A 251346-nucleotide genomic window follows, 5' to 3' on the forward strand; every position below is an offset into this window, starting at 1 on the left:
ACCCCCTATGGAAGACTTGATCTTAATCTCCCACACTGGGGGTGTAGATCTCAAATGGAGTCACCCATTCAGTTAAGGGGGTACTACACCCCTGCCCAATTTTGTGCCTATTTTTGCATTTTTCTCAAAAATTATAGAGCATTGGTGACAAGTAAGATATGTATATTATAGGGGCAAGGACTACAACTGCTACACTGGATATTTTATTTCAGCACAGACAACAGTTGTGGAGTTACAGTCAAAAATGAGGGAAAACCAATATTTGATCAATAAATCAATAACTACTTGCCTTGAGTAGCTGAATTTTCAGTGCAGTAGTTGTAGTTCTTGCCCCTATAATATACATATCCTACTTGTCACCAATGCGCTATAATTTTTGAGAAAAATGCAAAAATAGGCACAAAATTGGCCAGGGGTGTAGTACCCCCTTAAGGTGATGTTTTCTGTAAGGTGGTGTAATTGTCAACAGGAATAGCCTGATAAGCAGCGTTCGAAATTGTGGTTGTCCGTTCGCCCGGGACAACTAAAAAGTCGCCGGACAACCAAAAATACTGATTCGGTTGTCCGCCGGACAACCATAAATCTGTAGCCAAAAGTCACCTTTGTAGGCCTACGGACAACCAAAAACTTAAGACGGACAACCAGAAATTGTAATCTGGTTGTCCGTGGGACAACCATTTATTTTTCCTCAATTCGAACACTGCTGATAAGTACCTGTTCTTTGAAATATAATGTCTCTCTGTAACAAAGGTTAAATTAATCAACAAGGGGGTTTTCTACCTGTCACCAAAGAAACACATACAGGATTGAGGATAGAAGCTTATTCTCAATCAAATACATTCAGTTCTATTCATTTTCTTTGATCAATTCATAATTAAGTACAATAAAGAATACATTAAATAGTGAACTTCATAATCAATTCATAAAATTCATATATAAAATCAATCTTCTTAACATAGTAAATGTAGAATGTTATTAGCAATAGTAATACATATATAAATTCTCTGGAACCAGATCCCTGGCAGGATCATACTCTCACAGAATTCCTGACCAAGTTCTTTGGACACAGAGTACAAATATGAGCCCGATTCCTTGTATCTTACTGGGTACTTCACCCAGTGGCGGCGCACCGGGTGTAAAGCAAATGAAAATATAGCAGGGTTTGAATAGGGCTGGGCCTTTGTTTTACTTAAAATGATGTCACCCGTGTTATAGGAGATGATAGATACACGACAGCGGCTAAAAACAATACCTTTATTCTCTAATTGAAACTTATTGCCAGAAGATAGTAAGAAGCGCCCGGTCATGTTATACAAGAGGCTAAGTGGGAGCTATTTCATGATAACAGGTGGGCAAATTGAGCCCTGATTCTGCTGATCAAAACTATAGTCTGTATAACTTCCTCGAGTCAGTAATTTTGATATTGTTTTTTATTGTATCTTTAAATGTAACGATGAGAAGTATATAAAAGTATACATTTTCAAAAAGGAAATGATGCAAGGAATTCAACTAACATAACAGATTCCTACAAAAATTAACAGTTTTTGAGAAAATCTCAAAATTTGATTTAATTTTACTGACTCGAGGAAGGCAAACAGAGTATAGTTAATATTCAAGTACATACACCATTCCAATTCACTGTAGTAGTAGTATTGTAGCAGCATTAATTACCAAAGCAATGGGTTTTCACTATTTTTAAATATTGCCCTGCGCTAGACGTTATGCTGTTCATCTTCATTGCACATCAAAGAACAGGGATAAGGAACTGGATTCTATAGACTTTTCACATCAAGCTGATCACTCGCACCTGTAAGATTAGTGTCTTTGAAAAGAGTGGCATGTTATCAATATATCACTGCACACATACACAGTGCAACCTACTTATAGTGCAGGGTCATGCATTCAAAAATAGTGTAAAGCCATTGGTATGGTAACTAATCCTGCCCCATCACTACTTCTACAGCAAATTGATTTACACATAATAGGCATAGCCTTGCTGAAAGGAGAGATTTAATTCATTGGCCCATCTCTGGACAATGCAATATTCATTTGCATACACTGCCTTTACACCATGCTGGTATTCACAGCATGTGAGGTAGTACAAAACCAAGTTACGAGGAATCGATGTGTACAAAACATATTCGCTGTCTAAGTGACGTAATAATCGGATTAACTACCATAGCAATAGATGAATAGAATTTTTGAATAGATCGTCCTGCACTACAACGTTCACTTGGTACCTATGCATTGAACCATATATGTCAAAGACATTCTGATCACTCGCACCTGTAAGATTAGTATCTTTGAAAAGAGCGGTATTGTATTCAATCTATGATTGCAGACATACACAAGTGATGAGTGCAACCTGCTTGTAGTGCAGGGCGATCTATTCAAAAATTGTATTCATCTATTGACGTCACTTCGACAGCGAATACCGTACAGAATCAGTGGTTATTAAGATACACATAGCTCTGAATAGCTACTTGAAATGATAATCTTATTTGGGTACATTAAAATCAACAGTGACATGATTAGCTTACTTGGGTACATTAGTTCCAATAACCGCATTACAGCATTATGAACTAATATAAGTATTGTGTATGGTTATGAATCATCTCTTGTGATTCAGAATTGCCCGAGGAGAGTAACAGGTAGTTATTGAACATAATACAAAGGTAGTAAGCTGCTCCTGATTCTTCACAGGAAAGCACTTTCCACAGGTAGGTACCTTTCAACACATTTTGTAATCAAACTTTCACACCAGCATCATGCAATTGTACGTGCCAACATTCTTGTATGACTCATCACAAATGGTTCAAACTTCTAAAAGTTGTTGCAATGAGTGCAAGTTCTTAAACCTGTCAGTTATACCTGCAAGCACTCTCCATAATGATTTACTTGCACATCCTATAATTTGATTACTTGTGCCCTTTGAAAATTTTTACTATTATTTTCACAACTTTGGTTAAGTTAAGACAATTGGACGATTTGAAAAGTTAACAATAATGTACCAAGTTTCCCCGTTTCTTTGGTCACTAAGTACCTGTATGATTTTCTTGGGCAATATGGTAATAAATAGAAGCCACGCCACGGCAGTATTTATTTTTGTATAATAATTCTGTAGCGATGGGTAAATTCTGCACAAGCATAATTATTTGCATAGATATTGCATACTGCCTCAATTTAATTGTGAAAACTTTGTTATGGTTCTCAACTACGCTAATATGGAAGAATGCACAGCTTGTAGAGAGCAACAATAAAGACTTTAAACATGCTATGACTGAGAGGCACCCTATCATTGGAACTCAAACATCCTCATCTGTCAGTACACGTTTCTTTAACCCAAATAGAAATGTTGTCTTGTAAAGATGTCTTATTTGGATAGACATGTTAACAAGCATGTGTTATGATTACAGATTGGTCGCATATTATTAATCTCTTTTCAAGCAAACCCCGATTTCTAAATTGAGATATGCCAGAAAAAAATGTAACATTTTGAATTCAGGTAACACTGCAAAGTTGCTTTTTAAATTCTTTTGTGAATATACTGACTTAAAACTCAAATATGCATCTCGTTATATAGTGTTGACTTTGCACAAGTTTAATATCTTGATCTTGAATGTGAAGTTACTATATTAAAGTTTCAATATAAGCCAAATAGTAGAGCCGCCTATATTCTTCAAATATAAATGTTTTCTGAACCCTGAGTGGGTCTATTTCTCTTAATCCCCTAATTCCTATTGTTGCACAACAAGGTTTTCACAAACTGCAGAATTTGACAGTATGCAACATCCATGCATGACAAATCAAATTTTATAAAATGTACACAATACTTTTCAATTTGTAACATTATAAGACATACTATACAAAAAAGAGCAATTACTTAAATTGCCAAATATAATCTCCAAATATTTGATTTAAATACAATGCTTTGGCTACTGCATACACATACAATCTAGACTTTATACAGAAAAAGAAAATGTAGAACAACATAATTTGAATACATTCCATCACCACACATGCTTCAATTCCAATGGAATTATATGTAATAATTAACATGCTTTGTTGTTACTTTTTAGATATATACATCTGGCAAAATATATGGTACAAGTTTTACAATAGAAAAAAAATTGCGTATACAAGTTTTGCTTTGTGTTAAATTGGCACAATTACTTTCAAGTTACAGGTACAGAGGTTACGGACAAAGATCGGTTTTCATATTCATAATATATCTTTACGAGTACTCACAAGATTTCATTTAAATTTGGTTGTAGATAACTTTGGTAAACCATTAGCTTAATTTCATGCAAACTTGCAACAAATTGATTAAGGCTGAATTTAATTGTACAAACCCAGCATAAAGTTATATGGATTAAGTGACTTAAAATGTGGGCACTTATAATGGGTTGAGAGTCTTGTGTAACCAAGTTTCAGTCAACTTACATGACAAGACATTTTACCATTAAAATCAAGTAATTGATTATCTGTTTACATGATTTAGATTCAGAACAACACGCTGGACCGTGACAATAATTGATCAAGACTGCTATTTTGTTGTATACCTGTCAACTTCAAAAATAATTAATATTTCAAAATGTCGAACAATTAAGTAAAGTGAGTTCAGCATTTAAAAGGGCAAAATGTCAAATGGTACAAATTGGAGATAAATGCAAATAACTCAATTTGTTCAATAAAATCACACTTCATCTAAAAACTACCAACATCACATCTGACTTTCCAAGTAGTCTTATACGAAAATACAGTTTTGATCAATTATTGTACCAGGCCACCTAACATGTTACCCATATTGCCAGTATGAGGAGAGTATGTTGCGATAAAAAAATCTTGTTTTCCTAATATATAGAAGACAATTGATTACAAATTACCAAGTGGAGTTGCAATAACTCATCAATTCATATAGATTTACTCAGCCTAAATTTGCACTTAATTGTCATCATCACATTGTTTGTGATTGTTTGAAACATATGGATGGTTGGCAACGTTTCTTATTGTTGGACTAACTCTGTCTTCCTTTTGTTGATTCTGTAATGCTTACAAATTACTTATTAACTTAGCAACAGGTGAGCTGCTAAACAGGTGCACAGTGTTACAACACTATTAACCACAATGTCTACCTAATCACAGCCTGTACAAATTAGTACTCAGGCTGAAAATGGGTGATAATTGAGGTTGGTATAGATAATTATCTGTGTTAGCTCACTGATGCATTGGATGGTTTTGTATAACACACTGGGTCAGGCATTGACTTGCACAAGAGAATACAATACCTGATCATTAGCAGTTAATGAATCAAGTAAATGACATTGAGATTTTTTAGGCTGAAGAATTTATAAGGTTTCGGTAATTCACTGAATCATACAGCCAGGCTTTTTGAACTTAATTATGTGTGTGCAACTTTTACTTGCAATAAAATGTATAAATTTACAAACATGATGAGCTGATCAAATACACACACGTTTACAACTAAAGAAAGAAAAACTGGAAAATATATGTAAAATTGAGTGATGCAGTACTACACTCTAAAGTATACTGCAATCAAAAAGTTTCAATTGATCTTGTTCATAATATTTGAGATTCAGAGTTTTTCTCTTCTCAAACTGTCCACATAAATTTACCAAGATACATACAGTCTGTCCATTGTGTATGAATAGTGCCCTCATTTGGCATGCTCATTGTTGCTGTTATACTAGTGATCACACTCAGCTCTAGCGACTATACCATTTTTCACCCAGATGTGGCAGTGACGTCAATGTGTTGAGGCAGCTGTTTCTTGCACGCATCTTGCGGCATCTTTAAACGTGTGTGTACGCCAGCACTTTGAGCGTCTACTTCTACTTAAAGCTGCGCCTAATGAAATGCGTACTGACGTCACTGCCACATCAGGGTGAAAAATGGTATAGGTCTAGTTTATCATCAGCCAAAAACAAATTAAGATACCATCAAAAGCAGTTTTAAAACTGGTCAACAACACTCACTTTTTTAACCGAATAATTCAAAGAAACCATTTTCCGTTATCAGCGGTGTAATGCTGTTGGTAGACTGACTGATGTTTCTCTAGTGTTTATTGATGTTGAAATGGTTTTTTTTTTTTTAATATTCAGTTCAAAATCACTGTTGTTGACCAGTTTTAGAACTACTTTTGATGTCTCTACCCAACACATATAAATCTGTTCATCCAAGATAATATCATTAGTATTGAGTATACTTTGTACACTTTTATGCTTTTAAAAATGGATATTAACAACTTTTATCTTTAAACGGATATCACTAAAGTAGCAAGGCTGTATTATCATGACATGTGTCGAAACAAGTATGTTTATTTTTACACAGCCCATACATTAATTAAATATTGATATGCTTAGAAATAATTTAATGACCACTCTATGATACTATACAATTCTTATTTTTCTTTTTCTTTGACTTTGATTTTAACTTACTGCCATGACTTTGTGATCTTTGCATGTGAGGTCTTGCTCTGTATGTTTCTACATATTTAATCCTAGATCCTACCATGCTGTTGCCTCTTTGGTATAAGTAATCATCGTACTCATCATCAGATGAAGATGAGCTTGAGTAATAGTCCTCATATTCACCTGTGTGTCTTCTCTGCCTGTATCTGTCCGAATGTTGATTCTGTAATGCGATTTCTGAAAACGACTTGCCGGTCACACGTTCAGAGTGATACGCTTCTACGCTGCGATCAAAATGTGGCATAGTCGGCCTGCTAGGAGAGCCACGATTTCTGGGTTGAGTACCATAGTGACTGGCATTGTCTGATCTAGCACGGTCCTTTTTATATTGATTCTGTTTATTTGCATAGCCGTTCCTGTGGGGACTGCTTTGCGTTTCTGATCTATCGTGGATTCCATTACATTTGCTTGTCTAGGTTTCATATCTTGCCTAGACCCACCGATTGTATTGGTGGCAGTCCTGATTTCACTTGATGTTCTCCGCCTATTCGCCTTCTCACTTTGTCGACCATCAACAAACCGTGACTCAAATGGGTCTTGCTTACGTTCTTGCTTCTCTTGCCTTGTTGCAAGGCTTTGAGATGACCCACTTGCTTTTCGTCTCTCTTGAGCTGTTCTCATGCTGCTACGCCTTCTATCTTCAGCTGCGTTTCTCTGCTGTTGTCTTAAATCAGGCAGAGATCGTCTTGATAAGTTCCGTGATCTATGCACCGCACGCCCTGATTCAACTTCTCGCTCCTCAGCAGTAGCAACTGATAAATTGTCTAAATTTAAATCTTGGACGTGGATCGGTTTCCGACTTCTTGCCGATTCCAGTTTTTCTGTTTCTACCTCTCCTCTGGCTACTTCGCCTCGACTGCAAGCACTGCTGCAGTATATGAGTCCGTGTTTTGGCAAGAACGGATGGCCCAAGAGAGACTTTCCACATGTACAACATGAGAAGCATTTCTGTGTTGCATGCCAATGTTGGCCTTCATGCGACATTTGTCCTTGGTCAACACCAATGGCTTCCCCACAAGCGTCGCAATATTCTGCGAACATAGTTTCAAAACAGTGACAACAGTATGGACGTCCTTCACGCATGATGTATCGTTGACCTCCGAGTTGAGCGTCACATTCAAAGCAGCAGAAATGTTTCATATGCCAGCTACGGCCCTCTGCTTCTGTGCACTCATCAGCAAAGATAATCTGAAACAGAAAGAAAACATCAATTTTAGTTTATTTGTCTACCCACAAGCTAGTTAGGCTATATAGTGTGTCTTGTCTCAAGTTGGGAGTAACACCATGTTGAATTTCACAGTGGCAGATTGGAATTGGTGCATTTACGTCACCAGCGTACAGACAAATTGCCCTTTAGTACACAATTCAAATCTGCCACTGCAAAATCCAACAGGGCATTACTTTCAAATTGAGACACTCTCAAGACCCCCTACATATCTGAAACCCTTGCAATCTATTGCGCTATTTCAAATGGGTTTCCAAGATACCCAAAACTGAATATGCCCCTAAAGACATCCTACAGCCGGGCCTACAGCAAATGCACACATCTTCTTTTTCACAAAACATATGCAAATACTAGACTGAAAGGCTCTATGCTTCCAGTAGGAGCAAGAGAGAGCGATTCATTCAAGTCTTCATATCATTCATACGGCTATATTTGGCTTGTACAGGAACAGTTCAGGTAGCAAAACGATACCGAGGATTTTAATTGAAAAAAGAAAAGTAGAAAAGAAGGAGATAAAGGAAAAGCAGTAGGTGAATAACCCACTACCAATCCTATTTACTTTAAACCAAATGGACATTGGCTAAAGTAGCACTACTAATCCAATTACACCAGAAAGTAAAATGGGAGAAATAAGATGCACTGTTTAAGAGAAAACACTATTACAATATTCCCTAGTTGCACTGGGCATCCCTGTGGAATTTGGTCAGTCCTTTGATATGTAAATGCAATAATTATTGTGGAAGAAAATGGCTGGTGGCTAGAGAGGTTTTAATTGGACATTTAAGAAGGTTGGACAAGATTATTTCACCGTTATGGTCACGCGAAATTTTTGGCCAGGAAGTATTGCATTTATTGCTAATATTGGGAGGATCCTGTTTTTCTTTTTTAGCAAAATGACCACTATTTTTCACGAACTCAGCAATCAAATGAAGAACATTAGAATGTTTCTGAATTGTGTCATGTTCTTTTCCTGTTCTTTTAAATTTATCCAAAAAACTGTATTTTCAAAAAGATGACATTGCCCTGAACCTTTAATTATGAAAATAGCCATATATAATATGATTAGGATTGGATTTGCTCCTAGCCATTTTCTACCTGTCAATCATAGTAGTAACAGACTGTAGCCTGGAAAAGGGAAGATATATTTTCTCAAGACACTTAGTAAGCGACTAATTAATGATAATTTGGAGCAAATCAAAGTGATAGAACTGCATTAGTTGCAATATTACAAAGTTGGGAAAAAATCAAGGAAGGATATAAAAGGCAAAAGTATATTTTGACTAAATGTATTTTTAAAAGGTTTTACCAGAGAGCAAAAAGTCATTATAATGAAAATATAAAAAGCTTTTTTTCCCCTGAATATTTTGCAAATAGGAAACTTTGAATATATGTCTTTTATCATATTTGTATATTTTTTTTTTCCTTCAAAGAAATGTCTTTCATATTTTGTTTAACATATATAATATTTCTTATTTTGCTTCAAAGTGTGCAAATTATTTAATAAAAATTGTGTATAAAGTATTGACTATGTATCATTAGGTTCATCTGGACTGTTAATCACAACTGTTTGATGGGAATTCATACTATCAAATCCATTTTTTGTGACATTCCTTGTTACAGTTTAATGCTGATATGCAATATTCATCAGATGTAGAGCTGTATATCAGCTTGAAATTGTAAAAAGGAATGCCACCAAAAATAGATTCAAATAGAATGAATTCCCATCAAACAATCGTTAAAAACATTAATGTTGAGTTTGCGGTTTACCTCATCACAGGCAGCACATCTTGGCTTGAGAGACTCTGCATGATGTCTACCGCAATACACCTTATTATCCTTGTAGAAGTAGATTAGATCTACTAAGAGTTCCTTGCAGACACAGCAGACAAAACAGGAAGGATGCCAGCATGCATTGTGACCAGCTCTTGATGCAGATACTGACATGTCACCACCACATATGGCATTGCCACACTAGAAGGAAACAAATAGACAAAAACAATTGTGATTGTTAGACAAAGTTCCTGCAACTTGTGTAATAATTCACACCTATTTAGTTTTTTTTTCTTTTAAAATTAAAATATACTAAAATTAAAAATCTGACCGACCAACCCTGTCCTTCACAAAGTGTGCGAGGACAAGCACACATTTTTTTCTTGGCTTATTGGTTGCTATTTTGTAGTCCAGGACCTCCTCTACCCATTATTATTATTTTTTGGTAACTTTTCATCAACACAAACAGGGAAAAGTGGACTTCACATGGACACCCAGAACTTGGTCTCATCAGGCTCAAAGTCTGATCCCTCTTGTTGGACCTTCAGACTTCAAGGTTTATGCCAACTGTGGTGTATGGATCCCCAGTTTCAACTAAGGTGTAAACTTGTGACAACTTGATGGAACAAAAAGAAAGTCTTGAATCTTAAGCAGGTGTAAAAGGACAAAGCCATCATCTGATAAACCTACTCCATCATGTAAATGACTGCATTCACTTCTTATTGTCTTTTGCCATTTTCTTTTAAATTTCTTGTAAGTAGATGATCTACTTAAGATGCTTAATGCATAGCAATGTCAAGGGCAGCTATATCCAAACGAGAGACGAAGTATCACAGGCTGCCTGAGGTTACGGAGGAATTAAACAATCTTATCCCACTAATTATGATAATCCCGGATTGTCAAAGGTTACTTGACTTATTAAATAGGTATTAAAATGTCTGCAGTCAATCCTGTATATTGCATGGATGGTTTACAAGTTTGACATCACAAAGCAAATGAGCCTCACTTGGTATTGTTTAGATTGATGATGTGGCTGTTCTTGAACAAAACTTCAACTTTCTTTTTGTAGATAAAAAGTTGAGAACTTGAGATTGTGAAAAATGACACTAGTTTATCACATAAACATGTTGATTACATATATTATACCATTTTCTTCCTACAATTTGAGTATTCAGTTGCCCACTATATTTTCAACACTCTTGTGTCACACCTGAGGGCTGAATATTTTCATGACCACAGTTCAAATATGTGATGCGTTCAAGCAAAATCAGTCGGAACTCAGAAATATTGAATTTTCAGTTTCTTATAGGATAGTAAAAAGCATTTACAAAGCTGTATTTTGCAGAAATTGAACAACCAGTTCCAAAGATATGAGCAATTAAAGAGTTTCCAAAACAACAGGAATCAAAATGAAATATTTTCTTTCTTTGGCTATATCTCAAAATCAATATTTCCAAGTTCCGACTGATTTTGCTTGATTGCATCACATGTAAAAATAAAATGCTTTTACAAAACCAGACTAAACATGCAAAGTATAAATTCAGTGGTTGTTGAGACACATCTTTGATAGGCCTACGTCTCATTTGGCTTACTATAGCCAACCATGTCACCATTTTATTCTAAAGATTTCTCAAGTTGAACATCCCAAACTCTTAAAAACATGCATGCGGGAGGCTATCTGTATGGTAGCGATTTGGGTATGCGTAATTGGGTGTAAACTCCAGCTGGTAAGGAACACGGTAGGTACGCCCTCCATCATCCTTTCACAACACACTTGCCTTAGAGGCACATAGATTAAACTTGTATTAGCGCATTGGAGGTCTAGATGACAATCTTTCTTTCCTCTTGCAATATTGCAACCTACCTGTACCCTTGTCTAATACCATTGACTTGCTGTTCTGTTTGTTTCCTTTTTAAATGGGCCCTAATGCTTTGTGACTTTGTAGAGTATCATACACAGAATCAAATTGCTTTTGCCATTAGAAACCTATTATATTGGGTTCAGTTTATATTAAGAGGAGAAATGGAAATCTGGGCTGAGTAGTTAGTTCTGATCAAACTGGGGATCAATTATTTTACACAAGAATATGTAGTGGGATGTAGTATTATGTTTTAGTTTTACTTTATTTTATTTTCAGGTGTGTCAAAATTGACTTCTGTAATACAGCTGATTATGTTGTGGTAATAGAAATTTCTACAGAGAACACAAGATGCTATTTTGATGATTGCAAAATCATAACTAGCACTTTATGTTTAACCTTCTCTGCTTCAAAACTGCACAAGATAGTAAGCTCTAGTCTAGGTACTTTCAACAACAGATGGAATTATTTTAGAATACCCTCCCATTTTTTCCAACATGTCCAATGGGGCAATTTTCTAGGACCTAATATATCAGTCAAAAAAACTTTAGTTGCAGTACCTGCATTACATGATGCAAGTGCTTTTGAAGCTACGTTTTACAAAACAATTGAGGAGACAGCAGCCTATGGCATACATTGGTATGTTTGAAAATCATTTGAATGTCATGGATACAGGACACACTGCTCAAAAAGCTATTTTCCCAGTCACTTGGATACCACTGTAAACCGGACAACTCCAGCTGTTGAATAAACACCTGCCTGCATCATACACAAGGCTAGGCATCCATTTAAACACCACAACTCCACCTATCACACCGGTAACTTCATGATCGATATCTCCTCCATTTATCTTAACTTGTCCTAACTACTTCCAGTCCAACCCCAAGATCCCAATCCCAACACCGAGATTGAATCAAGATTAACACCATGCACCAACTGCAGCTGTGCATAAGGTCTCCATATTTACTTCTGTGCAATGCCCTTAGCAGTTTTCTTGATTGAACCTTGATTTGAATATTAGTATTGAAAAGGTGGAAAAAATCTGAAAGAATTGTTCAATGCTAAGCTGGCTTTTTATCCATTATATGTGTGTGTTATCTGAGGTTGTCTTTACAAAACCATTTCCTATCGAGCCTCATAGACAACATGCTGACCACTCAGTTACACCTGCGTGGCAAATTTGACACCCCTTTTCCGATCACACTTTGAGATATCAAATTTACCACTGTAATATGATGACTTTTCTCACTTTGAGCACTTAATAATTTCTTTTATTTGTTCAATTGTCATTGAAATTGTGGTTTTGATGGCTGATTTTGATACAGTGGCCTGGTGATTAAAACCCAGGTGTGGTTGGCTGTAGTGCAAGCTTTTTATATTTAGTTGCAATAACAAGAAAAGAATCATAAGCAAAAAAAAGTCTCTTTCAGAAATAAACTTGTAAAATGTTCTTAAACTAGACCAAGCTAGACCAATCTAGACCAGCTCAATCTGAATCGATATATCTATGTATGCTACCTGAGCAAATCTATTGCGCATATCCAGATTCATTTGGACATTACGGGTAATCCTGCAACACTGGAGCATAAAAACTCACATACACTTTTTGTTTTTACAAAAATGTGCCCCACCCCATTTGATAAGTGTGCTATTAAATTAAATTACAGAATGCAATGTTTGGAAGCATTTCTGGGAAAAAAATTTAGGGCACCTTTAATGTCCTGCAATGGTAGTTGGTCCAGCAGTTCTAAATCCATTACTATCCACTGAAGGGCATAAAATATACATTTTCATATTTGCTTGCTACATACACCAAGGCTCTCTCATTTGTGATGAAAAAAGATCATGTTTTTGCCTTAAACCAACAATATTCTTTTGCCATTCTGGACAGAGTATCACCCTTGGGTTTGATAAAAAGGATTGTAAAAACCAAAAGATATAGTTGCCCTTCAGTAACTCTGAGTAAGATGAGCTGCTCTGTATGTTCACCATATTTATTTATACTGCTTCATCAATTATGTATGGTAGTAACACATCTCAAGTTCAACTTGAAATTGAGACCATTGCAAGAGAGATGAATATTGAAGCTCTATGTATCATATCTCTATGTATCATATCTTAAAATGACAACTCTTCTCATCAAGATGTTATTTTTGCATTCTGAACATTTTTCATATAACATCACCATCACTCAACTGAAACAAATAATGATGCATTCATGTTCCTCCTCTTTAGAGCAAACTGATATGAAGGACTAAAAGTTTTTCATTTGTAAATTTGCCACTAAAAATAGAACAACCCTGTGACTATGCATGAATTACTTGCGAATGTAATGTGTTATTGAGAGCAGCATTGAAATACCTGCATTTTATTCATTTGCATGCAGTTTGTACTTTCCTAAACAAGAATTGTAAAATTTTCAGATTTTATCCCAGGAATTACTAAACAGGTAATTGGGATATTGGTACTTACTTGAAGTACATTTCCTATGCTGGGTCCAAATTGGAGCACAAGCATATATTTTCTTTTGAAAAATTTGATGAGTTAATTCATACATAGAATGCATACAGCATCCATCCACACAGTGTTAATTCGTATAAGGTTCCTGCCTTAGAGACAACTATCTTTTTTCCTTTTCACTAACTTTTAACACTGCATTTCATCAACTATTCCATTCGTTGGTGTTATTTGATCTACTAACCTCATAGCACACACACCCAGCCAAAGTAAGGGGCAGCGGCCGCGCTGTCCCCCTCCCCAGGGCTTCTCTCTTTCGCTGTGAGCTAAATAAGCGCAGCTCTCGTTTTTCTTCTTCGCTGAGTCCATTGCAGTAGCGTACTTCATTGTCGTGAGGGGGCAGCTGTTGGAGAAGGGATTTGATGCGGTATTTCTCCCCGTCACTGTTCACATACGGAATCTTGTCCTCTGGGAGGGCACACATGTATTGATGGACCTGGATAACAGAAAAAAACAGAGATAAACTGGTTACAGAATTATGCTGTGAAAGTAACTGTTTCAAAGTAACAAATGTGCATACAAAAGGCAAACATGTACACACACCCGTGCATACAACCCACACATGATGACACATCCACCCCACCCCCACCCCCACACACCCCACCCTCACACACATAAATACCACTGACAAAGATAGACAGGAATACTCACTTCCGAGTTTTTATCACCTTACCATGGAGACACACATTTGACTCTTATTTGTCTTACTGCTGACTGTTCTGAGTCTTTACCTCTTACTGCAGCCTCCACAACCTACTGCCATGACTGCGGACATTATAGCGCATTATTATGCATATATCCTGTTTATTCTCACTGTACTTGCTTCTACCTCACCTAACCAACTCTTCTTATAGTTGAATGACCAACTGGTTGTACAACTAAAATGATTCTGAATCTTCATACACATCATTCATAAAATGGCTCAAGTAAGATTCACTCAATGTGACTTATTAATTTTGTAATATGTTTTTCTTAACACTTCCAAGAAGGCATTACTGCTTGCCCTGTAATAAACCCATATCACAATATTCTACACACAGCTTAAAATGTTGACATACAAGGGAATGGTTTCAACATTTTCCTCACTACATTGTCATCATGTTGATCAAGAACTGCCTACCCAACACCATGAACACTTAATGTTTTAGATGTAACTTTGATGGTAATACTTTACAACTACTTTGAAAATGTTGTAAAAAAAAGCATTGAAAGCCATAATGTATGGACTTTTCTCTACACCAAAAAGCACAAGGGCAAATGTTCATTCAGGCAGCTATAACCGAGCTATAACAGGTATTTCAGTGATCAAGTGGGCAGTCCAAGATAGGGTGGGTATTTTAGTGACAATCAAGTACTCAATGTTGTCTGAATGAGCAGCAAAGAAGCTAGCAAGGACAACTGCACCTACTTGACAGCACCCAGAACACTTGAGGGTTCTTTGACCTGGACAACGATAGAGATAGTTGACAAGCATCTTGCTATGCCACGTAGCTGCACGAGTCGGTATCCCCGACTATTACTGAGCCAACTATATACTAAATGTGACTTATAGTAGAGATGGATTGTACTACTGAGTTTACTTCAGCAGATATTGTGATGAGTATACTACTGAATGTTCTTGAAAATCTGCAGAGTATTCAGTATTTCTCTTTTCCAATTTTGCCCTCCCTTTAATGGGAATATTGGTAAACCGTATGTCTTGTAAGACCCCCTTATAAAAGGTCAGACTTTAAATATTCCAACACTAACAATTCTTGACTCTGACTTGTTTCAAATCATCAATGATAAACGATTAAAGTCTTACATCCCCTATTTGCAACTCCTGATGATTTGAGAAGTTGATGATGACAGTGGGTATTTGATACAATGTAAGACTATGAAAATCGGAGGGAAATAATATTAAACAATGGTTATAAACTGTATCCTATTTTAAAATGGACAAATCTTTAGATCCACTGCTGCACTTATCATACTTTATAATAGATCTTCGTTCCTCTCATCTATTTTTTATTCCACCAAAATCACATACAATTTCCATCTCACCACACCAGCTGTACATCTTCTAGTAGGACTCTCCTCATCTCATCTCCTCTCTCATCATTTCATCAAAACATTCCATCAAAGGTATGTTAACCAAGGCAATAGCTCAGCTTCTGGAGATAATTACTACGATTCTCCATCCCGAAAATCATGAAAATGACAAAACCAGATGCTACTGAAGAAAATCAGTTATCTTTATGCATGAAGATGATAGTGAGAAATGCTATTAAGAATAATCTGGGGGGTTAATATGGGTTTCACTACTTCTTGCAATATTCATAACCATTAACAAACTCTTATGCTACATTCACACCATAATGAGTCTCATTATATGATTTGTAATGTTGTACTATTACGTATAGGATTTCAATCTAGCATCATTCCGTCACTCCAACTTATCCAATTTATCACATTCCATCACAACTCAGCATGCAGATAGAATTAGCATCCATCTAATGCTATTCTGGGAGTAAGACAATTCTTGCCCGAAAGGCACGCTGAAATCAATTTAAATAGATCACTTCCAACCCACTTAAAACACCCAAATATACGCTATTAAATTCCAGCACCCAGGTAGGGTCTCGTGAGGTTGCAATACCTCGAGCCATAACCTACTTCCCACCTGCATTGACGACTAAAATAAGAGGTAAGACTGACTTTTATCAAGTCAAAACAAACAACCCTCTTCCAAGTGGCTTTCTACGGGAGATCAATAAGGGGTTGAATTCCCAAGTGGCAAAACAAAAGCACAACCCTCTAATCAATGCTAATATTTTCATATCGACAACCGATGTGGTGTTGTCCAGAAAATTAATGAATGAAAAACAAGTGATGACCAACAACTTATTCAACTCAGGTGGTGAGTAACATCATCGGCGGAAGACATTTCTCACGCGGTGATGCAGCCAGGTGAGCCAGTACGACAGGAAATTCCATAGGTATGTGTTAAAACAACGGCAGGTAATTTGATATTGACTATTGAAGATGATGGCTTGATTCCCAGAGATGCTACGATGTCGTCCTCGTTGATGATGAGGAGAAGGGGAAACCACCCCGCTGCATAATAAACTATCTCTGTAATCACTCAGCTGAGTCAGTCAATAACCCCGACAGGTAAGGCTAGGATGACATTACAGGTACATAGTTTATTTTTAGTTTGAAGCATGCCAGTAGTTGACTTCTAAGCGGGATATCAAGATGAGTTCTGTTACTGAAACTCTCACTTGGAAACTTTTCTGTGACATGAGACATGCCATACTTGAACATAAAACCAGAGCATAAATTTAATTAAGTATTGTACAAAATGGTTCACATCTAATGACACTTAAGTTCCTAATAACATTCATCTGCTGACAAAAATGACAATTCCTGTATGATCCTCAAATTACCAACATTTCTTGACTGCCCACCATGCCCAAAGTAAACCGATTAAATTATTCACGTCCAGTCCAGATTTTAGTACAGAATTTCCACTCACGTGCTGCGTGAGATAAAATGTACAAGTTCCCAAAGTTTCAATGAATAGGGTCTTATCAAATACTTGAAAACAGGAAAAAAAAGACACAAAATTAAAATTCTGTGAGCATGGTGCGTATATCATTACATCCTATGTGCACCTGCTGTATTCTATAGTTTACTCATACATAGAACACTACAATTTCAGTATCTCTGATACTATGACTTATCTAGCTCCTGACCTAAACCAGTGAACAATAATAACTTGCAATCTCCTATTCCGTAAGACCATCTGTTGATTAATATTCATGGCATGGAAAAGGACATTTTAGTACTGCGGTGGAGCCTGATCTCAGCACCTCAAGCTGCTGAATCTGACTCCTTAATATCAGACAAGATTACATTGGAATCAAATAATCCAAAATGTCTGCAAAGGTGAGAGAAAATTGATAGCGTAATCAAGAATTTGTTATGAAAATGGGAGATCTTGTGACAAATTCAGTCTGAAGTCACTTCCAGATTTACACTGTAAAACAATACCATGTTTCATCATTTGTTTCCAAAGATGAAGTATCAATGTATGAATATCAGGAGTAAAAACCTGTCATCAAATCAAAATGTAAGATCAATTGTAAATCTTTGTAAACAGGTCAATGTATACTTCAGACTACTGAGATCTTGTGTGTCAGATATCATGCAACATAAAAATTGATATTTGGTAGAAATCAGCCAGCATTTAATGTTAACTGAGAAGGGCGTCATTTCAAAATTCACACCAAAGTGGATGTTTCCGATTACTTTCAGTCTCCAAAGAGTATCATGATTGTAAAACATGTGATTGAAGCATCATGCAATTAACAAATGAATCAAAGATTGATACTGATCAATATCAAACAACCCAAGAACTATCTATAATAGAAAACCAAGCGGATGTTTCAGATTGCTTTCTTCAAACATCACTCAATTTCTGAAACTATAGACCAATAAACTGAAATAGTTTAAAATCATCTGCAGATATATCGCTCACATCTTGCTTACCTCTTCACTTGAACTCAGACTTGAAGTGCTCTCAGCTAGTGGCCACATCGCAACACCAGGCACAGGAAATGTCCTACGCTAGACATAAGGCTCCATAAACGTAATGGCGTGCTTCACGTTTGCGATGGTTAAACTCACAAAAGACAACGCTTGTTAAGAAAAGCTAAGTAGGACACCTGATAGGCATATAATAAGGTCCATTGAGACTTCTAGTATGTAGAATGCCATACCTGTGTACTGGTACCATATTGGAATTTACCAACACAGACAGGGAAAACTTTTAGCTTAGTAAGGCAAAAAGAGGAATAATATTGGATATATGATCTTTTTATAGGATAAGAATCCCAAATGAAAAGAGTACCATGTCTATGCATTTGGATGCTACGATGAATCACTGCATATTTATCTTAAACGCCATTGACCAAACTTTGCAAGGAATTACAAAGCACTGTAATTCAAGATGCACACCTGAATTTGTGGGATGCACAAAAGCGTTTTATGAAAATAAATACCGATGTGCATTTAGGAGTCAAAGTTGCAATGTTATTACGCGATGTCGTCACCGTGAAATGTGGCACAGAGTGAACCGAGATATGAATTGAGCGTGGTGTCGTCCATTAAGTTTTAGCGCTGTATGTCTTTGACTTATCGCGTTTTATTGAATTGAGGTTTTAGCTAAGCCCATATATGTGGTATGAGTCAGAATGTTATTTGATTCACAGCTATAGATAGGCATAAAATGAAGATGAGAGGCAAAAACAGGGTTTAAATGATTTCAAGAGAGCATCAACCTGTGAAGCTGTTATTCTCAGGTAATTGCCATGAGGGGTGTAGGGACACATACATTCACTACAAATCAATATGTAGAGCAAATATTACAGCAAATGAATCAAAATTGGGATACAATATTGACGGTATTAAAACTGTGCTGTCATATTCTGTATTTTAAAAAAGAATGTGCCCCCTCTCTCTTTCTCTGTTCTCTCTTTGCTTTTCACCCGATTGGTCTGTCTACCTGTCTGTCCTATCTCTTCTTGTCACTGGTTCTAACTCTGAATGCTGCTTCTTATCTGTCCTGGGGGGCATGGGGACCCCCGAACATAACTTTCCCCAATAAAAAAAATACAGAATTTACCATTTTGGCAGCAATTTTGTGGAAATTTCATGATTTTGACCCCTCCCCCTGAAATTCACTTTTCACCCAATGCTCCCTGAAAAAAGTTTCTGGTATCGCCAATGCCTTTGTCTGTCTTTCTACTCTCTATAAATATCCACCATACATACAACTCTTTCTTGTTATCCTTCCTATTTGGATCATTTCTGTCTATAGCCCATTGTATACTCGCAGCATCGTGCAATGTTGCAATCCTGTTTTCTATCACAGTATCGTGGAATGAAATTGAAATATATTCTATGTGATGTATCGCTATCAATAGGAAAGTGTTCCTATACACCCTACAGCATGATAGCTTGTGTTTGTGTTGAAGTCCCGATAAGTTAACCTGACCTTCATTTAACAGCAGCCAATCAAAATTGAGTAGCACTGCAATATCACAACAAAGTTGAACAACGTTGAATCCATCCCACGATAAGAATTTTCATTGTGGAAGTCGTAAAAATCCAGCTCAATTTCCATCGGGCTTATGTCTCTGTCCTTCCCTGTCTCTCCCATCACGGTTGTTTGATGTATATAGAATTGGGTTCATTATTAACTAAATGCAAACTCTAGATGGCACTATTTATCCTAAATCATATTTCTTTATTTGCAAGGGGTAGGTGATTAATACTGCTATTAAAACACCTAGAATAGGTGAAACAAGCAACGAGGAAATTCTATAAACATACTTTATCAAACAATAAAAGGAATTATTTGTATTAAAAGCTTGAAAGAGTAATTTCCAGTAACTAAATAACGCCACCAATTTGGTCATTAATAGATACATTTTATATCCGAAAAAGCTTTAAAAATGCTATAAAAGTGAATCATTGTGTAAAAGAGGGGAAATTAAAGTTGAGAATGACTCAAAAACATCTGTATACATTAGCATGATATCACTTTTAGCTGTTTAAGCCTAAAATGTGGTTATACATGATGTTTTGTTTGAAAAACTAATAAATGATCCAATCAAACAACCGTGCCCAGTGAGGTACCTTTCTTTTTCTGTCTGGTATACAAAATAATACTTCATATCAATGGTCAAAACAAGTTTTCAGTATTCAAATTAGTTTACAGGCTCTATTTCCAAATAACACCTTAACAGGCCCCCTTACAATTAATAGCTCAGCATCACCAGGAGGAGACTTCTTCACCTATTAGCCAAGCAGTCACACCAGTAATTAGCCAGCTCCAATCTCCCTGGGGTTGGTTGAATGAACTTTTCAAGTTACGGAATTTGCAAATGCGAATGCATATCTTCACAGTGCTTCATTCTGTCATGAGTAGGGATGGTTCTCCCTTGTGACTTGATCATATTCATCAGTCATCTCAGGTGTAAATACCTGGTGACAAGGTAAAGTGGTGGGGTGGGATAGCAAATGATTGGCCTATTAAACATGGCTACTGTAACTTGTCCTATCTTGTCAAGTATTTTATGTTTAGATGAAGGAGGATGACCACAGGTCTGTTACGTTCAAAAGGAAGTTCAAGAATCCTGTAAAATCATCTAGTAAATTTACTAGGATAACAGGCAACACAATTTTTGTAATAATTACAGATGTTCCCAAAAACAGGCATACCATAATGGTTAGTAAATGCTCTGCTTTCAATTTCATGAGCATGATGATGAGATTGCTTGACTATCATATTTGTTTCTAATACCAACACTTTTTCAACCATCCCAATAAAGCTGTCTTCCTCCCCTTTTTGTTACAATTCCTTACAGCATAAAACAGATCCTATAATCTGAAAACACTGAAATGTCAAATTATTTTCAGTTCTTATCTATCACACATTAAATCATCTCCCAAATTTTGGAGTGCAACAAACTTTTCTCTCAAAATTCACATGCCCAAAACAGCAACATCACACCAACTGTAGAGTGCTTTAAAAAACTGTAGCTCTATCATATCAAATAAAAGTTGTTGCAATTCTGTCAATGATACTCCGCTGACAAATTGATATCATATTGACTTCCTTTTCATAAATTTTCAATGAGGATGTGAATGGCTGTAAGTCTTACATGAATGCAGAATACAGATTTATTTTTATGACAGCAGATACTAAAAGATGCACTATGAAAGGATTGATAATGCTGCTATAATGCAATCAAATCACCACTACATTGATAAAAGGTTTTCAAATACGATATACTCCTCTACGGAATAAAAAGAACTGATTTTATTACAGAGAATGTAATATTACCTATTCTGGGAGGTTTTTTTGGGAGGAAAAAAATCGTCTATAGATTTTAACGTTACCTCACTGTTTCAAACTGTTTAAACACTTCCTGTTGGTTTTTTATTTTCATCAATTTAATAACTTGAAAATAAATGAAATATATATACATTTCTACTGGTTTTGAATTTATCTACAAATCAAGTGAAAGAAAAGTGAACACATTTTATACAATTTATTCACTTTTTTTTATGTAGCTCAGTTGCCATGTAAACTAAAAGCACAAATTTAGGTGTAACATTTCAACTTTGTAAATTTAAATTTCTTTTAAAACTTTGCCTCTGTTTTTCAGTGAAACAGTAACTGTATATATTTAATGCTCATTTGGCAGGCAAGCTTTAGGACTACTAGTGTCTTTTTTGCTGTTAGTCACGTAGCATACAGTGTAATGATGTATTATATTGCAGACATTATCCAATGTTCTACTTCTTCTAGCCTGACTACCCATATCTTTAGGACAGCAAAACATCTGACAGGGATCCTACTATCATCAGCCTGTTCCATATTTGGCTAAACCTTTAAGCCGCTAAAATGTTTTCAAGTTTTCTGTAAAACGACACGGCTACCACCCTACGGAGCACAGACAGCCTCTTACACCACAATTACATGCTGCATCCGTGGCATATGGTATTAGGCATTTCACATTGCTGATGTTCATGATGTTGTGATAGAGATTGAATTTTTGATGATATCTCCCAGGTATAATCATAGTTGAGACTAAACTGAGTAGAGACAGTTATGCTCACATGGTGGCAATTCCTTAAGAGTAATGAAACAGTAAGATTGTATTTTGTGTGATAGGCTATGGAGATCAAGTTGGTGTAGTGGTTCATACACAACCTCACCAATATGTTCTGGGTTCAACTCCATGTTGCGCCAGAAGGTTGGTTGAAGCAGGTACTCCCAGTTTCCCTCCTCTTGTAAAACCGAACCTGTTTCCATTGTTCTGTCAGGGCTGCAATTGGGGTCCACATGCAGGCTCGATCCAGAGCTCCAACTGTTTGGATGGTTAACATATATTTAAAATTCCCATTTCAATTTTAAGATGTAGTACTTGAAATTTAAAAACATTGCAAATCCATCAAAATTGCTAACTTTCTGCAATCACTTGTTTGAACACAAAGAGTTTGATGTATTATCACCATCACACAAATTTGGTAAAATCTCAAGATATCATAATCCACTTGAACATGCTTTAGTCAAAAGCAAGGCAGCAAATCTTCTCCATGCAGGAACCTATTTCTGCAAATCTCACAATCTATGACCATTAATCTATAGAGAAGTTTAAATGCCACCAAAGAAGATCAATCCTGAAATCCCCTTTTTTCTCATTTCCTGCCCACAGTCAGCATTTAACTGGATAGCTATATTTGTTTTTATAGCATTGTCTCTGTTCATTTGATTTCAAGTATTGTCTGCTGAATTATGCATAAAACAGGATATCACATCTTGTGGCAAATATTAAACTAGTCTCTCCTGACAAAATAACAACTTATGACAGGATGAAAACTGACAGATATTTTCTTTGTCAATATCCTCAATGTAGAAATACTTTTCTATCTGGCATTTTATATATTTATTTCTACATTTCTCATACCTTCGTCTTGAAATATGCTACATTATGTTTTTTCTCAGAGTGGGAGAAAGATAAATCTTTGATGACATTCAGTTTCATCAATTCCATCATCACATGATATTGGCATGGTAGTAAAAAGAAGTTTTGTTTAAAGGAAGGTGGCCCGATATATTTGGAAAATGGAATTCTTTAAAACTTACATATAGGGAGGGGCCCCTAGCCTAAACCACAGTCAAGACTAATTTGACAGTTTTTTATGCTTTCTTTGGAAATATCCTTATTTGGAATGCCTTATTTCAATATGTTAATGAGAACAATATGAGCTTTCATCTGGTACCAAAATTTGCAGTTTGATGGTGTAAAAAGTGTGGGATGAAGCTGTCAATAGGGTCGCCCACCTTTAAGCCTATATTTTGTATCAAAACACAAGTTCAAGACAAACTACCATCAACAAAGGAAAATAGCAGAATACTTCCATTGGACCTCCAATTCCTCAATAGTTCTTCAAAATTCTAAAACCAACATACATGTAACAAATGTCAATTGAGCCACCAAGCAGAAACATTTAAGAGAAACTCCCCACGGCATGCTTTGAAATGATAACAAAAACTATTTGCGTTCATACATACATCCACATTGAAGAATATATTAGACTCGAAGCTTGACCCATCATCATTTGCGACTGGTTGAAAGGAATAGGGTTTCCAGTTGCGTTATTTCAGCTATGAAATGTGATCTTTCTTGGGTCACGATTCTACAAACTAGATTACTGATGAATGGACTGGGAAGTTAGCTTTAGAATCGGTTCAAATGCATGTATTTATTAGCTATTATTATTGAAATTACTTTGTACTAGGATCAGATGACATTGTTTTTGGAAGACCATCTGCATTGGATGCCAAACTATTTTGTGCTTCAATTTGTCTACTTTGGATAAAGAGTATCCATTTCTGCAGTTAAAAAAAACAAAATATGGTTTATTGACCTTTATCTAATCTGATCCAATCAAACAGGCTGGGGGGTCACTCCTCCAAATCTTCCCCCAAAAAAAAAAGTCCTGTGAATTTGCCCGTAAACCCTAAATAGTTTTTGTAAGATCACATTTTTCCATTATTATGTTTTGATGAACCCAAGTGTGTGAAAATATTGGATCCAAAACATAATGATAAAATTGGATGTTTTATGCCCAATATTTATTGGTCTCGCTAAGAGTTTTAAAATATTGGATGAGACGTAGTCGAGTCCAATATTTTAAAACTCATAGCCAGACCAATAAATATGGACTCAATCGATCCAATTTGATATCAAAATGGTGTACCAAATGGCTTCAAATAGGGCTGCATTTTGAAAATTGTCCTAATTTCAAGGAGAAAATCCCCCTTCAGACACCCCCTGTAATGCACAAGTGCAACAAGCAGTGCAGACATGCAGAAAACTACTTTTTCCAAAATTCAAATAATTCCAGGCTATTATAGGCCTGAAACAAAACTCATGTACAAAAATAGTCTTTTACTTTCACAGTAACAGAGATTAGCCACCTTCTTTTCATCAAACCTCTTATTCCATCCATACTTTTCCTTATTCCCACCATCCAAATTTCAATTCCCTTCCTTCCATCCATGCATCCCCATTACTTACCTGTTCAGGTTTTAAGCCAGGTGGTATCCAGGTATATTCTTCTAAGACACAACCACTATCATCATCTGAGGCTGAGTTACGTTGGAAGTCTGTCATCATGCGACTAACTGTCTTCTCCTGGTCACCAGCCATTACATTGTGGTTTTCTCTGGGACACTTACAATGTTGGCAAATTTTTCTGAAAAGATAGAAAATGGAACAAAAAGTTAGAAACTAGTCGAATTTGATGCTTTGTTAGATTTTGAAGGACTATACACATAGTGACATCTCAAGTACTACTAATGTACTATCACAATGGCATGAAACCAATCTGTACATTTAAGTATACATAAAGCTGACATAAACACCATACAAAAGAAAAAGTTCTTAATTTATAATTCTTAACATGACTGATTATTGAACATTGACATTTATACTAAGGTGTTAAGAATTTTGTTAGCTTGATTTTAAAATCTTGACAATTTGTAATTTGTTGCAGGTATCAAACTACAGCAAACAAACTTCTTCATATATTTATACCAATTTCAATGTTCTTAATGTTGAAATGTTAAGAATTATGACCAATCAATAAGTGTGGACTTTCTTTTTGTGCAGTGTTTATATGCTATATACACACCACACAAACAAACTCCTCTTATGGTAATGTATATTGGACCAGGTGTCCCTCTGGAGTACCCATGGTATGCTACCATCATTTTGCAACATTGAGTTCACCTTTATTTTTAAACTACCACTGACGTAGATGGTACCGAGTTAGAACAAGAGAACATGAAGTACATCTCAGCCATCGGTGCTCACAAAGCAAGAATTAAACAGTGCAATTATCCTTCCAAATAAGTTATCAAATAAAACTGCCAATAAATTGATTTCCTCCTGCTGAGTGTAGTTACCTATTCAATGACCATTCTCAGATGAAACCAATTTTAGACAAGTAGTTTGATCGTTCAACATTTATCACCGGAAATCCCTGCATTATAAATGAGTTAACTTAATACATGATTAACTCAACTACTTCAGACACAATATTGACACCCAACATTATCCAAATCCGCCAAAATTGCAAATGAATGTTTTCAAAGTTCCGACATTAGCTTTGTAATAAAACACTTCCTGACGCTTCTATGTCACTAAGGATATGTGTACTTTCAAACACAGCACTCTAAGAGAGTGAGATCTCATGTTATTGATGATACCGAAGCATTTATAGGTTCGTGACTACCAATACCTGGAATCGATGAGTAAATTGCTTGCTTATATAGTCTGACATTATGGTTTCAAAAACCAACACACGCGAGATAAACCAACACACGTGAGACGGTAAACAATAATTCCATGCCGGGTTTCAAAGAAGCCAATGAACTCTCGTTAAGTTGTAACACCATTACTCTATTATGCATACATGTTTTTCAATGGTTTGAATGATAGAATGTCAACATTACTAAATACTTATGCAGATTTTTATTCCACTGTGGAATAAAACACTTGATGTTTGGAGGACTCCTCTCCATGCAGTCAAAGATGTCAGGCAAACATCTTGACGTTACTAAACGCTGACTGAAAACCTGCAGCAATTTACCGTATTTCAGTTCATGTCCATCTATATCCAACCTATAAAACTGTCGTAAGCATTCTTTATTTAAATCCAACTGCAATTATGTAACCATTAATGATGCCAGAATTTGAAATACAGCCAATATACACATTACCTTTATAAATTAAACAGGATTACCACAAATTTCAACAAAAAATTGCTCATATCCATAAAGTTAGATACCTTCAACTCCACAGTACATAAATTTTGATATAGATCCACAGCAACGTAATTATCACTTTTCAAAAGAGGCGAAAGAGAATATGCAGACACAAGCTAATCAGCATGTAATTTAACACAACAACATGCACAGTACACAGTGATCAACATGTTGGTCTCCTCCACATCATGGTTATACAATCTTTAAAACTCAATTAAATCAACAAAGGATATTTACAAATTGCAGTGGTGGGGTGGCTGGGGTTGTTGGTCCTATATGTATGTAAAGCTATGACAAACACTATTGGCGTGTGTGTACAGCGAATAAATCTGACTTGTTGACTTAGGAAATCCGGCTGGTCAATATGGTCTTATTTGAATGGTCACTTGTCTCAAGAAATGGAGGTCAATGCAATAGGGGGCTTGCGTCTTGTTTTAGCATAAAATAACAAAGCCATTGCAATCACCTGCAGCATTTTGCTTTTAAAACACTATCCATAATGGATGTGCAATGAAACAATATAAAAGCAATACCATTGAAATATTCTAGTTTAATTGGTTCTCAAGTGTTAATTGGCACTTGTCATCCATTCTACTGATCAATACAAGTGTTAATCGCCTGAATACAGTTTGTTTGAATGCCATATTTTAGTGTTTAAAAGCATAGCTCACATTGTCAGATGATATTTCAAGTATACTTGAAATATTTTTTGACTTCAGCAATTCTGATGTCAATGACCCATTAATGTTTGTACATATATATTCAGATTTTACATTAACTGATTTTTATTAAAATAATCTTAATTTATTTGATGTGATTCTAGAGGAATAATTCAGTTTGAATCATATTTTAAAGAAATACATTCAACTGTCTTGTTCGCATTCACAGTCATTGCTCAAACTGGCAATCAAATTATGTAAGTATAAATTGAAAATAAATGTTGATTTAGGTACAATTCAATTCAATATTTCACTCTAAAAATTGGCCAAAAACAGCACATGCTGCGAATGAATGTACTGACGGATTTTGAACTTCATACATATTTTGATCTAATAATTAAATGTAGATTGTGGTTGCATTTGTTTTTAGTTGATAAATTGGCTTTTGCTATCTGGTTCTGCACACAATGTAGTTGTCCCTTGGTGAATTATGATATTTCAGTGAGTCAACCTGTTATTCTATCACAAACTGAAAAGAAAAATTGATTTTTTTTTGGCAAGCACATAATTTTCACATTTTCATATGAATTATAAAAAGCATTAGAATTGTCTAATCATATTTTAATTGCAATTTGTTTTTGGGTGGGATGGTGGGAGGGGTGAATCTCTAATTCAACAACAAATTTTAAAATGTATGTCAATTATCTTTAAAACCACCAATGTCAAAAAACCAAGTGAAGAATTGACATCTCTACTGACAGCCACTGGCTACCAACGAACTTGGCACAATGCATTGAGAAAATGTTTAAAAAATGTAAATGTGTCATGACAAACTAAATCTCATCTCCAGGGGTTTATACCATAAAGCAAAATGGTTGGACAAGTCATCAATATACTATGAAAGCACAGATTTAATTCACTCTGTGGCAACATTCTTGTTGAACTTGAGAGTGATTACTTGGTATACAATATAGAGGACCAGTGTTAACACTGGTATCCACAATGCATTGTACAATAATGCTATCTACCGAAGAAAGCCAAATTTGTTCACACACATTGCAATGCACTTTTAAACATTGGTATACAAAGTCTTAAGTCTTCACCAGTAAGTTGTAGACCTGTAAAAGATTCTAAAATCTGTATACATTGTGCTTATCTTCTGTAGATAGCAGGCCTAATAATCATTATGACTTGACAAAAATACAAACTACAAGGAAAAACAAAAAGAAACTGACAATATTCAAAATTGAAATTGTGCTATCTACTGTAGATAGTTATTCAAATTCCCAATACATCTCACTTGTGTTGATAGCTGGTAATGCTAGCCACTGTTCCAAAATTCTGATGTAACATTTGATTAAATACAAATTAATCTACTGGAAGAAAACAAAATGGCAGTAAAGTTCAATCTAACACACAAAGTTCCTAAAACACCCGATGACATCTGAGCTATCTACAGTAGAAAGCAAAGTTCATTCAATCACAATAACCATCAATGTAGGTCATATATTGTCTGCAACCTTATCCCCTGTAGATAGTTTAGTTCATGCTAGCATAATATCTTGCCAATCACAAAAACTAGGCTGCATATCAGCATAATAGTCTATCAGCAGAGTTCATTCCAATACAATTCAGATGTAGGTTGGTCTACCAGTATGTCACGCTAATTACCCCACAGCATTTGCTGCTAATTTCTTCCTTGTTCTATTTGTGTCTGCTAAAGGCTGTACAACAATTCACTAGTACTTGAACATCCACCTAACAGCTCTTGTAACCCGATTAAATGAGGGCAATATGTCACCATGTTTGAATTGCAGTAACATTGCTAAAAACAGTTGGTAACCATGACTCTCACTGTTCTACTAACAAATTTCATCCCAAAGTATCTAGATTTCAACATCGGTACATGATATTGAATCCGTTGATAATTCAGTTCAATGCCCTAATCACTGTATGAACATGGTCTTGATGATGTAATGTTGAAGCTCACCCACCCTTAAGGCAACCATCTATACTTCCAATGCAAGCCTAAAAAAAAAGAACCCGCCGACAAATATCCCCCTACCGCTATTCACAGCTTTCCCAATGGCACTGCCTAATAAACCCCCTCTTCAGTGCAAGACGGATCCCTTAGTACAAAAGCCGGCACATTTGCAAATTGCACAATTGATCTGGTAGCAGCACCTTGTCGCTTCTGGCTAGGCCGGGCTGCATACTTAGTAAACCAAGTATAGCTGCTTTCCTCTGCTACTTATACCACCAAATCTGTATAAAAGAACTAACTTGCTACTGGTGGTTATATCACTAGTCGTATCACTTGTAAATGCAATATGACTGCCTTAGAAATTAAAAAAAAGCAAATCCAACATTTTTGGTGGTATTGAATTCCAGTATTAAAACCAACTGCGGATATGGCACTTGAGTATTCAGTGGAATTTTGATGTTCTCTACTTAAGATATTTGATGCTATCTTTATGACTGCCTTCATTTAGTCTATTCTAAGACATGTATATTTGTTCTTTTTCTATGTATATTACCGCAGGCACTTCCACTCAAATATGAAATAATCCGCATTACCAAAGGGTGTATAAAACAGCAGGACATATAAACTAGCATAATTACATCAAATGAAATCTATAGTCTAAAACAAATACACACTCTTCTTTCAAGTGTGATGTTAATAGAAGCTCTCATTTTGTGATGCGGGTGTGACTTTTAATTTTTTTACTAACTAAAAGTGCGCTTTTTTGACAAATTGCAAAAATGTGTGTACACAATGTGCTCCAATGGGCAAATACACACAATATGCTACTGCTGTGTGAACGTTGACAAGTTTAAACTAACACCACTTTCATTGTTGGCATCACTACACACACAAATCCATTATTCACTCCCATTTTCAACTACATTGAAGTATAAGAGGGTTTTATAATGATGTTGGCATTGAATGGAATTTAACACTGCTCTTAATGGCAGACCATGGAACCTACGTGCAGACGGACTTAGCTTGGCTAATTTTGAAAGTTGGAACCCAAATCCATTTTATTTGACTCAAATCACATCCTAGATATTTTAAAGCTATGTCAATGTACAGCCCAATGTTAAATCCTTTGATGTACATGTACAACCAATGGTAAATCCTTTCAAAAACCGTATGATCAAGAAACAGACTCAGTTCATTTTGACATCTTACAAAGAGAATAACCTGAGAGTTTCACATATTTCTCACAAATTATTTTTGATAGACACACTGTATGTAAATAATATATCTACTAAGCAATGTTCCATTTACAAACTGTGGCGTCAAACATTCTCATGGACATTAAGGATTTGAAATCAGTAGAAAAACTTTGTCATGCACAATTTACACACCAAGAATTTGGGTTAAGTGCTGTACAAAGGCAAATGAAATCAAATTGCATAGAGCACATTCTACTTAAATATACACAACTGTAATTTTTGGGTCAAGTCAACATTTGTAGCCCCATTTTTATTTGGTAATCTAGGATCATCAAATTGGTACCTGTCGCCAATATTCAAACAATGTTGCCATACAATGACGGCATAATTGGTTTGCTTTTCCAATATGTTATTACTCATGTCTTGCCTGGGCCATAATTATATTCCAGTATCAACATCAAATTGCTCATTCATTAGTGATTTCACAGATTATGTCTGTCCTATGGATGAATATCTTGAAAACGGACTTAAGTCTATGTTCTGACAAACATATTTTCTTGGTGCAAACTTCAACTGTCTAGGGCAGTTGATCTGTGTGAACTGGAACATGTGGCAAAATTCAACAAGTTGGCATTTTGCAATGCTCACAAAATGGCTGTATCTTGAATTTAACTGCCCAATAATGACAGAATGGTCACATCTCATATAAAGATATCTCACATTGCAAATTAGCCTTTTTGAGATATGGCGGCCACAATAGGATGGCGCTGCACGAAATGCGTAAAGTCTTTTAAATTTGCTGGGTTTTACCCGGATTTAAGACTTACAGCCCTACTATTATGTACGCCATATTTTGAAAAGGCAAATTGGGCAAAAATGAAATTTGTTCAGTGAACTTACTATATCCTACTGACAAATTATACTGCAAAGGAAGTCGCTTTCAAATATGTTGTGTTGGATCAAAGCAACCAAATCCAGGCCATCTTATTCCCCCATAGCTATCTTTGTATTCATACTTTCTTGTATGACAATTTAATTCGATGACCAGTATGGATTGTAATAAAACAGGAAAGAAAATACCCATTTTGGGGTAAAAACCAGAGAATCTGAGATTTAGCCAAGATGAGCTGTCCAAAGTGGTTTGTACGCTTGTATCATCGCTGGAGGCTTCTATTAGCAATCTGGACAAAGCTTACCTTCTCAGTTTACATGGGTTTATAATAGGCTGTGAGAGCACAAGCAAAACCAACCAGGCCATTCATGGTAGATCTCTATATTCATAAGTTGAGTGACTCAATTGCGTGTGGTGCCCCTTGATGAACGTGGGTACGGACGGCCATGCTTATCCATCGACTTTGAAATTCAGCATATGATGAACCGAACGCAGCAAGCTTGAGGGTATAGTGTAGTGCTAATTGTAATAGGGAGGGGAAAGTGTTTTTTCAGGTTTATCTCATGTTGTCTAATCACCACCTTGGGTTATTAAGGATACTTCTTTCCTTATCATTGCTTATTATGTCACCAATGTTCATACCAAAGTATTTTACAACACTGGTATATTGGAAACTCCTTGACCCAGCCGTAAAATGAGAATGGGAGCTTTTATTTGACAAAATATCTTTAGGGATATTATCCAAGTTCTTTTTTCCGGCAGAAACTTTTTCACACAACCTACTTTCTGTGTAACTCAAATATAGCTACAAAACCAAGAGTTGTACTTTTACAGGGCAAAAGTAATAAAAAGTGCCTCTAGTTGTTGTGAATGTGTGTTGTAAGCCAGTACCAATGTTTGTCAGTTGAGATGGATGGATGTGGGGCTTAACTACTGAGCACTACTGCCAAGAAAAATAACATACAAAATACACATTTGATACCTGTATTTGTGCACCGGATTCTGAAATAGCAAATGGAGGCAGGTAGAATTGATATAATAATAAATCTATAGACACAAAAAGGATTTGACTCAATCAGTCAGTCACAAAATAATTCTATAAATAACAGTCAGAATACTGAAAAACTTGGTAAGTTCCTTACATTTTCAGCAAATTATGATCACTAGATCTACACAAAAGAAATAGTAACTATTGTTTTTCATAGCACAGACAATTCCATTGTCTGTAAACTTCACTTAAATTAAGATAATACATTTCACAAAATAAATTCATTATTTATTTGCTGCACAGTGATTCCAGACAGAGAGATTTCCTTTGCTCCCGCAACATCATCATCTTCATCAGTAGCATCATCATAATCATCCGTAGGGTTGGGTAAATCATGTCTATCTGGTACAGATCTCTCTATCTGACTTCCTCCAGGGTAATTTCAATTAATTCAACACTGACTATCCACCTAGATGCATTAATTATGACTAATTTGGGCGTGTTAGGAGGATGCAGAGGAGAAGATACCGGGTGGAACAGGTGTAAGATTAGGTACTTCATCCGGGTGGTGCTGCTGTATAATGAGATGTTATTTATGTATAATATGGTTAACGGTAAAGATTTAATAGGGTATGAGGTGAATTTATTGGAGAATTGGGCTTTGCCCTGGCTTGAGAGATCACTTGTTAGAAGTACACCCGGTGGTTATTTATTTAATGAACAATGATTAGTGTATAATACAACACACATTTAATGAAAACAGTAGCCGCTAGGAAGATGTTTTAAAATGGACTTTGATTTACAGACAGGTAAAAACATGAGTGCGTTCAGGAGATGTTTGTTAGATTTTTAATAAAAACTGAAGATGGATATTTGTTTAACAAACTCTGAAATATTAAAACACTTGTAAAAATAATTGATCTCTTGCTGCTGTATAAAATTAGAGAAGATGAAATGAAATTAGGATATTTTCCTTGACAACCTTTCACATTGAATGGACACTAAAAGTCTTATTTTCAAGTGGGGCCAAAGTTGTATTTTCAAGTGGAGCTAAATTAACTTCATGTATATGCCTAGTCCTTGTATCTGGTGCCTCAGGTATTTTAGTGAGCGCTTCATTTTGTACAACTTGTTCAGATGTTGAACTAGAAATAAATACAGTCAGATTCAAGATACATAAATGGTATTGAGTGAAATAAATGCTCCAAAATTAAAAGCCTCAACAGTAACTATAACACCAAGTAGGGTTTATTTTTAGCATCCTGTACTAAGAATGATCACAAGTGATCACCTTGTATTTAATTTGTTCTGTTTCATTATATGAAATATCAAAATTTGTTGAGTCACTATAAACACTCATACATGCTGATAGACAGATGAACAATTTCTATGCTTAAGAACCTGTAACAATAATTCCTATACCAAATCCCTTACCACAACCTACTGGCTAAATTGTGCAACACTACTCACTCTGATTTTGTATCTCAATCCACACCAGCTTATTTCTATCTCCAGTGAAAGTAATAAACCCGCCTATTATGAATATATACCTTCTCAAAAAGCAGGTCAATATTTCTATGGATGCCAATTGTCTCTGAGACCAAATCAGGTATCATGTATAGCATGGTGTCAGATTCAATACTCACCCAGCCTATCTCATGCATCTAATACCTATGCTTTTACAGCTTGTCAAGCTGCTTCAGGATTGCTACACACACCTTGATCAAGTGTCCTACATTATTGTGCTGCAACCTGATGTCCTCTTTATCACCTTTGTGCTGTAGGTTTCATGTTTTCAGACAAGATATCGTGTGTTTGTAATGGTATGTGTAAGATTGGTTACTGGTTCCAATGAGGAAGCAACAAGTGTCAGATCTAGCAGCAGATGAGATGCATGTTGCTGCTCCTTGAGCATTACTGAGGGGCAACACTATGCTACCTATATTAATGTTTTTACATGGAACAAGAAGTGTAAGACATCTACCAAAAGCAGCATCACAGATTTCAAACAAGACACTGTTCATATATTATTGAGTGGTATCATAGATTATTATTCGCCAGCGAAGTGTTACGTGTAATCCGATTATCACCATATCAACTGGATCACGCTTTTGAGTTCTACACAACGATCCAAATGATCGCAAAACAAAGTCTATGGCATGTACAATCAATTCCAAAAGGTGCGTCATCCAATTACCAGGAGTTACGCAACCACTTCGATGGCGAATTGAGTGGTATCACAGTCAATCTGACATTGGAAGATCAAGCGTTTTGAGGGATGCTAACTTGAACTGCTCCCTCTTACTACCACCTACCACTAATGCTACTAGTTTGTAATCTTACTTGTGGGAGTCGTGGCACATTCTCTTACTACCACTTCGAAGACAGTAATATGCACTTACTTTTAATTAAGCAATAGTCATACACTCTAAACCTATGCTCCTTCACTCTGTCAACAAAGTGATGGCCCATCTCTTGTACCTCTTTCACAGATGGGTTGTCATCACATTCCAATAAAGAGGTAGAGATATTCTTGGGTAATGTATTAACACCATCCCTCTAGAGTTATAATACTAGCTTCACGATTCACTCATACTGGAAATGAAACATCCAAATGCCATGATATTGAGAGTTGAGACCATACAACTTGGCAAGGATATTGAAGCGGTAAATATGAATAATTATAATGTGCTCCTTTCAAATCATAGGAGTATAACATTGCCCAGCATAGATGAATACTAATCAGAAATGTGTGACTACACATAATATCATGAAATCTCAGTAATATTGTTACAAAAATGGCAATATAAACATTGGATCAAATTGACAAAACAAAAGAGTACCTTACCATTCACTGGTCCACCTGTCCAATGTTCACAATGTAAATAATACATCACAATACATCCTTATGTGATCTACATTGGTAGTGATATTATCCTATTGTAACTCGGTTTACATTAGATGAACAAGACAGGTGCCAGGAGTCAAAAGATAGCTGGTCATTATCACCCAAAGGAAGAAGATAAATCACTAAAGGGGAATGTAATGAAAGGGACATTTATCTCAACACATTACCGAGATGGAAGTGATGCTATTAATGACTATTGTGGATGAAGTCTGCAAAGGAACTGGTAAAGATAGATACATCATCTTTGTATGCGCTCTTACAATGAACACAGTGCATATTCATATCAGGAATGGATAAGTTGAGGACAGAAGCACATACTATTCATAGTTTTTACATTTCTACACTGAACTCGAGAATATAATCTCAGCACAAATCAAGAAATAAAATGCTGAAATTGGTATTTTTAATCAAGAATTTCATTTCATTAATAAAAGTTTTGAACAGGCTTTAATTCCACTAAAAGCAGTTAACACATACATACACTTGAACATACAGGAGACAATTTGCACACCCATTAACTAAATTTGTATGTGTTGATGGAAACGAAATAATAATCCGAAGTGTAGCTTATTACAAAGATGGTTTGAATTATTGAACAGATTCAGAAAAAGGGAACTACCTCAACTCCATATAGTCTTGGGACCATCAGCACTTTTCCTTCGCTATGACTAACATTTCCTCTAACCCATACCATTACTGAACAAGGAAATTTTTGCTAAAATAACATCCCATATTCCAGAGAGCTCAATTTTGGATGAAAATATGATACAAAACAATTATGGTTTTGTTCATCTTGCTCCAATGGCTCCTTGACTTAGTAACAGGTAACCTCTGCATTCATTTCTTCACCCTGTCCATTAATGGCACCTGTGTAATGGATCCTGCTGCAAGTTACAAGTCATTTGAGTTTTATTCCTCTATTGCCACTTAAGTGATGTGAGGTGACTTATTTTGACCATATCTGACATAACTGCACTTAAACTCTTTATTTCCTTAGGACTGTGGAAGCTTTTATAGGAGGACATGACTCAAGCTTCCTTCCCACATACTCCTATAATCAAAGGAATGGAAGATTTTACCAAATTACAATTGTATTTGGTTTCGCATATGAGATGAAATACCATTACACTACAATTTGAAACACAAATCAACACTACTTGACTTAATTTCGATGACCCTTTGTATTTATTTCTTTGGCCTATATCTCATAATGGATCTATGCATTGTTACTAACTGGTTATTGTGTGTAATTGAAAATGTAAATTCTACCAGTTAATTAAATGTGAATTATCTAGACCATGCACTCTTATTTCTACCTAAGCCTGCTACAAATTACCCAAATAATATATAGAATTTCCCTGGACAAGTATCTACTCAGCTTCAAAGATAAGCATGTAAGATAACGACAAGTTTCGTACAAAATTTGCACTGAAATGCAAACTACATGACCTAATTAAGTAACCCTGGAATTTATTCTCTCTACCTATCCCATCTATGTCATTCTCTGTATACCTAATGGCTACATCTCGGAACATTATAACCTTTATTCACTTAACATGTGTTCAGTGCCGACTGAAAAATCTCACTCCAACCACATTTGCACATCTAATGGATAACTTTTTATGTTTTATTTGTATCCAGAGCTAATGCATACTCCACGCTTACTCTGCACTCACCCAACCTGTAAATGAAAGGTGAATTATTAGGATCAATCCTGACAAATGCACTTAACCCATTTTACTTCAAATATCCTGTCTGGCTGACATGCAGGTAATATGCACAAGCCTAGAAGTAGGGAAACCATTTCAACTGTGTACTGCCAATTGAGTACTGGTCACTCTTTAGTTTCCACCTGTTATCTGGACCTCACTTCTTTATTAGAAATTAAGGTTTAGGTGAAAATTAAGGTTAATGCTTAAAGTGAGGACGGTGTCAGATAAGGTTTATGGTTTAAAGGTAGAGGTAGAATTTGAAAGGACAGATCAACAGGGAACATTTGATATAAATTGCAAAACCGACCATAATCACCTAATTGACGTTATTACTATCAACCTAATAAGTTGAACTACACACAGCTAGAATTTGCAAATTTAATTCACTACTTATAACGAATTCATACCTATTTGAATCCACTTCCAATAATAAGATACATTTATCACAGTAAAGCTCTTCAGAGGATCCATACACCTGAAATTATTTCTACACTTTAGAATGTAGCTTTAATCATTTTTGTAAAAGAGAAGATGTGTAATTAAAAAGCCTCACAAAAAATTGCTTGCCGCACCTTCATTCTTAGAAGAGAGCGTGGTTTATTGGCATTCTCGCATCAGCCACCAGATATCGCCAGACAGCAATCCAATCCTTGTACATATCCTAGCCCGCAGGCTCTACCCGCTTTTAATATCTAGCCCTGGTAACTTTTTGCCAATGATGCACTATGTAAACAGCCTGCAACAAGCCAGGAAGACACTGTTGCCTCTGGTCTCCTTGAGGCAAGGTGTGAAACCAGCGATTAGTGAGAATGGTGCTTAACATTCTCATCACGAGTGCTTTTGCATTCTAAAACAATATTTGAAGTTTTCAAATCATTTTGAATTTTTGAATTTTTATGAGTATATATTGAAGATGCAAATAAGTAGACCTGCATGGTATGGTTTCAGTGATTCGTAATTGAACTCTTGTCAATCAGGAAGGAATTGTAAATTTAATTGTGAAAGAATATCTCAAATTTACAAGCAAAATTGCACATAGCACTAGCACTTAAATTTATCAAAATTAATAATCACTGAACCAATTAATAAATGTGATTTTATTCATTGGAATATATTCTCGAGTTAAATTAGTTAATTCTTCTCCAATTAAGGTTTCGACCAATTTTATATTTATATCTTTTGTTTTAATGGTTGTGTATGATCATAAAATGTACTAGTTGAGATCCTCAGCTGTATTTTACCATACAAGTGCATCTCATTTGCATGATACATTAAAAATTCTAAATGTACCAAGACTTCCAACAGCCATTTATTAATAAGCCACAACATACCATGAAATGACAATGTTCAACTTGCTTGAATATGCTGACTACATCCCTTACTCAGTGGTTTCAGACTTTTTTTTCTTCAAAAATGCCATCCCTATCTCAAGAACCACTTTTCAAAATTCTATGCATGTCTATACTCATCTGAATGTATATTCCAAGAAATTCAAACACAGTTATAAAAATGTAAAATTTTGAAATATTTGAGCATTTTTGGAAAATATCACCTGTGGCCAGGTAGCACTCAACATTCACATAGAGGGTTAGTGGCCTGCAGGTTAGATCCATAAAACACACCATTTAAGTGTTGTCTCCACGCATCACTTGTGAATGAATTCATGCTTGAGTCATGCACCCATTCCCTGCAATAGCGCCGCCTAACCATAGCACCTTTAAAACATACCTAACATCTAAGCAGGTAAAGCAGTGTGTGAAATACAATTTATGCAACAACTCCAGGGCTCGAGGTATCTTCTTTCAATTTATGACGATGGTGACATAATTCATTTAAATGATTTCAATATCTCCACCATAACTTTCTAAAGTGATATGAATTGTAAGCCCCATATCGGATTTCACACAGATGAAATTGGAACTGTCATCTCTTAGTATTATAGATCAGACTTTATATCTGTAGTAATATTTCAAGATGGCTTATTATTTATTTTTCTAATACTAGAGCTTAATTTACTTATAGGATTACTCATTTCTCTCACTGTTTTGTGATCAAGGCACTTTTCACATTATTTGTATTTTTCTCTGCCATTTTACAGTTAATAACCTTGCCAAGTTAGTCAAGCAAATTTTACCACTTCTGTTTCACAAAGGCTTGTCAAGCACCTTCACAGGTAGATACCATAATGATCCAATTTGTCATCCAGAACCGTATCTGCAGTAGATAGCATAATGGACTTGTATGTCACTTACGTAAGCCCCTATCAGCAGTAGATAGCATATGAACTTATTATGTCATCTAGGCCCTCAGCAGTAGATAGCATAATGAGCTAGTATGTCATCCGACCCTTATCAGCAGCAGATAGCATAATGAACTAGTATGTCATCCAAACCCTTATCAGCAGTAGATAGCACAATGAACTATAGTATGTCATCCAAACCCTTATCAGCATTCAGCAGTAGATAGCACAATGAACTATAGTATGTCATCCAAACCCTTATCAGCATTCAGCAGTAGATAGCACAATGAACTATAGTATGTCATCCAGACCCTTATCAGCAGTAGATAGCACAATGAACTAGTATGTCACCCAGAACCTTATCAGCAGTAGATATCATAATATACTAGTATGTCATCCAAACCCTTATCAGCAGTAGATAGCACAATGAACTAGTATGTCATCTAGACCCGTATCAGCAGTAGATAGCATAATGATCTAGTATATCATCCAGACCTTTATCAGCAGTAGATAGCATGAGCTAGTAAATCACCCAGACCCTTATCAGCAGTAGATATCATAATGAACTAGTATGTCATCCAAACCCTTATCAGCAGTAGATAGCACAAGCTAGTACGTCATCCAAACCCTTATCAGCAGTAGATAGCACAAGCTAGTACGTCATCCAAACCCTTATCAGCAGTAGATAGCACAAGCTAGTATGTCATCCAAACCCTTATCAGCAGTAGATAGCACAATGAACTAGTATGTCATCCAAACCCTTATCAGCAGTATAAAACATGCGTCAGTATGGTATGTCATCCAGACCCTTATCAGCAGTAGATAGCATACTGAACTAGTATGTCAATGTCTTCCAGACCCTCCTTAGTAGCAGATAGCATGATGAAATAAAATAAATGTTGTCCAACCCCTCAACATCGAAAGACGGAACTAGTAATACTAAATTTAATTACAAAATGTATTTTTCTCAAGTTGAGAACAAGACCAATGTTGACCTCTGTATTATTTTGTTGCAAACAATTACTTACATTTTGGTTAATTTCTTTTCAAATGTGTTATCCATTCACAAGATTGTATAGAAATTGTCAGGTTAATAATGACAAAGTATATATAGAAAGTTCAAGAGCACAATTTCATTCTTTGGGTACACAAATGTACGCTACAAGTGAAAGCACTTGAAACTACCAACCATGCCAACTGGGTCATAAATCTGCTACTTTGAAAAACTGATGACATTGACAAATTGGACTTTCAAGAATAGTTACAATAGATGAATAAGTAGAAAGTAAATTTACTCTGAATATAAAAGCACTTGAGCTGTTTCAACCATCAATTTCTTGTATACCAGTTTGTATCTTTTTCAAACACTCATTTAGTTTCTTCAATAGCAGGTTAATTACACTTTCGTATGACATTGACTTTTTTTTTCAATTTGACTCTAGTCAAGAGTTTCACAAATATTGTGATTACCATGATTACTACCAAACATTTCTAAAAATATACCTACAAGAATTTGGAGTTAGTCATCATGTTCTTACTTAATTCTGTAAGTTGTCAGATTTCCTGAAGACAGGCGTAAAATCAATCAGCTATTCCAAATTCTAAGTGAAAGTTTCAATTGCAATCACTTTTGCTACTGTAAAAATACATTTAAACTACAAATGTCAGCATAAAAATCACACATTAAAAATTGATTTAAAGAAAGAGCAATCTCTCTCAGGGATTTATGCTTAAAACAAAGGAAGAGGAAATGTTTTAAATAAAACGCATGAAAACTGAACCCCACTTAAGTTGCCACTTCAACAGTTTCAATAAAATCGTCTCAATTGTGCAAATGTGAAATGAGAGATCTGGTTTTGATACCGGTTTGTAATGTACAAGGATCAATAAGTGCTTGATTACTTTGAACTGTAAAAACATGTCTGTCGCCAGTGATGTTATCCCATTTGGATAACAAGAATCACAGAACTCTTGTTTTCCATGTTCGTGATGACTCATTATCGTAACCAAAATTATTTTGAACAAAAATAGACAATTGATTATCTTTTAAGGCTACGGGCTATGATTAGATTTCACTTATGGTTTTTGTACAGGGATACAGTACATGATTGGCTTGGCTTGATGGGTCACTATATCTCTTTACTCTTCCAATCTACAGGGGTAAAATTCTATACCTTGTACAATTTAAAACTCCCCCTTAAACCATTGCCAATATTAGCATTCTTCCATAGCTTAGATCAACATGTTCTATCTTCTTGCAATTAGGTGAGTTGATGCTGTATGCTTCGCAACTGTGTCTGTTATTAGCTCACACATACACTCTCTTGGAGCCCCCACTCTTGAAGCATGCTCAAAAGTGAAATTTAAAATTAATACTACACCATAAATCTTAGTCTAAAACCTATTCAATTCTTAATCCCATACTTCCTAATGGTAATCCAAATTCTTGACATTCAAAGATTTTTACCAAACAAGTACTTTAAGTATTTGTACTTGATCATCCTTATTCTTCAGATATTATTATTAAAATATTTGAAGAATGAGGATGATCAATTTGTAGCAAAGTGGGATGCTTAGAGCTATTACTGTATCCTATTCTTTCATTTCCCCCTCTCTCATTGAAGATAAAACATGTCTTACTTAGGGTTCTGGGTATGTTTTAGGGCTAAAGATGTTTCAGGTGTTTGAGAACAATGAGATTTATGAGTAAGATTTAGTAATGGATTGGTAATTCAAAGATAAAATAGAAAGTGAAGAAAGAATGGGATGGGTGTAAGTGAACAATCCAACAACAGTCCATTGCTGCAATGAAGCTTAAGTTATGGACAACTGTCACAACTGGTGAATCTGATGAGTCAAAAGTAGAGGTCTAAAGCAAGCAATTGCTGTAGGGGTTATCCCTGGTCTCTCTTCATCCAGAGAGAGGTCACTAGTCAAGAAGTGTGTGTGTTTATGTTACCAAATCAAATTACGCATAATTGAACATGATGATCACGAGGAGATAAAACCGCAAATGCCAAACATCAGAAGTATCTCCGTACCTAGAAAGGGAAATGACTTCAGATAGACTGTGTTTATAGGAATGCAATGACAAAGTAGCTCTAGGCTAGACAATTATCATTGCTCTCAATAGGCGGTGAATAATTCAACTCTTGACGATGATCGGAATACAAAACACTTCCAACATCACTGGAATACATAACTCATCTCACTTTTCATACTGCCTCCATTCTTGTACATTACATCATATCATGACAATTATAATACAAATCATGTTTCAAATCGAGGCTCTAAGCCCGACACATTGATCTTCAATTGATATATCACCTGGGGTCCCATCGATACACAGTAATTGAGTCAGGCTAGTCACAAGGATTCATTAGTAATACATGCTACAAGCACCTTTCTACAGATTAATTATCAGCAATGGTGTTAAGAACATGTTCTCTCCCATCTCCCCCACCCTCCCTGACAATGATGGAGTAAATAATCCACATTGATGCATTTCAACACTTCAGTTTTGAATGTTTCATTTACTTACCACCTTTAGAAGTTTCAACTCTTTTATATTACTTACGGATAAAATATGAATATGTGTCAATTATGGATAGAGGAATGTGTACAAATCACAATGGTGTCTGACATATATATCACCTTACTGTGGATCTACAGTTACACCAGAAATGCCCCAAACAAACTTAAATTCTCAATGGGTAGGATTGTTGTATAGATCATTCAAGGCTTTTGAACTGCAAGTACGGCAACCATCCAAGTAAAAGTATATTAAAACATATTAGTAGTCATTCGCATAAGGTATTACTTTTCATTAATGCCTACATTTACCAATTAATGAAAATTTTATATTGACAACCAGTTTGCCAACTCTACTTTTCTGCAAAGAACATTTTGATTAGAAAACAAACAAGTTCCCCCTATCAAGTTGATACAGTGCACTGCGGACAAATGATAGCAAGTAAAAGGTTACCAATTGTAGATATGGCCATTGGTACATGATTTGTAACAAGTGAAAATTAAATTAGACAAATACAGCAATTTGGCAAATCAATTTGGTAACATTTTGAATCCTATCAACTGCTGATAGCAAGGTAACTTCCCCCACATTTGTTTTGACCCACATTTGTTCTTTCTTTTTCCCCTTCAGTTCACAAGTCATGCCTCAACAAAACAAGTCCATAGCGTAACTTGTACAGAAACAAAATCATTTGTTAAAATCTGTACCCTTCAGACCATGATGAACAGGTGAAAACATTTGAACTCATATCAACCAAAGAAGACGCAATCACCCACCGGTGAATTTCATCGCGTCATTAACAACCCTCATTCGTGGGAATTGAATGCCATCTCTTTTGAACAGTAAAAAAGGTCATGAGGTACTTGAACATTTACAACACCTTGAGTACTATCTCCTGAAGATAGCGTACAACTTAAGCATGTTAAGAGATGCTCAGAGAATAGCAATGCAAGAGTTGCTCGGAACACCTGAGTGTGGTCTGCTGTAGAAATCACGGAAAATTTCATAAGTAGTACAGTATGCTATCTACTGTAGATAGCAAAGCATATCAGAGTTTCCCTCTGGCACAGCCCAGCAATAAACATCACACAGTATCGCAGCATTAACATTGTACTAATCAGAATTGTTGTTTCAATGAAAAGGACCATCATCAACTTTACACTACTGTGTTGGAATGTATCTAAGGATTTTGAAATCCTAAATTTTGCCAAAGGTACTTTTCAAAGCTGGTGAATTTCAACATACATTGTCTGAACTAAAACAACAGTATGGTACTTCAAATTAATTGTGCTTCTTGATAAACGGCATAACAGCAGACCAATACCAATGTGACACAAAGACCAAAGTTGGTAATAATTATATATAAGCAAACATGTAAAAAACAGTAAAAAACATAATTATAAGGAAATGGACATATAAAAAGTTCATAACTTTGCAACCAATTATAGGTCATGGATTTCAGCATCAGTAAGCTTAGTACTGAGCAAGCTTATAATGGTAATAATTAAATTTTTAAAATTTCCAACTTTGGTCTGAGTGGATCAGATTGTGTTACAAATGTAAAAAATTTAGTCTTGTCAGCACACTGCACCATACCATCAGCTTAAATATTCTCATATCCCACAAGGTATAATTTCTTTTCAACATTGTCTACCAAAATTATCCACCAGTTGACTACATTCAAAGAGACAACCCTCAAACCTCTCAAATCCCTGCCAGTCAAGAATCCTCTAAATGAATGCTCTAAGAAAAGATGCATACAATTCGGTAATTTTCCCATCATTTTTCATCAATACATCTTGCCTTTATGAATCGATGTATTAGGTGTTAATATTGATATTTGACAGTGGGTAGTTCTTGGCCATGAGTGAGTCACCAGTCTCCATTTATACCACCAACCAGTCAAGTGAGGCTATTCTACTTGGATAGAAAGTTTCCCCGTAGGATGGAGTGAGTCGGTCTGGACGAGGCAAATCCAATAGTTCCCTCAGGTACTTGTCTATAATATGCTCTGTTATTGGCAATGACCCCTGGCATTGGGTATTCACTACTTCATGCATTATTCAACCATTTTGATATTATTTTAATAAACTTTAGTGAAATATGAATATATGGAGTGTATATTACAGTGAGAATTCAAGTGAACATTATTTGGCAATTTTTTTTTCTAACAATGACAAGGTAAGAATAGTAAATTAAATCAACTTATCAAATGATCCTGATGTTGTTAGCCAAATGGTAATGTAATGTAATGTAACGTAACGTAATGTAACGTAACGTAATCAAACTTTTAAAGCACATGTCTCTGCCTAAAATATATATAATTTGTATAACACACTGCATCTAACCGTTAATGCACCAGTTCTTCGGATATAATTCTCTAAGAAATCTTATCTTACATTTTACAGAAATTCAAAGATAAGATTGAAAATATAAGATAGAAGGAACTTGGATGTCTTTCATATTTTCAATGAAATAGAAAATGCAGAAATACCAAGAAAATCAGAAGACCTGTAGAGGACTTGTGCACCAGCGGAAAAGAAGGCAGGTAAAAGGAAAAGAACTTAGAGAAGAAATAAAACTTGAAAATGAACAAAAAAATGAAAAACTGGTTCAAGACGTCCTCAACAGCACTTCAAGTTTCTTGTACCTTGAAGGGCAAATTATGAATTCCAACCAGATATGTACTACAACCTCACTATATATTAGTAACAGGATATAAAAGGCGGTCTGATTTGAATATTGATGACATCATAATCCTAGATAACTGTTGGCTATGTTCACAAGTACATCACCAATTCCCCTGGTCCCAATTCCCCTATTATTAATCCTGACCTTTTGACATCATTGAGACATTGTAGAAGGTGATGGGCGGTCATCTTTACATGGAATTATCTTCTCATCATTTTTTACACCGCGATGGAAGTGGCTAATTAAGCACATCAGAAAATCAGTTTCCTGCTTCTGACAATAGCGCTTTAAGGCATAAGTAGCTAAGTCGGAAGATATGTTTGCACCCAAGACGATATTTTTCTCTGTATAACCCTATGAGAACTACCTGCTGATTGGCCAAAATGAATATTGTGTCCAATTTTAAACCAATCAAGGAAGGTATTAATAAAATCATCTGCAAATGCAAGTCTGATCATAAATGGTTTAAAGCCTAGTCATAATTGGCAATTGAAATGAGCATTTCAAGTTATCAACCAATCAGAAATGCTGTTAGATGACCAGTAGGGGTTAAAAGATTTCATAACTAAGATGACATTGTCCTCCACTGACATAACCAGCTGTCATTTTATCATCATGTAACTTTGACATTTTCAAAATATCATTCTGGCCATATCCTATCAAAGTAATTTTAATTTCAAAGCTTAAAAGCTTTTATAAGTCTAGCAAATTAAGCAGCAGATATGAAATTCTGTTCATGAGATTTTTCTACTTTGATATGGATCTGACCCTTACCTTTAAGAATGGACACTCATAATATTGCCATGTATTTCAAGATGTCTTGCGGCAGGAAATGAGGTTTATTGCAACACATTGTAAATTCACACTCCAGGGCATGCAGATCAGTGCTGGATATGTGTTCTGTGAAATTGCCCTGTGATTAGAGGAATATTACACAAACTTCCGATGGAAAGTTTCAAGTGCTAATGGTGGCAATTTTGTTGTCTGCTGTACTTGCAGGTTATCAACATATAACAATGAAATGTAATATCTCCATTGCCCTTGAACAAAGTAGGCTCAAATTCATTCACATTTCTTTATCTCTAACAGTACAACTTGTTTTCTAAAAGTAGCTAGTATATTTAGTCAAATTTAACATATATCAGAAGAAACACAATACACAAAGTGCATTATCTTCAATGGAAAACATAATGCTATCTACTGAAGATAGCACCCTCATTTATGTGTGCAATTTTCAATCATGAAATAATAGCATGGAATTTTTAGCAACTTACACAACAGTTCCTTACTTTTCTTCTAATTCCAATGTCAACATTTTATTTCACAAACGCAAACAACAATCTTTCTTCTAAATGGAGCTTTGTCTGCGGCTTCTAGGTGTACGCCTACATCACATAAATAACATGAACAAACAACTATACATACGAGGGGGTATCAAAAAGTTTTAGAAATCGTCCAGAAGTGAAAGAGCTATATCAATGAAATTTTGTCAGTGCAATCACTGGTCCTTATGTACACTATGATGCAAAAATGGTCTCATAAGAATGTTTACTTTTTTACAGGCGCTAGATGTCAGTACCTGCCTATGTAACCGCATAACCAGTAAAATGGAGAAAATTGAGGCATGTCATGATGTAGCATGATTAAGTTCCATTTTAAGGGTTACAGTGCCCAAGAAATCTGTGATGAAATAAAAATTCATTTTCCAAAAAGCAACAGTGACAATATCAAAATCACCACCGAAGATAACTTTCATTTCATCATCAATTTTCTAGGCACTGCAACCCTTCAAATGCAGGATCTTAATAACGCTGCTTGCCTCAATTTTCTTGCAGTTTATGCGCAGTAACTGGGGCAGCAGGTTATTAGCATCTAGCGTCGCCGGTAAAAAAGGTAAACATACTTATGAGACCATTTTTGCACCATAGTGTACATAAGGACCAGTGATTGCACTGACAAAATTTCATTGATATAGCTCTTTCACTTCGGGCGATTTCTAAAACTTTTTGATACCCCCTCGTACTTACAACATTCCAAGAATTGCAATAAGTAGCAAGGCCTTGTACTTCCCCAGCATAAACTAATTATTCCACTTGCCACATTTCTCTACTAAATGTGCCCATTTTAACGCCTGACAACAATTACTCTGACAACAATGCCTTATGCTACTGGAATTCAAATGAAATAGATGCAGCCTGTCTCAAATTCATTATTTTGAAACGGACAAAAACAGACTGCCTTCCTTCACACTTTCCCATCAGGTTCAAGGTTATCTTTACCAGACACACAGATCATCAATACTCAGATATCAGTCAGCATAACTTACACTACATATCACTTTCATGTCCTAATCAAGCAGAAGAAATTAATTTCATTTCTCGCAATTTTCTAGTGATGCGCACAAATTGTCCGGGTTTGGTTGTATACATAGCCTACATGACAGTAGTGGCGTGGCCAGCCATCTGTCCTATTGTTACAAGTGACAAACCATTTTATCAAATTTGTACACTTGATATTGATGTAAACTTATGCAAAATTAGAATAGCTTGTGTCAAGTATGAAATAGCAGACATCTAAGTTTATACAGCATGCTCAATTGACCGCTTTCATTTCAATTTTATTTGTTGTACTAAGCTCAGGGGTTGGTCTTTTTCAAACTCCAATTCAACACTATATTTTTCCAAACTATTCATTTTCTTCATTATTGATGTTTTGACACCTTTCAATTTCCCCCCATTCCCTGATGCAATTACAACTGCTATTGTTATACACAATTTATTTGATAAAATAATAATTATTTCAACTGCTTGACAGTCCCAGTCCAAAACCAAATATGCAATATTTAAAATCAACATTTGCAAAAGGATTAAGCTTATGCTGTAAAAATAATAATGCTGTCTAGAAGTAAACTACAGATTATGTGCCTAAAGGCCTATGGTTTTGTAGCTAGCAGGCTTTGCAGACAACGTACAACAAGTAGAGGGTTTATATTGAGAGAGTCGACTGTAGATTACAAAAATGAGCGAACTTCAATGTTACTTAAAAATGCACTTTGCATTATGTCATGCTTCTCATAATTCCTAAAATATTCATAAGTATGATATGAGTTCATAAATTATGCTTTCAATTATAAGCTTACATTTTCAATGTACTATTTACATCGTTTGGGGCTTGAAAAGTACATGAATGTTTCATGTGAGCTCGGGTGCATTAAATAGGATTTATTCATTGAATGCAATATAGGCACTATTACTTTGCGTAATCTCATTCTTTTTACCAAGTTCGTGAAAATGTGTAAATCGTTAACACATTTTCATGCAGTAACATTTTTTATTGGGTTTGCATATGAGGTACATGTTTGACTTCAAATTTCAAAGTTCAGTTCATGAGTTTGAAAAGCACAGGTTTCTGAACTTTGTCCCTTGGATATTGGAATATGAAATGTAAAAACTGAATTAATGCATATTATTGCATTCAGCTTAAATAATTAAGTCCCATATCAATGAACATATGGATGATCTATGGAATACAATAAAACAAAAGCTAGTTTTATCAGCACACTTGAATAACATTCTATGATGAACAAATTCATGAACAAATTCATTGGGGTGGTAGTAATTTCATCGATAGGAAGCCCTGTTAGAGCACGCTTACAGAGCACCCCTATTTTTGTTCATTACCTACGCAACAACACGCGCCAGTCTGGAGAGTTAAGTTGACGTTCGATCGTGTTAAGCTTTTCAGCTTTGCTCAATAACAGAATTTAATGTGGCTCACCCCATACTGCACTGCTCAACTCAAAAACATTTTGACTGCCTGGCCTAAGGTTATGTATTTTGAGACAAAGGACAGCCGCACTTCCACAAATATTGCCTGTAATAGGGACTCAGAAGAAAAAAAATCGCAACTTAAGAATGGTTTTAGTTTTGATGCCACAGGGTGTTGTTGTGTATTAGGCTTAAAGGGCATATAGTCTTGGCCAGAAGGACACAGTTGTTTTGTGTGCGGCCAAAGAGTTACCCTTTTATAATATAGGACGCATGTCTAGGGAATGCATTTTCAATTTGTCATTCAACTCAAAAACTTGCCCCTGGACTACTTTAAGGAAAGATACAATCAACCATTTCTATTTTTGTGTGAATTCGATCAGGGAAATCAGACAGCTTAGTCAAAGATATATACCCGCAAGACAGGATGCACCTCGTACTTACTACTTTTTGGTTTATTAAGGATAGGAAACTTTCTCCAATGATGACATTTGCTGCAAGATATCTGGATGTATTAATTCAATTAGACTCATACATTTCTCGTCTTTTTCATACGTATGCACTTTTATGTTTGTTTGCTGTTTTCTTCCGTAGCCTCAGTAGGGTGTTAGTTACTAACAGTTGCCGTTTTCCTTTTTCTATTTTAAATTCTCAGTGGTATATTTGAAGCTGTAACTGCAGCCTTGCTATTTCCCAATTCACAAGATATTTTCAAAGCTGTCACAAAAGCTTAATGCTTCAACATACTCCAATGAAATTCCAAGAAATTCAAAATACTTTGTCCAAAAATTGTAATGGCTATCTCAAGACCCACTACACCAATTTTGGCATGTTTGTACTCATTTCAAGTACTTTTATATATGTATAAATATAGCAATAATTATGAAAAAAAACACCTGAATTTGTCCTCTTTTTAAAAAAGATTTCACAAAGCCCAGATCAACATGGCGAGGGTTAACCCAATGATGGCTAATAACAATTAGTGTAATTTAACACTAATACATCAGATATAACAACATCATGTGAGGCAACCAAGTACATATGCATAAAATCAATTGCTTTACATCCTCTAACCCTAACCCTACCCGAGGTTTTTGGCTATCGGAAGGGAAAGAAGGAGCGAAAAAGGAGAGAAGATGAAGAAGAAAGTCACTTGGCACCCCCGGGATTCGAACCTCGGACCCCTCGCATGCCACGCAGAAGATCCCCAGCATGTAGCTACACTGACGTTGGCCCAGCCAACGATTCCCTGGGTATATATGACTTGGTCTGATTGCGCGTCATCAAGTCCCGTGGAATCCGTGCACGCAGAGCGGTTTTAATAGTGAGCTTTAGTGAGTCCTAGTTCTGTTAGGGTTAACAAGGCATATAGGGAAAATATGCATGGTCACTAACCCTAACCCTACCCGAGGTTTTTGGCTATCGGAAGGGAAAGAAGGAGCGAAAAGGAGAGAAGATGAAGAAGAAAGTCACTTGGCTTTTGGATTGAACCTCGGACCCCTCGCATGCCACGCAGAAGATCCCCAGCATGTAGCTACACAGGTGGCGTTGGCCCGCCAAGCGATTCCCTGGGTATATATGACTTGGTCTGATTGCGTCATCAAGTCCCGTGGAATCCGTGCACGCAGAGCGGTTTTAATAGTGAGCTTTAGTGAGTCCTAGTTCTGTTAGGGTTAAAAGTTGTTTGATCATACAAGACTAACCAACCATTTAATAGTGCATGCATGCTATTTTGTATGTAATCAAACTCTGACAATGTACAGCTCCTTTTTGGCATTTGTACATGAACAAGAAATACTAAGCGTGCTAAGTACATTTTGCAAAACAAACCGCATCCTATATACTAACAGCAGAAGTTAGATGACAAAATTAGTAAAGAAGCTTCCAATTTGTCAGCGCAAACAGTTAAAAGCATGTCAACCTATTTTCTCAAACAAGATTCAACACATCACCATCATGTATTTTCACTTCAAATTAATTACCTACATGGGCAAAAATTGCTTTTGCGACAAATTGCCAAGTTTTCACGCTACACGCTTACCTGCACATACACCGGAACTCTCTGTCAATGGGCATAACAAATTGTCCCCAACCAATGACGGATGATAGCCAATCAAATCCCAACCCAAATCTAACAAACCTATTGTTTGTGATCAATATCCATAGTTGAGGCAGCTTAAAGCTACTTATTCAAGCCCACCTCTAACCCAGCCTTTTAATTTTATCAAGCTATGATTTTTACTCAGATTAGCAATTTACCAGATTGAGCCAATCTCATGGCCTGTGTAAGAGATCTAAATCTCCTTACGGCCATTGCAAAACCTTTCTTAAATCGGGGAAAGAAAAAAATATGCGGAAGATTGATATCATCACAGTAGACTTTAATGACAGAATCTTCAACTGATTGCAAAGCGCCTGTCGGAAACCCTACCCACGCGCCATGTTACTTCTAAATATCTTCCTATCAATACTTAAAAAATCAAGTCTAATTTCAATTGCTATTCATTTCAGTGCATTAGATATACATATTGGTGCTATGCACTCAATAGCACTTCTCGCTTACTATCTCCAGGGCTTATTAAAAACTTGTTTCTTCTTCTCGATGTATTAATTTTGACTAATTTACACATTGGTGTGAAATCCATTGTGTTCTCCAATCAAAATAAGGTGTGTACTACCACCAAAAAAAGAACAAATTGTTTTTTACAAATTTCCGAATCAAACGTTTCCTTTTGTTAGCTAGCTAGGTCATGAACACTGATTGGTATGTTGTGACACATCAATAACTTGAATCTACATAAATATACCAACACATTTATCAGTTTTAGTGGGGAAATAAAAGAAACCATTGAGTTTCCAAAAATGCTCATCTGGATTACTACCTAGGGCAATGATTAGAATTAAAGTAATACTGCACATGTATTTTTAAGTTAGTCACAGGTATCTACATTAATTAGACTGAAAATAAAACACAATAAAAGTTGAAATGTTTTGTCTTCAGCAAATCTATCAGAAATTCAGAATTAATATGAATCATCGTAACTTGGAGCTTTAAGAAAAGAAAGAATGTGTGAAATCACAGAATAGCAAGAAAAAATAAGAAAGAAATAAAAACAAAGGAGGGCAGTGGAAGCAGGAAGAGAGAAAGAAAAAAGAGAGAAAGAAAAGGAGGAAGAGAGAAAGAAAGAAAAGGAGGAAGAGGGAAAGAAAGAAAAGGAGGAAGAGAGAAAGAAAGAAAGCAGAAGAAGCAAAGCAAAAAGAAGCGAAATGGAAAGAAGATAAAAGAAAAGGACAGAAAAAAAGAGAAGAGAAGAGCAGAGCAGAGCAGAGCAGAGCAGAGCAGAGCAGAGCAGAGCAGAGAAGAGAAGAGAAGAGAAGAGAAGAGAAGAGAAGAGAGAGAGAAAGAGAAGAGAAGAGAAGAGAAGAGAAGAGCAGAGCAGAGCAGAGCAGAGCAGAGCAGAGAGAGCAGAGCAGAGCAGAGCAGAGAAGAGAAGAGAAGAGAAGAGAAGAGAAGAGAAGAGAGAGAGAGAAGAGAAGAGAAGAGAAGAGAAGAGAAGAGAAGAGAAGAGAAGAGAAGAGAAGAGAAGAGAAGAGAAGAGAAGAGCAGAGCAGAGCAGAGCAGAGAAGAGCAGAGAAGAGAAGAGAAGAGAAGAGAAGAGAAGAGAAGAGAAGAGAGAAGAGAAGAGAGAAGAGAAGAGAAGAGAAGAGAAGAGAAGAGAGAAAGAGAAAAGATATGCAAACACATCTCTGGCACAAAACATTCATGACGACTTGAGATGGAAATCTAGCTGCATTTTCAAATAGTTGAAATTACAGAAGAAGGTAATATGGAGTCAATTTTGATTTTGATACCCAAATTACAGTTTTTCATTTCAAAATGAAACACTGCTTTAATTACCTACTCAAAGTTATTCCTACCACTAAGGTCAATCACAAACCCCTGAGCATCAATCCAGTGATTCCCTGATATCTTACAGACTCATGTATGACAGGCATCCCTACAGCTTTTCACAAGAGGATACATTTCATCCTGGCATAACTCTGTAGTCTATGGACTCCCAAATCAAATGTGAACTACATTCTAGGCATGTTTGTTCTTATGCCGTTACCTGACAAGGCGACATGAAGTGCAAGAAAATTCCCATCACACTGATATTTTAGACGATCACATTAGTGAATCTTGTTTGTTTTTATTTCATTTGATAAAAGAATGTTTAGCCAACACCTGTCGTCTACAGTAGATACCAGCGTGGAGTTGGTCAAATTAATCCGTTAGCATCTAGATATAGGTTCCAACCACTATAAGTTTCAATATTTATTACAAGAACCATGCATTCAATTTCTACAGTTGAACCAGGCATGGAGGCAAACAAATTTTTTATATTTAAAAAAAAATGACAACAATTAAAAACAAAGAGGTGTTTATTAAAGATTCTAATAATTTGGGACTACTTTGTATAATTCTGCACTTTTTGACCGAAGTTGTCCATCCAAGTGGCGTTAGAAACAAACCAAAATGACAGCTCACACTTCCAGCATGAGTTTCAAGTGAAATTGATCATCAGTACACAGCGGTGGCCATATTGTCACGTCCTGTGCCATCCTTAAGGGTGTGTGTGTCTATGTGTGTAACTTTCAAGCGTTGAAAATGAAACAAGAAACACACTGAAATATGTCAATATAGTAAGATCTGTAAATGTAGCTCTATAACTAAAAGACAAAAAAGAATTGTTGTGTTGCCTTCAGTGACCCTAAATCCCGAAAAATCAGGATCACAATTTTTTTTTTGAATGATTTTTTGCAGATGTTTTTCACTTAATATTACTATTTTATTTTATTTTAGTCTTAAATTGATTATCTATTTACATGTCTAACAAGTATCCAGAAGTCAAAATTGACAAATATGTCCCGTAATGGAAGCATTATTAAATAATTGCTGGGATTTTAAGATTAAAAAAAAAAGCAGACCGACCGACCCAACTTTCCCATTTTTCCAACTTGAAGGCAACACAAAAATATTTTCGGGCCTAATTAAAGTAATTATTGGTATGTGTGTGTGCAATGGTGGAGGGAAGGGGTGTGTGGAGGAGGGGAATGTGCACATGGACATGTGCATGGTTTATTTCAATGCTCAAATAAAGAGCCAGATACATGGATTATACAGGGTGTCCCAGAAAAAATTACCGAGCAAATAAAATTGAACGTAAGTCGAGAAATAGGCATCAGAATCAAACAATTTAAAATGTAGTGCATAGCTTATTTTGTTGTGCATCACATACAAAAATTTTATTTGATTCGGTTGACTGGTTGCAAAGAAATGAACGATTACATAATGTGTGCATCAATTCAGTTCATTCCAAGTTTGATCAACATACACTTTTTTCATACTCGCTCACCGCTGCCTAAAGTGTGTGTATCCCATTTAATTTAGTCCATATTGTCTATTTTATAATTGGACGGTATTATGTCATTCATGCTTTCACTGACGATGAATAACAGTTTGTCCGTAAAACTTTAATTTCTGCAATTGGAAGCTTTCCAACATCAATTCTTTATGTTGTGCAAATATGTTATATTTTAACTTTCCAAAGAACATTTGAGACAAGAATGAATGAATGACCATGTGCTTTAATACAGCTTTACGTGTGATTTTTGATACCATGCAACATCATTACTGTTAAGTTTTAAAAGATTTAAACTTTGCATTACAATTTCTTGGAAATATTCCAAAAACATGGATGTGTGTGAGAAATTTTTAAGCCAGCTGGAATTCTTTATGCAATAATTCTTTATGCAACATTACCGAAAAATATATATTTACAAGTACCGAGCATCATCTTATATGCAAGCTCTCATTTTCAATATCATGCAGGTTTTCAAATTTGAACAAAACCTAATTAAATGTTTTGCAAGAAACAGATTGTTTAAAAAAAAACGAGGATTTCACAGAAGAAAATATGGAGCCCATTGACAGTTAACAACTAGTGTGCATTATGTTGAATGAACTTTCTTTCAAACTTGGAATGACGTGAATTGACACATGCGTTATGTAATCGCTCATTTCTTCGCGATCAGTCAACCGATTCCAGCGAAATTGGCGTATAAGATGCAGAATAAGATGGGCTACACGCTGATGTTTAGATGTTTGGATTTTGATGTCTATTTCTCGACTTACGTTCAAATTTGTTCCCCCGGTAATTTTTTCTGGGACACCCTGTATATACATGTATGTTATATAGCAGCCAATGTCAAATCAGTTGTTCAGAATTGGAATCATTCAATTGCTATGCACCACATGGTAACTAATTGCCAGCATTTAATTCATTCAATTAAATTTACAATGGGTGGATATGCTTATTATTGGTGTGCAAGGAATGTCTATTAAAATAGGATGGGTCAAAGAATAAAACAAGGAAACAGCTTGCTAACTAAACATTGTAAATTGGTAGAAAAAATGTGTGACTCAAGTGTTAAAAATTGAGCTAATTATCTTGTGACATTTGAAAAAGTATTAACTTATTAATCTGAAGCATTTTGAGAATTATAATTAGAAATGGCACCTCCAATTCTAATAACTTGATCACACTTTTTGAATCAATTTACAAATTACAATGGACATAAAGGAAGTGGTAAAATCAAAGCCACAATAATACAATGTATTAAGGCCATTATCATTGTATCGATCACAGGTTGTGAAGAAGTACTTGACTTCTATTGTGTCTGTGGTGACAGAGAATAGGATGATTCACATCCAGGACAGTAAACTTGGTTAAGATATCAAAAATTGTCCCCTTCAAGTAGAGGAAATGGTACAATTTCTAAGAAACTTCAAATATTAGGCGGGGCCGAATCGTTGATGATGACTTGGACACGCCCTATAAACTTCCTACCATAGGTATTTAACAGACAGACATACTCTTGTCTGATTTGAAGTGGCATATGGTCAGAAATGAATCATTTCCACACACAAATAAAATAAATTCAACTGATCGCCATACATTTGATAATTAAGTTTCTTAATTTTCCACTTGAGACTTAGACAATCTCAAATTTACTTAGGGACCCTTGAGCACAAATAACGGGAAATCTTTACAAATAATCAAACAATGTTCTATGGTAATTTATTCATTACAAATTAAGATGCATTCCCATCTGCCAATCAAATTAAACAAATTTACCAAAAATGTAAGCTTATTTGATTTTGATCACCTAATCCTAATCCTCATCCCTGCCATCATAAGTATCCATAACAAAATTCATCGGAAATTAAAACAATGATCCGGTTTATTAATGCTATAAAACAAATGGTGATGTGCTTTAATTAAACATCAATTAATGTCTGAGACGTTCACATCAAACAACGGCTGGCGTCAACTTGACTGGGTGCTCTGCTGTTGTGATGAAGGAGCATATTGATTTCTACCAAAGCTGGGAATGGGACCAAATGGAATATTAATATCATCTATTTGGAATAGACCATCAATTACCAAGTTATGGTATATCAGGTTTTATATAGCATCATCAGACAAAGAATGATACACCAACAACACTTACCATATTTAATCAAACTGTTGACAAGTGCAAGGTGTGCTATTACATTATCGGTTGTCAAATCTAGCTACATGAGTTGAAAGTTCTTTTTGATATCAGTTTCTTATTACAAAGATATCGGAAATAACAGCCATACGATGTACTTTTTTAAATGGTTTTTTAATGTAATTAGTAAATTAAATTGTAACATGATTTTATTGTGTAAAACTAAGATCCTACATATGTGTTGTTTTACACCTGGGTGTGTTTCTAGGGTCTGTGGTGTAAAGAGGCAAGCGGTGTAGAGCAATGCGATGTGAACCCACAACCTCCCTCACAATTATGCCTACTAATTAGCATTCATCATGTCCTTAATTATAATGCTTTTTATTTAGGCCTATACTTTTGCATATGAGCATGATTTAAAGTTTTAAACCCATTTGTTGGTTAATGACCAGTACATTAACCAACAAATGAAACCTTCATAATTTCCCAAATCATTCCTAATTCCAGAATTAATGTCCTGTTTGCATTATAATGCAAATCACTGTATGTAGGCTTTAATACAATTTATGCCATCTAGTTTGCAGTACAAAATAGCTTGTTGTTTCCTTTCTTACAATGCCACTCCCAATGACCCTATGGCCAGGTCAAGATCAAAACACCAGCTTACTTCACTTCAAATTCACACATGTCCCACTCATCCCTCCTTCCATAATCATTCTCTAACAAAGTGTGGCCACACATTCTGTACCACCAAATTTGGTCTTGAAAATCAATTGACCCTGCAATAATTAGGTCATAAGAACTTAAAATCACATTATCAGTCATGAGTTTTTAATATGCCAATTAAAATAAGCTTATCAACATGTTTTCTGGGTCACTGACTTGCTGTCCATCTCCTTCAAAATATGAGGAGGAATAAAGTAACACAATTACTGTGTATATTTAGCAGATGTGTGGCAGCTTCCTGATGAACTTGAGACATCTGATCTGAACAAATCTTAGTTGAGTGCATAAGATGGTAGGATTTACTCATGAGAAGTGTACACAGGTGCTAGCGTACTGGTATCAGAGAACCAGCTTCAACATACAAGTACGGGATGATCAATTATGCAAAAGATACTGTTACGCATGGTAAAAATTGTATTATGAGCAAATTTTATAAATGGAAGCTATGTTTGATTTGAGAACAAAAGGTTGTTTTCGTGGACTGGTAGAGGAAGCATGCTATAAAGCATCTGCAAACAACACTTCACATCATATTTTAATTTGATATAAACTGATAAACTTAAAACAATGAAACAACTAACTATAAGCACAAAATCATGTAGATTTTTTTTTCATTTTTCCTATTTGACCTCCTCTTGACCTTTGGAAGCAAAACACCTGATTGTCAAGTATCAATCAATTATAATTAGGCTTATTAATTTAGTCCAATTTTCTGCAAGCTGGCCTGATTGCTCATTTGCATATTCCAGTTTCCAAACATAAATGCATATACAAGCCAATATACATACAGATACCATTAATTACTAGTATAAAGCGTGAAAGCCCTTAAATTGAAACATAGCAAAAGACAATCAAATTGTAAATTGCTACTTTCAAATGAGATAATGTATTATTTTATAACACAGATATTGAATGGAACATTTACAGCTTCATTGCCATAGGTATTCAATCAGCCAGACAGCGGGCAGAGCTTAGTGCAAATGAAAACTTGTCTAGGCACTTTAACTAAGTATATTTGTGCAAATAGCATTCCAGACCCAGACAGTCTGAAGATGAGACAGATGAAAGTTTATCTATTTCAAATCTGATCATGATGGAATAATAGGCTAATGGATTCAGATTGCAATTTCTCTGCTTCACAATCATTTCATGGAAATTATTAAATGACGACTAGAAGTTCTTTGCCAATTGCTGTTGATGTTATTTTGTCTGCCTTGAAATTCTAAGATGGAATAGGGATGCTTGCTGTGCTTAGTAAGATATCATTTTATCAAATTGATTGACAAGAGGCTTGGCTTTCTTTCATATCATTGACATTGCTTGGTAGCTCGTTTATATCACAGGATGATCACACCACCAATCACCAAATTGTAGAGTGTTCTAAAGTATAATTCCAAATGAAAGAGCAATATTCCAGGTAGGCCTATATAATACCGGTTTCATAAAAAAGAAATCAACCTACCACAAAATATAAAGTTGGCAACAATAAACAGCATGATACAAATGACATCATAACATAACAAACCAAAAAATAAGATTTGCTTTTGAAACCGGCAATACAGAAGATGGTTGAGCATGTTCTTGTAAAATTGTTAGAGAACTCAATGACGCTTGTCCCATCTGTGATGTTTCATCTTAGTTAATGTTCAATCTATCCACGTACCTCCTCCAAATCCTGATTGATACATCTTCATTATCTTGACAATAATCCTCACAATCGGACATCCCTTGTTGATTAAGATCACTTGATTACATGGGAAGATACTTTCTTCTTGCATATGATTAGAAAAAATAATTATTATTTCTTCACCATGATATTTCTCTATATCCGTCCAGGAAATCTCCTGATTCCCTTGATCAGATTGACTTTCATGTGGATCAGGATGACACCCACATCGTATTATCACTGATCCGTCTTCTTCGTTGCGTGTGGTTAATGATCCTCGCAAACATCTTGACCTACATTATGCTGCCATTTTTTTGATCCAATCACAGAAATGTAATCAGTAACTAGTATTATTACAAATCCATACTCCACATATTATCTATTCCTCCTTTCTGATTATATTTAACCAAAGCACACTTTAATTTAACAGTTTTAATATCAATGAGTGCACAGCATAGCAATAAAATTTTATGTTCCACTGATTTTCTATCAATGATTTCCTACATATTTCATAATATTTAAACAAACCCAAAGAAACCGATGAGAGGATTATTACCATTAATATTATAATACCATCATAGATACCACTTACGATGTCTGTAACTGTTGGCATTAGCATACCATCTTCAGAACATAAAATAGTGATAAAAAACCTGCTTCAAAAACTAAAATAAGATTGCACATTTACTCAAGAATTTATGATTTAGCTTCTTGGTTTGTTTAAAATTTGAAATAACAGGCACAAAGGCAGTATATTAAACATGCTGGTAGGCACTGTAGTTAGGTTAACAAAACGACTGGAGGTCTAAGACTAATTCAATTAGTGTTGACCTGACCATAGGTCAGGTCAAAGATCATTCCTTGTTCAGCGAAAAGTTTGTATTATTCATGTTATTATCTCGGTCATTACCCATCAGTTGTAGATTCTCTAGCTGTATTAAGGATAAGGCATTACTATATAAAAGTTTCTTCACAAAGCTTAACTTTTATTTGTCAGTGTTTTGTGTCACATAACGTAGGTTTAACTCAAGTAAATTATAGATGCAACATATGTAAGATACTGAAATCCAATAGGCTAAATAATGTTCAGAATGGGAAGGGAAATAGCTGTGGGTTCAAGATGGTCAAAATATGGGGGCGGAGAGCTGTTAGGACCAAAAAATTGTCAAAAGTAGGCTTATTTTGCCAAAAAATATTGGAGGGGGAGGGGGCAAACACCCTTAAGACACAACTTAAGATATTTACAGCATGATTGGTCTTTTTCTTAAAATGAAAACTGCTCAAATGCAAGCTGCTTGTGCATCTTTATCATGTTTATGTTACCAATAAATAAAGAGTAAACATGGCAAATGAGGTGTAAAGCATGGCAGGAAAGGGTGTTGAGATCAATATTGCATTCAATTAAGAGCCAACCCTTGTGAATATCAAGCTGTAGCAATGTAAATTCAAGGTTGATACAGGGAGATGTTAACAGCCTTCATTAGATACAGGCAAGTCAAGTGCAAAATGCCAGGTTACCCATTTATTTTGAACACATTCAAATTTGACATGAATGTTAATTGCTAAAGGTCATGACCTGACCATACATTAACCCCAATGAAAAAAAAATTAGTCTGGGGTCTCTCCTTCAAATGTTCTTAAAAATTTGAGACAATGCCCAACTCGGCTCTTGCTATAATTATAATAAACTTGGCCTGCTGAACAATTAAAATCTGATAACATTTCAAACTCGGGGCAATAACAATCCCAAAGTACGCTATACCGGGGCTACATAGGTACTTACTCAACTCTGCGACGGTGACTCCTCCTAATTATATGTGCATCGTTATCATCATCATCGTAAGGTTCAAGTTCTTCATAAATATGATCGCACATACAAGGCATCATATTGACGAGTAATTAATGAAAACAGACTATATATCTCCTCAAGTCTTATCTTCCAACAAGGTTCCAAGCTCTGTTGTGTTTATAACTCACTCCAAAAATAAATGTATCATTATGCCGGCTCACTCACTGATTCCTCATTGCACTCCTGCACACATAATCCAAGCTCCTTTGTGTACTACAGCATCAGTCATTCTGAATGAATTTATGACATCCTCAAAATCGCACTGTGTTTACACAACACAAATATCTACCTTCAAATCCATGGTCATAAAATGGTAATATTTGTAGTAATTCCTTGTCAATGGGAAATTGGTAGTTGACATAGACCGGTAGTGGTATACAAGCAAGCAAGCTTGTGCATGCAGGTGAATTTCTTTACTGTGTTCTGTAGTTAGGTGTGAAACTCCCTCTAGTTGGGGTCAAGACCACACAATGCGATGCACACTTACTATTGGTTAGTCAAAATACTGGCACGCTCCATTGATATTCGTGGGGGTGTGTGCCTTCATACCAAAATGTGCCACTGGCATGGGCTGTCAATGTGATTCTGGAGTGCACTGACCATTTCATGGTCACTATTTGACAAAAGTAGACAATAATGTCCTAATTAACTCAGGAATAACCGAGATTTATCATCATCAAAATAGCAGCGAAAAATGACTCTACCATTGTTGTATTATATGGAAAATGCCAATTATAATGTTCTGTGGAGTGAGCTTGACAACTGCGATGTAAATTGAAAAAGATTGAAAATCAATTTACGTTGAATGGGTTGAACTGCGCTAGGTTTGTTTCGATCATGAGCAACACTTCGGTTTTATTAACTAGAACACAACCAGGCGAATAAAGTCCAATTCACAAAATGATGCTGCTTCTCTGTGCATGTGAGATCACATATGATAGTAAATCAATAGTTCATATCAAAAATTGTAAATGACAAGAACAAAAAAAATTAAATGAGGTTAACATAATTTGGGGGAGATGTCAACTGGGAGAGAAAGAACATTTTTGTTTTTATTAAATTTAATAATGCTATAAGTCCCAGTTTGGCAATAGATTGTTAGATTGCTGGGGCTGATACGGTGCACAGAAGTGAAGAGGTTGTTCAACTGGATCATAATCATAAAAACATTAATGTCTAACTGCATTTCAAACTATGAACATGTGTTTTAAATTTAAAATACCATTTTGTGATCACATAAATTTCCAAAAAGTCCATCAAACAATTGGTCAATGGAGATTGAGGCCTCTTTAGTGATATAAAATAAAATAAAATTTGAATCAAATATGACAATCTTATGCAGGGCCTAAAAAGGGCCTCAACTTTCCAACTAGAATCATGCCATACCAAAATGAAAAACAAGAATATTCATTACAAAAAAAGTAATTAAAAAAAAGTTAATAAATAGGAATAAATAAATAAATAAATAAATAAATAAATAAATAAATAAATAAATAAATAAATAAATAAATAAATAAATAAATAAATGAATGAATGTAAAAAAATGTGTTTTCATCTTCAAAAGTTTTTACATTTTAAAAGTAATAACTGTTGAAAAGCTGCAGTGATAAACAATCAAATTAACAACTTGAAAAGAACAGGAAAAACACTTTCATTCTATTGTTTTAAATCAATAAATTCTTCTAAAACAACAACAATCTATTTCCCCTTTAGTCACCAGTGATCATCCCATAATGAATCCTTTCCTGTCTACCAGGTAGCATTGCTCCTTATTAAATCACTGCAGATTTTCTTGCTAAGACAAAGGGCACACAATAGGTTGTGATTAATGTTACAGTCCCATCAACACCCAAGAACACAATACAGCACAATGCACAATGAGTAAGAACTTTGAAAACACTTGAATTACCACTTGACCTATCCGATGGTCTTGCTGGACCTATTGAGCTTATATAAACCAAGGCATCAAATATGCAGCCCGACCGGTATAAAATGCTAATTTTTTTGTACCGCATTTTGATATCTGCTCAAACAAAAGAGAGATTGTGAAGTTTGGTTTCAGACCTCTATCTCTATTTCAATTGTGTGCATAACATTATCATAATGTTTAAGAATTTTGTAGGGGTAGTACATGTAGTAAGGCCCAAAAAAAAAAAAAATTGTTTGTTTGTCCACGTCCGACCGACCGTGTACCCTGGTCCCGACCGCTTTTTTTTTTTTTTTTTGTGGAATTTTTTTTTTTTTTTGAATTTTTCAAAAAAAAAAAAAAAAAAAAAATTTTTTTTTTTTTAAGTTTTTATTTTTTCGGTTTTGTAGTGTCCCTGGACCTAGACCTAAATGCTAGGATCATTCATGGTTGACCTAAAAAAAAAAAATAAAAAAATTAAGATGTTTTGTATTTTAATATGAAAATTGATAATTTGTAGTCTATTAATGATTTCAAAATGCATTGAATTTGAATGCATTTTGAAATCATTAATAGAGTATGACATGAATACAAAGTATCAATTTTCATATTAAAAATACAAAACATCTTGAATTTTTATTTTTTTTAATTTTATTTTTTAGATCAACCATGAATGATCCTAGCGTTTAGGTCTAGGTTCAGGGACACTACACAAAAATAAAAAAACCTTTTTTTTTTTTTTTTGCAATTTACCGAAAAAATGCGCTGGTACCCGGGTACAAAATTACCGAAAATGCCAGGCCTATCAGCAGAACCATCTCAAGAGTTAAACCAGTGAAGTGCTGTGTGTTTGGACTTATTCACCAGTCTTGTCAGTTGTCAGTTTCAAGTGCAATATCTGTAAAAAAAAAAAAAAAAAAAAAAAAAATCCGACCTACCGACCCAACTATTTCATAAGCCTTTATGGACAAACAAACAATTTTTTTTTTTTGGCCCAATGGTGGAAATTCATGGCCATGATTAATATGATGACATTGAAGGTAAATATAGGACAAAGGTCAATGATAAAATTAACATCTTTCAGCAAATGCTCATGCATCTAGCTACTTTGTTTCAACTCCTACTGGGTGTCAACGAAGTTGTAACTTCTTGCATGGATGCTGCACCCAACTGCGCATACTGTATTTACTCATATCTATGATTTACTTTATTAAAAGCCCCAGGGGTGTTGCATTTTCGAAAAGGGGGCATTTATTAGAAGAGAATTTTCAATGGAAAAACTTGAAAAATATGAATTTCGAAATTCATGAACTACAGGTTCCGGTTTGAAAAACAACATGGCAGTACCTATACAGAATACAGGGACCACATATTATTCGAAAATTCTACAAAATTAGATCTGTACATTTTTAGGCAACTATTCAATGTATTTTAGTTAAATAATGAACATTGTACTATAATTATATAATAATTTATAGGCCTATGCCCTTGCCACTAACATAATTAAAATAAAGAATATTGTCCAAGAAAACTGTAATGCTTGCAATATAGAGTCCTATCTAAATACAACAAGTACAATCAAAAAGTCAAAATCTTGGTACATGCATTTATGCAGTAAAGTTAGGTAGTTAACCAATTATTTTAACACCTGTGTGACAAGAAAACAATAGATTTAGAAGACTAATTGATGCAATAAAGTGTGAAAGTGGTTAAATCATGAAAATAGAGAGGCTTGTTTGCCATGGCAGGGGTCATTGCTAGGACACATATCCCTAAGGGACAGGACAATTGTGGTTCTCACCACCTCACACTAGGGTTTACACCCACCCAGACCCTAGTTTCACTTAGCTAATATGCTAACACATGTTTGTGAATGTGAATGGTGTTGTCTCTTCAAAATACAATGTCTTATTATGAGCAAATAATACACAAATCAACATCTCAGCATCATCTACAACTACAGATATTGTTTGCAGTTATATCCATATCCACAGATGATACTGTGATGAAAACCATCACCATATGCAATCATGATGCAGCATGGGTTAAAGTACAAGTAGATACCAGATGGATATTTATTATTAGAAAGTTTTTACATGTCATTTCAATGAATGTTCCTGTGGTGAAAATCAATTTTATCACATTTAATCTACAATAATTCAGACTTGACAGTACTTACTGGATGCTCTGAACATGCTGTTCTTTTCTATTTGCCTGAATTTATGCTGAGGAATGCAGAAGAACAATAGTTGAAAACGATATGGGTAGATCATGTATATGGGGTTTGTAAATGGTAGAAAAGATACCCTTTTACTGATGGTCAAGTTGGCTGGGAAAGTCAATATACCACTCACAACAACAATATACTCAATTAGCAAACATTAAGAAAATGTCGAATATTTCAATTGTATACAAAACTCTGAAAAGGTGTTGAGAATAGGGGGTAAGAGGAGGGGTAAAAGGTGGGTCATTGCCATGCCATGAACCAACGGCACCATTACTCACTGGGTAATATGATACCAGGGTAATGGAAAATTATATTTGCCAAAATAACTGCTCATACATGATTTGCTAGGGGCTCATTTGTGACTTAACAGATTATTTTTACGAAATAAAATTTTCAGTATTTTGACAGAATATAGATTCTGGCTTGCTGTCAGTTATTTCTAGGACTACTGATGAAATAGGGAATAATTTCTGAAATATACGATATCCCAATTAATGAAAAATGCATTAATATATTTATTTTTAGTGAAAATGTATATTTACATTTCTTCACACATAAAAAGTATTTTTTGAGGTAAAAATGTAACTGTAAAAAATGAAATTTTCACCATGTTTACAGCTGGTCAATAGAGTTGTGGGAGGGAGGATTAATGTTGTGTTGTGGGGAGGTGGGAGGGGTTTGATAGGCATGATGGGGGTAAACATGCTAGTCATAACAATAGACAAAGGTCACATTTATAATAATACGGTGTCCCATGGGCACATTTTGCACGTTATATTATTTGGTTATATGATATGGGCCTACTGCTTTTTTCTAAAGGGCATATTTTGCAATCATAATCATTATCGGTGAAATAAAATGTATGCCGTTGTGCTGCGTCTGCTCTAGTCTGTCATCATACTCTTGTTTGTTTATTTGTTTTTTTGTTCATTTATAGAACTTGTTAAGGGACAACGAGGTCAGTTGTCAATTGGAGTTGGTCTTGCCAAGAGGCAACTTGTTACACAATTTAAAAGAAATATGAAAATCAGGTTCCTACCAAAACAAATAATAAAATAAACGGGCAAAAACAAAAACGCCTACATTGTACCAAATTGTAAAATTATTTCCTTCCTTCGGAAATGATAATATGGATCGTTAAGCACCAATACCCATTTTGTTTTTAATCGTTGTTCACAACTATTTCAAATATGTATTCCAATCAACAAGTTAGGTAAACTACAATTTGCAATATTTTTAACAATGATTTTAAATACACAACTTGTATCAAGGCCACTGAAAAAATACAAATATATAAAATTTCAAGGTCGGCTAAGATTTAAGACAAAAACACTTGAACTTGATGGATGAATATATTGTCTGACTCACTACATAAGTGTGAAAATAATTGTTTCAAAATCAGTACAAGGTAAAGTCGGTTCTCTTTAAGTTGAGCACCATCAAAGGCGCTAATTGAAAGCTACAAGATCCTGGTATCAGATTACTCAGAGCAGACAGGACAAGTAGACATGGTAAAATGCAAGTGGGTTATCAAATATTCATCATTGTTTTTATTAAAAATTGATTAATTCACACTTTGTAGAACAATGGTCAATGTCAAGTAACACAGCTGGTATTGCATGTGCTTTAATATTGGATTGTTATTCAAGGGCACATCTTAACAATTATGCAGCATAATTTCCACTTTCACTGATGACATTTACATTGCAAAATAGGCCCCTACCTACTTAAAGGAGTATTTCGTGATCCTAGCATCCTCTTTTTATGACATTTTTCGGTAGATCTCCACGAAAAAAGCTTATTTCCAAAATTTCAGTTGAATCCGATTTTGCGTTTTTGAGTTATGCATGATAATAGACAATGTGTTGTAATTTCGTTCTGGTATACCAGAACGAAATTCAAATTTCACGATATCTTTGCTAAACGAATTAATCTGCAAGAAATTTTTGGTACATAAACATTATGTAGCCAGAGGTTTCCAGTGAAATAAAAATCTCAACTTTTTTGAGACAAGTGGGGGGATGAGGCTGTGGATCACGAAATGCCCTTTTAACCATAAAATACTACAAAACACTACAGTTTGCCCCCCTGCTAGGGTGTTAGGGTTGATAACAATATTTTTGTAGCAACACATGTTCTAATTTAGAAAGAAACCTACCCCCCTCTTTTTTGCAAGATGAAATATCGGCAAAAGTAGCGTAAAAAACGAATCCACCCTGCTACTGAAAAATTATACATTTAATAATAATAATTACCTACCACCAAATCACTTCTAACCTATCCCCCAGTGGTGTAGGGTCATAAGGGTGGGGCACATTCCCACAATCGATCTGAAAATTTAGAAAATCCCATAGGAAAATTGCCAAAAATGGCTTGTGCCCCCCCCCATCAGACCTGGTGCTCCCCAATCATGGTCGGTGCCCGCCAATATGATGACCCACACAGCTAGCCTATGCCACTGCCATCCTCTCCATACTGCCGTAAGTACAAACAATTGAAATAACATGCCTTTTTATACATTTACGGCCTAAAAATACATTTCAAGCTGATTGTGTAAAGTTCATACTTTAACATTATTAAAACCGCTGTCGTGAGTGTCGTCTGGAAAAACCCGCACCCCACCTGCAAGGACTATAAATTGACTTGCGGATAATCATGGTAATGCGTGGAACATGGATTTAATGTAATGTTATCATAAAAACAAGGAATGGGTACATTACTTATTTAGTGCTTTAACTCTTTTTACTGGCATACTGGCTGCCTAGGAGACAGGGTGTATGGTTAGTAAACATATGGTGTAGTTATTGCATGGATTTGTGCATAAATAAATAAAAGATGTGAATCACATAGCATATGATTAGTATACCACAATGTGGCTTATGGTGTTTATTATAATGTTCTTGTGGAAAAATAAAAATGTGCCAATATGATTCTATTTGAATTATGCACATTAAATTGATTAATTTTCAATAAGTTATGAAGCGGATTATTTCAACACAAACACCATATTAAAATGCACACAATATTTTGTTTGAATGATATTATACTGAGCATTTGATAATGTAACAACTCATCTATTATAAAAAAAAAAATATTTGTTCATAGAGACTTTTTCAAATAAGACACTATCAGTAATTTTTAAAATCAGACAATTGAAAAAAAAAATTGAAAATCATATTTTTGCATTTTTGTAAAGGGTTAAGGCCTACAGGTATGCTAGCACTGTAACATACAGGCATAAGAATGGCTTTTTTTAAAACTGCCTGTAAAAAGCATGCGAAATTCAGCCTTAAAAGGCCCAAAACAGGCTAAAAAATACTTAAATTTGTACAACAAAACTGCCTGAATTCAGGCAAAAGCCTGAAAATTCTCATGCCTGAACATATCCTGCAAGTTATACGACCAAACACAACCAATAAGTTTAAAAAGTTCACATTTTAATCAATGTTGGAGGAGTCTTATTGGAGCTGCAGATTTATCAACACCACCATTTTTGTCCTTGACAATCAATTTGAATGATTTATCCCAAATGTTTGAGCCATTCCTAAAGTATATATTTTTACTCCTTTACGGGAATCAATAATAGTGATTTAAAGAAACATACATAGAATACACTCCTTTCCGCATAGTAGTACTAGTACAAGTAGCACGGCTGTCAACCATCACATTATATAGCAATACTGGCAGCAATGAATACTTTGTAATGAAACGAGTGCTGAGAGAAGCAAGAGGGAACTAGTATAAAATAATGAATATAACAACATCTCATAATTGTCATTATACACGCATTGAAAAGGTCAGAAATGTGAGCATGTTATAACATGCTGATAACAATTTCCATGAAAAAAAGTTACATTCCATCAGATCTTTTTATTTTCACAAATTTTGCACAATAAATATTTACATCTTCAGTAGACAGTACATTTTATTTTCTTTGCAAATGTATGTGAAATTTCAAATTGCTGATTTGGCATTGATCAAATGAGCAAACAGTTTCCCAATCGTAATCCCAGCAAAGGGGCGACTATAACAATACTGGCAGTTTCAACCGCAAATAAAACTTAAATAAACAAACAAATTTTTTTACTAACTTGTGGAGTCCTATCCAGGTACACAATGAGCATTAAAATTATGATTGCTCAGTTACTAATCCTCTATTGCAAACCCATTAATCCAATGGCATTACAATGGCATAATAGAATTAGTAACAAGAATTAAAGTACTGGACAAAGAAAATAACCCTTGCCAAAACTTGAACAATTTGAACTCTTTGTGCGAACCATTTTGTTCTGAAAGAGCGGTCATTTAATTTCCTCCTCCATATAGATTTTGTAAGATTAATATATTTTTATTTGTGGCATCTATAAATAAATACTGGTTTAGGATTAAGGAATAGTTTGCTTGCCCAAGTGTTAATATCATAAAACCAGTTTCCTCTAAAAGCATAAAGAAACTGGGGTTGTTATGGATATTAAAATGCTATAAAAATTAAAGGCCAGAAAAATCATTTTAAAAGTCCATGACAATTTATCATGTTTATGCTCACAAAGGGATGAGGAATGCTGGCTTCCTTGAATTATTGAGTTAATGGGTCATAGAAAAATTCCTATTACTGGTATTATTTTTAAATGTATCCGAAGCATCCTCCAAGATACCAATTATAATTCTATAATAAATAAATTAAAGGAAGGCAGATCTTATGAATTGAGGCATAAATATAATATTTAAGTATTCATCTATAAGTATAATGTTACTTGCCAACGTCTTATTTTTCTTTATTTTTCCTATTTTTTTTAATTTTCTGAGATTTCCGTCTTGTTAATGGTTGTGGGAATAAAAAAGCAACACATTGGCATAATTACCCTCATCCCATACAACTGATAACTAAATAGCAGCACAACATTTTGCCGACAGCACATTTTGTCGTCGCTTCTGATTCAATTCATAACATAAGCAGCCATCATGGGAATATATTGCCCAGTTATGGAAATCACCGGCAAGGGAACTAGTATATATTCTGAAAACAAATTGCCTTGATCTGGCCTTGACTTTGAAGAAATATAAACATTGCAATATCATTAAGCACCGTGATTTTCACAGCTCCGTAATCTCTTCGCTCTGCTATGAAAATATCCCAGAAAAACTTGACTTTTCTCTCGTCTCAAATCGTTCCCAACAGATGGCTCCAGGAGGTTGCTCACGCGTACCCATTACGTTTGCATGGGCACACCCTAGATAAACTTTCACTGCTAATTCTTTTGAATTGATAGCCAATTTGCCACTTGAAATATGGAAATAGGATTAACAAATTGAGAATGAACTTAACTCTATCTTTGGGTGGCGTAGGGCAGTGAGACATTGGCGGCTGAAGGATGGACACTTTTAAATTTGAGCAATTAGGCAGAAAACTTGGCCTTGTTGGAGCCTATTGAGTTCTGGTGGCAACAAAAGGTCACAAAACTATTAAATAATGGCTCTTACTTCTATTAAATGTTAAATCGAAGATCTTTAGCATGCAACATGTTGTTCTGTCAGCTGGGATATTGGGATAAAACATCAACAAGATCACATCAGTTCTTTTACTGTAATTAGAAAATATTAAGTTGACATGTTGAATAAACTCTCATAGAAAGTTGCGCCTTAAGAGCTTTGACGTGATCTTATCATGTAAGTTCCCATGGATGCAAACAGATGACAACGCACCATCATCGGATAAAAAGTCACGTTGTGTGAATTATATATAATCTCACCATTATATCAAAATATCAAACCTATCCAATTACTTATATACGAAAAAGGAAAATGGTTCCCTGGTTCTGTGTCTTCTTATGTAATGTCTGTGTCCCCTTCCTCATTTCCTAACCAAATGAATTCAAAGGTAAAACACTTTCATGCCCCCACAAACCATGCATAACCGCAAGGCTGCTTCTATGGACATGATGGAATTCCATGTTTGTCCACAACCTAAGGGAAACAACCTCTGCATAATAAGTACTTCATATTATAAATTTATGCATAGCAAACAGAACATGTATGAATTATCGCAGATATTTTTCACTAAAAAATATTTTTGAAGAAAACAATAAAGAAGGAAATTAACAAGAAATTAACAACTTGACGACGAAGTACTCACGGTCAGTGCCACTTCATTAAATCTCTTGGTAACATTAATACTAATGGATGCTGCATTTTCTCGAAAATCATGAACCGATGACTGTACAACTAATCGTTTCTTTTAGCGCAGAACCTGCTTCAGTTGGATGGCCCAATGGTGCAGTTTCTTCAGTCAATGAACCAGCAATGTCTTGACCTCTCCAAGTCTTCTGCTAAATACTATTTTCCTAATGGATACGCTTTAGATTTTGTCTGGTGTCCGAATTTAGTCTAGACCAGGCTGCATATTGCAATTGTTGAGATCAGCATTTAACACAACATGTGGTTCTATTTCGTGGGTTCTAGTCCTGTAAATGCACCTCAATATTTCCAGTTTGACAATCTGAACTGCATACACTGCCTCTTGTATATGAAAGTCGATAAATAAACTTGAAAAACAACGTACATTCACACAGACTTGATCTCAAAACCACACTCTACCTCCCTCAAAGATCAATATGAAAGTGGATTGGACAAAAAGTTTATATTGAGTTAGTCTAGTTTTTAAGGTGACCATTTGTAATGTTCTAACCAGGGCAGGACAGGGGCATTGAACTTGTATTTGCATTGCTGCTCTACTAGTCAAGGGTAACCCATACATGGGAACTCTACTATACAGTGGCTTGTAAAACCGCATAAATCGTTTGCTACCTTGAACACCAATACCCTATACAATGTGTGACGTTATGACCAGACTAGACGACGTAAGGTCTATGGGCTTGATGCGTAATTATCAAAATGTGTAATTATCAAAATTGAAATTTAAACTCCTTTAGATTCAATTTAGCTCAAAAAGACAAGATGTTTTTTGTCATTGCATAAATTGATGAGAAGATGGTTTAAATTTCATCTTTTAATTAAATCATATAGTTGGTTTATAAGGCTATTAAATGGCTGTGGTCATTAGGAGGGGAGAAAGAAAACTAGATGTAATTACAAAAGGAGGGAAAATGCAAAAATGAAATTGAGAAAGAGTCCAGGTGCTACTAGATTGGAGCATGTACTTTGTGTGACCATGGTGACCCCTTCAAATTGTAATAAGGACGGGATCTTCTTTAGTTACATTGAAATATTAAAGTTTATTTGAATTTATAACATACACAAAATATTAGGCCATTTGAATTCAAAATATCGTAGTTACAAAATATGTCAGACCCTATGCAAGTGTTGCTTTAAAATTCCATGCCAAAACCAAACCCTTTATTCTTTTATGTGTGCATACCTGTTTTTTACCCTAACCTAGCAATTGACCTAACATGTTTTGATTGACAGAATTGTTATCAAAACAATTGGAATAAAGGTTTTTCCTCTTAATGTTCTCAATGGGCACAGCAGTTACATGCTAGAGATAGGATAAACTGCTATCTTCAGTAGATAGCAAAGGGCTCAAATCTGGCATCATGAATCCGGTAACCAACATACTTGGATCACAATGGGAAGGATCTAGTTATGGGACCTAAAAACACCAGCTAACTGTTTTTGTTTGTATATTAGTATTGTAATTTTAAAACATAATTGTTTAAAGGATCGGTGATTTGATAAATAAGATATTAATCAAAATCAGATGTTTGCATTTTTGTAAAGAGAATGCGTGTGCTAACACACCATACATGTGTGATCCCTGTAATACCAAACATGGCATAATAAGGGCAAAATGTCAAATTATGGTCAATATTTGGGGATTTTGTCAGTACAGACACTTGTAGCTACATGCAATTGAATAGAGCGTCATCATTACCAAACCCTTCATTTTTTAGGTTTTACCAATTTTTTCATAATGTAAAAACTACCTTATCCTCCACTTTTAAGCCAATCCTGCAAATTCAATTTTTAACACTTTTGCTGGGATAATCCAAGAATACTGATATAAAATTGGATCGATTGAGCCCATATTTATTGGTCGAGCTATGAGTTTAAAAATATTGGACGAGACGTAGTTGAGTCCATTATTTTAAAACTCATAGCGAGACCAATAAATATTGGGCGTAAAGTATCCAATTTTATCATTATTATGTTTTGGATCCAATATATTCACACACTTGGACTCATCAAAACATAATAATGGCAAAACTTGGACATCTACACACAACTAATCAAGCAAAGAAGTACATAATCAGGACAACAAGGTATATAGAAAATCCAAACCTCAGTTGCATCCTCTCTACCAGATTTACAACATGTAAATCAGTAAATGTACCAAATTTGGGCATGCACATTGCACTCATTGTGGAAGGAATTGTGGTTTTTATATTTGACATTTGTCAGAATTACTGTTTCCCATATGATATACAAATAAATACTAGAAATCTAATAATAACTGCATTGAAATAGAACTCACACTGACAAAATCAGTCAATGTTAAATTTCTTTCGTTAAGCATGCATAATTGTCTTGCCACATTATATAGGAGGGAAATCTACAGTAAACCATGGATGTAATAAACTGGAAATTGAACAATATGCAGCCAACCATACTCATTTCTAGAAGTCAACCAAAGGTGAAATATCACTGCTATACTGTATTTCTGCTGTGTATGCTCAATACTTAGGTATATAGGGCTATTAAAAACATACCTGCCAGCATAAACGGGAAATTCCTATCAAGTGGCTCACTCTTGGCTACATATTTTCTTTGCTATCCTAAAAGGCAAACAGCTACGTTTACTTGCTTACCACTGTCAAAGCATACCGCATGGACACAGCTATTTTTATTATTACAAAATGTTTATGATGAGACAACAAGAATGCAACCTTTGTACTTGGGTTAATTTTTATACCTCCTCAAAAATGATATAATTTGCAATTATTATAATACAGGACCTTTTTTATTTGCTTCTAATAACTTATATTCAAACAAGTTTACAGGTGGGGGTGGGTCAGATTTTATTCCATGATGTTTTTACCTTAATACATTGAAGCCCATTTACCCAAAGATTTTATTCCCAATTTTGAGTTAATCACTCCAGTGGTTTGTTTGGACATATATGTGACATGATCAAGGGAATGAGTCACATGTCGAAACCCTAGCCTAGTCGAAAATGAGTTTTACAGTTGTTTCTAAAGAGAACATTTACAGCTTTCAGAAACTAAAAAAACCCATGTTTATAAGACTTTTCTTTGCAAAGTTATGTCAATTTATCAATCGCTAAGAACAATTTAAAACAAAAGAATTTTGACACTTTCTTTGCCAATATCTCAAAATCAATATTAGCGACATCCGACTCATTTCCCTTGATCATGTCACATACTTTTTATATACAAGCAAAGACTATGTGGCCTTGTCATAATAATTGCTTATGTTATCATATTTTTTGTAAGGTTATTTTCACAAGTTGAATAACAATATCACCCTTTACAATCCACGTTAGGAGGGTTAAATGCCATTTCCATCATCAGATGAACATAACATACAAAAATATGTTTGATCGTATCATATATATTTGCTTTGAAATATGTACAAAAATTATACCTTGATACCACTTTATTTTAAGGTCTGAATGTAAAACCACTTCCTATGTGGCGTGGTCTTTAAACAAAATCCATGTAAATATTTCAAGTATGTACCATGAAAAAATGCATCACCCCTAGAACTAATATTTGAAAAACATGGTGTTGGTTATGCTGATGGTATATAAGCATCTCTGGATGACTTAGCAAACAGTAAATCCATTATACTAATGTATGTATGTAAACAATCCACAGGGAATCATATCCATAATTATCATCAAGAAAACGAGACCAATATTATTATATAAGAACTAATGTAATATGGATGATCAATTCCCATTTCATACTCACTACCAAGTCACCGTAACGACAATGTAATTGGGAACTATGTTATGCACCATGTTGCCATAGCTTCATATCTGAACTCAAGCATTATGTGTTCCATATTCAGGGGTGGCATTCAACATCAATTTTTGGTACAAATTGTAACCTTTAAAGAAACTTGGGTAAACTAAGAACTGAGAAATAAGATGATCTTGAGGTACTGATTTGGAATGAAAGTTTAGGTTTGGCAGCATTAATGACACCAATGTGATGACACAAAGTAGGTCTTTTAATAACCGGAGCATACTGAACTTGAAATGAAAGTCGTAAGATATCTGGAGCATGCTACACTTGAAGAGCTACCAGAGGTGCATACTAGGGGGTTTAAGAGATGCATATCCTGTCAAACGTCAGGCAGTGAAACCCTGTGCTAGATAAGTTTTTGCGCAGCCACTATATCTCCCATTCTGCCAAGAAGTAGAACATCATGGTAATGCACAATTTTGGTGCTAAACGGAAGTGCTGGCAACACTGTGTAATGAACAGAGGAAGTTTTTTTATCCAAGACAATTTCAAAGATTTGTTTGCAGGAGTTTCTGTGTCAATAATTCACTAAGGATTACTACTCTGAATATAGATGACTTGTTGTTTTTCAATGCTTGAGTGTATTATAGATCCAGCATGAAAAGCAACTTGTGATTATGTGAAAGCTTGTACCTTGCTTAGGGATTTCCTAATGTATTGAAATTGAAAGCAAAAACAATTAATGTAAAACATCCAAATATACACCTCAGAACTTATTTAAGAACCTTTCATATTGCTCATTTACTAGTGTTGTGGCTTTCTGAGGCACTGACATACATTCAGTGGTCACAGCAACATCAAAACATGGGCTTGTGTTTGTAAAAAAAATATATAAAAAAAAAAAGATTGCTACACAATAATTGTCAAAGATATCTAAGTCACTGCCTAAAGGAAGCAAATGCACTTAAGGCCAATGGAACTCGATTATTAGTTTCCGATTGGATGTTTGAAAAAAAGGATGAGGTCGCTATTTCATTATTCATTATTCGGTCTCTTTTCATTATCCATTATGTCAACAAATCAATGATTTTATGAACAGCTTTCTCCTAATTTTAGTACCAAAGTATATATTGTTGATGAAAGACCATCTCAAAACCGGTATTAATGCTTAGATCATCTTTACAGACATTTTGCAACAGATTGAGAAAAGATTTGAATTTGTTTTCATTTTATGAAAAGAAATTTGCAATTTTTGTAATCACTAGAAACATGATGAGGTAATCCTTAAATTTCCATTATTTACTACATCCTCTACCCCTACAACTAAGAAAACCTGCTGATTATGATCAGCAGTGGATGTCAGACAGTTTGAGAGTTTCAATTTTGATTATTTCCATTTCAATTTTCAGATCATTGACTTTTTTATGAAAATAATGAAAGTTTTGGTCAAATTGAAAAAGTGATGCGGGAGGTCAATAGGAAACTAACAATCGAGTTCCATTAGCCTAATGGCTAACTCTTCTTTTCCCACATCATCATCATCACTGCAGGCGACTACAAGCTTTCTCCAACTCTTGCTTTCTTGGGCAAGCAAAACAATTTTGTTTGGCTGCAGCATCCCTTCTTTTCCCACATTCATCAGAATTTATGCATCATACAAATTAACAGTTGTACAATTATGCCATCTCCCATTCTAATATGATCAATATCAGATAAGATTCAAGTTTAAATAACACACAATTCTTGATGCAATTACCATTTTTCATACCTCTCTGCAGATGCTCCTTAAGAAAATAAAAAATAACATCTCACTGTTATTCCACATCGCTAATTATCCCTTATTGAATACCTAAGGGGCAAAATTTCTACCTTGTTTTTGATAAACAAATGCCCTCGCTAACTGCACTTTGATATTTGAAATTGAAATCCATAATTTATGCAAAGACGTCAAAAGATTTGTATTTATTGCAATTCTATAACTCGCAGCATTATGCGATAATAATCAGCCCTTATTAATGTTGGCTGCACTGATTAAAATCTTCCAGCAGTCTGTGCTTCAAATAAGATTTCTTTCTTCCTTCTCTCATGGATAAAATATTTATTACCCTCATATCTAAACTACCTATCAGTTTCACGATGGAAATAATTTTTCTTTCCTGTAATACGGCAGGGGCACGGAATAAGAAGCCAACAGAGAACATTCCCCTCGTTATGATGCCTAGCTTGGGGTTTATCAATGTATAATATTGTCACATCGTATTTAGGACTTTTAACTGTGATGCTGAGTGCCTCCTGGGAGAAGAGGGGGAAACAACGGAAACGTCCCATTTTTGCGACAAGAAAACCGAGCATAAATCGATACGTCTCTTAATCTATATATCAATGTAACCCACAAAACTATTTTATTACCTAACCGGATTTTGGTAAGTTTCTATCTATATGAAGTGCGATTGTAAATTTATTATTGTGGTACAGGAAGTACACAAAGTACAATAATAAAATATCAACTTTTCATTCGATATTTTGTTATTATTATATTTCACATATAGATTTTTTAGTTCAAACCAAACACGAATATTACTGTGACACTGAATAGTTTTACTATCAACCCATCAGAGGGGAAAAGGGATCTGGGTCCAAAGTGACCTAGGTCAATGGTTAACATTTCCATGACCTAGGTCAAAAGATTTTTATGAATAACCATTTTTTTTACATGCGTTCCAACACTAGATGACATGACACTGTATAGAGGCTGCACAATATTCAATAATAAGGGTACCATTTTTTGAACATGACTAAAGTGAGGGTATATTTTTGAAAGCAAGGTGCGTGTGTGTACAAGGATGTTCCTCATTAATTTTAAAATCACTATGAAGATGCATTTCTTATTTCCGTGAACATTTGCCATATTATATAGTCTATATCTACCTCAAGTCACCGGCACTAGCTTTGAAGTTCAGCATGTGCTGCATTTGCTTAGCGTGGTTTCTTGCGTGTACATATGCGGCATGTTGATCGCGCATGTAAAAAGTATGTATATGCACCAAGTAACACTAAGCGAACACAGATTACGCTGCACTTCAAAACTAGTGCCGGTGACTCGAGGTAGATATATAGACTATAACACGCTATATAGACTATGTGCCCGAGCATGTATGCTTAACCTAGGCTAGGTACTACTTGTATCTTGTAGTATTTCTAAATGCTAACATACATTCTTATGGTCATACTTCATCATAGGATGCACATTTAATTGAGTGCTGAACAAATGAAAGTGTACATGTAATAATGTACATAACAAACAAACAAACAAACAAACAAACAAACCTGCCAAACACAATACTCACCACCCGTAGAAATTTTAAACCAAATTAAAGACAACATTAATTCACCATTGCACGTTTCCATACACCCACCTCACACACCATTCTGATAGCTTGTAGCAGTTTGTACTTACCTGTAAAATAGAAAACAATAAAAAAGAAAAAATGAGGTTAAAACAGTGTGACACATTAACAATACACTAGCATCAAAAGTAGGCCATACCTTTCAAGAGATAGGCAACCACTTTCAAAACAACACTTCTCACTTACCAATCAAGACTGATTTTTCTATATAGTCGCCATCCATTAGAGCTTGCTCAATTTTAACAAACTGTTAAATCAAATTACATTACTTAAGTGCAAAAGATTAAAAGATTCTGTTTCTCTCAAATGATTTCATTTATAGTAATACCTGCTAAATTTAGAAACACTTGGAGAAATGCATTTAGGCAAGATTTATGATCCTCACAGCTCATTCTAAATGAATGTATACTCAGTCAAATTAAAGAAACATGTTGCATGAATCCGGGCCTGCAGCATTACATGTCTTTTTGCTTTATTCAATTTAATATATTCAACCAAGGGTAATTCTACTCTTTTTGAAATTCCAATTTCTTCCGTATTTTATAAGCTTAGGGAATAAAGTATAGGTGACATCTTCAATTTACTTTTAACTTAAGGTGTTCTGTGATATGAAAAATGAGGTGAAAAGCCAAAACACTCAATGGGAAATTTCCTGTAAATGCATAGAACTCATCTTGTTTTATTTTATTTAAACTTGTAACTTGATCCTTTTTTACAAGCTCAAGGAAATCAAGATTGCATGCCTGAGTTAGCAAGCTCAAAACGTTCTTAAGGGAAATATCATATATTTAATGCATCTAATCATAGTTCAGATTACCACCGCTCATCTACAAAATCCTACACTGCACTTATGTTTATTTTAATCAATTTAAACATTAATTACTTTTTGTTCTTTATCAAAATAAAGATTATTCAAATAACACTACAATTGTACCTATCAACTTGTATTGCCTGGTACAGACCTGATGTGGTAATTCAGAAACGACCTTTATTACTATTTTTACAATTTAATTCCTAAAATATACCTATCAATCATACCACATGCACTTTTTTGACAAAGTTTAAAGCTACAAGAGAACGATTAATAAATTTGATGTTATCCAAGCAGAACTGTTTTGACAGAACCTCACTTCAATGTACAAACTATTACATCAACACGCTAACATTCCCACAGCCTTCCAGCCATGAAACAACCACCTCAAACCTTACATACGTTATGACAAATCTGCTACAGAGCCAAAAAAAATGGCCCTGATAGTGCCGATTACTCAATCTTACCAAGTAGATGTACACTTGAGGAAGTTTTCAATGTAAACAGATGTACACTCATTTACAAAAACAATAGCAAATGACTAATATGTGATCCCTGCAGACATTCATTGGCATTGGCAGTATTCGTGTATCACGATTGCTTAATAGCTCACGGCCACGATACCACTGAATTAACACAATTTATTTTCCATATTATGAGTGAAAGAGGAGAAACCCATGATCGCTTTTTTTTCTGGACAATTATTAATAATGGAGATATATATGGTACTAATTGCAAGCCAAGTATAACATGTCTCACACTGTCACACATTTTATGCTGACAAAATGTTCATCTTCCTATGGCAAAAATTTACACATAATTAAATTGTTCTCTTTTCTTCTAAGCTATAATGCTAACCATCATTTGTGCTTTTTAACAAATTAAAAAGATAATTCTGCATTTTAAAATGAAGTGTGAAATTATTGTAGCGTGAAAATACCTTTCTTAACTGTACCATTTTATTTTGGCCTTCATTGGCGACTATTCTTTTTCGCCCTAATTATCCAATACCAGTCATATATTAATTAAATCAGTTGTAATCAATGAAAGTAATACTTGTGTAGCTCTTGTTTAATTAGCTATCTGAAATATGAAAGTGAACCGACCCCACCATAGAAGGGTTCGTGCTATGATAGAATGATAGCTGGTATCTCTCAAATTGGTCTCCTCCCTCTCTCAATTATTAACTTGAAGATTATTTTGATTAGCTTTAAGGCATTTCTCATTTAATGTCATGGAAATTGGGTTATTACATTTATGAGCTAATACTTGTACTTCTCAAATATTCCATACAGTTTCCTTGTGTTCCCTATGATGTTTTTTTTTTCTTTTGACCAAATTTGACATGAAAATCGTTGACTTTCTGGAGATTTTTCTGCACAACAAAACTCATGCCCTGGTTTCAGAATATTCAAAATAAATGGCAATAACAGTGATCACTTCAAACCCCAGTCTTCCATTCTTCCATCTCAGGCAGCACCATTGGTTCCCCTTCTGACTATTTTAAATGCATACCAATGTTAGGTATTGCACACCCAAATACATTGGCACATTTTCACCAGACAACGACATCTAACAACTACTTACATTTCAACCTCACTAAGACATTTCGGAAACTTGAGGTATCAAAAAAGCACTTTAGAAAATGCAGTAATGCAGGGGTAACCCAAGTCAACAGAAGCACATGACGTATACACACAGAGACACAGGGTGTTTCAGAATTATTGGTACTGGAGCTAGTTTGGTTCCTTTGCTTTCTTGCAAGGATAAATCCTAATTGAAACGTAGAAACAAAAAGTGTGGGGTTTTACAAATACCGTATTTAGTCAAATAAACGCCCCGGGCGTTACATTTTCCCAAAAGGGGGGGCGTTTATTCAAGGTCAATTTTAGAACAATAATTCCCGTTAAAATCATTAGGCAAACTAAAAACACACGCTAAAATGACGAACTATGAACTAGAAACACTGACTTCTGGCTCACTTCCGGGTTTCTGATCCAAAATTTCTCCAATTATTGACGCTATTATGGACCATGTGCGCAACTTGGTAAGCTTACTACACAAGATGGAATGGAAATATCGGAATTTTTGAAACATCTTGGTTTAAAAAAGTGGTGGGGGGGGGGGTTATTTGAGGGGGGGGCGACTATTTGACGAAATACGGTAGTATCCTTTTAAATCATCGGATGAATTTACTCATTGTTTCCGAGTTTCAATTTAGATATTTTATCCTTGCATGTAAGCAAAGGATCCCAATCTTTCGGAAACAACTTGCATATCGAAAATCAAATTTCAACTCCTATGCCACAAAGATATCCACCTATTTGTCACAACAGGGATGGCAACTGAGGCACCTTCTTCAGAGGCTAAAAAAGTTGAAAAAGCTTTTACTAGAAAAATGCAATTTCCACCTTTAGGGCCAAAATTTCTTTTTTACTAGATGATGAAAGCCAGTTTAGCAGCTTTAAGGTGTCTGTGATAGGTTGCCTACAGTTATGCAGACAGACCAATAATGTCAATGGAATTCATATTTGCCTTATGAACATCTCTATTTCTTGCTATCAAAAGATAATATCTTTTTGACATAGATATAGGCCAAGCCCTTAAACATGATTCAATATTCACTATAGCTTACAGGAGATTTTGAATCAATTGAGTATAAAGCAAATATTAGTTTTTATATTTGCAACTGTAGATACCAATGTATCACTTTTAAAAGTAAAAACATGCTCAATTCAAAATGTTGAACGATTCAATCAAAAAAATTTGAACTTGATACTTAGAAAACAAACAACCCACTGCGCAGATATAAGTATAAGTATATATAAGTATATAAGTATAAGTATATTTTCTGCTTAACCAGGATTCGATCCAGGGACCTGTGGATTTGACTGTAGATCAATAACCTGTATCTAGGCCACTGTGAATGAGATAGCCATGACACAAATAAGTTCACTTTCATACCATCTTCAGCTTGGCCTAAATTCTCTGCAATTTAAATTACTGTAATTACCTAATTACTATGTCCACGCAAAATACCACAGTTATTTCCCACAAAAAATAATTGCAATTTCAGAACTCTGTCTCCTTCAATAACTAAAATGATTTATGGTAGGTATCAATGACAAGAGCTTAAAAAGTTGCGGTGAGAGTATTCTATGCTAACAAAAAAAAGATGACGACAAAAGACTTAAGATAATGAACTTTTTGCATTTACGATGAATAATGCAGAAGTAATTGATTGTGAACTTCTGAACTACTATTTTACAGTACAATGGATTCCAGGTACAAGTTAATACATCTAGTCTACACTTTATACAATGCTGTGTATAGTTCATTAAGCTCTCTGACCCAAAGGCGATAATCAGTCTCTTCTTGAATTCATCTTTTATCATGTCCGTGTACTTAGAATTGAACTTGGAATTGTACCCTCACAATAATAACCACATTACCATGAAAGACCTATTACGCCTTGGGGTATGGTTGCCGGAGTGCTCGCTTGACTGGGTTTTTGTCATTATGCACTGTACTCCGTGGATAATCCAGTGCAGAATTTGCTATAGCGCAGATAAACTAGGCACATTCAGAGCAATTAAAACTATATTTTGTTGTGCTCAGAATCAAACCACTGCTGAGATCGAAAAGATCACATTTCAATAAAATTATATGAATTTTAATATCATTATGATCATCAGAAAGTTAAGACTCTATTGTTTTGAATGAAGTGGGTCAGTGGGTTGACCTCAAAATTAAAAGCAGGCAATCATATTAGGACATTATTTTAGGTCACAGGGCCTCAATGACATTATATTATTGCACACAAATTTTGTAATATCAGTGTAAGGATTTATGAATCTCTCTGAAATTAATTGTGTGACTCAACTGTGGCTTTGATAGAATCAGCTTGTTCAATTTATGATGGAAATATTACCAAACTCAAAATGGTCTTGATTTTCCTCAACTTGTGGGGCTCCAAATTACATATCAACATCTGATAGTATTATTCAGGAAGGAGAACTAACTTTAGTCTCAGTCTAAAATGGGAATTAGGTTAAACTTGAGCCTTCCTGAAATAAAATTCATGTAAGCCTCGCAGTGATTAGAAACATAGCAATGGTTCTCAACTGCTATTGAACGGAATCGCTGGTTCTTCAAAGTGACACCATCCACGTCACTTGCAACCCCCAGTCCCCCACACTCCCCATTATACAGTTAGCTTTAATGGTGGTTAAAAACATTCCATTCAAAATAATCGTCTCATGATATACACAGGCAATATGGAAAGTGCAGTGTATTTAGCTAAATTATGAATAACTCTGACTATATTTGTCTGTTATGGCAGCACCCATACAGGTCACATGCGACTATTTTTAATCAATTAATTTTAACCAGTTAAGCTCACTGTAATATCTGAAAGGTTTTGAACCTGTGACCCTTTTTGATGAAGTAATGGACACATCAAGATTGGCCCTACAACTTGAAGAAGAAATTACTGCACAATTAAATATCTTTTACTGGCTCATCTTTTGACCAGAATTGCAATTCTGTATACATAAATAATGCTTTGCCCTACAGTTACTTTCCGAAAACAAAACAATTGAATAATGCCTACATCCAACAAGCTTTAATGTAAGCCACTCTTGATGCATACATAGTCTCAGTATTTCCCTAGTGTAATAATGATGCACTCTAATTACTGAGCTAAGAAGATTTCTTTGGGATTTGAAAGTATTATGATGTGGCGACACATTTTACACCCCGACAGTTTTCATTACTAATAAGACTTATTTACGTTATTCAAAGGAGGTTACCAACATGTACTACTCTACTAATGCTGTTACTGACGCAATAGGTATCAAATGATATACTGATGAGAAGGCATGCATTAAGCGATACGTGTATGTGGATGCAGACCTAAGATGGTGATACTGACAACGAATACGACTATATATATCAAGTTTTATATGAGAAAAATGTGTATGAATAAATAAAATTCAATTTTCTCACTTTGGAAGAGATCATATCAGATTTTTGGCATGCAAATCTTGCTAGAATCTATTCATTCTTGCTGTGAGTAAAACTGATGTGAATAGTTAGAGACAGCACCAAAATTGATTTCAACAAATAAGCTAAAGCTTCTCGAATTCTCTAACTTCATTGGATTTCAATGCTTGATGAAACTTTGTTGAGCTACTGTGTTGATATTCACTGAGGATTTTAAGGAAATTAGATTTGAACTGCCCACCTCTTGATAAGACCTGAGTAACCTCAAGGTATAAACATTAAAATAAATCTTTGAATCAATTGAATGATCACATAAAATAATATACTTTAATAGTATCTGTGCTGTTCCTCTTATTTTTGTTGAACCATGAAATGGAACGCGATTCAAAAGCTTTCAAATCACATCTAAATCAACCTTTTCATTTTTTACCATTTTTAATCAACACTCCTCATAAGGAGCAATTTATTTGTTCAGTTGACTATTCAAATGATGTGTAAAAATTAAACTTGTCAGCTTGTACCTTCAAAATTTAAAAACAAACAGAGCCAGAAAACAGAAATCAATAGTTGTATCAATTCTAGGATTGTCTTCCATGAAAGTGTGCCAAAAGAGGTGATTTCAATTAAGCCTTCAATATTCCATCAGAAGTAACCCACATCTCAAAAGCCAATCAGTGGCTTGATCAACTTCTCACTTTACTCCAATACATAATTAATAGAAACACAAGAAACCTGAAGCATGGTGATAATTGTCACATAAAATAGGAAAATTTAGTTGGAGTAACCATGGTAACTCAATGAATAATAGACATAAATGTATCAATATTTCAAAGTTTGCCCTCTAGGCATGATTGACAAGCAGGGAGGAATGGATGTTAAAGTACTTGTGAACCCCATCCTGGTTGACCTGAAATGCAGCAAGTACACATGACTTCAACCTTATTGTTACGTGCAAGCATGCCAACTGCTGCTATCTTCAGTAGATGACATGCCAATTTTCCACATTGCTTGAATCAATAATTACATCCTTTTAGGTTTTAAAAATTGAATGGCCATCGATTAATTCAATTGAGAATGTGTTGTAACATGTAGCCATGTGGAATTTAAATGATTTTTGATGAGACTGGGAAATGCACTTTTTGTTTTATTACCACACCTTTTCATAAATATAGATTGTACACAGAATGAAACAATAATTCACTAGACAGGAGGATTTCTAGGGAATTAATTAATTATATTACAATTCACTGTTTGATTTTTCTAGTTGAGGGAAAAATTTATAGAATCTTGCTCATTATCAAACTAACTTTGATAATACATTATGAGTTGGTGTCCAGAGCTGTCACAAATGTTTTAATAATATATACATTTACACCATTCTTAAGATATATAAAGTTTATATCAGATGTGTCCAAGTTATGATAAATCTGAAACTGAAACTACATGTAATTGGGGAATTAATGGGACAAGCAACAAACAAATAAACACATTCTAACAAATTTAGATATCCTGGTATCTCCTTTTTAAACATACTCAATATAGTAAGGCAAAGGTATATTACTCTCCAATTTTGAGCAGAAACTAATATTCATTCATATTCAAAAAAGCTAATACTCATCTGTGAACGAACAACTTCTTTTACATAAATTCTGAACTAAATACAAGTAAACTGCCTACAATACAATTTACTGTAAATATGTAAAATATAAACACTACCTTATTGCTCTTTTGTCAGCTTTACCTTCTTCATGATACTAGCCAACTGAATTAGCCATGACAGTGTGTTACTGAAGTAAAACTCTTGCTGGTTAAATGAAGCTGGCAGATTTGAGACACCCGTTGCTCTTCTCTTCACCTCTCTAAACCCTATGCATCATACTATTGTTTACACAATGCCAACATCAATTTCAGATATCTACCCTCACCGTGGCTTGTGCAATATTACTAGCTTACCAATAGCAAAATTAGATGTACATTTTACCAATTTATTTCCCTGGAGTCATCATGTTTTCATATTGCTGCAACAGTTAAGCCACAGACGAGATGAAACAATCGCTTTGTTCTCTGCTATGAATTCACAAAATTGTCACTTATTATTTGTGACCTAAATTGCATTTACATAGAATTGAAACGTGACTATACTGAGTGGCTAGTCAGGATGAATTGTCTTTTATTTTGCAATGCTACTTTTATTAAGAAAGTTTGTCTTTTCCTTTTTTGATCTATTGTTCTCAAACTTCTCATTCACATATGAACAAGATCTGTAAAGAGTTCAACAATGCTGAGTTGGGAAGAAAATCATTTCGCCCATTTTTTGCAAACATACTTCATCGAGGACAGTTCACTATATTACAAGGGTCAAAATAAGCAGGGGTAATTCAATCACCCATTTTGTAATTAGGGGCTTAATATAGAAGAATCTGTGGTACATATTGCACACATTGGCATTTTACCTGCTTCACCATGCTGGATAATTGACTTGACGCCATTTCAATATCCACAGAGAAGGTAACAAATTGACACAGTTACCAAGCTCAGGTCACCTCCTCCAATCTCCTCCTATGATCTCCTCAATTACTTATTAATGTATCATTCATTCCACACCAGACCTCACAACCCCTAGGCCATTTTATGGTTCATAATAAATGCTATCAGGGCACACACCTATGCCTCTATCATAAGCCCAGATAACTTCAGCTTACGCTAGTCTTAATATTCCCCGAATGGTCGCGTGCCATTGATATTAGAGTGCGATCTTGATAGGAAGATGAAGCTGGAATCGGATTTCATAGGATAAACTGAGCTGACCTTTAAAACTAGTCTTTTGTAACACATCTGGAGGGACTTATCCCGTCTTCCTGTCATCCCAGAGCATCTTCTTTTTTCATTAAGATTATTGCTTATATATGTAGAAAGATGGAGAGGTAAATGAATTGGCTGTCTGGTCAGCATGGCAAGGCTAGCAAAAATATAACCAATTGCAAAAACAAGAGTATCATTTTTTCCTGATCAGTATAGCAATATTCTGACGTAGAGAAAGCTTACTAGAGATATTGTAATTATGCTTGTTTATTTCCCTTGTGCATGTTGTGTAGTGGGAAAGGACTGGAAACAATGGTGTTGCTGCATTTAAATTTAATCATAACTATTTTCCTCTGCTGCTGTGCCTGATGGGTGATGCATTTATTTGGTTAATAAAATTTCTATGGTGTCTCCATTACAATTTATTTAGAAAAAATAAGAAAACACGTTATAATAATGGTTGGCTTACATCATGAAAATGTCCTATTTTGATGCCTGATCTTGAACAAAGAAAAAGAAAACTGAGTATGCATCACAACAAAATTCTCAAAAGATGGCAAGATAATAGGTATTCCTCTCACAGTTTCTTTCCAACAAAAATAGCACAAAACACCATGCAACATCACCATGCAGGAGATTGTGACAAACATCAGTACCCCTAAGCACAAGGATAACACATCCATGTGAAACAAGCTTTGAATAGCCCATTGGTTCCTGAACACCAACTGCGACATTTAAATGTCAATCAGTGTGATAGCCAGACAAAAATATCCATCACCATTCTACCAAATTATTTCAGCCTTGTTGAGAACCTTCATCATATTATAATGTCCAACAGAGAACAATTTTGTTTGTACTTAGGGATAAGTTTTAATATTAGAAACCATAGGTAGAGGTTACATGCTTGTGTAATTCCAGTTTCACTGTTTCATTGGAAATCATCTTCTCTTACCAACTATTCCATGACTCCGCATGAACGTATCTGATACTTCCTTCCAACTTAGGGTTTAAATTGAACACATTGATAAGTGTTACATTATTTTATTTATTAGTGGGACATGTACACCTGTCTGTGCAACAGTAAGTAATCATAAAATAATGATTCCATTCGCTTAGAACATCAATTATCATGATTATAGCGAGTTAATCATTAACTGATCATCCGCTCACAACATGAACTTTCCATGTCCAAGATGAAACTTCCTCCTTTACTGCATATGCTTTACTTCATGATGTAAGCAAACTTTCAAGAATCAACTCTGACAAGTGAATTTTGCTGAAAGGAACTTCTGTCTCCTATTTTCAGTGACTACATGATCTACATTCTAATTCTATAAATATCAAATCTAAACTAAATACATGAGAATCTCATGCATAAAAGCTCTAGGTAAAATTTCTCCCACTATGATCTTCGATAACTGGCATCCTCTCTGACATATTTTTACAGAATTCTGATTCTGGTGGTGTAGAAATCCGGATTTTTTGATGGAATATCTTGACCATGAATTGCAAATGTCTTCTCAAGATCTGTGAAACTAAAATCACACGTAAAATTAATATGTGCAATTTTTCTTTTTTACATTTGTTCTTTCCCATGCACATTATCAAAACATTTCCAACTAGGCCAAGAAACATGAATATTCTGGGCTATTTGGTTTAGTTCAATCATCTGTCATGCTGGTATGGATCATGTTTTGAAAACGCTTTTTTAGCCTAAAACTGTTTTGAGAATAAAACATTCTATAACATGAAGTAGTCATTTGTATACTGACATTCCACAAGAACCAGTGCGTTGGTAGATGTAGAACATGTTACACATTTTAAAAATCTGAATTTAATCAATTCATTGATCCACATTTCTCATTCTAACATTCAAAAATAAAATCAGAACAAAAGGGGACATTGTTGTTCCACTGTCATGTTGCTAAATCCTGAACATTATGATGACATATTTTATGTATGTTATCATCATTGTCATCATCACCATCATATAGATATATCAAAATGTCAGCATTGATAACCCCCTGTGTGTTATCAAAAACTTGACAAGTTATTGCTCTGAATATTACAAGCAGAAAACGTGATATTGCATTGAAAAATATCTTGCAATTTGTCAATTTCAAACATTGCTTTTCAGTAGAAAAGTTGTCAAATACAAGGATCTCGTTGTTTCTTGTTCAAGTTCATACTGGGTAGAATGCTGTGATAGCGACATATTTGACAGGTGCATGGAAGGACCTCATGGTGGTGAGCAGAACCAGTTAGTCACTTTTATCTCTTGTATTACCAAGTCCAATGTCATTCACATCATTAGTATTCAAAGTTTTTTTTTTCAAAAAAAGAAGCACTGCAGTCAAAATTAGTCAAAATTTTTAAGTCTCATTTCATCAAATTCAATATCATTCACTCCACGAATGCGTTGAAAAGATAAATTTGAGGGAAAAATAGCAAATATTGTTATGGCTTATGTCTCTCTTGATTATTCATTTTATTTTTAAAGAGCTGTTCAACACAGGTCAAGTAAACATTTTATAAACAAGTATTACAACCAGTGTTCGAATTAAGGAAAAATAATTGGTTGTCCCACGGACAACCAGGTTACAATTTCTGGTTGTCCATCTAAGTTTTTGGTTGTCCGTACTTGGAATATTACCATCGGCTAAAACATACACATACAAAGGTGAGTTTTGGCTACAGATTTATGGTTGTCCGGCGGACAACCGGATCAGTATTTTTGGTTGTCCGCCGACTTTTTTAGTTGTCCCGGGCGAACGGACAACCAAAATTTCGAACGCTGATTACAACATGTCAATATGAATTTGTGCCTTTAGTGGATGTAAACAAATTGCTCTACTTCAACTTTCATCCATCAGACTTCCAAATCAGGTGTAGTCTGTGTTATTTGTTCAAAATCATAAGTTCCTCAACTCAAGTTGTATCATTCCAAGTCAGTTGCAAATCAGTCCTTAGCACACCAGGCATAAAAGTTGAGTCAGGTAGAATTTTATTTCTCTTGCAAGAATGCATGTGGATTCTGGCAACAGCATTTTACAAGAATCTTAAGGTTCTCCCCCCCCCCTCCCATTTAGGCACAACATATTTTTTGGTCCTATAGCGCTATCAGTGCGCGAAGAGGTACCGATGACACTTTTTATCGTACCCTGAACATTTATACAGTGCATTTGTTTTTTATTTAAATGAAAAACAATAACATTATGCAACTGTTAATTAGTATGCTTGATACAATTTATTATATCTCCAGGGAGTGATGTTAAGAGTCACCGGTACCTAATCGGGCACCGATAGTTCTATAGGACTAAATTGGATGTGGTGCCTTACTTGTTGTGTAGGCTTAAAAAATCTATGAGAATCTCTTTACCATAGATGAACGCAAAGCAGTTTAGGAGCCTTTAGGAGAATCTCTGCAAGAATGGATTTGTGCCAAATTTATAGGCCTGTGAATTCCGCAACAAAAATTATGTGGGAAAATATTTAAACATGCATTTATTCGTAGAATAGAAGTATCTTTTTTATATGTCTCACTTTCGCATTGACTGCTGCGTGAGCCTGTCAGTCAACCAGCTTATCTACAAATATCATAATACCATGAATACCATACCATGAAAATCTCATGGAGATATTGCAATTTCTGGATCAAGTTAGATTTCAAATTATCTCTTTGCACTGTGTGACATTCTGCCCTCATTCACGGGTGGGAAAATATTTTCTCTTCTTGTGAAGCCTAACTAGCAGTAACTCCCATTTTTTCCATTCCATATCTTTGAACCATTCTTTTTTCAGGTATGTTTGAATGGGGAAATGAAATTGAAGCCTCATACTAGAATGCAGGGTCAATATAAATTATGTGTATCTGAATATCTCATCTTTTTTACTATACTCATCACCATCCATCCAAATTTGGGCCCCTAAAATTATATTTTTCTAAATATTTCTTTTGCTGAGACAGTGAGACTACTTATTATTAGGCCAGAAAAATTGTTTTTAAAGGTCATAGCCAAAATATGTTTGCCTAATTAGCTTAAAAAATAGCACAAATTTCTCTACTGTCTACTACTTCATTCATGTTTTTAAAACAGTTTGGAAGTGTGATGAAACTAGCACTTGTTCAGTGCCTGTATGGGACATGACAACCCCTCTCTGATTATGGTCCTAAAAAAAAATCTGTTTTTGTTTAAGTTGGCGAACGGAGGGAGCGGAGCGACCATAGTATCGCCCCTCACGGCTTAAGGCCCCTGGTGGGGTCCAGGGGCAACGGCCTGGTGGGGGTTGAGGCGCCCCGAAGCTCCTGGGTTTTAGCCATATCAGAGGGTAAAAATTGGGTTTCTGAGCCATATAATTGTATGGGTTTTTTCTAAAATTGTTTTTTATTTTTAATGCATGCAACCCCTAAAAAGTTTATAATTAACACTTTCTTTATTTCCCAACTAACAAAAATTTTCTTGCTCTTTTTATGATGAAATATCATCATCCACTTCCGGAAATGTAAAAAAAAAAAAAATTTTAATTTTTTTTTGTAGAAAAAATCGGAAAACCGATGATTTAAATCGGGAATAATCAGGCCAGGACATTACAAAATCCACTTGGCGCAAGCCTCCCCCCTCGAGGAACTAACTAGTTCTACTATGAGTCGATATTCATAGGTAGTGGTAGAAGAAACTGTTTAATGTCAACAATTTTGGAAAAAACGATTTTCTTGAAATTTTCTAAAATTAGGGTCGTTATTCTTTTAAGGCCTACACAGTAAACCAAAAAACAACAAAAAACACACCCTTTTTCCAGATTAGGGTCAGTCAGGTGAGTACAATCGAACACCTTTTTGTTTTTTTGCCTTATCAAAAGACTAGGAGCTACATAATTTCAGAAGAAGACAAACGAATATCAAATGATTTTGTGATACACAACTGTGAATATCCAGTTTTATCCCATCCAAGGACAACTAGGCAATTTGCATCATCTCAACACATTGATAAATTCGTTTTCAATTATGTGTTCATTTCAATTGAAATCCCCATTTAAACCATGGTATTAATAACACTATTTTGAAATAAATGACTAAAAAGACCTTTGATGTTTTCAGGATGTCAAAAATTTGATGAAAAATTGCCACATTTTAAATCCAAACACTTTTGGTGTGAAACCTCAATGCAGTTTGTGTCAGGTAGAACGGTTTGATCCAGATTACACTTCCCATAATGCATTTCTCCCATTTTAATTTCCTGTACTGATCTAGTGCAACATGGGTCGATAGTAACGAACCCGGAATGTACCTCAATGAACAGAGCACAATGAGATCAAAATAATTTCTTGTCTATCGACCCATGTTTAGCCAGTCTATTCTCAAATTGAAAACAAAGGGAATATGTATAAATAATGGGAGCTTGGGAGTATCATTTGATGAAATGAGGTGATTATAATGATGTATCATATTGCAAAGGATTCTGGGAAGGGTAAAATATCTTCTCTGGGTTTGATCAAAGATACTCAATACCTTTGGTTTGATCTATGTGGCTTTTAATAGGGTGAAATGAATTGTATTGGACTCCCATCATACCTTGCAAGCACTGAGGCATTTTTGCAAATTGTGCTCATGGGATCTTTCCAATGGAATGACAGATATTTTATTTCAATATCATGACCCCAAGGAGTGATTACTATCTGTCAAAATAAAACGATTCATGAAACAATTTCATTTTTCATTTTGACATTCAGCATTAGCCTCTAGTTGGCAAACAAGATAGCAAAATGAGGGGAAGCATATTGAAATGCTATGCGACAAAGTGTTATTCTTCGATTTCACAAAAGTATGGCTGTTTAGAGAGTTAAACACCAATGGTATTTATGCGCAATGTCTGGTAATTTTTGTAGTTTTTCTTAGTCATGCCATCACATCATCAGTAGAAGTGGGAATAATACTAGTACCAGAAATTTTCCAATCCAATCAAATCAACATCTTAGGCCCTTAACAGTCAATTTTGAGTTTCCCGTCACATAATTTCTGAAAACAAGAGAGGTAACTTTTTCATTATTCATTATTCATTATTTGTCTGCCTTTCATTATATGACCAACACGCATGTAAAATGTGTTGTTATTTGCTGCTCACTCACTTGAAGATGGATGTTTAGCCCAAATGAGATTCAAAAGTATATTACAAAGAGTCTGCAAGGTTGACAGCAAAATGTATGTTTTGATTTTGATTTTTCCACAAAAAATAAAGGGATATTCATAATTTTTTTTGCAAATATAACCAGTTTGCATTGGTATTTTTTGGAAAATCACAATAATGAATTCAAGTGAGGGTCAGAAAATGAAGTGAGGGCGGGTGACGGGAAACTCAAAATCGACTTTCCTTGGCCTTAAAGGTGGGTGGGCCGATTTTAACACGTTTCTACCAGATATGGAGGGCTTGGAGGCCCATCACTGCCATCAGCCAAACATTCTTGTTCCAAGTGAAATTGTACAGCAGTTTGGATTGAATCAAAGTGTCCCATACAACAGTAATTTTTACATGGCTTCCAGGGTGGTACACCACCAAATTACCATGTTATGGTTCAAACAGTCTGCTAAACGCCTGAATGAAACATATTGCAAGCCTAACATTCCACTGAGGTTTGAGGGAAAATATGAGCTTTCATCGATACCAAAATGTGCATTTTGATGGGGTAAAGTAAGGGGCTGAACCTGTCAATCGGGTCACCCACCTTTAACAAACCACTGTAAAATGGTGGTCTGGGATCTGGGTTTCAATATTTTGACAATTACTTCACAATTTGTACTTATTTTGTATTTGTAATAATAACTTTCATAATTGTAATAAACAACACTGACTCTCTTTATGTAATCTTAAGGATACGATACATGATTTACCGACAAGTGACTCATTTCGAATGCGATCATGAATTTTGAAGAAAAAAAAGTTTCCACAGGCTTCGTTGGGACTCGAACCAGCGATTCTAAACTTCCTTCGATTACGCGTCTAGCGCTTTACCACTCGGCCACCGTGACAGTTGAGCGGAGGAGTGTAATGATAAAAGATAAATCTCATAATGCCATTTTTAGCCTTTTGTTTACTAAAAAAAGACTCGTTTTGTAAAGATAGATTAGCCGCGTTTTATGCATAAATAGCACTAACGTTTGGGAAAGGTTTCTAACAAATAATAAAGACACTGATGTGATGATGAAATTGCGTAAGTCAGGAATTATCTGCGTCGCAATGTTTTGTTTTGGTTTTAGGAATTTGACCTTAAAATTTACGATTTCATGACATTATCATTCGAAATCAACCAAATATATTTCAACACTATATGTCCTCATTCTTTCTCTAGAATGTTTTGTACATGTATGTGAAATAGCTTCAACAATGGTTCGCTGCATAATGGTAAAAATAGCCTTGACCTAAAAAAGGGCGAGAGGTACCATATTTACGGATTCAGGCTAAATTTAAAATTGATATAAAACGTTTGTTTTTTGATCGATTACAAAAATTAATTTTTGCCGTATAAAGAAATTGTATCTGGCGTGAATTACACTACAGTTTTTATTCCTAGGGCTCTTTGACTTCTTCAAATAATTTTTTAATGATAGAGTGAAGCCCCTGGCCCTCTATAATTACGCACAAAAGATCGACCCCCCCTTAAGTGAACATTTTACTTGCAAGCATATGTTTTCGTAGGGCAAGAAAGTTTCATTTTTCTTTAACACATCAATTTTTGAAATATCTGAAACCAAAACAATTCCCTAAATGTACTGGTAATACTGTTTGGCTAAATCCTAGGCCCTATACACATGTGTATAACTATAAACATGGATTGATACTTGCACCTTATCATACATATATCAAGGTGCATTTTTTTTTAAATTCTTAAAAATTAAAAGCATGAATAATACTACAATAATTTGAGCAAAAATTCAGGTTGAACAAAACATTACCACTCATCAAAATAGCTATTAATACCGATTCTTAAAATCTCTTCAAACTCTGCCATTAGGCCTGAAAGTATCGTATGACAAGAATGACCTGCCTAACTCGGGTCAACAAACTCCCGCTGACAAACTTACCTATTAAAAATGTTTTCCGAAAAAGTAATGAAAAACGGTAGAATTGGATCCAAACTTGATTATTATGTCCACAAAATTCCAAATGAAATGTGTGTGGTAAGTGCTATCTGAACACAGAGACCTCATCAAAGTGTAATCCCCACCAAGCTTTGATGAGCCAAGAAAGATACTTTTCCCCAAGCGCCTTATACCTCCAACTTGGTAGCCCGGCTTGGTAGCAGCATCAGCTCTACTAATAATCAAGTGTCACAATAAGCACGGTTTTAGTTGTCTACCAAAGTAGCTACTGGGATGGGTAATAAGATCCAATGTGCTGGAAGAACCTCTGCTCTGACTCACAAGAGGTAAATACTTGGTGTAGTATGTTATGCCTCAGTGCCTTGATGGCCAACTGGCCGGCCGTCCAGCCAAGCAGGGGATTGTCTGCTCAATATTAAACATCCAATCATCGACTCTCCTCATCATGCTCAGAGACTAATCTTATTTAGTTATATTTAAGGATACACATACCATCTTCAATTTGATTTAAGTTTCAAATATTATTTTAATTTACAAATGTCAACATCTTTATGATTAATATCACGGGATGTTTTAATGATATGTCATTTTGATCACTTCACTATGACTCCAAATACTAAATTATTTTGCAACTTTTAGAACTTACTAGATTGCAGGGCCCCGGTTAGAACAGCTTTAAGCTGATTCGGGCATACCCTGGGTAAAGATAATAAATAATAATAATAATAATAATTGAAGTAGTTATCTGTTGCTGATATATCACAATACACGGAAAGTCATCAAACCCAAATTAAACAAATTTATAAACAATCAGCATATGTACGCCAAAGCCCTTTATACTATAAACACTTCGCATGCACCCTTTAAGAAACTTAAAACCCAGTAAGATATTTCTGACAGCTCTCATATTCATTTCCCATTTCTTTGTTACCAGTTCAGTAGCTACAGAAATTTAGTTTCCTGAAATGAAATAGAATAATAAAATTATAACATTATTAATCAGGTGTTAGGTTACATCTAGATCTAACTCTTGAGTACTGTAACAATAGCTGTCAATCATAATAATCATAGCCGATTGCAAAGTTGACAATTATACACATACACAGCTCGGCGACAATGCGTCAATGAAAACAGCGTAACTTTGCATATTCAGATATGATTTATGTCAATAGTTGTTGCAAATTGTCACTGCTCAAGACTGAGAGATAGAGATTATCTCTGACAACATTAAAACTTCCTTATAAATAATTTACACAATTATAAAAGTTATATATGAGGGACAACAGACTTCTGTCATAGTCAGCAATTCTGAGTTTTTGTAATTTCACTCTGTGATAAAAGCTTACTTGAAGAGGATACTTTCTGTTTCTGTTGACAAGGGGCAGTCTTCAGCAAACGGCTCTTTTCAGAGCCACCAAAAAACAAAAAAAACTTACTAATTCAGCAGATAGGCGAGATCTGCTTGTTTCTGTAGACAAGGGGCAGTCTTCAGCAAACGGCTCTTTTCAGAGCCACCAAAACTTACAAATCAGCAGATAGGCGAGATCTGCTAGTTTCTGTTGACAAGGGCAGTCTTCAGCAAAGCGGCTCTTTTCCGGTCATCAGTAGACAAGGGGCGGTCTACATGTCTCATTCTTAGGTACTTTGTCGTGAAGAAGTCAGAGCTACTCCTGACGAAAGCTTGACAGTTCTAAACTTGTCCGACGGCGAACCCGCTAAAAACCCACTAATTGTTATGAATTCCCGTCGTAAAAGCCTATCCCACAAAGAGGATACTTAAGTTCCTTTTTTACCAAATGAAGATTCAGTAGCACATTTAACCCTAATTCTGTAAAATCTAAAACACCAGTACGTGTGCATCCCATGTGATGCGCTGATACAATCACCATAAGCCTATAAGGCATACGCACATGGTTTCGTTGGCCAGGCCAGCGAAACACCTGTGGTTACCGGTCGGCGATGGGGTACCAAAAAACTTCTTTGTTCATCTTCTGTCTTTCTCTCTTCTCCCTTCGGATAGCTATAAAAAAAATTTAATTTGAGTTGAATGTGCTAGTAAAACAGTGGTTAGTATAAATTTAAAGAAAGAAAATGTAAAGAAAATGAACAGTATAACATGCAGAACCATCTCAAGAGTTAAACCAGTAAAGTGCTGTGTGTTTTGACTTATTTACCAGTCTTCAAATTGTCAGTTTCAAGTGCAATATCTGTAAAAAAAAATTTTTTTTTAATCCGACCTACCGACCCAACTGTTTCATAAGCCTTTATGGACAAACAAACCTTTTTTTTTTGGCCTTAGCTTTCTGAGGAGATTTGACAGATTTTGAGGAAATATCATAATGTGAATCAAAGCTAAGAATAACACCAGAATGTTTTGGAAATTGCAAAGAGAAGTGTATGTATATTTGCAATAGCATGGTTATTAAATTCCAGTCTCAGCATCTATGCATCCCTGGTGCCTCTAGCGATTCACAAGCTTTAGACGACACTACGATATCATAGGAACCTAAACTGTACGTGCTATTATTTCATGTGTGTATACGCCAACTGAAGTTAAGAGAGCTCTCAAGCCCTGCAGCTGCTACCATAACAATTTGGATTTGCCCACGGCAAGATAAGAACAAACTTTGAAGCATTAATCTTTAAAAACCCAAAATCATATTTTCCGTTTATGCTGTTAAAGAAGTTCAATGACATTATAAGCAATAATAAACTGCTACTACAACATCAAACAGCATGTTACTTTCGCAAGTTTCACTGCTAACACTACACAACTCTTTTGACATTTTTTTAAACCTGAAAGCCATTTTTTTAAAGATTTCATTTTGACCTCTGTTCTTCGATAGCACAAAGGCAAGCCTGCAGCCCAAAGTAAACTTTCTTCAACTTTGATATGATTGAAGGATGTACTTGTATTGACCATACAAAAGACATTCCTATTGACATCGCCAGACGTACCCACAAGCACGAAAATAGTCAGCTAGAGATACCCTGCTGCGCTTACTTACTCTTCCGAGCCCAATTAACCTCAATCTCATAGGCAGAGTTCCACATGCAACACTAATCACTAGATTATACTTTACTAGCGGTCACCCGTCTTTCGCGGTCAGGGTCTTTCGCGGTTGGTAAATTTTGTATATTTTGTGTACATGTAAATGTTTTATTTAATGTGATTAATGGTATGAGAGGAGATTATCATTTAGAACTTAGAAGTATAATATTTAGTATCTTTTCCATATAAATCAATGGCTTGAAATTAGATCATTGATCGAAGCAAGTCTTCTTGACACCATATCATATCCACCGTGAGAAGTCTTGCCCCTGTGGGATGCTGGCCGCTCTGATATTTAAGATTTTTATGCATTTGTTTCGACAGTACTTTTTAGCCCATTTTGGACAAATTTGTTGTACCTTTTAGCTAATTTTTTATCATTTTCACCCAAGTTTGTCCCCCACCTTGAAATGTACCTTGCTGCCCGCCTCCTGCAAAAGTCCTGGCTACATCACTGAGCAGATGAACACAATTTTATTCAGATCCCTCTTGGCCCCCTGTGGCCTGCTGGCTGATCTGATATTTTAGATTTCTATGCATTTGTTGTACTTTTTATTTGTTAGCCCATTTTGGATAAATTTGTCGTACTCTTTAGCCCATTTGTGACAATCCCCCTCATGAAAGTTGCCCCTCTCTCTCTCTCTCTGAAAAAGTCCTGGCTACACCACTGTGCAGCTGAAACAATTTTATTCGCATTTCCTTACACTCTATTTCCTATAAAGTTACAACCCTGATTAATTTGTCCTTCAAAAGTTTCACTTACAAACTAATTCAATAAACAAACACTCTACTGTTGACTATAGGTTCTCCATAAAAACACAGAATACATGCTAATGTTGATAAATTAGTTGAATAAACAATAGATGTTAATTGAGTTTCTACTGTGTCATGTAATAGTTGAGACTACAGGCATACTTCTACTGTGTCATGTAATAGTTGAGACTAATATCCTCACACCGATGACAGGATAGAAGGCCTAATTCAGGCTATGTCAACATTTTTTAGTATGCAGGTGCTCTGCTAGTGGCTTTGAAACTAATTAACATAATTTGACACCCTTAACGTAAACAAAAACAAAATTGGACGTTTTATTGGGGTGCGGACAACTTTACTCTCACATAACGCAAAAATCCGTTTTCGAAATAATGTAAAACGTGGAAGTTTTTAGCCTTACCAAGTCGCCAAACTCAGTAATTTATTATAGATATTCTGTTGGTTTGGGTATGATTTGTGATCCACAGAACTCGGAGAACAAATTCTTGTAGACTTTGAGATTCAAAGTTCAACAAGTTTGAAGCTTCCATGACAACTTTGATGAAAACAAAATTAGGTTATTGGTTCTCTCTAGAATGAGGCTACAAAAAGGTCTGTATGACTTGGCCAAGGTTCCTTTGTCATGCTATTTGCCAAATGTGGCTGATAAAAATGCATGTGGCCCAGTTTCGTATATTTTAAATTGTAGAAACACAAATATGTTTCAATTATAAAGGAGAAAAGGGTTTGTTTCAAAATCATTGGTAATAAAAGCTAAGCAATTTTTAGTGATATGCAGGATTTCTTTTTTTATTGGCACTTTTGACCTCCTTTCTGTCTTCAAAAAAGAGAAAAGTTCAAAATGGACTGATCACAAAGGGCTTCCCAGTGAATTTAATTTCACATAGGCTGTTGTTCTCTGCTAGGATGGTCAAATATGAGCTTTATTTTCAAGTATATATAGGTAATGGAGCCAAATTTGTTTGACTTTTTGATCGACAATTAATACTTAGTCGATCCTTACCATTTATGAAATATTGAATTGGTTAGCTTATGTTGATTGTGATCACATAAAATATTTGTATACTTGACTGATAACTCTTAACCATAGAGTTTTGATAAATCAATTCATTAACCCTAACACCATAAAAACCACAAAATACCACGATGAAAACCACTGCGCATGCGTGAATCCCAGGGTCTATGATGACGCAATCACCCTAAGTGTTAAATGCTCACGGAATTGCTGCCTGGGGCAGCATTACCCGTGTAGCTACCGGTCCGTGATCGTGTGCTTGGCATGCGCGGGGTCTAAGGTTCGAATCCCGGGGGTGCCAAGTGACTTCTTTGTTCATCTTCTCTCCTTTTTATATCTTCTTTTTCCAGATTAAAGCCTATGTTGAACATGTATCGAAGCAGCATTGATGGTCGATAAAGATTAAACATATTTGGCTGGGGTGTGTAGAGTATTTATTTTTCAAGTAGAATTTATATAATTTTTTATTTTTTGGAAAAAGCTGAAGTTCCTGTTTTATGAAATCCACACCATGTGTACATCAAATAATTATGGTTTTGTGTAGCAACTGATTTTCAGGATGAACACATGATTTAATTGATCAAAATCATGCCATTTTGCACTTTCTTTATGTTCAACCGCAGGGTTCAACCACTCCATATTTTACTGATCGAAAAGCAAACTGCTGATGTCATAAAACATAAACCTATCTATATTTGTTATGTGAATCAAAATTAGAACATAATTTCACATAATAATACACCGATTCAAAAACACTCTGAATACCAATTCTGAGCAAAAAGTATACACAATCGTGACTAAATATGTTTTATCAAAATTTCTTACTATTCATAAATGTCATGCTTAGGGACACTACTTTACTGAGATGTTACAACTTCATTGTTCTCTAAACATGAAATTTAAAACCTAATCAAAGGCTGTATGCTAGCAGACACAATAGTTATGATGGTGCCTTAAAATGGCTGAATGCAAAAGGAAATGTATGTTTTGTCAGACGTGCATTCACAAAAATAGAACATTGATAATCAATGTTCCACATTTGATCAATTAATGAACAGTTGTACGCATTCAATTATGATCAGCTCATATTGCTGTACATTCAGAAAATAACATGTACAATTAAATGCAAACTTGTGGTTCCTGATCATTACTCCCTTTTAAAAACACATACATTTTAAACATATAATGTCCACCCCAATATCAACATATAAACAGAGTCTTAAATCCAAAACGTTCTCATGTTTTCATCATCTTCATTTTTCTTGCGGATGCTGAGTATCCTGGTGATTCAGTAAAAATTGCTCAACCTTCTCCAAAACTCTATCATTTTGCAGAGTCTGATCATATCGTATCAAGTACCTTGACGTTGTATGTTCTAACACAGGTCGTCTACGCGGGGGAAAGGCGGCATCATTCTTCAATTTGGCAAGAACAGTTTGTCGCTCACCTTCATCAGCGATTAATGAATGGAATTGATAAGCGTATTTTATCCTGGATGATATACTATCTGCTTCCATCATGTCTGTAGATGGGGCGGGAGCAACAGGACCAGGCCATGTTTGAGCACGGTTTAAAATAGGCGGATGTAATCGCCTGTTACCAAAGCTACTAGAAGGCCTGCTAACAGGCAAGGGGGAGTTACTATGGTGTGATGATGTTGGTCTTCTATTGTTGCTACAAGCGCTATTAGTGCGGATGTGTTCTCGCACATGTGACCATTTTGTCTTTGCCGGTAATGTCTGTGACTCCTCCGTGGCTTCTTGCAATGCATTCATATAGATAGCTGATAATCGGGAATGGGTTGACGAATTGGCAGATGCAATAGTCCGAGCAGATTGTGTCCGAGCGGATTGTGTTCGAGCGGATTGTGTCCGACTTTCTGTCGCTCTCTTCTGGCGAGGAGATTTCCATGCTTCCAAAACAGGTTGAATGACATCATCTTTGATGTCACTATTGTCATCACTATCATCATCATCACCAAATACGTCGTCATCATAGTCCGATTCACTAGAACTAGAGCTTTCAAACACATTTTTATCTTCATCATTACCAACGTTTGCTCTCTGTATTGCTTTAGACACTGTCATTTGTGTTTGACCCGGTTGTTGCATATACCTTCTAGGAGCCACAAGAGTAACATCTACACCATTTTCTTTGAGTTCTTGTTGCAAACGTCTCTTGGCCTTATCGGTTTCGTACAAGGCTCGAACCTGCTTCTTGTCCAATTCTTGTAATTGTTCTTGACACAGAGTGCTTAGTCGGTTGTTGCTAGCCTGCACTCGCTCCATAATTCGATGGCCTGTTCGTTCACGAATTTGCCAAGATCTTGCAAGTGCCGGTGAAAAAGGTGAATTTTCGTATGATGATGTCTTTGCGTTCGTCATTTTGATTCATTCAATTTTGCGACACCATGTGACAAAGAGTTTCATTCTGAATCACTATCGAGGATAAAACTCAAATTATTACCAGTTTGAATTTGTGTAACATGGTACATTCAGAAGTCAATTCTGTAAAGATTCCTCACTGCTGAACGTCAATACTCGACCATGACAACGTTGATGAACTCAATAAATCTTTGAACTGATAGGCTAATATTCAGATGTTACTTCGTTTGTTAATCTGATCCATGTTGCACTTCTCAAATCTGACAGATATTACCAAATCACTGCATCTATGCCAAATGTTTCTAACTCTGTTCTCATAACATAATTTCTCAGTTCTGTGTCTTCCAAATGAACTATTAATGGAAATATGATGGAAAGCTGATCGGTTATGCTAATGTTTGATTAACAACTGAAACTGTCTATTCGGCCACTTGTCAGTTGCATAAATGAAACATGAATTATTAATGATTATGAGTATCATGTTTATTGATTGAATCGATTCACATGACCTACAGTACATGGCCTACGAAGGGTCATTGACATATAATATTGATTATTGATCATAATCAATTAAAATCTATTTTACAAAATGAAAAAGTGCAAGATTTAATACCTTGTTCAGACAATAGCCCAACATAATTTAAAACAAAAATATGTCAAAATCTCAGTATCCTTATACCTACAAATAAAATGAATTTGTCTCCCATGCACTGTACAGGCTGTATCAAAATGATTGGTACCTATCAACTTTAATTTAATTGAAATGTCTCTTCTAATAAATCACAGATCCTGGAAATACAGAATCTGTGAATAAATGCAACATTAGATACTCTTAAAATGTATTGTATAGTTTATCAGCGTTACTATGGTACCAAACTCCCTAGCAACTGTCAATCAAACTGCCGATTTGTCAATTAAACTGCCGTGTAGTGACTTAACTTTTTATACAGGGATTGAATACATATGTCACAGATAGTTGACAAATTGTAATTTTTCTGCAATTTTTTTACAAATAAAAAAAAAATTAAAATCAACCACACAGGATTGCAGCACTTGCTTCTAGGTCATGGGATTCTTCAAATCCACAATTTGTTTAAAAAGATTTTCCCCAAATATCAACAAACGCATTCGGAGCCAAAATATGTGATTTATGCCACAAAATGACAAATAATACAATTGCGTATTCTTAGCAGCCCTAATTTACTGTTTCAGGCACAGACATTATATTCTGGGACTTTATCATCTTCATAAGCAAAGGTGATCACCAAACACACATCAACCAGCCTTGCTCAGTATTTCTCTCAGTCCAACTTCTATTTTCTTTAAATTATGATCTGCAAGAAACATGTATGTCTATTCCACCTTTAACTTGATACATGAAATCAACTCATCAAATGACGAATTAGAGGACCCAATATTATATTACAACATGAATGCTCTTCCGCTTGCTTGATGCTTGTCATAATCCTAAATCGTGCTCCCATTACTGAAGACTTACTCTCTCCACGGAAAAGGTAGTAATTTCAACGCTGCATGCGTTGCTGCCAATTTTCTGCCTCTTAACTTAGCCTAGATGATAACGCTGATGTAATTGGTGCATGCTGAAATGTGATAACCCACATCGCAACATGACACTATGTTGCATCTTCAAGATGAAAATAAGTATGAAAATTGGGACCCTGATATAATGTCACTTGCTTGAGGGAATCTACTTTTAATTAGTTACAAAATAATCTAGGAGGGGGAAGAAATAGGGAGGGATCATCATTACATCATCATACCAAAAACACATCGGCAAAAAAGACTTGTGTTTTGTTTTCAATTCTTATTCAAAATAAATAAAATAATACAGATACACAGGAAAAAGATAGCTATATTGCCAGTATGCTTTCCCCCAGCTGGAAGTGCCACAGTAATTTAAATTAATATGCATTAGATTTTCTCATCTGTAAATTGCTTGTGTGTATTTTTGCCCTCCCGGGTACAAGTGCAATTTATATTAGGTAACTTTCTTGTAGGTGACATCCTCCTGACAAATTATCTATCATACTGTGCATTAAATGAGTTTTACTTATAGATCCAAGGCATAATTTCATAGCAACATACTTCAGGATGCAATTACATTTTATTTTAATGTTTTTCTTTAACAGGAAGATATTGTACTGGTCTGCCTTCAGTGACAAGAGATCCATTTTACTGAGAGTTTGAGACACTTTGTAAGTTGTAAATTACAAACAACCATCAATGGGAAACAGAGTATGCAGCCCAAACGGGCAAAGTCCAGTCTCATAGCCAATCATCAGTGATCTGCGAGAGACAAGATTGCTACCTCAGTCTGCGTCTATGTTGGTGTATTTTTCAAAGCGCAGTTGCTATAGTTGATAATGCTAAAGCATTAGACACAAGTAATAAGGCCTGTCGAGTGCAGATCTGTCGGAGTCGAACACGCTCCCTAACCCTCATTGTGACATCATCCAAGCAGCAAAGTTCATTTCCCATTGAAAAGCGTTATCCGACGGATCTGCAGTAGAAACAATCTGCGATCGGATATATGTGAGAGTCCTCACTCATTCCCAGGGACTTTTTGCCTGTTTGTGCTGGATGTTCTGTGTTCAACAGTCTCAGGCTTCAACATGTATAAAGTCATTTTCACAAAGCATATGCTTGATATGCAATGCATTGTAATATTGATTTATAATAGGAACATGTTGTTCAGTGGCATACCAGCAGGGATGGGGGTGGGGGAACTGCTCCATTCTTGTACACACATTTTGTGAACAGAACTTGGGAAATTATGTGCAAATCACCTATTCAAATTAGAAGACCAACAGTACTGAAATAAGGTCCAGTGCTGTGTCCATTCGGCTGTAATTTTTCTTCACCCTTATTTGTACCTACATTTTGTACACTCACCTGTGTTGAGATTGAAATATTAAAACTCTACATGCTACTACATGTTTGACACAAGCAAAGGTTAAACCATACATATCATCATGATTAACATGATTACAACAAACCTTAGCCCATCCAACATCACTTCATTTCCGACATGCTCCCAAGATTCATAAATCGCTGATACAAGAAGAGCTGTTCTTCCACATGACTTACGTGTACGCCACTTCAAATTGCCCTAAGAAAGCACTACCAATACATGGTGTCAAGTCAATCTGCCTAAATGATAGCCAAATCCCTATCGTAATCCAGAGTAAGAGCACCAATAACCCGTTCAAGCTGCCACTCTTACCCATAGAAGTGTTAAAAATTGCATCACACACACTTATGTTTAATATGGGTATGTGCTGATTACACAAATACCTGGCTTAATTTGAAATTTGCTTGAGTTTCCTTTGACAAAGAAAAGTGCCAATATCAATCACTTTAGCTGATGTGATTGGCATGAGTAGCCTAAGTACATGTTGAGGTGTTTTCGCAGGTAACTTTGCACATTTTGTGACATAATCTGATCCAACCAGGAGGGAATTTTGAAAACTTATTATCATCATCGTCAACTTGCTCCTGAAATAACCAAGCTTACTTTTGCTAAAAATCTTCTAGTGTTTTTGTTATGATCTTTACTGTCAATTTTCTTATGTATTTTATTGCTTTTTTTTGTTTCCTATTATTTTCCTTTCCATTTTACAGTCACCACCTTGGTTGGATCAAACAGCATTATGTCATATCCAAAGAAATATGCTTTAATAAATTTTAGTAAGATATGAAAAAAAATATAAAGCAGAAAATGAGCTATTCCAGAAAATAGATGCACACTCCCTAATATAGAGGATGGGGTTTGGATTTCCAGACTTTTCAACAAGTTTAATGCTAAAAATCCAGACTTTCAAAGTGTCTAAATACGAACAAATCCACCCAAAACTATACTCACAATAGAAAATCATGAATTTGAGGGGCTCATTTTGGACAATTCTGTTATTTTTAACACATTTTATTACATTTCCAATCTTTTTTCAGTAACATTTGCAATTGGAATTCCAGTCAATTTCAGGAAGCAAACCAGGAAATCCAGACATTTCTTTTATCACAGAATCTGTGCTTTTATTGAACATTTATTACTCCTCTATAGGGGATGTGCACTTTCTGGAGTAGCCCAATATAACACCAGATTCACTGCAATTATTTATTGCTTCCATAAACCACTGCCCATTTTCTTCTGGATTGGGATGATTTCTCACCCTGTCCCAAACATCCCTCATAAAATGGTATCCTGTAATCTCCTGCTCTCTAATTCCTCTCTAAGTTCATAATTAAGTTGGCCCCACAACAATAATTTGAGTAACAAAGGTTTGTAACTGAAAAAAATATGCAAATGCAGTCCTTAACCCTAACACTGGACCCTGCTTTTTGGGATCGGAAGTCAAAGAAGATCCGAAAAAGTCAAGGAGAAGAAGAATTTTGACTTGGCACCCCGGATTGAACCTTTGACCCCCGCATGCCAAGCACACCATCACGGACCGGTAGCTACACGGGTTATTGCTGCCCGCCAGCAATTCCGCTTGATATAACACTTAGGGTGATTTGCGTCATCATGAGACCCTGGGATTCATGCATGCGCATGACACAAGTTATACAACACAAGAGGTGGTCACACTATTACTTTACTTAAGTATAAAAGTTCATCCTAACCTCCTGTCCCAAACATGGACTATCTGGATAAATCACCATATTTTCTGCAAGACAAAACCCTCTAAAACTTGGGATAGACATTTATTTGCTTTTTCCATAAAAGTTGGTGACCAGAGCAAATGTAACATATTTAATTTACGTCACATACTTTGGTCACTTGTGATGCTTGTCTATGTACCGATACATGATGTACGATCATGTCTACATTCAATTCATTTTGTGTATAATACAACTAAAAATCTGTTTGAGACATGTTTTGTATACCTTTCGTGCTTTGCAGTAGCATCTTATCTTGTTAGCCCTATGCTGTATCTACACCTTTTTCTATCGATTTCAGATCCAACTATTTACCCTGATCACCCTCTATCTTCAATCAAATAACAATCTTAATTAAAATTTGTCGGAACCATCATACGCAGCCATCTTTCACAACTTGACACCTCCACAGAAAAGCAGGTAACAAATTTAGCAGCAATTTCTTGTATTTTTTACCTCCACTTCAATATTTCATTATCAATATCTAGCACATTGCAATATTAAAACCCCCATCCACCCACGTGAATCGAGTCCTCGTACCATTGTATCCGAAGAGAACGTTCCCAATATAGCAACAGTTTTGTCCAAACATATCGCATGGCAGATTAATGTCTTGTTGCACTCCGCAATATTAAGAGTTAGTATTTCTAGTGACATCTTTTGGCTTTCAGCAAGTCTATTTATCGTCTAATATCTTTCTCTCTGACAGAATGTTGACAACCTCTTCCTATATGAGGTATGCCTCGCGGGCATACAGATGATTGTAACAAGATATTAAAATGTGCAATTGAGGTATCACAGTTTTGTACAAGACGAACAGATTCAAATTATTTGAATTTATATTTGAATCATGTGCATGGAAATTCACTTGAAGAATATATGCTTTGAGTTTGAAAATTAAAGCCTTGCAAAGTACATGAAGAATGAATTATCTTTTGATTTCCTATCTTTTATTTATTTTTCATTTCCTATTTTTTATTTATTTCATAAATCAAAATCAATACCAGCTTGAAATGCTAGATATCAATTATTTACCTAGGCTTTCTTCACTAAGATTCAACAGTTTTAAACAGTACCAGGCCTCACAGAACACATTATATGGAAACTGTTTTATCAATATTTTTAAAAATCCATTGGATGTTGCTCATTTAACGGGGGATAGTTGAGAACAAAAATGGGGTGAATTTCCCCCATCACTGTCATAAAAGCCCTCAACAGGATATATATCCCCCTGATATGTAATGGCTCCTATCACTCAAAAGGGAAATATCTAAATATCTGACAAACTACTCCCTTATAATGTTTAATCCAAAATCAGTAGTTGATCAATATTCTCACTGACTGAAATGTTTAAAACATGAGAATCTGATACCATTAATTGTCTAAATGCACAGATCTCGCCGAGCATTAAAAGGCTCTGGTAAAAAAAAAAATCCCATGCAGCATCTCTATTTTCACATGACTAGCCCCCACAACATTTAAAGAAAGGTTGATTTTGTTAACACAATCAAGCAATCTAGTAAATGAGGTGTAGTAACTTGATGAGGCAGTCTTTGTGTGAATGGGTGATGAACCTGACAGTTTTAACTTGATTACCATTCACTGAGATTAGATTGGGGTTGTCTTGTGGTCATAGCATCATGGATGTTTTACTTATTTCTCAGTCATGTGATCACACACAATGACTTAGACCATTCTTTTGCATCTAATACCATATGATAATGTAGTTGAAAGTAGAAATGAAAAACATTTTGTTTAACTGTTCAACATACTAAAATTAAAAGGGGAATCTAAAGAGCTGTCTATAACTGCAGGGAGTAGCAACAAGTACAAGCAAGGAAACAAAATGAAACACAGTTTTAAATTAAATGCTTACACAAATGATAATAAGGAAACCAGTTTCATATTCTAGAATATTAGTATGATGAACGAAATGTAAGCTTACTGGTTATTGCTAATGACAGCTCTAAAGTCTATTGGGTGAAATTAACCTCCTAATGAGTGAAACCACATCATTTTATGATGCATCACATACCATAACATTTATTCTACCTGGTATAACCAGCCAGGTACACACATAATAGTCCTTTACCTGGCTCTCTTCACTTGCCTAACATCTGAACCTCAGTAATTCAAAATGGTTGTAGATGTTTACTGAACATTATTATATTAGAACATACACCTGCAGCACAAAGTGATGGCTTCCAACTTTATTTTTCTGTCAGTGAATCAATAGAGTCCACTTTAAACCAGGCTAATTTGACTGAAGCTACATAACAACAAAATGACATTATTTTACATGTGACCTTTCACACTTCTTATGCACCCCAAAACCAACATGAAAGTGAAAGCAAGCATTAGTGTTAGAAACTTGAATTTTGTCAGTTCAAAAACTAGTAAAAATATGTAATGTATTTAATAATTGAGACATGCAAATGCATTGTCTGGAAGTGATCCATGTGACATGTGCACTCATCAGTTATGTCTATTACATCTCCATAGCTTCTTGATGAGAACCTGTGATCTTAGGATGAGATGTCATTGCTAGATGTTTTCAAACGTAGCAGGGAGTAAACGAGTGGGTAACAGAATAGCTGGATACAACCCAAGCTGTGTTGTCTTTATATACAACTAGATATGCTCGCAACTTTTAAGTGCTTTAGAAGTGTGTCAGTCATTTTTGTTTGTTCGCAGATTTATTTAACAGAATCATAACATTGAAAAGCCTGGGAAAGAATTTACTGATAAAACTAAAGATGCTACTGATGCTGTATTGTATGTCAGATTATGATGAGTAGGAAAGGTTATACAAAGAAACAAGTAATAAGGACAACAAACAAGCAATTTAAACTAATAACCCCAAGGTTTGAACCAAATGCACAACCTGAAATCATCCATTCTGACAACCAGTGTCACTGATTTTACTCCAGTTAACCTTTTATTTATAGCTATTTAGCATGTAAATTTACGTAGGTGTGGGTATGTGGGGAAGTATGTCTCTTTCTGCCTATCTTCCTTTTTATCTTTTTGTCAAGCTTAACTTACTATCTGTATCTGTGGTTAAGATATTTGTAGCTTTATATTTTCTGTAGATGCTGCTAATATAATTACTTTTCTCCATACATTACTTTTATAGAAAAACTATCAGTCAGATACCTGATCTATATGCAGTTCAAACTTACAACAGAGAATATACAATTTCATTTCTACATGATACAATATGTGACCTTGCCTCATTGATGTATGGAGAGAGTAAAAATCCAATATCCATTCTAATAGCATCACTAGCAACAATGTTTCCTGATGAGCTAGCTAGCTACCAGCATTAAGGAGTTATACAGAATTTGCCCTAAGATAAAATTCACTTCATCCTATCTACAAAGATTGCAGCACATTTGTAGCTATCATCAGTAGATAGCAAGGCCCATTATATGCTTAACTTCACCTCAACCTCAAACCAGTAGTCACATAATGGATAGACCTCACCAAGTCTTTCATAGAAAGGTAAACAAAACAATAAAGATTGAATTAGTTGCACAATAAATCCTTTTTCATGCAATTTAAGTAAGATGCTGGTTTGTCACCAATTATAAATTATGCACCAATCTACATTGCTCAGATAACTACAAGTAAAAATTTGAAAGATATTAGAAATTCAAATAGTCTACATCGCTACTCTTGATTGAGACAAGGAGGGAAAAAGGTGGAAAGCTATCAATTGAAATATGCATCAGTATAGACATGAGCAAATACAATAACACCCAGTAGTAGTGTTATTGATGTATAAGAGCTTGTTCAAGTCCATGTACATATGACAATAGTTGAAGTAGCAGTGCAGTCTGACTGGCGACAGGGCTTTTTCAAACTTCTTATTTTAGCTTTTATAATATCAGTCTGACAATCAGAGAAAGAAGTCCTTAGTGGAAAATTTATAATTGCAAATTGACCTGACAATTATTTTTCCTGTGAGGATTCAAAAGGCTGTGTCCTTGGAAGTGAAAACAAAAAATTATAAAAAGTGAGTTTTAAGGCGATATAATACCCCGATTTTCATCAGTACCCCTCTTCTTTTTTTTCTTGCAAATTTATTAAGTACATATATATGTTTATCACCTCATGTCCTGAACTTATAAAATATATCTACATATAAAGTGAATTTCAACAATTTTAGTAAGTCATTTTAGCCCTATATATTTTTTGTTTACTGTAACCTAGTAACTCAGATCTGTGTTTCATAACAAACCATAATTTATTCTTTTCAAAATGTTCAAGTAGGGTACATGAATAGAATACATTAAATCCTTTGTTATACTCTCTATAGAAAATCTATAGTGGTGCATGCAAAATACCTACCATGATATAACACTGAATAAATTAAATAAACACTTATACAATGGATGCATAGTCATTAGTTGTTAGGAGAAGAAAAGGCTATTAGGTCACCGTATGTCAGGTTATAGGTCAATTGGTTCAGGTCAAATTTAAGCATCAATTTTGAATACACATGTGAGAGTCTGTGATATCATATGAGGCATAATTTTGATATTCTGTCTTTAACTGGATATATATCGAGAAGTGCATGGTGGATATACTAATATACCTTGGGATGTAAATGGTGAGTACAATTTAGAATGCCTAGTTGAGACGGATTTCACAAATAAATATAAAATAGTTACCAAAATCACAAAAGTTAAGCTTACGGAAAACTACCCAATATGGTTGTATAGGTGACAAGAAATACAATTTTTTCATCATTGCTGTAGTATGGTTGTTGTAACCTGTTACCTATGGCTTAAGTAAGTTTCAGTGCAATAATGTCGCAAGTTAAAAATGCAAAATATAGCTCAACATTGAAAATAGAAGCATTTTAACCAGTTCCTTTTTGATAGTTGTGGAGCACCAAGTTCATGAAGTCATAAAAGAAATCATGAACCACTTATTCCCATTTTACATATCAACTTTATTTCCCTAATGTGTTAGCAACACATATCCAAAATTTTAACGAAATCCGTTGATAGTAAGCTTTCCAAAATGAAGTGAATTTAAATCATCAGTGATGTACCTCCTTTTGGCTTCTATCTGTAAAAGCATGTAAGCTACATTGATACCGATACCACCAATAAAACGAGAAGATTTGCCCCTTCATTTTGCATACCACTTTGTCCAATTTTTTTTTGTAATTTCTTCACAAAATGCAAAAAAATGCAAAAAAAAATCAATGGGTGTAGTACCCCCTTAATCGATTAACTTCTAAAAATAGAATGAAATGAATAAATATTGAAACATGTCTCCACCAGTCTATGATATGACATGATAATCTCAAAGTTGCAGGAAAGATTATGGCATGTCATTCTAAATGAAATTAAACAAGCAATAAAATCTTCCCCAATATTTACGAGACTGAAATTCATTATAAAATCATACTTTAACCAGTTTCAAGCATGATTTGAAAGGTTACTAACATATTTATACTACTCTCATCCTATCCCAAACACTAAACACCCGGTCATAAACAACCCATAGTTTAATCTTAATCTTTAATATCTTACAATACAATCATTAAAAAATCAATTTCAATATTTCCATCAATCAAAGGTACAATCAATCGAGCAAGTAATCAAATCCATCAATCAATCAATGCCTTTTAAAAAGCATTTGTCGTCTTTTCTCATGGAGAAAAATCTAAGCATATAATATATCTTTGTTGTAAATTATGTATCAGTATTTGGTACATGTATATAATTGGTTTAGGATTTGTTGAAACTATTTTTCTTATCACATCCGTAATTCTGACTTATTGATCAAATGATTTATTTTTGGGAGTTATTTTCCTACATTACCTTGCTTTTGTTGCATGAGACATCTGTTTTGTGTGTTTGTGTAAATGTATGTATCTGTATTTGAGTGTAATTCTTAATTTCTGTAATTCTAGTATTATATTAATTAGCCTAATATTTCTTTTAAGGTGGTGTAACGCTCAATTCAGGCTTTTGCCTTTTGTTACATCTCCGCCATCTTTTTTAAAATTCTATTTTGCCGTTTTGTTAAATTTGCTTGCATGTATTTTGATATGATGGAAATAAATAAAATATGTATGTATGTATTTAAATTGTTTTTACTTTCTTCCTCTGCCTTATGAGATGCTAAGATTTGAACATGTTTAGTGAAGGCTCTGACATTCATAATGATGTGATGCTGGTGAACTTAAAACCTCAGAAGCAGAGGTTAATAGGGGTTCAGAAATAGGAATGGTTGGTATCCTGCTGCCAAAGGGAAGGCGTTCTTCTCTGGTATACGGTCTCTCTCATGTTTTCAAGACTTTTCATTATCAGTACGTTCATGCCGGACTGCAAATGCACCTCACAGCAAAGTGTGCCTAAAAACTCATTTTTAAGTGCTGGAATCTGATTGTTGATTACCGGTCCCTTGGGTCAGTCACATGAGATACATAACATATTTCCTAAATGCCCCTTCTCTAATAACAACCCGCATCTTTTTTTCCATGAAAAAGTGACAGAAATGTCCATATCATATCATAAGAGTAAGCTAAGTTACTATTGTGAAATTGCATGGGCAAATCATATTGTATTGTACATTTCGACTTCCATCCCGTTCACTACGGTACCAAATTATGTTGTAGTAGTCTTAAAAAGAATGAAGTAAATCATATTATTTACATGAAAATGCACTTAACAAATACAATTTCATAGTGATAATGCTCCGATAATCAAAATGTTACCATTTTGAACCAGGAAGTGAGCTGCTAGCATATTTTGCCTGATGGTAAAGCTTCATGCACTGCTGTTATTAAATACCTAGATTAGCCTTGTGAAAATTTTTTTAAAAAGCTTACATTTAGCAATTTTTTCTTGAAAATTTGCTTCAAATAAATGTACAATCCTTTTCAAAAAATTGCACATCCCAAAGGTGTTTATTACAGGAAACATGGTACTTTTGTAAAAGAGGTTCATAATTATTTGTATGTAGGTAATAATATGTGTTCTTCTTCATGAAGCAAATTAAAACAAGCAAACAAAGCACATTTCTATTCATTTTAATGAAATAAACTACAATTATTAATAATTTGAGAGGCTTTTCCCAAGATACGTCACTTTTTATTTCACCAACATGAATAGAATTTATGTGGGTTGTTTGCTTGTTTCAATGTGCTTCTTTAAAACAAGGGGGAAATGGGTCAAGTGAAAAGAGGGGAGACACATATAAGAGAAATTGAGCTTGATACGTGAGAAAAAAAAGACAAACATGAAGACAGAACTAACTGGATCCATGTAAATAAATATACAGTGAAAAAAGGGAGTATGATAGAGATTATAAGGAGATGAAAGATGAAAAATAAGAGAGTGGGAAGGAGGAGAAGGATGTGGCGGTGAAGAGAATAAGAAAGACAAAAGGAGAGAAAATATGAAAACCTAAGAGATGAGGGGAAGAAAGAGAGGAGGAGGGGGAAGAGGAGGAGGAGAAAGAGAGATGAAAAGAGTGAGGAAGAGAATTGAGGGAACAGAAGAAAGGAGAGAAAAGGAAATAGAGCAAGTGGGGGAGTACAAGGGAGAAAGACAGAGTGAGAGACACTGCTAATTTCTTTACGTAGCAGGTGAATGATCTATCTACCATGTGCTGCATCACTTCGCATCATTGAGAGAAAATATCATTAATCATATCATGTATGACAAAATTATGAAAGATGTCTTAATGGAAGCCTCAAATGGATCCATTGGGATTGCCCACTACCTCATCCATACACAGATAGATTACAAGTTAACACACCGTGTTACGATATTGAGACAAGCCTGCAGCAATGATGACAGGAATAATATGATTTATAAAATGAGAAGGAAAAAATGGGTTTGCCTGTCTGTCTGACCAGAGCTCATTTGATCAAAAGAATGAAGGGGGAAATACTTCTGTTATTTGTGTTCCAAAGTAATTTGTGTTCCATTTCATCATGACAAGTGTTTGTTATTAAAAAAATCAATAGCCAATTAAAACAATGAAATCAATAAAAATGAAGAAACAAACAAGTAAATTTATCAATTAAGTGAAGAATAGTTTACAAATATTTAAAAAATGCTTATGACTCCTGAGTGTATTGTTATACCAGTATCAGTATAAAATTGTGTAAGACTGTGGGGTTAGGGCATTTGCTAAATTTTTGATAGACTGATTGAAGAGCAAATGGTTTAGCAATGAAAATATGAGAAAGTCTTAAAATATTAATATGTTATATTCATTCCTCTCGTTTTCTGAAAGCACTACAAGGTTGTTGCCCTCTAGAGTTTTTACGATAACAAATTAAACGAAGAAGAAAAATCTATTTTTTTTTGGTTTTGTACTGACTACACAATGCATGTTAACGCCCCCACATAGCATGAATCGTGATGTGCTCAAGAAATCAATTTTCCATTTCTCTTACATCAAATTGCCCATTTCTAATGTGTACATAATGCTGAAACCAAATGAAAATGTTTTTGTAATTCATGAGGCGTTTTCCAGGTTGCTTAAACAATAAATACATAATACATTTAAATTTTATTCGAACTACATTTTTTCAAATCAGTTTTTCTGACATAATTCTTTGGTTTTACATCTCACACTCACCTCACATTCCAATTCATATCGGGATGTGAGTAATAATGACGGAAACTTGTCTCAAGCATGTGTTCGTGATGTGAATATCTAATTCTTGGGCTGCCAACATTCCAGCAGATGAAGTACATCTTATCAGGCCAAGCATATTCAACAGAATTTCATGAAATTGTGGCTCGAGGTTGTAATAATGATGATGGAATTTAAAGAAGGTAACATTTGATATATTTGATAGAAAAACACACACATTTGGTGTACACCATCACAAAAATCACAAACGTGTGTTTGACTGAGAGTGTGTGAAAGATTTTTTACATGAAATATGCTTTGCAGGAAAGTAGGCCTACACTACAGTTTTTTAGTTAAATGGCTGGAACTGATAAAAATGTAGCTCCTTTCATCCCACTCGTCTTTACATTGGTGTTGCCTTATTGTATACTAGTATTAGACTAGCCATACCACAGGGCTTTTTTTTATTACACATTATATACTATACACCATGCTATATACTGAGAACTGCTAAAAACCCAGTGACAGCTCACAACCCACTAACCGCTGTCCCCGAGAAAAAAGGGGAATTAGCCGTCACTGGCAGCAGCTCTCTGGACATAGCCAGGTTTTATGATATAGCATGGTTTTGGATCACCACAGTCAAAAGGCCCTATACTAGTAGGGCTATATAAGACTTAGTTGCAAAACTTGCAAAGGAGATGGCCTGATCTCCCAGGGGGGGGGGTACTCAGTACAAATGACCATACAGGGACGTGCCGCAAACATGGGTAGCATTTTCGGCCTTCTGGTGTATCAATGACCCCTTTTTCAAAGCCTATTTTGGTATATGAATGGGTCCTTTTTTCAAAATTTTCTCAATTTTTTCGGAAAACAGCCCAATTTTTCCTTAATCTAGCCAAAATTTTCAAAATTTTCCCAAAATTTTGGGAAAATTTATAAAAACTAAGGCAATTTTGGTTAAATTCGGCCGAAAATTTTGACTTTTGGTATATCAATGGGTCAAAATTTCTTGAAAAATTGGTATATTTATGGGTCCACTTCCAAAATCTCAGCGGCACGTTCCTACCAAAGTCAAACTTGAGTACCCCCCCGGGCTGATCTCTAGCTATCTTTGGATTTCCTATAATGTGGGAGAATATATTTTAACTGGAATGTAATGGCTATCAATGCTAACTAGAAATTTACCCATAAACCATTAGGGGCAAATTATAATGGTATATTGATAAAACTCTGCTAGATGACCTCATATTCACTGAAACAAATTTGACTGCTGTTTGAAGTTGTTCAACAACCATAAATACAATATAGAGGGCTCACTCTTATTTTTGCACTGGCTCAGATTGTGGTTGACACGACATCATCAGTGAGGTTTACATTAATTTGAAAATGAAATTGCTGTTGCTAAACCTTGTAAAATAACATTCAAACATTAATTATTCATGAATGCATGTTTCTGAAGAATTATTCATAGGGTGGTATCATTTCAAGGTCCATTTATTTCAGTAATTTTAAAATAAATTATGTGTGCCCATAGTATTAGTAGTAGTCAAAAAAATAAAAAGGTCTAAATTGCACAATTCAGGATTTGTTCCTTCATTGTAGATTTGTTTTTGTTTTTTTGCTTGCTTGTATTTCTTTAATTTCCTAAATTTAATTTTTCATATATTTTTTTAGTTACTTGTATTATAACTTAAAAATTTTAAAAAATCTGGTCAATATTTTGGTCCTTATTTACTATGAGTAACTTACACAACAAATGCGTCAAATCTTATAACAACAATCTTATACATGTTGAGAATGCTGCAGGCAAACTCTCAGAGGCCATGGTTCATTCACTATGCTACTACCAAGTCATTGTCCAATCTTATGCCAACAGCAACTTTCTGGCAGATTTCAACGTCTCACATGTACTAAAACCGACATATAAAGCTGAAAGACTTCTAAGATTCTCATGCTTTAAATTCTAAGAACTGCTGAATCAAAAGTAGACATATTTGTACTTGAATGTACTTTATCAAGTGTTACAATGAAACCATGAAGATCCCCCATTTTTATGATTGATCTAATAAATGCACCTGTTACCTTTCTACACAAACAGTGAGAAGGTTAAGCATTCAAAATATACATAATCTGTCAAGTCAAAATACAAAGGAAACATGAAGTAAAGTGTATGATTGATGAGTCCATTTAAGATATATCTACATAATTATAATACACTGCTAATCTCTAATAGCAAGGGGGTTAAAAGTTGCCAGTGTATGTTTACTTATTGTTAATTGCGGCTCCTTTTGAGGAGCTTTCCCACATATACCCGCTGGGGTATATTGGAGACTGGGGTATACTGGAGACGGGAGATGACACACTATAAGAGTATGGGTCACCAAAGGACATGCAGATGATTCAAGATTGGTTACAATTGGTGTAACTTAAGAGATTTTAATTTTAACTGAAATACATACGTACATGTACAATTCAAACATCTAAATCTGACAGTAGTGTAATTAATTGGAACATCTTTCAACATCTGATTGATTATTCTTTCAATAAATATCGGATATTGTTGTGTCTGTCAATCAACGATGTGACTCATGATTTTTTGGGAACTACAGTAGAAGGAGAAATACTTGATGGAAATGTATTGCAAATGTTTGAAAGTGAAAGATAAAACAGGAACTAATGTGAATTTAACTAGGTGGAAAAGCAAGCAGAGTTGGGTTTCCTTGCTGGTTTCCTAGCCTCAGCACTCGGAGGAATCCTATATCATTTAAGAAAAGAAGAAAAAGAGCATCATATCTAGAAATGACTCATCGTTTTTTGATGAAGCTAACCCAATCATATTCTTTTCTGCCTTCTGGTGTACAGATGAGGTTTTGAACTGAGACTTGAGGAGAATTGCTTGGAACTTTGGGTCGGGAATTTGGGATGGTCTTGCCAATTGGAACTTTAACAAATATGCATATTAAAAGGGCAATGTGAATTTTTATGAGCTTCATGGACTGCTGTCAAATTTACCCCAATTTTTTCCAAACAGAAAATTTAGCTTTCTTACTCATAAGATAGCTTAGATGGGCAACACAAATTATATTCCTAAGACGAGACTATGTGTATTCACTACAAAAATGTTAATTCCATGAATACTATCTTCTATGGTGGCTGGTGCATTCTTCAATGCTGCTGGGCAACATGTAAACTTTGCCCTCTAGTCCGGAATCAAACATGCATCTGCTTCACCAGGTCACCCAAATGTCTAATTACAAACAATTCCCTGCCAATACAATTGATACAAAACATTTTATTTCCATCTGAATAAAATGCAACAATTGGTAGCCTGCATAGATCTGAATTTCAAATGAACAAATTGACAAACAATCCATGCTGATACTCACCAGCTAGCAACTGCCAGTTGCATGTCTCCCACTACAATGTTTACATTCAAACAATAGTCTCCCGTGAAGATCATCAGACACTGCTCAGATACCATCTTGCTAGTTACAAACAAACCCGCATCGTTTAGACACCTTGATGTATTACACTTAATTTATGATATTCTTATAGAAATTGGCCATATATCGGATACTGTGGATGTATCACTTCCACCTCGATGCACAATGACCACCTGCCTCATGGCTCCAATGTATTGTTCTAACAAAATTAACACAAATTGGGCTATTCTCATATTGTTATTTGAAATTATTGGTTTTTATTAATTGAGATTCTGGCAAAACTACAATGTAATTAGGATTGATTAGGTTAGAATAGATGGGAAAAGTGCAGCTTGTCAGCCTGTCAGGATATTTTAATATTTGTTTTTCCTTATTATAAATAATTTCAAAGGAAATTAATCTGCATAATCTTTTAGATTTGTAAGTTTGTAATATAATAAGTGGCATGTGATTTAAATTTTTTATAAAATATTCGGTGGCTAAGCATCACTAAAAAAAGTCTAAGACTAAGAGCATTTTAAAATTTTTGAAATGTATTTCCTTATTCAAAAATGTGTTTCTATTTCATTTTCATAAATTAATTTTGAAATTATTAATGAAATGGTTGCCATTTTCCTTGTAATTTGTGAATATTTATATCACAAGTATTTATTCTTTCACTTCAAGTCCAAATTTGAAAAACTTTTAAAATCAAATACTGTACCTAAAAAGAATTATTTGCTATCTTACTTCATATTAAACATGCATGTAAAGGTCCCATTTTAAAATTCTCTCACTTTTTCAGATGCTGTAACTCTGCCCTCTGGCATTATATAAGCTTGAAATTTGTTTGAACATGTTGAATAAAGTTTACAAGATACCAAGAAGTTACAGATTTTGAGATTGTTGGGACAGTTATCAATATACACTTGATACAGGAAGCAATAAAGCCAACAATATTTCCTATTATCACTGATAATAACAAGACCCTTTTGCCAATGTACATTATACAGGCTATATCAAAATGATAGTTACCCAGCAGTTTCCTGTGATTATGGACAAGACTCCTAACAAGACTGCAGTACAGGGTTTCGCAATAAAAAAAATCAAACTTGATAGGTAACAATCATTTTGAAACAGCATCGTATTTACATAGGAATAAATACATTTCTAAACCTTATACCACAAAATGTCCACCTCTTTTTCTGGTCTTTGTTCAACTTTTCCTTGTTTTGTATACATACATAGTGCTCACCATTTCCCCAATACCTTTAAAACATAGACTCTGGTGCATTTTCAGCCATTTTGGTTTAATGATGGCCCTCATCAATTTCATGAAAATTTGGTTTAAGAAAGGGTGTTTTTAAAATTTTCCTCAAAAAAAATGTCAATTTTCCAACAATTGGTATTTTATAATTTCAGGTCTGTTTTTCATCAAATTGGTTAAAAGTTGAGTAGTTTTTCACAGCTCCAACCGCAGCGGCACATCCCCAGCAAAACCAAAGTTGGGAACCATCCTAGTCTCATACCTAAAAAAACAACTAAATTTCTTTCTGAAATGGGGAAAAAAACACATGGAACAAGGATATGTACAGCAGCTGAGAACAAGCTCCTAATTCAACTCCATTTATAGAAATTTGTGAAGGAAAAGTGTAATCTTCAGAAAACAAATCAAATATTGATATTATCATTATTTTACATTAATTTTACACATTATAAAGCTTGAGTTGAACATATTGATCACACATTCACACTATTGACACATATCTTTAGGGAACAAACCAAAAGACCGATGATGTCCTATAAACGAAACTAGTTTCGTTTAGGGTGGAGGGGGTAAAAATACTCGATTACGTTTGTACAAAAACATTGGTCTGAAGAATGTGTCATTATAATTATTATGTCAACATTTTCAACATTTCATTAAATATTACGTTTCTGGCAGGGAGGGAGGGGGTCGGCTGAGAAATGAAACTAGCTACGTTTATAGGACGTCATCGATCTTTTGGTTAGTTCCCTTAGGCCCTTTACAATTAATTCTTAGTTTCCTGTTTCCCGCCCGCGTCCAAAGTAGAGAATTGCAAAATAATTAATTATTTCATTTTTATTTTGGATTTTCTCTTTTAAAATAACTTTTAATAACTTCCATTTGGTACTTTCTGACTTTGGTCATATCAACTATAATGATGAATACACAAAGAACATAACTGTACCATTACTTATACATAAAATTAAACAAAGTTGTAAAATAATTAAATCCATGGTCCTTGCAAAACGGGTTGATATAGGTTGCGACCACTTGTTTTGAAATAAAGAAAATAATAGATAATTAATAATTAAAAGTCGCCTCATCCCTTGTTTTCAACCATGAAACAGGAAACTAAGAATTAATTGTGAAGGGCCTTAGTGGTATTATTTAGAGTTAGTTTTCCTAGCAACATATTCCCACTCAAACCAAAATCAAGAAACCTGGAGGGCATTGGGTTTCCACATTCAGACAGAGAATGGACTGTGTATTAAAGTGAGGTTCCAGGGAAGAAGCTTGAATGATGACTGAAAGATTGTTTGTCATAAGTTGACATAAGGTGTAAATGGAATGACCCTGGTCAAGTAAGAACACAATGGAAACCAAATATACTAAACAATAGCTGATTGTGGTTCCAAGCTTCTGAAACTTTGTTATTTTGCTACCCTTGGAAATATTGCAAAATCCAGGCATTTTGTAAATTTTAAGTGAATCATGGAATTCTTATAAACAAGCTTGGGTCCACTCCTCAAATTTAATACATGTTGAATAATCATGGTTTATACCGTTTATAAAAATGAAAAATAAGTTTAATAACTTCTCTGTAAAACATAGTAGATCAAAGTACCGTACTTAGTACATGTAGATCATCAACCCAACATCAGTAGATGATAAAAATGACTGGAAATATATTGAATAATACTTGCTGTTTTGAACAGTCTGAAAAATATGTATCAGTTATTACAGTAAAATAATAGAATCAAAGAAGTGTTTATGATTACTTACCTCCAATAATGCAAGGACAAGCCAGGACATTTATCCCCACATGTCATGCATGGTCTCCCCTTGTCTTCAGGTGATCCAATCTGAAATGAATTAAATTCAAATAATAAACTGTACGCAAAAACAACATTTTTGACTGAATATTCAGTATTTCCTCGAATAAACGCCCCAGGGCGTTGCATTTTCCAAACGGGGGGCATTTATTAGAGGTCATTTTTAGCATGACAATTCCAGTTAAAAACATTAGGTAAGCTTAAAAGTCACGCTAAAATGACGAACTATGAACTAGAAACACTGACTTTTGGTTCACTTCCGGGTTTCCGATGCAGATTTTCGCCAATTATTGCTGCTATCATCGATCATGTGAGCAACTTGGTAAGCTTGCTATACAAGATGGAAATATCGGCATTTTTGAAACATCTTGGTTGAAAAAAGTGGTGGGGGCGTTTATTCGAGGGGGGCGACTATTCGAGGAAATACGGCATGCAAATAAGGTTATGAAATGAAATACACTGTATTGTAACGTAATGTATACATTTAAATTATGGAAAGTAGGGACTCAGGGAGTGGTCAATGGGTTTAGCAGTTCTATTGATATAAAGGGTTTTTTGGAGGGGCATTTAACCCCCCCAAAAAGTGTTTTTTTTCTTGCCCCCCCCTTTTGAGACAAAAAATCCCAAATTACGTAAACTGCTACTTTTTGTGGCAATTTTTCGCAAAATTTGTTGATTTTCCCCCCTGAAATTCGTATTTACCCCAATTCCCACCCAAAAAAAATTCCCAGTGCCGCCACTGCTCTAGATCTTGAGTGCCTGCTTCAATATTTCTAGTGTCTGACCGATCAAGTCCTTATCTGAATCGGCCGATTGACCGATCAATTCCCTCTTTGATCTGCGGATTCGATCACCAATTCCCCAATTGTAAACAATGGCTGCCATCGCTGTGAGTAAATTTCACCCGTATGTTGAAAGGGTACTTGTATAATGTACAGGCTGAGTCAAAAAGAAGTAAACTCATGTTTGAGGGGCTGTAACTCGAGATCTGCAAGGAATCTGCTAAAAATAAAAATACCACTGGAAAGAGCAAATTCTACACATCTAAATAAAAAAGAATTGTTGCAATTGCTCACAGCAAACTCAAGTTATACTCATTTGAATACAACCACCCATTTTTGTAGCTGCACACGGTTTCACTTCCCAAGTAGGGGCCTACCTATTATATTGATTGGTAAGGCGCGATATTCAAATGCAAATAAAGTTCTGAGGCAGTTGTGGTTTCGATCAATAATTCCTACATGTTAAATGGCTCTTTTCAACATGTTCAATATGAATTTTACCTCATTGCACTACATTATAATAAAACGGGCCGCAATTTACCGCACAGGAGCGCACGTTTCTGTCTATGAAGTAACATGAAACTAAGAGTCCCACTGAAGTTCAGCGTCTTTTTCGTCTCCAATTTCCTACAGCTAACCGGGTTTCATGTAAGGGAGCAGTATATAATAATGTGAACAAGCTCAATGTGCATGGGACACTAAGGAACAGACAGCCAGAAGCTTCAGGCAGACCACGAACTGCTAGATCACAAGTGAACATTGCTAGAGTTAGACATGCATTACAGCAAGACCAAAGATCAGCTAAATCCTTTACCCAACATTCCCCAATCAAGCTTCTGCCGGATTGTTCGTAAAGACTTGAATTGGTAGCCCTACAAACTATAGTATCGTCATGGACTTTGTTGAATATAAATTAAAAGCAAAAGTTGTCTTTTCAACAATAAATCCTGTTAGCCCTTTGCTGATTTGTCAAAATTGAAATGGATGAAAATCAATCAGCAGTGTGCAGCTACAAAAATAGGTGGTTGTATTCAAATGAGTATAACTTTAGTTTTCTGTGAGCAATTGCAACAATTCTTTTTTTATTCAGACGTGTAGAATTCGCTCTTTCCAGTGGTATTTTTATTTTTAGCAGATTCCTTGCAGATCTCGAGTTACAGCCCCTCAAACATGAGTTTACTTCATTTTGACTCAGCCTGTATGTATGATACGCAAAGTATTACCATATTATGTATGCTCTGAGCACAAAAAACACACTCCCGTATTCATTTAAAATACTTAATTTGACCATGATTATTATCAGTTCAATTTACCTTTTCCCCCTGATGTCCGAGTCCGTCGAATCATTCGATCGATCGCCCCATTTTAATATTATGTAAACTTACATTCAAGTCAGTGTGAGTTTTGCACACTGCCCGTAGCTCTCTCCAATCTGACATGCACGTGTTTAACCCGGAAGCACAGCACTGTGACCCGGAAGTAAGAACTACAATCTGTTAGCCGTATGGTGTACGTACATGTAGATGCGGGGAATTACCGGTACATGATTATCTCAGCTGCGTGCCTGAATCACGGTATGATTATATATAGGTTTATCGCCTACAAAGCTTGTTCTTTTGCTAAATTTTGCTTGATTTAACTAGTTTATTTTGAAGAAATATACCAATAAATGAATATTTGTTAAGCTTCAACAATTCCTTTCATGATATTGGGTGATTGGTGCATTACATCGGCGGATGAAGGAAAAATCGGCTGATGCAGATCACTACCGATAAGCTAATAATCGGCCCGATTCGGAAGCTACCGATCTGATCGGTCAGTCTCTAAATATTTCCAGGCTTAGGCCTACTGTCACATGAACTGCACTATTAACCAATCAGTACCAACAGATGTATTATCTTGCCAATTTGTTTTTCTTGATCATCAACTTTAGGAAGTGAATTAATTAATTAGACTATAATTATCAACAATAAAAGAATGTCCAAAAAACACATTTTGTTGTATTTTGGAATATTTTTTTGACATAATATCATCAGTAAGCGATGCAAGCCTGTAATTGTTGCACTTTAAATATCAATGCATGCAAAAGTGAAGAGGAAGGCATCAATTGAGTGTAAACTGAGAGGGGCACTGACATGTTTAAAATAGATTCTGGAATAGATTGGCTTTGGGCAGCACACAAGTCCCCTCTCTAGTCCTACCAAAACTTAAAAGCCATGTTGTAACATTTCCTTAAAAAATAAAATGATAGCTTTTACTGTCAGATATATAATAATAATACAATTTTTGTCCCCTTTAAATTTTGAATTGAAGAACAACTGATGAGGTATTAAAGTGAAAGTCAAAATAAATTGGAATAATTTACTACCAGCGCCGATGTTGTCAATGCGTGTTATTCATCCGTCAGTTGTGCTATGGCACGACCCTTTGATGTGTGTATGACCAGTTATGAACATAGTGTATGCGTTCGACTAATAATATCTCCATAATTATAAGAATTAAACAACGTCAACGGTTCCTGTGTTTTATTCAAAATGTCGGATTTTGACAAAACCACCTGTAGCACCTCAATTTAAGTCTTGATATTTGCAGAGTATCCATAGTTTTAAAGTAAATTACAATCGTGTAAAAAACAAATTAAAAAAAATATTGAGGGCGTCCTCAGCAAATGTACATAAAGATATTGTACCCCCCAGCCTGAGGTACTCACACCTCCGTCACTACGATTTCCACTAGCCTTCTCCGTACGAAGGTCTGAGAATCCTGAGCCTATCTGGGCCAGGGTACACAGTATCGAATTTTATTAACACAATATCACATTTAACATATTTGGTGCATGTGTGAACATTTTGGGTACATTTGTTGAAGACTGTATTAAAATTGACCAAAATCACCATAACAAAAATTAATGTGTCATTTTTTTGCTGTGAAATTCAGATTTAATGAAGAAAAGAGATGTAGGATGTCTTCATAGTGTTATTTTTAAGGATTATATCACACAACTGAATATGCGAGTATTTATATGAATGCAGGGTGAACCTTTGAAACTGCGACATGAGTTCACCGTTCGGCTGCCTGTGTGTGCCCCGCTATTAATACGTAAGTCATGGCCCTATGGCGAGGAAGGAACCAATAGGGCCATGATGTGTCGGGCTACCCCCCCCCCAACCCTCTGGTGTAAAAGCCCATGTGAGTATTACAGTGTGTATAAACTATAATACTGGTAATAAGGTATAATAATTTTAAGCTTTTTGCCATGCATGAACAGTCAGTGACCAGTTGAATATTTTTTGAACTGGATTTGGATGAACCTATAGTTTTGGGGATTTATTCTTTAGTATCACCTAGTTCCTCACATGCATGCATGAAACCACCGTAAGTAAACAATATCAACAGGTTCAACTCGATCTCAGTGTAAATAATAAATGGGAAATAAACGGTTAATCATTAATCACAGGTCAACAGGTAGTGTACACTGATCGCCGTGGTTACTGAAGCTTACCGTGTCAGCTCTGCGATCCTTCCGTCGCCCTCCGCTACCAATTCTCTGCATCATTTTCAAGTAGACTTTCTTCTCCTTTGTTTCAACAAATATTTAGAATAACTTTTACACGTATTATGTCCCGGTAAACTTGTCCCATTGAGTAACAATCAGAACACTGTGATAAACTTTGTGTATGTCGCCATTTTGTTGGTCACGGACTGTTGACGTTGCGGATTGATTGGTAGCCTTTTGTTTGTGTTGTGCTACTCCACGGGCAAGTGGTTTCAATAATATAGTCCCATTGTAATTCACAACTTTTTTTCTAGCCCTTTTTTTTTGTTTACATGAAAAAGAGTATTATACCTGACAGCCTCCCATATTGGGATAAATATAATTGGACAAACTAAGTTGAACTTACCAGCTCACAGACTGATCTAGGTTGCAATAAGATTTTTTAGTATTTTTTTTTCAAGTTAGTATTTTCTTCATAGGCTTTTGTTTTAAAATAGGGCTATGCCTAAACATTCACTTCACTCAACTTCACTCAATCAACAAATCAGTTATCAATCAACATAATCAACCAATCAATCTGTCAATCAATCAATTAACAAATCAATTATCAATCAACATAGGCCTATTAGGCCTATAGGGGCCTAGGCCTACTCTCTAAATGTAAAAGAGTCACCCCAAAAGAGTGGTTCACTTATAAAACCACTCGTTTTTTAGAGGGTTTTAAAGTTAACCTGAAAACACATTTCACTCTTTTTTGAGTGGTCTAATAGTGAATCAATCTTTTGGGAGTGAGTTTTTCATTCTATATAGGCCTAGGCCTATTAGAGAGTAGGCCTAATCAATCAATCAATCAATCAATCAATCAATCAATAACCAATCAATCAATCCCTTTTTGACCCATGCCCTATAGGCATATTCTTTTTATGAATCTTTTAGATCCTATTTCTTGCTAAATCATTTATGGACCAGCGACTCTTTTACAGACTATGCTGGCATGGCATGCGGTGATTGCTATAGGGCCTAGTGATCTTTTTGATATTCTTATTTTAGGAAATTTTTTACTCTTTTCCTTGTTTTATGGAGTTTTTGATGCCTATTCTTATTTTGCGACCTTTTAAATCACTATCCTTAATTGCTTTAGGGGTATTTCTAAATTCTGGTCCCTTTTCTTGTTTATGGACCTTTTTTGATCCGTATTGGCCTACTATTTGGACTATTTCTTGTTTTTGTACCAATATTTGATCTCTAATTCTTTAGATTTATGTATAGGCCTATGGACCTTTTGATCTCTATTCTTGTTTTTGAGGTCTTTTTGATCCCTGTTTGATAGACCTTTTTGATCGTTGTGGTTCTTGCTATGGACTAGACTACCCCGTAGTCCACTTGCCTATTGTGCATACTCTGGATATTGTATTTAAGCTTAAAACTCTGATTTAATTAATGTGTGCACAATTGATAGATTTTCACATCTGTTCTTTTCAGTCACCCTACTCCCTCTGTTTGTTAGCTTCCCAAGTTAGCTTCCCAAGTTAGCTTCCCAAGTTATTTTTAACATGGAATTTCGCGATTAATAAACTGGCAGATTCTAAAATCAGAATTGTTCAGTATTGAAGTGCCAATACAATTATGATATTATTTATGATATATTGCATTCAATAATATAAGCTACGTACACTTTACTTTTACTGTCACTAATATAATTATATAAACTTTTCAGTTAGCAGCCTGCACAACCGATTCTTTTGTTTGGCAAGGCTCACTCAGTCATTTAATGAGGCAATACAAACGATCGAATTTGGTGTTGAAATGAGCTAAATTTTTAGTTACACCTTTTCGATGTAAAATTAATTTTCTCGGCCAAATGAAAAGCAATCATTTTCATTTTTTCAGTAAATGTCAGGAAAAATTGTAGTGCTTGATACTGTATTTTTTCTTCAAATTCTAGTGTTAAACTTAGGCGTGAAATTTAGTCATTTAGTGTAAGATTTTCGATTTTGATAGGCTTAAACTCTGTCCGCGAGCCTTTTTTGGATCAACCTTTTAGCTTTTCAAAGTAAGATAGTTCGCTAATGAAGGATTTTTCCCAACTTTCTAACGCACATCACCGTGAGCGATATATCATAGTTTTGTCAGAATTTGCGTTTTCATTTCACTATTTTAACTGCCGGCTGACCATTTTTCAAAATCAACGAGTGAAATCTAAGGCTAATACTAGCATTGTGGATCGATATCCCTGGGTTTAATAGGAATATGGCTACAGTGTTGCTAGAACTTCAATATAGCAAAGAAATTCCCAGGCCTATAGCGCTCCTACTGATCATGTTTAACCAGAACACTCAATTGGGGATTTGGGCTACCAAATCGCTGGTCGGGCAATTTGCTTTCAATGGAAAATTGACCTGGATAAACAACAAAGGAAATATCGACTATTTCTTGTGGTTGCTCTCGAGATAAAAGTACTGAGTTAGACATTTCCGAGTATGAAGGGAAAAAGGGTGAAATAAAAACGGAAATTCTAACAAAACTATAATATATAGACCCACACGATGTGCTTTACAGAGGTGGGAAATATCTTTCTTTAGCAAACTATATTAGTTTGAGACGCTAAAAATGAATTCCGTAAAAAGCTCGCGTGCGAACTGAAGGCCTATAAAAATCAAAAATATCACACTAAAAGACACAATTTGATGCTTAATTTTAACACCAGGATTTGTAAAAAAATGTATATCCAAGCACCAAGTTTTTAACTGACATTACTGAAGAAAAAAAAAAATATTGCTTTATATTTGACCGAGAAAATTAATTTCATAGCAAAAAGGTGTATCTCTGAATTGTGCTGATTTTAACATGTATCGATCGACTTTCAGCGCGACTAAGCATTTCTAAAGGATCGGTTGTCCAGGCTGCTAACTGTTTTTCATAACAATTTTATACTAGTATTTTGAGTTCAACTGAATGCTTTCATCATGATTAACATCAAAAATAGACTATGGCATAGTCTAGCTATGGACCTTAAGGGGTTGTTTGGAATGACAGGTGAGTCAGGGGTCAAGTGTTTACCTTTTTGACCTCAGCACATGTGTATGTATGATCTGCCATACAAAAATTAAAAAACAATACCTCAAAGTATCATTTTTAATGTTTTTGTCATAATCACGCTTTTCTACAAATTTCATCTGTTTGTACTGGGGCGTGTCTGTTGCCAGGTAGGCCTACATGACAGCATAGACACACGTTACAACCTTGAATAATAATACAGAATTGTGACGTTATATTCTTCTTAACCTATCTTAGAACTGCCTATTATTTCAATTGTTATACTGTTCTGGTTGGTTTATTGCATATACTGTATAGAAATTATGCAATATGACGTCGAGCATGACAGAGTCATCTTCATTCAAATAAAATTCAGGTACCCGTAAGGTACCACGGAGCAATTCGCACGATAATACAATAAAACAGATGAAAGGTATGAATGGTTGTGGAATCGAATTGCAGACCTGTCCCTCTGTCACCTTAGAACTGCATCTCGTAGGCAATGGTAGGTAATAAACCAACCAGAACGGTATAACAATTGAAATAACAGCATGTCTTGGTCTCAATTCAAGATGTGCAATTTGGACACACCTACTCGTTGGCTGATTTATACTTCAACAGTTCCTCAAAGCGATATCAGAAAAGCCACTATCTCATTGTTCATTGGCCCGCAGTATGCGCTCGCCCCGGGGCACTCAACTTTAGAATTGATGGGTATATGTGCCTACAAGCGTCGCGAAGTAGGCGCATATCTGATATCAGTACAAAACGTTGGGGTTTTTTATTTTAAAAAAAGGGTCATTATGTACAATCAAAATGAAAAAGGGGTCATTGGGTATAATTAATATTTTGAAAACTGAAGGTGCCTGGTCATCGGGTATAGTCGGCTTCAAAAGAGGGGCATATATTGACAGGCACATACCGTCACCTCTAAAGTTGATGCCCCCGGGTGCTCGCATTATATTTTGTTCATGGCTCGGCTTTTAAAACTCCCACACATCACAATAAGGCTATTGAAAAGTGTATAGAATAGCTAATGATAGACCGGTCACTGCGATTAGTCGCGGACCCGAGCGACAATATAGTAAACACATCGAGTTTATAACACAAGTGACAGTAGTCGTGAATTATGGAGGGTTTCATTGAACTTCTACCAGCAAAATATGGAATAATACTAACACAAGACACCAATCGAGATGATGATACCAGCCATAATAGAAGGCTTGTATTTGACCTTCTTATGAATCCAATTTCGTGGCGAGAAGTTAAAAAGGTAATGTATATTTCAAGAAATTTGGGTTCAAAAATTCCGTATCAGCTCGTATCATCAATTCCGTAAATATGGCGTATAGAGGCACAACTTGACAATAAACTGAACTATTTAAACATAAAGGACGCACTGGATACACATAAATTTGTGTTTCCTTGCTGGCGGAATAGTTGCAAAACTCTTTTTGTCAAAAAGTTGGACAATTTATGAATTATGATTGGCAAAATAGCGAAAGGAAATAGACTTTTCCAACCATGTAAAACTACACTGGGTTGTTGACATGGTCGACATACATTAAGGCATACGCATGTTCCTAAAGTAGGAGGTAAGTACTATAATTAATTGTTTAAAGTGCTCAACATACCAGCAAAAAGTCATAGAGTCATCAGAGTACAGGGACTTTGTGAAATACTGGGTACAAAAAAAAAAAGTGCGTGAGCCGATATGCAACATCAAATATAAAAGCCGATTTACATAATTTCCCATGACCTTACAGAAGTGATCGTGCTCAAATATAAAACTATAGAGTTTGGTCCTTGATATGCACCATCAATTGTGTACTTGTGATCAATATTGCTAGGCAAACAATCACAGCAAACATGCCAAAATCCTCCCATTTCTCCTCCATTTACACACATATAAACCCATCCCTTAATATAGGTCTACTGATTTATTCTTGTTTTATGGACCAGTGATTCTTCTTCTAGGCCTATGGACATTCCCATGGACATCAGTTGATACATGTTCTTGTTTTATGGACTTTTTGATCCGTGTGTCGTAGACCTTTTTGATCCATGTTTTTTAACACTTTTAAAGACCTTTTTGATCCATGTTCCTGTTTTATGGACTTTTTGATCCGTGTGTCGTAGACCTTTTTGATCCATGTTTTTTAACACTTTTAAAGACCTTTTTGATCCATGTTCCTGTTTTATGGACTTTTTGATCCGTGTGTCGTAGACCTTTTTGACCCATGTTGTTTTTGTTTAAAGACCTTTTTGATCCATGTTCTTGTTTTATTATAGACCTTTTTGATCCATGTTCTTGTTTTATGGACCCTTTTGATCCTTATTTATTGTTTTTGGACCTTTTTGATCACTAAATTTAAAAAAAAAATTTTATAGACCTTTTTGATCCATGTTCTGGTTTTATAGACCACTTTGATACATGTAGTCTTGTTTTATGGACCTTTTATCGATATTCTTTTTATGACCTTTTTGATAACCATTCAAAATTGTTGGATCATTTTTAAAATTCTTGTTTTAGGAAGGGGGTCCCAAATATACAGGGGGGGGGGGGTAATAAATTTCTGGAAAGAAAAATAGGAGGGGTCATAATTTTTGATGACGAAAATGTAGGGAGTCTTAAGATGACCAGTTATGTGTTTATTTTATTCAAAAAGACTGATTTCAATACAATTTTAGCCTGTTTAAGGGGTAAGGTGTATTAGTGATGGCGGGGTCATAATTTTGTTGTTGACGAAATAGGGGGGGGGTCACAATTTTATTGACGCTAACTTTTTGTAAATTTGGGACCCCCCCTTCCAAAGAAAATACCAGCCCCTTATGACCTTTTTGATCCCTATTCTTGTTTTATTACCATTTCATCCCTATTTCTTGATTTATGAACCTTTTTGACCCTGACCTCTTGTTCTATGGACCTTTTTGATCACCATTCTTGCTTTGTGGACCTTTTTGATCCCTATTCTTGTTTTATGACCATTTTTATTCATATTTCTTACTTTTGGAACTTTTTTGATCCCAATATTATTCTGTTTTGTGGACTTTTCGATCCCTATTCTTGTTTTATGAACCAGTGATTCTTGTTTATGGACCTTTTTGATCCATATTTTGTATGGAATTATTGATCCCTAATCTTGCTTTATTGACCCATTTCATTCCTGTTTTTTGTTTTATGGACCTTTTAATCCCTCTTCTTGGTTCATGGACCTTCAATTGCTCTTTATTATGGTTCTACAGACCTTTTTGACCACCATTTTGAGGCGACTTTTTATGGATTCTGTTCTTGGTTTATGGACCTTTTTGATTCCTATTATTGTTTGATGGACCTTTTTGATCCATATTTTGTATGGAATTATTGATCCCTAATCTTGCTTTATTGACCCATTTCATTCCTGTTTTTGTTTTATGGACCTTTTTAATCCCTCTTCTTGGTTTCATGGACCTTCAATTGCTCTTTATTATGGTTCTACAGACCTTTTTGACCACCATTTTGAGGCGACTTTTTATGGATTCTGTTCTTGGTTTATGGACCTTTTTGATTCCTATTATTGTTTGATGGACCTTTTTGAACCCTGTTCTTATTCTTGTTTTATGACCATTTTAATCCCTATTTCTTGTTTTTGGACCTTTTTGACCACATTTTAAATTGTTATATGGACCATTTTGATCCATATTTTGAAAAGGACTTTTGATCCTTGTTTTTAAAATATTATTGTTTTATGGGCCTTATTGATCCCTATTCTTGTTTTATAGACCTTTTTGGTCCATGTTCTTGTTTTATAGACCTGTTTGATTCTGGTTCTTGTTTTATGGACCTTTTTGAGCCATGTTCTTGTTTTGTGGGCATTTTTGATCCATGTTCTTTTATAGACCTTTTTGATTCTGGTTCTTGTTTTATAGACCTTTTTAATCCATGCTTTTGTTTTACAGACCTTTTTGATCCATGTCTTGTTTTATAGACTTTTTTGATCCACGTTCTTCTTTTATAGACCTTTTGTTTTATAGACCTTTTTGATCCATGCTTTTGTTTGATAGACCTTTTTGATCCATGTTCTTGTTTTGTGGGCCTTTTTGATACATGATTTTGTTTTATAGACCTTTTTGATCCATGTCTTGTTTTATGGACCTTTTTGATCCATGTCTTGTTTTATAGACCTTTTTGATCCATGTCTTGTTTTATGGACCTTGTTGATCCATGTCTTGTTTTATGGACCTTTTTGATCCATGTCTTGTTTTATGTACCTTTTTGATCCACGTTCTTCTTTTATAGACCTTTTGTTTTATAGACCTTTTTGATTGTGTTGGTTGTTCTTGTTTTGTGGGCCTTTTTGATACATGATTTTGTTTTATAGACCTTTTTGATCCATGTCTTGTTTTATGGACCTTTTTGATCCATGTCTTGTTTTATAGACCTTTTTGATCCATGTCTTGTTTTATAGACCTTTTTGATCCATGTCTTGTTTTATGGACCTTTTTGATCCATGTCTTGTTTTATAGACCTTTTTGATCCATGTCTTGTTTTATGGACCTTTTTGATCCATGTCTTGTTTTATGGACCTTTTTGATCCATGTCTTGTTTTATAGACCTTTTTGATCCATGTTCTTCTTTTATAGACCTTTTTGATTCTGGTTGTTTTATAGACCTTTTTGATCCATGCTTTTGTTTAACAGACCTTTTTGATCCATGCTTTTGTTTTATAGACCTTTTTGATCCATGCTTTTGTTTTATGGACCTTTTTGATCCATGCTTTTGTTTTATAGACCTTTTTGATCCATGCTTTTGTTTTATGGACCTTTTTTTATCCATGTCTTGTTTTATGGACCTTTTTGATCCATGTCTTGTTTTATAGACCTTTTTGATCCATGTTCTTCTTTTATAGACCTTTTTGATTCTCGTTTTTGTTTTATATACCTTTTTGATCCATGCTTTTGTTTTATAGACCTTTTTGATCCATGCTTTTGTTTTATAGACCTTTTTGATCCATGCTGTTGTTTTATAGACCTTTTGATCCATGTCTTGTTTTATGGACCTTTTTGATCCATGTCTTGTTTTATGGAGATCCATGTCTAGACCTTTTTGATCCATGTTCTTCTTTTATAGACCTGTTTGATTCTGGTTGTTGTTTTATAGACCTTTTTGATATATGCTTATGTTTTATAGACCTTTTTGATCCATGCTTTTGTTTTATAGACCTTTTTGATCCATGCTTTTGTTTTATAGACCTTTTTGATCCATGCCTTTGTTTTATAGACCTTTTTGATCCATGCTTTTGTTTTATAGACCTTTTTGATCCATGTTCTTGTTTTATGTACCCTTTGTATCCATGTTCTTGTTTTGTGGACTTTTTTGATACATGTCCTTGTTTTATGGACTTTTTTGATCCCTATTTCTTGTTTTAGATCTTTTTGAACCCTATATTTAAAATTGTTTTATGGGCCTTTTTGAACCATATTCTTGTTTTATAGACCCTTTGATCCCTATTTCTTGTTTTTGGACCTTTTGGACCCCTTTATTGTTTTATAGACCATATTTCTAGTTCTTGTTCTATGAACTTTTTGATACCTATTCTTGTTTTATTGACCTTTTTCATTACTATTTTTATTTCATGGACATTCATTTTTTGGTAGCAAATGTCTAGCTATTATGGAACATACTATACTTTGTTCAACTTGTGGATTTATATAGTAGCATGGTGTCCATGTGTCCATTAAGTAGGGGCAGCATCTACGCTGGGGAAGTGCGCTTTACGTAATGCGTGACTGGTGTGTGTTTATGTGATGTACCCCACTGTAATTCGGGACTTTGACCTGCGCAGGTCTTATTTAGATTGACAGATATGCCAGAAGGCCTGAAGAAAAAAACCAACCCGAAAATCTGGAAAAAAATTTAGGCTAAGAAGCCCCAAAATGGGCTATAAAAAAATAAGTGCGGAAATTTGGACAAAAAATATATCAGGAATTCCTGATTGATCCTGAAAACTTACATCCCTGAGTTGAACTAAGTATTACCATGATTTGACAGTTACTTGCTTTGTACAAGAGAGAAAACACACATAAACAACAGAAATGAATTGGACCAAGGAAATTGCTTTCATATTATTATTAAGCCAAATTGCAAATGCTTTTTAATGAAAATTGAATCAAAGTACCATTGGTAGTGATAAAATGATAACAAGTATGCACAACTAACATAACAACTATAATGTCCATTATCGTAACAACTCTGTATATCACAAGGTAATCATCCACTTAGTTTATTGTTATTTCTCCCAATATAAAACATATTTGTAAAAGTGACATACATGTATATAAATGTATCTTGCAGGAAAATGAGTTTTTCAGCTCAGATTAATTTGAATTTTTGTTGCTAACTTTCTGATCTATACTGATCAAACACACTCTTGGTACAAGTGTCAATAGGCTCTGGCAGATTTGAATATATTCAAAACATGTACTCAAATATCATAAAACTCTTTAAGATTCTCTGAAACATTTCATTTACGATGTATGTCACTTTTTCCAAAATCTTTGTAGGAAATGACAAAGAAAGTATTTAAAAAGGTTGTACCCAGATATTACTACTAAACATTACAAACATTAGGGATGCAAATATGCCAAGCAGGTCTGTGGTTCAAATCCTGGCAAAGAGAGGGTAAGATATGTAAACTCTCTGCTCATTTAAGGGAAAACAAACCAAAGTACCTTACATGCCTCATAAACAGGACTCCTCATTCTACTTAAATTCAGGGTTATTCCACAACATCACAGTGCACAAAATAAGGTATCCTAGCGGAATGTTAGGGTCCAAGTTTTCCAATCAGTGCAATGATCATCCCATTTCCTGAAAATCCCTCAGAAGAAGCAAAATGACTTTTTGGCTGCTAAATTGAACAATTTTATGCAATTTTAGTGTCAAAATGTTGAATTCCATTTGCAGAATGCAAAACATCTGACAAACCAAATTTCACATTTTCAATGTTCTCAATTGAAAAATAAATATCCATTTTCTGAACTCGTGAAATATTCTGATATACTGATAAAAACCATGTACTTTTTTTCAAAATTCTTCCCAAATAGCCAAAAGAACTTGGGCATAATTTGCATCCCGGCAGATAACGACATGTGAATTAGGAAGAGAGTACAACGGCAAGCTATGTTGATACTTAGGTATGATTCTCAAATGATAAAGAAAATAAAACAAAAATACTACTCCTACAAGTTCTATTGTACCGCATAATTGCATGCATTACACCCAGCATTGATTCATTTGATTTGATAGAATGTAAAATTGTGTTACAAATTTTTTATTGTTTTATATATTTTTTTCAAATCAAAAGCATTTGGATAATATATCTCTAAAATCATGCACCTAGAACATATAGTCACACTTTCATCAGGATAAAAAGATCATGTCCATCATTCTCAAAGTGTTATCCGTACAGTGCAAAAAATTGTTGACATAAAAAATGAACCATCATACAGAGTAGTGATATTCATAGGCTGTACCTATCAAAGACAAGTCCTCCTCTTGGAATGATCTGTAACATCTCACAATTTCCATTCGTTTTTGTAGATGCTTAAAAGTGGGTAACCTTACTGACAGCATCATCATCCCTCCCACTTCATCAAATCAAGATTTTGTCATCTGAAGAAGGATCATATTTTAGGCTTGAGATATGTTCAGTTTTCATGGTATGAATGAAACCTTAGAAGCCTCATCCTCCATGGTGGTGTACCACTCATACACTTGATAGAACTCTTCAGTCAGGTGAATACCTTTTTGATATTTCATCTACATGTTTTTAGTCCAAGTGTAGTTCTTTTTCTCTCAGCTACATCATTTTGTGTGTTTTTATCAACCCATGTCATTTTGTGTTACAACCCAAATCTTCCAGTACATGCCTTTTGTATTTGCGAGATTGAGAGATAATAACAGAATTCAACTGGGAGAACTTAACACTAGCCATATTGGATTGTTACACAGGGGACCAAAATAATATACCACATTCATTCTTTTGGCCAAGGCCTGAAATTGAATGTATTTTAAAACATGGATGATATGAAGGAAAATAAGCACCTATATTTGGCACAATACACAACACATATTGCAAACACATGATCAAAGCCAGGGATCAAAGTTTACTGGGTGCAAGGCAATAGAATCCTGAGGTACACATTTACTCCTCAATGAGTGACACACAAATATGGCAGAGTTCTAATATGGATGGTCCAATTTTATCAAAAGTTTTCATATGTCAAGAAGATATTTGGCTATGTAGAATAACTGCGACCATACAACATTTCTAGTTCACACAAAAACCCTCAAATTTTGAAATCAAAAACAAGCACAATATACATTTCCAATAAACAATAAAGTATGATAATTTCTGTTACTGCATATTTCTAGTATAACTAGCTACATACGTTAGTATGACTACATTAAATTCTGTTTATATAGTTTAATATGGTACAGAAAAATATATTGTTTTACACATAGTACTAAATAATTACAACACAGTCTGGCACAGTCTCCAAAGGGAAACAGAGGAAGATGGGAAAACACAACCGAGGGAATAAGGTAAGGAAAGACAAAGTGATTAACACAATGGATTATGGGAAAACAAAGCTAGTATGGGGACAGGGTAAGGAAAGACAAAATTGGTTATTAGTTTTAAGAGTGCAAAACATCATACAACTACTTGACTTGTCACAGACTGTACATGCATCATGTATGTTTCTCAAAATTACCAACATATCTGTAGTTACAGTACTGGTCAGATTGAAGCCACATGTTCCTAACAACCAGCTTGAACCATGGGGGAGTTTTAGAGCAGCTGTCTTATTTAATCCTGCTCTATAAGTGATGCCTGAAAAACTAGATCACGTTGAACTGTGCCAAAGTTGATGTTGTCAATTGCAAACACACATACAAAATTTTTCATTTTGAGATTACATTTTAAAAACTTTACTCATGAAACTTTTCCATTATTCTTCATTTATATAGTGACTTTCTTCTTAATACAAATCTGTATGATATTTGAAGAAAAAACAGAAAGAGTGAAATTTTTCAAGTTGTTTGAAGGCTGTTTCTGTGTACAAATTAATGCAAAATTTTACACGCAGGCCAATGTTTGGTACAGTTGCCTATGATCTGAACCGAAAGAGAATATTTCCGATATCACTTATTCTATTTGACTTGAGCAAAGATAAGACAACATTACTACAAAAAAACCTCAATTAACTCTTCTTTCTTCTGAGTCTGACCAGTACTATAGTTTAAAACCATGACCCATCACCAAAAACGATATGATCTTTAATTTTTCATGGGCTGCAGCAATAATTTGTTAGAAGTCTAAATGCTAACCTTATGGAAACACACCCGAGTCTTACTAGGTCAATGATTAGGCTAACTGGTTTTAAAATTTAAAAAGCTGCAATTAAATGCTAGCCTTTTTCTGAATGGAATGGAAAATATGGTAATACCATATGAATGCCACTTCAAACACTGGAATTCATTTTGTTCTCACCCCTCTGTGATACAAAGAGACAGTTCTACTCCAATTTCAAATAAATCTAAAACATGAGCAGTGTCATTTCACTCTAAACACATCAATCTTACCTATGTTGTGTATGGTTTTATATTCAAATCCTATATCTGTAAATTTATACAAAAAGTCATTGTGTTCAAGGAAATGTACAGAAAAATCTGTCGGTCGCAACACATAGTGGCGTACGTGAAAGACAAAATACATTTTCAAGCTAAACATTTTTGAAGGCTATGCTACTAGTAACGGAGTCGATACTCCCCAACTGTTATCTATCAGTGGCCCGATTCCATTTGAAATTGAAGTTTAAGGTTCAAACTATTAAACTGTATCTTTAATAGTTAACAAGGAATGACTATTATAGGATAATAGCTGGCTCTTAACCTATACGCTACTATGTGAAACGGAAAGTTTGGAAAATCACTCTACGCCACTATGTGTTGCGACCGACAAATCCACAAAACTTATATAACTTATATGTTACAGATTACAATACAAAGAAATCAACAAGTCCAGTTATATTAGTTACCCAAATATTTAAGCCACTTTTCTCTAAACATGTTAAGAGTTAACAATGTAGTAAACACATTGGAAGTGAATGGGACAGGTAGGTATCTGCATAGATCATGGTTACGTTGTTTCATAGCTTCATGTACCCAATAGTGACTTAATTCATGTCAGGATTGTGGTCTTCTTTCAGCATTTTAGCTCCTGATAAGCTATACTCGATGTGGTCTGGAATTGCAACACCTGAAACTATGTATGATCGAGCACGACTGATAATGCACAATGCAGGGGTGTGAGAGGTCACAGACCAAAAAAGAGGAAAATTACTAAAAAATGCTGAAAAACAGTGTAAAATCAGGGTAAAAACGCCAAATATGGGCTGAAAATAAAAGAAAATGCGTAAATTTTGCCAACCAAAAACGAGGAAATCAGCTGAAAAGAGGAACTCTCACACCCCTGACAATGAGCAAAAGGTCTGAAAACTTTCAATGCCCTTCTTACACTCGGTGGAAAAGATCAAATACGTCTGAAATCAGCTCAAGGGACAATCACTGCTCCAAGTCATTTTCAACTAGCAAAAGTTGATCATAATAGTTCTTAAGGTTCGTTCATACTACCACCGCATTTGCGATGCGTTGCTTTGCGATACCGATATATCGATTACTTTTGCCGCAACTCAACGCAACTCGTCGCATATCCAAGTTAAGGTCCGTTCATACTACCACCGCATTTGCGATGCGTTGCTTTGCGATTCCGATATATCGATTAATTTTTTGCCGCACCTCAACGCAACTCGTCGCATTTCCAAGTTGAAATGTATTTAACTTTATTGCGATATCGCAATGCAGTGCGACAACGCACCGCATCGCAAATGCGGTGGTAGTATGAACGGGCCTTTATTGTTACATTATAAACACCTTCTGTAAGTGTAAATGGATATAACCAGTTTCAAATGCCCCTTGTTCATATTTTAGGCACACATTTCCATCCTACATTTATGTTATGCATCAATTTTTGCAAAGATATTTGTAAAACAGTTTGTTTGCTTTAATTAAAGCGGATTCTCATAATTTCTTAAATCTAAATAGTAGATACACATTTTTGCTTATCCACAAATGCCAAAATCTGAGTTTAGGGTGTACTGATTTAGCAATTACCAATCATCCCTTTTAGAAAACAATCTCACCCCTGGCAGCTACTTCATCAACTGAGTTAGCTTATACTTCTATCTATGTTAGACAAAGTACATGTATGTGAAGTCTCTACTATACTAAAAACTATGGTTTTAATTATCATATCAGCAACCAGTGCAGATACAAAACTGTTCTTATTTCACTCCGGTTTTAAAACAATACATTTCAGATACATTATTTACACAAAGGAAAGTTGCGTAGTGGATTACATATGATACATTTATAACAAGTCAGAAACATTTTCTTTGTGGCTAGACGACCCTCCACAGCGCATAAGATCATGTACAACATGGAACATCGTAAGGTTTTGCCACCAACACCATTCTTGAAGCTGAATTTACACTCAATCGCTGAGTGACCAGCAACTAGTTTCAATCAATTTTTAAATACTAGCAATCGCAGCATTGATTCAAAACTCGCTAGTGATCGCTACCAGCGTTAAGTTGCTACTAGCAATGAAGCGATAAAGTTACCTTCAAGTCAACTGGTTGATTTTTGATTCTAGTGCTTGCTGATCAATCAGATATCGGCAATCGCTTTTCTTGTGATTACGTCAAAAAAACACTATGGTCCCAGCCACTGCCTACAGGTAAATTAAGAAATTCTTGGCCAAGCTGGAACATTCGCGTTGCCTCCATGTAGCGTACTAAGCGTGTATGCAATGTAAGGCGCATGTATGCTTTCTTCTGTACCATGCTATCTGCGTGTGTGTTTATCGCAGAGCCACTAGCATTTATAATGTTCAAGAATGTCCAAGAATTTACTTAATTTACCTGTAGTATGATATACCCTTAATGAACTCTTCCTCATTGGTCACAATCAGTCATGTGACAGGTGACCAAATGTAAATTCAGCTTGAGTTACTGATGATAGAAATTTGCAAAAACAAAGGACAAAATAAACCAATACACTTTTATACAGAAAAAAAGTTATATATGAAAAAAAAAGGCAACAGTTTCAAGGGTAACTATAATCTTATATAAAATGGTTGAGTTACCAATACAAATTACCTATACACGAATCCAACTTGACACATTCCTACACCTCACTGGCAGCCATAGCTGGGGCCTTCCATCCATTTTACGCAACATAAGTATCACAGGTGTGCAGCGTTTACTGCTCCTGTGACGCAGCCCAAGTGCTATGCGCTCTGATGCGCTCGCAATAGTGGGCGTCTTGGATCACAATCCAAACGAACTAAGCAAGTTTGGCGCGGATGGCCCCCAGCTATGGCCAACTTAATCCTGACCATCACTTGGCTCTTCGGATTCGTCTATAAGGTACCTTTCAATGTGACTAATGTGTCCATATTTTTGTCTCAGCAATCAGGCACTTACAGAAAGACTGCACTGCTCATTTGAAAATTTGAGAATACCACAATGATATAGGATTTTCCTGCAATTAAGAAGACAACTTTTATGGTCATATCATACCAAGCAATCCCTTCACACGTAACATTTTTGATGTATTTTTTTTTTATCTACATACAGTAACTCTATTTGAAAAGAAGACTATAGGCAAAATATCTCATTTTTGGTCATGAAAGGATGTACCTTCTGAGTACTGTTGCACAGCATACTTTTTGTGTAACAACACGATCGCGCAACCTACATGACCAAACACTGACAATTCTCTAAAGCTGTGCTTGCTCCATAGCGTGTGCAATTTGCGTAGTACGCTCAACGCAAATATCTGCGTACCCAAGTTGTCTCTCATGATCGAGAATTAGATATTTTGCTTATAGCTGATATATCGATTAGAAGTTGCTGGCTTGCCCAGCATAAATTACCAGTTGAACTCTCAACTTGAAAACCACACAAATCACAGTCCACAAACAATCGCTAGTAGCATGTGAACACTGGTATCAGCATTAGATCACAAGCCATTTGTCTTTATATCATCATGACTGCTAGTATAATACAGGCATTAGTATGTTTCTACCTCCAACAAGTGAACAGCTTATCAAAAGGGTACACCATTATTTCTTATCAAAGAGGTACACCATTATTTCTTTTATAGAAAGGATACAAAAATGGTCCAACAACCAATCTGAGAATGAAAGTTCAGTGATGGATAATCACTATGATTGGGTACAAATATGGTCAGGTTTAAAAATAATAATGGAATGTGTCATATTGGCACTGCTCCTATGCATGGATTATGCAACATTCATATATATGCTAGTTGTTCTACATTATTGGGTAAATCAATTAGCCTGTAACTGACAACCATGCTCTTGTTTCCTGACAGAGAAAGGGTATGATAAGTATTGGTTTCTTCATAACATTGTTACTTTCCATAATTTGTTGGTTAATCTGAATATCACTCAAATGCCTTGGATAAAATCTTGCCACAAATACAACCTTAATACCAATTTAATGTGTTTTCAGATTAGTTTTAAATACATTTTACATTTTTACAGACCTTTCAAAATATATAGTTTTAGTTGAATACATGAAAATACATATACATATCAAAAATTAGTTAAGCAGTCCGCATGCATATTATTAATGCGCATAACCATTCAATTGACCTTTAAGTGCAGTTTTTGCACACATTTTATACCAAAATGTTACTTTCAGTTTTTATACGTATGAATTTATGCTCGCCTAGCAGAAATACAGATGATATATCAACACTGGTATTACAAAAGGTGTGCTTTATCAAACAGCGCTGTCACACATACAATGCACTTTTTATACTACAGCTGTTGCATATAGTTATTTATATGGTGTTGCACAATAAAATTTTAGTGCTTTTTATGTGTAATATTAATAATGGCCTCAGTGTCTAAATGCTTTTTTTTTGCAATGGTTAAGGGATATGAAAATATACTTGAATTGGCAGTCACTTCATGAAACATTTACATATACACAAACTAGAAGAACAAAATGTTCTTTCATTAATGTTTTTATAAACCAGTATTGATATTGTTAATTTGGTATTTGTTGATGACTACAAGAACTATCATAATCCTTCAGAGATAAATGACATATTTGTCATAATGAGACAGAATTACCTAGGTGTATGTAAAAACAATGGTACTTGTACACTGGAAATCCTGATGTGCACACAAAGGCCTACCTGATCTTGGTGAGTACTGGCCAGCCAATCAGAACTTACGTGGTATACGAAAATGTACAAGCACATCACAATTGACACACTACAAAGTAACTCTGAAAGGGTCTCAAAAAGCCTGCACAGAATATGTTTATTAAACTGCCTATCTTTATGTTTAAGATACAGAAACGATTGATAAAGTTGTTAAATTGTTTTGTTCAACTTGAATATCCCTCTAACATTTTGTTGGAAATTTTGAACAAGGACATTTTAGATTAGGCCTTGTTGCCAAAACTATTACAGTAAACATTGGCCTACTAACCAATATCATCTTGAAGTTGTTTTGCACTTATTCCTACTGACACTCCATGAACAACTTTGGTCACTGCATAACTGTAAGTGCATTCCTCACCTATCATCACCCCAGATACTCCAAGCATCTAAAGACCAGCTTTTAGAAGTGATTTTGCTCAATTCAAATGGTTTTAGTCCTTGGCTGAAAATTTTGATCCATCCTCCTTTATTTCAATTGACAGTAATTCTATTTACATTTTGTCGGTTGCAACACATAATGGTGTACGTGAAGGACAAAATACATTTCCGTGCAAAACGTGTTGATACTCCTCCATTGATATCTCTCAGTGCCTGATTCTATTTGAAATTGAAGTTTAAATGTTCAAACTATTTTAAACTGTATAAAACTTATACATCATTATGTGAAACAGACAATTTGAAAAAATCACTCCACTATGTGTTGCGCCCGACAATTTCATATCACCCCTCTTTACAATTGAAGGAATGTTGCTAAACATTCACGAGGCAATAAAAAAGTTTGTCTCTCAAACATTTTGCAAAAAAGCTATGTGCTGTTCTTATTTTTGTCAGAAAAACAAGCAAAGTTCTACGCAGGATTTTAAAAAAAATTGTTTTTAGCCGACCTTTTATTTAAAAAAAACTACCTATAAAAAAGGCCCTTCGTGTAGGGCTACATGCTAGGATGGCTTCCACATACTTATGTGCATAGGTTTGAGAGATAAACCTTTTATTTTTGGCCTAACCACACATGAAAAATAGTATATTCACAAATATTTATACAAACCAACCTCGGTACCAAAATACACAACAACCTTTTCCCCTTTTGAATGTTCCAAGCTTTGATATAGTGAAAATTCTGCAACAAGAGATTACATGTTCACATGCATATATCAGTTGATAATAGTATGATAGAGATGTAGAGAATCCAGATATAATTACCATTCAAATACATATAACAAGTAATGTTAATGATATGTAGTGAAAAATGCATTTACCTCTTTCAGAAAAAAATAATTTACATTTAAACAATCGATTAGACCACACTACATGTAGAGTTGACCTTTGACATGACATGACTTTTGACAAAACATGACATTTGACATAATGGTTTGAAGCAAGTTACACAGAAACAGGTCTAGGATCATTACTCTACATAATAGCATTGACCTTTAACATACAATAACATAACATCACCTATGTCATGAGTTGTTTTTTACACTGTACGGAGCAGAAGATAAATTTGCCCTTTGGAAGGAAAGACTTTCCGACCAATGAAGTCTTGCAGTTGGAACAGTGGAAGCAATCTGGATTGGCATGCCAGAAGGTACCTTGGTGCTGGAGAAGTTTGGTCCCAGGTGCTATCTTCTCTCCACAGGTGCCGCATGGCTGTGTTAATATAAAAATAGGAGAACAAAAAATATGAGATGAGAGTGTATTGGTTAATGTAACATTGCAAAATTCCTGAACAAATTTAATCTATGGGTGGATACTAGGAGAAATAATCAACTCAAAGCAAATTGTTACGTTCACTTTGGTTTGTGTTTGGACTATATGTCATCTGGGCTCGATTTGACAAAGCGTTATATGACACATCGAAAATCTTAAACCTGTAGTAATTCCCAAAACCATTGTTCCATAGGAACAGAGTAACAATCAGTTTGGACTTAAAGGGCTTGTGTTGTAAATGTTAGTGGAGTAATTTACCATTGACTTGTCTCAGCCTTGTCACACATTTACATATAGTGTTCACTCTCTTCTTCTTATTTTCTGGCTTTATTTCTTTCTACCAGCTTGCCAATGTGTTGTGACTATCCTTCATTTCACCTCAAGCTTGGTAGTGACATCAGTGCTTTTACATGTTTGCGTTTCACACATGCCAACTAACCGCCCTTGTGTATATGCTCTGAATGATTAAGTTTGTGCATACAATTTGATTCTGCGACCAGGAAAATACGCACCTGCGTCATCACCAAACTCAAAGGGAAATGAAATATAGGTCTTTACCCGACGACGCCTTAGAAATGGGAACACTGAACACCGCTATTCGTTGATCGCATGGTCATCTCAAAACCAGATTCTATCCACAAAGCGTGTGTTGCGTGTGCACACGCCTGTCAAACTCACTTTATGTGCATGCATTTGCGAGGACCTCGTTTTGGTAACAAGATGGTGGATCCGTGCAAAGGGTGAATAGAATGGCAGTCTTACCCAATCCATGATATACTTTGATGGGTGGACATTTTGAGTAGTAAAATATGAAATTAGGTACAGTATACAAATATTAACTGTCTATGAGTGTGATGGTCGAAATATAATCACAAGGTGAAAGATGGATTGTTCCATTCCACGAGCCGGAATGGCGAGTGGAATGGAACAATACATCTTTCACCGAGTGATTATATTTCGACCATTACACAAATTTAAGACAGTTAATATTTGTTTTATATCACTCATGCATAAATTCTATTACTAAAATACTATTTAAGGTAGGAAATACATTTTTTTCATCAACATAACACCATGTTTTGCCGTGATATACTTCACATTTTGGGGTCCACCCCATAACTAAATCGGCGAGTCTACGAGTCAGCGCACGGCTTGGCGCAGGCGCACTACGGCAGAGCACATGATGGTAAAGACTATCACACGGAGAGGGTGATAGTAAAAATGATAAATGGTAATCAACCAATGAACTGTCTAGAATTTATGTATGAGTGATATAAAATAACCTATTAAACACGCCATTAACATCCACCTCTGGGAAACTGTCATACCAATAACCCAATCCAAGATGGAAATACAAGGGCCCATTTTTCATATTTTTTAATTTCATCTCTGACAACTAGTAATAATTACCGTATTAGTCCGAGTATAGTCCCACGCTCGAGTATAATCCCACCCCCATTTTTGAAAAATTTCAGAAATTGTAAAAAAAAAAAAAAAAAAAAAAATAAAAAAATTTTTATAATATTTAAAAACAAACAAAAAAAAAAGTCCCTGGACCTAGACCTAGATGCTAGGATCATTCATGGTTGACCTAAAAAAAAAAAAAAAAAAAAATTCAAGATATTTTGTATTTTTAATATGAAAATAGATAATTTGTATTCATGTCATACTCTATTAATGATTTAAAAATGCATTGAATTTGAATGCATTTTGAAATCATTAATAGAGTATGACATGAAAACAAAGTATCAATTTTCATATTAAAAATACAAAATATCTTGAAATTTTTTTTTTTTTTTTTTTTTTTTTTTTTAGGTCAACCATGAATGATCCTAGCATCTAGGTCTACTAGGTCCAGGGACACTCAACGCCGGAAAAAATAAACTTAAAAAAAAAAAAAATCGAGTATAATCCCACCCCCCAATTGTGAAAAATTTTCACATAAAAAACGGGTGGGACTATACTCGGACCAATCAACAAAAAAAATTCTCGGAACATAGAAAAAACTTGTGCGCTAATATTCAATTACACACGCAGTCTCCTGACTGGAACAAGTCTTTTATTTTTTTTGCCTAACAAGATGTATGTATACACCCTTCTAAGAAATTAAATAAAAAGACCAGTGAAGCCCTATAAATGTAACTGGCTATTACTAACTATAAAGTGAGGCAAAAATGTGACATCAATTTTTTAGAATATGTAAGAAAAGTGATCAACATTTAGAATATGTAAGAAAAGTAATCAACATTTAGTCTGCATTCCAATCCCCCTTCTTTAACCAAACTAGTTTCATTCACAGGGATTCATTGATCTTTTTGTTTGTTCCCTTGTATAAAAGGGTAACATACGCAATAATCTGTTACCTTTCCATGTTTCTGGTCATAACACTCAAGGCAGAGTGGGTGGTTATCTCTGGACACATATCTCTGTCCTCCTAGCTGCTTGTCACATAGCCAACAGCAGAAATGATCTAAATGCCAATAGTTCTCCTCAGCCTGGGTGAACTGTTCAGCAAATATCAGCTAAAAGAGAAACAACAAAGACTTGTAAGAAGAATTGCTAGGCAAATTTGAATATGCTATAAATATGCTGATAAAACAAAGGTCAAATATTTCAGAAATGATCATCATCCTGGGAAATTGCAAAGAAATTTCACAATCTGGATTCATACAAATAGGATAGGGTTAGTAACCTGTTCTTTCTTTCATACAAATTATATTCAGTTTCCTCTTGTAGTGAGCAATCGTTCCCCATTGTGTTATTTGTTCTTGTGCAGCATGCGTATCCCCATTACCTACTTCACTTGTATTATATTGGGGAAACGATTAAACATCAGTAATGATCTCCTGTACTTGTGTACTTGCGTAATATTTGTTTGTGTGTATTGTATACCTCAACTGCTTACATTGGACCCAGCTTTAACCACCGTTTATCAGTGGGAGCTAGTAGCCTAAGGATAGAGCGTCCGTCAAGAGATCAGAAGGTTGTGGATTTGAATCCCATGTCGGCACATTCCCTTGCTTTTTTTTTCAAGTTGGGTTGTGTGCTAGTCCGGATTTGTTTTTATTTGTTGTCTTGTTTAATTGTAACACTTTGGGTTGGTAAACTGTTCTTTCTTTCTTACAAATAGGATGGGCAAACCTTGTATTTTATATTTTTGATCTTGCCTGATCAATCTTTTTTTCTACATTTTCACCATTTATCATATTCCTTTACTATTTTTCCTGTCACACTTGTATAGGGGCTTAAAAAATTGAAAATATACAAGTACTGAGAAACGGGTGAATAGGGACAACGGGGTGAAAGAAAGGGTAAATAAGTGTACAGTTGGAGCTCATAATAATTACTGTATACACTCTGTAAGTTGAAAGAGCAAACCATCACTGTTTGGAAGATGATTCAGCAGATATGAATTGAGCTCAAATCCTTCAAACTTTTATCCCTATTCACACCTATTTTACGGTAGTGACTTTCTATGTCAGTTTCAACTTAACTAGCATGTGAAATCTTGAAGATCTACAGCCATCTAGTGTGGCTGAATGGAAATGTCATTGGTTGGGTACACATTTTGCTATACACTCAAGGTGATTTTCAGGTATGTAATGCAGCTCCCATTTCACTTGTGTCAAACGTTGATGAAATGTAATAAAAATCCTTCCTAGGCGACGAAAAAAGTAAACCCTGTTTTACCCGCCCGACTTACCCAGATTTTGAACAAATTTTGGAAAAAAAAAAAAAATTCCTGTACAAATAAATACAGACCCAAATTTCGACAATTTCAGGAACAATTTTTTTTTGTATTTCCCCAAATTGCAAATATTTACCGACTTTGGTGGTGTTTTTTGGTCGTTCCCAAAAAACAACAACCAAAAACAAACAAAAAAGCCAGACCGATCAACCCAAATTGAAAGGTCCGTCCGTCCGAAGAACAGGGTGTTTTTTTTGTCGCCTAATGAGACATTATACCCATTTTGTTGACTATTTATATACCTCATCACATGCAGCACATCTATTCCTGAGTAAGTCAGCATAATGCCGGCCACAGAAGATGTCGTCATTCTTGAAGAAGTAGATGAGATCCACCAGGAGTTCGTTACAGGTCTGGCAGCGGAAGCATCCAGGATGCCAGCATTTGTCTTGGCCGGCACGCTCAGCAAACACGGCCACATCACCACCACCCATGCCTTCCTTACAACGGGCACAATTCTGGAAATGAAAATCAGGATCATTCAACATCAATGTTTTACATTTAAAACAATTGTATTCACAATAATAGACTTGAAAAAACATTTTGAAACCCACAGCTTAATTCCCTGATCATTGTACCAAGCAAGAAGATATTCTGTTGTACGGAGGTCTACCTTATTTTCTAATAGGCAGACTATTTGCAGACATCAAGACCCCAGTTCACACCTATCTGCCTCCAGTGATTAACTACCAATTCTACATTTCTGTGAGATACCATTTACTGCAAAATCCTACCAAAATGTGAAGGTGTTTCCTCCTACTCCCTCACAACTTCATTCTTTTTGATTTTTATCAAACCAATCATGCAAAAGCAATCATTAAATCACCAAAATACTTCTGGATGTCTTCCAAAATTATAAGATAAAGAACATTTACACTGGGAGGATAAGAATGATCATGCCCTTTAGAAGGACCCTTTATACTTGCAAGTACAAATCATCCCTTGAAACAACACAATGAAACATGGAAAGTGAATGTCTCTACAGTGTTGATTTATGTGATCTTACACATTGGCTTCATGCGATAAATCATACATAAATCCTAGACAGTAAGCTAGACGAATGAAGTTTCAACGATCGCCAGAAACGAGATCAAGAATACAATATTAAGAGGCTCAATGGGACTTGGCACTATTAAGAGCTGTATGAGTTGTGCAGTTGAATCAATATCTAGAAATAGGTATAAAATTACATTTTGAAGAGGTTTTTAGGGACTTTCATTTTCATGGCTCTCAATTTGATCATCTTGTAGTTTCATAAGCAGGTAGACACATGTACAGGTAATGCTAAACATGATTATGAATTCAAATTTGCAAAAGTCAAAATATAAGATCAAAACTTGTTTTACCATTATTAGATATTAATTGATGCATAACACCACGCATCACAAACAGAGTATAGACATAAAGGGTCTAGACTCTGTTATGTTTGTGCATCGCTCATGGAAGGCAAAATAGTGTACCTTTCAGAACATTTTTGAAATAAGTGCCTGGCTAACATTGATTTATAGTGCATACCTGATAAACTTTGATTGAAAGTGCATGTTTATGCATGTACGTATTATTATGCTTTGATGAATCCAAGTGTGTGAAAATATTGGATCCAAAACATACTAATGATAAAATTGGATGCTTTACACCCAATATTTATTGGGCTCACTATTAGTTTTAAAATATTGGACTTGACTATGTCTCACCCAATTTTTAAAACTCATAGCTGGAATACTAATCATGAGCTCAATCAATTTTATATCAATGTGTTGTGCAGATAACACACATTAAGCGCTACTACGCAAACCTTGTTAAGGCTCAAGCTTTAATATATAAATTATCTTTCAATTTTGGCTTTTGCCGATATATGCAGGAGGTACACTATTTTAATTGAAAACCCTGGCAGTGGTGCTTCCTGTTATGCCCTTAGATAAGGTTGATAATCACGAGGGATGGTTCTGCGACTGTAAAACACCAAAGGTTTTTGTCGTCGACTTTGTAATGTGTCGTCGTCCAAATTCTAAAACAAGCGAAGAGTCTGACAATTGTTGTGGCGACGACAACATTGTTTGGTGTTTTACCATCGCCGGACCATCCGTCGTGGAAATTGAAAACTCCCTATTGTTTCTCTCTATCCAGGTGTAAAATGGGTCCTGTCATAATATAGTGCTGGGAAGGTAAAACGGACTTGTTGTGTGGGAAGAGTGGCAAACGCTCCCCCAAACATGTGTATTCAGGAGAAAAAGAGAAGGGGACTTCAGCACATGAGCATTGCTCCGGAATGACTTTACCTTACCTTTACCTACACTATTTTAGTGTCCCTGTGTGATAAACCAATATAGTGGATTTACGATAGCATTATCATACAGGGCAATGCTCAGTCCACACTCCTTAAGTCTAATATCTTTGGTCACAACTTTACACCTACCCATTTGGGTTTCTTGCCATCACCAGCCTTGCCATCGTCAAGTACACCCTCTACTACGTCTGTCTGCACACCAGTTTGGTCTGGTGGGGATGTTTCTTGATCATCTCTACCATCAGGAGGAGCTGTGTTGACACCACTCTCATCCTGAGATTTGATCAATGGTGCCTCATTAGCCAACACCTGAAAGGATAGGTAAGGAATATACAAGACACTAGGTTAATACAAAATTAAGGTTTTGACAATTATTACTTGATTACAATAATGATAGAGTCCTACCTCCCTGAGCTGGACGGACCTCTTTTTATCCAGATTTGTCTGTGAACAAGCTGTGTGTTGTTCATAGGGTAGTTTAATGCTTTGATTTAGATGGACATATTTATGTTGCATAGCAATGACGTACCATGTTTTTGTATTATTACCCCATATTGAGAAATCCTTTGTAGCCAAAAATTGAGCAATTTGTAGATGCAATGTAGAATTGTACATGATTAACTTATCAAGATTTTTCTGTCCAAGTTTAGCTATTGAGTGTGACTTTCCATACAGTATAATACGGTTTTAAAGGAACAGGATCCCAATTTGCCTGCAACAAAAATCAATTTGTGGTAAACTCTATGAAATCTATTACATCCATTCAGTCTCTCAGCTGTACACAGGAAGAGTTGTATACATTCAATATGTTAGATATTTCTGTGGCCTCTTTCCTTTGGCAAATTTTTACTTGTGCTTCACATGCAGCCAATATTTTTATTTATTTTGTTTATTTTTATTTAGAATTTTACATTTTGTGATGAAATGTCAATATGACAAATGTATTTAGACGGCAACGCACAAGCTAACTCACTACTTGCAAAATTGATCATTCGATGTGTACAAGTTGTTTAAGAAAACCCAAATGTTTAAAGGTGTAGAGCAGGTTGGTGGCAAACAAATGAAAGCAGAAATAAGTTAGTCCACATCATGCAATAATTGGATGTTTTGTGTGCAACTATACTAACAATTTAAGGCATAAATTGTATATACATGTGCAAAGTTATTGAGACATCATCACAACTTAAGGAATCTTCAACAATCGAGGCATATATTTTATTGACAAACCTTGCAACTGTATTCAAAAATTTAAGAAAAATACTAGCGCCCGATTTGTGCAATGGAAGTGCTTGTGGCCTCTTTCCTTTGGCAGGTTTTCATTATGTTCTTAATGTAGCACCTGTATCAAGTATCTCGGCTAACCAGCCTATTTCCTGCTGTAAAGGCATGTTATAACATACACTAAACTACCAGGTTTGACACTTCGTAAGCTTGCCAGTATATGGTATGGTTTTTGAGAACTGTAAAAAAAATCTATACTTTGTGGGAAAGAATGCAAGTTATTTTTATATATTAATCTTTAGGAGTCAAGTGTGACTTGATCTCCGATTGTTAAGACATACACTAGGATCCAGAACATGTTCATCTATCAGGGCTCAGTTCTATAACCCGATACAATTTGCACATTCACTGAATGACCTTTGAAAATTTGAGTACAAAAACTCATACTCTTCAACTTGAGGTCAAATTTTGCACTTTGATTGTTTAATTGAGGTTATTGAACAATGCCATTAGGATGAGGCCATTGTGGTTCATAGTGATAGCAACATGATCTGAATTTGGGTGTCCAATACCGGATGTAGAAGGAGTGTCTCATGGGTCAGTGGTTAAATGGCCTACCACATACACAGCAAGGTGTTGGAACTGTGTGGGTGAACACCTACATGTGAAGATATGTGAAATTGAGCTGCAAGAGCTGATTTATATGAAACCTACCAAAAGCCCAAATTTATTTCTGTAAAAAAGTTTCATTCTAATACTTATTTCTATGCCAATTATAGATTTCATTCCTATAGTCATCAGCATTTGATACAATCCAATAAAATTATGATTGAAAGTTTCCTCCTTAGTACGAATGCCCCATTTCCTCACTCTATAAGCCATGAGCTTCTCTCTTGGAACCTTTTCAGGCATTTGATATAATAACCTTTCCACAGCTGAGAATTTTTTCTTTAGTTGAGCTCTATTTTAAATGTGTTAACAATATTTTGGCAAAGGAAAATTACTGGCTTTTATTTAAATAAATTTAAAATTAGATCTTATAATTTCAATATTAGCTTGTTGTGTGTCTTTTACATCCCAAGATTAATTGCTTGTTTTGCATCAGTTAAAGAGACTAATGGGTTCATCTGTCATATTTATTAAGGGAAAGTACCCCACTTATTGTACATAAAACTCATATTAATATTGTAAGTGATCAAACAACCACCCAGTTCAAAAATAAAATGCTGATCTCTTGTATACGGGATGTAATAATATTGGGGTCACCATGCACACAATAAGCGTATACACACATACACAAAATGGCAGTGCAGTGCCTTTTGAGCATCAATTGATACGATTCAATTAAATCTAGATGGGCAGAGGGGAAGGTCCGTTCAATCGCTCACAATGTCTCCTTTAGCAACGACAAATTGAAACGCTACCATGCATGCATACAGTATTGAGTATTTACAAGGGGCTGCGATAGTCTGTTGTCACCATGTAAAAGTCTACTACTATATCTGTCTCAAGAGATATTGAAATAATACTAGGCATGTTTGTACTCATTTGAAATCACTTCATATGAAGATTAAAAATAAAATACAGCAACATGTATCATTTCAAATATTTTAAAACAATTATAATTTCATGATGCGTTTTGTACAGCTGCATCTGCATGAGATGGGGTAACAAACTACTACTACTATCCCTGGTGGAGATGAAATGTTTAAACCTCATCAATAATTTCATTACAAAGAAAAATCAAGAATCACGTCAAGAACTAGTTGGCTGCATTGACTAATGTGTGCCAAAGGCTTATTCCATTTGGAGCTATTTCTAGTTCCGACAATTCTCAATGACTGAAAGGCTAGAATATCATGTGGGTTTGTTTTTCTCTGTAAATTCAATACATACCCATTTCACATTGAAAAATTAGCAAATTTGTTGCAAAAATTTTTAGTTCTAGAGGGAAATCACACTATTAAAGATTCCTGGGGTAAAGTGCAGGTTAAGTTTGACACAATTTTGCTTTCCCCTTTTAATCTTGCCGACAACCTCACACTAAGTATCCTAGTATTAGACATTACCCATCAGACCTCAATATATATTTCTGCACTGAATACTAAACTCTACAACATGTTAAGGGTTTCAGTGAGCATCACAAATCAATGTGAACACTAAGTGGAGAGGCAAACAGAGTTAGTATATCTTTGATCATGTACTAACACCTACCAAATAGCGACCCTTTTCTCTCGAAAGTCAATTTCATTGCTAGAATGCAACACTATAGTAAGTGCAAAGAATATAAATGCACTCTACGATAGTGTCGCATTCTGCCAATGCTATTTGCTTGCTCTCTAAGACCAGTTATTGTAGAGAGTAGAGCACCTGTATTGGAAACGTTTAGAGTTGAAACTTCCCTCTTGAAGGCTAATGCAGTTGCATATCTTCTCTTCTTCTGTGTTAGAATACATTCTTACGTACAAGTAGCTATACCCTGTTTACGCTCAAGTTTGGTAGGTGTCGGTGCTTATTTGCTGGTCGCACACATCAATCTCATGCGCAATCGGAGTGTATGCACATGTATACAAGAGCAGTTTGTTGGTACACTTCTGGCGCAAACCATGTTAAAGTACTAACGTCACCACCAAATATGAGGAGAAACGTAGCATACAACTTCTTGCCCTTTCTAACAACTTCTTCTCCACTTACGAGAAGGGGATAATATTAGGCAATTCCAATTGAAATCCAAACTCCCCCTGTGGAAGATTTAACTATAAAGTCTTCCACATTGGGAGTATGGGTTTCAAATAGAAAAGATAATATTTTAACTGGAAGATATAGGTAAAGCCATATACAGGGAGAGTATGGGTTTCAAGATAATTGAAAACACATTCCATTTGAAAAACATACTCCCTCTGTGGAAGACTTTTCTGAAATCTTCCAAAAAGTCTTCCACATGGTATGACATATTTCAAATGGCATGGATCAGTCTATTACCTGTTGAACCTGTCCAATTCCTACAGCCTTCTCCTTGACATCTTTGACAAAGTTCAACATCTTCTCCTGTTCTTTCTCAGACATATTCTTGCACAGCTCTGGGACTTGGTCGTGTTCAGGAAGCTGCTTATGGATCTGTTGGTTACGTCTCTGTGCGCCCTCAGTGCCCTCGATTGGCTGGCTCTCTTTAGGCAACATTTCCATGTATCTCTTGGCCTGCAAAATTGATGAAAAAGAACAAAACAGAGAACCATTATTTATCTATCGGTGTTCTTAAAATACAACAACTCTCACAGAATACTGGTACTACTTAACCCTATAGAAATAGGGGTTGACTGTAAGTTCAAAGCATCACTTTCAAATAAATAAATAATGTGACTTATCCCCTTATGGATGCTCCAGGCACTACTGACAATGACTGAGGAAAGCATTCATTACAGTTAAAATATGGCAAGAAATACCAGAAGATGTCTGCATATAATTACATGCATACAACAAGATAAATTTTTGAATGCAGGAAACCTATACTTCTTCAGGCAGTTTCGCCCTGAACTCAGCTACCACAGGTATAAAATAACAACACAAAAATGTGTTCTTTAATGCTAAGAATACTCGAAATCACAAATTTAAAACCAATGATTTATCTCAAAATCGGTAAGTGTGAAAAATGACATAAACAAAAAATGCAACTTTTGCAGCACTGGTATACGAAAATAAGTATTTCACAATTGATTAAATGAAAACTACCCCATGCATATGCAATTTTCAATTATAGAAGACTGATTTATCTCAGTTGACAAATTATTTTCATACTTCTACTCAAATTTCAGAGAAAAGGTCTACAAGCTATGATCTTTGTACATTCTGTAATGTTACCTGCACTAGTGGAGGCAAAAACAAATTGTGCAACAAACAGGTGATACTTATGATGGAAATAATACACCAAGTGTCACATTTCTTGTATTTCTAAATTTCCAAGAGTACTAAGGATGTGCAGTGTGCTGTGTAAATTTCTGAATCAATTTGATATAAAAAGCAGAGAATCCATAGTATATTTTCTATTATTTATAGATATATGTTCTGGATGCTGATTCAAGGTTCGAATTAACGTATCCATTTACATCTGCCTATACTATCATTACAATACTCAGCAAAAAGGTTTATTTTCAACACTTTAGCGCATACACAATGTGAACAAGGAAGTAGGGTTCTGATTGGCATATTGAACTAGGGATGGGTTATTCCGTTTATTTTCCTACACGTTTAACACATCAGTGATGCGTGCGTTTAACGTATTAACACGCATTGATCCAGCCCCGTCTGACGGAAAGATTTCATGAATATACGATAGGTGCGGTGCACCTCTCAAAACCGGAATTTCTAACAGAATATGTTAGCACCAATGGCGCAGTACATAAGGTAAAATTTGCGAAGTCAACAACCCAACCATGTCAGCAATTATGCATTATTTCGACATATTATAGTGTTAAATAATGAATGTTTTGAGCAAGTTTAAGGTTATTGATTATTTTAAACTGTTGTGATTTGGTAGTTCACAGCATCTTACGAATGGTAGTGAGCTTTGGCAAAAAGTCCATTGCTCAATTCATAGCGAGTGTGTAGAAGAATGAAAATATCACAGATATACTTTGATAGGTGCTGCGGTTCTTTAGTTACGTTGTAAAGAGGGCTGAAACAACAACACTTTTGTAAAAGCGTACATAACTCATTTACAACAATAAATTAAGCAAGTTTGCAAAGTATACGATTTGTAGAATGAACTTTTGCAAAACATCAAGGTGTTGTTTTTCAATAATATATTGATCTAGATAATGAAAATCAATTTCTAGGTTGCTTCGACCAACAATACCTCGTCTTCCCTTAATGTAAATTATTAAGGTCGTCTTCAGATTTTGTTACTTTCAACTGTTGATTAGCATTGAAGAATGGAAAATTGAAGGTCGAAAATGACTTACGTGATGCACGTTTACCACAATTGCTAAGCGTTTAACGGATCATGCGTATGCGTTTAACGGTTCATGCGTTTAACGTTCCCATGACTATATTGAACCACATAATGAAAAGCTATGAACCATCAACGCCTCATCGCTAACCAAGCCGCATAGCATTGAACGATCCTGACGTGACCCTGTACTTTTTATGCCATAAACGAAGCGCGAGTATCGGTCAGTGTTGATGCTTGACCCACGTAAAAAGGCCAGGCCAAATTCACAAGTATGAAAGGTTCGTTGCCCTACAATGCCATTTACTTACCCCCCTCTCCTACCCACATTACAAAGATGATATCATTTCATCCAAGTGAATGAACAGGTTTGCATAGTGTATGGGATAACACTGAGCACCCTAATGCTAAAATCATATCAGAATTTGCCAGAAAGTAATGAGTGAAACAGAACACTTCACCCTCCTGGGTAGAACCTATATTATGACAAGACACACTATGTATCATATATTAAAATTATATGGAACATGCCTCTTCTGGCAAAACCCATTTATGCAGTCATCCATGGGGAGTTACAAGGATTCAAAGATGAAAAATTAACAGGAATCCAATGTACTATTAATGAGCATACATGTACTTAGCATCAGACCCTGGTATCCTTCAATGATTTGGTACTGACAAACAGCAGTTCATAAATTTAATTTTTATTTTTTTACTATCATATCTCAAATCTTCCTTTAGGGTTCCAATTGCACTATCGAGTAGCTATTTGTCTTGAAACTCATAAATACTTGTAAAAAGCCAGTGAGCGTTGGAAGAAAGTTGGCACCAAAATAGACTGTTTACCATGTACTGTATTCCATCTACAAGCATACATGCCTCTAAATGGTTGGGTTTTCTTTATGAACGAGACAAAAGGTAAACAGTCCACAAATACATTATTTGGAGTTTGAGAAAGTATATTACTGATACAGGTGGCTGTACAAACATGTATTATTGTAAGACCAATCTATTTATAGTGGAGGTAGGTTAAAAACCCCATTAATTTAGAGGCATATGCTCAGTAGACAGAATTCTATGGTATATACCAGATCTATATTTGCACATTTGCCATATCATAGCATGCCCTGGGTATTTTACCACCATAAGGTGTGAGTAGCTTGCAACATTGTGTGTTGTACAAATGCTACAATTTTGACAACTGCTACATCCCAAATGCCTCCGAGCCCTGCTTCCTACATATTGCATGTGCGATTGATGCTAAGTGCCGACTTCCAACGGCTTATTTGAATCACAGATCTGTATTTGTATTGAGAGTAAGAATTGATGGTTGCCTTGATACTAGAGAGTATTTATAGAGTTTGTGATTTATACGACAAATAAAACTGTATCGTGTATCAAGTGTGTCTGAGGATTACTTCTTAAATATTACATGCTACCTCCAAGTCTGATGTAATGAGTGCTGAATTCAATGACTAATTTGAATGGTGAGAAAAAAGTCTTTTGTTTGGCTGTCGGATTAAAAAATATGACACACGTTATTGGATGAGATTATAATATCAAGGACAACTTGTACAAAAATATAGCAGAAATAAGATTAATCCACCGATTGAAGGTCTTTATCCGATCTCATGGGTCAACTGCATGATCATAAATTTGAGCTGAATATTGTTTTATGTGTTGTCGTGGGGTGTGCAGATCAAAATTAATCAAGAACAGTAACTAGGAAGACAATGTAGTATGCCGAGTAGAATTTTATAATTTTATAAGAAATATCTTTTGTCTCGAACCTGGGACCTCCCGCACCAGAAGCGACAATTCTAACCACAATTCTAGCCATTGATGTGCTCACATATCATAGGTGATACAAAATCGATTGCTCATAGTAGGTAAAACATGGTTGTGAAAACATGCACTATTTTAACACAATTGAAGGACACCCCAATAGTTTGTAAACAGACAGCCATTGTGATCATATCAAAATTAATTAGGGTGGAAAATATGAACAAATGTTCAAGAACAACAGTGTTATGAAATTATATCTATCATATGTATTGAACAACAGAAGGTACGCTTTTTGATGCTATATGTAATTTCAATTTACCTACATTTTTTTGGTGTTTTTGGGAAAAAATCTATATCTTCAATATGAAAGGTCAAAATTTTCATATGATAGACAGCTTTTCATTCCAGCTACATAAGTTTAAGTACATACTTAAAAAAAAGTTGATATCAGAAGGATATTCTTTGTATTCAAAATGCAATTCGATGTGTCTGATGTGCTCTCAGGTCCCACAAAAAGTATGTGAAAACATCGCTCTCCGAGCCCTTAAGGTACCCTTTTCCCCCATTTTTGCTGTTTTTGATACCCTAAGCGAGATACTCGCGTATCAAACCTGGCCGTGAAAAAAAGACCCTTTTTACTTGTTTTTTTTTGGTATGTGTGTGATATAACTTGAAATGTAAGTGCCCCCCAGGGTGTGATGTCATGTGATATTGTTGTAACCAATCAGCACTCTGCACCTAGTGCTGTCTAATGTATTCACACGCACACCCCCACACAAAATTGCCTTCACCATTTTCATTACCATGTTCCTATTATTAAATGTTTTCCAGTTAAATCTGGTTGCTGTTAGCCATATTGGTGAGTATCATCTCAGTTTCTACCAGACCAATTTAATCACTTAGCCAGCATTATGCAGAAAATTCATCTCATTAGAAACATAATGTACAGTATGTCTATGCAATTAAGTACAAAAACAATCCAGTGTTGAATGATGAAACGTTTTCTTCTAAGTGAGGTATTGTTCATATAAAATGAAAATAACTTGCAGTTATTATTAATTTACAGTTGGAAAATTTAAGATCAATGTCAAATGGACTAATAGTGCAATACCGTAAACGTTCGCCTAATGGCGCACCTAGGCTCCTTTGTCTTGGGGTAAATTTCATGTGCAAATAGAGAGCTCCCTCCTCAAAAATTCCAACAGGCATTAAAGATAAGTGCCCTTTTTTGCTGGTAGGAATTTTACGGGAGGGCACTTTTAGGTTGTGCCTAAAATTCCAGTTATGTCAAGGGAGCCCATAGCACCATTAGGCGAACGTTTACGGTATATTCCATGTGAAATCCATGCTCCCCCTGGAAAGATTTAGCCAAAGTCTTCCACAGAGGGTGTATTGGTTTCAAATAGAAAACTTCCATTTCAAATAGGGGTGTGTGTGGGTGGGGTGTGTGTGAAATTTCACCTTCAGCAATAGCTTGTAAGATCTTTGGTACGACCCATTATGGGGGGCCTACTATTATCGGTCGTAATAGGCAAGAATTATGTGTGCATAAATTAAGTCCCAACTTACGCTGCATAAATTCAGTCATTTCTGTACAACTTATTTAATTAACTTCAAATTCCATCTCTCATCAACATCAAATTTGATAAGAATCACAGAATACTAATGTTGTCTGACATGTTATGCATTACTAATTTCTTTTTTTACTATTTCCATGATAACACTGCCATTATGTTTTCACAGCTTTTCACAGCAATGACAGCTATGGTAAGTAGCAAAGACATGTAGAGCCAATCTAGGTTAAATTATATACTACATGCAAATTCAAGTGTGTATTATACATCATCATGTGCATATTTATGTGACATATTCCCAAGAAGCATTCACCGTGTTCACGGTTCATGTATTTGCATATTGCAATTTTAAATGAAATTGCTGATTCAACAAATTTGGAGGTTCAGGAACATTTACTTTTGGTTTTTAATAGTTGGATAGCTGTGCATGAACAATATGTGTAGGCTAAAATAATTCAAGTGCCCAGTCCTGCTCTTCCAAACACACCCCACACATATAAAAAAATACAGAGGTGTTCTAACACAGACATTTTGTGTATTTTTTTTCACTAATTTGTATGCAAATGAATTATAATACTACAAATGACTGCAGAGATGTCCATGGTTGGCGGTATCCACAGTTATGAAGGGGTTTTCATGTATCTCATTTACCAGTGTTTACAAATGCACACACCCCACACCCCCATCCACACTGAACATGTTCAGTTCATATTTGAGTTCTCATAAATAGCACACATGGTTAAATTTTAGTCAGAGACATATGATCATGATGATGCATGGGCATCATAAATTAGTCCCAAACAAAAATGTTTGGTAGACTCATAACCGGTGCGATCTTACCTTTCCGATGTTGATTAAGATACTTCTTGCATCGATCCCGAGATGCGGAAAAACCAATAGTCATTTTGTCCCACATAAATGAATAAATAACAAAACCCCCGATCCCCGAGTGGACTCACCCATTCGGTGACGCCACACACGATAATCACCCCTTATCCGACTTGGGCAGCCCCTACTCGGCCAAACTTGTAGGGGCGGCGGGGTCGGATAATCAACATCGGAAAGGTAAGATCGCACGTTATGAGTCTACCAAACATTTTTGTTTGGGACTAGACTCAGTACGCGTCGATCTTACCGCTTCCGATGTTGATTAAGATACTTCTTGCATCAACATCTGAAAGATCGATCTAGCAAGTAACCGACGGATGGAGGTACAAGATTAGCCAGCATCTGATAAGGATCGGGAGAGTGGGTAGCATGGTAATCGCGAGGTCAAACTATCCCCCCCTCACGGCCGGAAACAGAAAGACTACGTGAACAGATAAAAACCCTGAACTGAAAGTTCAGTGGTTAAGAAATAGAAACACTGGTTCTTACCATGTTGGAATTCTGATTGTCCATAAAACACCTGATACCCAACCACCATATTATCTCCGCAGAATAGCCCTGGAGAACTTATCGCCTGGTCGTTGGTTTACGCTTTTGTAGTAAACCGTGGAAAAGGACGACGGGTTCTTCCAAGACACAGCCTGACAAATCTCTTCTATGGGGACCCCCTATGGTAGGCCCACGAAGATGAGATAGATCTGGTTGAGTGGGCCTTGGGCGAAGCGTCTTTTGCCGCCCGAGTCCACTCAACACCTGGACCAGCCACCGTGCCAGAGTCTGTTTAGCGCCTGGACCGTGCGGTTCTGCGTGAGTGATAAATAAGCGGTCATGAGCCCCTCTTAAGGTTTGTGTTCGGCCAAGGTAGTGCTGTAGCGCCTCACCGGGCACCACAACCTGTCTTCGGCTATTGAGCCAGAACCCTGCCCAATACTGGGGAGGAAGAGGCGAGTGTCGGAATGTACTTCGCTCATTTTTGCAAGGAAATCCGGCGAAGAAACAGCGTCGCCCGTTGTTAGTAACACGGAGGCTGACTTGAGACTGCGTGCAACTCTGAGCAGCGCCGTCCGAAGCCAACGCCAGAAGAAAGGCCGCATTAAGAGTGACGTATTTAAAGGACGCTTTTGACAGGGACTCAAAAGGGGGAACCTTTATATACTCCAAGACTGTGTTGAGGTCCCATGGAGGGACCACCTTCCTTTCGGCGGGCGCTCGTTGAACATACCGTCGAGAAGAAGACTTAGGGACCCATCTGAATTGATAGTCGACCCGTCTTGAATCCTCGATGAATCGAGAGAATGGCTGACTTATAGTTGGCTATCGTTGCCTGCTGAAGTCCTGACCTGAACTTTTCTGTCAGAAAATCTGCCACTAGAGGCACAGAGGCTCTAGTGGGAGATGTATTTCTCTCATCGCACCATGCGTAGTAGGGAGCCAAACGCTGACTATACGCACGGAGGGTAGACTCTCGTCTACCCCGGCGATGAGAGAAGCAGCTTCTGATGAAAAGCCTCCCTCCGCCGCACGTTCCTGATAAGGGCCATGCAGCTAACTGCAGGTGCTCTAGTGGTAGACTTGGTACCTCTCCTCCGGGCATCCGGAGTAGATTTGGTAACTCGGGGAGTACTCTAGTAGATCCACCATCGGTCGAAACCACAGGTGTTTCGGCCAGAACGGTGCTATCAGAATGACGTTGCAATCCTCCCTCCCGATCTTGGTCACCACCCTTGCGAGTAGCGAGATCGGGGAAAGCGTAAGCAGTCATTCCTCCCCAGTCACGGACAGAGCGCCCACGGCGAATGCCTGTGGGTCTGCGACCCTCGAGCAGTACACCGGCAGCTGATGATTGCGATGAGATGCGAACAAATCTATCGAGGGTGGTACATCACCGAAGATCGTCCTGGGCGACCTGCGGAGCAAGGGACCATTCTGTAGGTCCCGACACCTTTCCTCGTGACAGATCGTCCGCGAGGATGGTGGTGACTCCCGCTATGTGCATCGCTCTCAACGTAATCTGCCTGGCCTTGCACCACCCTATCAGGCGTAGTGCGTGCAGGCACAACCGTGGTGACCTTGTGCCCCCTTGTCTGTTGAGGTAGGCCACCACGGTTGTGTTGTCCGTTTGGACAACGATATGAGATCCCACGCTCACCTCCTCGAAATGCTGGAGAGCTCTCTCCACTGCCCAAAGTTCGAGAAGGTTGATATGGAACTCCGTCTCCGTGGCCGACCATAGGCCCGAGACTGAGTCCTCGTGGATGTGGCCCCCAGCCCAGTTTTGACGCGCCGGTCGTCACCACGTGGCGCACCGCTGGTGCAGGGAACCTGACACCTGGAGTCAAAGTGGGCTGATGGGTCCACCACCAGAGTGCCTCTCGCGCGATCTCCGACATCGGAACCGCGAGGGATATTGGGTGACGACTGGGCCTGTAAAAGGCTAGAAGGTGTAGCTGTATAGGCCTCATGTGAAAGCGGCAGCACGGTACGAGGTCACCATACTGGCCATAAGGCCCAAAACCTTCATCCATGCCACAGCGGGTGCTCCCTCTGACTCGGCCAAGAGTCGGGCACACCTCGCCATGTTCGTCACCCTCTCGGTGAGGCGCCCGCGATCCCCTCCTTGAGGTTGATCTGGGCCCCTAAGAATAGTGGTGTCTCGCGTCGGGACCAAATTGGATTTCTTGGCGTTGATCAGAAATCCCAGGTCTCGCACCGCACGGACTACTAACTCCACGAGACACTGTGTCTCCAGTGGCGAGCGTCCGTAAATGACCCAATCGTCCAGGTAGCAACACATGTTGACTCCCCCTGCGCTTCAGGATGCGCTGCCACCGCCCTGACCAGGAGTGTAAACACTCTGGGGAGGTGGACAAGCCGAATGGCAGCATCGAAACTGGTAAGTTTGACCCTGTACCTTGAAGCGTGAGAAACCTCTGATCTTGAGGTGCGATCGGAACATGCAGATATGCGTCCGAGAGATCTAGCGATGCCGCCACATACCCTTGATGGGGCAGGCTAGCACCGGCGAGAGTCTCCATTCTGAACCTCTTGGGCCTGATGAACTCGTTCAACGGCTTGAGGTTCAGAATGGGCCTCAGTCGCCGGTCTTCTTTGGAGCCAGAAAAAAGCGTGCTCCAAAAACCCTTGGTGAAAGGGGGTAGACCGGGACAATCGCTTGCTTCGTGAGAAGCTGAGTGATCTCTGACAGTAGTGCCCGGCGCTGGGGGCCGTCTGGCGGCACTACCGTGGACCTCTGAATCGTGCAGGCGCACGAGGGTGGCTGGTAAATTCCAGCCTGTAACCCCACTGACCACTGACAATACCCAGGCGCCCGGTGAGATGGCATGCCATCTCTGGGCGTAATGCATCAGCGGCCGCCCACAGGGGAATCCCTGTGGAAGTCCAAGGCCTGCCGGCATGGACTGTCGACCGCCCGTGCCCTCAGGACCGATCTGGTTTGCCACCCTTAGAAGAACGGCTCTTCTTAGGGGGCTTGCCATACTGGTCCAGCACTACTCTTGCGCTTCCCAGTTTTTTGGGAGGTGCTGGAGTAGCCTCGGGCTCGGGTGTAGTCTGTGGTGCGCGTCCCTGCTGAAGCGGAGCTGGCGCTGAAGAAGCAGCTTAGAAGACTTCTTCTTCTTGTGCTTCTTCTTTACTGCCCTTCCCTTGGTCAGGGCAGCCTCCGACTTCTTCAGAGTGCTCTCATTGGTGGCCTTCTTTGCCCGGTCCTCAACCGTAGCGCAAAAGGCCTGTCCAAAAGTAGCCCCTGTCCCACGAGTCTGACTTCTTCATTGCATCAGCAAAGTCGGAGCCGTAAGTTGACTGGAGGGACAGACAGGCATTTTCCCGGCGGCGAGATGACATCCTATGGGCTAGGCCCATAGAACTCTCGTTGAGGTTAGCTGTTAGCACCGCTAACAGATTAACCTCGCGGAAGAGTTCGGACGTTGCCCGTGGTCGTTCGCTACCTTCCTACCGAGGTGCTCGGCAAGCGTGGTAGCGACGCTAGAGACTCTGATAGCGGCGTGCTCGCTTATCGATGAGCTTTAGCTCCTCCTCCCACTGGGGAGAAGCGACCCGGCGCCTTGGCCGCCAGCGGCAGGCGCTGGCAACGCGTCTGGATCCATGTCAGGGACCCTGAGGTAGGTTTCAGTAGTCCTCCTGCGAAACACGCAGTGGAAGCGATGCAAGCACGCGGCGTCGAAAGCTCCAGCGAGCCTGACAGCCCTCTGAAACCTACCCTTGAGGTCCGCCGGGAATGCAAGTGCAGGCGACCCTTGTGTGGACGCAGCGCTAGCTGGGCATCCTACTGAAAAGATGCCCTGGTCCTCCTGAACGGACTCCTCCTGAGAGAAAGCCAGGCCCAAACCTTGGGCCACACGGCTCATCACCTCAGCGGTGTCCGCAGGCAGACCATTGCTAGCGAAGTTCCTCACGGGAAGCGGGGAAGGATACCTGAAGCTAGCTGCACAGTCTCAACAGACTGTGAGTCGCTACTGGCTTCGTGTTCCGCCTCCTTTCCCTCGCCTTCAGACTCTGACTCACTCTCTGATGAGGAAGAGATCTGACAACACGGGCATCTGAAGGTGGACAGGGAGGTGTCGCCACCGTGTGGCTAGCCAACTGAACACCAGCAGAAGAGGGAGTACTCCCGCTAGACCCGAGATGCTAGCTATAGCACCCGGGATCCGTGCGCCTCGCTGCTGTCGCCCTAGCCATAGCAGTGTGCGGCCTACCCTGAGCTGTATCAGGGTTAGCCACTCGCCGCCGGGTTGGGTAACAACTGGTGGTACTGCTTGCCCAACGCTGGGCGGCACTTGCCACGGTGGAAGACCGTGGAAGAAACGACCCTGCGGCGGATACCACGGGCATACCCTGTTGGTAGCTGACCCTGAAAGGATCCGCCACCAGGAAACCCCATGGAGCGGTAGTACCAGTACCGCCTCCCCCTGTTGCCACAGAGACTGTGGTAACCAGGACAGTACTGCGGTACCTGCGTGGTTGTAGCGTAGGTGCCCGGTAGGGCTCCCGGCCGCGCACCACTGTACCCATGCCTCACAGCGTCCCCGCTAGAGGATCAAGCCGTGTGTATGGGTACCCGCTATACTGGCTGTCCCTTGGCTAAAAGGAGCTTGCCTAGTATCACGGGTAGCTGGCGTGTATACCCTCGATCAGTCACCTCGCTACCTGAATAGGCAGTATCAATCAATGGAGCCATGCTCCGCTGAATAGATAGTGATCGATCATAAGAGGGTAATTGACCCATTGACTGTAATGGATCACCCACGCTCTGCTGGCTCTCGAGGACATAAGTGGGTTGTTGATCAGCCAGGCTGTTCAAACTACCTACCCTAACCTCTTGAGCCTCGCCCAAAGGTCGCTGTGTGTGGCGGACCACTCACGGCAGCTATGGCGGCGTGCATAGTGGCTACCACTGAAGTCAAGTCGTAGCTCGTCTCGGTAGCTGCCACTGTTTGCACTTGGGTCGCTGTCCCGTGAGAGACTGCGAGCCCCACCCCGCTATAGCCGCTCGCCAGTCCCGGAGGACAGCCGGCAGCCATTCCAAGGCCCAGGGAATCACTCGGCGGTCCCACCATGGAGCGCTGCCGTGTGACAACCCCAGTTGGTTCTGCTAAGACTACACCTGAAGCGTTAGCCCCGGTATCGTCTCTGCTAAACCCATGCACGTTTTCATTACGACCCTTGCGGGAGCGAAAGGCGTGCTGCGTGCCGTGGATCAACCCAGGCAAGCCCGGGTTCCACTGGCACGCTGCGTGCTACAGACCGGCCGAGGCAAGTCCGCTGCACGCTGTATGCTAGATTCAACCCAGGCAAGCCGGGTACCCTTGGCATACTGTCCGTCGCCGGCTACTACCGCGGGTGCTAGACCCGCTCGTTCGCCAGCAATAGACGGGTGTCCACCTGCAAGAAGCTCGCTAGAGATCTCACTGGTAGACTGGTACTCGCCTGTTAGGGCAAGTACCGCCCTGCTGCCTGCTACTAGCTTAGACGTAAAGTCAGTGCTTTACGCTGGCTGCTAGGCCTTCGGGCTCGCTAGCAGTCCCGGAGGGTCCGCCTGCTTGCCCGGGACCGGAGCCCCAGAGGTTACCTTAGCGTGGCCCTTGCCTGCCTCGCTAGTACCTACCATATCAATCTTACCTGTAGGCTTCTGTTTCTTAGTCTTCGTCTTCTGTCTGTGCCGAAGACCTAAACGAGCGCTACTTTCTAAATCCTCGAAGTGGATGTCCGATAAGCCTATGCAAAAGGAAGCACACTTATTTGATTTAGAGCAATCCCTGTGGGTGTAGCAGAGTGGATGCGGGTCCCACTCTGCCACAAGGAAGGGCATGATTGACAAGGCCTAGACATTGTAGTAATCGGGAGGCGTACAGCACTACCCCGAACACAAGCTCAAGCCCAATAAACAGACCCACACGCACAGTGGCTGACGCTGATGTAGTGGTATGATATAAAATATATATACAAAGGGATGAAAAACTGAAAACCTTTTGGGGAAGATTTGTCAGGCTGGTCCTTGAAACCCACGAACTCTTAGCAGTAACTCGGCGTCATCAGACGCGCACTGAAAGATATAACGATAGAGCACACCATAAACATAGCGATAATCACTCACCATACATGTATACACAGTACTGTACAAACATCTATTGTAACTTACTAGTCTGTTATAGTTGTTTTACGTGAGAACAAAAATAAAATGGCGTCCTAAGGGCGGCCATTTTGAAAACGTGTGTCCCGTATATGAACGGAAACACACATACAAGCTAAGTTTTTGGATCGTTTTTGTCACTTTTCTAAACGAAAAATGTCGTCAAAACTATCTCCCTAGCGACTATACTGGTTGGTTTTTACCTCAGTGTAACAAACAAACTGTATATCTAGATCCTTTGGTTCGTAATGATACTTAGCGTTGGTAAAGAAAAATCCACACGTCTATCTCATCTAGAAACCAAGGAGGATAAGGGGTGATTATCGTGTGTGACGTCACCGAATGGGTGAGTCCACTCGGGGATCGGGGTTTTGTTATTTATTCATTTATGTGGGACAAAATGACTATTGGTTTTTCGCATCTCGGGATCGATGCAAGAAGTATCTTAATCAACATCGGAAGCGGTAAGATCGACCGGTGTACTGAGTCTAACCATATCATAGACAATTACTTTAAATCTACTATCCATGCTGACTACGAAAACAAACAAAATGCCAATGTTCATGGTTCACCTATAGATAGGAATGAAAACAAGGAAAAAGTTTCCATTCATTACTGCCAGACAACATTGACATTTAACTACAAGCAAAACAAATCAACTCAATGCAATCCAAACCTTCTGAAGTGAGTGAGTAGGAGGTGTCCCAGAAACACTACAACATAATAATATCCGAAGATCTCCTGCAGACATTCCAGATAAAATTTCCTCAAAGATCCTTCCAACTGATACCTGATCACCAAAGTGTCACTGGATATGGCCTGCTTTTGCTCTTTCTTGAAATTGGTTAGTGTTGCCAAGATTTTTCACTAGTAGAGGTGCAGTTGGGTGAATATCATCCTAAATTGGGTGCGTTTTGACCCAACATTATAAGTACCATAAATTCACCACAGGGACCCCCTGGATATGTACAATTGTATTATAAATGTGAAGAAGTTGATAAAAAATATCCACCATTTCAGTAAAATACAATTTCGGCATGCCCAAAACAGATACCAAAGTATGCTAATTTCTATGCGTTTTAAGAAGACTAGAGCGGTTCTCGACTTGCGCGGTTCTCGACGCAAAGCGTCGGCCACAATGCCTCCACCTTGAGGCGTATCATTTGAACCGGTGCAATTTCAACCCGAAATGACCTGCCAAAAATTTGGCTCTAAATGTTGAATGTACCCACCAAGTATCATGCCCATATGACAGTATTTACTAATTTGACCTCAGCTGACCCCTAGATGACCTTGGATGACCCGAAATGACCTTCCAAAATTAAACTTTAAATGTTGACTGTACCCACCAAGTTTCATGCCCATTCAACAGTTTGAAGTTATTTGACCTCAGATGACCCTGGGTGACCCCGGATGACCCCAAAATGGCCGTCCAAAAATTTGACTCTAAATGTTTATTGTACCCACCAAGTTTCATGCCCATACGAGTTTTAAGTTATTTGACCTCAGATGACCTGTGGGTGACCTTGGATGACCCCAAAATGACCTTAAAAAAATTTGGTTCTAAATGTTTACAGTACCCACCAAGGTTCATGCCCATGTTTACAGTACTCATGCCCATATGATGGTTTTTGCTAATTTGACCTCAGATGACCCCTAGATGAGCTTGGGTGACCTTGACCCACTAACCACACCTACTGGAATTTGAAGACCGCCAATGACCATCCCTCCACCAAATTGCATCACTATACATCTTACCAGTTGGCCCATATGACGGTTTTGCTAATTTGACCTCTGATGACCCCTAGATGACCTTGAGTGACCTTGAACCACTAACCAAACCTACTGGCATGTGAAGACCGCCAATGACCATCCCTCCACCAAATTGCATCACTTTACATCTTACCAGTGCCGAGAAATTGGACCCGCAAGCTCGGACGGACGGACGGACGGACGGACAGATGGACGGACGGACAACCAGGAAACATAATACCTCCGGTGGAGGCATAGGGAGAGCATAAAAATACTAAAATCGGGACTAAAATACCTTGATATCAAGCAAAGTATAGTCATATTTCACAAAACTTGTTTTCCCCCTGATTTGACATTTCAAAGTAGCCCAATTGGACAGGTTCTGACCCACTTTGGCAATACCAGATACTTGGTTACCTAGAATCCTTCAATAGCATTCCTAGAGCATTTGTTGGCTTATTATTTAATTGGATTCAAGGGTAAGTTTATATCTCAATCATAAGGAGAGACAGGAAACTTGGAACTCAAATTTGACAAGGTGAGAAGCTTACTGATGACTGCTGGCGTCCATGACACTGGGTGAAGGAGATGAAAATGTACAAGGGTATTTCAACAAATATTTGTTTACTTTTAGTTGTTTATAAACAACATTAAATTAACAAGTTGACAAAATAGGAACTGCTTGACAGTTTTGATCTAACCCTAAAGTTTTCTTTCCACCTAACCCAGAACCTAGTTAAAATGTTCATGATTAATATACTCAACTAGTAGAACTCCCTTAAAACTGAACCTTACAAATGCGGAAATGCTGCAACTTTCATGACAGCAACTATCAAAACATGAAAATCTATTATTCAAGGGTACTCAATCTTGTCAAAAATGAAGCATTTTTCTGTGTGTTTAACTGTCTGCCCACCATTCTTTCTCTTGCTACCCTCTGTCTCTCCACTGAGCTTCTTCACCATCTGAGTTTTTTAATAACTCCCATCATTCATTCCTTCTTGTTTACTTGCTCTCTCAGTCTCCTTCTCTGTCTTCTATCTATAGTCTTTCTTCTTTCTCTCTACCTGCTCAATCATCATTCCTCCCACGTATCTGTCTCAATCTGTCCAAATTTTTAAAAAATGACAAAAATTGACAGGCACACAATGACAAGTAAATGCATTCCTAGTGTGCAATGTACCACAGTCTTGAACAATTCATTTCATATCTAGGCCTACACCTGATATCAATCCTTACAAAAGGAAATGTCAACATTCAAATCACTTTCATGTTTCACACAAGTGTAAATATATACTTACTGTCACCTATATGTATGTACCATGTACTTCAACTAATAAAAACTAAATGATGTCATTAACCATTAATTAAGCAGGGTAAAGAGGAACTTGATTGCTTTATATAGTTTCCTACAACTTCCTGCTGGGAGTTATGGAAAAAGGGACACTTGTCACAAAAATTCTAATGTATGTGCAATTTTGTGCATTTAGAAAATGTAGTACCGGTACCAGTATTATACGGTACCACATAATTGCATAGGGGTCATTCCATATGAAATCAAGGAGGCGCCCACCTGACCCCCTCAGATTTGCTTTATATTTTAGTCATATGTTGTACCTGTAAAAATATTAAAAACCTGCAAATTTGAGGTCTGTAGCTCTTACAGATTTTCTGTGGCAGCCATTTAAAGTTGGAGCAGGGGGGTCTAAATTTGGACCCAAAAGTTGCCCTTTAAATAAATTTCATCTTTGGGAGTCTGTGCCTTCTTTATAAAATGAGAGAGAGGTCTGAAACTTTGTATACACACTAACTGCATGCCCAATTTGTCAAAAAATAAAAAATAAAAAATTTCTGTAATTGCGCGTTGTGTCACAGGGTCATTAAATATGCAAGAAAAAATGTAATGTTTTGTAAACTGCCAAGTTTAGCCCCCCTAAATTCACATTTTTTGTCAGATTAATTATTTTTTGTTATCACTGATGCTATATATAGGATAAATACAATGCATATCCAAAAAATTGAGGTCACAACTCATTTACATTTCGAACAGCGCCCTCACAAAGATGAAATTTATTGCAAATTCAACATTTTCAGGGGGCCCAAAGTCGATGTGGTCCACCTTCAAAATTTATAAAACATCACTTTTATATAACTACTAGTCTTAAATTACAACTTTGCTAAGTCCCAGTAATTGTATAGGTTGACTTCATATAAAGCGACAAGCCCAAAGTTGACCATTTTCTTATGATTGCATGTATTGCAAATGTGCGAATTTGGAAGGCTTAAAAGTCAAATTGGCCCCAATATTGAAAATAAAATGGAAATAAAAGTAAATAGGGCCAATAACTATGCATCTAGTCATTTATTTTTAATATTGTGGCCATTTTGACTTTTAAACCTTCCGAATTCGGCACATTTGCAGTACACGCAATCATAAGAAAATGGTAAATTTTGGGCTTGTCGTTTTATATGAAGTCAACCTATAAAATTACTGGGATTGAGCAAAGTTGTAATTTAAGACTAGTAGTCTTATAAAAGTGATGTTTTATAAATTTTGAAGGTTGACCACATCGACTTTGGGGCCCCCTGAAAATGGTGAATTTGCATTAATTTTCATCTTCGCGAGGGCGCTGTTGGAAATGTAAATAAATGGTCACCTCAATGTTTTGGATTTGCATTGTATTTGTCCTATATATCGCATCAGTAACAACAAAAAACAATTAATCCGACAAAAAATGTGAATTTAGGGGGGCTAAACTTGCCAGTATACAAAACATTACATTTTTTTTGCATATTTAATGACCCCGTGACACAACGCATAATTACATACATTTTTTTTTTTTTTTACTTGTTGACAAATTGGGCATGCAATTAGTGTGTATACAAGGTTTCAGACCTCTCTCTATTTTTATTAGGAAGGTACAGGCTCCCAAAGATGAAATTTATTCAAAGGGCAACTTTTGGGTCCAAATTTAGATTCCCCTACTCCAACTTTAAATAGCTACCATAGAAAATCTCTATATATTCAAAATGAAATGGAAATAAAAGTAAATAGGGCCAATAACTACTCATCTAATCATTTATTTGTAATATTGTGGCCAATTTGACTTTCAAGCATTCCGAATTCGACACATTTGCACTACATGCAATCATAAGAAAATGGTCAACTTTGGGCTTGTCATTTTATATGAAGTCAACCTATACAATTACTGAGACTTAGCAAAGTTGTAATTTAAGACTAGTAGTTATATAAAAGTGATGTTTTATAAATTTTGAAGGTGGACCACATCGACTTTGGGCCCCCTGAAAATGTTGAATTTGCAATAAATTTCATCTTCGTGAGGGCGCTGTTCGAAATGTAAATGAGTTGTGACCTCAATTTTTTGGATATGCATTGTATTTATCCTATATATAGCATCAGTGATAACAAAAAATAATTAATCTGACAAAAAATGTGAATTTAGGGGGCCTAAACTTGCCAGTTTACAAAACATTACATTTTTCTTGCATATTTAATGACCCCGTGACACAACGCAGCAATTACAGAAAATTTTTTTTTTTTTTTTTTGACAAATTGGGCATGCAGTTAGTGTGTATACAAAGTTTCAGACCTCTCTCTCATTTTATAAAGAAGGCACAGACTCCCAAAGATGAAATTTATTTAAAGGGCAACTTTTGGGTCCAAATTTAGACCCCTACTCCAACTTTAAATGGCTGCCACAGAAAATCCGAAAGAGCTACAGACCTCAAATTTGCAGGTTTTAAATATTTGTACAGATACAACATATGACTAAAATATAAAGCACATCTGTGGGGGTCAGCTGGGGCGCCTCCTTGATTTCATATGGAATGACCCATAGGGAACATGGACATGACATACGCTACCTTTGACAAAGATCCTGCTACATGAATTTAAGTTTTAACTTCAGCACTTCACTCTTTTTTTCGCACACCTGGAACGTTTTCACTAGTCCAACTAGCATCTTCAGCAGATGGTGATGTTGTGATGACATCTTATCTACAATCGGGATATCTCTCACTGATGGCGTCATATGATTGACAGAATGACGTCATAGGATGCTACGATGTAGCCCCCCCCCCCTCGGGCATCAGCAGGTTATCCCAAATTGGATATATTTCTATTCCTCGATATTTTAATCCATATCTGTATGGCTTCAAGAACTCTCCGTGAAAATTCTTTTTATCCATTCTGTCAATCATATGACGTCATCAGTGAGAGATATCCCGATTGTAGACAAGATATCATCACAGCATCACCATCTGCTGAAGACACTAGTCGGAGAGCGAAAAAATAGTGTAATGTTGTCCAGTGATACCACAATAAGTGCAAACATTCCCCACGCAATGTTGCTATGACTTCAGTGTTACTAAATTGTAATGTGATTTTCTGGTAGTTTCCATGAACAATTATAGAACAATATTTGCAATTTGAGCTGCTTTTTCTCCATAAATGTACAAATATGAAACTATGTTAACACAAAAGGCATCAAATGTTATGTCAAATTCTATATTTTATATGGATCAACAATATAAAAATATTACTTTTTTGCTGTCTGGTTAGCAAGCCTTGAAATAAGTGGGCGCGGGGAGCAAATTTACCCTCGTAAAGCCATCAATTGCTCCTGGTCCTTGTAAAATTCACATGAACCAGGAGCAATTTTATAAAATAAATTGCTCCTGGTTACAGTTCTGCACTTTATGCAGTCGTGCTGCCAGTATGCTGTATTGTATGCAGAAAAGGATTTAATATTGAAAATTGCTCCTGTTTCTTCAGAAATTGCTCCTGGTTCTTGTAAAATCCCAGTGAACCAGGAGCAATGTTCAAAACAAATTGCTCCTGGTTCCAGTCTGCTTATTTCAAGGCTTGCTGGTTAGTAAATTTTTCCCAGGACATTATTTATGCATGTAGGCCTATTGTGCTAAAAGTGCAATGTAAGTACTCAAAATAATATAGGCCCTTGGATAAAAACCTGTGAAATCAATGCGGGCCCACTAATAAAGTACTCTGCAGGCCTTTCAGATATGCCAAGTTCTTTGTAGTTCAGGCCCATAGATTTCAAATCCAATGGCCTGATGAATGCCTGTGAAGATTTTAGCTTGTATCAAGCACTGGTTAGAACCATTTCTCATACAGGAGAAAGAAGAATCACACATCGCAGTCGCACACTACGTAATACAATTAAACACTAGAAACCATGGTTGTGTTTGACCAAACACGAATATCTATGCCCGTGATGACCACACCTAACCCCCTTCCCCTATTCACAAACGAAAACTTGGTGAGCACCATGTGAAACCCCTTGTTTTAAACTTTTATTTGATATACATGTAATGCTCATAACACTAGACTGGCTCACACTCTCTCTAATACCCTACCAAGCCTTCACTCTCATTTATACCCCACCAGACCCTCACTCTCTCTAAAACACCACCAGACTGGACCACACTCTCTCTGATACCCCACCAGACCCTCACTCTCTCTTATACTCCACCAGAAACTCACTCGCTCTAAAACACCACCAGGCTGACCCATACTCTCTCTAATACCCCACCAAGCCTTCACTCTCTCTTATACTCCACTATACACTCACTCTCTCTAAAACTCCACCAGACTGGCACACACTCTCTCTTATACCCTACCAAGCCTTCACTCTCTCTTATATCCCACCAGACCATCAATCTCTCTAAAACACCACCAGACTGGACCACACTCTCTCTAATACCCCACCAGACCCTCACTCTCTCTTATACTCCACCAGACACTCACTCGCTCTAAAACACCATCAGGCTGACACATACTCTCTCTAATGCCCCACCAGACCCCCACTCTCTCTTATACTCCACCAGACACTCACTCACTCTAAAACACCAACAGGCTGACCCATACTCTCTCTAATATCCCACCAAGCCTTCACTCTCTCTTATACTCCACCAGACACTCACTCGCTCTAAAACACCACCAGGCTGACCCAAACTCTCTAATACCCCACCCAGCCATCACTCTCTCTTATACTCCACCAGACACTCACTAGCTCTAAAACACCCCCAGATTGGCGCACACTCGCTCTAATACCTCACCAGACCCTCACTCTCTCTTATAATCCACCAGACACTCACTCGCTCTAAAACACCAACAGGCTGACCCATACTCTCTCTAATACCCCACCCAGCCATCACTCTCTCTTATACTCCACCAGACACTCACTCGCTCTAAAACATCAACAGGCTGACCCATACTCTCTCTAATACCCCACCAAGCCTTCACTCTCTCTTATACTCCACCAGACACTCACTCGCTCTAAAACACCACCAGGCTGACCCAAACTCTCTCTAATACCCCGCCCAGCCATCACTCTCTCTTATACTCCACCAGACACTCACTAGCTCTAAAACACCCCCAGATTGGCGCACACTCTCTCTAATACCTCACCAGACCCTCACTCTTATAATCCACCAGACACTCACTCGCTCTAAAACACCAACAGGCTGACACATACTCTCTCTAATACCCCACCAAGCCTTCACTCTCTCTTATACTCCACCAGACACTCACTCGCTCTAAAACACCACCAGGCTGGCCCAAACTCTCTCTAATACCCCACCAAGCCATCACTCTCTCTTATACTCCATCAGACCCTCACTCTCTCTGAAACACCACCAGACTGGAGAATACCCCTTTAATCCCAAACTATTGTGTCCCTTTAAGCGGATAACCTCTACCCCCATTGTACGTCTTGAGGTATATTTGAAGCCTTCATCATTGCAAATACAGGTAGCTACCAAAATGCTACCTATTGCAATACACTGTGTTAACCGGTCGTACCTATTTTGCTTTTTAAAGCATATGAACTTTGACCTCTGGGGTTGTGGCTAGCATAGCATACTTCTAGGGTCATAGGCCATCATTGTACCAAGTATGAACCCTGAGGGCGCTATAGTTTTTGAGCTAGAGCTGTTTGAAATTTTACACATATTGCCCCCTGTAGCCCATGACCTTTGACCTTTGGGGTCGGGGATACCCTAGGATGTATCTTGGGGTCATGGGCCATCATTGTACCAAGTATGGGCCCCGAGGCTTCTTTGGTTCTTGAGCTAGAGGAGTGCAAAGAAGTGGTCTTAAGAAGAAGGAGGAGGAGGAGGAGGAGAAGGAGGAGGAGAAGACTAAACACAACAATACAATATCTATGCCACCGTTCCACGGGCATAGATAATGAAATTACAATGGAAACATAACATGCATAGGCAGTAAACAAGAGAAAAAACTCTGGACACACCTGCCTGTGTGGGGACTTCCGACTTGAACCCCAGACATCGGGCTTGCCAGGCGAACGCTCTAACCATTGAGCTACACAGATTGTCCCAGATAAACAGGTCTCAAGTCTGGTACTTATGGATATGAGCAGTCGGGATAAACAGTATACAAACACACATTTATCATACTTTTCTTCTTTCTTTTTTCCCGCTATTTTAATATTTATTCCTAGGTGAACTCCCGGGTGAACTCCTTGTTTATGCAAAATGTTACATGGATTATGATAGAACCTAAACAACAAATCAATACAAATGTGTCATGATATTCTCTTCATTGAAATCACATGACCTGTTTTTTTTATCACCATAACAGCTGTGACATGAATAAAGTGATCCATTATCATTTATAATTTATTACTTAGAATTCTATTTGCGCTGAAAAAAATGGATAAATAATTTAAAACTTGCTGTTGAGTTATATTCATGCTGCTATTTAAATGAATCTTTCCCAAATTCATCTTTACACACCAGGATCAGTTTTGTAATAGGTGAGAATTCTTTGGTTTTTTGAAGTCCCCACTTCTCCTACATCAATTTAAAAAAAAGTGTCAGTCACAAAAAGTGCTGCGCACATCCGTGTTTACGCCATTCTATATCGATCAACAATGTCATGAGTCCCACGGTTTATGACAGGCTAATCATAGAGCCTGTACTGAGCACCACATGGCCTTTATTGCTCAAATTAAGTGTTAATAGAGAGGTTAAAATCACACATTTACCTAAGTAGAATTTGTTCTCTTCATCCCGTATTCATTCCAATAAGCGCCTATGCCCCTATAAGCGCCCACCCTGGGTATTTTCAATTTGCTAAAGGGTACGATTAATGTGGAAGTGACGGATAGACGTCAATACAGTGAAATAGCTGGGGGATTAGAAGTTCTGTGTAAAATTGTAATACATTTTCTGCATCAGGAAAGCTACTAGAACGTCTCAGTACCCTTTTATAACATACATAAATTTGTCTCTAATAAACGCCTGTTAGGAAAAAAATAGGTAAACCATATAAAAAAATAAGCGCCCACCCAAAATGACTTTGTTAAGCACCCTGGGCGCTTATTGGAATGAATACGGTACATGTATTTCTCACTTTTCTTTCCATACACCATATAGGCCAGCATTATTTTTAATGATTTTTAAATGACTTGGGCATTTTGTTTGAGCCTGGCCATGTCAGGACCCAAGCGTGTATCCACATGGTGCTTAAGTTTAGGCAAACGAACAAACAAAACAATTAAAGCTATAACTAGCTGAGCACCTAATCACAAATATCATAGCAACATGCAATATCAATGTTTTCCAATTTTAAATTATCATAGGAAGTTATACATGTATCCAATATTCATGAGATTGGTTTGATGTATATAGCCGCTCATATCACCTGACATATGACAGTTATTATACGCATAAAACCTTAATTATCTGTATCATTGATATCTATAGTAATAATGCTTTGTACATGTAGATTATAAAATTAATTACTGATTGATAGTGATGTTCACCATTCACAATAAATTCATATCAATCCACTAAGAAATATGGGATGAATTGAATATTCTAACTTGTTATTTGTTTGCTTAATTAATGTGGCCAAAGCCGGGGGAAAACCCAAGTGGCTCAGGGGCCACTAATTCAAAGACATGCCTAAAACACAAACAAACACAAAAAGGACCAGACAAATGGGTAAAAAAACCTGACTACAAAAGATGGTGGCTATCTGCAGTTTTGAACGTTAAATGTCATCCATTTTCACAGGTAACCCTCTTTTTATAAGAGATCATGTTGTGTTGCCAACATTCTGTTGTTTAAAAGGGTTATCAAAAATAATGTTTAAACATGTGTTAAAATGGCTTAAACATAACACATGCATGTTGTGTAAGACAAGAACTTGTTTTCATGACCCATCTGAGCTTTCTGCACCCTTAAACTTGCACGTACCTTACTATTCAGAAATGGTGAAAGTGCTGTTAGAAAAACAATTTTGCATATGTGACACAAAAGTGTTAAAATTCAGTTGTTTTATATTGTTTTCAGCGATTGATAAATTGATGTAACTTCACAAAGAAAAGTTGTATCAACATGGGGTTTTCAGTTTCTGAAAGCTCTAAGTGTCCTCTTTAGAAACATGTGTAAAACTCATTTTCGACCAGGGCCGACATGTCACATATTGCAATTAGTATAGAAAGAACAACTATTCCAATGCATCTACAGTGGTCATCAATATTGAATATATTTCTTAAAAACAGTTGAAATGGGCTAATAAATGTATTTTCATCAAGTCAAATGTGTCTTACTATAAAATTGAAACACACATTTGTGACTGGCCGCGGCGAATCAGCCGTAAAGTCGGCCCGGGTCAATTTTGTCTTATTTCGTGTTTAGAGAATATATACCATAAGCTTTAAAATGGTATATCATTTGACTTCAAACGATATCCAAAAGTGGAGTTATGATTTGTTGAACTCTGTTCCTTCGACAAAATTGTATTTTTTATCGGTTCTACATGTGTCTCTTTTTCTACATTTCTGGTAATAAATATCCAACAGTCATAATTGGCGGTCATTTCAAATCATCCCCAAGTCAACGAGGTTCAGAAATATCCTCTCATTGTTCATTGTTGATTATACATACCTAGACAAAATACAATGCTTTGTTATCTACCACTTGAACAGGATTTAGCCAAAGCAAACAAAGACAAGAACTATTCTATAGAAATAGGTAGAAGCTTATTATCCTCTTCAGCAGTAGTTTTGATTTAAACAGCATTTGATAAGATACTTGTCGCAACGAATTGATACACCTATGAATACGACCTTCACATACATTTTACACTTTAACTCAGAATACAATTTGCCGAGTTTACGGCTGATTCGCCGCGTCCACTCACATTTGTAATGTATAATTTTGTTACTTTGGTAAACTTAAAAATATATCAGACCTCTGATATCTGACCAAGATTCACAATATCTAACAACATATAAATCTTGATTTTTGTCCATTTTCAAGCAATAAATATCAGGTACTACTTTAGTATATGACTCTTAAAAGATGCGGACAGGAGAGCACTTTAACTGTGAGATCTTGGATAATTCTAACTAGCATGCCAGAGAAGTATGCTCTTGACAACTTTCAAGCTAATCATATTTCAGATAATGAAGGACTTATTTAAAACTCGAAACATATTACGACGTGCCACTGACAAAATGTCAGCTAATTTCAAATAAGAATGCAGGAAGGGCCTCGGCAAAGATACTTATTTGATACAATCTAGAAGTCAATATATTGGAGTACATGTAAGTAAAACTCCATTACACTGGATGAAACACGTAGCTTTACAAATACATGACAGTATCTATTTCATCACCACATACAATGTACATACAATGTTGTATCTGTCTTCTCTATAGACAATACCAACTATATGCAATTATGCATGGGACTCCTATGAAGTGTTTTCGTTACAATTTTTATACAAAGATCGGTTTTCTGCATCTCTTGAAAGAGTGACAATTAACATGTTTATACTGAGCACCTCACATCACCCGCGCTTTTAGTCCCTTGTATTTTGGATGTGTGTCAATCAACTGAACTGTTTCTACTGCTCTGCAAAATGCGGTAACCGTAGATTTAGTGGGGAGACTGAAGAACACTTTTTTTGTGACCTAAAGGCGGTTAAGGTCATGTTTGGATCATGCACGCTGTATAGTAGCGTATCACAGTTGAAGTAACTTCCGGTGTGTATCCATTAAACCGTCACCCATACTGTTTCTACTGGGAATGTTGGTGCATATCACCGACTTTTAACCATCTCAAAAGTTGATTGACAGCTGTCAGTGAGATTACCCCGCATCACCTAACATCAACTGTTTCTACTGGGACTGTTACCATGTATTTCCTTGCATCACCCAACACCCCTTTGCTCCGTAGAAACATGTCGATTGTTGCAACAAGGGACGTTTTTGCCATGTCGGAATATTCAAATTTGCTTTTCTATAGTGCACAAGCAGTGTAGAGTTGCACATCTGGATAAAAATTTTGTCCCTAAATTGTTGTCTGTTTGCTTTTAAATGTTGTTATTTTGCCAAGTTTTGAAATGAGATGTGTTTTCACTCTTTAAAATTATGTGTTTGTCCTAACTATATCCTTCTTCCCTCTCTCTCTCCATATTTCAAATTAATTTTTGGTAGTCATAAATAAAGTCAGTATACTAGGGATGTGAACATTAATTTTGCAAAGATGATGAATGTTAAACAGGGTGGAGTTAGGCTGCAATATGGCAGTTCAAAGTCTAACCCACATCAGACACTTGTTTTAAGAGAAATGCAAGACATTTTTGATGACCAGTTGAAATAAATCATCAATTTATTTGCATTAGAAAAAAAAGATGATACACAGATACACTAGCGAAGGAGCAATGAATGCATGAATCTGTCATTAAAGCCATAATATACCACACATATGTAGAAATGAAATAATATTGGTAATGACTGGCACGAAGGTTTTCTGTACATTTTATTACAATTTTGAATTCAAAATTGCTCTGTTGCCTTACAAACATAACAAATCTGGCTGATTCAAATTAAATATAAGTTGGCACATGTGTAAAAATTACAAATATGCCAAAAATTGTACCAAATTCATTTTAAAAGACCAGCTTTAAGGTGCAGTTTGTATGCATGCCACAATCATATAATCATCTCTAAATAGGTAACATTAGTATGCACAAACCATATCCAATTCTATATAATATTCACGCAATCTCTTCAAGTATTATGCCTTTATAAAATTTATGTCTAGCACACAGCAGGCCCTACGGCTGAATATGTGGGGAGCAAAATCCACTAATATGTTTTATATCATTTATTGATGATTTTTCAATTTCTGGTCTGAAAAGATTCACTCACGATGAAAATGTGAAGATAAAAGACTTGGCCTAGAGGCTCTGGCAATTTTTGAATATGGTTTCCTTGGGTGCAAGGGGTAGTATGTTGTCATGTGTGCATGGCTGTGCTCTATTTTTGAAGGGGCAATCACTAGACATATTGACCATGGAATAATATTTCAATTTTTTTAGTGTGCAACTTTGATGTTTGGTAGAGTTTCAAGCACTTTATGTACATCTACATTCATACAAATGGTGCGAGTAGTTTCAATTCCCATAACATGTTTTACGCGCATTGTGTACCTTAAAATGCAAGAGCTTCAGAAGCTCCACCACAAGGGACTCTGCCCCTTTGACCCCTGCTGGGGGCATCAGCCGCCCACAGACCCCTGCCATATCACTAGCGTGTACAGGGGGGGGGCTTTGGGGGCTGAAGCCCCCCGCACGCACGGACCCCCCAAAAAAAAAGAGGAGAAAGAAAGGAAGAAAGAAAAGAAAAGAAAGAAAGGAAGAAAAGGAAAGAAAGGAAGAAGTAAAGGAAACAAAGAAAGCCAATGATAGCCAACAATATTTGAGCCTGCACCCCCCGCCCCTTCCCAGCTAAATGGATTTAGAGTATTCCGCCATATTACAGGTAGGCCTATGATACGTCAGAATAGACGTAGGTAATCCAAGGGAATGGAGGGGATATGCCCCCAACATTTTAAGTGGGGGTGGCGGGGGGCTGGAGTATCCTTTTGCCCGGCACCTCCCCAAAAAAATCACATATCGCTCATTCTACAAAATCCGGTGCCAATAGCCTTTTTTCCATTCTTTGGTCCACAAAAACTTTGTCGAGCATTTAGGGCATCAAATATGTTGTTTTTCTGGTAGAACTCAACGAGATCTACACGGACATATATAGTTTTCCATACTTTAATTGCTTTCTTCAGCCTGATTAACCCTTGCAAAGGCTCAAAAATCGCTAAAAATGCGTTTCCACAGCTCAAGTGTCACATCTAACCCTGAATATTTTCTTTGAATAAATGCGATTTCTTTACATATTTGTTGTTTTTAATTAGATAACGCACCATCATATTGTTTATCAACATTATTTTTAGTGATTAAAATGTCTTTGTGTAATTCTAAAATAAATTGCACTTTCCACCAAAACGCTGTGAGCTACGTTACCCCTTTTTAACGCACGTTATTGGAAAGAAGTAAAACAGAGGTATCAATGTAATTTGCGGTTTTTGAAAGGAAACACTCATAGGTTTTTAAAAATCACAGTAAAAATCGTGATGCTGTAGCATTTTGGCATAGAAATGTTGTAAACATTGAAATTTCGACCGACCATGTTAAGATTGGTGAGCTACGTTACCAGAATTCTATAGTATGCACTTGTATTAACTGTACTTCCTAATAATATGTGAAAGCTACCAGTGTGCGAACCCCATTTATATTAGAATTAACCGACATAACGTTCTAACGTTCGAAAATCACATTAAAAACATTGAAAACCAGTGAACTACGTTACTGTGAGCTACGTTACACACTCATTTAAGCATCTTCAAAACTTCTATGAAATGGTGAAATCTGTTTTACATTTCACTCAAGTGATCTTTAATTTGCTTTTTATGACCTTGGATTGAGTAAAACCAGCCCATTTTATAGTCGGTAACGTAGCTCACATTACATTGAGTTTTAGTGTTAAAAAACATCATGACTTCCTGAAAGAAAAATATGCAAGTGGTGTTGGCAATTTTTTACATCTGGAAGTAGTGATACATTACTTTTAAAAAACACAAAAAGCAGGTCTTTTTGAACAACTTTTATTTTTTCAATTTTTTTAGTGGATTGGCACCGGATTTTGTAGAATGAGCGATATACCCTTTTTTCTTGATAATTTGTGGTGAATTTAGACTAAAGGAGGGCCTGAAATTATGCATTTTTAGCTCACCAAATACAAAATTTTCTTACGCAAGGAGACCCCCCAAACGCCTCGCGCAAGTGCTTGGCCTGCCGGCAGTGTTGACAAGCTTCATAAACCCACGATCCAAAAATTGTGCATTATGATCGATGTGATTTATTATAAAGTAGACACTTTCTAATTTTTCTGCGGACTTTTTGGAAACTTATATTGAATGTATTCTGAGTTATTTTCAAAATGTCTAGTCCAAACTCAACCGCTTTTGGCCAAAACAGAGCTGGGTTTCAATGATATGGGCAAAGTTTTAACAAAATATTCTCCAAAAAAACATTTGAGTCATCGGGCTGGTATAAAACTACCTATATTCGTCTCGTCTCATCGCCTTTTCTAGAAATTTGCACAGTATTCACCAATTTGCATGATTCCAGTTTCAAAAATACAAAATTGTCAGCTTCTGAGGGGGCGATCCCCTCAGACACCCCCTGTCGCACCAGCAAATCATTTCTCAATGTCAAAGCCAGATCTATTAAGCCCTGTATGCAAATAGATAGGCCTATTTGAACAAAATGAATGAGCCCTTATCATCTTGTATCGTATATCAACTGATTTTACAGCAAAACTTGCCTGAAAAATTAAAGAAAAACCTATGCGAGGAGAGGCGTTTTTGGGGTCTTAAGAACCCTAAAAACCCAGGAGCTTCCCCTGGACCCCACCACGGGCCCTTACGCGGGCCCCTGGACCCCACGCCGTTAAGACGCTATGCTCGCTTCGCTCTACTTTTACCCAAATGATTTTGTTTCAGCCCCCCGCAGTAACAAATCCTCCACACGCCCATGCATATGGCCGCCCCACTTTTTCAAACCTTGCTACGGCCCTGACTGAAAATGCCACATTAAGGAAATGCTCAGGAAAAGTACATGGGAAAGGTTAGTTCAGCCACAATTCCAGCATTGGATAGGGAATAAAGACTGAAGACAAAAAGTTTTCTAATAAAATCAAATTCCTACCACACATTTGCTATTTACATTGTATGTTGCTATTATATTAAAATAAAGAAGAAGAGAAGAAGCTTACTGTCTTTGCTTGCTTATAATTTACTTTAAAACTGTTGACTGGTCCATTCAGCTGTTAATAATTTAAGTATGTAGCTTATGAATTTATAGATACTTTAATTAAAGCCAACATATGGTTTACATACTACTAATAACACAAAGTGTGAAATCATTTAACGAAGCTGTCATGGGCATTATCAAATAGCTGCATCCCCCTATTTCCCCCGCTCTCTCTCTTTCAACCATATAAAGATCACACTTTACAAAATAGTCCCAAACAGAAATGTTTGGTAGACTCATAACCGGTGCGATCTTACCTTTCCGATGTTGATTAAGATACTTCTTGCATCGATCCCGAGATGCGGAAAAACCAATAGTCATTTTGTCCCACATAAATGAATAAATAACAAAAACCCCGATCCCCGGTGGACTCACCCAAAAGGTGACGTCACACCATATGATAAATCCCTTATCCGACTTGGGATCCCCTACCGGACCAAACTTGTAGGGGTGGCGGGGTCCGGGATAATCAACATCGGAAAGGTAAGATCGCACCGGTTATGAGTCTACCAAACATTTCTGTTTGGGACTAGACTCAGTACACCGGTCGATCTTACCGTTGCCGATGTTGATTAAGATACTTCTTGCATCAACATCTGAAAGATCGATCTAGCAAGTAACCGACGGATGGAGGTACAAGATTGGTCAGCATCTGATCAGGGATCGGGAGCGGTAACGATGGTTTCGCGAGGTCAGAAAATATTTTCCCCAACGGTCGGGAAACAAAAAGACCACGCGATCACAGACATAAACCTCCTTACTTAATAAGTTTGGTGGTTAAGAATAGCGACACTGGTTCTTACCATGCTGAGTATTCTGTATAGTCTGAAAACCTGGTACCCGTACACCACCGTATTATGATCGCCGAACAATGTCCCGGTAAACCTCCCGCCCGTCTCTGATTACTAACGTGGCGGAAGTATCGAAGAGAAGGCGAAGGTGGCTTCCGGGACACCGCCTGCTAGATCTCCTCAAGGGACAACCGAACGGTATACCCAAGATGATGAGATAGCTCGTGTCGAGTGGGTCGTGGGACGCGAAACCTTCGCGCTCCCCCGGACCCCACCAACACCTGGACCAGCCATTGCGACAGCGGCTGGACCGAAAGGCTCTGTAAGGGTGATGAATGCGGTCGTGAGTCTCTCGCAAGGCTTGTGTTAGGAAGAAATAGTGCTGCAGCGCCTTATCGGACACCCCAGCCTATCTTTTGGCTTCAGCCGAACCTTGCCCAACCCTGGGGATTGGAGAGGGACGAATGTCGGTATGCACCGCGCCCGCTCAGTAGTCACGAGAACAGGCGCCGAAACAGTGTCGCTCCAGTGTTTGTGAACACGGAAGCTAACCTCGAGACCGTGTGCAACTCAGCACCGCCGTCCCGAAGCCAACGCCAAACCGGAAAGCCATCTTGAGAGTTACGTATTTAAGCGTCGCTTTTGACGGAAGGTCAAAAGGGTGACCCTTAAAGTAATCTAAGACTGTGTTGGGATCCCTTAGGAGGATCACTTTCCTTTTGGTAGACACTCGTTGAACATACCGCCGAGGCGTGAGACTAATAAGGTAACCATCGGCTATGATAGTCGACCCGCCTCGAAACCTCGGTGAATGGAGAGGACAGCTGACTTATAGCTGGCCCCAGTGGCCCGCTGAAGTCTTGCTTGGAACTTTTCTGTCAGAAACTCCGGAACTAGCAGCACAGAGGCTCTAGCGGGAGAGCTATTTGTCTCATTGCACCAAGCGTAGTATGGAGCCAGACTCTGGCTATACGTCACGGAGGGTAGACTTCCGTCTAGCCCGGCGATGAAAAACAGCTTCTGATGAAAAGTATCCCTCCGCTGCGTGTTCCCTGGTAAGGGCCATGCAGCTAACTGCAGGTGCTCTAGTGATAGACTGGGTACCTCCGCTCCGGGCATCCGGAGTAGATCTGGTACCTCGGGGAGCGCCAGCGGCCTTGCCGCTAGCAGAATGACAATGCAGTCTCCCCACCCGACCTTGGCCACCACCCTCATGAGTCGTGAGATCGCAGGGACTGCATAAGCTGTCATCCCTCCCCAGTCTATGGACAGAGCGTCCCACGGTGAATGCTTGGGGTCCGCGACCCTTGAGCAGTACACGGCAGTGGATGATTGCGATGAGATGCGAACAGATTTTTCGAGGGGTGGTACATCCCCTTGAAGATCGTCTGAGCGACCTGCGGAGCAAGGGACCATTCTGCTGGTCCCGACACCCTTCCTCGTGACAGATTGTGCGCGAGGATGCTGGTGACGCCACGATGTGTATCGCTCTCATCGTAATCTGCCTGAACTTGCACCACCCTATCAGGTGTCGTGCATGCAGGCTCAATCGTGGTGGCCCGGAGTCCCCTTGTCTGTTGGGGTAGGCTACCACGGTTGTGTTATCCGTCAGGACAACGGTATGTGATTCCACGATCACCTCCTCGTAAGCGAGGGAGGTTGATGTGAAACTCTGTCTCTATGGCCCCATAGGCCCGAGACGGAGTCTCCGTGGATGTGGACCCCCAGCCCCGTTTTGGCGCTATGGTCGTCACTACGTGACATACCGGGGTGCAGGAAACCTGACACCCTGGGTCAAATTGGGCTGATGGGTCCACCACCAGAGTGCCTCTCGCGCGATCTCCGACAGCGGAACCGCGAGGGATATTGGGTGACGACTGGGCCTGCAAGCAGGCTAGAAGGTGTAGTTGGGTAAGCCTAACGTAGAAACGGCAGTACAGTACGAGGTCTACCATACTGGCCATTAGGCCTACCACCTTCATCCATGCCACAGCGGGTTTTGCCCGAGACTCGGCCAAGAGTCAGGCACACCGCACCATGTTAAATCACCCGCTCGGGTGAGAGCACCGCGAACCCCTCCGTGAGGGTGATCTGGGCCCCTACAAATAGTGGTGTCTGCGTCGGGACCACGCTGGACTTTTTTGAGCTGATCAAAAAATCCAGGGTCCCGCACCCTACGGACTATCAACCCCATGAGACCCGTAGTCTTCAGTGGAGTGCGTCCGTATATGAGCCAAACGTCCAGGTAGCAACTGATGTTGACACCCCTGTGCTTCAGGTACGCTGCCACCGCTCTGACCAAGAGTGTTAAACACCCTGGGAGAGATGGACAGGCCGGATGGCGGTATAAAAACTGGTAATTTTGATCCTGTACCTAGAAGCGCAGATGCCTCCGATCTTGAGAGGCGATTGGCATATGCAGATAGGCGTCCGAGAGATCTAGCGATGCTGTTCCCATGCCCCTGATGGGGCAGGCTAGCACCGAGGCGAGAGTCCCCATTCTGAACCTCTTGGGCCTGAAGAACGTGTTCAACAGCCTGCGGTTCCGGATGGGGCTCCCGTCGCCGGTCTTCCTTGGAGCCAATGGCTCCAAGATCACCCGTAGAACGGGGGGTAGACCGGGACAATCGCCCGCTTCGTGAGAAGCTGTGTGATCCCTGTCAGTAGTGCCCGACGCTGGGGGCCGTCTGACGGCACTACTGTGGACCTCTGAAATGTGCGGACGAATGTGGGGAGACTGGGTTGCCAGTCTGTAACCCCCACTCACCACTGACCATACCTAGGCGCTCAAAGAGATGGTTTCCCACCTCTGGGTGAAAGCCATAAGCGGTCGTCCACTGGGAGATCCCCTGTGGAAAAACCGCTGAGCCCCCAGGAATGCTCTGCCTAGCTTCCCTTGGAAGAGCGCTTGCTCTTCTTCGGGCTTGCCAGCTGTTCCTGTGCTACCCTTGCGCCTCCCAGAAATGGGTGCTGCAGAGGTAGTGGGCTCGGGTACTGTTGGTGGTGCACGGCCTGCTGAAGTCGGAGCTCCTACCCATGGTAAGGGCAGTTTCCGACCTCTTCAGAGTGCTCCCGTTGGTAGCTTCTTTGCACGGTCCTCCACCGTAGCGCAGAAGCATCCAAAGAGAAAAAGGACCCTGCCTTTCCATCGCGTTGAGCGATTGGAGTGGCAGGCCCCTCCCCCCGGCGCTGAGTGGACACCCTATGGGCTAGGCCCATGGAGCTCTCGTTGAGGCTAGCTGTTAGCACCGCTAATAGGCTCACCTCACGGAAGAGCTCAGATGTTGTCTGAGCGTCATACGCTTGACGACATCTGGGTCCCTCTCGGATCCCCTCAGGTAGGTCCCGTGGTCCTCCCGCGTTACACGCAGAGGAAGCGTGCAAGCACGCGGCGTCATAGCTCTACTGAGCTCGACAGCCCCACGATATCTACCCGTGAGGTTTGCCGGGAATGAGAGTGCAGGCGCCCCTGTGAGGAAGCAGCAGCTGAGCATCCTACTGAAAGGATCCCTGGTCCTCCTCCATGGACTCCCCCTTAGGGGGTGTCCGGAGGAAGATCAGTGCTGTTGCTCCCCTCGCGGGGCAGCGGGGGAAGGAGATTGTAGTGATGTCACTACCGGACTCAGCTTCCGACTCCTTTCCCTCGCCCACAGTATCCGTATCATGCTCCGATGATGACGGTAACTGAGGACGGGCATCTGAAAGCGGGTAAGAAGGCATAACCACTGTGTGGCTCGCCGACTACCTGCCAGCAGAAGAGGGAGTACTCCCGCAAGACCCTGAGGTATCCGCCATGGCACCACTGGGTCCGCATGCTCTCGCAGCCGTCGTCCTAGCGCTAGCAGCACGGGCCTACCCTGATCAAGATCTGGGTTAGCCCCATGCCGGCTGGCCTGGTCAACAGCTGATGTTGGTACTGCGTGGCCATCGCTGGCGACACTTGCCACGGTGCTAGGCCGTGGAAGAAACACCCTGCGGCGGGTACCACGGGCATACCCAGCCGGCAGCTGACCCTGAAAGGATCCGCCACCAGGGTAACCCCATGGTACTGCAGTACCAGCACCGCCTCCCCTGTTGCCACAGAGACTGTGGCGACTAAAGGCGGTGCTGCGGTACCGGTGCGGTATCAGCGTGGGTACCCGTGAGGGTTCCCAACTGTGGACCGCTGTACCCTCGCCACACTGCGTTCCCTGTGTTGGGGGGATCAAGCTGTGTGCTGGCGTGGTACCGCGCCGGTACTAGCATGGGTACCCGTGAGGGTTCCCGGTTGTGTACCGCTGTATGCGTGGTTCCAGCGTAGGTGCCCGTGAGGGCTCCCGGCTGTGTACCACTGTACCCATGCCTCACTGCGTTCCCCGCAAGGGGATCAAGCCGTGTGTATGGGCTCCCCGCTATACCGGCTGTCCCTTGGCTAGAGGGAGCTTGCCTAGTACCACGGGTAGCTGAGCGTGCATACCCCCGATCAATCACCCCGCCACCTGAATAGGCAGCGTCAATCAATGGAGCTATGCCCTGTTGATTTGACAGTGATCGATCAAGAGAGGGTAATTGACCCATTGACGGTAATGGATCACCCACGCTCCGCTGGCTCTCGAGGACATAAGTGGGTTGTTGATCAGCTAGGCTGTTCAAGCTACTTACTGTACCCTCTAGTGCTTCGCCCAAGGTCGCTGTGTGTGGCGGACCACTCACGGCAGCTATGGGCGGGTGCACAGCGGCTACCACTGAAGTCAAGCCGTAGCTCGTCTTTGTAGCTGCCACCGAATGCACCTGGGTCGCTGTCCCGTGAGAGACTGCGAGCCCAACCCCTGAATAATCGCCAGCCAGTCCCTGTGGACAGCCAGCAGCTATTCTAGGGCCCAGGGTATCACTCGGCGGTCCCGCCATGGAACGCTGCCGTGTGACAACCCCAGTTGGTTCTGCTAAGACTACACCCACAGCGTTAGCCGCGGTATCGTCTCTGCTGAGCCCATGCATGCTAGGGTTCAACCCAGGCAAGCCCGGGGTACCCTTGCATGCTGCCCGTCGCTGGCTACTACTGTGGCTGTTTGAGCCCGTAGATATGCCTGCAACAGACGGGTGTCCTCCTGCTAAAAACCCGTGAGGATTTTCGCTAGAGGACTGGTATCCTCCTGCTTTCGCTGGTGGTTACCGCTCTGCTGCCTGCTACTTTGCTCCGGACGTATAGTCAGTGCTTTCGCTGGCTGCTGAGCCTTTGGACGCGCTTAGCAGTCCCGAAGGAACCGCTTGCTTGTCCGGGACCGGAGCCCCCTTAAGCAGACCTGCCATGACCCATAGGGGCTGTCACAGCAGAATCTACCGTGATCGACTGGTATCCTCCTGCTGCAAAACCCGCTAGGGTTTTCGCTGGTGGTTACCGCTCTGCTGCCTGCTACTTTGCTCCGACGTATAGTCAGTGCTTTCGCTGGCTGCTGAGCCTTTGGACGCGCTTAGCAGTCCCGAAGGAACCGCTGCTTGTCCGGGGACCGGAGCCCCTTAAGCAGACCTGCCATGACCCATAGGGGCTGTCACAGCAGAATCCACCGTGTCGACCTTACCAGTGCCCTTGGTAGATTTCTTCTTCGTCTTATGGCGATGACGGAGCCTATCCCAATCGTCAAGCTGGAACTCGGAGAGTCCTAAGCAAAAGAAAGACATCTAGAAGATCGTGAGCACTCCCTGTGGGTGAAACAGAGCGGTGTGGGTCCCGCTCCGTCACCAGGGAAGGGCAAGCCCGACAGGGCCGAGGCGAAGCGAGGAGAAAAGGGAGGGGGCACTACCCCCCCAACACGCGACTCAAGCCCAGTAAGCAAACCTGAGCACGGAGGCTGGTCGCTAACGTTAGTGGTAAAGTAAGGACTGGCTAACTTTATTACTAAAATGTCAGACGGGTCCCTACCAATCCCCACCGTATGAATATCTGATTAACTCGTCTTTATTGGACGGTAATGAAGACATAACGATAGAGTAATCACCCTAACATAGCAACAATAACCTACCGTACATGAAATACAATGTGTATGTACAAACATCTATTGTAACTTACAGGCTGCAATGGTTGTTTTACGTGGGAAACAAAATGAATGGCGCCAACGAGCGGCCATTTTGAATTGCTCGTGTGTCCCGTGATACAAACGGAGGCACGATATGTAGCTAAGTTTTGGATCGCTTTTTGTCACTTTTTTCGCCAGAAAATGCCGTCAAAACTATCCTCAGCCGAACAATACCGGTTTGGTTTTACCTAAGGTGTGAAACTACAACCGTATATTTCGCCTTGGTCGAGAAATTGATACACAGTGCTATGAACAATCGATAGGCACGCGTCTGTGTCAGTCGGAGACCAAGGAGGATAAGGCGATCATATGGTGTGACGTCACCTTTTGGGTGAGTCCACCGGGGATCGGGGGTTTTGTTATTTATTCATTTATGTGGGACAAAATGACTATTGGTTTTTCCGCATCTCGGGATCGATGCAAGAAGTATCTTAATCAACATCGGAAACGGTAAGATCGACCGGTGTACTGAGTCTGTATATTTCCAGCTTATGTCGCAGTGAGGGGCGAAAAATGGTATAACAGTAAACTGGAGACTTGCTTTGCACATTATGAAGGGGATTTGTAATGATCCTGAGGGATATGCTGCAGTGGTGTACAAACAATATAAAGGCCACTTGGTATACAGAGGATACAGCAGATTCAAATTGGACAAAAGGGACCATGCTCCACCTCCTACCAGACTTGTAGTACCCATACTCGTACCTGTACTTGAGTCCCAATTTCTGTACAACTCGTACCCATGGGTTTGGACCCATACCCATACTCACACACTATTCTGGCTTTGGACCCCTACTTGTACTCGTGGCATGGGACCATATCTGCACCCGTACTCACCCTCCATCTTTCGGGGCAAGTGTCTTGCCCTTTATGGTAACTAGATGCTCAGCTTATTCTCCTTACAACACTACAAAATATTTCACTTTAAATTTGCTTTCTGTCCTTGAGCTTTCAAGATGGTTTTGTATCCACCCCGATACATGTTTTTTTTTTTATAATTTCAATTCAAAACTACCCCACTACAAAATAGAAATTGAACGATGTGGACCTGTAATTTAGATCAATAGCCATATGATATCTGTTTTGGTTTACAAAAAAGTACCATATAGATCATTAAAATCTATGATAGTACACATTTCCCATATAGGTTTCAAGGGGTGTGTGTGGGGAGTATCAGATGACATTAAATAATATTCCTTATACATGGCTGGAAACAATTTAATTTGCAAATTGCATTTGACTGCCAATTACTATTCTATGTATCTTGTTTCCATCATTAATATAATTAACATCAATTATCAATAAAGGCACAGGCTATGTGGAAAGTCAAACCTGCCAGGACGAGTATTCTCCTTACTTGGAAACTAGGCCAGGAAACTAGGTGTTGAGTTGTGCTGCTGTTACATTGTATGAATGCAAATGACAAGATGACATCAAAATTGGATGATGGATTGATATGCGACTGGTGACTTTGTGTGTTTTCTACCTTTTAATTACATTATGAAGGTACATTTGTTACACTTCACACAGGTTTATCCAGGATTTGAAGATTGGGGGGGCGCTGTTTCTTTCTTCTCTTCCTTCCTTCAATTCTTTAATTTCCTCCCTTTTTGGTTTCCCCTTTTTTGGAAATTTTAGGAGGGAACCTCATTTGCACCTACATGTACAAGCATTCATTCACACCTGACCTGCCTCACATTTATACGAATCAGTGAACAGGCAAACCTATTTGCCGATCGCACAGCCATCTTAAAAGGAGGTTCCACCCACAAAGTGTGTGCTGGGTGTGCGAACACTAGTCAAACATAAAAGTGCATAGAGAAACATAAAAGCGTATTTTGCACATGTGCTTGCAGGAAGAACCTCATTTTGGTAGCAAGATGGCGGATCTATGGAAATGCGAATATGCCTACTCATCTAAGCAGTTTGTTTTACAATATTTATAAATGGTACTTTAAAGCTCTCAGTGCCTTTATTCTGAACTGGCTTGAAATCCAGTCCATTTGTAGAAATTATATTGGTTGAAATCTAAATTCTAATATGCTACATGAAAACAGTCATTAGAGTTGAGACACATAATAGTGCACAAAAAGGGTACATCAGACGTATGTGTGTGCGTCTGGCATCTACCCTACACTAGCAAGTCATGAAGTGACGCCATTTGTCACTACATAATCGTGTGACGCATCCAGGTCTAGCGTATGTTCATTTTGACCTAGTTTTGATGTAGTGCCTACCACCATGTGCAGCCATTTTGAATTATGACTCTTGTCACATGGAGACACATTATACACATTCATACATGTATCATCAACAGATCATACCAGTGTCTAGCGCTAAAACTAGTTGTGCAATGTTTATAATCACCAAGTGTTGGTTCAGGCAAAGGACAATGTATAAATCTATGCCATCTTATTCGCATTGCTTCAAATAATTACGTTCAAACATCCATGTGTTGCAAGACATTAATGGGTGTGTCCCCGTGAATCATCATTTCACTGTGTGTATGTGAAGAGCAAGTGTCTTGAGAACATGCAGGCCTAATTGTGGGTGTAAAGATGTCTGTGTGTATTTCAGCATGTTTATACTGGGTACTTTCTGTATCACTTTGCATTACCAATTGTACCAAAAACTGGTATATTTCTACTGCACTCTAAAATAAATGTTGCAATGCCAATGTACCTGAAGTAATGAAAACCCATTTGTAATCTATCAGGTACCTACCAAGTACCAACATCCCTCTGCATTTTTAAGCGCACAAAATGCCCAGTGTCACATTACATTAATGGTGGTTAACTCCAGTTAAACTGGATGACCATTTAAAATCAAGGGGGGGGGGGGGCTCACTAAAATGGGAGATGGGGATGTGTGGCCACATTGATTCCAATTTTCAACCCCTCTCATCCCTTTTTGTTTTACTGAAATTATTGTCACCAAAAGAACATTTTTCAATAATTTTGAATAAATTTCTGATAATCTCTCACTGAATGACTCTATTTTGTTCTCTACTATTAAAATTACATTATTTGTCTTCAAACATTTCAAATTTTGATGACTTTTGATGAAAAATACTGCTTATTTGATAGTTTTGTACATCAAATATTTGTTAACTTTTATATTTTGCCCCAAACTTTTCCATATTCTAATGAATAGGCCTCCGTTTTTGGTTAATTTTTACCAGTCTAATGGATAGGTCCTGTTTTTTGTACATTTTCTCCCAGTCATGCATAAAGACCCTTTCTTTGGGCCTTCTCACCAAATGACCACCGTTTTTGAAGTCTAGTCTCTTACCAACATCCAATGTCTATTTCCCCCCCCCAGTCCACATGATCACACCAAAAGTTTGTCACGCCGATCTGTTTCTACTAAGCATGTTAACCAGTGACACTCCATACCAAGATCTATATCCAAACCATCCCCCTGCAACCATTCCCTAAAAGCATGTATTACATTTGTGCCTGTGCCTTTTTTCTGCTAGGAAAGCTCTAGAAAGATGGTTGGATGGCATTTAGTGCTAAGAAGCATATACATGTACCTACATTGTCATACAATTCTTTAAATATTATATTAGCTATACACTTGGATTCGTGTTGGACATAATCAAGGAAATTATCTGCATGCCTGTCCACGGGACTCAGTCTATCATTGTATTTGTGTATTTTACATGCTGGTATATCATTATGGATGAATGCATGTTAGGGATTTTATCACTACCTCTCTGAGGTTCTTGTTTATCAAACTGGTATCATCATCAATTAATCAATAATGTGTAAATTGAGTACAGGTCTGGTAGGAACAAGAAACCACACTGTGTAACCAATCTAGATGAGAGGGAGGGAAGCAGGTTCACAACAAGTTCACTATCCCAATTCCTTTCAATAGGAGCTCCTCCATAGCATCTATCAGAGCTTCATCCTTTTCCCTTATACTCTTAAGTAAACTTAGACGTATACACCCTACAGGAACAAGTTGAACCAATCAAAATGTCATTAGATTACACCCCCAGTCACTACATTGAGCTGATCAACTGTTAGCATACATTTCTGATTTATCCAGTGCGGTGATAGAAGATAATGTTTATGTTGCTCTTAATATACTGTCTTATACCTTTAGTCTCCCAATAAAATTGGGGATAAAGATATGGCGTATGTATTGCTAAACTGTGTGTTTTTGTTCCTCAAGTGGAACTGGAAATGCGCAAACTGAGAGTAAACAAAATGTAATCATTACCGTAGGGTTGATGGAGTTGAATAACCATACACTCCAAGCCAGACAACTAGAATGAGATGCAAGGAAAATCTTAACAACTCTCAAACATAATATGCTCCATATACCCCCTCTACTCGCATCAGTTTACAGAAAGGGATGTATTTGTTGCATCCTCTCTAAAAGCAAGACAAAATGTGTGTCTCATCTCTTGTCATATAACATATGAGCCAACAAGGGAAGAGACAAACCTGCTGAGAGGTGGCTAGGTATATGAGCCAGTGATTTGATGTAATTCAGGTTTCATCTTGGTAAACTATGAGAAGGCAAACAGGCAAGGTATGACAGATGAAACTTGTGAGATGCTGTCGAAATGAAATAATATCATTAACCTACATCTGTGTGTATTACAAATACATGTCTGTTGCAATGCTATATATTGATATTTCTGATGATGCGTCTGATCATCAACAGAACTTTGAAATCACATCTATAGCAATTAAGAAATTGAGTAAAAAAGTACATATTGTTTTCCTTCATTCCTTTCCTGATTAATTAATGTAAATGAGGTAGATGAGATGTGATTTAAAACAAAACTATTTCACAGAGGAGAGGCATGTAAACTATGCTTCAACTGCATTGTAAAGTACAAGAGATCATCTTGAAGCATCAGGACTCAGCAAAACCTGACAGTCTACATTTATGATAGAATTTGGTAAAATGCTGGGGTAAAATGTTCAACTGTGTGAACTTTTATTAGTGTTTGGTGCTACAAAATGAAGATGATTTTCTTGCTCATAAATGTGGATCTATATACCTGTAATTGGGGACTATCCTCACATTTTTTGTATCTACAGCTGTAATAGACACCTTAATGTAAAAATGCCTGCCTGAGTGCCTGGGTTTGCTACCATTCCATATCATGGTGGACCCCCCCCCTTCCAAAAAAGTCCACTCTTCCGGGTAAAACTGTCCAAGAAGGTCCAATAGACAAAAATTGGCACCATTTAAGGGGGTAAGGTTCACTTTTTTACATACAATTACAAAGCTTTGCAAGCGATATGGGGGATGGGGAGTCCATATTTTGGAAATTCTGTACACCAAACAAAATGGGTGTGGAGACCCATATGATTTTAGTAAATTTGCAGAGTAGAAATTTAATTTGAATGAACACAGCTGTCAACAGCGTGATGATTATCTGCATAAACTGTGCGATGAATGCCCGCGTGTGCGTAACGCAGAAGTGAATCCAACCATGCCAACTCACTCATGATTGGTTAGTATTTTCATAATTGTATCCACGGTCATGCGTTCCCATTGTACTTTGAAATACGCGACATATGATCGTGGACGGATCCAGTACAGCTGTTGGCAGCTGTGTTCATTCAAATGAAATTTTTTAATTTAGGTCCTCTATTATAGAACATATCGGTCATGTTCACAATACCAGTGTAATTTATTTCATAAAAAATGCAGTGATTTATGCAATACACCAATTTGATGTTGAGGATAGGCAGATTTCTTATTTTCAGATTTCATAAATGAGTAAAATAGTTCCTGCAAATTTGTCAATTCCAGGTGTTTTCCAGAATGTGATTGATCATTATTAGATAAAACCGAGCAGCTTTTAGCTACTTTTAGTATTGGGTCTGTTATTAAAATCCTAAGGAATAGTGTCACTCATCCGGGGCTCATACTCATTAAAGGGAACTCATATCAACTTACACATTCGTCAGTCACTTGATGAAATATATGCTTTCGGAACGGAGCTTGGGTGAATTTAAAAGCCATTATGTAAAATTTCGGTCAAATTTTATGTTATTCTTTGCCAACAATTACTGTCAATACAGTTTCTGGTCATTTAAGCTAAAATAATGAAGTAAGCTGAGAGTTGGGAGAGATCCCACTTACAATCCTGGCTGTATATAAACTACAAGTATATATGGGGATTTAATTAATATCTTATTTTAATTCAAAATTGCTGTGTTGTCCAATTACGTGCAAGTTGGGACATCCCATAAGTAAACATTATAAATATGAAGAAAAAAAAAATCAAGTTTGAAAAAAAAATTAACCCAATTCAATTAAAAATAACGTACATGGCTTCAACAGATTAATTCTTTAATTGAATCATATGAAGATAAATAATGAGTAGGAGTTTTTATATGTCAAGCTTCAAATAAATGGCTTGGAAAGTGTTCCCAAGATATTGCCAAGGCACATCACCAAGCATTTAGTAGCTCTTTAAAGTATATTATCAACAAAACGCCGAGACAAAACCGTATAAAAAAGTAGACTGCCTACTTTGCATTTTAAACGCTGCCAGTTTTTCTGCTCCAAGCTAAACACACACAGCATTTTCAATCATTTATAAAAATCATTAAAATAAATAGGTCACAACATATCAGCAGGTTTTTAAGTTCACCGACTTGAAAGCGTTGACTATATGGATAATTCATGACGTAACAATTAGAATGAACTAAAATGCTTATGGATCCAACACATGTCGCTTAAACATGTTCAAACCAAAATTAATTCCTTGAAATCATTTTGTACAAAGCCCATCCTGTTTATGTATCTATTACTTTATTCTCTGTGTGCTATCAGCATATACTTGAAATGTATCCTCATCTCAATCTTATGCAATTTCACTTCCACCATTACCAGTATATCATATCATTACCAACTAATAATTCCTAAGCTTCACTTGCTTCAATCTTGATTTCAAGCTGAGATAAGACACCTCATTTACCCGACAAAAATCACATCGCTACGAAATCCAATCTTTAGCTTTGCTGATGTGAATCCAGGTTAACTCCATTTTAGCCTTGTTATTTTCACCTCATCGGCACCAAGTGACACCAAAACAACGACATCAGCCACGCCTCATTGGCATCTGCTTGTCAGCATCGTTTGAATCACATTTGGACCCGTAAAAGCAACTTTGCTAAGCGTCATTTGTGCTCTAATTGCCAAATTAGCACTGCACAAACGAATACAAAGTTGCGAAAAAACAAAAAAATTGTGTATAAATCGTAGCTCATTTGAGCACACCTGGGGCTTACACAATGCAGCGCTAGTATGCGGCATCGATTCACTAACTCATCACCATGATCACAGCTATGCAGCGGTTCTTCACCTTTTCTTCATTTATGTTTACCTGTAAATCACCCTGACAACTGACAATTTTTCAAGTGCATGACACCTAAACCTAAATCACAATTAGCGTAATCCGAACGCTGTATGCCACTTTTTTTTATACATTTCACCAAATTCCAACCAAAATACACCTTCAGTTAAGTAAAATGTACACAATGCCTGAGTTTATCTAAAATGTGAAAATATTATGCACTGGAAAATTATAGCAAATAACTAATGGCCTTAGGCTGTTCCACAAAAACCTAACCCTGGAAGGGTTTTATACAAAGAAGATTTCATTTTATCACGGCATAGCAAGGGGAAAGGAGAAGTGTCTCTATTACCAATGATTTGATGTTGTTAAATTCTTGTCTCAAATTATCTGTCAAGGGAAGCTGTTGGCTGTTTGCATTTAGCATCTGGTGTGACTTGTTTAGTTTACTCTAAATAGCAGCAATAGCATTAAAAGCATCTACCATCAAAAGAAAGCTTTTGTATTAAACATCCTCAAAATTCAAAGCAAATATTTTGGTACATATTTGAATGTTTTGTTTATTGTTCAGTTGTTTTGCAAAGCTATTGTTATTTTAGGCTAGCATTCCAACATTTCTTGTTGCATACATTTATATTTCCCATTCTCTATTACCTTTGCATCAGTTTGCCCTTTCCTGTCTTACATTTTTAACGCTATTACTACTTACTAAATTCCATAAAGAACATATTTTGAATTTTCTTTTAAACACTCATGTTCCGACCGATTCTCAAGAAGCCATTACTGGTTATTTCAAATTCAAACAGTCTTGAGCATTTCTGTTGTAAGAGTCGATAGCATTAATAATAATATTCCAAGCTAGGTTTCTCTGAGAACTTAACAAGTCAATACCTGTGAATCTTTCATTGAAATCAACATATTGCTTAACAGCCTGCCTGCCTGTAATCAGAGGAGCGTCCAGGAGATACCTTGCATTAAATATTGCTTCCCATTTCATAACTTAAAGTCGCCAACTCTACAGCATTTTATAGTGTTAGATTCCCTATTATTGATCTGTCCATGCTCAGAGTTGCATCAGATGTAAATTTATCCCTGCATACCTTTTTATTCAATCGTACCCATGATGCATTGCAAAAGAAAGATTTACATAAACATTGAAATTGTACAGGTTTTCTGTGAAAACAAGACTCTTATGGATCTAGATCAAGTGCTCCTGCAAACCTCAAGTGATAATGTCACTACACTAGCGGAATGCTTTTTAGTTTTTGAAGATTGGTGAAATACAAACAATTTTACAGCAAAATGTACCTTTAATATTATGTAAATTATAGCTTTTTTTTTCAAGATACAATGATTTTATACTATAAATTGAGCAAAGGAATTTGGTTTTTCAATGGCATTGGATGAGAAAAACAGTATTTCCAAAATGACCTGCTTGTTATGTTGTTTACATTGGGTAAATTTGCATAACTAGGTCTCTGAAATTCACACAAATTATTCACTAAGCTTGACTTCTTGTTTCCCTAACCTCATGGAGAAATTCTCCATGGCATCTGTACATGTGTTCTTCTTCACGAGAAGGTACATCATCACCTGCATGCTCTCTCAATAATTAAATGACCTCATTCGCACCTTAGGAAAGGATCCATACAAGAGTCAATAGTGCATTGAGGCATACATGTAGTGTATGGCAAGTTCTTTATACAACACTTTTTAACCAATTTTACATGCTGTGTGTACTAGGTATGTTAACATAATGCAAAATTGCAAATGTGCATTGCAGCAAACTGAACAGACAGACACCAAAGGAAAGCATATGACAGGGGCTATGTCATTAAAACATGGCCCATAAGAATAATTTTAGGCCTATTTTCATCAGTAGAAATGTGCAGTACTTGATGAAGTCTACAGCATTCAACCAAGTACGCGCCCTACAGAGTGACAACTGTCTGAAATTTTCAGCAAGGTTCTTCAGTGGTCTGCCGATTTGGCTATATTTATAGCATAAACACGGTTCTGATGGGCTAATTGAATCACATCATCATCACATCGGCACTTCATTTGCCGATCAAGCTGTGAAGAAACCTGCGACTTATTTTTCATGTAAATTCCCATTTGTCTCTAAAATTTTGTAATTTTAACCCCCACCCAATGACTGAATTAAGCACTCAACTGCTAATTATGTGGAATACTGTACATTATTAGTGGGCAGCAAATTGTTGATGATGAATACCATCCTGGAACCAATCTATGATGGGAATGCAGTGTAAATATATCTCCCTTCTGCCTGCAAAAATAATTACAACGGATAACTAATGCTGCATTGTATTTTAATATTTCAGCAATTTTTAAAAACTGTTGCAAATTATTCATTTGGAAGATAACATTTAATGGCACAATATAAAGTAATTATGCTACGATGTAATCTGAGTGGATTTAAATCATATTTTACACAATCAGAGATGTTTCCCTAGCAATTTTAAACCCTCGATTGTGAAAATCACAAACATTATTGGTGGTATAAAAAGCTATGTGATATAGTATTCAAGTTTACTATACACACACATATTGGAAATGAAATAAACGGTTAATGAAAAACACTGCAGTGGAGAGGAAAATCAATAAAGATGGCACTGTAGACAAATGTGAATTGAGTGCTCTCTGTGACAAGTCTATCTATTATCAGCGCTAACGTGTGCATTCACCTGAATTTATTTAATTAACACATTTGTTGTTTTGGTTTATAGTGTTGCTTTATGCTTGTGTCTATTGGAAGATTTGGAAAGAGAAAGATTATAAATCTTCTCCATATTTGCTTGTTTTAAAACTGCTGAAGGTTGGAGGTACAGCTATCAACTCGCATGCATTTGGCTCACCAAGGTAGTAAAATTACAAGCCAAGGTAGTTCAACTTCATGCCATGTCAAAATATTGTTGATTAAAAAAAAAATTTCTGTCCCAACCTACCCCCCTGCTTTTTAGATTCTTGAGTGCTGTGGTGAAAAAATGAGGCGTCAACAGTTATACATTTTAGTTGGTAAGCAATACAATATTTCTTGTTCCGGTACGCCATCCACAATATCTCACTCCAAACAATTCCAAAAAGTTGACAGCCCTGCAGGAGAGGAAGGGGCAGTCCAGTTACAACCTTTGTCCTGTATGTAAACAAAACAGTCCTTTTTGGTAGACAACCAAATTTTTAAGCTGACATCTATGTGGTGACTAGGCTATGAAAACTACAAACTCTGTGAGGAAGTTTGTATGTGTACTGTTACATCATTCTCAAAGCACCTGTAGGGCCATTGTGTGAGATTTAAATTGGCTAATTGGACGTATTGTTTTTTTCCTTCATAATAATCCACTGTATTGTATTGGTTGGGTGATTGGTTTATTAATTATTTTGTATATGGCTTCAGAATCCATAATAAATACTAAGATTTCATCAGTTGCACAATCTGATTGGAAAAGTTGTCGAGCTTTCCTCAGATGTGACTTTGACATCCTAAAGAAGTCAAGAGTTGCAACTGACGAAAGCTTGACAACCTTTTTAATCCAATGACACCGCCGTTGTAATCTTGGTGCTTATTTTGTATATAGTTATCTTTTTAATATTTATTACTTTGTTTTATGCACATTTCATTTCATTTCAAGCTACATGTAGCCATGTTGGTTTTTCAACAGTACATCCAAACCCAGCACATGTTGAATACAACCCAATGTAATCTTGCCAGTGTTTCAGGGCCTAATCGAGGTTGAAGTTTGCTTGTTTGCCATTTACTCACCTCTCTCAAGAGATCTCATGTATTGAGGCACTGTCAGCAACAATGAGCTTCATCTTATGTCTTACATCTACACGTATGCTGCTATAAATGTAAGGGATTCTAGACCTGACTTTGAATGTATCCATCACTACTAGTGTATGCTTTGTCATGTTACAAATAGTGCTTTGTGGGTATGATTTGTAAGAAAATAGGTGACTACCTGTATGCAAATCAGTGTGATAGATGTCAGGAAAATGGAAATTTTAGCTGGAAACAAGATTACACTTCTACAATTCTACATGTATTTAGCTTAAAATTTCCATTTAATTTTTTTTTTCAATACACGCTGGGGCTACAAATCTGATCATATCTTTGTACTCTGATTTCAGATGGTACTCCACATTGAGGGCTGCCATGTCGCAGGTGTCATTGTGAGGGGTCTTTCTGGAAGGTGACACCCTTTTTCGCTGACAGTGACACCTATGAATTTGACAACCTTTACCTTAAGGTTTCCAAATTCATGGGTGTCAGAGAAAAAGGGTGTCAAAAGCTTGCCAAATTCATGGGTGTCAGCGAAAAAGGGTGTCAACTTTCAGAAAGACCCAAACTAGAGCAAGTTTTTAATGACTGACAATGTTTGATTTCAAGCATCATATCCAACTTTTAGAACTGAGTCACTCAGGACTGTAAAAAGCAGGCTCGGATTTTAGAGAGGCCACCAAAGCCATTGCCTGCCCTTTTTCAGTTTTGGACTTGGTGCACCAGCCCCTTCAAGGCATTCTTCATCATTTGTTGGCATTGGTGCCCTTCTTTGTCATTGCCCAGTGGCCTTGAAAATGAGTGCCTAAAACAATTGAAATTTGAGGCCTGGGGTAAGAAGGAAACATTGTTGGATTTATCATCAACATTTTTAGAAGACCATGTTTGTAGCACAGGGCTTGAAGTTGACTTCAGTCCTTGAACTCAACTTCATTTGTGTGTAAACAGGGTCCCTGCATTTTGAACTCAACTTGCAGTGTAAACAGACATAACATTAGAAGTCAATTTCATAATAGTCTGTAGATAATGATACAAAAGCAAGCAACTTCTTGGAAATGAAACAAGATGAATTATGGGCGTTGTAATCAGTCTCGAGTCAGTACATAATAGTGCAGTATATTTCAAGCACATTATTATTATGTAACATGACACAAGTCTTATTGCTCCATTCCATTTTATAACAAAAAGAGCCCTATTTACACACCATCTCATTTGCAAATTTTGCCTACTTTTCACAAAATTACTAACCGTTTGCTGGTCAGCTCCTTGCGGCACCCACTCAAACGTGATGTCGCTGGATGGTGACGACCCTCTACGATTATCTCCAGCATGGTTAGAGTTAGGTGAGGCAGCCTCATCCATGAAATCGCTGCGTTTTATTGTCATCTTCTGTATCCTGTACTTAGTCTTAGATTCCTCATCAGATTCAAATAGATTACCAATTCTACGACAATGTTCCTTGTCATCCGTATGGATGTCGTGTTCTTCTGGTGAGCAGCGGCATACTTTGCACACTTTTCTGTTAGGAAAATAAAACATAGCCAAACGTTAATATACAACAATAATTATTTATAAAATTATGTTGAATCAAATGTGAATATGTGGAGCATGGAATGCCTAATACTAAAGTACCTGGCACAATTATACTATGGTAATTGTTGTTGAACTAAAACCAATAATTTTCTAGATAATGTCCAAACCTCTCAGCTGAAATACTATTTCATGTATCATCATCATCATAACGAATTAACGACCATCATCAATTTCAATGAACTTTCCATGAACAATTTGTATAATGCATATGGAGATGAAAGAATGTCATGATAGGAATAATAGTATATCAGAGATGAAAACAAGCACTGACATAATTTCCTGAAACTGCTTTAACATTTCCTGAAAATGTAAATTTCTCTATATTTTGTACAGGAAGATCCAAGCAAAATTTCCTGAAATCAAGAAATTTCCTGCAGATTTACATCCCTGATTTATGTCATGCTATTAAAACTGGTTTTTTTTGGTCCTATCGACCCAAATAAAATAATATCTAGTCATTTACATTTGAAGTAAAATGTGATTATGAAGAATTCTTTAATGATCATTTTTTGTTGTTGTCAAAGGCACTTTTAATAACCAGACTACCCTTAGCAGCATATAAGCTGTCTTCAGTAATATAGTATATTTGAGTCAACTTCTAAAATCGGTATCACGTCTCCATGGCAATGCAATAATTCTAATTCATCTACAGGTAAGCTTCCTTCCAAATGTCGCAAAATTTGTGTCAACTTCTGGTGAAATCGGTATCAAGTCACCTTCTTGTATGGAAATTCAATTTTTCTAATTCATATGCACATCTTGCTCATAATTTTGTGCACAGGTTAAATTTCCTCACAAAATGCAAGGTGCGTCGTTATCAAATATAACATCCCGGGGGTCCCTGATAGGCTTTGCTGATTTAGCTCTCTTACTGTAACAAATTGTGCTAGATCCAATGTTGGCAATCATCTATTTACCTTAAACAGCAAGATAAACAAGACACGCGTGATCAGCAAGCATAGCCCGGTAATGAAAATGCCTGGATTCAACTGATGGGTGTATTAACGAATTACGAATACCCTGCGGACACGCAACAATTTAAAGGCTCCCAAATTGTCAATACACATGTCAACCCGATTTACAACCTGAGATCCCCTCACAGTGTAATTTTACAGTATATTTGTAACACATGGATTCTTGTGATTTACTAAATTCATGGGCTTTTATCAAGATCCACTGAATCAAAACCAGGTACATGTTTGGAACTTATCATGAAGAACATTGTTGTCCTACATGTATCATTAAACCCAACAAGAGTTTCTAAATTATAAAAAAAAAATTAATACAAGTATCAAAATCGATTCAATTTCAGGGATGTTTATTAGATAATATGGTTTGCTAATTTGACAATTATGAAATTTGTCTCAATTCAAGTTGCCTTGTCTCTGGTTCAACTGAAGTCTCATTCTGAATGTAAAAGAAGTAGGCCTAAATAATTATACAGCCATGTATACGTTTTTGTAGGTCTATACTTTAACTTGGGCGATTTGCGATTCAATGATGGAGATTTTCCCCTGACAAGTCCACTCTGCTTGTTTACAATAGCCAATTGGACAAGCTGTGACATGCTGTCCAAATAAATGAATCTATAGTCACAATTACTTTACAATTCACACTGACCATGCTGACTTGACCTGATTGCATCTCTATGCACTACTCAACATAAGCTCCAACTCAAAATGGTTCAATTCAAAAGATTGTGGATAGTTTGCAACATATTCTTATTTCATCTGGAGGGAAAGTCAAATTTGACAGTCACCTCAAAAATATTTAAATGAAGAGGTACATCTTTGTCTATCACAAACATTATTACACAACATGTTCATCTATCATCAGGCACAGTTCTTTAACCCCAATACATTTTTACATTCATTGAATGACCTTGAAAATTTGGATATCACAAACATTATTCAATGGGTTAAAATTCCCTTTAAAAGGGAATGCCGGACTTGGTTGAAAAAGAGTCTTGTTATTAATTAAATCTTTTTATCGTAAAAATAATGATGGTTGATCCTAATTTAAGTAAATATGAATCTAAAGAGTGGAATGTTTTGTTTAAATGTCAAAATAAAGAATTATTTTGAATTTTTTGGGTTATAAAACTTAATTTCACAGTTCGAAGTCATTTCCAGTGTTCAGTTGAAGGGCAAATATCCCCCACAAAGACGTGCAGTGCTTAGTGTCCATATACAAACACGTAGAGGAACAAGTTCAATAGAATGGAAATTTTCCCGATAAAGCAAAGTGCATTCAAATTTAGTTTCCTGAATCACTAAACTAGATCTGAAAATAGGATCATCAATGAATCAGAGCTCTAAATGCATTAGACTTTTAAAAGATTTTCAGAGATATTTTAATCTTGTTATAAATTAAATGCCCTTCACTCAAGTTTATGTAATCTGTATCATGACTGAATGTGTAATATATAGGCAAAATATGATTCAGTTCTCACAAGAATAATGAAGAATTGCTCTATCCACGATCAGTGGAAGAGACGCAGAAATGTTTCTTGATCTGGACAGCTCAGTAAAATGGATGTCTTCAACATGTATCTTTAATATTAGATCTGCATGAATTGCATTCATAAACACATGGCCTGGGCATATGGCGAAAACTACATACTTCAAAACACTTTCCCTATCTGCATTACAACAACATCTTTAAAACCTACGCTTGAAATATCTGTTTGTTTTTTCAAGTGATACTGCTACCTACTCGCTGCATACATACACAAATGTATCCAAGTCCGTTACAAGTCTCACTATTCCCAAGGATAGGATGTCAGTTTGATGGCAACAAGTTTACTTACTATACAGAGTTGTACTTGAGGATACGGAAGCAGACTTGATGCTGAATATTCACATAATGCATACAGATTTGACAAATTCAAGATTTGCCTGCAAACTCTAGAGAGTTCAAGCTTTTTGCCGCAAACGTGGTTTAAATCATGGATCTCAAGGTTTCAACCATATCTTGTTAAAAACAAACAAATTCTAGTCAGGGTTGCCAAAAAAAATCAGCCCCAATCACAGGGCAAATAAATGAAAAGTAGCTTGATTTTTCTCTTAAACATTGATTTCTATGGGATGGGAAACTTACCAGAAATTGCATGAGCCAATGTTGAAAAGTAGCCCAATTTTTTTCTTGACCATTGGTTTATGGGGCAAGAAATGTTCAAAAATTGCAAAGAAAATCTTCAAAAGTCACCCAATTAGGCTACCAAATTGTGAGTTAGGCAACTTGGATTCTAACAGAAATTGTAACAAAATTTTCCCTTCAGTACATATATGCAAATTAGATGTAAGGTAAGTCAAGATATTGATTGATCTCAAACCTGGCATGTTTTTCTGGATTTTCAGTTTTCATCTTCTATTTTATATCTATCAAATTTCTGTGATAAATTTCCTGCCCTGTATTCACAACTTTTTTTAAATGGCTCATCAAAGAAAACTGATACCCTATAATAACTTTACGTAAAATGATTTTACTTAAAATAAAAATTCACACTTTTCAGATTCAATTACATTTAGCTCACGATTTAGTTACAGAGAGTCGGCTTTAATTTACCATAATTCCATAAAAATCAGTATCACTTGAAACATTTCCCCTAAACATGCAAGTCAATGCCTCTTGTACATATTTACACTGTGCGTGAATGTGCAAAAAGTTGTGAACCACGGCATGGGGGTTGAGGCTATGTTCAGCTCAAAGCTAATTCTTGTCAGGATTATTTTTGTGACACACAGAGTGCAATAATTGTTCCGCATGAATGAACATCTTTAGTAACCCAATTGGAATGGTACAGCTGTACACTGCCCTGCGTACTATACGATCAAGAATGCAAGAAAAATTGTGGTTTTTATTTCCAAGTAGTATTTTATCAAACTTGAAGACAGGATCGCCAAATCACAAAACTACAATTAATTGCATTTGGATTGTTTTTTTAAACATTTAAAGAACCTTTCATATAAAAATATTTTAGGAAATACATAATTTTATACATGTATAAAACAATTTGTAGTTTCAGTCAGCTGCTTACATGTAGTGTAGAGCATATGCTTAGGCTTAGGGCGATGTAAATATGTAAAAATGCTGAGTTTCTGCACACCTATTCTAATATTTCACATGCTTTTGACACAAATGGTGTTAATTATTGATCACCTGAATATATCAAATATTACAAAACAATCACTATTTGAAGTTCATTGAAACTAACTGGCTCGATAATTGAGTTTATTCAGTCAATATTTAATTTGCAATAATATTGGCTAAAAGGCAGTGTGGGTGAGTTGAAAAGAATCATGCCGACAACGGTCAACTTTCAATGAAAAAGGAACAGGGGAAATGTTTATAGTTTTCGAGTTTTGGTTTATTTAACTATTTCATTTGAAGAGAAATGTAACAACTTTTTACCAACCACAGAGAATTATTGGTCATTGCCCATACTCCCCATAGACAGTAAGAGCTCACAACAAACAAAATAATTATTAATAATATCATTAAAATATCAAAATGAAGTTCCGATTTTTAAAGGGTACAGTAGAAAGTGGCAAGACCAGCCACCTCCCCCTCCCCACCCCCATTATGCATTATGTAGGTTTAGAAATAAAAACTCATAGGTGGTTTTTTGTAAGGATTGCTTTTAAAACGTTTCATATTTAACGATTGAAAAAAATGCATACCGTACTGCTTCTTGTTTCTTCCATTTTGTGTGTAAGCAATCCCCCTAGTTCAGGCCTGCCCTAGTGTACTTTTGAATTCAAACTCAATTATTTGAAATGAATACAAATTGTCTACTCCATTATCATCAAAATATGCCATGTAACTTCAATATTGTGTACTATAGTGTCTGCCCATACAGGTATAAAAATCTAACTTGATAATATCATTATCATTTTCAACTTGACCTGCATTGCACCAGGTATCATATTCAGCGAGAACACCTTCTTTCCCACATCTACTCATTTACAGATACTCGTTAAGTCAAACAGTTAAATGCATTTCTAGTCCAGTGGGACTGAAATCAGCTTAGGGTTTTAATATCAGCTCCATAAAGCAGATGATATTATTAGCACAATTTCCCATCCACTCCATGTATATACTTGTGTGACCATTTTGGAATTTACATTTGTAAAGCGTATTTCTCACAAACAATTTAAACGTTCAAATGAGTACTACATTTTTGTTATCATCAGGCATAAACATGTCATTCATTATTTTTTTCTTCTTTATTAGTCATAAATGTGACTGTTAAAAATATCAGTGCCTTCAATGTTTTACAAATCAAAAAATAAAACTCAAAGCTATCAGCCTGAACTTGACCTATAATTGTACCTGTAAACTGTATTGTGTAAGGTTGTATAGATGGGTATAGATTAGTTCGAACAAGCTTATCCTTCTGCGACACCATCAACATAAAGCATGCACATCTACAATCTTGGAATAAAGTCTTGGAACATTTTTGTGTCAAGAACGAAAAACTACCACCCTCTCCCAACAGTTTCCAATGTGTCCAACATTAATTGATGGAGAATTGGGAAGGGGAAATCCCAGACCCAGCCCCCACTCAACGCTGTCCGTGCTGCCGGTCGACAAATAAAACCATTTTCCACAATATTTCAGTGGAGTGATCAACAAGTTTGATTTCAATGCATTATCAAGTCCAGTGGGACTGAATTCAGTATCCTGCTATCTTTATGGCTGGGCACAGATGATATTATTAACCTAATTTCCCATCTAGTCAATTAATGGGCTGTATTTTTATGCTAATAATGAAGGCCTTGGAATTCCAAAAGCACAATACATTATACCTTGCTTGTTGGATCATGGGTTTGCCACTTTGCCTTAATGCATGAGAATGGAAGTTAATTTTTATTTTTTTAATTTCCTTTTATATTAAAATAAGTGTGATGAATTGTTTGTAAATATTTGACTTTCAAGGCCTCATACTTGTGTTACAAATTTTCCTATGATTGTAAACAAAAGGGATCAATAAATAGGTCAATTCTGCTTTTGATTTTAATAAGTTGATATTACAGAATGTGACCCTGAAACACAATTTGTTTTTAACTCTTGAAATTAAAATCAAAATTGGATCTATTTTTTCACCTTGATAGTACACACTTCAATATACATGTAGCTTTCTAAAACAACACAAATTTGCCATCAAAAATAGATATGTAATTTCCACTTCCTAGCTGTATTTCCCATCACATAGAACCAATTCAAACCAGGATGTTGACACTGAATAAATCATATTTTATTCAAAACTCCTAACTTGAACATACATGATAAATTACATGAAATAGTTGAATGATTTTTCAAAAGTGCATAGAACATGTAGAATGGAATGATGTAGGAAAATATTGTATGCAATGTTCAAAACTTAACCTGTTGCTAAGCAACTCTCCAAGTGGGGTGCAACAACATGAGATACATTTTATTGTACAATATCAGAATCCTATTACAAAATAACATGTACATTTTTATTGTAGCATGCTGTTTATGTTGAGAGCATACTAAAGTATATTCCAATGATCATGCTATCCCATCAATTCTAAAATGGACCCTACTCATGTACCCAATTTACCATACCAGATCATTTGGTAATCATTTCATCAAAATATTAAATAACAACAACAAATACAATGTAACATTCTTAAAAATGTGATTTCCCTACTTTTTCCTATCCCCTGATTCAGTCTGATCGTATGCTAGAGGGTAGAAGCCAGGCATTAATTATTAACATTTTTAGGACCAGCTCTCGACCATCACACACACTGCAAAAAGCGCATATAAAATATGTATGAACTGAAATTTTTGTGCAACATATTAATCTTGACGGTATATTTCACCTGTCACCCAGTTTACTTATACTTGCCTCCAGAAGTGTAGGTCTAACCCAGTACATACTGGTCCACATTTTAGACACTTTGCTCCTGCACCTATATCATGACCCAGAGTTACCTGCAACAAACAAACAAACAAATGATGAGCAGTTAATTACAGGTTGATCAAATTAGTCAATAGGTATTATGACACTGATATGACAATCATGTCTATCCATGTGTGTCACTGTCAATGCAAATATGGGACAAAGGTCCTATAGATAATAGTGTTTATTCCTTTAGTATTTAAACTACTGTACCATAAATTAACTAAATGCAGTATCATCATGATCACGATACACAAAATTACATACTTACAGGTACAAATGCAACTCATTGCACACACATACCTTTTACAACATTTGCAAAACATTTTTTGTCAGTTTTGTGTGTTATTTCAGTTTTTTGGTGACAGTTAGTACTGCTTGACAAAAATGAATCTAGGTTTAGTTTAATTACTGCACTGGAAACTATACCTAATAATACCTCATACATTACAAGCATTTATTCTAGTCAGGCAGATGTCTTCAATGTAGTGAATGCTTAGAGCCAATTCCTTTCAAGTTTGACAAACAAACATCTCATGAAATGAAGAAAAATCTAATGAAAATCTGTCTAGCTATTCATTATTGTTTGAGGTTATTCACTGTTTGCAGTATATGCATGTCCACACACACACTTTGCAATTAATAGACACGTTCAGACGGTCATAGGATTCTTGAGGATCGGCATGCTCCAGAATTGTGATCGCCCAAAGATTCCTAGTTTTTCAACATGGCTTTGCCTGGAGCCCTGTAGTGGGAGCACCATCTATCTAATTGCGCTCGCTACTTGTGCGCATCCGCTCGCTCGCCCCCCTTTGACAAACACTAATCAATCCCTGTGTGTCCACACAATGCCATTGAAGACTGCAGAATCCGAATTGGCAATGCCCGATGACATCAGCTTTGGAATCAAACTATAATTATTTTAAAGCAAGGTTATAGGTTAAACTCAGTACCTGAGAATCACCAAATGGCTTGTTCACATGCCAGTACTGTAAAAGCGGTAATTTTTGCGCTTTGCCGATTTTGAACTACATTGCTTGTCTTTAATTTCGCGATTTTGAGTTTTCTTACATACACCTAGGCCTATACTTAAAACAAAGAACACATTTGTGTGTTTTTATTTTCGCGGTGACTGTGTATAATTATGCACGAAAAGTGTGAAAATTAATGTACCATGAAAATTTCCACTTTTGCAGTAGCAATCAAGGACCTCTCAAAATTACTCAGGGAAATCAATCTATTCCCTAAATTTCTTGGGGATAAATTTGGGGACAAACTTACAGATGAGATTGGAAGTTTTTTTCCATGAGAAAGGTGTTGCTAAAGCAAAATGCCCTTCATGTGGACATACCTAAATTGTAGGACAAGCAATTTTAATAATGTTAGGATGCACTTCATTCCGTGATGTATAGACATTTATCTGCTATCAGAACCAGAAAACTGCTCTACAATATCTTCACAAATTAATTTAAATCGCTTATCCATCCATGGACTATGTTTTTAAAAATTAATTTAATTTTGACTTTTTGCCTTTGAAAGAGATTCTGACAGGATCAAAAGCTCAGCCTCCTAAAATGTTTTTACAAAACAGGCTATTTTGGAGGATAAGTCGTTTCCGATAGCTCGCTTTTTAAATAAATTTAGTTTTGATGTAATTTAAAAGTATGTAATTCAGCTATTTATAACGCTACAAAATGGTATTTATAAATCTGAATCTAAATATTCAAAAATTGTAATAATTATTGCATCTTTGTGAAAAAATTGTACATTTGAGATGAAACAAAGCCATCCAAAAGTAATTACCGTACTAACAATTCCAAAAATATAAATGTGAGACGAGCGGATGATGACTGACAAGTTTAAACGATGACTATGTAAACAATAATTATTGTCAAAATATTTCTGAATGATTTCAATCATCATGGCACATTGGTCCAATCAGAGCTCTTGTCATATAGCAGTAAAATGGTTACAAAATAAAATTTTGTTGCAAATTTATTGCCAAATACAATGTTGGGGCTGCTTCTGTGATGTTTCCCTTCCCCATTGGCCCATTCAGAAATTTGTGATGACAGTTCGTGTTTTTCATCAATTTCAAACAATATCATAATTCCATTTCCCTACGCAGACAATTGTAGGTTTTGTGTGATTAGAATCTCAAATCTTTAGGCTACTGTAATTAGTCGGTGCTCATAATTACCATGTTGCTCATGACCCAAATCCATTACAAAATTTCAACCCTGAAGGGCATCTATTAGTTTCCAGTATTATTAAACGTCGCTAATACGGATCAATCTTGCAGACCATTTTCTACAAATCATGATGAATCATTCACTTGTCATAACGTAAGTCACATAGTCACCCTTCTCCCTGCTGTATGTACATCAGGTAGGACCAAGCTGTACATACTGCTTCAAAATGTATGCATGAACATTTTTCGTCAGCATGTTTAATATTGAGTTGTGTATTTTATGCTGTGTCATCAATATCAAATGGGAGGAAGGGCATTTTTTTAAAACATTTCTGAGGGTCTGCTTAATTTCTGATGACTATATTTGTCTGTCATGTCCTAAGTGTGTCTGTCTGTCTCTTCTTCAATTTTTCTCCCATTCTCCATCTCCAGCTTTCCCTCCATCTCTCTTAAATGCATTTTCATGATATGAAAACATAATGAAATACGTCGTAAACATGAAAAAATAACCATCACTTGGGACCAGGGTTGTTAGGTTAAAACCACCCTGGTTTTAACCGGGCGGTTAAAACCGGTTTAAACCTGGTTTAAACCGGGCAGTTTTGACCACTAAAAAGTGGGCAAAACTGGTCAAAACCTATTTTGATATTTTATGTCACCAATTAATGCAGTAATTCAAGACAAATAACTTCATAAAGGACTTAATTTACAACCCAAGCTCATAAACATGAACAGAAAGTAACATTAATACATAATTTGAGATTTAGCATTCTGATATATCTGGTACATCATGATGATGTACATACAGTAGGCCTGTAATGTAAAACTGTACATTTTAACATTTTACTTACAAATTACTGCCAGCCAGCCTAGCAAGAAGGTAGACAATTTTGCCTATTACCGTACTGACGCGAGTATAGTCCCACCTTCGAGTCAAGTCCCACCCCAAATTTTCGAAAAATTTCAGAAATTAAAAAAAAAAAAAATTCAATGCATTTTGAAATCATTAATAGAGTATGACATGAATACAAATTATCAATTTTCATATTAAAAATACAAAACATCTTGAAATTTTTTTTTTTTTTTAAATTTTTTTAAAGGTCAACCATGAATGATCCTAGCATTTAGGTCTAGGTCCAGGGACACTACAAAACCGAAAAAATAAAAACTTAAAAAAAAACTCTACTCAAGGCGTCAGTACGGTACCATACTTGTTATTTTTGTTTACCATTGTTTTCATGATATAACTTCCTAGATAGCCTATATAACAGACACTTCGCATTTTTCTTCTTTTGATTAAATTAGACTAAATTAATTTAGGATCATTCCTCGGGGATCAGTGGTATGATTTGGTAACATAAATAATTAATCTTAGGACTAATATTAATTAAATCAGCAGTAAGTTATGCTTTAAATCTAAAATACACTTGTTAACCCGGATTGTTAAAGTGTGTGCAGACTGCAGAACAGCTAGTTTACGATATTATGAGATCTCAAGCAAAATGTCCCCTTTGTTAATTTGGTTAATTTGACTAATCAAAACCCAATTAGCATTGAAGTCATTAACAAAACTATGTTTGCAAGAAGATTCTTTTCCATCACAGTCACAGCATTTATGTCATATGTGGAACGTACTTCTTAGTATTGACCAGTTTTGACCGGTTTAAACCAGGTTTTGACCGGTTTTAACCTGGTTTTAACCACTTTGTGGACAAAACAGGTTTTGACCACCTAACTTAACAACCCTGCTTGGGACTACTTGGCTAAACAAAATAATACTATTTTGAACATGTATGTAGCTTGCTTTTTGTAAAAACAAACACTTGTTGACAGGAATTATTTTAAATTTCTTATTATTGACAATCTGAAAAATGTCATAAAAAACTTTAAAAGGATGCTAGAAATCACAAAATACTGATTTAATGTGAGAAGAGGAAAATGATTGATACAGACAAGTCTGACACACATATTCACAAAGGTAAAGTGCTAAACCAAGGAAAACTTCCCAAATACTCAGTGAAACAATTCAGGACTATAAAAGGATGTAACAATTTCCATTATAATCATAATAAAAAACTAAATATTATTTTGAATCCTACGGCAAAGTTGGTGACTATTTAGCCAAGAATGTTACGTATTTCAACCCATCTATGCTCTGCCTAAAGATTTAGTCATGGTCAATACTTATCACAGAGTCAATGTCAACTGGTGGGCCAGTGTTTATTCTGAAAACAAACCTGAGTACCTGACATGTGTCATCCAAAAGTAATTCCATCCTACAACCGAAGGGCAAAATATTGCTGTGTGCAAGTGGGTTAAATACTAACCGGTAATACATGCATTGGGGAGGGTGTGTCCTGTGTCCATGTACAATTGTACATACATGTACAATGTATGTGTGTTGGGGTGTGTGGGGGTGTGTATGTGGCCTCTGTGCGTAATCACACTCACTGCACGCAGTAAAGTAAAATCATCTTCAGAGCAGCAAAGTGGCAAGCAGCAGCAAAGTATGAAACCAGCATAAGCCTTATGGCTTACAGGATATATTATATATTCATGATAAATTATTCAAATTTATTTGATCAATCATTAAAAATGAACAAACAAAATAATAAACAGTTGAATAAATTAACCAAAAAACAACAAAAACAAATTGACCACGTTTCACCAACAAAACAAGTAAAAATAATTAACTAAAAATATCATGCTTGATTAGGGACTATTATTTTAAGTTATAGAACTCACTCTCTCTCTCTCATCAAATGAACTAATTATTTTATACATTGCACATCAGAGCAGTTTTGAAGGAAGTGGTAAATCTTTTGTGCAGTATGCATGCTAAAATTGCTCTATTCCCCTAAAAAGAAACATCATTCACGGTGAAGTAATTGGCCACCCAACTTTGTTCTTTTGTGTTGAGCTCTTGGTGACCCTTCCATTCACAACAATTTAGATGGAATTACTAGGGTAAAACAAAAGCTCAAGGTGAAAGCAAACAATGGATCATTAGCATGATTAGGTTGAAGCCAAGGTTCATTTCAAGAAAGTGTGTGAATTGAAACACTACAATAGTACAAATAATAGTACATGGATTCAAAATGGGACAGCTGGTGTTTCCATTATTTCAAGTCTGAGTGAAAGTGAAACACATATTATCCTTTAAAATCCTTTCCTGCATGTATTTTCATTTTATAATAATCATGATTGAAAATGAATAAACACCATTAAATAGAAAGTGGAGTGTGATTTCATAACTATCAGACTTGCACTAAGCTGAAGAAAGTTTACTCCAGCCTGAGAAAATAGTTTAATAGCTTGGTTTTTATTTAGCTTTACATTTAAATACAAAATACAGAGAACCAAATAATAAAGCATGATCAAATATCAAACCACCAAATTGAAAAAAACAAATTACCATTCCAGATTGGAACAACACAGATTATACACCACAACACCAAAGTTGCAATGCAAGGCAAGGATAGCCCTTTTAAAGCCCGGGACATATGCAAGCTTGTCCAATAGGGGCCCCTAATCAAATAATTCTTGTCATAAAATAACATTCAATAATCTAGGTATAGTCGTAAACTACACTGTACATCACAGTACATGTACAATTGTACATGTACAATTGATGTAGTGTAAAAAAAAGTGTAAAAAAAGGTAATTTTCGTGTTGAATAGTATGTAAGTGCACACTGTGTAGTGCACATACATGTAGGCCTACTATCCAAAATGATAAATAACATTGCGTGAAACACCGTGAAAATCTGTGTTTATATTTTACATATAAATTTGTATATGTTTTTAAAAATGAATTTTCCTGCTCTATTTTGACAGCACAGTACTCATTCTGCCTAAAAAATGTTGAGCCGATTATACACAGAGCTGTCACGTTTATAAATTATAAACAGAGTTTTTATAGATGTTTAATCACAATTTGCTAACCTATGCTATTTTGCATGTCCACACAAAAATATCACCAGTGTGCTAAATTATTTGATATCAGTCTGATTTCCAGGATCTGTGGTCTGATATGGGTGTATTATTGTATCACACTCATAGTGGAATTAATGAAGCATGGATTCTACTATGACAGGGTAATTTTAGTTTTGGCTGAAATTGTACATGGGCACCCACGCAATTCTGCTATAAATGCCAAGGCACCAAGGCATTATGCTATAATGCTATAAAATATAAAGAATGTAAATCACAATCATGTGAATGAAGTTACACAAATTATATGGGGAGGGCAAGGCAACTTTTACTAAAAGTTTTAGACATGGGGCATTTTATGTATTCTTTTTTTTTTATGTAGTTAATTATTTTCTTTGAAATGATATCACCTCTATACCAATTGTACATTTCAAGGAAATATAAAAAAAAAGATGTGGTATGCAGGGTTAATGTTTTTTTAAGTAAAGTAAAAAAAAAGTTTTCAATTAAAAAAGTAAAAAGTACCAGGTAAAAAAAAAGAATACTGGTAGAAACTCTTATAAAGGCAATGCAAAAAAACACACCAAAAAACATTAATCTTTGAATAAGTTTTATGCACTGGTTCATCTGTAAAGTACCGTACTGACTCGAGTATAGTCCCATCCCGTTTTAGTGGGACTATACTCGAATTTAATTTTTTTAAAGTTATTTATTTTTTCGGTTTTGGAGTGTCCCTGGACCTAGAGCTAAATGCTAGCATCATTCATGGTTGATTTTAAAAAAAAATTGTAGGCATATGTGTTTTGAATAAATTTGTACTCATGTCATACTCTATTAATGATTTCAAAATGCATACAAATTCAATGCATTTTGAAATCATTAATAGAGTATGATATGAGTACAAATTTTTTCAAAACACATAGGCCTACATTTAAAAAAAAATCAACCATGAATGATCCTAGCATTTAGCTCTAGGTCCAGGGACCGTACAAAACCGAAAAATAACAAATTTCGAAAATTTGGGGGTGGGACTTTACTCGAAGGTGTGACTATACTCGCGTCAGTATGGTACCGTATGTTTTTGTTGGTACATGGGAACTATCTCATTATCGGGCTCGATACCTTCCAGCCTCAGTGTTCCAAGGGAAGGGGAAAGCCTGTCATACATGTATGGATCAAATGGATTTCCCACGGTCACCCATGGAAAATATGGTACTGATGAAAAGTACTTTACATGTACTACAAAAAATCTACAATACGTATGCAATGATGTATGTCCACATGGCCCATCATACAGTGCATAGTAATTGTCCACATGGCCCATGTACAGTGCACTGCACAGCAATTTCTCACAATAAGGGGCTAATCATAAAATTTTTGATGACCAAAATGTAGGAAGTCACAAGATGATCACATAGTGAGTTTATTTTATTCAAAGACTGATTTCAATACAATTTTAGCCTGTTTAGCTTGGGGGTAAGGTCAGGTGTATCTGTGGTGGGGGTCATAACATTTTTGTTGCCAAAAAATAGGGGGTCGCAATTTTATTGATGCTGACTTTTTGTAAATTTGGGACCCACCCCCTTCCAAAGAATGATAGCTGGAACCCTCTAATTAGGGATTCATCAAGAACAGGGCTGGAAAACAGCCCTGGAAATCTGATGAAGTTGGATTTCGCGCGAGAATGCATGGCTGTGAAGGGGGATGTGTGTCTGAGGGAGGAGGTGCCCCCTCTCTGAAGCTGAAACTTTTTGAAAAACTGAGGTCCAATAGATGTGATTTGGTGCATCATTTTATATGATTTCATTATGCAATGCAACAAGTTTGTAAAACGCAAGGCACACACACAAATTGGATATAGACTAAGGGGCTGTGGGGGGGTAAAATTTCCAAACAGCTTGCCAAAAATTGCTTGCCCCCACCTCTCGGCCCGCCAAAAATCGCTTACCCCCTTCTTGACCCGCCAAAAAATCTTTGCCCTCCCCCTTGCACATGACAAATTTTTGGGATCCCAATTTGCGAGTGCATCGAGCAGGAAAATTTGCATATATACATATTTAAGCGTTTCTGTATGGTTTTCCTTAAGGGGGGTCGGTCTTTTGTGCGTAATTATAGAGGGCCAGGGGATTCACTCTATCATTATAAAAAAATATTTAAAGAAATCAAAGAGCCCTAGGAATAAAAATTGTAGTGTAATTCACGCCAGATACCATTTCTTTTAACGACAAAAATGAATTTTTGTAATCGATCAAAAACCAAACGTTTTATACAAATTTTGAATTTAGCCTGAATCCGTAAATATGGCACCTCTCGCCTTTTTCAGGTCAAAGCTGTTTTTACCATTATGCAGCGAATCATTGTTGAAGCTATTTCACATACATGTCTAAAACACTCTAGAGAAAGAATTTTGCCATATACTGCTGAAATATCTTTTGTTGATTTGAATGATAGTGTCTTAACGTCAGAAATTTTAAGGTCAAATTTCTAAAATCAAAGCAAAACATTGCGACGCAGATATTCCCCGACTTATGCAATTTCATCATCGTATCCGTGTCTTTATTATTTGTTTGAGCCCTTTTCCAAATGTTCGTGCTATTTATACATAAAACGACCAATCTATCAGATACAAAATGCGTCATTTTAATGTTACAAACAAAAGGCTAAAGATAGCATTATGAGATTTATCTTTTATTATTACACTCTGCACTGTTGGCAGGGCACCCTTTTTAAAGGGTGCCACTTGGAAATTTGGAAAATCCTTAAAAGGGTGGGGGTTTAAACTTTGTTGGTAAAAAGGGTGGATTGATATAAAGGGTGGGAGTAAAATAAAAAGGGTGGGAGTGCCAGCTTACAATATATTTTCATTGAATGATAAAATCATCCTAGTTTCCAAGAATAAGTGCCAAACCACACAAAGTGCCAAACCACAAAAAGTGCCAAACCACTGCCAGCAAACCATAATTTGATGCATGTTTACATCCACTAGATTATCGTGTGATGATAGGTGCAGAATTCGGTGTACTTCATCAATGTATACAAATAGGGAAAAAAGCAAAAAGTGGTGGGGGTCAGGAATTTTCAGTGTAAAGGGTGCCTCAGTATAAAGTGTGGGGGTCAGGAATTTTCAATATAAAGGGTGCCTCAATAAAAAGGGTGGGGTAAAATACAAAGGGTGGGGTCAAACCCCACTGCCAAGTATGACTCTTCTGTTCATCTGCCTCCGTGGCAGAGCGGTAAAGACCGGGACTGATAATCAACGACGCGTGGAATCGTTGGTTCGAGTCCCCTCAAAGCCTGTGGGAACTTTTTTTTTTTCTTCGAAATTCATGATCGCATTCCGAAATGAGTCACTTGTCGCTAAATTGTGGATCGTATCCTTAAGCCTTTTATTTAAGGCACTGGCACTGCCAAAAATTGCTTCCCCCCCCCTTTGCTTTGGCTCGCATAATTGATAGAATTGGGACATTAGAGATTGGTAGGGTCTAGGGACCCAGAGCCGAAAATCGACACGGACTTGGACTACAGCAATGTCAATTGGAGTGGGGGAAGCATCTGAAAAGGTGCAGCTCCAAGTGCTTTATACTATAGTTAGTCCGAAAATTAGAAGCCTTATCAGTATTGATCACCTGAAATCATTTACCCACATTTTCCCGAAAGTGGGGGGGGGGGGGGCAATACTTGCATACATAATCAAACAGGTTTAGTTTTTAAACTGGAAAGAGCACGAAGAGTGAACAAGCATAAAAAGGCAGCAATTTTATTTTCTCTTGGTTTTCCCTAAAAAAATATATTTCTGTCTGCAAAAATGTCATAAAACTAGTATGACATGACAGACCCTGACAAGACATGCAAGAAATAGAATAGGCCGAACAAATGGAAAATAACTGCAGTCTCATGAACTCTTGCCATGTCTTGCAAATTGAACATACAGAGTGTACTGCAGTGTAAGTCCTGTCACAGACAGCTGGCACTAGCAGCAGAGCAGTGGATACACATGATTGAAACTCCATTTTACTTTTTAATTCCCATTTTTCATAAATTACAAAATGTCCAACCTTTTGACACTGGTGTCTATCTGTCGTATTGATTCATAAGCTTCTTCTCCTTCTCCTTCAATGGGTTCACGTTCTTCAAACTGCTGATGTTGTTGTTGAGCACCAGCATGATTTTTGAGTTTATGTTTCGGCGGTCGTGGGGCTACAGGGGGAGCAACCCGTGTGGCCATAGCTTACACTCCGCTCGGCAACTCGCGTATAATCACAAAATGACGTAGGTAATCGGCGACGATAAATCCAATATTAATTCCACTTTTTTCGACTGATAATCCTCGAAAAACACATATCACGTTCTTAACATATCGTTATCCTCAGTAAGCCAAATGTCAGTTTCCATACGGAGAAAATAGCTTCCATATAAAACAGAATTTGTTGCCCTATGCTACTGTGTAAATCGCCCAATATCAAAACACACACAACACAAATCGTCGATGAAAGGGCCAAAGGTCAATTTGCACAAATTTGGTGACGTATCCGGTTAGGCGACCAATGAGCGTTCAGGTCAAAGGGTAATGAATTGGGTGGAGTTGATCAAGCAGGTGTCTTAGGAAGTACCGACAGGTGCATGAAAGAATGTTTTAAAGCTTTTTAAGAAAAATCAAGTTCTCTCTCAGTATTTTGAACTTGAAGTTATCAAAAGGAAGCGAGATATTAGATATAGCCAAAGATACTGCCTCGTGTTTTACGGGTTCATTTAAGAAAATGGATAGAGTATAAAGAGTGACATTTCAAAACTTTGCGATATTAAAAACTTCAGTTCCGCAATTTTGACAGTTCCTGAAACGCACCAACCAGTCGCGCACATGTCATTGTCTGGTCAAATTGGCATTATGTAAAAATTGGAAAAAAAAATGTATTTTAGGAAAATTTTAGACTGATTCTCGTATAGTATATAGTAACCTCATATATATTTTCTTTCTAAAATGCAGTAAAATTACTCGCAAAAACAAAACTTGCGCGCATGCAGCAAACATTAAACAACTTGTTTCCCGGACTGCTTTTGCGCCAAAAAGTCGTCCCCTTTGGCTGCCAAATATTTGATGCCACAAAATCTTTGACCCCCCCCCCCTATTTTTTTACGTGCCAACAAATCTTTGCCGCCTCCCTTTACCATGTTTACACATTACACATGCAACTTGATTTTGGGCAACCCAAAGCAGGAAATTTTGCATAGGCCTGTTTGCGCGTGCGTATACGCGTAATATAGAAATGGTGCTCAAAACATCTGTGCCAAAAATCACCCCCCCCCCTTCGACCTGCCAAAAATGCTTTCCCCTTTCCCTTTTGGCCTGCTGCTAACCAAGACTCTGAAAAAGGTAACTTTTTAAGCAAATGCCATAAACTTGCAAGTTCCCCCTGTAATCATGGTAATGCACCAGGGGTATACATAACTGATATAAGTACACCACCATTTTATGCTTCATGAGCTTTTGCTGTCAGATGAAATTTTAGAATGCCTCAGTGTGTTCTTCTCCCGAGAAGAAAATTTTCAGCCTAAAATGGGGACCTCGAAGAGGCTACGTTGAAGTTCTTCTTTAAATGAATGAAAAATCATGGAATTGTCCAAAATGAGCTCTCAAATTGAGAAATTCCCATTTTGAACTATTTTTCTGCTGGATTTTGGATTTTTTTCGCCTTACTTTAGGGGGTGGGGTATGAACCTTTGGACAGTATTTATTGTGGGACATTAGAGCACATCAGACATATCGAATTGCATTCTGAATACGAAGAATGTCCTTCTGATATCAAATAATTTTCATTTTATGAAATTCGCAATGTAATACACATTTTATGGCAAATCATTAAAATTGATATTTTTGATATTTAACAGTACTGAAGTAAATTTTATAAATCTGATGATTTATATTTAAAGTGTATGTAGGTGGGATGAAAAGCCGACGATCAATTGAAAATTTTGACCTTTCGTATTGAAGATATGGATTTTTTTTCCCAAAACACGAAAAATAAAAAAAAGGTCTTTTTGGGAAAAAAATCCATATCTTCAATATGAAAGGTCAAAATTTTCAATTGATCGTCGGCTTTTCCTCCCAGCTACATACACTTTAAGACTATATCATTAAATTTATAAAATTTACTTCGAGGACTGTTATATCTCAAAAATGTGAAAAATATCAAATTTTAATAATTTGTCATAAGATTTGAATTATAGGGACCGCTCATTATTTACAGGGGGGGGGCCGGGGAAAATGTAGGGGGGGGGGCTATGTGATTTTCACTTTAACAAACAGGGGGGGTTATGTGATTTTATTTTTCCTGATAGGGGGGGTCAGGTGAAATTTAATATTAAATTATTCACTATGATTATGATTCACTACAATATTTACCTCATATTTGGCCATTTTAGCCACAAAAATGTCAATTTTTGCGCGCTTCGCGCGAATTCATTCCTGCACCATATTTTGAGTTTATCTTCAATATGGCAACATTTTTGTGCGCTTCGCATGCATTTGTGTCATAAACTTATTCTCTCACCAAAAGGTGCTGGATTCACATTTTTTATACTTTTTTTTTTCCAACCACCTCATGTCAAAAAGAAATCTACGCCACTGTTCATCAGCACATTAGCCACATGGCAGGGTGGCAAGTCAGTCCCCTCCCCTGCTCAGTCGACAGATGTATTGTGACAAAACTTATGATTTGCATCTTCCTTTTGGTCTATTTTAGACCCTATATTAACCCCATTTTTTTAGTATCAAAATGCCAAACTGGCACGCGCTTCGCTCGCATTTATCTCAGAAAAAACATTCTGTGAGTAGATCTGCGAGACGTGCCCTTGTAAATTCTGGTGTGTTTTTTCATCTTGAACTTGAACACGAATCTAAAAAATGAGTTATAATTCCATCCATTCTACAATGTAAATCATAAATATGAGTGCTAGGGCAGCTCCTCTGATGCTTGGAAAAAGCATAAAACTTGTATACTAGATCAAAATACTGGGACTAAATTACCCAAAAGTTGTGAAAGCCCTATGTATCATCCTTTGGAATGATTTTAGGGCACATTTTGTCTTCAATTTCATTTTAGCATATTTGTTTTCGCGCGCTTCGAGCGCATTTGTCCAGGTAATAGTAGCAGATCAGTGGGACGATGTGGAAATTTTGCTCCTGGCTCGGTGACTCCGATACATCTCTCTTTGAATTTTAGCATTGAAATAGCATATTTTCTGGGGACAGCTTGGAAAAAAACTTGGATTACAATATTGTGGGGATAGGGGTGTGAAGAGCCAGAAGGACGGGGTTGTGTAACTTTATGAACTCAATTTTGAAATCCTCCGGCCCCCCCTATAAATAATGAACGGTCCCTTAGATCGTGAATTTCATAAAATGAAAATTATTTGATATCAGAAAGACATTCTTCGTATTCAGAATGCAATTCGATAGGTCTGATGTGCTCTCATGTCCCACAAAAAATACTGTCGAAACGCTCAAAACGCTCATTCCAGTTCCCTTAAAAGTCTGGATTTCCAAAAATCACCACTCTGGACAAAAAAAAAAGTCCGGATATCCGAACTCCTCTATGGGTATGCGTCGCGTCTACTGGTCATCATTGGTAGCTAGCTGTCCTGGTACATACGAGGGGGTGTCAAAAAGTTTTAGAAATCGTACAGAAGTGAAAGAGCTATATCAATGAAATTTTGTCAGTGCAATCACTGGTCCTTATGTACAAACATAATTTATGGTCCAAAAATGGTTTCATAGGTATGTTTACTTTTTTTTACAGGTGGCACTAGATGCCAATAACCTGCTGCCCCAGTTACTGTGCATAAACTGCAAGATTGAGAAAATTGAGGCAAGCAGCATTATTAAGATCCTGCTTTTGAAGGGTTGCAGTGCCTAGAAAATTGATGATGAAATGAAAGTTATCTTCGGTGGTGATTGTGATATGTCACTGTCGCTTTTTGGAAAAGGAATTTTTATTTCATCACAGATTTTCTGGGCACTGTAACCCTTAAAATGGAACTTATTAGCATGCCTCAATTTTCTCCATTTTGCTGGTTATGTGGTTACATAGGCAGGTAGTGACATCTAGCCGGGCATCTAGCTCCTGTAAAAAAAAAGTAAACATACCTATGAGACCATTTTTGGACCATAATGTACATAAGGACCAGTGATTGCACTGACAAAATTTCATTGATATAGCTCTTTCACTTCTGGGCGATTTCTAAACTTTTTGATACCCCTCGTATGTCGCACGTTTTCAACATGTCAATCGTGGATTAGTTGGTAAAGCCGAATTTTTAGCTCGTTATAATACACTCTTAGAAAAAAAAACCGGTTCAAGTAGAACCTAAAATGGTTCTTGAGCTGTCCAAGTGGAACCTTAAATGGTTCTACAAAGAAGAAAAAGAACCATTTCAGACCTGAAAAGGGTTCTGGAAAGTTCAGAAAGATAATTTAGACCTGATAAAGTTCTGGAAAGGCCAGAAAGAACAATTGTTGGTTCTTTAAATTTTCAAGAACCCTTTTCTCTTGAGAGTTCTACATACAGGACAGCCAAGAACCCCTTTTCTAAGTCGGTTTGAGGTTTGCCTCACTGAAGTGAACGCTAGGCAACTGCAAGTATAGGCTGTATTAAATATGGCTTGCACATGTGCTGATTTGTATGTCATTGAGCATGTATCTTTGAGTTCGTTGGTAACGCTAATTCATTTAAACCATCATAACTTGTCCCAGAAGAGAGCCCAGAATACATTGGACGTGGGAATATACTCAATATTAAACGTGATTTCCTCCCATACTGCAGTTACTGTCCGTTTTCCTATACACAATACACAGTGCTCTCACCATTGACATGCAATTGAGCTGTGACCTGTACAAATCGTGCCATGTTAGAAGAATAGGCATTTGTCTAGTTAACGTCAATGTGTGAAAAATAACCGGCCAATATTAAAAGTACTCTCAAAAACTTCTAGCAAATATATTCCTGTAACATGACCTAAAATTACAGCTAGGTTAGATGCTCAGAAATATTCGTACTTTGGTAAAATAGTGAGTGAGGGCAAGACATAGCTAGCCAACGTCCCGTGTTAATTGAATGGAGATTTGACAGACAATTTTGGTAAACGGACCGCTCACTTCTGAAGAATGCCACACGAAAACGGTACAAGCTACATTTAAAGTACTCTCTGTTCGATCATCATGATGAGTTTCTTACATAGTATGCCGAAATTGGGTACTGTAGGTGGTTGAAAAGGGTCGTACTTCGCTGATGAGTAAGTGACAGTGAACATGAAATTCAGCGCCCATAACCCAAGTTAGTAGCTAGTTAGTGGAGGCCGTCACGGGACTGATTATTGATTATTGAAGTGCCTTATTAATAGATACGCACGATTTAGGGCAAGAAAAAAACCCGGGACACTTTTGGAGACATCATCATCATCATCATCATCATCATCATCATCATCATCATCATCGTCATCATCACTTTCTACATTTTTTCTAAACAACATACTGTTTTAATAAGATTTTTTTCTTAAAATGCATTTAACTATAATTATTGTTTAGAGCGTGGTGAAATAAAACATCACGATTTTCATCACAAAACAAATATAATGCATAAGAAATCGTTTGTTTTAGAGCGTGATGATGAAATAAAACATCACGGTTTTCATCACGAAACAAAGTAATACATAAGAAATCAATTTTTCGTGAGTGATGAAATAAAACATCATGATTTTCATCACGAAACAAAGGAATACATAAGAAATCGTTTGTTTTAAAGCGTGATGAAATAAAACATCACGATTTTCATCACAAAACAAAGTAATAGGCCTACAAAAGAAATACTTTTTTCGAGAGTGATTAAATAAAACATCACGATTTTCATCACGGAACAAAGTAATACATAAGACATCGTTTGTTTGATTGCAATCAACCGCGACAGTTCGTCTCACACACATAACAATGCACTGCGATCAAATAGGTTGATGACAACATTTGATTGAATGGACTGCACTGCGACATGATTACGGTGGACTGCACCGGTTCAAATCCTTTGTTTGGAGCCAATCAATAATTTCACGTACAGCCTCTATGCAAATTAGAGTTTACACACGCTGCAGCTGGGGTAATCGACCGAAGCTGGTTGTCGTTATTGATCGAATGCATGAGCTTATTTGCTTTACTGAATCGATTTACTGGATTAATATCCTGTTAACTGGGTTTAATGCCACAAAGGTCGAATCGGGCTTGCCATGGACCATAAGTGCATCATGCCGGGATTTCCTTTATTAAAGGGCAGAATTTTGTCGCGTTTTCGCTCAAATCGATCCCCAATCACCACATGATTTGACATGAGATGCCAAGGGAAATTCTTAGCATCAGATCACACCACTCCACGCCATACATAAATTCTGCCAGTCACATTTCCCCAATATGAAATTTTTTTTAAGTAAAATTTTAATTTTAATTTTACTTCATTAAAGTTTGGCGGAGGCGGGGTTCGAACTCACGGCGGCGGACTGCTTTGGATACACTATGAACCCAGCGCCTTAGACCACTCGGCCACTTGTCTTCTTGGAATTTATATGAAACTTATTTGAAGATATAATCGCAACTTCAACATAGGCCTACCACGTGACAAGCAAAGGCAGAAAACGTACCATATTTTGGAATTTTATTTGCCTAAAAACATTTATGTGTATTATTAGCGCTCAATTATTGTTAACTGCGTGTGTTTTATACAAAAAAAATCCAATAATAAACATGATAACTGGGCGTCTGTATGGACAATACATTATATCGATTTTGACACGTGCTTGTGTCTCAGTACATTTCCATGGTCAGTAAAATACTATAGAGGAAAACCTACCATTTTAGCTCATTTTCTTGTATAAACGTTCGATGTTTTTATCAATTACATTAAAATTCCATTTTAGACCCCAAATGTTTTTTTTCAGGAAATAAAAGATTAGATTACCATAAAAACGAAACAGTAATCTTTTGCCGGGTCTAATGTAATATTCACATAGGATTTTCAACGTTTTTTCTATCCTTATTCTTGCTCAATTAAAAAAATATTTTGGCGTACATAAAAATGAAATAAAATTCTCTGCTTCTTAAACGACATCAAATGTGCCACAATTGGGTATCACGAATCGTTATATATGATGTGCAGTTAATATTCATATTTTCTTTTATACAGAGGATGCTTCAGTTTTGACAGGAAAAATATTTTCTTGAAAACCCTCTCACTCGGTTATTTTAAAAAGGTAACCACGCTTCCCTAGAATGTGCAATAAATTAGCATTAAAATTTTTCTTATTCTAACAGCAAGCGTTTCTAGAATGTATTATGGCGAAATGTGGTGTAGCATCAGATAGACACATCACCGACCCCGGGGAGGGCAAACCATACCTTTTGGTGGGTATGCTCCCCTAGTTAGTGGGTTTTTAGAGCTGAAATGATCAAAACAATTTTAATGACTTATCCTTCACCTTTAAGCAATTTACACAATTTTATATAATCATTGCACACTTTCGCTGAGATCATTGAATGAGCCTTTCGGACGGCCTATAACGTCCATTGCTATGGTAATTAATGTTACATCACTCAGCGGAGTAACAATTAGGCAAAAAAAATTGTTCATGGAGTAACCCTCCCTAGAGGCCTACCCTAAAATTGGGTCCGACCCAAGACTTTAAAAACAAACAAACAAACAAACAAGCAAGCACAGGAAGAGGAAAAAATAAAACAATAAACAAATCCGTCCGCCCTACACTATTTTGCAATGGCCCGTTACTCCACTACAGCAATTTTATTTTTGCTCATAGTCAGTCTGTTCTGCATCGGCTGTTGCCGCATTGAACAAGGAATGTCCTGTACCACCTGTGAGTAATTTGCAGCGGTACGCACAGCGCCCTCGATATTACTTTTAAGGCATTTGATCAATTTGGCAGTTGGCACAGCACAGCATTTAGCAGTTTGTCGGAAAATATCAGTTTGCTTGCATGATAAAAGAGTTTCGAAATTATTTATTCATGTGCAGAGTTTAGAAATTATTTAAGGGTTCGGTCACCCACCTTCACAGTACCTGTATTGTTTGTGAGACAAGAGAGCACATTACACACACAAAATTGCATTGTGAATACGAGGAATGTCCTTCTGATATCAAATAATTTTGATTTTTGTTTTGAAATTATACAAATTGTATGGGAAATTATATCAAAAATTGACATTTGATATGTAACATTCCTCGTAACTTTAGGCTATAATCTAAGGATATGTAAGCTGGGAGGAATATGAAAATTTTGACCTTTCGTATGAAGATAGCTTGACATTTTTTCTCATAAGACCTGGGTGGGGGAATACGAAAGGTCCAAATTTGTAAATGATGGTCGTTCGTCGGCTTTTCCTCCCAGCTACAAACACTTTATTCCAATATCTGTGCTTTACTTAAGTGCATAACCATTAGATTTATAAATTTTGCTTTGAGGACTGTTAAATGTCACGAAAAAGTATCATTTTAATAATTTGCCATAAAATGTGTATTATATCGCGACTTCAAAAAATTTCAATTATTTGATATCATCGGGACACTTCCTCGTATTCAGAATGCAATTTGGGAGGAATATGAAAATTTGGTATTCAGAATGCAATTTGGCGGATGTGCTCTCAGGTCCCCGGGCTCAGGTCCCACAAAAAATGCTGTTGCTATCCGATTAATCATGGTAAAAACAATGAGATCTAAGCGACCTACAAAGAAAACATAAATTGCATTATGAAAACCGTAATGTCCGATTTGCTTTAAACAAAAGCTAGGCGAGTACTTGACCTATTAGGCCTATTCTTTGCTCTGAGCATTTACAGAATGTGTTATTCCAAAAACTATAGATGCACGTGCACATCCCCCTTATAAAGGAGTTCGGATTTCCGGAGTTTTTGTCCAGTCATAATTATTGGAAATCCAGACATTTTTTTGAATGTGTTCAAACATTTTTTCAAAGACGAAAAAATAGTTCAAAATTAGAAATCCTCTATTTTTGAGAGGCTGATTTGGCCAAATGAATTGGGACAATTCCGTGATTTTCCATTAATTTAATTGCATTTCCATGCCTTTTGCAGCAACATTGGCAACTGGAATTCCAATTGTTTTCAGAAAGCACACTTGGGAATCCAAGCATTTCTTTTATTTAAACTTTACACCTTCATAGGGCGTGTGCACTTATTTTCTGGAATAGCCCAATATATATGCACGATATGCGTCAAATTTTTTGAAACTGTCGTAAAACGGCTGTCAAAATTCCGGAATTGTGAACCCCGGTTGTGAACGTTCTCACAAAGTTGGAATTATAACGTCGGGTTCATGGTATTTTATCAAAGTTTAAAGGGATATTTTGGTAGAAAAAACCAACAACACCGCACTGCAAAAACAAGTGTTTATATTTAAACACCATATTGTGTTTATCAGAGCAACACTTAATAAACACATAATTCATGTTAATGGTCTAACACTAATGTTAATTTTTTCTAACACTAATGTTCATAAATTAACACTTGGTGTTATATTACAAACATTAATATAACACCAAGTGTTAATTTATGAACATTAGTGTTAGACCATTAACATGAATTATGTGTTTATTAAGTGTTGCTCTGATAAACACAATATGGTGTTTAAATATAAACACTTGTTTTTGCAGTGCGATACACTCAGGTTTGGACAGTATTATAATAACTACGCACTCTTACATAGTGCAGTTATACTGCACAGCAAACATGATTCGACATTTGCAGTACTTAAACCTGGTTAACAGGAAACTATTCCAGCAAAATCAATCGATAAAGTCTAGTCTATCCTCCACATTGAATGATGAACTGCACTTATGCCCAAATATGACACTTGCCAATCAATGATAACCCACTTGAAATCCCCTGGCTCGCTGCCCGGGCTCGCTGCACTAACCAATGTTATGATATGGGAGCTGTTTTACAATATTTACATATTAGGGAGGTACGAACATTTGCAGATGTCCCACATACTCAGTTTTTAGCCTACATGTAATGTATACATTATTCTTGATTGACAGCAAGTACAAAAAATATCCGTCAAGTGGTTTAGCTTTAATGTCCTTCGGAAGAGAGCGGGTGTGTGATAGTCACTAAAAGTTGCATTCGATTTACACAGGAATTTTGCAGGCCATGCCGTGCCCTACTTGCTAAAACACCAAAGTGCGAATATTTCCAAATATCTAAATTAGCCAAAAATTTAGGACATGTTATAACTATATTTCCTAGAATTGCGGAGAGTATACAATAAATATTGGCCGGTTATTTTTCACACAGTGACGAAAATGCCCTATTATAGGTATAATACTTCTAACATACACTGTTTGTAGAGGTCACGCCTCAATGGTGAGAGCCCGGGTGAGAGCACTGTGTACTAGTATATTGTGTATAGGAAAATGAACAGCAGCTGGAACAGTAACTGACTCACCTACGTGAGTATTCATTTTGTCCGCCTGTGAGTCAATGACACACCAGTGAGCCAACCAACTCATTTAAGTGGGTCAAGTGAGTCAAATGAGAAATGAATCAACCCATTTAGTGGGTCAGTGAGTCATGTCAATGACACTTAATGGATCATTGTGTCACGGCTTGACCCATCTTGAGTGGGTCACATGACTGAGAAGACCCCCGGGCCGGCCGTGGGTACGTGTTATCATTGGATAGCCTGGCCTCTTAAGGGATCCAAAATGAGCGTTTATTGCGTTTCGACAGTATTTTTTGGGGGACATGAGAGCACCTCAGACCTATCGAATTGCATTCTGAATACGAAGCATGTCTTTCTGATATCAAATAATTTTCATTTTTTTTAAATCACAATATAATACAAATTTTATGACAAATTATAAAAATTTGATATTTTTCAAATTTTGATATATAACAGTCCTCGAAGTAAATTATATAAATCTAATGATATATTCTTAAAGTGTATGTAGCAGGGAGGAAAAGCCGACGGTCAATTGAAAATGTTGACCTTTCATATTTAAGATATGGATTTTTTTCCAAAAAGACCTAATTTTTTTTTTTTTTTTTTTGTAAAAAAAATCCATATCATTAATACGAAAGGTCAAAATTTTCAATTGATCATCGGCTTTTCATCCCACCTACATACATTTTAAGTATAAATCATCAGATTTATAAAGTTTACTTCAAGTACTGTTAAATATCAAAAATATCAATTTTAATGATTTGCCATAAAATGTGTATTAAATTGCGAATTTCAAAAAATCAAAATTATTTGATATCGGAATGACATTCTTCATATTCAGAATTCAATTCGATATGTCTGATGTGCTCTAATGTCCCAAAATAAATACTGTCCAAACGTTCATACCCCAGCCCTTAACGTCGACGTCCGTTGAACAATTCGCCAGCGAAGTGTTACGTGCATGTAATCCGATTATCACGCTTTTAGGTTCTGCACCACGATCGAAATGATCGCAACAAAGTCTATGGCATATATACCAAGGAGGTTAGATATAGAAAGGAGAGGAAATAGATTACGTAACGCATATTGTTCCTTTGTGCCTATTAGAGTTTCCGCCAAGCTATTCATCGAGAGGTACCTTTTGTTTGGGACAAAGGGCTTCCGCCATTAAATCGGTAACTGACCTGACAGCGTATTAACGCTATATAGGCAGGCCACTGTCATTAAGTGATCAAATGAAAGTCACGTGAAAGCGTCTACATGGACGAGAGGTACCTTTTGTTATCATACCACACAAGGGTGTGCTCGAGTTGTCGCATACACACAAAAACACACTTTACCGTCGACATAGAATTATTGACCGCCCATCTTAATTTAGGCGCCTCATTTAAATAAATTCAATAGAGTTGCTGATCGATTACCCGTAACAAACGTCCAATTGAGGTAGTGAAGGAGGGTCGAGAGGTGAAAAGAGGAGAAGCGGATGGGCGATCGAGACTGTAGGGGCGGAAGACAAAAAAAAAAAAAAAAAAGGAGGAGGGGGAGAAGGAGAGCGATGTAGTCACAGGGCTCTAAATTACATAGGCGTAGATCGGGGAGGGGGGAGGGGGGGGGGGGGGGATAAATCCCCCCAATATTTTGCCAGGGGGATGGTCGATATAATCACCCCCCCCTAATATTGACGCCTGTGTATTGGGTTCTGTCAAAATTAACCTCATATTTGGACATTTTAGCCACAAAATGCCATTTTTAGCGCTTCGCGCGAATTAATTCCACATTAATATCCAATATTTCACCAGTTTAGTTTCAATAGGCCTATATGCTAAAATGTTTCCGCGCATTTGTACCATAAGGTTCACTGTACTGGGTACTTACCCCCCCCCCCCCCCATGTCAAAAATAAATCTACGCCACTGCTTAAGTGTGTGCATAAGAAAGAATAAGTGCAGAGAAAGGAAAAGAAAGGAATGAATAAAGAAAATCATAATTATTATAGAATCTAAGCATATAACAGCACTAGGCAGCCATTTAATGATGCCAAAACCTTAATACGTTACGTAATTAAAACACCCAGTCAGATATAATTCACACCTGCCAAACACATGTCACCCAATTTCGATAACTGGACGTTGAATGTACAACATTTTGGCAACATTTTCCAATAATGTCAGCGCTCAAATCGGACACAATAGAACAATAGACCCTTCAGTGCGTTGATATATACTACCAATTTCAAAAGGTGCGTGATCCAGTTACCCATGGAGCTATTAAATATATGGAGAAGAAATAGATTACGTAACGCATTGAAACCTTGTGCCGATTTGAAATCTGACAAGCTATTCATCGAAAGGTACCTTTTGTTTGGGACAAAGGGCTTCCGCCATTAAATCGGTAAGCTGACCCGACAGTGTATTAACGCTTTACCTAGCAGGCTACTGTCAATAAGTGATCAAACGAAAGGCGCGTGAAAGCGACGTCTGGAACGAAAAGTACCTTTTGTTATAATAACACACAAGGATGTGATTGAGTAGCCGTAAGCACAAAAAGCACACATTAGCCGATGAGTACAGTTCGTGATCACCCCACTGACTTCAGGTGCTTCATTTAAATAAATTGAATGCGCTTGCTGAATGATTACACATCAAGCATTCAAGGCTGCCATTTATGTCTATAGTACTGTATAATGGTAATAGCTATACGTATACATGTAACAAATAATAAGTATACCGGTATAGGCCTATATAAAAGTTCACAAATTGACATTTTATTTTATTTTAAGAAGGAGAATGTCATAAACAGTGGCGTACTGAAGGGGGGGGCAGCTCTTCTGTGAGAGGTCTTGGGAAGGGATGAGGGAGGAAGAGGTGAAAGAGGGATATGAAGAACGAGAGGGGGTTGGAGGAAGAGAGAAAGAGGAAGAAATGAAGAGAAATAAATAAATCATGATGCAGTCATGTCTACAGTAGAATTCATCTCGACCTTTGCAGGACTTAACCCCATTAAAAGCTATTAAACCAAGATAACACTCATTGAAACAGCTCAACTGATTAAATCGGATCTTCTCTGGTTGTGCACAAGTGACTGTTTTCATGTGCGATATCACAATAAAGCTGGTATTCATAGCTTCAGTTGGGTAACCGATTATAAAGGAAACGAAAGGAAACAATGTTATGTGTGGCTTTGTTCACGAAATCAGACAATGGCGTGCTTTTGTAAACCAGCATTCTTGAAAATGAGCAACATAATGATTTTTGACTTAACACGGTTTGGAAATAATTTCTTCATATTTTTGGTGTTATCTGTCGTTTACATGTCCTTCCTAAAACACAAAAGTACGACCCTCTCCAAACACCTAAATTAGCTAAAAATTTAGGACATGTTACAAAACTATATTGTCTAGAATTTTAGAAGAGTACTTTTAATATTGGCCGGTTATTTTTCACACAGCGACGTTAACTAGGCAATGTACTATTACCTATAACATTAACTAAAACACCAAAGTACGAATATTTCCAAACATCTAAATTAGCTAAAAATTTAGGACATGTTACAAAACTATATTTTCTAGAACTTTAGAAGAGTACTTTTAATATTGGCCTGTTATTTTTCACACAGCGACGTTAACTAGTCATATCCCCATACTGTTAACGTAGGGCTATTTGTAAAGGTCACGCGTCAATGGGAAAGAGCACTGTGTATTGTGTATAGGAAAACGGACAGTAACTGCAGTATGTAGAAGTAAATAAATAGAAAGGTAAGGTAAGAAAAATGATAGGAATGAGAGGGGACAAAAAGTAAGAGGGGATGGAGAAGGGAAGGGAGATAAGAAGAGGGAGTGATACTTCAAGGAAAGAATTAGTACAGAGAAAAGAAAAAGGAATGACAAAATGTAGGCCTTATAATAATTATTATAGAAACTAAACACAGCCCTCCCCCCACATAGGCCTAACGCTGACAGCACTATAGGCAGCCATTCGATGATGTCAATGCCTTTATGCGTTACGTATTTAAAACGCCCAGTCAGATGTATTTTACACCTGCCAAGCACAAGTCACCCAATTTCGAAAATTGGACGTTGAATGCACACTCTCATGAATATTGATTGGCAACATTTTCCAATATGTCAGCGCTCAAATCGGACACAATCAGTAGCGTAGCAGGGGGGGGGGGGGGGCAGAGTGCCCCCTGACAAAAAAAAATAAAAGAAAAAGTGCCCCTCTGACAAAAATGAAAGAGAAAATCAGGAGGGCAAAGGAAAAGAAAAAGGGCAAGGAGCCTCTTTTCTAGCAAAATTCAGGGCCAAAATAGTGTAAAATACAAAATTTTTCCGCGCTACGCGCGCACATTTTAACAATAAAGCCCTTTTTTAGCCGGATAATGGGCGAAAATAGTGTAAAATACCATTTTTTCGCGCTACCCGCGCACATCATCCCAATAAGGCCCTTTTCGGGAAGCTCGAAGACATACAGTCTCTGTATGATGCAACTGCCCTTTTTTTCGTCTGTGCCCCCAAAATTTTATTTTGCCCCCCCTGACCAAGAAAGCTGGCTACGCCCCTGGACACAATAGAACAATAGACCATTCAGTGCGTTGCAGTTACCAGTGAGTTACGTAACAACTTCGCTGGCGAATAGATCTGCAATTTTGAGTAGCCTAGGCATAATACATAAGGGACGCACCATTAGATTCTGGGGGGGCATGCCGGAGAGTTTGGGTCAGGCAGAATTGTTTTTTCGCCTCCAAAAGAAACAAAAAAAAATTTCGACGCCTTTTAATGTATACCTTTATACAAAGTTGGGTGAGGGATATTTTTTATTTTTTACTCATCAGTGAGGCAATTTTTTTTTCGTCTCACTAGTGGGCGAAGTTTTTTTTTCGTCTCACTCCCATGCCCCCCTGGAAATCTAATGGTGCGCCCCTAATTATAATGTCTTCATGCGCAATTTCTAAATTTAAATCCCTTCATCTAATAATTATCACTCATTACATAACAAAGCGGAAAATATATCACGCACCTTTACCAAGTATTAAAGTTGTAAATACATTGCAGGCCTAGTATAGGAACGACATATCTTACCTTTCGGTTTTCACTCGCTAATTCTTGTTGGTTTTTCTCCATGATGAAAATGCTCAATCAAGCGGCTTCGAAATGCCGAAATTGTCTAGTTGTGAAATAAAAGATAGCTATTCAATTGGATATGCAGTATGTGACTAACAGTTCACAAATTTCGTCTAGTAATGTGAGTGATCTTTACTTTGCGAGTCGCAGCATAGACTGTAAAAACAGTCTATGGTCGCAGATTGGGTCTAATGGTATTCTTTAATCAAACAAATAAGGCTCAACTCACGTTTACTTTGGTTGCTTTGGGGTTTTTATTGCGTGTATTTTAAAGAGAGCTTTGTAAATGCCATGGCTGCCCTTTGTAAGATAAAGTTTGAGGATCATCACTAAACACAGAAAATCTTTCAAATGAATAAGCAAATCAAAGCAAACAAACAAGCAAATGTTCGAAGAACAAGAAAAACAAATAATTTGCAAACGAACTAAACATGACTTGATTCATATTTTGTTTACTGATGATATCAGGTTCTTCATTCACTGGGCCCCGCGTAGGCCTACCGGGGGGGGGGGGGCACTCCCATATATTGACATACGTTATGTGTCCATGAAAAGACCCCGGTATTTGGGGGAAAATCCTACACCCAATGATCCCGTTTTTTCAGGCGGCCTATACTGAATGACCCCCTTTTTTGAACAATAGTCCTCCAAATTGAAATTGTTTCCATAATTGGGATAATTATGGTTTTGAACATAATAATCGAAAATTAGTAAATTTTTTGTTTCCTTTTCATAAAATTTGGTAACAGGATTCCAATTTGCAAAATCCCTCGGGTTTGTTCACTACTAATTCTGTGGCTCACTCAGAGCAGCCTTCACAGACGTTGCTATTTCCAGCATTACACAGCCGTGACGTTAGTCACGGCTGTGTCTTTTTCTTACAGGTTCTTTCTTTCTTTCTTTTTACACAGCCGTGACGTTAGTCACGGCTGTGTCTTTTTCTTACAGGTTCTTTCTTTACACAGCCGTGACGTTAGTCACGGCTGTGTCTTTTTTCTTACAGGTTCTTCTTCTTCTTTCTTCTTTCTGTCAACCATTACATTTGCTCTAGCACTCACATGCTTACATCGATTTTGACCTAACTTGGTCACCATGATCATTGACCATGCCCCTACATGTCACATGAAACTCGCAGGGTCAAAGGTCACGCAGGGGTCACAGAGGTCAAAAACGTGATTTCAACTAAAAATGCATCTTCTCCTACAACTTACGTAGGACAGCGACCCAACTTGCACACATGCATTGTTATTACCCAGTGTCTATGTGGTGTACACAGATTTGGAGTCAAAGGTCATTAAGGGGTCACTTCCGGTATAAAACGAAAAACCTTCAAAAATTTTTATTAGCCAAGTGAAACATGGGACAGTAACGATATGTTCACACATGACCTGCAGCCACCTAATGTATATGTGGTTTTTTTTTATTTGGGTCAAGTCTCATTAAGGGGTCACTTCCGGTATAAAATGAAATACCTTTAAAATGCATCTTCTTCCACAGATTCTGTAGGACAGTGACGCCACTTGCACACATGCATTGTTATTACCCAGTGTCTATGTGGTGTACACAGATTCGGGGTCAAAAGGTCATTAAGGGGTCACTTCCGGTATAAAACGAAAAACCTTCAAAATTTTTAATTAGCCAAGTAAAACATGGGACAGTAACGATATGTTCACACATGATCTGCAGTCACCCAATGTATATGTGGTATTTTTTTTTTTATTTGGGTCAAATCTCATTAAGGGGTCACTTCCGGTATAAAATGAAATACCTTTAAAATGCATCTTCTTCCACAGATTCAGTAGGACAGTGACGCCACTTGCACACATGCATTGTTATTACCCAGTGTCTATGGGGTGTACACAGATTTGGGGTCAAAGGTCAGTGAGGGTCACTTCCGGTATAAAACGATATACCTTCAAAATGCCCTTCTGCCACAAAAGCATAGCAAAATGATGCCGCGTGTGACACGTGCATTGACATTAGCCAATGTCTATGGGGTTTTCATATATTTTGGGGTCAAAGGTAATTAAGGGGTCACAACACGGCTGTGTTCGTGGTCTTAGACCACAGCTAAGTCTAGTTCTTCTTCTTCTTTCTTCTGTCAACCATTACATTTGCTCTAGCACTCACATGCTTACATCGATTTTGACCTAACTTGGTCACAATGATCATTGACCGTGCCCCTACATGTCACATGAAACTTGTGGGGTCAAAGGTCATGCAGGAGTCACAGAGGTCAAAAACGTGATTTCAACTAAAAATGCATCTTCTCCCACAACTTACGTTGGACAGTGACCCCACGTGCACACATGCATTGTTATTACCCAGTGTCTATGTGGTGTACACAGATTTGGGGTCAAAGGTCATTAAGGGGTCACTTCCGGTATAAAACGAAAAACCTTCAAACATTTTTATAAGCTAAGCAAAACATGGGACAGTAACGGTATGTTCACACGTGATCTGCAGTCACCCAATGTATATGTGGTATTTTTTTATTTGGGGTCAAATCTCATTAAGAGGTCACTTCCGGTATAAAACGAAATACCTTTAAAATGCAGATCTTCTTCCACAGATTCTGTAGGACAGTGACGCCACTTGCACACATGCATTGTTATTACCCAGTGTCTATGGGGTGTACACAGATTTTGGGTCAAAAGGTCATTAAGGGGTCACTTCCGGTATAAAACGAAAAACCTTCAAAATTTTGTATTTGCTAAGATAAACATAGGACAGTAACGGTATGTTCACACATGAATTGTGGTTACCCAATTCATATGTGGTATTTTTTTATTTGGCGTCAAATGTCATTAAGGGGTCACTTCCGGTCTGAGACGAAAAACCTTCAAAATGCCCCTTCTGCCACAAATAACATGGCAAAGTGATGCCACGTGCACACATACATTGACATTAGCCAATGTCTATGGGGTTTTCATATATTTTGGGGTCAAAGGTCATTAAGGGGTAACAACACGGCTGTGTTCGTGGTCTTAGACCACAGCTAAGTCTAGTTTCTTCTTCTTCTTCTTCTTCTTTCTTCTGTCAACCATTACATTTGCTCTAGCACTCACATGCTTACATCGATTTTGACCTAATTTGGTCACAATGATCATTGACCGTGCCCCTACATGTCACATGAAACTTGTGGGGTCAAAGGTCATGCAGGGGTCACAGGGGTCAAAACGTGATTTCAACTAAAAATGCGTCTTCTCCCACAACTTACGTTGGACGGTGACCCCACTTGCACACATGCATTGTTATTACCCAGTGTTTATGTGGTGTACACAGATTTGGGGTCAAAGGTCATTAAGGGGTCACTTCCGGTATAAAACGAAAAACCTTCAAAAAATTTTATTAGCTAAGTAAAACATAGCAGAGTAATGGTATGTTCACATATAATCTGCAGTCACCCAATGTATATGTGGTATTTTTTTTATTTGGGGTCAAAGCTCATTAAGGGGTCACTTCCGGTATGAAAAGAAATACCTTTAAAATGCATCTTCTTCCACAAATTATGTGGGACAGAGACGCCACTTGCACACATGCATTGCTATTACCCAGTGTCTATGGGGTGTACACAGATTTGGGGTCAAAGGTCATTAAGGGGTCACTTCCGGTATAAAACGAAATACCTTCAAAAATTTTTATTAGCTAAGTAAAACATGGGACAGTAACGGTATGTTCACACATGATCTGCAGTCACCCAATGTATATGTGGTATTTTTTATTTGGGGTCAAATCTCATTAAGAGGTCACTTCCGGTATAAAACGAAATACCTTTAAAATGCATCTTCTTCCACAGATTCTGTAGGGCAGTGACGCCACTTGCACACATGCATTGTTATTACCCAGTGTCTATGGGGTGTACACAGATTTGGGGTCAAATGTCATTAAGGGGTCACTTCCGGTATAAAACGAAAAACCTTCAAAATTTTTTATATGCTAAGAAAAACATAGGACAGTAACGGTATGTTCACACATGAATTGTGGTTACCCAATTCATATGTGGTATTTTTTTTATTTGGGGTCAAATGTCATTAAGGGGTCACTTGCGGTCTGAGACGAAAAACCTTCAAAATGCCCCTTCTGCCACAAATAACATGGCAAAGTGATGCCACGTGCACATATACATTGACATTAGCCAATGTCTATGGGGTTTTCATATATTTTGGGTCAAAGGTCATTAAGGGGTAACAACACGGCTGTGTTCGTGGTCTTAGACCACAGCTAAGTCTAGTTAATATTGTGACAGGAACACGACATATTTTAGTACCCGCTCACGTTTGGCTTTTTGACCTCAGAACGCCTACATATCCTGATGAGGATGAAATACTATGCGATGAGAATTTCCCTAAACTGGTTGATGTTTCCGAGTGACATGACTAATCAAACCCACAACCACCAGGCCCCCACCAGGCCATTTAAGCTTTAACACACACAATACGGTGCCGAATCAAACTAGATAAGAGTTAGTGAATAATATTTAGCTATATTTCCTGGTTAATTTTAATAGTCCGGAAGTTATTGTCTTTTGACATGTTGAATATAATAATTAATTTGACAAAGAGGGAGATACCAATATCATATAGGCCTAGGACCTATTGATTACATTAGGCCATTTTTTCAAAAGCCGTTTTGATTTAATTAAGGAGCCGAGAAATGAACTCATCCAGCTTCATCCACAACTCATAAAGACACACATCTGATATCGTCTGTGAACTTTGTTCAATGACAGAGGTATTGCGGTGGTGGAATTCAAGTATCACCAGGAAACGTGTCACTACGTCATTGTGTAGCCTATACATTCCTCACATGCATGTTCGCGTCAGTGACGTCAGTAGCCAGACTTTTTGCCATTATAAACGAAAATGGGCTAAAAAGTACAAAAATAGACTAAACCTTAAATATAAAGGCATGAAGGAAGGAAAAAAAGAAAGAAAGAAAGTTCATTTGAAGCCGGAGTAAGAAACCCTGCTGACTAAATTTTGGCCGAGCCCCCCCCCCCCAATATTTTTCTCTGCCCCCAGCCCCCCCCCCGGGTTTCCCCCACTTTCAGTTTTAAAAACCCCAAATTACGAAAAATTTCAACTTCTACGACAATTTTACACAAAATTTGTTGACCCCCCGCCGAATTCACTTCCCCCACCCGTCCCACGAAAAAATCCTGGTGACACCACTGCAGCAAAGTCATATTATGACCGTCTTTATGTCAACATTGCTGTGTTGACCTACAAATTTGGCTGATTCCACAGGAGTGTCAGTGTGTCATAAAACTCATGATGCCAAAAAATCAGGTTTGAAAAAAATATAACCAAATATTTTATAAAATTATACATTTAATAATTATGGCTTTTAGAAAGAAAGAAAGAATTAGCTGTGGTCTAAGACCACGAACACAGCCGTGCTGTGACCCCTTAATGACCTTTGACCCCAAAATATATGAAAACCCCATAGGCATTGGCTAATGTCAATGCCTGTGTGCATGTGGCATCACTTTGACATGTTATTTGTGGCAGAAGGGGCATTTTGAAGGTTTTTCGTCTCAGACTGGAAGTGACCCCTTTATGACCTTTGACCCCAAATGAAAAAAATATCACATATACACTGGCTAACCACAATTCATGTATGAACATACCGCTACTGTGCTATGTTTTCCTTAGCTAATAAAATTGTTTGAAGATATTTCATTTTTTACCGGAAGTGGCCCCTTAATGACCTTTGACCCCAAATCTGTGTACACCCCATAGACACTGGGTAATAACAATGCATGTGTGAAAGTGGCATCGCTGTCCTGCGTAATTTGTGGGAGAAGATGCATTTTAAAGGTATTTCATTTTATACCGGAAATGACCCCTTAATGACCTTTGACCCCAAATAAAAAAATACTACATATACATTGGGTAAACACAATTCATGTGTGAACATACCATCACTCTCCTATGTTTTTCTTAGCTAATAAAATTTTTTGAAGATATTTCGATTTATACCGGAAGTGACCCCTTAATGACCTTCGACCCCAAATCTGTGTACACCCCGTAGATACTGGGTAATGACAATGCATGTGTGCAAGTGGCGTCACTGTCCTACGTAATTTGTGGGAGAAGATGCATTTTAAAGATATTTCGTTTTATACCGGAAGTGACCCCTTAATGACCTTTGACCCAAAGTAAAAAAAATACCACATATACACTGGGTAACCACAATTAAGGTGTGAACATACCGTTACTGTCCTATGTTTTGTTTAGCTAATAAAAATTTTTGAAGGTATTTCGTTTTATACCGGAAGTGACCCCTTAATGACCTTTGACCCCAAATCTGTGCACACCATATAGACACTGGGTAATATCAATGCATGTGTGCTAGTGACGTCGCTGTCCTACGTAAGTTGTGGGAGAAGATGCATATTTAGTTGAAATCTCGTTTTTGACCCCTGTGACCCCTGCGTGACCTTTGACCCCACGAGATTCATGTGACATGTAGGGGCACGGTCAATGATTATTGTGACCAAGTTAGGTCAAAATCGATGTAAGCATGTGAGTGCTAGAGCAAATGTAATGGTTGACAGAAGAAAGAAGAACTAGACTTAGCTGTGGTCTAAGACCACGAACACAGCCGTGTTGTGACCCCTTAATGACCTTTGACCCCAAAATATATGAAAACCCCATAGACATTGGCCAATATCAATGTATGCGTGCACGTGGCATTACTTTGCCATGTTATTTGTGGCAGAAGGGCATTTTGAAGGTTTTTCGTCTCAGACCGGAAGTGACACCTTAATGACCTTTGACCCCAAATCTGTGTACACCCATATACACTGGGTAACAACAATGCATGTGTGTAAGTGGCATCACTGTCCTACGTAATTTGTGGGAGAAGATGCATTTTAAAGGTTTTTCATTTTATACCGGAAATGCCCCCTTAATGACATTTGACCCCAAATAAAAAAATACAATATATACATTGGGTAAACACAATTCACGTGTGAACATACCATCACTGTCCTATGTTTTTCTTAGCTAATAAAAATGTTTGGAGATATTTCGATTTATACCGGAAGTGACCTCTTAATGACCTTTGACCCAAAATCTGTGTACACCACATTGACACTGAGTAATAACAATGCGTGTGTGCAAATGGTGTCACTGTTCCTCGTAATTTGTGGGAGAAGATGCAATTTAGAGGTATTTCGTTTTATACCGGAAGTGACCCCTTAATGACCTTTTGACCCCAAATAAAAAAATACCACATATACATTGGGTAACTGCAACTCATATGTGAACATACCGTTACTGTCCTATATTTTACTTAGCTAATAAAAAATTTTGAAGGTATTCCGTTCTATGCCGGAAGTGACCCCTTAATGACCTTTGACCCCAAATCTATGTACACCACATAGACACTGGGTAATTACGATGCATGTGTGCAAGTGGCGTCACTGTCCTACGTAATTTGTAGGAGAAGATGCATTTTGAGTTGAAATCACGTTTTTGACCCCTGTGACCCTGCGTGACCTTTGACCCCACGAGTTTCATGTGACATGTAGGGGCACGGTCAATGATCATTGTGACCAAGTTAGGTCAAAATCAATGCAAGCATGTGAGTGCTAGAGCAAATGTAATGGTTGACAGAAGAAAGAAGAAGAAGAAAGAAAGAACCTGTAAGAAAAAAGACACAGCCGTGACTAACGTCACGGCTGTGTAAGAACTAGACTTAGCTGTGGTCTAAGACCACGAACACAGCCGTGTTGTGACCCCTTAATCACCTTTGACCCCAAAATATATGAAAACCCGAAAGACATTGGCTAATGTCAATGCACGTGTCCACGTGGCATCACGTTGCTATGCTTTTTGTGGCAGAAGGGGTATTTTGAAGGTATATCGTTTTATACCGGAAGTGACCCCTTACTGACCTTTGACCAGAAATGTGTGTACACCATATAGACACTGTGTTATAACAATGCATGCGTGCAAGTGGCGTCACTGTCCTACGTAATTTGTGGAAGAAGAAGCATTTTAAAGGTATTTCGTTTTATTCCGGAAGTGACCCCTTAATGACCTTTGACCCCAAATAAAATAATACCACATATAAACTGGGTAACCACAATTCATGTGTGAACATACCGTTACTGTCCTATGTTTTTCTTAGCAAATAAAAATTTTTGAAGGTTTTTCGTTTTATACCGGAAGTGACCCCTTAATGACCTTTGACCCCAAATCTGCTGTACCCCCATAGACACTTGGTAATAACAATGCATGTGTGCAAGTGGCGTCTCTGTCCCACATAATCTGTGGAAGAAGATGCATTTTAAAGGTATTTCGTTTTATACCGGAAGTGACCCCTTAATGAGATTTGACCCCAAATACAAAAAATACCACATATACATTGGATGACTGCAGATCATGTGTGAGCATACCGTTACTGTCCCATGTTTTACTTAGCTAATAAAAAATTTGAAGGTATTTCGTTTTATACCGGAAGTGACCCTTAATGACCTTTGACCCCAAATCTGTGTACACCCCATAGACACTGGGTAATAACAATGCATGTGTGCAAGTGGCGTCTCTGTCCCACATAATTTGTGGAAGAAGATGCATTTAAAGGTATTTCTTTTTATACCGGAAGTGACCCCTTAATGACCTTTTGACCCAAATAAAAAAAAATACCACATATACATTGGGTGACTGCTGATCATATGTGAACAAACCGTTACTGTGCTATGTTTTACTTAGCTAATAAAAGTTTTTGAAGGTTTTTCGTTTTATACCGGAAGTGACCCCTTAATGACCTTTGACCCCAAATCTGTGTACACCACATAGACATTGGGTAATAACAATGCATGTGTGCAAGTGGGGTCGCTGTCCTACGTAAGTTGTGGGAGAAGATGCATTTTTAGTTGAAATCACGTTTTTGACCCCTGTGACCCCTGCGTGACCTTAGACCCCGCGAGTTTCATGTGACATGTAGGGGCATGGTCAATGATCATTGTGACTAAGTTAGGTCAAAATCGATGTAAGCATGTGAGTGCTAGAGCAAATGTAATGGTTGACAGAAAGAAGAAGAAGAAACTAGACTTAGCTGTGGTCTAAGACCACGAACACAGCCGTGTTGTTACCCCTTAATGACATTTGACCACAAAATATATGAAAACCCCATAGACATTGGCTAATGTCAATGTATGTGTGTACGTGGCATCACTTTGCCATGTTATTTGTGGCAGAAGGGGCATTTTGAAAGTTTTGTCTCAAACCGGAAATGACCACTTAATGACCTATGAAAAAAAAAAAAAAAATACCATATATACATTGGGAAAACACAATTCATGTGTGAACATACCATCACTCTCCTATGTTTTTCTTAGCTAATAAAATGTTTTGAAAATATTTCAATTTATACCGGAAGTGACCCCTTAATGACCTTTGACCCCAAATCTGTGTACACCACATTGACACTGGGTAATAACAATGCATGTGTGCAAGTGGTGTCACTGTCCTACGTAATTTGTGGGAGAAGATGTTATTTTAAAGGTATTTCGTTGTATACCGGAAATGACCCCTTAATGACCTTTGACCCCAAATAAAAAAAATACCACATATACATTGGATAACTGCAACTCACATGTGAACATACCATTATTGTCCTATGTTTTCCTTAGATAATAAACATTTTTGAAGGTATTCCGTTTTATACCGGAAGTGACCCCTTAATGACCTTTGACCCCAAATATGTGTACACCTTATAGACACTTGGTAATTACAATGCATGTGTGCAAGTGGCGTCACTGTTCTACGTAATTTGTAGGAGAAGATGCATTTTGAGTCGAAATCACGTTTTTGACCCCTATGACCCCTGTGTGACCTTTGACCCCACAAGTTTCATGTGACATGTAGGGGCACGGTCAATGATCATTGTGACCAAGTTAGGTCAAAATCTATGTAAGCATGTGAGTGCTAGAGCAAATGTAATGGTTGACAGAAAGAAGAAAGAAGAAAGAAGAAAGAAGAAAGAAGAAAGAAAGAAAGAAAGAAGAACCTGTAAGAAAAAAGACACAGCCGTGACTAACGTCACGGCTGTGTAAGAACCTGTAAGAAAAAAGACACAGCCGTGACTAACGTCACGGCTGTGTAACTAGACTTAGCTGTGGTCTAAGACCACGAACACAGCCGTGTTGTGACCTATTATCACCTTTGACCCCAAAATATATGACAACCCCATAGACATTGGCTAATGTCAATGCACGTGTCCATATGGCATCACTTTGCTATGCTTTTTGTGGCAGAAGGGGCATTTTGAAGGTATATCGTTTTATACCGGAAGTGACCCCTTACTGACCTTTGACCTCAAATGTGTGTACACCATATAGACACTGTGTTATAACAATGCATGTGTGCAAGTAGCATCACTGTCCTACGTAATTTGTGGAAGAAGAAACATTTTAAAGGTATTTCGTTTTATACCGGAAGTGACCCTTAATGACCTTTTGACCCCAAATAAAATAATACTACATATAAACTGGGTAACCACAATTCATGTGTGAACATACGGTTTCTGTCCTATGTTTTTCTTAGCAAATACATTTTTTAAAGGTTTTCGTTTTATACCGGAAGTGACCCCTTAATGACATTTGACCCCAAATCTGTGTACACCCCATAGACACTGGGTAATAACAATGCATGTGTGCAATTTGCGTCACTGTCCTACAGAATCTGTGGAAGAAGATGCATTTTAAAGGTATTTTGTTTTATACCGGAAGTGACCCCTTAATGAGATTTGACCCCAAATAAAAAAAATACCACATATACATTGGGTGACTACAGATCATGTGTGAACATACCGTTACTGTCCCATGTTTTACTTAGCTTATAAAAAAAATTTGAAGGTGTTTCGTTTTATACCGGAAGTGACCCCTTAATGACCTTTGACCCCAAATCTGTGTACACCCCATAGACACTGGGTGATAACAATGCATGTGTGCAAGTGGCGTCTCTGTTCCACATAATTTGTGGAAGAAGATGCATTTTAAAGGTATTTCTTTTTATACCGGAAGTGACCCCTTAATGAGCTTTGACCCCAAATAAAAAAAAAAATACCACATATACATTGGGAGACTGCAGATCATATGTGAACATACCGTTACTGTGCTATGTTTTACTTAGCTAATAAAATTTTTGAAGCTTTTTCGTTTTACACCGGAAGTGACCCCTTAATGACCTTTGACCCCAAATCTGTGTACACCACATAGACACTGGGTAATTACAATGCATGTGTGCAAGTGGCGTCACTGTCCTACGTAATTTGTAGGAGAAGATGCATTTTGAGTTGAAATCACGTTTTTGACCCCTGTGACCCCTGTGTGACCTTTGACCCCACGAGTTTCATGTGACATGTAGGGGCACGGTCAATGATCATTGTGACCAAGTTAGGTCAAAATCGATGTAAGCATGTGAGTGCTAGAGCAAATGTAATGGTTGACAGAAAGAAAGAAGAAAGAAGAAGAATTAGCTGTGGTCTAAGACCACAAACACAGCCGTGTTGTGACCCCTTAATGACCTTTGACCCCAAAATATATGAAAACCCCATAGACATTGGCTAATGTCAATGTATGTGTGCACGTGGCATCACTTTGCCATGTTATTTGTGGCAGAAGGGGCATTTTGAAGGTTTTTCGTCTCAGAACGGAAGTGACCCCTTTATGACATTTGACCCCAAATAAAAAAATACCACATTATGAATTGGGTAACCACAATTCATGTGTGAACATACTGTTACTGTCCTATGTTTTTCTTAGCAAATAAAATTTTTTGAAGGTTTTTCGTTTTATACCGGAAGTGACCCCTTAATGACCTTTGACCCCAAATAAAAAATACCACATATACATTGGGTAACTGCAGATCACGTGTGAACATACCGTTACTGTCCCGTGTTTTACTTAGCTTATAATTTTTTTTAAGATATTTCGTTTTTTACCGGAAGTGACCCCTTAATGACCTTTGACCCCAAATCTGTGTACACCACATAGACTCTGGGTAATAACAATGCATGTTTGCAAGTGGCGTCTCTGTCCCACCTAATTTCTGGAAGAAGATGCATTTTAAAGGTATTTCTTTTTATACCGGAAGTGACCCCTTAATGAGCTTTGACCCCAAGTAAAAAAAATACCACATATACATTGGGTGACTGCAGATCATATGTGAACATACCGTTACTGTGCTATGTTTTACTTAGCTAATAAAAATTTTTGAAGGTTTTTCGTTTTATACCGGAAGTGACCCCTTAATGACCTTTGACCCCAAATCTGTGTACACCACATAGACATTGGGTAATAACAATGCATGTGTGCAAGTGGAATCGCTGTCCTACGTAAGTTGTAGGAGAAGATGCATTTTAGTTGAAATCACGTTTTTGACCCCTGTGACCCCTCCGTGACCTTTGACCCCGCGAGTTTCATGTGACATGTAGGGGCATGGTCAATAATCATTTTGACCAAGTTAGGTCAAAATCGATGTAAGCATGTAAGTGCTAGAGCAAATGTAATGGTTGACAGAAAGAAAGAAGAAAGAAGAAGAACTAGACTTAGCTGTGGTCTAAGACCACGAACACAGCCGTGTTGTTACCCCTTAATAACCTTTGACCACAAAATATATGAAAACCCCATAGACATTGGCTAATGTCAATGTATGTGAGTACGTGGCATCACTTTGCCATGTTATTTGTGGCAGAAGGGCATTTTGAAAGTTTTTGTCTCAAACCGGAAGTGACCCCTTAATGACCTTTGAACCCAAATCTGTGAACACCCCATAGACACTGGGTAATAACAATGCATGTATGTCAGTGGCATCACTGTCCTACGTAATTTGTGGGAGAAGATGCATTTTAAAGGTATTTTGTTTTATACCGGAAATGGCCCCTTAATGACCTTTGACCACAAATAAAAAAATACCATACATACATTGGGTAAACACAATTCATGTGTGAACATACCATCACTCCCCTATGTTTCTCTTAGCTAACAGAATTTTTTGAAGATATTTCGATTTATACCGGAAGTGACACCTTAATGACCTTTGACCCCAAATCTGTGTACACCCCATAGGCACTGGGTAATAACAATGCATGTGTGTAAGTGGCATCACTGTCCTACGTAATTTGTGGGAGAAGATGTATTTTAAAGGTATTTCGTTTTATACCGGAAACGACACCTTAATGACCTTTGACCCCAAATAAAAAAATACCATATATACATTGGGTAAACACAATTCATGTGTGAACATATCATCACTCTCCTATGATT

At 36.9% G+C, this 251346-nt stretch overlaps 2 protein-coding genes across 2 annotated transcripts; both read right to left on the reverse strand.

The window, feature by feature from the left end:
- Positions 1-894: 894 nt before the first annotated feature.
- LOC140158811 (prickle planar cell polarity protein 3-like) lies at positions 895-126805 on the reverse strand. The gene is given in 7 exon segments (XM_072182036.1): positions 895-6723; positions 6726-7679; positions 9484-9687; positions 14047-14298; positions 25004-25181; positions 122270-122349; positions 126604-126805. Coding segments are annotated over 7 exon segments (2043 nt in total). The 5' UTR covers positions 126658-126805; the 3' UTR covers positions 895-6402.
- Positions 126806-135742: 8937 nt separating this feature from the next.
- LOC140158810 (testin-like) lies at positions 135743-238205 on the reverse strand. The gene is made up of 8 exons (XM_072182035.1): positions 238020-238205; positions 212260-212345; positions 205035-205305; positions 155947-156162; positions 151873-152052; positions 149699-149914; positions 148072-148230; positions 135743-145648 (listed from the first exon to the last, which is right to left on the reverse strand). The coding sequence occupies exons 1-8, from the start codon at positions 238059-238061 to the stop codon at positions 145457-145459; spliced, it is 1362 nt and encodes a 453-aa protein (XP_072038136.1). The 5' UTR covers positions 238062-238205; the 3' UTR covers positions 135743-145456.
- Positions 238206-251346: the final 13141 nt, after the last annotated feature.

This window comes from Amphiura filiformis, chromosome 8, assembly GCF_039555335.1.
Source record: "Amphiura filiformis chromosome 8, Afil_fr2py, whole genome shotgun sequence".
In the NCBI taxonomy this organism is placed as follows: Eukaryota; Metazoa; Echinodermata; class Ophiuroidea; order Amphilepidida; family Amphiuridae; genus Amphiura; species Amphiura filiformis.

Excerpts from the sequence above, each read along its gene's own strand:
- LOC140158810 (XM_072182035.1), bottom strand. The coding sequence starts at position 238,061 with ATGGAGAAAAACCAACAAGAATTAGCGAGTGAAAACCGAAAG. Across the intron at positions 152,053-155,946 it reads GAATTGGACAGGTTCAACAG|GTGTTGGCTAATGAGGCACC; the intron begins GTAATAGACTGA and ends CTATCCTTTCAG. Across the intron at positions 145,649-148,071 it reads ATGACCAGAAACATGGAAAG|CCATGCGGCACCTGTGGAGA; the intron begins GTAACAGATTAT and ends ATATTAACACAG.